The 288,358-nt window shown below is 42.4% G+C and overlaps 1 protein-coding gene across 9 annotated transcripts; it reads left to right on the top strand.

The window, feature by feature from the left end:
- The first annotated feature begins 134,078 nt into the window (after window positions 1-134,078).
- On the top strand, window positions 134,079-266,578 carry USP9X (ubiquitin specific peptidase 9 X-linked). Of its 9 annotated transcripts, XM_058658740.1 has the most exons (47): window positions 150,888-151,337; window positions 151,495-151,659; window positions 153,614-153,696; window positions 180,960-181,213; window positions 183,364-183,509; window positions 185,367-185,446; window positions 188,065-188,177; window positions 189,456-189,674; window positions 192,274-192,389; window positions 192,821-193,072; window positions 193,172-193,310; window positions 194,896-195,048; window positions 196,280-196,384; window positions 196,545-196,751; window positions 197,499-197,635; window positions 198,816-198,964; window positions 206,452-206,539; window positions 209,184-209,526; window positions 211,366-211,461; window positions 211,901-212,112; window positions 213,355-213,595; window positions 214,361-214,510; window positions 216,057-216,177; window positions 227,036-227,166; window positions 227,322-227,600; window positions 230,157-230,282; window positions 231,602-231,727; window positions 233,685-233,851; window positions 235,913-236,021; window positions 236,237-236,383; window positions 239,163-239,309; window positions 239,623-239,845; window positions 242,562-242,782; window positions 246,075-246,265; window positions 251,760-251,933; window positions 254,092-254,233; window positions 255,828-256,581; window positions 256,973-257,096; window positions 258,837-259,062; window positions 259,444-259,573; window positions 260,676-260,861; window positions 261,133-261,353; window positions 261,435-261,523; window positions 262,437-262,593; window positions 262,697-262,957; window positions 263,226-263,321; window positions 264,554-266,578. In XM_058658740.1, exons 4-47 carry the CDS (start codon window positions 181,118-181,120, stop codon window positions 264,689-264,691), a joined length of 7,728 nt encoding a protein of 2,575 aa, XP_058514723.1. In that variant the 5' UTR covers window positions 150,888-151,337; window positions 151,495-151,659; window positions 153,614-153,696; window positions 180,960-181,117; the 3' UTR covers window positions 264,692-266,578. The 9 variants fall into 9 exon arrangements, with proteins under 9 accessions (XP_058514726.1, XP_058514725.1, XP_058514727.1 ...); XM_058658743.1 differs by lacking the exons at window positions 150,888-151,337; window positions 151,495-151,659; window positions 153,614-153,696 and adding exons at window positions 134,079-134,184; window positions 141,038-141,076; XM_058658742.1 differs by lacking the exons at window positions 150,888-151,337; window positions 153,614-153,696 and adding an exon at window positions 150,207-150,454.
- The last annotated feature ends 21,780 nt before the right edge of the window (window positions 266,579-288,358 follow it).

Raw genomic sequence — 288,358 nt, 5'->3', positions numbered from 1 at the left:
AGTCATTCCAATATCCTTCCCTGGACCCGGCGCCATTCCTTCTTCCTCACAGCTCATGCAGTTCGCGCCGGTCCAGCCGTCCACCAATCAGATGTAACCTGGCATTCCACCTGAATCCCACCCCAATCTTCCAGCCCCCTCCCCAACTCCGCCCACTCGCCAATCATCCCTAGGTATTCACCTGCAGGCGCCAATCCCCTGGGGGCCTGGCCTCAATCCCTCCCAATCCCCACCCCCTACACCTGGCAGACAAAAAGGGCCCCCCCAGGTGCGGTGCTCTCTCTTATCCCTCCTTCTCTGGTCTCTGTCTCTCTGCTCTCTCTCTGGTCTCTCTCTTCTCTCTTTCCCTTCTCTTCTCTCCCCTTCTTTCCTGATTTTCACCACCTCTACCCTGTTCCTGCCCCGTTGGAATAAACCTCCTAAGATACCTCGTTGTGTCTGGTAATTTCAGCTCACAGTAAAGAACCAGGTTGTGGGAATTAGCTGCACGTAATAATATCGTAATATCATATGAACTAGAACTCTCCCAATCTTTTTAAATAACTAACACAGTGGACAGCAGGGCCACCACTGACTCCAGGGTGGTGGAAGAAAGCAGGTGTTTATTGCCAAACACAGAGCAAGGATCCTGGCAGCTACCACTTAATTTCTCTGGCCTCTCAGGTAGCCTAGAGATTAAGATTGTGTCACAAGCTTTCTTTGGAAATTTTGACTCAGTTTAATACTTAAACTGTTTTAAAAAAATCTAAACTTGGGGATCCTTTGTGGAGGTCATTTTCAGGCATGTAAAGTGCTAAACAAGAGGGGTGTACTTGCTGTGAGACAGAAAAGGCAGCAGGTATGGGGAGAAAGTGGAAAAGAGAACAGAGAGCTTCCCTTGCTCCTGCTGTAGCCTGTCCTTGATGTGTGTGAAACAGCCAGGATTGTAATGTCCATTTTGGTTTAAAGCAGATGGAGACAGGAAAGAGAGAGTAATCCTGCTGATGATTTCTGTCCTTTCAAAACTGAACCCATGGAGGAAGGGGACTTTGGAAAATTAGTGGTATTGTTATTTGGAATTTAGTGCTATCAAAAATACTATGCATGGATTTAAAATTTGTTTTGCAACAAAATAGTTACATTTTCATATACATTTGTTGATTTATTTGAAAGGCAGAGTACCAGATTGAGAAGGAGAGAGGGAAATATTTCCCCAAATATCAGAAATAATGGGGACTGGGCCAAATCTAGAAGCCAGGAAAACTATTTTGGCCTTCCTCATGGGTGGCAGAGGGCAATGATCATGAGCCATTGCCCCCTGCCTTCTCAGGCGCATTAGCAGGCAGCTGGATTGAAAGCAGAGGGTCTTAACCTAATGTATCACAAACCCAGCCCTAAACTTCTGTTATTTCCATTGTCCATGAACTTTTGAATTCCCCTTATTTATTTTTCAACTTCCCAACACATTTTTCAAAAGTAGCAAACAGATAAAGTGTATTTTAACAATATTTCTTTTTAACCCAATGTTATTTTAAAATGTAAGCATTTCATCATGCAACAATATCTTGAATTTTAAAAATCACCAATGTGATTCTCATTGAAAAGTTAGTTAAAAACATGTGTTGCTTAGGGCCTGGTGTGATAACGTAGTGGTTAAAGTCCTCGCCTTGCACGCTCCGGGATCCCATATGATCGCTGGTTCTAATCCTGGCGGCCCTGCTTCCCATCCAGCTCCCTGCTTGTTGCCTGGGAAAGCAGTCAAGGACAGCCCAAAGCCTTGGGACCCTGCACCTGAGTGTGAGACCCGGAAGAGCTCCTGGCCCCTGGCATCGGGTCGGTGCAGCACCAGCCGTTGCAGTCACTTGCGGAGTGAACCATCGGACGGAAGACCTTCCTCTCTGTCTCTACTCCTCTCTGTATATCTGACTTAACAAATAAAAATAAATAAATCTTCAAAAAAAAAAAAAAAGAAAGAAAAGAAAAATAGAAAACATGTGTTGCTTAAAAAGGCTTAGAAATCGCTCTTGCAAGTTGTGGCTGAACGAGGAAAAGTCCCTGTGCAGGCTAAGCCCTGGGTTTCTATAGAACTCTTCCTTAGAAGCTCCATCCCAGGAAGCAGATCAATAAGGTACAGGTTTGCACTTGCAATGAACTTAACCCTGAGATCCCTGCTAAATAAGTGTGACTCTAATTAACTTTTTTTTCTTTTCCAATGCAAGGTACCTAAGGCTTAAACTCAAAACTTCCAGTTTACATTTGAATTCTGTTGAAGAATAAAATGAGTCAAGCAATCTTGCTTCTCTTAGTATATACTTTTGCTCTTAAGTTTTGGATATATATGAGCCAAAAGAACTTCTAGTGTTATAGGCCTTTCTCCCTGTTCTAGTCATTTGGGAAAAATCAGAGATCTTTTAATGTCCTCATCGAATTCACTCACTTCCCATCCCCCTCCATGTCAGGAGTGATTTCCTCTGCAGCATACATATATAATTTTATACAGTGGCCCTGGAAATTGCTTTTACTGTTGGAAAAAGAACTCCTAAGGTGATCTGTAAGTGGGTTTAGCTGGAGTCCACCCAAAACCCTGCAGAGTTAAATGCTCCTGTTATGATGGAAGAGAAAAAAAGAAAAGAAAGAAAGAAAGGAAGGAAGGAAGGAAGGAAGGAAGGAAGAAAGAAAGAAAGAAAGAAAGAAATCAAGCTGGAAGGAACTGTAGAAAACATCCACCAAAATCTTTCTTTAATATTGCACCCCAAGCACCTGGTCAGTCCAGAGCTGCACAGGAGTTTGGCCATATTGCTTTGTGCTTGCTTGCATGCCTGTCTCATCTACTGCCCTCTGAGATCCTAAAAACAGGGATTAAATCTCCCCCATCCAAATCCCCAGCATGGTATTTGCTACAGAGCAGGTGGTGAGTAGATGTCTGATAAATGAGTTGAAATGCTTTTGGGTTTGTAATAGTCCATCATGGCGTGGTATCTGGCATTCATTAAAGATCAAAGCAAGGTCTTTAGTTTCCATCGTTTGTGTTCTTAGGACTCTGTTTTCTCTGTTTTGGCTCTTCATGGGGCTGAGTTTCTATAAAATGTGGCTGACATTTTCAATGACATTTAAAATATGGTTGATTGAGGTCCCAGGCATAATGTGAAATATAATTTTCTGGTGGGTATTTGAAAGTACTATGAAAATTAAAAATTCTCCACATACCACACCTAGCATGGCCATTTTCACTTCCAGGTGGAGAGAGCCTGCTTGGGAATGAAGCCTCCAGGGAGGAAATCAGCAACAAGTAAAGTAGATAAGTGTTTTTTCTGATGCCATCTGCTGAATACCTGGATCCACTAGTATGGCACATTGGCTTGAACAAAGTCAGTGTACCTGCTCTTCTCTCAGGTAGCATCTCATGCATTGGTTTTTCATTTAAACCAGGCTGAGTGAGGCTTCTGTCATTGTCGCCACAGGAGCACAAGTAAGTAGAATAAAGAGGAAATAATTAGAGAACAGTGAATGTCAACCTGCATGAAGTGCTTTGATAGTATAGTTGGCTGTAGTATAGTATAGCTTAGTCTTGTATAGCATCCCATCACATGATATAATGTAGTTATGCTATGGTATAGTATGGCACAACAAGATATAATATACCATAGCATGGTATAGTACATATAGCATAGTATGGCATTGCATAATATGGCATAGCACAGCATCATAGAGCATATCATGCTATGGCACAGTATAGCATAGCATAGTTTAACACAGTATTGAATAACACAGTATAGTATGGCATAGCAATATATAGTACATCATAGCATAGTACAGTATGGTGTGGCAAACTACAGTGTAGCGTCATGGTATAGTGTGTTGTAAAGCAGTTTGGTAAAACAGTGTATCATAGCATAGCATATGATAGTGTAGTATGGAAGAGCATATAATGGTATATTTAGCACAACATGGTATGGAAGAGTATAATATAGCATAGTATAGAATGATGTAGTAGAGTACAGCATAATATAGTATATATTGTTTCCAAAGTATAATAGTATCATATGGTAGAGTATCATATAGTATATACTGGGTATTGTACAGATTAGCATAATGTAGTTTGGTAGAGTATACGACAACACAGTATGTCATTGTATAGTATAGTATTGTGTTGTATAATATTGTAGCTTCATATAGTATGGTACAGGATAGTATATTGTAGTATAGCATTGTATGATATAGTATAGTATGGTATAATAAGGTATAATATAGTATGGTGCAGTATACTATAATGTAGAATAATATATCATAGCATGGTGCGGTAGAGTATAGCACAGTAAACATGGTATAGTGTAATATAGTATTATAGTACAGGACAGCATGGCACAGCATAGCATTGTAGCGTATACTACAGCATAGCACAGTATTTGAAGTATATGATAACAGTATAGTGTGGTAGGGGCCAGTACAGCCTAGCATGGTATATCATAGCATAATACAGTACAGTAGAGAACAGTATAGCATAGTATAGTATACCATAGAATAGTATACTACGGTATATTGCTTTTAAGACAAGGACCTGAATATTCAACATAGTCTCTTTCTTAAACACTTTTTTTTATGATTGGAAAGTCAGGTTTACAGAGAGAAAGACAGAGAGAAAGATCTTCCATCCACTGGTTCACTCTGCAAGTGGCCACAATAGCTGGAGCTGAGCCAGGAGCCCAGATCCTCCTCCAGGTCTCCCATGTGGGTGCAGGGTCCCAAGGCTTTGGGCTGTCCTCAACTGCTTTCCCAGGCCACAGGCAGGGAGCTGGATGGGAAGTGGAGCAACTGGACAATAAATCAGCACCCATATGGGATCCCAGCACATGTAAGGCAAGGACTTTAGCCACTAGGCTACCATGCCAGGTCCTCAACATAGTCTCTCTTTTTTTTTTTTTTTTTTTTTTACAACACCATGAAGTTTAATAAAATGATTCTGGACATGATTATCTCCATTACACAGTTATTCAACATAGTCTTTAAGACTCCTGTGCTCTGGCTGCTATTCCTCCTTCTCCATTAGCCACGTGGCCTTCCTTCCAGCCTTTCATGCTTGTTGTCCCCCCACCAAAACTCTTTCTCTTCTCACTGTTATTTAGTACCACCTGCTTGTGACCCAAGCCTTACCCCTTCCAGGAAGCCCTGTGTGACCTTGGTAAGTCTGGTTCATTAAGCATTATGTATTTGACATTGCTTTGTGTGATGATTTGATTGACATTGGTCACTGTCCCTGCAGCTCACTATCATGTAATCTTCAACAGGGCCGAGGCTGTATCTGCTTTTGTCATCACTGTGTTCCCACTGCCCAACCCACAGTCTGCCACACTCCTGGCACTTGCTGTCTATTTGTTAAATGAATAACTTGATAAATCAGATACTGTGCTAGAGCATCTTTAGAGTCATGTCAACTTGAACTTTCTGGACTCTTTCAGGTTCTGCCTGTAGGGTAGAGCGATGACATGGAAAGCAGCCAATGGTGGTAAATGAGCAGCCTCTGCAGGGTCAAAGCTATGTATTAGGGCAGCAAGGAGCCCTTTTCCAAGGATCCTGCTAAAAACAATGGAGCAGGCGCCAGCACTTGACTGAGCAGACAATTCTCCAGGAATGCATGATACCAGCCAGAAAGCTGAGTGCCAGAAATCCTATGACAGAAGCAGTCTGCCAGGAGATTCCCTGCCTTGGTGAACTGTGGTGAGCGAGAGGTGGCTTCCACTGTCAGATTAACCCAAAGATGTTCTTAGTCATTGCAAATTTCCCTTCCATTCCTTTTCAAGTCTCTGCCCCTTCTAGAAGGACCCCATGTGATGGCTCTCGTGAAACTGCAGATGGTTGGCTTGGCTAATGCCCAGATAATCCCTTGGCTAGTATGAGGGGGAGGGGAAGGACAAGACTGTCTTCCAGTTCTTGTATCATATGATTCTGGTACTCTACATTCTAAGGATTCCTTTATCCTTTTAAAGTGGGAACATTTTGAAAACTTCAGTTGGACTGTGGCCAGGGGGAGAGAGGCAGGGAATTCCAGGGATATGATTCATTTAGCTCACGAGGGTTGCCGGCAGTTTTTGCAGTCCTCCTACAGCAGGGAAAGGTTCTCTCTCAAGGTCAAATCATTTTCAGATCCTATACTCAACCTGGCAACTGGCAATTTCAAATGGCAGCTCTGCCTGAGGGTTAGGAAGAGGGCCTTAGATGAAGAAGAGGGAGAATGTTCTGGTTAGGGATTAAGAATCCCACTTCTGGGCCGAGTCCAACATCTCAGGTAGCTACATTCTCCAGCTCCAAGTGCTGGCATCCCGTATCGTCGCTAGTTCATGTCCCACTGCTTTACTTCCCATGCAGCTCCCTATTTGTGGCCTGGGAAAGCAGTGGAGGATGGCTCAAAGCCTTGGGACCCTGCACTTGTATATGATACTGGGAGGAAACTCCTGGCTCCTGGCTTTGGATCAGCTCAGCTCTGATCATTGTGGCCACTTGGGGAGTGAACCAATAGTGGACAGATAGTATAAATCATTTGATAGAAATATGCATCCTGGGCCCGGTGGCGTGGCCTAGTGGCTAAAGTCCTCGCCTTGAACGCGCCAGGATCCCATATGGTCGCCGGTTCTAATCCCGGCAGCACCACTTCCCATCCAGCTCCCTGCTTGTGGCCTGGGAAAGCAGTCGAGGATGGTCCAATGCTTTGGGACCCTGCACCCGTGTGGGAGACCTGGAAGAGATTCCTGGATCCTGGCTTCGGATTGGCACAGAACTGGCCGCTGCACTCACTTGGGGAGTGAATCTTCGGATGGAAGATCTTCCTCTCTGTCTCTCCTCCTCTCTGTATATCTGACTTTGTAATAAAAATAAATAAATCTTAAAAAAAAAAAAAGAAATATGTATCCTGGGCCCAGCATGGTAGCCTAGCAGCTAAAGTCCTTGCCTTGAATGCGCCGGGATCCCATATAAGCGCCAGTTCTAATCCCAACGGCTCTGCTTCCCATCCAGCTCCCTGCTTGTGGCCTGGGAATGCAGTGGAGGACGGCCCAAAGCCTTGAGACCCTGCACCCATGTGGGAGACCTGGAAGAGACTCTGGATTTCTGGCTTCGGACTGGCTCAGCTCCGGCTGTTGCGGCCACTTGGGGAGTGAATCAATGGCTGGAAGATCTTCCTTTCTGTATCTTCTCCTCTCTCTCTCTCTATATATATATCTGACTCTGCAAGAAAAAACAGATAAATCTTTAAAAAAAATACATCCTTATGAATCTCTAATAAGCTAGAACTTCTGTAAGATTTATAATGTATACATATGTGTAGCCCATGTGTAATACAGGAAGAAAAACGCACATGAAAATAATTCCAAATTTTCGATTGTCTCGGGGGCATCTGAAGTGTTTTGCATCTTAAGATGCATGTTGGTTCTAGGGTTCATTATGCCCACTGTGTGTCTAAAATAGGCCAAGATCCTTTTTTTTTTCAGTAGGGAGAAAGGTTCAGATTCAATGATGTTATTTGTGTATTGATTGGAATAGTCCCTTAATTATGACCGCCCAAGTCACCAATGTCGTGTAAGCAGAATCAACCCTCTGTTCTGGGAATTTCCAACCCTCTGCAGCTGAGGCTTATAAACACTCTCATTTCCCTGCCTCATGGCTGGCCTGATCCTGCTGTTTGCTTTCCCCTTTCTGTGCCTGCTGGGAAACCCCTGCCTCCACTTCGAGCCTTTGGATGCCTTCCAACTAATTTTCCTGTCCTACACAAATCCCACAAGTTGCAGCCACTTTCAACTGCAGAGTAGAGGAGGAGAAAGAGTGAACTTTGAGCGAGTATCACCAGGGAATAACACTCTGCCTCCACAATGAGTTTCTTGGCCATCATTAGTACTCAAGTCCTGTTTCCTGTGGGTGATGTGGGCTCTGGTGATCAGCTGGGGGCCCCAAGTCATTCATAGGAGACTGAAGAAAGATCTGTTCTGAATGTTACAGCAAATGTTCCAACAATCTTTTGGAAAAGCACCCGGTTGGAGTTGTCAGTTCCCCTGGAGGGCCTTGGAGGTACGTAGAAGGCAAGCCTGCTGATGGGTGAAGTAAGGCAGGGGATTTTTGGCGGGGAATTCCAGAAAGAATTTCCTGGGAAACCAATTCATTGCAGAGCTCACCTCACCTGCTTGTTGAAAAGTGTCCCTGCTTCTATTGAAAAGCCCTTTTTTTCTCCCCACAGCCCTACATTTTAAGCATGAACAGTATTAACAAACTGCAGAGCAAAGAGCTGATCGTTCACCACACAATGTGATTTCTAATTGCTTGAATAATATTGCACAATGGAATAATTTCTTACCCAGTAAAAATGATTTCTCTTTGCCTGAGTGATAATATCCTGTTGAAATATAATGCCGTTCCAGACTGTGACTGCAGAATGCCCGAGTCTTTTCTTTTTCTATATATATCGTTTAAATGCTCAGGCTGAGCAACAAGGTTGTGGCGAATGAAAAGACCAGTTCTGCAATGAAGAGAAGTGTTCTGGGGGTTTATCTTGGAATTTTCTAATCATGCAATGACCTTGGATCAAATGATGGTTTGATAAATTTATAATGCACATATGGTCTTTGCTGTGTTCCTTTAGAGCAGATCAGCTGTGTGTGACTGGAATGGAAATGAATTTTTCCATGAAGTGATGTGCAGTATAGCAGGCATATTTAGAACAGCACATGCACACCATGTTGTTAACTTTAATGTACCAATTTAATAGTTGTTATGGGAATCCCTGGACCCGTATAAACAGATTTTTCTTTGGAAAATCAAATTATGAGACATCTGTTGTCCAGTGGCCTACTGTGCTCCTAAGTCTTGACTTTAGGATGTTCCCGGGGAATACAGGAGAAGGAAGCTATGTGGCTCTTGTTTTCAGGGACTTTGGAACACAGGAAAATCCAAATTCAGGCCAGAAAAATGAGGCCTAGGGCAGAGGAATGAATCCACACTGTGTCCAAGAAATCCTCCTGGGAAAGATTCAGTACTCTCCCAGTTTTCATAAATAACCTCCTCTATGACCGTGACATCTTACTTCTGAATATGTTCCTATGAAGACCACGGTTTCATATTTACCAAAAGACGTGAAACTGTGGTCAGGAATATTTTTCAGCCTCTAGGTGGAAGATATCTGATTTGTTTTTTTTTTTTTTTTTCGTGCTGCTGTATCACACAGCCAGACTGGCTTATTTATAAAGGAAAGAAAATTTTCACAGATCTGGAGTCCTGGATATCCAATATAAAGGTGCCAGCAAGGATCCTCATGCCTTCCCATGATGGAAGGCACAGGGCAAGAGTGTGCAAGATGACAATTGAGGGCCTGAACTCACTTTTTACAATAAACCCCTCATGTTCGCTAACTTATTCCCTCAACGACATTAATCCATTTAGGAAGGCAAAATCAACATGATGTTGTCACTTCTTTATATTAGAGTTTCCAATAGAAGAACTTTGGCACAACCCAAGTTGGTTTAATGGATGAATAACTTGTGGAATATTTATGTAATTGGATGTTTTACAGTAGTGAGAATAACCTGTTAACAGCTACGTACAACAAAAAGGATGGAGCTCTTGAATGTAATGTTAACCAAATGAGGCCAGGCCCTCAGCGTGACTGTATGTGGCCATTCATGTGAAGAATGAAGAGACACAGCTAGTCCATGTTATTAGAGTTCAGGATGGTAGTTATCCTGGAGCGTAGCAGGGACTTAAGGGGGCCACAGGGGCCTCTGGGATTCTGGTAATTAATGCTGGGATTTCATGAGGGCATTCTGTTTTGGAACATACATTGTGTTATGAATAAATTATGCACATTTTAATATGGGTCTGTATTTCCAGAAAGGTCGACAAAAGGAAGCTCCAGCAGGATTTTTTCTTTCCCTCTTTGATTCCCACCTGTTGATGTTTAGGCTATCCTGCCTCCACCTGAGCTCCCTAAGCGCATGGAACACACAGCAACCTTTTTAAGGGGTCCTCTCTCATTACCCCACCCCCAAATCTTCTTCCCAAACCCTCCTTTCCTCTCCCCATGCTTTTATAATCAATTGCTGAGGCCTTTTGAAAGTGCCTTTTGTCTTTGTTTTCTGTTGCTGTAACTGGATACCATGGACTGGGTAGTTTACAAGGAAAATGATTTATTCAACTAATAATTCAGGGAAGTTCAAGTTCGGGTGAGTGCATCTGGAGAGGCCCCTATCTCTGGTGGGGACTCCTGGCAGTGTCCCAAGGCTGAAAGACCCAGCCCAGGTCTCTCCACTTATAAAACCACAGTCCCATTGGATTAGGGCCCCACCCTTAAGGCCTCAGGGAAGCTTAATTGCCACTCAAACATCTCCAAAGACCAATCTCAGATTAAGTTTCCACTCTTATTAAGAGGGGATTACACTGCAACCGGATTCTTAGCAACCAATCTATCCCCACGTGTAGTTTGGAATATAAAATCTCTTGTGTTAGTGCAAAATAGCATTGGGAAACTTCCATTTCAGTGTCTTATTGTATAGATAAATAATAGACCCATCCACTGTATTCACTTGTTACAGTCATACTGAGTTTGCAGCCTAGTAAGAAAATTCAGATCTAGTACCCTGCTGAATATTCACAGCAGTAGAGGTTACTATTCTCATGTTAGGAAGGAGAGCATTGAAGGGGGGTAGCTATAAAACCTAGTCACATTACAGTCTCTGGTATGGATTACTGGCTCCTGCACTTTTTTTTTTTCATTTTTAATGGAAAGGCTGATCTACAGACAGAAGAAAAGACAGAAATAAAAATCTTCCTTTCACTAGTTCACTCCCCAAGTGGCCGTAATGGCCAGAGCTGAGCCAATCCAAAGCCAGGAACTTCTTCCTTGTCTCCCACGTGGGTGCATGGTTACAAAGCTTTGGGCCATCTTCTGCTGTATTCCCAGGCCACAAGCATCGAGTTGGCTGGGAAGTGGAGCAGCTGGGACAGGAACCAGTGCCCATAAAGAATGTGTCCATTGAAGAGGGAGGATCAACCAGTTGAGCCATAGCAGCAGGCCCTGGTTCCAGCTCTTAATCGCTGTGTCCTGCCAATGCAGGAGGAGGCAAGAGTGATAGTGTAGATGATTGGACTGCAGCCAGCCACGTGGGAAACCTGAGTTGTGACCCCAGAGCTTGGCTTTGTCCCTAGGTCAGCTCAGCTCAGCCTGTTGTAGGCCAACTGGGGGAGTGTGCTAGCAAATGGGAACTCTGTGTGTATCTGACTCTAAAATAATTTTTTAATGAGTCCTGCGAGGAGTCAGTCCCTCCCCTGCTGAGGATCAACAGGTACTTACATTGAGGAACCAAGGCAGATGTTCTGACAAAGCCCAGGTGGGAATATACCAAAGCAAAGGTCAGGGGCCAGGAAACTTCTGTTTCCCCCTCAGAAACCTGAGTTGTGTAAGTGTTTAGCAGATCTTCTACATACCAAGTGCATGATTTGGCCTCAGGTTATTTCTTCTCCCTGGACGTTGGATGATAATATCTGTACCTTACGGTTCTTTGTGCCAATCAAATAGCATAGCCATGTGAGTGCCCAGCTCAGACTCTGATGAAAGGATTTTGCCTGCACAAAGCCATGTGCTCTAGAACAGTAATAATGGGATAACAAACATAAGAGGCAGTTCTGAATAGCTGATATAGATCCTTGGGGCACACGGGGGAGTGAAATTATAAAACATGACTCCACATCAAGTCCAGGCAAAGTTTATCCCTCTATGACACATAATGTTCAGCATGTGCAATGAATAATTTAAACCAAACTGCAAAACTGGGCTCAAGTACAAATCCTTGTAGCCAGCTGTCTAGAAGGTGCAGTGTGTGTATGTGTTGGGGAGTCGGGGGGGGGGGGGAGTTGCAGGTAAATTGAAAGAGAAACATTAAGTTGCAGGTAAAACTTTGTCAAAAGTTAGAAACTATTCTTTGAAAGAATGGGGAAAATTGCCTAAGGGGTACTTTTACCTTATTTCAAGACTTTCCAATGTGTTTTTTATGTTTGCCATAGTTCAGTAGTAGTACATAGTTGTTTCTTTTATCTACCAGCACAGTTGTGATTGGAAACTATTACATGAAAGATTCCAGCAATAAATAACTCATAGTTTTAGATTGCACGTTATTTCAAGTTATACAAAGTGTGCCATCCCTGGCACGGCAGAAAAGCAACGTTTGTCCAGCGATTCCGCACTGTCTGCTACATGTCCCTTAGTTACTCAGTGGGCATGTCAATTACAAGAGTGCTATCCTAACTCAGGGTCATTTCAGTGGTGTTATTAATCTCATTTCATTTCATCATGTAGGTGGGCCATCATCTGGCAACACCACAAGAAGGGTGGGTGAATCCTGTAAAATAAGACATTTTGAGAGATTTTTTTTTTTTTGCTGAACTTTTATCACAGCACATTGTTATAGTCGTTAACCTTTTATTGTGCTGACGTCATAAATCAAACATTAGGTATGAATGTATAAGGGAAAATTTCGCAGAGTTAGTTCGGCACTAATCCTGGTTTCAGCCATCCTTTGTGGGGGGGGGGATTCTTGAAATCTGTCCCCCTAGATGAGTTTGGGGGTAAGGCAAGACGTCCAGTACAGGAGACACATTAGTCATCTCTGGATCCACTTACCCCTTCCCTTACGATAGTCTGGACATTTTAGCAAAGTATTGTCTGGTTCCTGCCAAGATAAAAAAAAAATTTACACATTTTTAGATGACACATGGACATTGTACGTATTCATGGGGTAAGATGTGATTTTTCAATTCGTATGTACAATGAGCTATTATCAAAGTCAATGTATAAATCTCTATTTCCTCCAATATTTATCACTTATTTCTAGTAAATACATTTGAAATCCTTTTTCTGAGCTTTTTTTCTGGTTGAAACATATTATGTCATATTTTTATGCAACAAAAAGTTCAGAACTTTTTGCTCCCATTGAATTAAAATTTAGTGTCCATTCATCAACCTTTCCGCGACCTTCTTTCTCAACTATTCTTCCCAGCCACTGCCCTCATTTCTCTGAGATCGACTTTTTGCATTCCATCTTTGCAGGAGATCATGCAGTATGTGTCTTTTTGTGCCTGGCTTGTTTCACTGAGAATAATGACCTCCAGTTTTATCCATGGCATTTTAGATGGAAAAGCAAACATTATGACTAACTCATGCAGCAAATACTTTTAGTGCCATATTGTTCTTTATCACTTTATTACTACTTATTAGATGATGTGCTGGAACAGATACTAATCAGAGAAGAGGGAACATAGAGTGCCACTGTAAGAAAAGACAGAGCAGGTCCTAGAAACAAGGTGCCCAAAAAAAGGATGGAAAGATGGAAGGAATTCTCTTCCCCAGACTGCAAATGACACTAATAGAAAGCCAGAAGCATTCTATAGAAAAACTGCTGGCAGTACTTCCCCTCAGCTATTGGGGTAAATGTACATTTTGTGGATCAGAACACCTTTTAAAGAAGTTACAGTATCTCAAAATAGACAGAATCAAAATCCTAAGCATTAACTGAGAGTCAGGGCCGGCACAGTGAAACAGCAAGCTAATGCATCCTTTGCAGTGCCGGCATCTCATAAGGGTGCTTGTTCAAATCCTGGCTGCTGCACTCAGATGAAGCTGTAAGCTCCTGGGTGGGCCTGACCCAGCCCTGGCTGTTGTACACATGTGGGGGAGTGGACCAATGGATGGAAGATCTCTCTTTCTCTATCCTACACTAACTTTCTTTTCTTTTTTTTTTTAATATTTATTTATTTTTATTGGAAAGGCAGATATACAGAGAGGAGGAGAGACAGAGAGGAAGGTCTTCCGTCCGATGGTTCACTCCCCAAGTGAGTGCAACAGCTGTAGCTGAGCCGATCCGAAGCCAGGAGCCAGGAACCTCTTCCGGGTCTCCCATGCGGGTGCAGGGTCCCAAGGCTTTGGGCAGTTCTCAACTGCTTTCCCAGGCCACAAGCAGGGAGCTGGATGGGAAGTGGGGCTGCTGGGATTAGAACTGGCGACCATATGGGATCCTGGACCGTGCAAGGCGAGGACTTTAACTACTGTGCTATCACACCAGGCCTGATCCTATACTAACTTTTGAGTAGATGAAAATAAATATTCCTTATTTTAAAACCACTGTTTCTTTTTAATGTGTTCTGCGATTCTTAGTATCATTGAATCCAATTGGTTCTCCATTTTTTCTCGCCATAATGGGTGAATGATTTATTTTGTAATGTTTGTGTATTTTTATATATTGAAAAGTCAGAGAATGAGAATAAGAGAGATGTGATTTTTCATTATCTGTCTCACTCCCCAAAGGCCCACTATCACTAGAGGTTGGCCTGACATTCCATCAGGGTTGGCCACATGGGTAGTATGGGCCTGCGTGCTTCTGCCATCATCTGATGCCTCCCAGGATGTATTAGCAGGAAGCTTGGCCAGAAGTAGAACAACCAGGACTCCAAGTGTTATTGCGATACAGGATATGATTCCATGGCTTGAAGAGCTATTCTACAGCACTTGCCTTTAAAACTTTTTTTTCTTGGGCATCCCAAGGAGCTGTTCATCCACTGCATCACAATGCCTGCCCCTATTGTCATTCTTTTTAAAAAGTAAAATTTCTTGTTCTTTTTTATTGTTATTAAAGTAATGGACTCCTTTTAGCAGATTTCAGTATAACTGACATTAACTAGGTTTGAGTGTATGTGTGAAGCAATACCTTGTAGAGACAAAGAGATTGGAAAATTTTAGAAGCTGAGAACCAGAAGGACAAATAGTTGCTGACCCAGTAGACAGGAACACGCCGAGTTCTGTTTTTCAAGGGGGTCAGAGAGACCCAGGAACAAGCTGTTTTAAATCTCCACAGAGAGCCTGGAGATTTACAGGCAAGCACGTCTGTGAAAAGTGGGATGTAAGTGGGCCTGGAAAACACGACGCAGGTGCATTTTTCAGGATGTGGCCAGGAGACAGAAAGCAGAGCAATTATCCAAACAGAAGGTATTTAATATGAAGAAGGATTCATGTGGACACCAGAAGGTATGGAGTCAGTAAGTGCAGGAAGCAGCTGTCATTCCCTGGCCTGGTGTTAGCCAAAAAAAATCAGAGGAAGGCAAGGCTGCAACTTGAGAAGCCTTGGAAAGCTCTCCCTACTTCTACCCCAAGAAGCTGGGACCGGTGCTGCCTTATTGGGACGGGTGCCTCTGGTATGAATAACTTGGGTGGGTGAACCTTGGAGGAACTACATTACTAGTTTGCAGTTCACAGTAATAGGAAGCCAGCGTGAAGAAGTTTGTCCCTCCTGATTTCCCTAAGCTTCCAGTTTTCCTGTGTTGCCCTCTATGGATAGAGCCTAACAGGGAACCGCTTATGAAAACCACCTGGTTTGGAAGTAACCAGTCCCCATGTCTCAAAGCATGAGTGTAGAAGCCGGGGCTTTAGAGCTTGGAGACCATGACATAGTACTACAGTGGTTTCCAGATGTGGTGCTTCCACTCATGCAGGAGTATAAACCCAAAGCCATTGGTTAATAGTCCCAAGAGGGCTTCATATCAGGATGCTGTTTGCAAGGCGCATCCTTTGGAGATAGTTAGGTGGTACAGGGCATACTCCAGGAAGGCCGTTTTTCCAAAAGGCTTGTTAGAACAGACCACCAGGCTCTTTCTCTGCTGAAGCCCCAGGCTCCTCCGCTGCATCTCCTCAGCAGAGGTCAACCAAGTGGCTTGCCTGATCTCAGACTTGAACTTCCTAAACTGTGAGCTCCATAAAGCTTTTCTTCTCATAGAAAGTTCTTTTTCATGGGTATTTTGTTGCAAGGAAATAAAGCTGATGAATACCCATGGCTTCTGGCAGGATGGATTTCCAAAGCTTCATGCTCCTCCAGTCCTGCTGAACGGGGGACAGACTGACAAAAGCCACCACATTATCCGGGCACCTGAGGTGGAAAAAACATCAGAGACAAAGAAAAGATCTGTGAGCTGCAGGACAAAAAACTATTTATATCTGGTTGGGGCCACACTGAGAAACACTTATTGGAGACCTGTGCCTGCTGCCCAGATTCAAGTCAGATAGCCCTTGCCCCATTTTATAGATAGGACCTGTAGAGTAGCAACTTGAATACGTTCACGTAGCTAGTCAGAATTAAGACCAATATAGCTGAGAAATATTTAATATGTACCATATGCCACTTGTCATGCAGAAACTGGTGGGTGCCCTTACCTACAAGCAGAATTTTAATTATGTCCCTAGAGCCATACCTCAAGAAAAGTGACCTTAACCTTCTAATGTGACTGTCCGAACTGCTCAGGGTGATTGTATTTTCTTTTGCCAAAGAGTGGATTGAACTGGGTTATGAGAGCTTTGCTCAGAGATGTGGGAAGCAAGATCAGTGAAGAGTTTATGGAAAAAGTTTTCTCATTCTTAAAAAAATACAGAAGAAACAATGACCTTTTTATTCTGTACTTTGTGGAATCTGGATGTGATTGCTGGGTCATTGGCAGTCAGCTTCCCACCCGTAAGGAAGATCACGTAGGAGACTTACAAGCGAAACTTGGAAGCATATATTTATCTTTTTATTTTTATTTTTTGAAAAGATTCACAAAGAGAGAAGGAGAGACAGGGAGATGTTCCATCCACTGGTTCACTCTCCAAATGGCCACAACTGTTGGAGCTAAGCTGAATCAAAGCCACGAGCCAGGAGTTTCCTCCAGGTCCTCCAAGTGGCTGCAAGGACTCAAGGACTTGGACCCTCCTCTGCTGCTTTCCCAGGCCGTCAGCACGGAGTTGACTTGGAAGTGGAGCAGCCAAGACCTAAACCAGCACCCATATGGAATGCCGGTGCCATAGGTAAATGATTAGCCAGCTCTGCCACCACACCAGCCACAACAAATCTGTTTTTTAAGTTGGGAACAGGGGATTAAATGATGAAAGTACATGGTAGACACTGGAAGTTGGTCCAGCTGTTTTTTTGTTTTGTTTTGTTTTGTTTTGTTTTGTTTAAAGATTTATTTATTTTATTACAAAGTCAGATATACAGAGAGGAGGAGAGACAGAGAGGAAGATCTTCCGTCCAATGACCCACTCCCCAAGTGAGCCGCAAGAGGCCGGTGCTGTGCCGATCCAAAGCCGGGAACCAGGAACCTCTTCCGGGTCTCCCATGTGGGTGCAGGGTCCCAAGGCCTTGGGCCGTCCTCGACTGCTTTCCCAGGCCACAAGCAGGGAGCTGGATGGGAAGTGGAGCTGCCGGGATTAGAACCGGCACCCATATGGGATCCCGGGGCGCTCAAGGCGAGGACCCCAGCAGCTAGGCCACGCCTCCGGGCCGTTTTTGTTTTTTGAAAGAAAGATACAGGGACCAAGAACTAACAGGCTGAGAGAAGTAACCACAGCTGTCGAGATGCAGTGATGTAACAAAGAACAACCAACAGGGAACGTTCCAGGTAAACATTGCTCTTGTCAGTGAAGTTGATGGAATGCTTCAGCTATTTGAACATACTGAAAGGAGAATCAAGTGAGTGTAGAAGATACGGAAGATTCATTCTAGGATAGCTGAAGAAACTACATCCATGAGAAAAGCTGATAATTATTATTTAGCATGGTAATATTTAGTAAGAGGTCATGGATTTGGGTTGGCCACCTGCACTAAAACCGTGAGACCAAAGCAATATCAAGTCTAATCACAGAAGCTGAAGTTTGGTTGCTGAAGGCCTTGGAGCCTGATCAGGTTGCATAGCTAGTTAAGCTACAACCAATTGACTGGTTGGTTGACTAAGCTGTAACAAAACTAAGTTGCTTTCTGTGTCTCACTGGTTTTTGTTATGTTGCTGTGATATTCCATTATTGGTTGGAGATCTCACATCTCATCTTCTGGAAGCTATCCCATTTGTGAGTTGCTCTGGATTTTTTTTTGTTTGTTTGTCTGCTTTGTTTTTTGTCTTTATTTTTTTTCTCTTTAAGTAAGCTCTACTAAATTCAGATAGTCTCAGGAATTTTCCTGTTAAAACCAGGAAAAAGGAAAAAAGCAAGCCAGAAAAGTTAACTATGAGGTATTACATAGCCTAGCCATGAATCATGTTTACATAATCATAATATTATTAAGGGTGAATGTTGGCTTAGTCAAGATTGTGATGCAATTACCTTGAGAGGGCTGGGGAATGGAGGTGGGGCTATTTGTGGTGAACAAGAAGAGGGAATTCATGAGTGGCCAAATCCGCTCATTCTTCAAGTTGAGACATTAGTAGTCAAGGACCTATCCTTCATGAACTGTTAGTGTCTTTCATGCTGCAGATGGAAATAATAAAAAAACCAGTGGCACCAGGTGACAGGTTCCCTTGGGGAGCGGAACGCATTGGGAATGGGCCCAGAGCATTGTTTCATTCCTAGCTTTGGAGAGCTGTTGGGCTATTTCAGACATTGAATAAAATCTTGAAAAACCCCAGAAACCCAAAAAGAAAGCAGAGCCAATTATTCCCAGGAAAAAGTTCTTCCAGAAAGGCAAGAGTGCTAGGTGCACTGAGCTGTGAATAATAATTGCCTAGCCCACTGGCTCCCTTCTCCTTGCCTTCCAGAGCCATCAACACTTCTTCCTCTGTTCTGCGGACTGCCTTGTGGTTTGCAGGTGGGTGTGTCCCCTGGGGAGCCTCCAGCAGGAGATGGGAGAGGGAGAGAGGAGAATGGCTTGGGGTATATAGTTTCCTGGCTCCGTTTACTTCATGGTATTCTTAGGCTGCCTAGGTGCTTAAACCGTCCATGCAACAATCTGTCTCCTGGTTTGTCAGGGATCGGTAGTGGTAATGGAGGCCTCAAAATGCTCCCTTTGTGTCCCTCGTGGTTATCCTGTGGCCTGCTTACCCTTTGACTAACCTCTTCTCCCATTACCCAATTTGAGGGTGCCATCTGTTTTACCGGGACTTTAACTGATGGATAACAACCATACAAACAATGGACAACCAAAACTTTCATTAGGAGATGTGTAAATATAGGTGTACTTGAAGAAGGTATACAGGAAGAACAGGAAGAACAAAATCCTTATTTTCCATAGAAAGTGTTAGAGAAGTACACATAGAATGGAAATAAAGAGGTAACAGTGAAAAAGAGTTGAGGAAAGGAAGATAGTGTCTTTGAATATCTATGTAGCAGTTTCTAAAACTTTCTTTTGACTGATTCAAGCCCCACTTAGAAGCTAGCACATTGTTATTGTGGGTACCAGTTGATTTTTTTTCCAAATTGGAAAAAAGAAAAAATAAAGTAGAAATTATCAGCATACATCACAAACTGTGAAGGTAGATATTCTGTTGAGCTTTATAATTCTGTGTGTGTGTGTATAATGTAAAATGGACATGTTACTGTGCGCTGGGCTGAGGAGCTTGCATGTCGGCATACACGCTTCTTCAGCTGAGGGCTGAAGGCAGCGCAGCAAGGCAGCTACTCTCCTCTCTGAGGATGTGGCTCCGTGGAAATGGCTGATGGTAGTAACAACTGCCTATGCTGCTGTGAGGCCCTGCCAGGTCAACAGTTCCACATGCAGCTCTTATTATATTCACCCTGTGCCTTATCATGTTCCTGACTCACCAGCTAATAATGAAATAAATCCAGAGCCTCCCTGTGGGAATGATGGATTGCTTTATTCTGGAAGCCATTACCTACAAAGGAATGTAATTGTTCAGGATAGGCCTGGGGAAACATCACAATAAGAGGAGCAAGCAAGAATAGAAATTGCCACCAGTACAGTAGGAAATGGGATGAAAACCTGGTCCTATTTGCAATTAAAGGAGACTTCAACTACATGCCAGGTACTTCAGGAGCTTATGCTGTCAGAAGCCTTTGAATGTAAAAGGAGGATCATCTCGTAGGAATAAGCATAGTGCCCTCTTTGTTGGGGACGGTGGAAAACAAGAGTTATAAGAGTAGAATAATCGAGAAAGGTGTCATTTGTTCCCAACCTAGGAACAAAGTGTGCTGAAATGTAATAATTGGAACATTATTGGAACACTGCATTTCTGGAATGCCTACTGCAGTATTTAATTTACATGAGTATATGAATATGTACATTGACAGAAAAATGAAATAGTGAACCACCATTTTCTCACCAACTAAAGTCAATAGCAGATGGCAATGAAAGCCCAATTGTTCCTATACACCGGAATTCCCATCCATTGAAATGCTTCAGATTAATTTAAGGTTTATTTATTTTTTATTGGAAAGGTAGATCCAGAGAGAGAGAGAGAGAGAGAGAGAGAGAGAGAGAGAGAAATGATCTTCCAACTGCTGACTCACTCCCCCTATGGTTGCAATGTCCATAGCCTAGCCAATCTGAAGACAGGAGTACCTTGCAGATATCCCACATGGGTGCAGGGGCCCAAGGACTTGAGCCATCCTCCTCTTGTTTTCCTAGGGCACAAGCAAGGATCTGAATGGGAAGTGGTGCAACTGGGACGTGAACCGGAGCCCATACAGGATCCCAGCGATTACAAGGTATGAATTAGCCAATTGAGCCATTGTGCTGGGCTCAGATTTTTTTTTTTAATGTATTTGAATGACAGAGACAGAACCAACTCTAGAACCAGAGGCAGAACTTGCTTTTGCTGATTTGTTTCCCAAAAGGCTGCACACGCCAGTGTACAGCCAGAAGGCAGGAGCTTCTTTCAGGTATCCCCTGTTGGTGTAGGGTCTCAAACCCTTGGACAATGTCAGAGTTTTTAAATGATTCATGTTAAGGTTTTCAGTAAGTTGATTGCAACTAGTTTGAATGAATTATCAATACAGAAGTTGATGCTTATGCAAGATCTTTGTTTTCCTTTATTTTTCAAAGTGTTTGACTAACATTGGATACTTGTAGTATACACTTGTTGGATACCACATAATAGTTTAATAGATGTGCAAGAGGTATAAGCTGATCATCCCAGACAATCCGCATCCCCACCCTCCTTCCAGGTTTGGAGCCTGCCAGCCCGACTCCTCCAGTTCTCTGTACAGTGTAGCAGGTATCATTGCAGACTGACATCCCACACCCTCCTCTATGTTATGGAACTCTAGAACCAATCGTGTTTCTCCAATGCTGTCTGGTACATATTATCCAGCCTCGCTCCGTCAAACCCACCATCACAGGCACACCCTTCTCCTTGCACTCATCTTTTACTTGCATTATCAGCTGCTTCATTTGTCTTTCTATGTCTGGCCTATTTCATGTAGCATAATGGTCTCTGGTTCTATCCATTTCTGTGCACAACAACTCTCCAATTCAATAGTATTTTCTGGCCTACGTGACAAAATGAGGGCAAAAAGGAATCTGAGGGGTATCCACCTGGGATGTGCACATACAGCATCGGGTGCCTCCCTATTGCATATGCTCTTACATAACGAAGCACATGGTAGGCTCCCTGTGAGCCTGGCAGCACAGGGAGCCAAAAGAGGAGGAGATTCAATTATACTGTCTTTGTTGGTTTCACTGAGTACTCCAGAAATACCCAGAGAGAGGGGCATCAGATGGCACTTGGCAGAGAGATAGCTGGCAAAAAGGGAATATCAGGCTATCTCCATCCCAGAGGCCTCTCGCCAGGTGTGGCAGGCAAGCTCGTTGTTGCAAACTATGACCATTTCAGTTGCTTTCACAAAAAGGAAACAAACCAAGGCCTGGTCAGGAAGCTCGCAGAATCTCCGGGGTAGTGATGCTATCACGTGCTATTTCTAATGTCCCACGAACAAGGTTAGAGCGTTGATTAGGCCTTATGTATGTTACACTGTTTGTATGTCACATCAATGTCTCAATCCCAAGGCAAGAATTGTTCCTGTAAAGGGCTTTTATATTCTTGCCGTTTTCAGACTTAAAATGGATTCTGTGTTTGTAAGCCTACACTTTTCAATATAGGACAGCAGGGGGCAGTTTGATGAGATATGTTTAAAAACAGCAAGTCAGCCTAAACATCTTGAGCTACACATTGTACTGTTATCAGGTCGTGTCTGCTAGCAGATGTAAAAGTTAGATTTCTGTTTGTGTATTCTCAAGAGTATTTATTTATTTGTTCAGGAGCAAATAAGCCTGTTCCAGGCTCCCGTGGACAAAATGCAACATGGTAATTATTTTAAAAATTGCAATATAAATTGCAATATGAGTTTCATTAAAATTTGATTAGGCTGATCAACAAAACTCATATTGGTAGGATTTCTATTCTCCAGTATTTAGCAGCTTAGTAAACTGAAAGAGACATTTTCTTTCTTATTATTTTTTTAAGATTTATTTACCCTCATTGGAAAGTCAGAGGAGGAAAGAGAGGAAGATCCTCCATGTGCCGGTTCACTCCTCAAACGGCCACAACAGGCAAAGCTGAGCTGATCCAAAGCCAGGAGCTGCTGCATCAGGCCCAGAGAGACATTTTCAAATGTATTTATTTGAATGGCAGAATCAGACATCTTCTATCTGCTGTGTCATTCCATAGATGGTCATATTGGCAGGGGCTGGGTGATGCTGTATGGGGGGCAGGTGTCCCTGTACCTGGGCCATCCTTCACTATTTTCCCAGGTGCGGTAGTATGGAGCTGGATGAGAAACAGAGCAATCAAGAATCAAACTGACACTTACAGAATGCTGCTGTGGCCAACAGCAGGTGAACTTATCACACCACAAGGCTGTTCCTGAGATACATTTTAGCGTTTATTATGTTCCTTTAAAATATGATTTGTAGGACCCAGCATGGTAGCCTAGTGGTTAAAGTCCTTGCCTAACATGTGCTCCAGGATCCTATGGGCGCTGATTCTAATCCCAGCATCCCAGCTTTCCCATACAGCTTCCTGATTTTGGCCCGGGAAAGCAGTTGAGGATGGCCCTAAACCTTGGGACCCTGCACCCGCGTGGGAGACCTGGAGGAAGTTCCTAGCTCCTGGCTTCAGATCGGCACAGCACCGACCATTGCGGCCACTTGGGGAATAAATCATCGGACGGAAGATCTTCCTCTCTGTCTCTCCTTCTCTCTGTATATCTGACTTTGCAATCAAAATAAATAATTTTTTAAAAAATACGATTTGTAAAACTATCATTTTCTGGTTAGCTCACATTTGCAAATGGAAGGAGTTAATGTCCCTTTTAAATCAGATAACAGTGGGCCCAGTGCAATGGCTCCAATAGCTAAATCCTCCCCTTACAGACACCAGTATCCTACATGTGCACAGGTTCATGTGTTAATGGCTCCACTTCCCATCCAGCTCCCTGCTTGTGGCCTGGGAAAGCAGTGGAGGACAGCCCAGTGCGTTGGGACCCTGCACCTGCATGGGAGACCTGAAAGAAGCCCCTGGTTCCTGACTTCTGCCTCCTGGCTCCTGTCTTCTGGTCAGCTCAGCTCCAGCCATTGTGTCCACTTGGGGAGTGAATATCAAATGGAAAATCTTTCTCTGTGTCTCTTCTTCGAGTTCTGGGGAAACAATGCAGGTTTCCTACATATATCAGATATATGAGTTATCAGAGTGGTGTTTATGATCCCTAAAGTGTTTTTTATTCTGTTAAGGAATTTAGCATGAATGCTAATGCAAATTTTGCTCAAACCTGCAGAGTTAATAATCATGGTATAGCAGTGATCATTTCTTTTTTTTTTTTAATTTTATTTTAACTTCTTTTTAAATCATTATCCTCATTCCATGATACAGTTCCGTAGGCCCTGGGATTTCCTCTGCCCTCTCCCCAAATCCTCTCCCACCCACCAAACTCCCCCACACTACCACTATAGCATAGCTCTTCACAGTCACATGTTCATCATTGTGGGCATGGACAATGGCAGAGTCCAGCCTCCCGTTGTCAAGATACAGCTAATAATTTCATTAAGTTTGCTTAGGTCCTTGCCTTGCGCTCACCAGGATCCCATATGGGTACCGGTTCGAATCCTGGCTGTTCCACTTCCCATCCTACTCCTTGCTTGTGGCCTGGGAAAGTGGTCAAGGACAACCCAAAGCCTTGGGTCCCTACACCCGTGTGGGAGACCTGGTAGAAGTTCTCACTGCAACTAGAGCAGAGGGAAAGAGAGAGGAAGGTAGAGATAGGATGGAGAGTAAGGTATGTGACTGGGGCAATGTCATCATTCTGACTCCTGCTAGCCAAATTGAGGCATGTCTCACCTGTCTCACAGGATTGATGTCCCAACTTGTGAGTCTTGACTTGGGCCTATTCACCACTAAATGTAGAAACATTGCATTGGGGACTCTGCCACAGTATGGCTGTCTAGAAGGTGTCCCTGGAGAGTAGTGGGGACTGGGGATACGAAACAGGCTGATTTAGCTTCCATTTCTCCTGCCAGTGTTTTAGTAGATGAGCTTCAGAGGTAGAAACTAAAGTGTCTATCTGCCAAGCAAAAAGCCAGTTGTGTGTGACTGTAGGTCAGATGGAGTCTCCTTGAGTGCCCGTGGCAGAGAATTCTACTGGGAGTCAGCTGGGCAGACAGGTGATGAACCAAGACTCAAATCCAATAAGACTGCGGAACACAGGAATACTGTCCCTTACAATACAGTAGTCCCTTTTATCTTGTATCTGTTTAGTTTCTACAGTTTCAGCTACCTGCAGTCAATCATGACCTGAACATATTCAATAGAGAGCACAAGAAATATTCACTGAATAAGGTGATGAAATCTCATGCCATCCTGCCTAGGATGTGAATCCTGCCTTTGTGCAGCGGATCTACACAGTATATACTAATCACCCATTACTCACATGGTAGTCATCTTAGTTCTCTCATTGATTGGATGTGATGGTATCACAGTGTTTGTGTTCTACTAACCCTTCTTTTGCTTAATAGCTCTCAAGGCACTAGAATAGGGATTCTAACCATTTGGATATGTCAAAGAAAAGCCAGAAAGTGTTTTATTATAATGAAAGTGTAGAGTAAGATAAACCTTGTTATAGTTGTTCTTCTTTATTACTGCTGTTAACCCCTTACTGTGTCTAATTTATAAATTAAATCTTATTTTATAAAGTATTAATAATATAATTACTAATAAACTAGTATGTTACTAATTACTAATAATATTAATAATAATTACTAATATAATTGCTAATAAATTATGAATTATAAACCTTACTGTATAAATTATCCTGGCAGGATACCCTAATGGCTAAACTCCTTGCTTTGCATGCCACTAATATAATTACTAATAAATTATTAATATAATTTATTAAGTTATACACTATTAACCTTAATTTATAAATTACCCTGGCAGGGTAGGCTAGTAGCTAAAGTCCTTGCCTTGCATGCGCCAGGATCCCATATAGGCTCCAGTTTTTATCCTAGCTGCTCTACTTCCGATCCAGCTTCCTGCTTGTGGCCTGGGAAGGCAGCCGAGAACAGCCTAAGGCCTTGGGACTACCTGCTTGGGAGACTTAGAAGAAGCTCCTGGTTTTCTCTCTCTCTCTCTCTCTCTCTCTCTCTCTCTCTCTTTCTCTCTGTAAACATGACTTTCCAATTAAAATAAGTAGAATTTATTTATTTATTTATTTATTTATTTATTTATTTATTTATTTATTTTTATTACAAAGTCAGATACATTGAGAGGAGGAGAGACAGAGAGGAAGTGGAGCTGCCGGGATCAGAACCAGCGGCCACATGGGACCAAGGCGAGGACCCTAGCCACCAGGCCACGACGCCGAGCCCCTAAAATAAGTAGAATTTCTAAAAAAATGTTCATTAAAAAAAACTAAACCTTTGTCCTATGCATTTATAGGAGGGACATTGGATATTCAGGTTTGGTTCTATCTGTGATGTTAGCATCTGCAGGGGCCTTGAACTTACTCCCCGTTGCCTACTACTACTCTGGTAGTCCTCTTAGACCTCTCTCCAGGACTTTTCCAAATGACAATCACTTGGTCACTGTTTACTTCCTGTTACACGTAGGACTGTCTATTGTTCCACACACACAGGGCAAACAAGAGACACAACCCAGACCTAGGCTGATGCCCAAAGCTCCCTTCTGGTTTGTAACCAAGGATGTGTGCCTGAGTCACCTTGTAACACTTCGCAAGTAGAAATTTCCAGTCTCAGCCCTCACCCCCACTGCACCAGAATCTCCAGGGGGAGGGGCCAGCGATTTGATTTTTAAAAGGCCCCAGCTGATTTTACAGCATAACCACGGAGCAGGAAATAACAGAGCCTCTTGGGAGGCTGGCTGAGCAACCCAGAGCTGGAGTGCACCAGCAAGCCATCCCACTCAAGTCTGAACTCTAGTTCTACCCTTGGGATTTACTTCTGTGTCATTTTCTATTCCCCCTTTTCAGTGTGTGCAGTTAGGAATTGAATTCAAAAGACATCCTCAAACAGATAACTCATGTTAGCTCCCAACTGGGCTCCTTCTGGGTGACAACGAATAGTGTTTGATTAAGGTGGAGGAAGAAACTAACATCCTTCAAAATATGATTAGTACCGTTAGGGTTCTAAGTGCTTCTGCGTTTACATCGGCACAGTTCCCAGCTGGCTTCTCAGGACCACCCAGGGTGCTGGATGACAATTTGAGTTCAGTCAGAACTGAATAGATTTTAATTCATTTTGTACACAGCAAACCATATTTTCACTTGTGCCAGTTTCCACAGATTCCTGAGCCCTCTAGGAACACAGATCAGGTTCGTGGACCTTTGGATTTCCAATCTTTTTTTTTTTTTTTTAAGATTTATTCTTACTACAAAGTGAGATATATAGAGAGGAGGAGACAGAGAGGAAGATCTTCCACCCATTGATTCACTCCCCAAGTGGCTGCAACAACTGGAGCTGTGCCAATCCGAAGCCAGGAGTCTGGAGCTTCATCTGGGGCTCCCACATGGGTGCAGGGTCCCCAGGCTTTGGGTTGTCGTCAACTACTTTCCCAGGCTGCAAGCAGGGAGTTGGATGGGAAGTAGGACCACCAGGACACGAACTGGCACCCTTATGGGATCCAGGTGCATGCAAGGCGAAGACTTCAGCTGCTAGGCTTGTGCGCTGGGCCCTAGGTTTCCAGTCTTATTGGTCCTTGATAAACAAAAGGTACTTAATACATATTTGTTAGTAGATGAGAAGGTTGGCTCTGAAACAGTGCTGCCTTCCACGATCTAACGGCATAACTAACATGATGTCTGATGGGTTTCTTTCTTTTGCATTGAGAACAAACCTGGGGACTTTATCCACTGTAGAACCAGTTAACAGACTGTTCTGAAAAACCTTTACCTCCTCACTTTAGTTTCTCCCTTTTGTTCATTAGTATTTGCTTTCTTATTCTTCTATGCCATTCTTTATGTTCATGTGAAAACTAATGGATGCTTATGTATTCGTTTTCTCTAGAGAAATAGGAGTGTGCGTTTGTGTAGACAAATTCCAATGGGCTTTTTTTAAAAAAAAATAAATTTTATTTAAGAGCAGTTTTAGGTTCACAGCATAAACAAGCGGAAGCAGCAGATTTTCCCATACAGCACTAGCCTCCATCCATATGCACAACCTTTTCCATGACCAGGACCCACCCTATTGTGGTACTTTTGTTAGTCGATTGACAGACACTGACACAGCCAGATGAGCCAGAGTCTATTGTCTGTATTAGAGTTTCCTCTTGGTCTTGGATAAGAGTGCAATGGCCTACATCCAGAATCCCAGGATCCTATAGAGTCATCCCACTGTCCTGCATGTCCCTTATGCTCTACTCATTAAACCCTCCGTTCCCAACCCCCTAACAACCACTGATCTCATTCTCTCCGTAGTTTTGCTTTTCTTAGCGTGTCATACTCAGAACTATAGTACAAAACCTTTTTGAATGGAGGTTTTTTTTTTTTTTTTTTTTTTTTTTTTGCCTTACTAAGATGTGCTTAGTTTTCATTGCTTTTTAGTGCTGAGTAATATTCCAGTACCTGCATCTACCAAGGCCATCTTATCTTACTTGCTTCCAAGCAAAATTTCCAATAGATTTGGCATGGTTGCTTTCATTTCCACTCTGATGAGCTATAGAACATCTTTTCTTCTGCTCATTTGCTATTTGTGTATCTGTCAAGATCTTTGGCTCTCTCTTCTTCCTCTCGTTAAGAAGTAGATAGACAAGCTTTTTTCCTGTCTTAGTATCAGGAGTTGTGCATTAGGAAACACAATAGCAGGAAATTGCAGTTCGGAGCCTGGTTGTTTTCTTGCTGTTAAGTTTAAGACTTCTTTGTGTATTTTACATAATTTTTTTACAAGACACGTTTTTTACACAAGTTTTCTCCCAGCCCCTGGTTTATTGTTCATTCTGTGGACACTATCTTTGGTGGAGTTAAGCTTTCCAATTCTGTGGAGTCTAGTTTATTCTTTCCTTCATAGATCATACTTCTGATGTTGCATCTACAGTCTTTACCAAATCCACGGTCATCTGGATCTCTTCTATTATCTAGGAATTTTATAGTTTCACATTTTGCCTTTGGGTTTGTGATCCATTTTGATTCAATTTTTGTGAAAACTGCCTAGATGCACGTTTTTGTAGGTGGATACACAATAGTTTTTCTACCACTTGTTGAAATTCTAACATTTCTCCTTATAGTGCTGTGGCTCCTGTGTCAAAGGATCAGTTCACTCTTTTTATGTGGGTCTATTATGGTCTCATTGTTCTTTGATACATTTGTTCTTTCACCAATACACTTTACTCACTGGGCTTTATAGTAAATCTTCAAGTTGGACACTGTTACTTCAACATTGTTTTACTCCTTCAGTATTCTATTGGCTGTTCTGGGTTATTTGTCAATATCTACAAAATAACTTGATGAGATTGTACTAATGCAGCTATCAGTGATTGGATCAGTTGGGGCATACAATAAAAAAGAAGCACTTTTGGTAAAATTTTTAAAAATTTTAAATTTATTTTTATTGGAAAGTCAGATTTACAGAGAGAAGGAAAGATCTTTTGTCCACTTGTTCGCTCCCCAAGTGGCAGTGATGGCTACTGCTGAGCTTATCCAAATCCAGGAGCCAGGATCTTCTTCCAGGTCTCCCATAGGGGATCCTCAAGCATGCAAGGCAAGAATTTAGCCACTGAGATATCAAAAGGCAGCTTTACCTAGAGAGGAAGGGATTGAACAAAAGAGAGGTACTATCCACTGGTTCATTCCCAAAGTGGTTGAAAGGGCAAGACGTGACCCAATCTGAAGCTAGGAACTTTAACCGAGTCTCATGTGTGCAGATGTCCATAGATTTGGGCCATCGTTTGCTCTTTTCTCAGATATATATTAGGCAGCTGGATTGGATGTGAAGCAGCCAGGAGTTTCTCTGGTGGCTATAGGGGATGCCGGTGCTCTAGGCAATGGCTTAACTAGCCATGCCCCAGAACTGACATGTTGACAATATTGAATTTTCCTATCCATGAACATGGAACTTCTCTCCATTTATTTAGTTCTTCCAATTCCTTTCATCAAATATATACAGATACATTTCATTTACAATATCTGTATCTTACATAAGATTTATACCAAGGTATTTTATTTGGGATCATACCTTGATGTGATCACTGTTTTGTTTTTGTATTGATACTTTTGAATTTTCTGCTTAGATGATCATGTCCTTTACAAGCACAGTTTTATTTCTTCCTTCCTAGTATGTAAACCTTGTATTTCCTTTCTCATTGTATTTGCTGGGACTTTACAATGATGTTGACAAGCAGAGGGTGTGGACAGGACAGAGACAACCTTGCCTTGCCTTCTTCATGATCACAATGTTCCTAGTTTCTGGCCAAACATGGCTTTTTTCTTTTTCCTTTTTTTTTTTTTTTTTCTTTTTTAGGTGTTTGCTTAAGAGTTTATGTGAGCTGAGAACTAGATGTCTCAGTTTAGGTAAGACTTGACCTCAATGTCAAAATTCCATAAAGTGTGCCAAATGCGTTGGAAACTCAGACATAGTTTCTAGGTTGTGGACCTTCTTCTAGGTTGCAGTCTTCGTCATTACGGAAGGTCATGGGCTTTATTCTGATCCGGCTGGTTGAAATGTTAGACATGTCTTAAAAATTCTTCCCACCCCTGTCCTAGTTTAATAAGGACTTGCTTCTTTTGAGAAAAAAATATTCCCAGCATCAGATTTTTTTTCACAAAAATTATCCACAGCATCAATTTTAGGAAGTGAATATTCAGAATATTACACTATTTCGTTTCTAGAAGAGGCATCTGACACACCATCTCTCATTCACAGAAATGCCTGGCTAGGATTGTGTTTAACAGTCCCACACAGCACTCTCACTTCTAACACAAGGTGCTCATAGGTGCTACGCAGCTCAATGAGATGGCCTGTGCAGTGAGGACATAATAAATGGAGACAGTTCTTGTTGATCTGCTTTCAATTTTTTAAAGATTTATTTATTTTTATTGAAAAGTCAGATATACAGAGAGGAGGAGACAGAGAGGAATATCTTCCGTCCACTAGTTCACTCCCCAAGTGGCTGCAATGGTCAGAGCTGAGCTGATCCAAAGCTAGGAACCTGAAACCTCAGGCAAGGGAGTAGCCTTTTCTTTCAATACAGGTAGTACCACTTTGACTACAAGTTTTTCCAATGGATCAAATTCATATTGTGCCAACAACTGTGGTACTTGAGCCCATGCCTTCTTTGCCTTCTCAGACAACTCTGCTATGCTGAGCTCTTGGTGATAATGGACCTAGAGAAAGGAAAGATTCAGAATCAGTTGGAGAACCCCAGAATGATCCTCTTCATTTCTTGGTGTGGCTGCAGCTGCTGCTGGGTGCTGTAGCTTCACCCTATGTGACAGGCAAAGGACCAAAGCCTGAAGCTTGTCCGGGAGAGCTGAGCAGGAGCTGCTGTGGGCCTGGCTGGGCTGGGTGGACACAATGTCCGGTCATGGCATCGTGACAAGGTGCAGGCACAGATGTTTGGGATCCCAAAGGAAGGACAGTGATGTACATAGGATAGCAAAAGGGTGGCTAGTGATATCTTTTTTACCACCCTCTATTACAAATTCTTTACAGCAATTCCAGGTGTGCAGATGAAACTGGCTTCCATAGTGTTCTCTAAGTGTTTATTTTGCTTTTACGGAGAGTAACATACCATATGTTCTGTGCAACTTGTGTTTTAAATTAATTATATGGTTAATAAAATCTCATACTACTATCTCTAGTTCAATCTTTAATATACATTCCTCACTCTTTTAAGTAGCTGTATAATATTAAACCATTTTTCCTTAGGTGGTTATCTCTGGTTATGGCTATTGCAAAAAAAAAATAGTAATAATTCATTGTGCTTACCTACTCATGCATTTGCTTTTCTCAGAAAAAAAATTATTCTTATTTGAAAGCCAGAGTAACAGAGAGAAAGGGAAAGATCTTCTCTTCTCTTTTCAGGTTCATTCCCCAAATGGCCACAATAGTAGCGACTGGTCCAGGCTGAAACCAGGAAGCAGGAACTACTTCTGGGTCTCCCATGAGGCTGGCAGGGCCCTGAGTCCTTAGGCCATCTTCTGCTTTCTCAGGTGTGTTAGCAGGGAGCTGGGTTGGAAACAGAGGGTAGCCTGAATCCCTGACACTTATACAGGATGTAGGGAGCCCCAACAGTTGACTGAACCCGCTATATATCAACACCCACTCCTGGAATATTTACTTTCACAAATCAGAGGCCCAAAAGTGGCATTATTATATCACAGTATGTGCTATTGATTTTCAATATTTCCCACTAAATTACTTCTTTTTTTTTCTCTCCACCCTTCCACTAGATACAGGAAGAAAAAAAATATCAGACACAATTGTCTCATCCACTTTCCTCTATTTCTCGACCCTTTCTACCCTAATCAGTGGTTTCCATGGGCATGCATCCTTCTCAACTATGTAAGCACCATCAAAAATAAAATAAATTTACAAAAATAAGGAGAGATTCAGTTACTTACTTGAAAAGCATGTGACACAGGGCCCGGCGGTGTGGCGTAGCAGCTAGAGTCCTCGCCTTCAACGCCCCGGGATCCCATATGGGTGCCGGTTCTAATCCCAGCAGCCCTGCTTCCCATCCAGCTCCCTGCTTGTGGCCTGGGAAAGCAGTTAGAGGATGGCCCAAAGCCTTGGGACCCTGCACCCATGTAGGAGACCCAGAAGAGGTTCCTGGTTCCCGGCATTGGATCGGCGTGCACCGGCCCGTTGCGGCTCACTTGGGGAGTGAATTATCGGATGGAAGATCTTCCTCTCTGTCTCTCCTCCTCTCTGTATATCCGGCTTTCCAATAATAATAAATCTTTAAAAAAAAAAAAAAGCATGTGACACAGAAGTGAAAGAAAGGAAGGGAAGGGGAAAAAGAAGGAATTTCCATTCTCTGGTTCCCATCTCAAATGGCCACCTCAGCCAGGACTGGGCCAGGCCCAAACCAGGAACCCCAAACTCTATCCCGTCTACAGGGTTGGTAGTGGCCCAAACTGGGGGCCATCTCCTGTTGTTTTCCCAAGAACATTAGTAGGGAGATAGATCAGAAGCAGAGCAGCTGGACTTGAACTGGCACTCATATGGAGTGCCAGTTTTGCAATTATAGCTTAACCCATTGTGCTACAATGCCAGCTTATATAATTGCTTATTTACATATGATGTGGCATAGTAGGCTAATCCTCTACCTACTGTGCCGGCATCCTATATGGGCACCAGTTGGTCCTCTGTCCACTCTACTTCTGAAACAGCTCCCTGCTAATGGCCTGCTAAAGCAATGGAAGATAGTTTAAATTCTTGGGCCTCTGTACCCATGTGGGAGCCTCGCATGATGCTTCTGACTTCTGGTTCCACATTCACCCAGTCCTGGCCAATGCAGCTACTTGGGGTTTGAATCCGCATATATTAGATCTCTTGTTTTCTCAATAAATAAATAAATAAATAAATAGATATATTTTAAAATCAGGCAGATATGTAGCAGGAGCATGCTCTGCCTTTCTAGTACATGAATAGCCCCCTTAAGTATATGTGTTATCTATGTTCAGGGCATGTTGGGGAACAAGTCTGGGGCCTGCAGAACTGGGCCTGAGCCATGGACCTAGAGTCAGCATTCTCTGGCTCAGGTATCAGTATCAGTAACTTTTTTGACCCTGGAATGTGAACAGAGAGAATATGTGGTACCTCAGAATCCCAGCACAAAGAGGACCAAGGTAGGCTAGAAATACACCCTATCCCCACCAGCGTAGCAAACCTGGGCACAGCCATCTTCCCTCGGATGCAGCTCCAGATCCACTCCATCCTTCTTCCCCCCCCCCCACCCACGTCCCAAGAGCAGCTCTCTGCTCCCCCCATCAAAGGGCTGCTATGTGCGTGACTCTCCGGCAGGGGCGCTGTGAGGAGCCAGCCTTCTCACGGTGTGCCTGAACAAAAAGCCACAGCTCTTGTCTGGAGGCCCTGTTGGCCAAATCCTCAGGTTTCCCAGTAACTGCTTTGTCTTCCTGCTCCTTCTGGCCAGTGGTTTCCCTGTACCCTGATAGGCCTTTGCAAATCCTCTTGTAACCTTCTCAAGTTACCCGACCTGAGGGTGCCATCTGTTTCCTGCCAGGACCTAGAGATGCACATGGCCTCTCTGACAGGACTTAGTGGCAGAGTCTGTTGTTCCAGTCCGAGGTGAGGGAGCCCGCAGATAGTCCAAGGTTACCACAGGTGCCTGCCTGGCTTTTCAGGGCCCATAGAAACCCAGATTTCTTGTCTTTCTTCAGATGAATTTTCCATCTCATTAAGATCCTCTTTTCTGATGTTGCTATCACTGTATCATCGTGTTGTGCATGATTTTGAGCCAGGATCAAAGGAAGCGGTGAGTCGTTAGGGCAGGATTTGGAGGCCAACACAGAGGATGGCAGGGATTCAGGAGATAAGGACAGGGAACAGAGCTGAAGAAGGGAACGGACAGCCTCCAACGACACCCCACCCATCCGACAAACCTGTGTAAGGGTGAAGGTCTGGGCAAGGTGTAGGCCAGCTACCTGCGAAGTTTGAAGACTTGGAGAGATTAGATCTATATTGGCTTTTTTTTTTTTTGAAAGCCAGGGTATGTCATGAATACAACTATGCCCAAATAATTTGACAAAAGTTTGGAAGACAAAACAAAACAAAGCACTATGTTGCACTATTAAGGTTAGAGAAGAATCTTCTTCCTTACATGGCTAATCTAATGAAGTTTTTTAAAATAAAATCATCAGGACATGTGTATAGAACATTGAGCAAAGTCCCTTGTCAGCCTCCATTCCCTTTTCTAGATAAGAAGGAGGTTAACAGTCTCCTTTCGAGGCTGTTCCAAGTTTCAGAAATGTGCTTGTGAGGGTAGTTGGTGAAGTCGCCACTTCGAATGCTTGCATCCCACCTCAAAGTGCCAGTTTGAGTTCTGGCACTGGGTTGTGAGATAGCACCTCCTTTGGCAGTCCAGTTTCCTGGCCATGCAGCTGAGGAAGCAACTGGAGATGGCCCAAGGCCAAGAGTTTTCCAATTCACAGCAAGGATTAATATTTGTATTAATGTATGCATATATGTGTATGAATTATTTGAGAGCTAACATTGGAATCTTTGAAGGCCTAAATACAGAGAATAAGCATCTTGGACAAGAAAATATTTGAAGGAGTAATGGTTTTTTTCAGCCATGTAAAGCCATCCCCCCTCAAAAATCAACCACCCTATGGATTTTAGGACCTAAGTGAACCCCAGTCGGCACAAAAAAAAAAAAAAACCCACAACAGTCTAATCACACCTCAAAAACTAGATGTCAATTGCCTACCACAGATTCTCTGAAATTTTTAAATGTACAGCACAATATGATTAACACATAAGCACTCCTGGCAGCTGGGAATTATTTTGCCATTGTGTTTTTCACTTTTATTTTCCTTACAACTAGTGGGACTAAGAGTATTTTCATATACCTGTTAGCCATTTGTACATCTTTTTTTGTTTTTTCTCATTTTTCTTTATTTTTTATTTTTGATGATGTTTACATAGTTGATCAGGATGGGGTGGATTGAGGGTTAGGAGATAGTGGGTGAGACCATTGTTTCCAAACTCTGCTTTTCTTCCTCTTGTATCTGGGGAAAGGAGGGAGACAAGTGGAAAAGCACCTAGCCTCCCAACCACCCCAACACCCGGTGGTGGGGAATGGCCACCCTATATCAATCCAGGGTCCCCGATGTGGAACATGCTCCAAGGGTTCTGCTTAAGTGGTTTTGATGGTTCTGAAATGCTGTTGATCTCACCAATCCAAGGATGAGGAACTCCTTCTAAGGTTCTTTGGCTGACGTAGTCCACTCAGTCTCCATTTGCTCAGATATTTGCTGTCAATGCTTGGCTGGGGTGGCTGTCTAATTTGTTCTGACCTCCTTCCGATGCTGTGGTACCAGATGTCCTCCGCAGGCCCCAATGGGCTGCCATATTCTCCATGCGCTGAGGAGACCCAGTTCTGACACATGCATTCTATGGTCAGTCCCCCAATCCTGCAATTCTCCCCATGATTGGGGTTCTGAGTCTCAGCAGCTGAGTTGAGAGCATGCCCAAAAAACCTCATCTCAAGTGACCCCAGACCTGAATCTTGTGTGTGCTTGCCAGTATGGGGTCTGGCTCAGTCCATCACCCACATCAGCCTACATACACACACTGGTAACTGGCAATTACTAGGTTAGTTCTGCCTCCAGCTCCATCTCTTACACAAACCAGGATGATGCGGCCCAGACCCACCCAGTCCACTATACACTTAGCGACACCCAATAACCCCGCCAGACCCACCCTTGGCCCTGCTTCCTGTGCTTGCCACTATGTACAGCAGACTGATCCAGTCTGTCCCACATCAATGGATTTTGGAGCCTGTTCATCCCAACCAACCCCACTATGCAGCCCACACACATGCTGACGGGTGCTACCACCTCTCCAGCCAGGTTCTACCCTAGCCCTGGTTTTCATGCTCAGCAGTGGGAGTTAAAGCCCATCAGAGAGTTGCCCATAGTTTCCCTTCTGGGCCCACTCCCATTCCTATATCTTGCACATTCCAGATGGTTCCACAGCCTAACTTGACAGGATTTGTCCAAGTCCCAGCACTTGCTAGCTGGTGTTGTGGCAAAGCCCTCCAGCCTGCACTTACTCTGGCTCCTGCATGCACCAGTGGATACAGCCGGTTAGCCCAAGCTAGCTCTCCCCTAACCCAGCTCATATGCAGGCCGACAGTGTTGTTGCCATTCCTGGAAAAATGCCTCTCGAAGCCCTTTAATGTTTCAGATGGTAACCTCTTATCAGATATATAGTTTGGACATAGTTTTTCCCCTTCCATAGGATGCATGCTCTCTGCTTTTCCCTCTGCTATGTAGGTGATTTTTAGCTTCACGTGGGCTTACTTTTCTGTTTGTTGTTGTTGTTGTTGTTGTTGTTGTTGTCTGTGTTTTTGGAGTCATATCCAGGAAAGCATTGGCAAGATCAATGTTATCAAAGTTTACTCCAATGTACTTTTAAATCTTTAGTATCTTTTGTGTGGATGTTTGTATATGATATAAACAGCAACTTTCCTCATTAGCGTGTAGGGGTCCAATTTTCCTTTCACCAATTTGTTGAGATTATTTTCTTTTTATATGTATCCTCTTTTTGTTAATAATTTTATTTGAATTTAAGAAAATAGTCCTTCTCATTTATTTGTAAGACAGAGTGACAACAGAGAGATTGAGGTCTTCCATCTTCTGTTTCACTCCGGAAATGCCAGGGTTGAGCCAAGACAAAGCCATGAGCCTAGAATTCAGTCGGAATCTCCCACGTGGGTTCGCAGAGACCCCTCCCGGCACTTGAGCCACCATGTGTTGTTACCAAGAGTCCGCAAGTCTTCTACCTCTTTTGTTTATTGCTAAGTATCTCATTTTTGTCTTTTTTTAAAAGAGAAAGCAGCGCCACCCTTGCATCGTGCCAAATCTGTAAATCTAAATGTATTCTTAAGTCTTTGTTACATGGGTGAGGGGATTGCAAGGTAGGATGGGAAGGGATGGGGTGGGGGAAGTTGAGTGAGGGAAAAGACCCTACCCTCGCTCTTGTGACCCTGGGCGGGCGGGGGGGGGGGATGTTGTGCTATTCCTTGGTGTCAACACATCAGTGACAGGGGACAGAGATGATCCCCTGACTTTATCCCAGGAACCCTGATGGGGAGAACAACATCCTGCGGGAGTTACTTTAGCAGTCTCGATTGTTCAGAGATAGTGTTGCACCCGGTATGAGATACCACTTCCCACACTTGCCAGCTGGCTATGTTTTGGTGCGTCCACAGCTTTAGATGCCTGGTGGAGGATTTGGCCCTGTAGCTGCTCTTCTTTCCATTTATTCGTGAGACACTCAAGATCCTGCGCTGAATCGGAGAGGCCGGCTGTCCTGTGTATCCCAGTACGTTGTCTCAACAAGAGTGGACTTAATTTCTTTTCATGATTGTTCACTATTGTTTAGAAACGCAACTGGTTCTTGTATGCTGAAGTGTAATTTTTTGACTAGTTTTTCTCAAGATTTATTTTTATGAAAAAGGCAGATGTACAGAGAGAAAGAGACTGAGAAAAATATCTTCCTTCCACTGGTTAACTCCCCAAGTGGCTACAAAGGCCGCAGTTGAGCTGATCTGGAGCCTGGAGCCTCTTCCAGATCTCCTATGTGGATGCAGGGTCCCAAGGCTTTGGACCATCCTCTGCTGATTTCCCAGGCCACAAACAGGGAGCTGGATGGGAAGAGGAGCAACCGGGACATGAGCCAGTGCCCATATGGGCTGCCAGTGTGTGTTACATGAGGACTTACCCTTTAGGCTACTGCATCAGGCCCAAAGCTTTTACTAGTTCTAACAGCTTTTTTCTTTTTATGTGTATTGTGTATATTGTGTATTCTTTATGGTTATCTGTGTAGACAATCAGATCTTCTGCAAAGCTATTTTTAATTTTTGATTTTAGAATCTTTCCATTCCTAGTTTGAGTGTTTAATATGAAAGAGTGCTAAATTTTGTCATGAGCGCTCACCACCTATGGTTCAGCGGAAGATGGAGAGCAGAACAGTCTGGACCACTCTCTTGTCCAAGGGTAGCTACGTGTACCTAGGATTGTGGATGCAATGGATCTGCCAGTGGATCTTGAAGGAATTTTCTCAACCCGGATGCGAGGAAGCCAACAATATCTCAGAACTAATACAACCACTAAAGTTAAACCTTCAGAACACTCGTCCCCACCTCAGGGCCTTTGAGGCATCATCAAATGAATGTCCCCCATTCCCGGTGCTGATGTAGTTTGACGGTGAGGAGTGGCCCCCTCCCCTCCCCTCCTTGTAGACACAGGAGAAGGGGAAGTTGAGGCATTTGCCAAACTGACCCTCTGTTCCTAGTTGCTGCCCACCCTACGGGGGCCCACGTGGAGGTGCATCCTTCTCAGCTATGGGAACAGTGTCAAAAATAAAATTAAAAAATTTTTAAATGCTTATGTAATTTTAACCTTTGTATCGTAAATGTGGGGATCAATCCCATTAACTGATTTGTGTATGTGAAGCCATCTGTGCATGCAATGGGTACATCTTACTTTGGTAGCAGCATCATTCTTGGAAGTGTTCCATTTTTGGACAAGTTTTAGAGTTAATACTTCTTTAAATGTTTGGTAGACTTCCTCAGAGCAGCCATCTGTTCTCAGGTTTTTCTTTGGTTTGGAGGTTTTGACTACTGAATCAGCTTCATTCATAGGTGCAGGAATGTTCAGGTTTTCTATTTGATCATGACCGAGCTGTTAAATATTTTTAGAAATTTATATGTCTTATGTAGATATCTAATTTGTTGGCATTTCATTGCTCATCATATTCTCTTACATTTTATTTGAGTCTTTCATTCCCTCCAATTATCAACTTTTGTTTTGGTCTTCCTCCTTATTGAAACCTTTCCCTGGTTACTGGCCACCTCTCAGCGTCCTTGGGCACCTGAGCTAGAACTGTAGCCTGGGCCCTTATTGGCGTGAGCAACTTCCTGAGCTTGGGATCACCGATGCTGGCGAGTCCTGCCGCTGACACACTTTCACATTCCTGGCTCTGCTTCCTTGGGCCTGAAGGAACCCCTCATACCCTTGGCATGGTGGGCTGTGTCTTCTCTAGTCATTTCATGTGCTTCTTGACAAAAGGCATATTCCTCAGGAGCTCATCGTCCACCTCCTTAAGTCATTTTTTTTCCTCCTTTTTTTTTTTAAAGATTTATTTTATTTTTATTACAAAGTCAGACATACTGAGAGGAGGAGAGACAGAGAAGAAGTGGAGCTGCCGGGACTAGAACCAGCGGCCACATGGGATCAAGGCGAGGACCTCAGCCACCAGGCCACGCTGCCGAGCCCATTCCTCCTTTTAAGATTTATTTATTTTCATTGGAAAGGCAAATCATTTTTATGCAGAACTAGACAGACAATGTGAAGGATCTTCCATCCTCTGGTTCACTACCCAAATGGCTGCAGCAGCCAGAGCTGAGCAGACCCAAAGCCAGGAACCAGGAGCTTCTTTCAAGTCTCCCACATGGGTGCAGGGTTCCAAGCACTTAGGCCATCCCACTGTTTTCCCAGTACAAAAGGAGAGAGCTGAATGGGAAGTTGAGCAGCTGGGACTTGAACTCATGACCCTATGGGATCCTGGCACTTGCATGGTGGAGAGTTAGCCATAGAGCCATTTTGCCAGGCCCATTAATGATTCACATCTTTGTGGTCAGGGTTTCTTGATGCAGGGGGACTTGTGTTTGTGTTGTGGTCCTTGGCCTTGAACATGTCTGCACCATAATGCACAGTTCCTGAATCACCTGACAATAATAGAGGAAGAGCTGCATTGCCTTTTTATTGTTTTCTAGTCTTTATTATTTCTTTCCTTTTACTAACTTTGGGCTTAAACTGTTCTTTTTCTAGACTGTTGAGGTAAAGAGTTATGTTATTCATGTGTCACTACAAATTTCCATCTTAGAAGTGTTTTTGTTGTATCCCATACATTTTGGTAGTTTTATGTTTTCATTTTTGTCTCAAGGTGTTTTCTCATTTCTCTTTGAAGTTCTCGTGTGCCGCACTGGTTGCTTAAGGATATGTTTCATTTTATATACCTTTGTGAATTTTGCGGTTTTCTTTTCCATAGTGATTATTCCTTTTAGTCTCACAGTCAGAAAAGAATCTTGGTATGTATTTCATCTTCTTGAAATTTGCCTTGTTTTGCTTTTCCAAGCAGTGACCAATCTTGGAGAACATTCCAAGTGTGCCTAAGAAGGCTGTGTGTGATGGTGCTGTTTTGTGAAATGCTCGTTATATATCCGTGAGATCTGTTTTGTCTATCATGTTTCAAATTCCCTTTGTCTTTACTGATCTTCTGTCTGGATGTTCTATCGGTTATTGAGAATGGAGACATCGACGGCTCCGTCTGTTATTGCCTGCCGTTCGTCATCTCCCTTGAGTTAGGTCAATATTTGTATCCTTAGCTGCCTTGCCATTGGCTGCCCAAGTATTCACAGTTATTATATCTTGCTGTTGAGCTGACCTCCTTATCATTATGTACTGTCTTCCTTCGCCTTAACCATAATTAGGCCTTCCTTAGGCTCCCGGGTTATCATTCGCTTGCACTATTTTTTTTTTTTTTTGGTTCCTAGTTGCTCTCAGGCATGTAGAACTTACTGTGTTCTGTCAGTGTTCCAAGATAGGGAACATGAACATCAGGATTTCCTGGCACAATCCCTGAAAACCCATCATGTTTCACACTGTCTCCTCCTGAAGGAATGGCTGAGACACTTGCTCTGTTTCTGTGGTGCTGAGCCCCTTGTATGTTTTTGCTCTCAGGGGTCACCCAGGGCATCCATGACAGTCCACGTCCTGACAATTCTCCGAGAGGCAGGACCCAAGCGAAGCCCTTCAGGGCAGCAACTGTCCAACCCTGTGTTTCCCAGTCCAGGGAGAAGTTGGTGGCTGGGAGATGTTTTCTCATGCTTACCTGGCCATGTGCAGGGACTGTGGCCTGAGGTGCTGCCTGCCATGTGCTTGGTGTGGCACTCAGCTGGGATGCAGGAGCGTCTTACATGCTCTTTAGGATTCTAACAAGGAAAACTGGCCCCTGGATTCTTGAAGCAACTGGAACCAAGCCATGCTGTTGCTCTGGAGCCCCAACTCAGTGACTAAGAGGTATGTCCAGGGCCAGTCCTGCCCATTTCTTTCCTCAGCGGTCTTCACTCGGGAGTTGCCCACTGCACTGAGACTCGGCCAAATCTGTGTGGCAATCTGACACTGGCCCTCCCGCCCCCAGCCTGCGTTTTGTTCCTTTTTTTTTTTTTTTTTTAATCTTCGCTGTTAACTACCTGACTGATGTTGGTCACTTAACAAACACGCTCTGGGACAAATTGTTTCTGTCTAATTCAGCCTCCATCACCACCAGTTTGCTTATGACAAACTGCCTGTCCATCAAACCTCTTCCTGTGAACACAAGAAGACTCCATTTCCCAGCCTTCCTTATCTTCCCAAACAACTGTGTTCATTTTTCTTCTCATGATACCGGCAATGTTTCAGACTTTTTTTTTTTTAAAAAAGATTTATTTATTTTTTATTGGAAAGTCAGACCTACAGAGAGAGGACAGACAGAGAGAAAGGTCTTCTGTTGGCTGGTTCACTCACCATCCATATGGAATCCTGGCACGTGTAAGGCGAGGGCTTTAGCTGCTAGGCTACCATGCCAGGCTTGCTCACTAAGGTACTTAAAAAACTTGGTGGCAAATAAAATTTTAAAAAAGTTTTTTTTCTCTCTCTCTCTTTTAAAAAATTTATTTATTTTAATTGGAAAGGCAAATCTACAGAGAAGAAGAGACAGAAAGATTTCCATCTGCTGGTTTATTCCATAAGTGGCTGCAAAGTTCAGACCTGAGTCAATCTGAAGTCAGGAGCTTCTTCGAGGTCTCCCACATGGGTGTAGGGTCCCAAGGCTTTGGGTTGTCCACCACTGCTTTCCCAGGTCACATGCAGGGAGCTGGATGGGAAGTGGGGCTTCCGGGATTAGAACTGGTGTCCATATGGGATCCCGGGTGTGTTCAAGGTGAGGACTTTAGCCTCTAGGCCACCACACCGGACCCTTAAGTATTTTTTTTTAAAGATTTATTCATTTTATTACAGCCAGATATACAGAGAGGAGGAGAGACAGAGAGGAAGATCTTTCGTCTGATGATTCACTCCCCAAGTGAGCCGCAACGGGCCGATGCTCACCGATCCGATGCTGGGAACCTGGAACCTCTTCCGGGTCTCCCACGTGGGTGCAGGGTCCCAATGCATTGGGCCGTCCTCAACTGCTTTCCCAGGCCACAAGCAGGGAGCTGGATGGGAAGTGGAGCTGCCGGGATTAGAACCGGCGCCCATATGGGATCCCGGCGTGTTCAAGGCGAGGACTTTAGCCGCTAGGCCACGCTGCCGGACCCCCTTAAGTATTTTTTTAAGGTTTATTTATTTTGTGCTCGCTTCGGCAGCACAAATACTAAAAATAATATTTATTTATTTTTATTGGAAAGTCAGATTTACAGAGAGGAGAGAATGGGAGAAAGATATTCTGTCCACTGATTCAATCCCCAAGTGTCCGCAACGGCCGGAGCTGAGCTCATCCGAAGCTGGGAGCCTGGTGCCTCTTTCAGGTCCCCCACGTGGGTTCAGGATTCCAAGTCTTTGTGTCAGCCTCTATTGCTTTCTCAGACCACAAGCAGGGAGCTGGATACAAACTGTTGCCCATGTGGGATTCCTGTGCACACAAGGCTAGGACTTTATCCACTAGGCTACTGCGCCGGTTCTAACCTAGGTACTTTTTAAAAGATGTATTGATTTTTTTTAAATGTAAATTTACAGAGAGGAGAGACTAAAGATCTTGCATCCACTGGTTTACTCAGAAAATGGCCGCAATGACAGAAGCTGAGTAGATCTGGAGTCCAAAGCAGGAGCTTCTTCCAAAGTCTCCCATGTGGGTGCAGGGTCCGAAGGTTTTGGATCATCCTCCACTGCTTTCCCAGGCCATAATCAGGCAAGCTGGATGGGAAGTGGGGCAGTTGGCACTAGAACTGGAGCCCGTATGAGATGCTGGCACTGCATGCAGGGAGGAGGATGTGTCAGCTGAGCTATTGCTCTGCCTCCTTAATTCCCATTTTGCAGGACGTTTTTGAAGTTCCAGGTATTGGATCTGCGCTTCCTTTTCCTTGTTTCCCTCCTTGAAAAGTGACCATGTGTCAATGAACTTTTTCAAAGATGCTCTGAGAGGCCAGGTGGCGAGGCAGGTGTTGGGCTGTCACGGAAGACGTTGTCCTGTTCCTTTGGGAAACCTGACAAGAAGGAGAATTAGAGTAGTGTGACAATTTGGAGGTAACATTCGAGCATTCATTGCCGCTGGGCCCACTTGCCAAATTGCCTGAGCTGCTGAGGCCTGGGATATGATGACCAGAGAGAAACCCCTTGTGGCAATAGCCCCCCAGGGCCAGACCTCCTACGGTTTGGAAGAAAAGCTTTAGGCTTTGCTTAGGAAAACTGAAAATAGTGTGTGTGCCCTCTGGGAGTGACTTCTAGTCCTCTGATCTCACATATGCCAGATTATCCATGAAGATCCGAATGGCTTAATTAGTAATGGCATCCCTGGGGCATTGATATCATAGAACCATGCTGCTAACGGCATGTCACATGACCTTGTCCCTGCCCCCAAAATCCTGACATTCCTCACTGAGCCACCACAGCAGGTCCTTGTGCAGGTGCAAGCAACATGCTATCATATAAGCTTGACAGCAATGGGTTACAATCTGACAGAGGTTAATCACCAGCCTAAAGCTTACCTGAAATGGCACAGGCATTTCTGGCTTTGTTTTACTGTTCATATCAGTGCTGGTTCAATGTTAAAATCTCATCTTTGGTTTCTAAAAATGTGCTGCTTAATTGTTTGGCTCTGGGGCAACTTTCAAAATTCTTATATGGAAAAATGAATTTTCTTTGGTATATGACTATGAAGTCCTAATTTGTATGCATAGCTTTCATTTTTAAAAAAGATTTATTTATTTTTGGGCCCAGCGCCATAGCCTAGTGGCTAAATCCTCACCTTGCAGTCACCAAAATCCCATGTGGCTACTGGTTCCTGCTGCTCCACTTCCCGGCGGCCCCACTTCCCATCCAGCTCCCTGCCTGTGGTCTGGGAAAGTAGTCGAGGACTGCCCAAAGCCTTGGGACCCTGCACCCAAGTGGGAGACCCAGAGGAAGTTCCTGGTTCCCGGCTTCGGATCAGCGAGCACCAGCCGTTGCGGCTCACTTGGGGAGTGAACCATTAGACAGAATATTTGTCCTTCTTTCTCCCTGTAAATCTGACTTGCTAATAAAAAATAAATTATTCAATTAAAAAAACTTTAAAAAAGAATACTGAAAGGGCCCAGCACGGTAGCCTAGTGGCTAAACTGCTGGCCTTGAATGTGCCAGGATCCCATATGGGTACCAGTTCTTGTCCTGGCTGCCCAACTTACCACTCAGCTCCCTGCCTCTGGCCTGGGAAAGCAGTTGTGGACAGCCCAAGGCCTTGGGACCCTGTACCTGCATGGGAGACCCAGAAGAGGCTTCTGGCTCCTGGCTTTGGATCGGCTCAACTCTGGGCATTGATGCCTGCTTGGGGAGTGAATCAGAGGGAGGAGCTTTCTCTCTGTCTCTCCTTTTCTGTATATCTAACTTTCCAGTAAAAATAAAATAAATCAGAACCAGAAAACCTTTTTCCTGCTGCCTCCCCCTTTGCAGCCATCCCCAACACCATTGATCTGCTTCTGCCTCTGTGGCCTGCGTGTTCTTGAGAATGTCATTTAAACCTATGATATTGTGTGTATGGTTTTGGGAATGACTGCTTTCGTTAACGTAGGGCTTTTGAGATTCATGTAAATCGTTATGCAAAGCAAGCAGTAATTCCCTTTTCCTGGGAAGCGGAAGGCCTTATGGGGCATATATCACACACAATCTGGCCATTCTTCAACTAAAGACCTTTGTGTTGTTTTCAGTTTGGGGCAAAACAGGGAGCAAAAATTCTTGTGGTTTGGGGATGGGCATCTATTTTTATTTCTCCAACCCAGAGGTGGGCTTACTTTTCAGCCGTTAGTATCTCAGGCCACCTGGGCCACTTAGTCACAGGCTCTTAAAAATATATATATATAACAAAACAAAAACCAGTTCTTTACAAATGTCAAAGCATTTTTGGCAGGGGGCCAGCTAGAGAGGATCCTTGGCAGGATCTGGCCTGCTTGTCCTAGGGAATGATCCTTCCTGCTATAGGCTAAATACCCAGAAGCGGTGTTTTTAGGACAAATGCTTAACTTGATAAGAAACTTTACTCTTTGCTATGTCCTTGGCTTTATTTTTACCAGTCCTAAGCCAGAGTTCCCTTAATGTCATTTGCTCTTGTTATTGCTTGCTTTTTGGGATTGTTTTTTCTTTTTGTTCCATCCCCTACTGCTTTCCCAGACTACAAGCTGGGAGCTGGATGGGTAGTGGAGCAGCCAGGACATGAACTGGTACAACCATATGGGATCCTGACAATGAGAGGATTGGCCAAATGAGCCATTGGTCCTGGTCCAGAACAAGGAAGATTACCGAGGAAGCTTGAGGCCAGCAGTCTTGTGTGAGGTTGTCTGTTAAGCTGCTGCCTGCATATGGCGTCCCAATGGTTCCAGCAATTCCCTGCTGCCCCCGTTCCAATGCAGCACCTTACTAATGTGCACTGTAAAGCAGCTGGCTGTGATCCAAGTGCTTTGGTCCTTGCTCCCAACTTGCGAGACCTGACTGTTACACTATACAGCCATCAGCATCGAAGGAAATTTTGAGAAAAGTGCGCCAAATGTAATGTTTTCAAAAGCTTGGAAGGCCTTAAGAGAAAGTGATGTATCTGGAGAACAAAGGTGATGTACCACATGATGAGTAAGAGAATGGAATCATGAAAGGGCTATGTAACAATGGCCTCAATGTCATGGCGTCCTTCGTGACACCACTGCTCCACTTCTGATTTAAGTCTCTGCTGATGTTCCTGGGAGAGCGATGGATGTGCTTGGGCTCCTGCACCCATGTACAGACCCAGAGGAAGCTGGAAAAGCAAAATAAGGCCCTAAGTGCTGTGGGAGATCCAGATGGAGTTCCCAGGCTGTGACCTGGGCCAGTCTGGTTGTTGCAGGTGTTTAGAATCAACCAGTGGATAGCGCTCTTGCATTCTTGCTCTTGACGGACAGGCTGCCTTTCCAAAATTACAGGTTCTGTCAAGAAAAAGACAAAAGTCCAGTTAGAAATCTATTAACATTTACTTTTTCAATCTTAAATTGTTTAATGGTTGAAATGTTTATTGGAAAGCAAGGGAGGAAGAGAGAGAGATCTTCCATCTGCTGGCTCACTCCCCAAATAGCTGTAACAGATCCCCTTGTAGCCAGCAGTGAAGAACTTCATTCATGTCTCCCTTGTGCACGGCAGGAACTCAAGTACAGGGGCCATTATCTTCCGCCTCCCGGGTCCATTACCAGGAAAGTGGTACAGAGAGTAGGCTGGAGTCAAACAGTGTTCTCATAAAGAATATGAGCACCCCTCGGGGCAGCTGAATCCATGTGCCACAACTCTTGTCACGTAATTTTAGATTTATAGACAGAATAGGAAGATAGCACAGAGTAGGCTTACATACCCTTCTCTCAGTTTTCTCCAACGCGAAAACTTATATAACCATGGTGCATTTATCAAACCAAGAATTTAATGTGCTAGTATTACTGAGAGCTAAAGGTTGTACTTGGATTGCCTTTTCTATTTCAGGATTTGATCCAGAATAACAGTTGCATTTAGTGAGCTTGTTTGCTTAGCATTCTCTCATCTATGACAGTTCCTTGGTCTGTCCTGTCCTTTGAAACACACATAAAGGTAGAATTAATAGTATAATGAATCCGGATGTACTCATCACTCTGCTTCCAAAACGATTAACATTTTGCCAAGCTCATTTCATTCATCTACCCCAATTTTTTTGTGTTGGAGTATTTTAAACCAAAAGCATGAACATATCATTTTCTTCATAAGCGTTTCATTCAATGCTTCTACCTACGCAAGCCGTTGGAAATAATATAAATACCATGCTACTGTCACACATTCATTCAGTACTGAACAATAGCTCCTAAGATCACCTCATCCTAGGCTATATTCTCTCAAACATACTGCATTCAGAGAGTGGGTTCGTATCATGGCCCCAGTAGGATTCATATGTGGTGTTTGGTTTTTATAATACATAAATGCCTTTCAGTGTTTCACCTCTCCCCCCAACCCCACTGCCTTGATTTGTTGGTAGAACTGGCTCATTTTGCAGAATGTCTTACACAGTGAGTTTGGTTGATTGCTTCTGCAGGTTGCCATTTGAAATCTTTTCTCTATTCCCCATGTTCCTGAAAATTACTTGTTAGAATTAGATGCTTTATTAGATTATAGGGATTTTATTTATAGGCAAAAAGCTCAATAGGCAATGCTGTACGCTTGCCATCCTCTTGTCATCTCACTTATTGTGATGCTGAAATTGATTGGTAGGGTCAGGTGGTGCCAGGCTGAGTCATCTCTAGAAAGTTTCCACTCAACCTTTACCTAAGTATTTTAGAAACCACTGATGATCTCTGAGATCTATTCATTTATTAGGATCTAGAACAATGGCAATATTCTATCACTTCTTTGGCGTATCTGCTGGGATTGTCAAAGAAGAAGGATATTCTTCAGCAACTATGTGGATACCTGAGAATTCCATTTCATATACAGGAAAGGCATGACAGTAATGAAAATTGAATTCTTGGAGCTGACACAATCGCACATCATAATCCTCCACCTCTGAGGTTGGCATCCCATATGCATATTAGTTCATGTCCTGGCTGCTCCACTTCCCATCCAAGCCCTTGGCACCCTGAGGGTTTAGCCAACTGAGCCATCACTCTGGGGTCGGGCCACTGCAATTCAGTTTGATGACATTCTCTGGCACTGGGAAAGTGCTTTGCTCAGTTTGTACATTTCTAGCTTTTGACTGGTATCAGCCATTTTTCCAAGAGGCCCTGTTTCTTTGGGTACAAAAATTAGAGGAGGGACCAATGCCATAGCCTAGTGGCTAAAATCCTCGCATTGCACATGCTAAGTTACTGTATGGGCGCCAGTTCTACTCCCAGCGGCCCTGTTTCCCATCTAGCTCCCTGCTTGTGGCCTGGGAAAGCAGTCAAGGATGGCCCAAAGCCTTGGGACCCTGCACTCATGTGGGAGACCTGGAGGAGGCTCTGGCTCCTGGCTTCGGAATGGCTCAACTCAGCTTTCGCTGTTGCGGCCACTTGGGGAGTGAATCAGTGGACGGAAAATCTTCCTCTCTGTGTTTCCTCCCCTCTGCATATCTGACTTTCCAATGAAAAATAAATATATCTTGGGCCCAGCGCGATAGCATAGCAGTTAAAGTCCTCGCCTTGAACGCACCGGGATCCCATTTGGGTACCGGTTCTAATCCCAGCGGTCCTGCTTCCCATCCAGCTCCCTGGGAAAGCAGTGGAAGATAGCCCAAAGCCTTGGGACCCTGCACCCGCATGGGAAGCCCGGATGAAGCTCCAGGGTCCTGGCTTCGGATAGGCTCAGCACCAGCTGTTGCGGCCGCTTGGAGAGTGAACCATCAGATGGAAGATCTTCTTCTCTATCTCTCCTCCTCTCTGTATATCTGCCTTTTCAATAAAAATAAAAGCAAATAAATAAATCAATCTTTTTTTAAAAAAAGAAAATTAGAGAAATGTTCCTTGAGAAATCCATTCAAAGGGTATACTATATACAACAAGAGCCTTGTAGCAACTTTTTTCTAACAGGTCTTTACTTCCATTTTTCCGCAGACTTTCTGACATCCTCTTACACTGCTTCTATTTTTTTTTTCCATAAGAAAATTGGAATGTTAACAGGTTAATCTGTCCCAGGGACACAGGTCAAACCCAAGGAGACTAACTGTTCAAACATCACCAGTGAGACATCATTTTATACTGAGAATACCTGTGGCTGTTGGGAATACAGATTAATGACTGTGAGTATGCCTATGAATGGCCTGTGGAAATTGAAGTAGGGTAGCCATTTGTGAAAGTAATCTGGTGATATCTGTTACTATTCCCAGGGAACACTCCAGCAAGTAGCAGCAAACATAACACGATGGTTTTGTGCAGTGTTGCTCGTAGTTGCACAAAACTGTGAATCAGAGCACAGTTGCCTGGATCATGGTCCATTTACATTATTTACAGCTCCAGAAAAAAGGTCAATTGTTACTGCTATCCCACATGGTATGAGGGAGTTCTGTGAGATATTTGTGAGTTGACAAAAGCCGATCTGCAGTCTGGTAAAATGGAAGCAATTCATGAAGAAGAAACGACGCCCAGGCCCCACACTGGAGGATGCCAGCATCCTAGCACTGCACACCTTGAGTAGTAACAGCAATGGCTCCTGAAGGTGGGTTTCTGCCACCCACATGGGTGACCGGTCCCAGCCATTGTGGCCATGTAAGGCATGAATTGGGGAACAGGAGCTTGCTCCCTGCTGCGTTGCAAAAAAAACAAAGCTGCAAAGATCTATCCATCAGTTTCTGCCATTAGCCCTTATTTGGGCGTTTGAGTCAAATAAACAAGTTAGTTTTATTAAATGTGCACTATTTATTGGAAAGTTGGAAATTTGCTATTGGTGGCACTTGGATAATATGAAAGAATTACTTCTATTTTGTCCCTATGGCTTTTGTGGGGCGGGGAGGAGGGGCGGGACTAGTATGCTAATAGTGTTGTGGTTTAACAAGAATCCTTATCTCTCAGTAATGCACGTGAGTAATGGACAGGTGAAATGAGACGATGTTTGACATTTGCTTAAAAATAAGAAAAATGGGGGTGGTTAGAGCAAGTGGGGATATAGATAAAATGCAACTGGCTCTAGGGTGATAACAGTTGATCCTGGAAGCCGGGCATTTGAGTTTATTATACTGCTCCTTTCTGTTAACATACATTTGAACTTGTTCTCTGGTCGTTTTTTGAAAACTGTCGCAGGATGGCTGCTAGCTGAATGCCATTTCCCCCCATGGGTACACTCTCGATCCATCCTCGGTGCTTCAGGGCTGGACCTGGGGAGAGATTCAATAATCTCCCAGAGCCCTGGTTGTTTTTGGAAGTTAGAGTAGCCCCAGGAGATGGCAGGATCAGGAGCAGAAGCTGAAGGGAGGATGCTGAGAGGGGAGGGAATGATGTGAAAGAAATGGCAACTGCAGACAGAGCCAAAATATGTGAAGACTGCACCCAGCAGTTCGCGTGTAAACAAGCTGCACTGGGACTAGCACAGACTCTCAGGGGTTCAGACTTGCAAGACAGGACTGGTCGGCTTTCTGGAACTCAATTTTCTCAGATGGCTGGAGTTGATCTGTTGATTAGCTTGGCTCACAGACTGTCACTTCCCCAATGGGAGAGTCGCAGTGGCCTCTGGGCCAGCCACCTGTCCTTTCTGCCCAGGGACCTGGAGTGAGAGATGGAAGTGCTGATTCCCATTGGAGGACAGAACTCAGAAGGCCAACTCCCAGCAGGGCTTGGGAGAGGAAGGGCTGACATCTGGGTCCCAGGTAGCAGGTGACACTCCCGGGATCCTACATTCTCTCTCCCTGCAGCCTAGCTCGCTGACTCAAAGGCTAGCCTAGCTCGTGTGACCAAAGGCTCTGTTAAAATTGCTTTCATTTTCGATTATGTGCATTGAGCCTGTTTCCTAGCTGATCAGAATGTTTGAGAACTGTGGAACCCTGTGATGCCTGGCGCCATCTGTCCTTCCTTGTCCTCATCAAATAGGCAGACACTTGACCCTTTTCAAGCTTTTAAATACAGATATGAGCAAAGAACAAAGGAAGTGAAACCTAATCTGCACCTAATTATTTCTGTCTTTATTTTTGCTTTAGAAATATTTATTTATTTTCATTGGAAGCTGGATTGTAAGTGGAGCAGCCGTGACACAAACCAGCACCCATGTGGGATGCCTGTGCCTGGCAGTGGAAGATTAGCCAGGTGAGCCAACGTGCTTGCCCTAGGTGATTGCGTTCTAATAGAAGCATCATCATAGAACAAGAGCACTATGGGGAAAGGTCACATGGTCTAAGCTCTCTATTATGGCATCATTTTCCTGAGATTCATTTATATATAACTGTAAAATGAATAATGATACAGTTGTACTAATGTTCTCATTTCATTAAACCTTTCCCTTGAGATATTGATACATCCCCTAGAAGTTGCAAAGCTGCTTCGTAGAGGTGCCCTGAACCTTGCAAGCACTTGTCCCCAGTGGTTACAACCTACATATTTATAGCACAGGGTGCAAGCCTGCCCTTGGCACAATGGGTGTCCACCATCCTGAACCATTTGTGCCGCATGTGTCTATTTGGAAACCACCACCACCCCTGCATTTAATTGATCTTTTCAAAAAATCCAGCTATTTGTCTCATTGATTTATCCGTTTTTTTCGCTTTTTTGTTTGTTTTTCCAACTTGATTGATTTTTCTGCTCTTGGTTTTATTATTTCCTTCCTTTGCCTGCTTTGGTTTTCTTTCGCAAAGCTCTTGAGGTTAGAGTTCAAGTCATCGATTTGAGACTTTCCCTCTTTTCTAATGTCAGCATTTCATGTGGAAAAATAGTTTTCTTGGCACTGCTGTGTATTTCAAGGTTGCTAGGGTGATCATGGCTTCTCCGTGTGCCCCTGCCTTCCTCATGGCCACATGTTTTGTTTTTATTTCCAAGTCTTTGGAGATATTCCTGTTGGCTTTGTGTTACTGATTTGCAGGTAGATTACGGTATGGTTAGAGAACACGCTGTTTTTAGTTCTTCTCAATTGGCTAAGGTTTGTTTCCTCTTCAAGCGATGGGCTGTCTGGCTATCTGCTTCACATGTATTCTAGAAGACTGAATTGGGCTTGTGGATTGTGGTGTCCTATAAATATTGATTGCAGCCTATTGGCGGACAGTGTTTTGCTTCTCTGTGTCCTTGCTGATTTTCTGTCTCTCTTTTCTTTAGTTGATGAGGGAGGAGTATTCCACTAGCACTGCGCATTCATCTTTTGCTCCTGCCAGTTCTGTTGGGTTTTGATTCACCATGATTCATCTGCTTTGTAACTGGGTTACATTTGCACATAGAAATCCATATTGTTTTGGGGTATTGGCACTTTTATCGATACAGAATGTCATTCTGTGGTGCATGTTCATTTTGTCTGCAATCTATTTTAAATCAATATAGTCACTTTTGATTTCTTTGGATTAATGTTTGGTTTGTATAGTTTCCCCATATTTTCACTTTTACCCTACCTATATCATTATATTTGAAAAGTGTATTTCTCCTGAATAGTTGGGTCATTTTTGAGATCCATCCTACCAGTCTATCTTGTAATTGGTGTGTTTTCTCCCAGTCACATGTAATGTAGTTATAGACATTTGTTTATTCCTCGCTTTTCATGTCTATTTTCCTCTTCCTTCATGTTGATTCCCTGCATACTTCTTAGAATTCCACTTCATTGCTTTGCTTGGATGTAGCTCATGATTATTAGTTCTAGGCAATAGTAAGTCAGGTGCCATATGTTTCAAGTTACACTGGATCATATATACATTTTACATATATATTATAATGGGTAGGACACTTTAAAATAATGTTAAGGGGGGTACTATACATGAACCCAGTCACATGGTCATTGAGTATCATGAGCCCATATTATGTACTGGATATGAGGGTATGTGCTGTTTTTTTATGCAGTTGGCAGTACAAGATGAGTATTTACAACAGAAATGCCACCAACCTGTAAGGAATGCACTGTGCTGTGACATTATGACAGGTATGATGTCACTAGGTGGGAGCAGTTTCTCAGTTTCTTTTCACCATTATATACATACGATATAACATATCAGCTTGAGTCCCAGCTGTTCAACTTCTGATCCAGTCCCTTGAAAATGCACCTGGGTAGGCAGTGGAAGATGGCCCTCTTGCTTGAGCTCCTTTAATCAAAGTGGGAGGCCCAGATGAAGTGCATCTTGGGCCCAGTCCAGAGGCTCAGTTAGCAAATCCTCCCCTGACAGGTACCAGGACCCCACATGGGCTCTGATTCATTTCCTGGCTGTTCCGCTTCCCATCCAGCTCCCTGCTTGTAGCCTGGGAAAACAGTAGAGATCAGGAAGAAGCACTTGGATCCTGCCTTCAGATTAGCTCAGCCTCTGCTTTGGTGATCATTTGGGAGTGACCTGGAAGATGGAAGATATTTCTGTCTCTGCAAATCTGCCTTTCCAATAAAAAAAATTAATTTCTAAAAAGCAAATAAGTACATCTTAAAGAAGAACCAGAATTTGCCTTTAGTGCTTAGAAGTGTGACTCTATGTATTGATTGATATGTATTTCTTTTTTTAAGATTCATTTATTGCAAAGACAGATTTATAGAAAAGAGATACAGAAAGATCTTTTGTTTGAGCTTCTTTCCATATAGATTTTGAGTGTGTTAATTAATGTCTTTTGTCATATTTGAAATGATTTTAGGTTAATACTTTTTTCTTCCCAGATGACAACATTTTGGTTCAGTCCTATATAACCTAAGGATATACTTGTTCAGATTGTGTAATTTCATTTTATGTCTCCTTTTCTAAAGATTTTTTAAAATTCTTTTTTTAAAAAGATTATTTTTGTTGGAAAGTCAGATTTACAAATACAGAAAGATCTTCCATCCGATGGTTCACTCCCGGAGTGACCACAGTGGCTGGAGTGGAGCTAAACTGAAGCCTGGAGCCAAGAGCTTCTTCTGGGTCTTTCCCACGCCACAAGCGGGGAGTTGGTTGGGAAGTACAGCAACAGAGACACAAACTGGCATCAGTATGGGATCCCAGCAAGGCAAGGAGCTTAGCTGCTCGGCTACCATGCTGGCCCCCATTTTCTCTCCTAAAGGTGACTGATTCTTGTTTTCTCGACTGTACTCAGGCCATTCACTGTGCTTTTTCAGCTTATATTTTCCTTTTTACAATGTCCATTTAGTTATTCTTTTCTTTAACTTGGAAAGGCAGAGTTAGGAAGCAAGACAGAGAGGAAGAACTTCCGTCTGCTGATTCACTTCCCAAATGGCTGCCGTGGCCAGAGGTCGGCTGTGTCTCCAGAGTGGCAGAGGCCAAAGTCCTTAGACCGTCTTTTGCTTTCCCAAGTGCATTAGCAGGGAGGGAGCTGAATGGGAACAAGCCAGCACTTAAACCAGCATTCCCCTATGCAAAGCCGGTATTGCAGGTAACCCGCTACTGTAATTTCTTATCTAAGCAGTGCTATGCTGGTGGCTTTTTAAATGCTTATCAGATAACGCTGCTGTCTTGGTTATCTCCACAGAGGCAGTTAGCAATCATCTCTCCTCTTGTGGTCTCCCTGCTTCTTCCTAGGAATTCTTTTCCACTGAAACCTCACACTAGGCGACTGAAAGCTGTGGCTCAATGTGGGAACAATCCTCTGTACCAGCTACAGCTACCAGCTACACAGAAGCAGCCTCACTCCCTATTTAGCCAGTATTGGCACTAGATGCCTGCTGGGGTCCGTGCAGTAGGTGTGGATGACATGAAGGTGTGAGGAGGACGGCTCCCCTGTTCCCAGGGCCCAGGGGAGCTTCCAGCTGTTTGGCAGGGCCCAGAGGATTTCTCTCTGACCACCTTGATGCTGTTTTACCCCGTTTGCATGGACACTCAAGCACTCCACTAAGAATTCTGTAATCTATTGAGGCATTGTTATTTGCTCCTGTGAGGTGGCTTCTGTAACTGATGTGAGAGCTTGGGAGTTAATGTCGCTGATAATAATGTCTTGGTGAGTGGGCCTTTGACAATTTACACACAGGAGTACAATTAAGCCCATGCCATTTCTGGACACCTTATTGGGTACTTAACTATTGCCTCAGAATCTGGCCCAGACATGTAGCATACCTTCTGGGAAAGGGCTTGATAAATATCCTAAATATTAATGCAAGTGATGGGAGTGAAGGCTAAAACTGCTATGGCAATAAATATAGTTACTGTTATCTCAAAGGCTAGTCTGTCCTTGCAATTTCTTTGGAGCATAGAAAATGTACCTGTTCTAGCCACTTTTATAATTTTTAGCTAGAGGAATTAAGGATGCTTTTATTAAAGAAGTATGCTTTTAATTATTATTTCATTGTTTATGGGGTTGTAGAGCCTGTAGTTGTAGGGGGGATTTAACATTTGAAACTTTTTTCTTGGAATTTTATGTTTTTTCCTTGTGACATATTTTTTCCATTAAATGATGGGTAAATTATAGAAATAGAAATGTGGCAGGAATGTATTACTGATTAGCAGGTAATCGCATGTGCCTTGGCCTTGAAGTCCTGGCTGTCGCTCCATGGCTACTGTTGAAGAATGAGTAATGGCTTGCTTTGAAGAATATGAATAAAGTATTTTGCAGAATTATCTTTAAGGGCACCTGCTTAGCCCTGAAGTGCAGACAGAATGACCAAATGTCTGTACATGCCCCCTTAGTCTTGAAGTAAAAATAGAACAACCAGTTGTTTGTGCAGAAGCTTGTGAGGTGTCTGAGTAAATAAAAAAGGACAGCTTCTTGAGCTGTTGCAAGAGTGCATGAAGTGACAGTGTCCGTGTCTTTCCTTATCACCAACTCCACGCACCCTTCCCAAGCTCTGAACTCGGCTGGAGCTGAACTCCGGCAGATGCCCCCTTGTGTCTGCTGGGGAGGGATGTGACTTGGGACACCTCGTGAGGCTCCGCTAATATCATCCTGGCCATGACTGGGAGAGGAGAACATATTTCTGCTGCGTATAGGGGTGTGTGGGGGGGAGTGCTGAACAGTGCTTAACATCCTGATTCCTTTGTTGCCTTTCTAAGACGCCACTGCAGCCATGAGAGAGACAGGCTGCTTGTGACTTGATGCATGAGGGTGAATGTCCAGGAACCTGTTATGGCCTCCACTGACACCAGAGAGGGAGTGTCCCTTGGCACTCACTGAGGGTGACATTTCTGGCCTTCTCTGGCACCCCCTGACGGAGGTACAGAGCCTCTCATTACAGCCTGGCAAAGGTCAGCGTTCATACCTTGCCAGCTTCTCCAGTGCCCAGAGTTGAAACATAAAGTTTCAAAAAGACCACACCATGTGGTACATCATGTCTCCAGGCTGGTACCAATCAGCCTTTTGTTTTTTTCTGTTTGTCTTCCATATAAGGTCTAGGGGGAATTCACTGCACTTAGTGGAAGATGTGGAGAAACACATTTTTATTCCATCTTTCCAGAAGCAGACAGCATAGTAATCAAGTTTATATTCTGTTTCCCTTCTTGGACAATGGGCTCCACGTTGGCACAGACCATCCATGTTGCCACATTGCCATTACCGCCGTCTCAACACAGCAGGTGGCACAGAATGGATGGTCTACAAATATTTTCAAAATGAACAAGTATTTGACCAAGAAAAGACAAAGCTTAGAGGAGAGCAGGTAGTTTCCTTTGAATTGCTAGGGAGTTTGTATTTGTCAATTTGTAATTATTACAGTGAAATAGCTAAATGAAACCACCTATGCAGGCAGCAGACTTGTTCAGACTCACTGTTTTGGCAGTTCACAGCCCACTATTGGACAGTCCCATTGTTGTCAGTGTTGTTGTTTGTTCCCCCCCAACTGCCCCCGGTCCTGGGGAGTACTTGCAGCAACTGCCCATAAGTAAGTCCCGGCTGGTCCCAGCAACTGGCCCACCACCTCTGGGCAAAAAAACTAGGCTTTGGATCAGGTGTCCCAAAGATTCGTCCAGTTTCTCTACTTCTTATTTCTTTGTTGGCTCCTCTCATCCCAAGGCTGTGATTCTCCTCTCTCTGAGCTCACAGAAGTGGGACACGTTTGGAGGAGATGAGGCATGTCAGTGTGTTGTTGGAGGTTGCGTGCAAAGGCGATGCTTATGAGCCAAGTGTGATATTAAAAATAGCGTCGTCAGTTCTGGAGAGATTCATTACGTCATGAAACAGTCTTCCATGGAATCACCCCAACCTATTAATGTCCTCTCAGAGGCTACTTGGCAGATCTTGGATGAACTGAGCCACACATGGGGTTTGCGAGCCACGAAGTTTTTTTATTTTTTTTGTTTTTTTTTTTTCCCTGCACGTTGAGCAAGTATTTAAGCACCCTTTTCTCAAGGGTGTGTGCAAATGAAAAATGGATTCCACAGCTACCACGAGCTTCCTTTCTCTTTATTTTCTAGCTCTTTACTTGCCTTTTCCTCTCACCACACTTATTTGCTTGGATTTTGATATTGTTTATTTCTATTGCAACTTGACTGTGTCTTACTGACATTTCTATGACTTACAGCATAGAAGTTTTTGATACCTCTCCTATTCCAATCGGCATCAGCTATAATAAGATATGAGAAGAGCTTCTAGGGTTCTGGCGACAAAACAATCTATAAGTGGGTTGTCAAAGGTAAATCGCATTTCTCTGAGAAGTTTGGAAATTTCCATGTGGGCTTCACTGTCCCTGAGTCTTTTTGATCTCTGGTCTCTGGAATGATGAGTAGGTAACCATGTTCATCAGGGATCACGAACGTTGTCGTCAGTGACGTTGCCAACAAAATGCAGAGTGTGTGGACTAAAAACCTAGTTCTTTTTTTTTTTTTTTTTAAGATTTATTTTATTTTTATTACAAAGTCAGATATACTGAGAGGAGGAGAGATAGAGAGGAAGTGGAGCTGCCGGGATTAGAACCAGCAGCCATATGGGATCAAGGCAAGGAACTTAGCCACTAGGCCACACCGCCGAGCCCTAAAAACCTAGTTCTGAGCCCATATGCTGTAACAGTGGTTATTCGGCCTCGGATCCTGCCATGCACGGACCTTGACACTCTGCTAGGTAAAGACTTTATTATCCAAACGCTTAACCTAGGCACTCTGAAATTTCTCTTTTGGCTTAAAATGGAGGAGATAAGGAGAGGTTTTCCATCTGCTAGTTCATTCCCCAAATGGCCACAATGTCCAGTGCTGGGCCAGGTGGAAGCCAGATGCCTGGAACTCTCTCCAGGTCTCCCACGTGATGCAGAGGTACAAGTACTTGGGCAATCTTGTGTTGCTTTCCCAGTCACATTATCAGAAGTGGAACAAACACGCACTGACAACCATTGGGGTGTTTACACCACCAGTGGAGGTTGACCTGTGGCACCATGATGCTGGCCTCTCAAGACATATTCTTGAAAGCAGCAAAAGGCAAAAACTGCATTATCTGTTGGGGGTTAAACAATTTGAAAGATTGTAGATATTTTTATCAGGAACTCTAGCGGACAAACAAGTGGGTGGCACAACACTTATAAGGGCAAAAGGAAAACAACTGTCAGCTCTGACTTAGACAACAGCTTCTCATCCCTAAAGCAATGTACTTGCAGCTTACCATGCTATGCCATGGCAGCAGCCCTGAGTCCAACGTCTTACCACCTACGACATGCTGACGGTGGAACGTGCAGGCTTCAGTGGGGCCGATGGACTGGTTTGCCAGTATTATCGCCCTGCTCATGTGCTCCACTTCTCAGAACCAGTTGGTCAACATTTTTGTGTAGCATTGCAGGTGACACCTGGCTGGAGGAAAGAGATTATCTACACTTGCTAGTGTTGCGTACGCTAGCATTTCTCCTATGAGTTCCTCTTCTTTCCAGGAACCACAGTAAAGGACTTTGAAGGCTGTCATCTGCTTTATCGAAGTGAGCCCATCCGCCTGTTAGCCGTGGTAGTTGGCAAAGAATGGAAAGGCCTGGCCACGGTTTTTAATAGGACTCTTCAAATGTTCTCTGATACTTTTCATAGATCTCTTGAAAGAATACTGCTTCACTGAGAAACAATGCTTGATAGTAGAGAATTCCCAAAGCAACTTCTCAAGTAAGGGGCCTCTCACTGTCCTGGTGAATTATCTTTCTGATGCAAAAACAAGGGCCTTAGCGTCTATTGTGAGGCTTTGTTGAGCAAAGAAGAAAGTAATTAATGAGTGTATATTTACTGTGAGTGAACTTGCCACAAACAAGAACAAGTTAGAAGTACTTGCATGTAAGATACCGAAGAAAACAAGCCACTGTGAAACATTAAGAATACTTATCAGTTAGGAACAACTGATCGGTAATTACTCTCCTCTGAGGACTGATTGCCACTAACAGGGAAGCAGAGGAAGCGGTGATCTTCTGTCTCACCCTTAAGTTCCATGAGCAGAGGATTTGTAGAGGTGATCCGGAAGGCAGATCTCCCATGTGGGTGGCCTGGACCCAAGGACTTGAGCCATCATCTGCCCCTTCCCAGGTTCCGTAAGAGAAGCCGGATCAGCAGCAGAGTTGGAATTCTAGGGCACACACTCTGCAATGGCACGTGGGTCTCACAGGGGTGCCTTGACCCACGGTGCTACAGTGCCTTCCCCAGGCACAGCTGTCTTGCTGGCAGTCTGGAAGTGACACAAAGTGTCACAGAAGAGACAAAGATCATATACATTTCTTTCTATCTATCTATCTATCTACCTATCTATCTATCTATCTATCTATCTATCTTTGATCTTTTAGAAAACCACCAGGTTGCCTTCTCAGGAAAATGATTCTATCCTTGACCTTGAACACGAGATTTGTTTTCCCCTAATAGCAGACGCCAAGACAAGGATGTGAGCCCAAATATAAGGGACTAGGATTGAACTGAGCTCAAAAGACACAGGTAAGTGAGTGGGTACACAAGAAAGGAAGAGCGGAGCTGAAATGGGTCAATTATCAAGCATGCGCACTTAGGGGGCAAGTGAAGCTTCCCAGCACTGGGACCTCTGGGAAACAGTGTCAGCCAGGCCTTGGGGTTGTCCAGTCCCACACCCACCTCCTCACACACTGATGACAGGAAGCTCCGGTATTGACCTCTCCCTCTTTTCCTAGAGGTGTCCCCGCTGGGGCCCTGGGGCCTGCCCTGCCCCCAGCTGAGAGGCAGGGGCCCAGGTGCTGGCAGCAGAAAGCCTGGATCTCCTACTGCGAGAGCCCCTGCCACCGGCATAGAGTAGATTGTTGCTAAGGGCTGCGGCGTCTCTGAATTCCTCTTGTGTTTTTCCTAGTCTCTTGTTGGCTTCAGTGTTGATAAATACACAGCCCTCTCAGTAAAATATTTTCTTTGAAGATATCGAACCAAAATGTTTCCTTCATACATTTTTTTTAAGCCCATGCCATTGCATGTGACAGCTATACCAAAGAACAACTGACTGACACAGGCAACATGTGAAAAGATCGAGATTGGGTTAACACACTGTTCCCAAGGGTACTCAGAAAATGTGATCACATGCTAGGCACAGGCGGCTCTCACAGGTAGAAGAGAGCAACGGACAAGGGCTTACAAGAGCCGTTGGCGGGGAACACAGCACCTCTGGTTTTAGAGTTCTCTCGGGAGCAGAGTGATGCCCAAGGTAGAGCCTTAAATAAAATAAAAAGGACAAATCCAAGACCAAGAGAGGGTCAGTATTAGAACTGTGGCTTCCAGATACTGAGTCAAAAAAAAAAAAAAAATCCAGTGTCTGCAGAGGTGTTTGCTCTAGCCAGTTGACACACCTGCGTCCTGACAGCGTGCCCGACGCTGGGAGGCCATGGTGATGGTTAGAGTAATCGTGCTCCTGCCAGCCATGTCGGAGACCAGCATTGAACTCTTGGCTCCCACCTTCAGCCTGACCCAGCCCAACTCCAGCCCTTCTGGGCATCTGGGATGAGGGGGTGGGAGTACTGAAGCAGGGGATCTCTCTCTGTCTCTGCCTTTCAAACAAATATGTAAGGTCAAGGTCACAGAAGCAGCAGAGCCAGAATCCCATCCACCGGCCTTGAAACTGGCTGACATCTCGGTCTGAAAAGCATAGGAACCAAGCCTTCCTGTAACAGCACCCCAATACTCTGCCCTCTATCATTCAAGCCGGCACAGGCATTTTGAAGGCCTCCTTTTTGAATGTTTAAATTCATCTCTCCGAATTTCTCTATTCCTGCTGGTATACATGGCCCTTTCTCTTCCTTTCCCTTCAGCTGATACTGTGCATTACTATTTTGGTCGATTTCCTGTTGAAAGTGCTTGCTTTCTTCCATTCTAGTTCCTCAGCCATCTTTTTCCCTGCACTCATTTATTTGCTTGATGGGGTGCTGCTGCTGCTGTTCTTTGTCCTGAGTTTGACCATGGCCCCCTGCCCCGGTGCCCTATCCGTCAGGAGATCAGGATCTTTCCTTGTCGACCACATCACCAGCTCTCTGTTCCTTGTGGCTCTTTGCTTCCGCTGTTTCCTTTTGTTTTGGTTTTAATCCTTCCCAACCCAGCTTTTCCTGGCAAATGTCCAGGACCAAACTGCATATTTTTCTCTTCAGCTTGTTTCATTTTTCCAATCTGGCCTTGACATTCTTGAAAGCATGCCTCAGGGATCCATATATTCTATCTTTTTTTTTTTTAATGCCTATAGCAAATACTTCATTTACTGTTCTGAATATGTGCTGCTTTTCACCTAACGGAGGCCTTGTTTCTTTTTCAAAAATTGTGGTAGATAGAAGAGCTAAACTCCTGATTTGTTGTTGTTGTTACACATTCTGGTCACTGAATCCCAAATATGTGGTGGTATCACACATATTTGGAGGCCGACTTCTGCCAACACACCCTCCATCAGCCGCAGTCTTTTTCTGGGTTTTTCTATCAAAAGAAACTTCATGGAATAAGACATCCTGAGTGTTTACTCTGGACAACAGCTTCCCAATAGCCAGCGTCGGGGAAACCCAAGCATGCTGGCAGAGCCTGCTCCTGGGAGATATCTCAGCAGTGCTTAAACGCAGAAGGTCTCATGTCTGCAGAACTTTCCCTCGCTTCTCCAAAGACTCCTGACCGTGCATGTCACAGCCAACATGCTTGAAATGTCGTTGTCTCCCTTCAGGGATTATAGGGAGGCAACCACACCCTGTGGCCGGGAGATCCACAAGAATAAAACTAACAAAACGCTTTGGACTTCTTGTATATATTGTTCCAGGATCAATTTGGCAAACCACTGCACCAGATTTTAGCCATTCTCCAACAGAACACTGTTAGGGATGGGGGACGGTGTTGTGGCTCAGTGGGTTAAACCACTAATTGCAATACTTCCATCCCATATCTCAGTGCTGGTTCAAGTCCCAGCTACTTCTGACTCCACACTCTACCTCTGTGTTATGCCAATATGGGGAGTGACCCAAATGAATGAAAGTTGATCTTGCTCCTCCCCCTCCCCTTTTGCTCTTATCCCTCCTCCTTTTCTTACCATCTGTTGGGCTCTGCCTTTCTTGATTTGGAAACCAGATGCCATGAGTTTAGCACCTGGCTTTTCCATGGGATAGCACTGTGACCTTAGACAAGCCATCGCTCCGGACCACAATTTTCTCTCTCAATGGAGAATAATTTTATAAAAAATAAAGCAAGTTACTATTTGCAAAGCACCTACTTGGAGAAGTGCCTGTCATTTGGTGGGCAATATGAAGTACTTGTTCAATAAATCATTGTTCCCAAATGTTTTTTTTTTAATGTTATGAAATAGTTAAGTGAGCTATAACAAAGGCTTCTTTAAGAGGGCCTTCCTGTCTCTGTAGCATGAAGGATAGAGTGATGTGGAAAGCAAAGCAGAAGTAGAGCAAAAACGAAGTTCTGCAGTGAGCCATATGACCATCAAAATGATCCTGCTGGTATCACGCAATTCTTGTGAAATAAGAGCTCGCTGATGGCTGTGTTATTCGTAACTCTGGAGAAGAAAGGGGGCCTGGCACAGACAGGGGCAAAGGTGGAGGAAGACAATAGACACAAGAGAATCCTGGGAGAGTTTGGTTTCTTTTTCAAAATGTAGATCCAAGATGATTCACCCTGGGATGTGGGCCAATATGGCTGCACCCCCGGCCCTCTCTTCCTGCCCGCCCTATGTGCTCTTCTCTCAATGTGAAATTGACACGCTTCTCTCCCTGGGAGTGGACTCTTAAGTTCTCTCCTCTGCTCCAACCGCTGCAGTATGGAGGAGGTAGGCCAGGTCAGAGAAAGGCTACAGCTTCCCTTGTGCTGTCTCCCAGGATACTTGCACTTGGAGCCAGCCACCATGCTGTCTGGGCTCCGAGAGAAGGCCACAATGACATGCAGATGTTCTGGCTGCCAGCCAGCGTCAGGCCGCAGAACACTGAGTGTCTTGTGTATTTCACCAACTCCATCGAACGGGAACTAGGGAGCCTTCCAATGATCCCAGTTCCTAGGCACTGAGGTTTCCTGGCGGCGGCCCAGACATTGTGGAGCAGAGACGTGCTGTCTGAAATCCTTGACCCACAGAAACCATAAGAGACAAAAAAAAAGATTACTGTTGTTTTAAGCCACTATGTTTTAGAAGAATCCCTTCTGCAGTAAAAGATACCTAGTATAGAAAATGTATCAGAGCGTAAAGAATGCAGTTTTCCACGGGCAAGGGAATGTTTCCAGCCAAGTTCCCATTTGAGTCTTTGGGATCCATTGTACTGCATATTTGAGTCCTTCCTCCTTCATCGAGCAAAGTCATCAGGCCTAATACTTGTCAAAGGAACTACCCTGGCTCCACACGGAGTTAGGAATCTCAGAGGAGGTGCTATAGGTGGGGTTGCTGAAAGCCCTTCAGTGAGATCCAGAGTGACCTGTAACCCCAGCTGCCACCAAGGACTCGGCGCTCAGGAAACTTCTCCACGTGAGCATCGGTGCGAGGTGGCCTGGTGGTCTAGAATTCGTCACTGGCACATCCAATAATGTTTCACACGCATCTCCTGTGGTGCTGTAGATATATACTGGAAATGTAAGGACAGAAAAGAAAAAGTTGGAAAAAAAAAAACCCACACAGCCAATCTTCCATTTTTTTCCCCTAATTAAATATATAAGAAATCTGTATTTCATTTTTGACAAATGTAAAACTCAAAACTAAGAAAAAATATCTATAATGTTGTCTCACAGAAAGAACTGCTAGTAACTCTTTGGTAATATTCTTTTTGTTTCTTAATTCACGCCCCCCCTTTTTTTCCTTAGAGCTTCTAATTCTCTGGTTCACTTCAGTGGGGCAGGCTGAAGCCCGGATCCAGGAGCTTAATTTGGGACTCTCAGTTGGCTGCAGGGTGCTCACCTACTTAAGTACTATGACCCTGGATCAACATTAGTAGGAAAAGGGGATGAGAAGCAGAGCTAACGGGTCAGTGCTGTGACATAGTAGCTTAAGCCAGTGCCTGCGATGCTGGCATCCCATCTGGGCATCACTTCGTGTCCCAGTTTCACCACTTCTCTTCTCCCTGATAATACACCTGGGAAAGCAGCAGAGGATGACCCAAGTAGTGGAATCCCTGCCAACCATGTGGTCAGCCCCCAACTTCATCCTGACCCAGCCCTGGCCGTTGTGACCATTTTGGGGAGTAAACCAGCAAAGGAAAGGTCTCTCGCTTTCTATAGCTCTTTTAATTAAATGCATGAAAATATTTAAAATAATATTGTAAAGAGAAAAATATTTAAAATAATATTGTATTTTTAAAAATTTTACTTCTTTTTATTATTATCATTTTATGATACAGTTTCATAGATCCTGGGATTTGCCTTATCCCCTACCCAGTTCCCTCCCCCCTCTCTGAGTTCCTCTATATCATTACTATAGTACAGTTCTTCATACAGTCATATGTCCATCATTGTGGGCATAGACAATAGCAGAGACTCCAGCATCCTATTGTCAAGATTTAGTTAACAGTTTTATTGGGAGTCTGTCTCTGATCTGGAAGTAGAATGCATACTGCATTGTATCTTCACATCTGGATATGATAGTCAACATTACACAGTTACTATGCATCCCCTTAAATGAAAAGCCACAGTACAAAATCAACAACAGGATGAAAAATAGAAATTTACAATGCCATGAAGTTGAATAACATGCTACTGAATGACTAATATGTCGCTGAAGAAATGAAAAAATGAAAAAGAAAGTCAAGAACCTTCTTGAAGAAAATAATGCTACTGTATGAGCTATGAGTCATTGAAGAATTTAATGAGAAGAAAGTGTTTTGAATGGGCCCGGCGGCGTGGCCTAGCAGCTAAAGTCCTCACCGTGAACGCGCAGGATCCCATATGGGCGCCGGTTCTAATCCCGGCAGCCCCGCTTCCCATCCAGCTCCCTGCTTGTGGCCTGGGAAGGCAGTTGAGGATGGCCCAATGCTGTTTACATTCAGGGTTAATACAAATACATGGTTAATCTGGTTCTGTCATTTTAGCAATGGGTTGTTCATTGATTTAGTCTTCTATGGTAAGGAGAAAAATATTTAAAATAATATTGTAAGGAGAAATGGAGAAATGGAGTTAAAAGTTGAATCCTGATACTGCAGTATAGGATACAAGTATCTCAAAGGATGCTATTACTATGCAGGTATCTCAACCATTAGGCCAGATACTAATGCCAATTTTATCTTATTTGTAGTTATCAAATAATACTTGTGAATGTTTGTGGCATACAATGTGGATGTTTTGATACATTCGCTGAATGGGCAAACCAGGCTAGTTAAACTTTCCATCATCACACAGACTTTGTGATGAAAAACATTTATCATCTAAGGTTATTTATTTTGTTCATTGGAAAGTCAGATTTACAGAGAAAAGGAGAGACACAGAGAAAGACCTTCCATCCACTGGCTCACTCCCCAAGTAGTTGCAACTGTCAGAGCTAAGCTGATCCGAAGAAAGGAGCCAGGAACTTCCTCTGGGTCTCTAATGCAGGTGGAGGATCCAAAGGCTTTGGGCTGTCCTTGACTGTTTTCCCAGGCCACAAACAGGGACCTGGGAGGGAAGTGGAGTGACCAGGATACAGATCAGTGCCCATATGGAATCCCAGGGCTTACAAGGAGAGGACTTCAGCCATTAAGCAACCCGCACCAGGCCCAAAGTTGTACTTGAGAAACACAAAATACGTTGTTAGCAACGTTGGTTACCAGGCTCAGTAGTCCATTACTATTCCCTGCTTTATTCCAACTCAACTAAGTACATTGTAATTAACACGCACTCTTGCCTCTTTACACCAGCCCCTGATAACCACCATCCTACGCTCTACTTAGGTGAGTTTCACCTTTTTATGTTTTTCATGTAAGTGAGACTGTAGGTATTTCTGGGTATATTCTTTAAAGAAATTTTAGGATCTATGTAGGATGTATAGATCTTTCTATTAGCTCTATATTTCTTTAAGATAAGTTTCTTGAAGTCGTGTTATGGGATCAAAAGCTCAGAACTGTCTAGATTTTCTGACAAATAGTGCCCCATCTTCTTACAGACAGGTTGTGATGATTTACACATATGCTGGTTTCTGAGAGCACCCTTGGTAACCCTTAGGTTTACAATTGTTTCAACCCATTAATCTTATGAGAAATTCATTGTAGATTATTGTTATAAATTGTACTTTTAAAGGTGAACATGTTTGGGGCTGGCATTGTGGCTCAGTGGTTTCAGCCACTACCTGTAACACCAGCATCCCATATCAGAGCTGATTTACATCACATCCAGCACTCATCTAACACACCTGGGACAGCAGCTGAAGATGGTCCAAACGCTTGGGTTCCTGTACCCACAAGGAGAACTAGATGAGATCTGTTATAGAGTTGCCTACTCTCTCTCTCTCTCCGCAGTTTTCATTAATGAACACATACTTGAAATTACAATAAAAACAAGGACAAGACCATCAGTCTGTAATAACCAAAGGCTTTCAGCCAGTAAAGTGAATTGATAAGATCTGGTTAAAATGGAAGAAATGAATCAGATTTGGAAATGAAGATGCTTTTGGCGATGCTATCAATTGTTTATGACCACAATAATACTGTGCATCTACCACATAACCTCCGTGATAAACAACTGTGTTTCTTGCTTACTTGTTTGAGGTCAAAGGGAGGCCAGCTAGGCAACCCCTCTCGTCTTGGTTCTGTTTACTCACACCCAGGGGTGGCTTCCTTTTGGCTGATTCAGGTGGGCACTGACATGTTCTGGACTGTCTTTTCAAGGAAGTTTTTCTATAGCGAATGGATTTGGAGATGGAGATGGTGTCTTCTTCCAGAGGCAAGCTCAAGGTTAACCACCATTTATACAAATGATTTGGGTTCTCCTCTAACGGAAGCCACTGTGTGCAGGCGTCCATTGGAGCCCATCCATGCCAGGCTCATCGGACCATGATGGCAGGATCCATCACTCAACCTAGCATCTTCACCAAAAATAACCCGGAACAGCCCTGTGATTTATCTACCTGAAAGGCAGAGAGGTTGTCCATCGGCTTGTTTACTCTACAACTTACTTGTTCACAATCCCAGAGGCAGAACTGGGTCAGAAGTGGAGCAACCAAAACATGACCTGGCGCACACAGGGCATAATGGTGTCACACATTGTTCCCACCATGGCCTGTGTTTACAACAAAGTCGATGTGTTGGCATAGTATAGTAATCCTCCGCTTGCAATGCCAGCACCCCACATGGGTACTGGTTTATGTCCAAGCTGTTCCACTTTACTACCAGCCATCTGCATAAGGCCTGGGAAAGCAATGGAAAATGGTTAATGTCCCTGTGTGGGAGACTCCTGGCTCTTGGCTTCGGATCAGCTCAGCTCTAGCCATTGCAGCCATTTGTGCAGTGAAACACTGAATTACAAGGAAAGACATATCTTCTTTTTTTCCCACCCAGATGGAGCTTAGGCAGTGACACTCCTTCCACATCTACCACGGTGTAGCAGGACCCCAAGGTGCTGGGGCCATGTTAGCCATCTTACCAGGGAGCTGGATTGGCAGCATAGCAGCTGGGATTCAAACCTACATGCTGATACTTGGGCCCTGGCTCTGGCCCCTCCCCAGTACTTGTTCAAATAATGGCATGTGAAAGACAATGTCTCTCACATTTTAAGGCATTCTGACATGGTGCCGGATGCAGGGTTTCCTTATACCTGAAAGAGTCACGCATTCATTGATACTTATGGATATTATACCAATGTTTCTCATATTTCTCTTCATGTGGTCTCGGAATTCTTATGAAAAATTTCCCTGTAGGTTTTAGAAATGAAACTTGCATCGCTTCCATTCTACTTGTCATTTGGATCACAGACAATTTGTCTTTGGGGAAAGAGTGGGGAAGCCCAGAAAGCAGAGTGGGGGATGTAAAAATAGGGAATCAAGAGATGGTTAACAAAAGCAGATGAAGGTTAACACAACTTGTCCATTCAACTGTATTGTGCAAGCTAGCTGTTGCAGCTGTCTGCTCAGCTGCTAAAGTCTGGGTTAAAGTTCAAAGGAAAAGATCTCCATGCACATATTTTCCCATTAAAACAAAAAGATATAGTATTTGCATCTCTGATCTTTTCATATTTTTACAAAATCCTGTGATGAATTTTAATAAGGTACAGAAGCAGGCTGGAAGTCATTTCACTCAGCTTTCAGCATCATCCACGTTTCAGCTGTGTTAATTTAAAGCCTTCAGCCCTGGCACCCCGCGAGAGCCCGTTTCCTCCTGCTGACTTCGGCAGCAGGCTCCGGGTGCGCTGTGAGTCATGACTTTGACACTGCAGACAGCTCCACTGGGGCGGGGCTTTCACTTCTCCCTTTGGCTCCTGTCTGCTTGTGGAAACGAGACATGCAGGAAAGCAACTGCCAGAGCAGGGCTCTCCTTGCTTTGCAAAGGCTGTGGATGAAGAAATATTAAAACATCTTTGCCAACAGAAAGACACTGTATTCCCCTTTAATACATACAGTGATTGCGAGTCAATTAACCTGTAATTTTTTCTTTTAGTTTAATGCAACAGAATTTTTAGCAATTCTTTTTTTTTAAAGATCTATTTTTTTTTTTTTTATTGGAAAGTCAGATATACAGAGAGGAGGAGACACGAAGATCTTCCATCCGATGATTCATTCCCCAAGCGTCCGGAACACTCAGAGCTGCCCAGAACCTCTTCAGGGTCTCCCACACAGGTGCAGGGTCCCAAGACTTTAGGCAGTCCTTGACTGCTTTACCAGGCCACAAGCTGGATGGGAAGTGGAGCCGCCGGGATTAGAACCAGGGCTCATATGGGATCCTAGCAGTTTCATGGTGAGGACTGTAGCCACTAGGCTACTGCACCAGGCCCCAACAATTCTTAAAATACATAAATATCCAACTGTTTTATTTGACTGAGAGAGATCTAACATCCACGGGACCACTCTCTAGATGACACAACAGAGTAGTCAGGAAATGAGCGTCTCCCAAATGGGTGGGCAAGGACCCAGTGACCTGAGCTGCCTTCCAAGGTACACATCAACAGAACTTGCAAATCAGAAAAGAGCTGGGGCTCCAACAGAGATAGTCAAATATGAGATCCGGGCATCCCAGATTGTTCATAACTATTGTGATGCCAAAAGCTTGGCCCTGTAATGGATACTCAGTGGCACAAGGACTCGTAAAATGCACTCATGGCCAATGCTCCACTTCCCATCCAGCTCCCTGCTGTGGCCTGGCAAAGCAATCGAAGACAGTCCAAGGTCTTGGAACCATGCACCTGTGTGGTAGACCCGGAGGAAGTTCCTGGTTGCTGATCAGCTCAGCTCTGGCCGTTTCGGCCACTTGGGGAATGATCCAGTGGATAGAAATTCTCCGATAATCTCCGTTTCTAAAATAAAAACATATTCCAAGGCCTCTCTTTTCTTTCTTCAGGTGCCTTCCTGGTCTTATTGGTGTATTTTCTTGATTAAGGTTTGCTGAGCATTTAGCAAAAATTAAGGGAACAGTATCTCAACCAATAACTGAAAAGAAATTTGCAGAATTTGTTCGTAATTTTTGCAACACTCAGCTGCTAATAACACAAAAAGATACAACGAAACATTGTGCAGCCACTAATGAATGAATTCTGCACCACCCACAGTTTTGCAAAACAGTTGTTTTTTCAGTGCAGGTGAAAAAACCAGACAAGATCAGAAATCTTGATTCCACAAATGAGGGAAGTGACCCAGACAAAATCCACCTCTGTGCTAGGAAGAGATCCTAATCCAGGCCACGTGCCTCCACGGCCATGTCTGGAAAGACACTGCTAATTTCTTTAAGCTGTGACATCCTTGCCTAGAAATATCAGGAGGCTTCAAAAAGTTCATGCAAAATGAACTTTAAGAAGTTTTATTGGGACCCACAGCAAGGCTAAATAGGTTAATCCTCTACCTCCAAGCACTGACATCCTATGTAGGTGCCAGTTTCTCCATTTCCCAGCCAGCTCCCTGCCCATGTCCTTGGGACCCTGCATCCATGCTGGAGATCTACAAGAAGTTCTGGCTCCAGGCTTCTGTTCTGCTCAGCTCTGGTTGTTGCAGCCATTTGGAGAGTGGATGGAGTATCTTTATCTCTCCCTCTCTGTAAATCTGCCAAGAAAGAAAGAAAGAAAGAAAGAAAGAAAGAAAGAAAGAAAGAAAGAAAGAAAGAAAGAAAGAAAGAAGAAACAAACAAAGAAACAAACAAAGAAAGAAAAGATCCCTAATATGCCTAGGAATGAGTGTGGCCAAGGCCTTGAGCTCCTATACCTACATGGAAGACCTGGATGGAGTTCTGTGCTTGGCCTAGCCTGATCTCTTATTGGTTTTCTTGTAAGATTTATTTTGTTTTTATTGCAGTCAGATATAAAGAGAGGAGAAGAGACAGAGAGAAATATCTTCCATCTGATGATACACTACCCAAGTGGCCACAACGGCTGGTGCTGCACTGATCCGAAGCCAGGAGCTAGGGACTTCCTCCAGGTCTCCCAAGCGGGTGCAGGGTCCCAAGGCTTTGGACCATCCTTGGCTGCTTTCCCAGGCCACAAGCAGGGAGCTGGATGGGAAACAGGGCTGCAGGGATTAGAACTGGTGCCCATATGGGATTCCAGTGCGTTCAAGGCAAGGACTTTTACTCGCTAGGCCACCACACTGGACCCTTATTGGTATTTTTTCCAGCAGATGGAATAGCTCTGTCCCTCCCTCCATGTAACTCTGCCTTTTAAATAAATAAATCTTTTCAAAACAGAGATTCAAATTATGAACCAAGTTTTTCTTGAGTAATAGAGTGTGTAAGGACATACATTTGTATGATACAATCTGATGAAATTATTGTTATCAAAATCATGGAGTAAATGAGTAATGCAATGGTTTATATACCACTTGGGACATCCTCATCCATATCAGACTGCTTGGGTTTCAGTCTTGACTCGAGTCCAGATTCCAACGTCCTGCCAATGTGCACCCCGGGGACAGGAGTCTCAAGGACTTGGTCCCTGACACTAAGCGGATTGCAATCCAGGCTTCTTGGCTTCAGCCTGGAGCAGTCCTGGCTGCTTCATGCTTTAAGGGGACTAAATCAGCAGCTGGAGAATCTCTCGTCTCATTCATCTACCTTTCATATAAATTAAACCATTTTTTAAAAATCAGGGGTTACTACATGGAGGAGGTCCTTGTAGTGTAAATGTGTTATTGTCTGACCTGAATGGTAGTTATGAAGGTGTTACCTTGTAATAATTCCTTCTGTATGTTTGGTTGGGATGCTCTGCTGTGTTTTATAATGCAATTGTAGTTCAGTGGGACATCGAGGATGAATTGTAGTGGAATGAGTCACCCACACCTGCCAACTGGACAGGGCCAGCTGGTCTGAGAGGATAATAAGAGAACGGCTTTAGTCCCCAGAGTCCACAGCAGGGCCAAGAATTTGTTCAGCTACATATGGGCTGGTGACAATTAAATTGTATCATGGGTATGGGCCAAGACATAGTTTTGAATTCCTGGCAGATGTTGCATGGGAAGTAATGCAGAAGATGTTTTGAGCAAACCATACTTTAGTTCCTGGAGCATCATAGTTCTCTGAACAGCATAGCTTAGGCCAGCCTATTGCCAGCAAAAACTTGGAATTGCACCTTCAGTATTGTACCTGTGAAGTACTGAGATTGAGAAAGTCCCAGCTCACAAGACAATGTTTCATTACATAGAATGTTCTAGCATCTTATACAGCAAGGCACAGGCTATCTGAGGCCATATCCAAGATTGCAGCCTACTCTTTCCCTCTAAGAAATCTTGAAAAGGTACAGACATTATTTCATGAATGTTACTGATATTTGCAAATAGAAACTCCCAAGAGGAGAGAGACATTAGGGGCAGGCGTGATAGTCTGGTGTCTGAGGTCCTCACCTTGCATGCACTAGGATCCCATGTGGGCACCAGTTCGTATCCACTTGCCATCCAACTCCCTGCCTGTGTCCTGGGAAAGCAGTGGAGGATGGCCCAAAGCCTTGGGACCCTGCACCTGCGTGGGAGACCCAGAAGAAGCTCCAATCTCCTGGCTTTGGATCAGCTCAGGTCTGGTCATTGTGGCCACTTGGGGCTTGGACCAGTTTCTTGTAGAGTCAAACACAACCTTATTATACAATCCAGCTATTATACTCCTAGGTCTTTAACCAACTGATTTGAAAGTCACATCCACACAAAAGCCTCTATGCAAATGTTTATAACACTTTTTAAGAGATTGGTTTATTCATTTGAAAATCGGAGTTACAGTGTTATCTTCCATCCACTGGTTCATTTCCAGATGGCAGCAACATCCAGGTTGGGGGCTCTGGCAGGAGCCCAGAGCCAAGAGCTTGTTTCAGGCATCCCACTTGGTTGGGAGGGACTTAACACTTGGACCATCTTCTGCTGCTTTTCCTAACAGCTGAATAGGAAGTTGCGCAGCTAAGACCTGAACCAGTCCCCATATGGAAGGTAAATATTTCATGCAGCAGTTTTACCTACTATACTATAACACCAACCCCTGTAATTTTCAGAAATTGGGAGCTACCACGAGGTCTTTTAACAGAAGAATGTATTAAAAAGCAACAGCAACAACAACACTATGATCTATACATATGATGACATATGATTCAGTGATAAACAGACGTGTTCTGTCAAGCCAGGCAAAAATATGGGTAAAACTTAATTGCCAATTGCTCACTGGAGTCCTTAGTCTGAAGAGGCTGTTTGTGGTTTGGTTCCATTTCATACAGTATCTATAAAAGACAAACTAGATATAAAAAAATTGAATGGTGGTTACCAGGGATTTGGGGAAGAGGAAAGGGTCGAGTAAACGAAGCACTGGGCAATCAAACCATTCTGTTGGACCTTCTAATGGTGCACGCATGCTTTTATGCATCTTTGAAAAACCTGTAGAAGTTTATGATACAAGGGCCCGGTGGCGTGGCCTAGCAGCTAAAGTCCTCGCCTTGAACGGGCCGGAATTCCATATGGGCACCGGTTCTAATCTCGGCGGCTCCACTTCCCATCCAGCCTGTGGCCTGGGAAAGCAGTCGAGGACGGCCCAAAGCCTTGGGACCCTGCACCCACATGGGAGACCCGGAAGAGGCTCCTGGCTCCTGGCTTCAGATCGGCACAGCACCGGCCATTGCGGTCACTTGGGGAGTGAATCATCAGATGGAAGGTATTTCTGTCTCTCCTCCTCTCTGTATATCTGACTTTGTAGTAATAATAATAATAAATCTTTAAAGAAAAGTTTATGACACAAGAAGCGTAGCTTCATGCAGGTATCTTTGACAAACACCATTTAGGAGAGGAGGCGATGTCAAGAAGGGATGCAGTCAAGCTACAAACAGGGAACAATGCAACCCCGCCCCCCATGGACATTCACAAGAAGTCAACAATTAAGAAAACGAAAGGTTGGAGTTGGAAGGCGGGTTTGTTATGGGTGGGAGAAGGCTAGGCTGAGCTAGGGAGAAATCAAGAGCTGGAAATGATAAGAGATATAGGTAACCCAGGGGACATCTTAGTCACTGCACCTTCCATGCCTTGTGATGTTGCTACCCATGCATACATTCATTCACGGTTAACACATCTATCTCCTGAAATGTTTATCATTTGTGGGTAGAGGATAACAGAGGGACGAGGATAGATGGAGACGCAGAGGGAGAGATCTTCCATCTGCTGGTTAACTCCCCAAATGTCCACAATGTCACAAACTGGGCAGTTCTGAAGCTGGGCGCCAAGGGAGTCTCCTCTGGGTCTCCCACATGAATACAGTCACCCAAACAGTTGGGCCACTCTCCACTGTTTTCCCAGGCCATAAGAAGGGTGCCGGATTTGAAACACAGCATAGGGGATGCCAGCACCTCAAACAGAGAATTAATTTGCTATGCCACTGCACAAACCCTTCACAATCCTCCCTTGCAGCTATTTTTTGGGGGTGTGTGTGGGGGTTCTATGCATTTTCCATGAGCCAATCAAACAGTGACTTGCTTCTCTCATCACTGCAAGTGTTTTCCATCCCTTCATAATAGTTAAGCAGAGCCTGCAGATGGTCTCCCACTTTCCATCCGATTTCTTGTAATTGTCTGGAAGCATAAACTCCTCCTTTGCAGAGCCTTGAAAATAAAGTTTTGCGACTTCAGCCTTGGAGGCAACAAGCCATTGAAGACTAATCCTTAGCTGAGAGTCTGCTGTGCGTGGCTCCATGTCAATATTTGTGATCTGCAAAGTCTTTCCTTCTTGCTCCAAGCCTTCTGTATCTGACCCATTAGTCACACTATCCCTATCCTGCCATTACCTTAAATCATGATTATTAAGGTTTATAAATTATAGCATATATTGGTAGGCTTTTCATCTTGTTCACGTTTTCCTTTCTCACTGACAGAAAGGCAAGCATTTGTCCTAATGGTATTGGTGTGCCGGGGTTCAAATCCTGGCGCTGCTCCTAATTCCAACATTCTGCTAAGGTAGGTTCAGGGCGGTAATTGGGGAGACGTGCATGGAGCCTCAAGTTGCTGCCTTTGGCCTGTTCTTAGTCCTCCCTGGTGCACGTATTGAGGATTGATCCAATGACGGAAGATCTCTCCTCTGTCTCGCTTGTTTGGCCTTTCACAGACAATAATGAATTTCTTATTGGTACCGCCTAATTCCAATCATTGCCTCCTCACTGCCTCACCTCTATATCTCATACATTTATTTGTTTGTCAGGCCTGCTACATCGGCCCAGTGGCTAAGTCCTTGTCTCACATATGCCAGGATACTATCAGGGCACCAGATCCTGTCCCAGCGGCTCCATTCCCATCCAGCTCCCTGCTTGTGACTTGGGAAGGCAGTAAAACCTTGGGACCCTGTACCTGCATGAGAGAGCCGATAGAAAGAAGCTCCTGGCTTCAGATTAGCTCAGCTCTGGCCATTGAGGCCACTTGGGGAGTGAACCAGTGGATGGATCTTTCTGTCTCTCCTGTATAATTTGTCTCTGGATTTTTATTTTATTTTTTATTTTAGATTTTATTTATTTTTATTGAAAAGTCAGATATACAGAGAGGAGGAAAGAGAGGAAGACTTTAGCTGCTTGGCCACTGTGCCAGATCTGGGCACATCCAGATGTTACAGGATGATTTCCTCTTCACATCTTAACTGCAAAGCACTCTTCCACAAAAAGTATAGGTTCCAGGGCTTGAGTTGGAGCATATTTCTGGGAGTCCACCGCTTAGCTGACTATAATTTGGTTCACCATCCCAAGGAATGAAATAGCGCTGTATGCTTCAGCATGGATGAATCTTTAACTATTACACTAAGGAAACAAAATCCAACAAAGGCTACATGTTGTGTAATTCCATTTATGTGAAATGTCTAACATAGGCAAATCAATAAAAACAGGAAGTAAATCAATGTTTGCCTAGGGCACTGGGTATGTTAGGGGAGGTGCAGCAATATAGGGTTTCTTTCTGGCATGATGAAAATATTCTAAAATTAGATTATGGCAACAACTCTGTGAACATACTAAAAACTAACTGTGCCATTTATTTGGTTGACTTGTGTGTGAATTCTTTCTCGACAGAATTTTTAAAAGTGAAAGAAAAGTGGATGATGAATGTAATGGATTGAAATAATCAGAGATGTTAAAATTTAAAGGCTCAAGTGGTGTTTTTACAAAAGAACCTTTTGGTCACACTTGGACAGTGCAAGGAACAAAAACAAGTTTCTGAAAATTGGTGGCTGAACAAATCATTGCTAATTGTGATTTTCTTATATGAAGTACATCTTGGTGTATCTAAATAGTTAATTAGAAAGAGATTTTCATTATAGAAAACTTTGATGTGGCAAAATCAGAGGAAATGACAGAATCTAACAAGTTTGCAAGCCCTAATGAAATAATGAATCTAAGCGATGCTTTTCATTGTATGACAGGATGGTGGGACCTTTGAAAGACCTGATTCCAAAAGTTAATTTTGTTGTCACTAAATATGTGAATCCAGACATAATGTGTCCCTTGATGTGATGTGATAGGAAAGGCCCAGTACTATCTATGAAGTATTCTTGGAGAGCCTGGCGTGATGGTGTAGTGGCGAAAGTTCTCGCCTTACATATGCCAGAATCTCTTATGGGCACTGGTTCGTGTCTGCCTGCTCTGCTTCACTTTCAGCTCCCTGCTTGTGGCCCGAGGCAGAGAGATCTTTCTCTCTGTATTTCTTTCTGTAAATCTGCCCCCCCCCAAAACATAAATAAATCTTTTTAAAAATATATGTATATATATGCTTGTTAATCACGTCAAATCAGATGTGAAGCAGCAGCAATTCATAGAAAATATGAGGCTTAAAAGAGTGTATTAAATGACATTAGCTTAGTAAAGAACTGTATAAAATGTTTTCTAGGGCAAGTGCCCCAATTTTTTCCACAAATAAATGTCAGGAATACAATGGAGAAGGTTCACCCATCAGAGGCACACTAAACATATAAAAGAATTGTTATCTTTTAGGAAGACATACTTAAATACGAGACCATTGCTTCTAAGGGAAAGGGGGGAGAGCAGAATAGAAGCCATACCTAGCCCCCCAACCGTCTCAGTACCCAGGGATAGTGAATGAAAACCTGATGCCATCCAGGGTCCCTGATGTGGAGCATGGTCCAAGGAAACTGCTTAAGTGGTTGTGATCATCCTGAAATGCTGCTGTTCGCATTGCTCCAAGGGTGAGGAAATCCTTCCAACGTCCATTGGTTGACAAAATCCACCTTAGATTCGCCCTTCACCCAGATACTTACTGTCAACACTTGGCTGAGAGCGTTGTCCAATTTGTTCTGTTCCTGATCTATGATACTAGCTGTCCTCTGCAGGACCTCTGAGGATCTCCAGTTCTAACAATGCACTCTGCGATCAGACCACAGATCCTGCGATTTTCTCCATGGCTGGAGTTGTTAGTCCAGTGGTTCAATGCGGGGACAGGGGGTTTTCCAAAGAAACCTCATTGGAGGTGACCCCACACCTGAGAATTGTGTGTGCTAGCCACTCTAGTGTCCCGTTCAGTCTAGACTAAGTAAACGTTTTTGAGAGCCATACATGTAAAAGGTCTTCCAAAAGTTTGTGAAAAGGCATGTGAAAAAATTACGCATGATTTTTAAGTGTTTGCACCAAAATTTAAATTATTTAGTTCTTTTTTTTTTCAACTAAGTCTTTGAAATACTATCATACCCACAGATGCAAGGATATTAATGTCTTTTATCTGTCTTAAGACAATTTCATGGTGGTGAGAATGAATTCTCTTGGAAGATAGGTGGCTAAAGTCCTTGTCTTGTATGTACTGCAATCCTATGTGGGAGCCAGTTCTAATTCTGGTGGCCTTGCTCCCAATTGTTGTTTATCGTATGTTGACTGGGCTCAACTGGGAATTTCCTCTACTATGTTTTGTGGTTGACTGGGCTACCATTGTCTGGTGCTTGAACCAAAATAGCAACGCACATAGAGCATGCAGTTGACAGCAACTGTTGGTTTGGAGTTCAGCTCGAGCTGTTGTGCACACCACTAACACTGGGCTGTTTGGTGTGTGGCAAGAGAAAATACCGCAAAAGGAAAGGTCTAGAAGCAAGGAATTGGAAGCTGCTTTAGTCCTCTTTGCCTGAAACCAACTCAGTATCATTTTTGCACATTCTGTTGGTTAAAAGTCACATGGCACAGGACCCAGCGTGGTAGCCTAGCAGCTAAAGTCCTCACCTTGCACATGGCGGGATCCCACATGGGCACCGGTTCTGATCCCGGCAGCTCCACTTCCCATCCAGCTCCCTGCTTGTAGCCTGGGAAGGCAGTCGAGGACGGCCCAAAGCCTTGGGACCCTGCACCCGCATGGGAGACCCGGGAGAGGCTCCTGGCTCCTGGCTTCGGATTGTCACAACTTCAGCCATTGCAGCTACATGGGGAGTGAATCAGTGGACAGAAGATCTTCCTCAGTCTCTCCTCCTCTCTGTATATCTGATTTTCCATTTAAATAATAATAATAAAATAAATCTTTAAAAAATGTAAAAATCACAAGGCACTATGGTTTCAATGGGATCTGGCCCCTAATTTCAAGAAGACGGTGAAATGCCAAAGTTGTAACTTGATGGTAATAAAACAAGTGAAAGTAATTCAATTATGATGAGTAGAGGAGCAGAGATGAGTGTGGTGGGAGGTTTTCAGGTAATTGGAGGTACATCCTCAGAAGGCAGTTCTTGAGGTAGCCCAACTTCTCTCTGCCTCTGGCCTCACCTTTGCCCTCTACAGCCAACCTCATCAGAGGCCAGTCCAAGTTTGGATTTGAACCTCCCAAACTGAGGAAAAAAAACTTTTGTCCTTAAAGGAAGTTTTCTTCCATATTTCCTGCTGTGTTCAAAAGTCTGTCCAATGCACAAGATCACCTGGCCAGATACAATGAAAGGAGAAATAAGTCCCCCCTTCTTTGTAGGGAGAAGAGCAAGGATTCCTTTTCCCCCAATAATAATATAATCAGGAATAACAATTGAACCATAGATGAAGGTGGTGATTTCAGAGAAACACCTCCAGAGTGCTCGGGCTGCATCCTGAACAGGTGCCTTTGCAAGCCTCCCTGGCTGCCATGCTTCCTGCTACTCAGGTGACTCAGCCTGGGCCTGGACAGGGAGATGGGAAGCAAGAAACAGAGCACGAGGGAGCTTCCCCTGCACAAACACCTTGGCATCCATCAGTTGCTCTCAAAAATAATTTATGAGCCCAAATTAGGTCATCTATTTTTAATTATTGTGGTTATTAACTTGACAAATTGTAAGTCAATACTGCTCTTCCATGCAATACTTCTTGAGATTTGAGAAACTGTTAGCATAACTTTCCAAAACATCCTTTACTTTGAAGGCACAATCTTATGACTATTTCCTCCTGTTACCCCTTTCACCAGTTACTGACGTTCATACTTTCTCTGACATACCTAAAACACATTTTTCTTTTAAGGATTTTCTTTTAATGTGCATTACAAACACACATACAATGGCCTCTATTTTGGGTAAGAAACATTTCCTAGAGCGAAAACACGAAAGTTAATGGCAAAGTCAGACAATGTCTAATTATAGCATTTATAGCAAACAAATGATTGAACAAAGACACCCAGACACCTCTCTAAATAAGGAAGTGGAGCCACAACCACGCTGATGGCTCTGTTTATTTTCCATTGAAAAAGGATGTAAATTGCTAATCATTGGCATGCCACAGTTCAATTTTTTCGCAACAGAGGTCTCTCTTCCTGTTTTTTTCTGTTGAGGAAAAATAGCCATTCATTTTGCTCCCTGAATTTCTTTCTAAAAAATTCTGAAATAGGATCAATTTTAACAGATTGTTCTTATTTGAAAAAAAAAATTATTAGGTCTGAGGTGCTTCAAAGCTTGGATTCATTTTGCTGTTAAGATGATCCCAGCTGACAGCTGTGAAATAAATGCACAGAGAAGGAAAGAAACACTGGGCCTGTCACTGTGACCTGGAAGTTATGGCGGAAGAGTTTGGCATTCTATTAACTTGGCCACAAAGCAAATTCCGGGGCAGGATGGAGGGATATGAAGGATGGATGATGGAATAGCCACATCTATTTAGCTCTTCTTGAAATTTTTGGCACATCAGAGTAGACATCTAGAGAACCAGGATCTTTTAAGGTGTTAGGTGAGTTGAAACCATTTGTTTAAAAATGTACTAGCTTTTTCTAAGTCCTCACTGATATTGTGTCATATGGGTGACTGTTAATGTCCCAGATGCTCCACTTCTCATGCAGCTTCCTGTTTATGGCCTAAAAAAGCAGCTGAAGAAGTCCCAAAGCCTTGGGATTCTACACCCAGGTGGGACACTTGGAAGAACCACCTGGCTCCTGGGTTGAGATTAGCTCATTATGGCCATTTGACGAGTATCTTTGATGGAGTATATTTGATGGAGTATATTTTTCTTTCTATCTCCTTCTCTGCAAATCTGACTTTCCAATAAAAAATTAATCCTTAAAAAAATATGAGCCAATCTGAAGCAAGTGGCCAGGAGTTTCTTCCGGGTCTCCCACAAGGCTTTAGGCTGTCCTCAACTGGTCTCTCAGGCCAGAAGCAGGGAGTTGGATGGGAAGTTGGGCCGCTGTGATTAGAACCAGTGCGCATATGGGATCCCAGCATGTGCAAGATGAGGACTTTAGCCACCAGGCTACTGTACTGGGCCTGATTCTTCCTGATTTTTAAAAATATATTTATTTTGTTTACTTGAAAAGGGAACTACAAGAGAAATAGGCAGGGCCCGGCGGCGTGGTCTAGCGGCTAAAGTCCTCGCCTTGAAACGCACCGGGATCCCATATGGGCGCCGGTTCTAATCCCGGCAGCACCACTTCCCATCCAGCTCCCTGCTTGTGGCCTGGGAAAGCAGTTGAGGACGGCCCAATGCTTTGGGACACTGCACCCACGTGGGAGACCCGGAAGAGGTTCCAGGTTCCCGGCTTTGGATCGGCGCGCATCGGCCCGTTGCGGCTCACTTGGGGAGTGAATCATCGGACGGAAGATCTTCCTCTCTGTCTCTCCTCCTCTGTGTATATCTGGCTGTAATAAAATGAATAAATCTTTAAAAAAAAAAAAAAGAGAAATAGGCAGACAGAGCAAATGAGATGAACCAATAGCCAAGGCTTGGTCAAGACAAAGCCAGAAGCAGAAATTTGATCCAGTTTTCCCTTCTGGATGGCAGAGGCCGGGGGCTTGAGTCAACTTCGTCTGCTTTCCCAGACATATCTCTGTTTTCCCCTCTTTCCTACCCTCTGTAAATTTGCCTTTCAAATAAAAATGAATGTCTTTTTGTTTAAATATTTGTGTTCATGCATCTAGTCCAAACGAGTCTGTGACCACGTATCAAGAAAAATCATGGCCACTCCACTTCCGATTCAGCTACCTGCTAATGCACCTGTGAAAGAAGTGGAAGGTGACTCGATTCCTTGGGCCCCTATCACCTATGTGTGAGATGGTTAGGTTTCCAGGCTCCTGGCTTCGTCCTGTTTTAGCACTGGCCATTTTGGCCATCTAGGGAGTGAACCAGCAGATGTGAGCCCTTTCTCTTGCTCTCCCTTCTGTGTCTCCTTTTATCTCTGTAACTCTGCCTTTTGAGTATATAATTGTACCTGTTAAAAAAAAAAAAAGACCGCCTTGGTCCATTAACTCAGAACCTTAAGATCAATCTGGATTTTGTAACTGTGCACCCATCCATATAGCAAAAACCTGGAACATTCTGAGATGTAGAATAATATCAGATCACCATCTGGACAGTCAATAATTTACATATTTTATCAAGTTAGGATTCACATGGGTCAGGAATAAATCACAGTGAGGAAAAAAATAATTCCAGACTTTGTGAATTCCAACCTAAAGTCTAACAGCAAATGTGAGAATAAAATTTAAATGCTGAAAAGCTCCCTGTTGCTTATGCAAAACTAAATTCACATTGAACTTGAAAAACATGCAAATGAAAGATGATGAAGTTAAGCTTACCTGTCTGTGATTCACTCATTTGCAGGTTGGGAGGGTGGCTAGAATTGAAATTCACATCTAGCATTATAGATGCTCTCATGACATGCTGACCCAGTACAGTGGGTCCTGAGTTTGTGACTTACAGACTCTGTTCAACATCTTTGAAAGGATTCGCTGAAGTATCTGACTCGGCGACTTTTGAAGAAAGACAGAGCAGAGCCTAAGGAGATGCTGGTTGGATGAGGCAGAACACCAGGCCAGCCAGATCCTATAAGTGGGGCAGAGCCTTAGGCCTGGTCAAGTTGAGCATTGCCAGACAGTTTCAACAACAACCTCTTTGAGAATGGAGCAAGGAGCTTGACAGCCTAGAAATGAACTAGGCCTTCTTGAGATAGCAGCTGAAGGCCTGCACAGATGTAGCTTTAGCATTGTACTCCCTGGGATGAATTCTAATCCATTAACTGGGCATTTTTCTATCTGATTGAGAAATGAGCGATTCTAAGCCCCTGGATTAGAATGTTTGTGGACACAAAGACTAGGTGCTATGTGATGAAATGAAATGGACCATGTGTGGGTTTTAAACACTTAGAATCTTTATGTTTATTATAAAAATTCTTAAACTTATTCAATATTTATTTTTCTCAAATATCAATTGGAGATAAAACACATTTCTGACATTTCTTCATATTCAAAACCCTAGTGTTGGAAGTCAGCTTTTTTTTTTTTTTTTTGGATTTATTTTTCATTGGAAAGAGAGAGAGATCTTAAGGTAGGTTCTGAGTTCTGCTGGGTCAGGCTGTAGATTTACCAGTAGGAAAGATTCTTTGAGAAATGGTCTTTAAAAATCATTTATGGGCCTGGAACAATAGCCCAGTGACTAAAATCCTCGGATTGCATGTGCTAGAATCCCATATGGGCACTGGTTCATATCCCAGCTGCTCTACTTCCATCCAACTCCCTGTTTGTGACCTGGGAAAGCAATGGAGGACAGCCTAAAGCCTTGGGACCCTGAAACCATATGGGAGACCCAGAAGAAGCTCCTGGTTTCAGCTCAGCTCAGCTCTAGCCATTGTGGCCACTTGGGGTGTGAACCAACAGATGGAAGATCTTTCTCTGTCTCCCCTTCTCTCTGTACTGACTTTCCAATAAAAATAAATAAATCTTTTTTAAAAATCATTGATTGCATTTATTAGTAGGACATTGTTGAGGACCTAGTCTAATGGGTGTTTTAAAAGATTTAAATTTTCAGTTGAAAAGCAGAGTTATCGCAAAAAAGGAGAGACAGAGAGAGATCTTCCTTTCACTGGTTTACTTCTCAAACAACTGCAACAACTGGAGCTGCACTGGTCCAAAAAGCCAGCAGCTAGGAGCTTCTTCCAAGTTTTCCTTGTGGGTTCATGGTCCCAATGCTTTGGGCCATCCTCTACTGCTTTATAATACCAGAAACAGTGGACTGGAGGTGGAGTAGCTGGGAAATGAACCAGGGCCCATATAGAATGCTCTCACTGCAGGTAGTGTGGCTTTATGCACTAGACTACAGCTCTGGTGACATAACTTTATTTCATAGCTATCTGCAATCTATGTAGATTCTCACTTCTCCACATTCATGCCAACTTTTGTTACTTTTTTTTTTTAATTCTATCCATTTTAGGGGCATGAAGTTACCACATTGTGGGTTTTGATTTGCATTTCTCTAATCCTAATGATGTTTAACATCTTTTTATGTGCTTCTTAGTCAACTGTACTTGTCAGTTTTCTTTGGTGAAATTTCTATTCAAATCCTGTGCTGCCCTGCCCTGGCATTGTGGTACGGCAGGTTAAACCACTGCCTTCAGTGCCTGCCAGCATCCCATAGGGAACCTGATTCAACTCTTTGCGGATCCACCTCTGATCCACCTCCCTACTAATAAGACAGGGAAAGCAGCATAAGCCAGCCCAGGAATTTGGAGCCCTGTACATGGAGACCCAGTTGAAGCTACTAGTTCCTGCCATTACCCTGGCCCAGCTCCTGCTGTTACGTTCATTTGGGAAGTGAACCAATCTCTGCCTCACTCTGTCTCATTTATTTTTGTTTTTAATTTGAGGTGTGGAGAGACAGAGCTCTTCCATCTACTGGTTTACCACCCAAATGCCTGTAAAAGCCAGAGCTGGACCATGAGACCATAAGCAGAAGCCCAGATCTCAGTTCAACTCTCCCACCTAAGTACTGGGACCATTCACAGGCTGTTTCCCAGGATACATATAAGCTGGAATCTGAATTTGGAAATAGAAGAATCAGGACCCAAATCAGTCACTCCACATGTGACACAGACATTCCACTGTACCGAATGGCTGCTTGTTTTTGGTGCATTTTTAATTAGGTTTATCGTCTTTTTAATACTGAGTTGTGAAAGTTCTAGGTTGAAATTTAGTATAAAACTGTACAGCCTTTCTGGAGTAAATTGTGGCATTCTGTTTTACATACCCTACAATTTTTTTTCTTTTTTCTGGCCTTTGCATCCAAGGGGATATTGTAGAAATAGTCATTTGCTGGACTCTATGCTTGGTATGTGCCTGCAATGAAATTATCTTAACTGAATTTGAACTGTAATACTGCAACAAGGTGGAGGAATCCACCATGCGGGGAGGGTATGGGGAAGGGTTGGGGGAATCCCAGAGCCTATGAAACTGTGTCACATAATGCAATGTAATTAAGGAAGGAAGGAAGGAAGGAAGGAAGGAAGGAAGGAAGGAAGGAAGGAAGGAAGAAAGAAAGAAAGAAAGAAAGAAAGAAAGAAAGAAAGAAAGAAAGAGTCATTTGCTTCTTGCATTCCCATTCAATGAAAAACATGTCTAAATGCAAGAGTTTGGTCAACAGAGAGCCCTCAGCTGCCAGGACAGCCACACCCAGCCTCTGAGAAACCCGATAGTATGAAGGTCTGGTCATCATCATCTGGCTTTGGACACTCTGAAGGCCGGTATGAACTCCAGAACTTCCTGTGAGGTCAGCCAAATGTGTTCTCAAGCCTTCTGCGAAGCTGGACTTGTCCTTCCCAATCCTTTCTCTTTCCCTACCTTTTTTCTGTGTTGATCCCTAGGAGATTTTGTAATAAATGCCCTTCCCAATAGATTCCATCTCAGTTGACTTCCTGCAGAACCCAGTCTTCAACAAGCAACTTCATCTTCATTCCCCATGCGTCTCTGGCACACATATAGCATTTCTTGTTGACTGGCCCAGACCTGAGTGAGCACCGGGCCCATGACCGACCAATCACAGGTTTTCTCCAGGTGTGTGTGGGGTGGGGTGGGGTGGGGTGGGAGGCAGTGTTGAACTCAGAATCAGAGAGATTAAGTTACTATCCGTGTCTGGTGTAAAGCTGGATAGGAAAGAGTGATATACTATGTCTGGGTGCTCACTCTTTGTACCTCTCTAAGGAACCCTAAAAGCATGATCTAAACTTACGCAATACCTGGGAATGTGGCTCTCAGAAGTTTTTTTATGTTAATGATTGATGATTTCATTGCACACACATAGAGCAATGAACCATGCTGTACCAGCTTGTCTGGATTGCTTTGTCCAAACATGAAAATTGATAGTGTGCACCTGATGGGAACCAGCTGTACAGCCAAGCACTACAGGAAGATTAAAGGAGGTAGCATGTCCATCTTCAAAACTCACCTTGACGCATGTATGCTACCACTGAGATGGTGTCCGTCTGTCTTCTCCACACTGCTGTGAGCTCACACAGGCTCCTGAGATCCTTTGCACTTAGAAAACCAGAATGCAAAACAACAGGCAGCAATGTGGGGACAACAGAATCTGTGCCTAAATAATCGATTAGGCTTTTCTCCTAGAGCTCACCTACCACATGAGTTCAAGACACATCCAAATACTCCAGAATCATCTTGTTTACTTGCGAATTTTTAACCTTGGACCCTTTAATCCTCTCCTTGGGTACTCACAGTGTCTTCAAGAAAAGCTAATTGGTTTTAGGGTCAGTCAGAGCAAAGTATTTGGAAAGCAATGGTTTTGAAAAGCACGTAGACTTTCTTTAGGAAATTATGGTCATAAAAATGGACAGGGATTTAAAAAGGGAACAAAAATCCACTCCATTAAATGAGCTGTTTACCATTCTATTAAAGTCTGACCTGCTCACCCTTTGTAACTTAGAAACCAAATGGATCTAATCATAAAATCCAAAATAATGAGGAATTTATGCCAACACAATGAAAAAAATGGTTCTGTTCACATTGTAATTTCTAGATCACAGAATACTGTGTAGATATTAGAAATATTTATGGTCATCCATTCATAATAGCATATTTTTGCACATTTCCAGGGGTGAACATATTTTGATTTTGTAACTGTAGAAACCAATGAACTGTATTGAAACAGAGAATTCTGTGATTTTTGATCTCTGCGCTAGTCACCTTTTTGTTCCTACAACTAAAATACCTGAGAGAATTTCATAGAAAACAGGAAGGGGTGTTCATGCTGATGGTTTTGGGGGTTGCTAGGCTAATCTCAGGCAGTCCCGTTAGTCTGGTGTGACCTTCTACAGAGAGCCGATCACATGGAGAGCTTAGGAAGCAGAGAGAGCGAACATGCGGGCCAAACATGACTTATATAACTAACCCTGTCATGAGAACTCCCTTCTGAGGGCAAGCTTCCCGTAATCCAAAGACCTCCCGCTAGGTCTACTTTTCAGAGAAGATACTTAGATCAACCCTCCACCTTGAATTCATCAACCATTAACATGCAGCCATTAACTGTTAACATAATACTTTGGGGATTTAAATGTCAGCATTGAGAAGCCAAGTCATATTCAAGCTATAGCATTTTCCAAGATATGGTGAAGGGACTGGCACTGTGGTTTTGAGAGTGAATCCACTGTCTGTAGTGCTGGCATCCACTCGGTGCCAGTTCCGAGTTAGGACTCCTCCAATTCCAATCCAGTTTCCTGATAGTGTGCCTTGGAAAGTAGTGAATTGTTGCCCCCTACCATGGTGGGAGACCTGTAGGAAGTTCATGGCTCCTGGCTTTAGCCTGATCCACCTTAGCCACTGTTGCCAATTGGGGAATGAACCATCCAATGGATTCTCTCTCTCTCTCTCTCTCTCTCTCTCTCTCTCTCTCTTTCTCTTTTTTCCCTCTCTCTGTAACTCTGCTTTTCAAATAAATTTTTAAAATACAAAAAGATGTATCTGAGTTGATGTATTAATAAGTCACCATTTCCAACAAACTAAATTCAAACCCTTCCAAGTTCTGCCCTTCCATAACCCCCCCTCAAGTCTTTCAAACTCCCCATAGAAACATTAAGTATATATTAAATATTCAAGATAAAATGAATCCAAAAACATTCCTAGAATTGTTAGAAGCAACCTACATTCTCAGCATAATGTGTCTAGTTAAATAAATTGTGTTATGCCCAATGAGCCCAAGGCTTTGGGTTTGGTCATCGTCATTGGGCTAATGTCATTAATGGCAGGAGTGGATTCACTGCTTTGTACGAAGGTCCTCTCCTCTCTTACTCTCAACTTCAGCAAGCATCAGAGTAGGAACAGAATTAATCTTCACCTCTGCCTCACATCATACACACAAATGAATTCAAGGCGAAATAGCAGAACATTATCAGAAGTATAAATACTGTGCGGTTAATGAAGTGGGTATACATTTAGCCCTCCCACAAAGAGCCTCCTCTTGGGTAGGTCATTTGACCTCCAAGTTGATTCAAGGAGTAAGAAGGCTGGTTATCCTCAAATGCCAGTGTTGGTAAGCTACGTGCTAACATGAAAACAATTTTGTTGCCTGTCCTCAGTCGTTTTATCAGTAAAACATACAAAGGATGAGAAGTGGAATACAAATCATGAACATTTGATTCTTTTTTTTTTTTAGCATTTGTTGCATTCTCTAATCTTAAAAGTAATAATTAACTATTTTTGTAAAAATCTCACATAACACAGAAAGTACACAAGTGAAACAAGATGTTATATTTTCCCATAATTCCAATACTCGGGGACCATAATTTCAAAGCTACTGTTTAATATGGTTTAATTATCTTTCTTCAATCCACAAACCCTGTTAGCTTATGCAAGGGACAACTTCTCTCCAAATAGAATTACCATCAAAGTCCCTACAGTTGCTTATTTGTTTTTCCTATAAGATTGATATTATTTACTGGAAAAAGCAGGGAGAGAGAGATCTTCCATCCAGTGGTTCACCCCCCGCCCAATTGGTTGCAGAGTTTGGGGCTGGTCTGGAGGAAGCCAGAAGTCAGGAACTCCATCAGGGTATCCTATAGGGGTGGCAGGAGTCTTAGGCCATCCTCCCTTGCCAGGCATATTAGCAAGGTGCTGGTTCAGAAGCAGAGCAGCCAGAAGTAACCAGTGCTCTGAGCTGCTGATGTCACAGGTGGTAGCTTATCTCACTGCACCACAATGCCAATCTCCCCCCAACCTTATGGGGGCTTCCAACATTTGAAGACCCAGCCCTCTATGAGCTGAACTTAACCTCTCCTAGAAGGTTAACCCTCAGCAGGTGCACATTGATAGATATTGGAGATTAACTCTCAGAAATGGAATTACTACTTGGTGATAAACTAATCTTGCCTGTCACCCTCCAGAGGGCTGGACCATGCTGAAGCGCTTTGCCACCAGCAGGGCTGCACTGTATTTCATTCTGAGCCTTCAAGCAAATGGCTGGAAAGGTGATGAACAGGATGGGATATCCTCTCTATTTACTAACTAGAAGCTTCTGAATTATTGTGCCACAGATGAGGAAGATGTTCTTCTAGCAGCATCCATATTTGAAAGTATACCCCTACCCGGGGCCCGGCGGCGCCGTGGCCTAGTGGCTAAAGTCCTCGCCTTGAAAGCCACGGGATCCCATATGGGCACCGGTTCTAATCCCAGCAGCTCCACTTCCCATCCAGCTCCCTGCTTGTGGCCTGGGAAAGCAGTTGAGGACGGCTCAAACCTTTGGGACCCTGCACCCCCGTGTGGGAGACCCGGAGGAGGTTCCAGGTTCCCGGCATCAGATTGGCGCATACCGGCCGTTGAGGCTCACTTGGGGAGTGAATCATCGGATGGAAGATCTTCCTCTCTGTCTCTCCTCCTCTGTGTATATCTGGCTGTAATAAAAACAAATAAATCTTTAAAAAAAAAAAAAAAGAAAGTATACCCCTACTGAGACCTTGTTTTTTTTTTTTTTTTCCCTTGTGATGCCAAGTCATGTTCCTTCATGAATTAGCTCACTTCAGAATTGGAGTGTGTTTCATGCATAAGCTCTAAACATGTGCTAAGCTCAAGAATAGTCCTTGAAAGAAGGGGAATTTACAGCCTTCATGGCATTTGTTAGTTTCCAAGGTACTTTCACTTCCGTTTTGGCATTTAGGATCATACAAAAGCCTTCTGAGTGTGACTGCCCTTTTCACAAGTGAGGAAGGCACGGAGGGCTGGTGTTGACCTGCGGTGCCGTGTTACCTGTGATTCACAGCCAGGGCTCACAATGCTATGAGCGTCTCAACGTGCTCTACTCTCTCCACAAGGATATCCAGCCCACCACCACCCAACGTGGCTTTCCTCTGTCCTAGCGAAAAGGCTGACGCAGACACGCATTCTTAACACTGACCTAGGGGACAGTCCAGCAGAGGAGTTATTTAAAAATGGCCTTGGCTTAAGCTGGTGATGTCATTTTGGTTATCTTGGCAGTTGCCGTGTTGCTGACTTATGCTGAGGGCAGCTGGAGGAAGGCGGAGCACTTTACTTCTAGGAGCCCCTCCCTTGAATGGTTCTGGATTAGGGTTGGTCAAAAGAGAAACTTGTGTGCGAGCTGCAGGGCGGAAGGAGAGCAGTAGTGGCTGCCCTTGGCAGCTTTCCCGTCAGATAGCATGAGTGACAGAGACAGAGGTACCCCGCGGTTCCCAGTGTGTCCATCTCTCCGTCCAATTCACATTTCTTACTGCAAGCACTGCTCACCCACAGCTGCCTCGTGTCCGCCACAAGGAGCTTGGCTGTCACCCCCAGAGGGGTGACGGGAAATGTGCCCAGGTCACAGCTTCCCATAACTCACTCCCCGGACTCCCCCTTCATGGGCCCCTGGTTCAGCAGCCCAGTGTGCTTGGTTTCTGGAATTTTCTTGCAAGCTCAGATTTGTTTAGCTGCACTCGTGCTTCTGGCAGCAACTAGTGACTCTGTGATCTTGTGCCACCCCTTCCAGACGCTCCCTTCCTCAGCTCTGCCCACAGCAGGGAAGGAATTATTATTCCTAGAATACTCACAGTGGTTCTGCCTCCTTGTCAAAATTCTGACACACACAATTGATTCCAGATTGCTGCTTAATTTTAAATGAAGACAAACAGCAGAAGCAGAGATTTAGGGCTAAGGGTTGCAGGGCGGTTCTGTGGCATAGCATATTAACCTTCTACCTGTGGTACCAGCATCCCGTATAGACACCAATTCGAGACCAGGCTGCTTTGCTTCCAGTTCAGCTCCCTGATAATCTGTCTGGGAAAGCGGTGAAGCATGGCTCAGGTGTTTGGGCCCCTGTACCCACATGGGAGCCCAAGAAGAAGCTCCTGGCTCCTGGTTTCAGATTGGCCCAGCTGTGGCCACTGTAACTATTTGGAGCGTGAACCGGTGGCTGGAAGATCTGTGTCTTTCTGTCTACTGTAACTCTGCCTTGCAGATAAGTATATCTTTAAAAGAACTAGGGATGGGGCCCGGCAGCGCCGTGGCCTAGCGGCTAAAGTCCTCGCCTTGAAAGCCACGGGATCCCATATGGGCGCCGGTTCTAATCCCAGCAGCTCCACTTCCCATCCAGCTCCCTGCTTGTGGCCTGGGAAAGCAGTTGAGGACGGCCCAAACCTTTGGGACCCTGCAGCCGCGTGGGAGACCCGGAAGAGGTTCCTGGTTCCCGGCATCGGATTGGCGCGTACCGGCCCGTTGCGGCTCACTTGGGGAGTGAATCATCAGATGGAAGATCTTCCTCTTTGTCTCTTCTCCTCTCTGTATATCCGGCTTTCCAATAATAATAAAAATCTTAAAAAAAAAAAAAAAAGAACTAGGGATGGAAGTTTGACCTAATGGTTAAGTCGCTGCTTCTACCTAATGCTTCTAGCTTTCTGCCCCTCCAGACCCTAAATAAGAAGTGAGTTGAAAAAAAAAAAAAAAGAAGAAGTGGGTTGGCTCTGCCACCCATGTGTGAGATCTGGATTGAGTTTCTGTCCTGGGGGTGGAACCAGCAGTTGGCACTATATCTCTCACTCCCTCTCTCAAACACATAGATACAAACTTCATTAAAAGAAATTTAAAAAATGATTTGTCTGCATTGTAAGTCAGAATCCCATCTGATATTTATAATCTACATATCTCATAGGCTTGATTTCTAGGCTGGTTGTTTGGATAGGAAGGGAGATTGTTTCATGAAGAAAAGAACTCGATGGGAAGTGAAGCAGCCAGGACCGGAACCAGCACCCATATGGGATGCCTGTGCTTGTAGGTGGAAGATTAGCCAATTGAATCATCTTGCCAGCCCTTGTCCTGTTTTATAAGATAGAATGATGACAGAGATCACTTCTTTTACTCTTTCTCAACTGAAACCATCTGTATACTGTAGAAATTCTCAACCACTTTTTAGCATCATTACTTAGGCCACAGCCTAAAAAATAATAATTCTGAGCCATCTAAATCTGTTACTGGTGCAAGTGAGATCACACCAGACATGTCTAAGGTTTATTAAGGAGTCTTTATTAACCAGGCTTGGTGATAATTGAGCACACTAGCAAATCACAAGTCCATACAGCAATCCAACCAGACATAATCCCAAGATTAACAAATGGTCATTTCCCTCTACTCCATCCATGAAGTTGAAGACCTACGTCCCAGCTTCCCCAACAATATAAGTTATCCCAAGAGACATGCAACGAATAACCTGGACACACTTACAAAGCCGCAGACATTCACCTTTCCCTGGCTGCTCCGCCCGCATTCCATCACTGCTAGGCCTCACCTCTCCTGGAACTCCTGATAGTACGCAAACCAGAAATAACACTGCTATATCCATTGACCCATCTAAGCAGTACACAGGGACCATGCTCAGGGGATTACCTGTCCTGGGTCAGCCAAGAGTCGAGGTGCCAGAGCAATAGAAGCACCTGACCAGAAAGAGAGCAAACCCCTGCTTCATGAGCCTTTGAAGGGGCTTGTGAGGGGAGTGGTTACACAACAACGAAATGCCAACCCATTTCAAATGATAGGCAAGTCACAGATGGGCAGGAGCAAACACCTAGGTGGTGGTGGGGAGTGGCTGAGGGCTTCCTAAGGATGAAATTAACATTCCATTGCTGTTAGGACCCACCTTCAGGACAGAGGGTGGGGAACACAGTCATATTCCATTTGCCCACTGTCAATGGGTGCTGGCTATCACTGGCTGCACCCCATAACATTCCCCATTTTTCTTCTAACACCTGAGTCAAATCATTGACTCAGTTACTTAAATCTTTGTGAATTGGAAGAGAAAGGAATGATCTTTACCTAGGAAATCCAATTCTTTAAGCAAAGTAAAAATACATGTGAACAGGCAGGGCAATAGCCACACGGATATTGCTGAGAGGCATTATTAATGTCAGTAAATAAATACAACAAAGGTCCTTTCTCCTCCTTTTTATAGCTGCCTCTTTTTTGTAACAAAGACATTTGAAAACAGCTTCCAATGGAGAATGTTAACATTCAGTGCTAGTCTTTGGAGCCTGAGTATATGAAGACATTCTGTCGAGTTGTTCTTGAGAAATCAATCTTGCTTTCCAAACCCTTCCGCTCTCTCGCCGGGAGCACTGTTCTCCCCTCCACCTCCCCCCACCCCCACCCTCACCACTGTCTTGGAAACGTGACCAGCCTCAGGTGGCTGGTCCCTTTAGGAAATAAGAGGTGGCTGGCTGGCTTTGCCAATTTCCTCTACGTCCTCGAAATTCATAAGCCTGCCTCACAGAACAGGAACATTTCATTTCCACTGAGCAAACATAGCCGGCTTCGGCCAAGTCCTATCCCTCTCCTTTGCGTTCAGGCTATCTGCTGAGCTCCGCAGTGCTGAGGGTGCCAGAGTGGCCGCCGCCCAGCGCCCCTGAAAGGTCAGCAGTCTATGAATGCCTCTGCTGCCACGGTTCATGGGAGAACACGTGGGGGCCCCGTGCAGGCTGGACAGCCACCAGCTAGTCCTCATTGGAACTCTAGGCAGTGCTGCGCTTTGCCATCCAACTTGTCGGGATTTCCAGAGGAATCCTCAGTTCCTTAGGGCTCCTGTAACAAGCCATCGGAAATGAGTTGGGTGGTTCCAAGTGACAGAAATGCATACTCCAGTTCCTGTATCTCTGCTTGTCTTCTTCTTCTTTTCTTAAATATATTTGATATGCAAATAGCATCTCGTATCTGTCCTCTAGTCAGGGCTTGGCCCAGGTGAATGACAGGGACCCAGGTACCCAAGCCATTTTGGCTGCCTCCCAAAGATGTAGTTGAATACTGGTTAAAATGCCCATGTCCCATGTCTGAGGACCTAGTTGGATTTCTGGCCCCTGACTCCAACTTCCTCTTCCTGCTAGTCTGCACCCTGGGAGTGATGACTCTAGTGACTGGGGCCCCTGCCACCCCTTTGAGAGACCTGGCCTCATCACAGCCATCATGGGCCTTTGGGGTGTTAAGCAGCACATGGGAGCTTGCTCTCTCTCCCTTTAATTCTCCCTCTCAACTGAGAAGTTCAAAAAACAAATGAACCTCCTTATCTCAAGGACTGGAGTTTGCTCAAGATTCCCATTCAAATGGCTCAGCCCAGGTGTCCTCTCTCAGCCCCGTGATATCCACATTTTAATTTTTTTTCTTACATCCTCTCTTCTAAAAAAAATGAAAAGATTTAGTAATTTTAAAGGCAGAGTAACAGAGAAAGAGAGTCATTTAGCTGCTAGTACACTTCCCTAACGGTTGCAGTGGCTGAGGGTGGTGCTGCATTTGGGTCTCTGCTGTGTGGATGGCAGGAGCCCAAGCGCTTGGTCTGTCCTCTGCTGTTTCTCCAGGAGCATGAGCAGGGAGCTGGATGGGGATGGATCCACTGAGCCATGAACCCATTAAGAGTGCTGCTAGGAGCCACTGTGCTGGCCGCCCTTCTGTCTTTCCACTCAACTTGGCTGGCTCCATTTTTTCCACCTTCTGTAGCTAGAAATCCTTTTTTCCCCTCTCGCATCAGCAATTTAGTTACTTCAGAATATATGCCTGCATTATCCATCATCCTCCTCAGATCAAGCATGCCCTGTTAGCAGAATCCACTGGGAAAGGACCTTGACAAGCTTTGCACCTTTGAGGTGTCTTTTCAACATTTGATTTTATTAAGATGAAATTCACATGAAATAAAATGAACATCTCTTTGTCACCTCATTTTTTTCATGTTAATGTGAGATTATTACAAAGAGAACCTATACAATGTAGTTCATAGGTACCACTCTAAGAATATTATGATATTGCCTTTTTCTCTGGCTCTCCCTTCTTCTGTTCCTTCCATCCTCCCTTCTTCCCCGCCCCCCCCCCCCGTTCTCCCTTCCATCCTCCCGAAAATGAAACAAAACAAATAACTCAGTGGTATTTCAGGACATTCACAGTGCTGACCAGCCAGGGCTCCAGCCTGTATCTAGGTCCAAAACATGTCCAGCACTGCACTCCTCGGGATTCTCCCCATCCTGCCCTCCTGTCTGTTTTCTGTTGTCACGGATTTGACTATTGTGTGTGTTTCATGAAAATGGAATTATACAGTGCGTATTTTGTGTCTGGTTTCTTTCTTTCCTTCTTTTCTTTTCTTTTTTTTTTTTTAAAGATTTTATTGTTATTGGAAAGCCAGATATACAGAGAGGAGGAGAGACAGAGAGGAAGATCTTCCATCCGATGTTTCACTCCCCAAGTGAGCCGCAACGGGCCGATGCGCGCCAATCCGATGCCGGGACCAGGAACCTCTACCGGGTCTCCCACGCAGGTGCAGGGTCCCAATGCATTGGGCCGTCCTCAACTGCTTTCCCAGGCCACAAGCAGGGAGCTGGATGTGAAGTGGAGCATCTGGGATTAGAACTGGCACCCATATGGGATCCCGGCGTGTTCAAGGTGAGGACTTTAGCTGCTAGGCCACGCCGCTGGGCCCTCTTTCCTTATTTTCGAGAGTTGCACATGTTGTCTGCTTGAGTCCTTCTTCCAGCTCCATAATATTCCGTGCATGGGTAGTACACACTTCCTTATTCATTCACCTGTGTTTGATCACATTTCTTTTTCCAGCATTCCTTATCACAGAGTTTTCTTCATTCTTTTCACAAATATTTACTGATTGATGATTCTGTGCTAGGCACGGATCGAGGAGTTGGGGAGTGCGGAGCTTGACAAAACAGAAACCTTGACCTTCCCAAAACATGTATGCTGGTGGGGGACACAGAGTATAAATAAGATAAGTAACAAATACATATAGGACACCAGGGAGAGTGGCTCACAAGAAAACATGAAGCAGGAGTGAAGGTTTGGCTAGTCAATGGATAGAGGGGCAGTTTCCATTTCTTGCTTTGATTGCTGCTTCCATGGCCATGCTCCACTTCGTGGACATTCGGTGAATGGTGCACTAAACCTCTGTGTACTTTTTATACATGTGTCACACTTCAATGAAAGGCTTTTTTTTTTTAAAGATTTACTTATTTGTATTACAAAGTCAGATATACAGAGAGGAGGAGAGACAGAGAGGAAGATCTTCCATCTGATGATTCACTCCCCAAGTGAGCCACAACGGGCTGGTGGGCGCCAATCCGATGCCGGGAACCAGGAGCCTCTTCCAGGTCTTCCCACATGGGTGCAGGGTCCCAAGGCTTTGAGCCGTCCTCGACTACTTTCCCAGGCCACAAGCAGGGAGCTGGATGGGAAGTGGAGCTGCCAGGATTAGAACCGGTGCTCATACAGGAACCCGGCGTGTTCAAGGCGAGGACTTTAGCCTCTAGGCCACGGCACCGGGCCCAAACTTAAAATTTTAATCTGGTGAAATTTAAGTGCAAATAAATGGATTGTAGCAATCTAGAATAAAATTTAGAAGTGAGGGATTATTTACAGATACAGTAATAGAAAAACATATCATTTAGTTACTTTTGCCAATACTTATAATAAATCAGCAGATTCATAAACTTGCTACTCAAAGGCACATTTTTTCAATTCTGCCATGATCATTCTATCAGATTCATACAAATGTACAGATATTAAGCACAAATAAAATATTAGATTTTGTTTATGTTATCAAGGATTGTACTTTTTTTTATTCCAATGTCCATTACAATAAATGTTGTATACAGGTCACTAATTATCATCATCCTCTATACATAGGTTCAGTGATCATCATGGATGCTTAACTGTTGCTTTGTTTTGATACCATCAATGTTTTCTCAATGAAAGGCTTTTGAGAATCAGGGTCTTTCTCTCATTTGAAAGGCAGCTTATTGTGGTATTGGTGCTGACACCAGCAAAACTAATTGCAATGACCCAGTTGGCTTGCCGTCCTTAGGGGTCCAGCTGACCCTGTCCCTGTTTCTGAGTGGTTTGGGGACATCACCAGAGCACGGTGCTGGTTTCAGCACTCTGCCTTTCACTTATGTCCTTCAGGTTTCTGGATCATTCCAGCTCTGTGTGCCTAACTGTGTCAGCAGATAGTCAGGATTTGTAATGACTGCGTAGGCGATTTCCGCTTGCTACCTTCTTTCTTTTAAAGTCCATTTCCACCATTATCTTGAGCTCAGTTTTGGTTCTTTGTTTTTAAATGCTAGCCTTAAACAGAACAAACATCTTATTTTTAGGGAGAGAGTGACTATGGGATCACAAGAGTGGAGAAGGACAGCAACAGGCTGTAATGAAAGGTAATTATTTTTTTTTCCAGAGAAAGGGATCATTCTCGGGCATCAATTAAAGAGAAACAGTGGAGCTTCTGTCTCCTGATGTTGCACCGGCATAACTCAACTAAATCAAGATGCAGTCTCTAGTAGGCAGCCAGTAACTGGTAAATTGAATTGATCTGGGGGACAGACAAATGAGTCACAGCAGCAAGTGTCCTTAAGTGGGACCCACACCTCCCACACACGATTAGCACTTTTGAGTTCGTTCAGCCAATTTTCTGTGGCCACAGACACAAGGTAGCTTGATTGAGTCACACTGGGACAAAGAACTTTTTATTACGCTGATAGTCATTGTGCCTCCATCCTTAGGATCCAGAGGTGGATATGACATTCACTGGCTAAGAGACTGCTGGATAATGGAGTGGAGGCTTATTTTCGAGGCTGACATTTCAGAGAAGAAAAGACGAGGAAATTAAGTCTTTGAAAAGTCAGAAGCAGAGGGGACATTTGTTAATACAAAGTGGAAGGAAGTTGGCCCTAGCAACCAAGCTGAGATGGGTGAAATTTAGTTAATAAAAGGAGAAGCCTGAAGTACTGATGTTCCTCTCCCCAAGTGCAAGTCAGGAAGCTGGAGGGAAAAGGAAGTTGGAAATGAACTTGTCGGACTTGCCTGTTCAGTTGTCTCAAACTCTATTCAGGGACTAGACAAAGTTCCTGTCAGTCACAGGTAAGACAGAGCTTCCAGATCAAACTTCCTTATCTTTTGTAAAGAGCAGGTGTTGTGCTGAATGAAACTGTGGGACTGCCACCTAAAGGGGACGTAGCCCTTTAATTCTTCAGGTTGGGTGACAGAAGGACAGGAGGCTACCACAGGAGGCCTTTGCTGAAAACACACATACTTAATCGTATTTCTGTCTCAGGTTCTAGGTTAGAGCTGGATACCATTTAGTTATATAGTATTGTGTTTAGAATAAATAATCCGAGTACCTATGTAAGGAGAAGTCCCAAGGAAAACAATGCAGTTCACCAGATAATTTACTTAAGCCTCTTGCAGTCATTTCTCCACCCGCTTCCCGTGAAAGTTCAGTCAATGCATTGTAATAATTCAACCCTTGTACTTCATGCTATTTTTTTGTGAACAAAGTATGCTGGGCAATTCCTCACTCCATCACTTCCTAAGATTCTGGTGAGACAAGATGCCCTGAAGGCCCAAGCCTTGGAATAGGAAGGAGATCACTAAGAAGGTGTTCACACTGGAAGCTCCCAGCTATGCCAGTCAGTGTCAAGTCAGTGCAATACCCTGAGGCTCTTATCACTGCTGAGTCCAAAGTCAAGCAGATACTGAGTGGCAGTTTGTCCCAGGACAAAGTCCCACACAGAGGGCTTGCCTTCAGAACTGCAACCTTCAGTCAAAGAATGTAGTCACACTAAAGTGACCCTGTAGAGAGAGAGCCAGGGAGCTAGAGCCCTGCCTGCCCCTCTTATTTCTTGGGAGCGTTCCTCTTGGGAGTCAGAGGGACAGACAGTGGCCTGGAGAAGCACGCGACAGAAGCCCTGTAGCAGTTCCCAAGGCAACCGGAATTTTTCTTTGTGAATGCAAACTTCCATCCCACAGCGGCCTTTCAGTTAGCTGTCACAAGCCTTGGAGGTAAGTGGTTATTTTTCCTCTTTTAGTTGTGAGAAAATGGTGACCAAGAGGAGGTTAAAGGACTTAGCCAAGGTCATTTGATTCATAGGTAGGGGATCCCTGGTGTGACCCTAGATGCCTCATGCCTACACTCTCTTAACTGGCACTTTATTCAGCTTTCCCACCATCTCAGAAGTTATAAAGATAACTTCAAGAGTCAAACCAGAAGAAAGGAGATGCTTCTGGGTCACAGGAAGCGGTCATGTTTTGAAACCCTTCAAAGACACATATCGTCTTCAGAAACCTCAGCTAAGGTGGCATTGAGGAAGCTGGCCATATGTTTCGGTAGTGGGAAACCAGAGAGAGAAACAGAGAGAGAGAAAATGAATCAGGAAGCCAAGCTGACCTTTCCTGGGGAAGTAGATGAGAGGCAGGACATTCTCCCTAGGAGCAGTACCTCCACTCACCAGCTAGAAGAGGACTGAGGTGGGGAGGGCCTCGATGGGTGGGCATGCTACTCACAGGTCACCGAACAACTCTGGTTTCATCCCTCTTGCAAGCTGGTGACATGATAACTTAGAAACATAAGAACTACACCTCAAAGACGCTGGACAGGTGTGTCCCCTAATCAGGGTCCATCTGTGAGTCAGCCCAACTAGAAAGAGCTGCTCACCCTTGGGGATGCTTCTAGCCCATTAAGGACAAGAGTATTCAGTTTCACAAATGGCTTGCCACAGGGATCAGTCCTCCATTTGACTCCCCCATTACAATTTGACCCCCACCTGCTGATTGACGGAGAAGAGAGACAAGCCCTATTGGCCAATTTTTCTTGTTTTTCTCTACCACTCGAGCAAGGAAGGTGTGCCAGGGCACCACTTACTTATCTAGCCCTGTGAAACTGTTGCATACATCATATCTTCTTATTTAAATACCAGTCACCCTATGAGTAAAAGGTTTTAGTTTCCTTCTGCATAGAGGACTTGGAGGCAATGGAGAATTTATGTGTCAAGGTCACAGTAGTTATTGAAGAAGTTGAGTTTCTAACTCAGTCTCCAGCATCCATTAATAGTGACTTAAAGGCCACAGAGGACAGGTGTTTGGCTTGCTGGTTAAGCCACCAGCCAGTTAGGGCACCCACATCTTACATCAGTCTTTTTTTTTTTTTTTTTTTTATCTTACATCAGTCTTGCATTCATGTCCCAGCTCTGGGTCCTAATTCCAGCTTCCTACAAATGCACACTCCAATAGCCACATGGATGGCTCAAGTACTTGAGCTTCTGTTAGTCACATAGGAGACCTTTCTGGAATTCCTCTAGCTTTAATCAGATCCAGCACACACTTTGGGAAGTGAATCATAAGATGAGAGCACTGTCTCTCATATATGTGACTTTAAAGAAACTTTAAAGCAAAATTATGGAATATGTGTACTCTGAAAATGTATGCATGAATTTCAAACATTTTTGTTTTGCACCAAGACAACCATAGCTTTTCATTCCATTTTTCTACACACATTTTGATGTCCCCTCCCACACTCTGTATTTATGAAATTCACAACATGAAATTCAGCCAGGAGGAGGGATGCAGTCATGCAAATTAGGCGGGAACATCTAGAAGTCTCAATGACAAATGTCACTGGCCCTTAATCCTAGCTGTAGAGTGCATACTTCTGCTTTTCAACTGCAGCCGGGAGCAAGCATCGTAGTGCAAGGCTTCCAGCCAGAGCCCCTTGCATTTGAGAGAGCAGTCCCAGCTGCTCTGCTTCTGATCTAGCTTCCTATTCATGTGAGCAGACCATACAGCTTGGACCCCTGCCACCCTTGTGATGGAAGTCCTGCTTGAAGTTCCTGGCTCTTAGCTCCAAGATGGCCGAGTTCTGACTGTTGCGGGTATTTGGGGAGTGAACCAGCAGGTAGAAGATTTTCTGTGTGTGTGTCTCCCTGTCTCTTCATCTATCCCTCTGCCTTTCAAATAAATAAATAAATAAACAATTTAAATTTGGGGTCCAGCATGGTAACCTAGTGGCTCAAGTGCTTGCCTTGCATGTACACATGTGGGCATCTGTTTGCATCTTGGCTGTTCCACTTCCCATCCAGCTCCCTGCTTGTGGCCTGGAAAAGCATCAGAGAATGGCCCAAAGTCTTGGGACCCTGCACCCATGTGGGAGACCCAGAAAAAACTTCTGGCTTCAGATCAGCTCAGCTCTGTCCTTGCAGCCACTTCGGGAGTAACACAGCAGATGAAAAATCTTTCTTTTTCTCTCTCTCTGTAAATCTGACTTTCCAATAAAAATAAATATTTTCAAAATTTTTTTAATTTAAAAAAAAATGAAGAAGGGCAAATATCCATAAATCCCCAAAATAAGAGTACACCCAACCCCCGTGTGCCCCGTCTCAGTTCCAACAGCCTTCAACATTTGTCAGGGTTGGGCCCGGCGGCGTGGCCTAGCGGCTAAAGTCCTCACCTTGAACACGCCGGGATCCCATATGGGCGCCGGTTCTAATCCCAGCAGCTCCACTTCCCATCCAGCTCCCTGCTTGTGGCCTGGGAAAGCAGTCGAGGACGGCCCAAAGCCTGGGGACCCTGCACCTGCGTGGGAGACCCCGAGGAAGTTCCTGGTTCCCGGCATCGGATCGGCACGCACCGGCCCGTTGCGGCTCACTTGGGGAGTGAATCATCAGACGGAAGATCTTCCTCTCTGTCTCTCCTCCTCTCTGTATATCTGGCTGTAACAAAATGAATAAAACTTTAAAAAACAAACAAAAAAACAAACATTTGTCAGGGTTTCTCTCACCTTTGAATGCCTGATAGAAACTGACCAGTCCTAACTCCACTCCATGCCCCAGGACAATACTGCACCTTGCAATTGTGACCCCTTTCAGGTTGTTTGTGGACTCCCTTGAGGTGCATAGGGATTGCAGATAAGGAATCCTGTGCTGCAAGGCTCTAACATTGCACTGACTCCCAGTCAAGCCATGTGCAAGTTTCTGTTGTCCTGAGACTGGGTCCCGAGAAGGCCCACTTCTCGCGTGCCCTGCTGCCCTAATCATTGCTTGCCAGAATATCTGTAAGCGCTCCATAACTGGTCTAAGAACTCAGCTCTTGCAGCTCCTGCCTATCGGACAGTACTCTCCACACAGTGGCTAAGAAACATCAGTCAGATCTTGGTGCTTACCTAATTGAAACCCTTCAAAACATTCTTACTGATGGGTGATTGACATCTAAAGTCCTGCCCTGGATCTCAGGGCCTCCATAGCTCTTTGCTGTCATCTCACTTTCCTCTCATCTTTACTCACTACTCTCCAGTCACCTGAGCCTTCCAACAAATTGAGCAATCCAGGCTCTCCTCTGCCTAGGATCCTTTGCACTTCCTGTTTCCCAAACTTATATGTCAAGTTTTTTCCCTGACTTTTGTGCATAATAGGCTCCCTTGAATGGTAGCTTACTTGTAACTTCTTTTTTTTTTTTTAAGATTTATTTGTTTTTATTGCAAAGTCAGATACACAGAGAGGAGGAGAGACAGAGAGGACGATCCTCCTTCCGATGATTCACTCCCCAAGTGACCACAACGACCACTGCTGAGCCAATCCGAAGGCAGGAGCCAAGAACTTCCTCCAGGTCTCCCACGCGGGTGCAGGGTCCCAAGGCTTTGGGCCGTCCTCGACTGCTTTCCCAGGCCATAAGCAGGGAGCTGGATGGAAGTGGAGCTGCCGGGATTAGAACTGGCACCCATATGGGATCCCAGGTGTGTTCAAGGTGAGGACTTTAGCCGCTAGGCCACTGCGCTGGGCCCTTTCTTGTCACTTCTTCCATTAACACCCCAGTTAGAATATCTTTTCCTCTTTCCGTTCCCATACATATACAGATTATCCATCACAATAGCCAATAGTTCCAAAACTGATATTATTTTTTATTGATTCATGTAATATTAGCTGTCTTCCAAATAGGATTCATGCTTAGGACAGCAGCCCCTTGACAGCTTAGTCCTCAGTCTGTGCTGCACCTAAAGCAGTGCCTATGACAAGTTGAATTAATAACCATTTCCGTTGATAGCTAATCCTGCTTCCTGCCTGGATTTATCCTGATCAGATCCTTAGGGCATTGTGTCAAGTCTGGTATCACAGATAAAAACAGAAGATTCTGAAGACACAGGAGGAACAAAGTACTGACATTCATCAGAAAATCTGCTTTTATTGCAGTTCAAACATTTGAAAACCAGAGTAGCTATTTCCCCAAATTACGCACCAAAATATTCCACTGTTTTCATATTTCTTTCCCAGAAGTTACTGTGCAAAACAGTTCCCTGTGCACAGTAACTTCATCTCCTTGACCTTAGTCTTCTAAAGCATACTTGAGAAACTTGTTGATGCTTTTTCTCTGGGTCAAATCATACAGACAAAAAGAACTAAAGTATAGAAGAAATCATTCCAACTACTGATTCTATAAAAGACTGGTGTCAACCTAGGAAGAGAAAAACAGCACAGCTAGTTTCAGACATTATCAAAATGATTGGTATACAGGTCTACCTTAGCGTAGAATAGTTTGCCAGTAATTTTATGTAGTGCACAAACTATTCTTATACTTTAAATTGATCATTTACCTATCTCCTATTTTTAAACATCATCTATTAGTCATTCTGAAAATATCTCATTGAGCTACAAGTTCCAAATGCTGACACATTTCATTATGCAATATAAAAAAATCACATGTATTACCCTTACTGCCAATCTCATCAGAAATGTCTGTAAATGTTCAGAAGATATTAAATTCACAGCAGTAGATACAAGTTTTTTAAAAATACTTTTTACTGGAAAGCTTGAATTTGATCATTGGCAACAAAACCTGTCGGCTTGCTTCCCTTGGTGAGTCTAGTCACTTAATTGTCAAGAACATATCTACCCAACATCACTGAGTAATCAGAGTTTAACTGTCAGTGGTTCATTCAAGTAAAAATGGTTTCTGCAGGAGGAAAGTGGCTAGTTCAGCCCCCAACTTAAATAATTGCACAACTGCATTTCCTTGAAATAGCTGTTGTGTCTAAGAGCCCAGTGGGAGCACTTCATGAGTGCTCCCATCTCAACATACAGATATTAAAACGACATGCATTTGAGGGTTGTGAAGGAATCAAAATGATAATTTGTGCTGCTTCAACAAGGACAGTAGCTGCCCACACCTGGATTCCTACTGAGACAGCCACAAGGTTTTCACCATCACTGCAGTGTCAATCTGCTGAAAATGGGAAATAGCTACTTGGGAATATTATGAAAAGTGTCTGAGCTCATAGGTGTCCCCACCTCACTCCGTGACCAGGAAAAATCCTGGAACTTAGATGTTAAGAACCATTGTCCTGGGCTCTTTACAATGGCTCAGTGGACAAATTCCCATTTTGCACGCACTGGGATCCCATAGGGGCACCGGTTGGTGTCCCAGCTTCTACACTTCCCATCCAGCTCCCTGCTTGTAGCCTGGGAAAGCACCAGATGATAGCCTAAAACCTTGGGAACTGCAACTGCATGGGAGACTCGGAAGAAGCTTCAGGCGCCTGGCTTGACTTTGGCTAAGTTCAGCCATTGTGATCAAGTCTGGGCAAGGCTGAAGCCATAAGCCAGAATCAGCATTTGTTACACAGGCCATAGCTTTTAATACGCTTTCCTCTGCCTTCCCAGACAAACTGAGTGGGAGCTGAACAGAACACTCAATAGCCAGGACTCAAAACAACACTCTCATATGGAATTGATGAGTCCCAAGAAGCAATGAACCTGCTTGCCACATCGTCTATCCTTGGCTCTAAAGCTTTGTCAGTAGAGATGGCCCAAGTGGTATCACAGAAAACAAGGATTTTACCCCCCTTTATTCAATTCATCCTGGCTCCTTAGCACTGGTAGATTCTCTAGGACCCATTTCCTGCAGTGTGCAGGAGCGTGGAGAATGTACACACATGGCTTTGCCAGATATCCCAGAGGGTGAATTTCTGCCATGTTCCACGAGGCAGATTCCCAGCAAGTTTCAGAAGCTACTAGGTAGGGTCCCACAGCAATTACTGTATCATTTCCTCAGCCTCCATGGGTGCGACCTCCCCGGGAGCACACACCGGACTCCATGGGGGTGATCCCACTCAGCTTACACATAATGATATTTCCGTATTTAGAGTTCTCTCTATTTTTTACTGGACAATCCCTGGTCACTTGAATTAATAGCTATTGATATTAAACTTTCCCTGTTCAAATTATGGTGAGGTTTTAACTCCACTAGAGCTAGACTGTTATTAATTCTCAATACTACTGGACTGTTCCTTTTTCTATAAACATATCCATTGCACATGGATAGGAAATATGTATTAATATTTTATCCATTTTATTTGAAAGGCAAGACAGAGATCGCGCATCTTCTGGCTGACTTTCCAAATGCTAGCAACAACCAAGGCAAGACCAACACAAAGCCAGGAGCCCGGATGTCTCACATAGGTGACAGGGACCCAAATAATTGGACCAGGCACTGTGCCATGGCTCAATGTCTAATTCCTCCCTTACAAACACCAAAATCGCATATGGGCATTGGTTCCTGCTCCACTTCCCATCTGGCTCCCCGTTTGTGAGCTGGGAAAGCAGTAGAGGATTTCCCAAATCACCTCATGGGACAAATTAGCAGGAAACTGGAATGGGGGACTGAGCTGAGACTTGAGTGCAGCCACTGATTTGAGCTTCAGGCATCTCAAGAGGCGACTGAACCACCAAACTGCAAAGCAGTCCCAGAAATATGTAGTAATTTACAGAGAAAATACATCATCAATTAATTCTGTTAGTACTTATTCACATGCGTTAGGAGTTTAATTTTAATTTTAATTTTTAATTTTTTTGTTTTCCTCCTCTATGCTGAAAAAATTTAGTTCCTAAATGTATTAACAAATTGTAAGCTTTATTTTAATATGTCCTGTATAGAACATTGTCAGATAAAAACATAATAATATTGCTATCAATTTGAGATTTTGTGTGTGTGTATGTGTTTCTTTTTTGCCACGAGGTATATCTCATTAATTTCTTGGAGTCAAATTATTGTCTCTTTAACATTCACTTGAAGTAATTTGTCTCCGTGTGGTTAAGCCAGTAACTCAACCAATAGCTCCAATATTAGTTTCATTTTGCTTTTGGCTTTTAGATATCTTTTTGAAATTTCTATTTAATTTTGTGTTATAGTTATGAAAAATACTGACATGAGCCTAAAATTAAATCTGTAATCCACAGTGGTTTCAGAAAAAGTCTAGGCTGTTTTCCTCCCTTGTATTTCCCTATAGGTAATCATTGTCTTTATTTTACGCAAGCTGTTTGTGTTTATTTAAAATATAGACACATCCAAATATGCATGTTTGTATCCTTTCTTAGATAAGTTTGTAGACTATTTCCTTTTATTTACCACCTTACTGTTTTTTTTTTCTTTCACTTTATCTTCTATCCTGGAGAATACTTTCTACTAGTGCATGGAAATATTTTATTTTCTTAAATAGAATTTAATCATGTTATTCTTTCATAATTTATTCAACAAAGACCCCATAAGGTATTGCTGTTGTTGCAATCTTTTGCTGCTTTCATTAATTTGCAATAAATAGACTTGTGCCTTCATCTTTTTATAATGTACTCTTGGGACAGATTCCTAAAAGTGGGAATTCCAACAGAGAAAGCTATCAAGCGATTGGATTTTTACTAATTTAATAGGAGGGCAATTTTTTTTTCATTTGCATTTCTCTCCTGGCGAGGAAAATTGAACAGTTTTCATCTGGTAGAAGGTCATTTGCATTTATTTCTCTTACGTTTATTTCTCACATCTTTTACCTGTTTTCAAGAATTGGTAGTCTTTTGCATTTCTATTTTTAAATGTTTTTCTTGTACTGGGAAAGGAACTCTTTCGTGATGCCAGTATTTTTGCCATTTTGTCATTTATCTTCATTCTCTCTATGGTGTTTTTACTTGATAGTGTATGCAATGGGTTATTTTTGTGTAACCAAAGTTGTCCTTTTTTTTTCCTTATTGCTTTTGCACTTTGAGTCGCAGTTGTAAAAGTTTGATCCTCTCCCAGGTTATAGGGCAGTCTTGTTAGCTCTGTGTAACAGCCTAAGAAATACCTGTGTTGTATCAGCCTTGTAGACTCTCGCGGCTCTCCCAGAACCATCAAAGTTGACGCTTGGAAAAAAATACCCCCAGACAATTCCTGTGTACTTTAAAATGTCTGAAGCACTGCCCTAGAAAATTTCACCCACATTTTCTTCTAAAATTGGTGAGGTGGATGAATTTTTTTTTTTTTTATTGGAAAAGCAGATTTACACAGAAAAGGAGAGACAGAGAGAGATCTTCCTTCTGCTGGTTCACTCCCCAAATGGCCAATCTGAATCCAGGAGCCAGGAACTTCTTTTGGGTCTCCCACGTGGATACAAGAGTCCCAAGAGTTCCATCTGCCGGTTTAATACCAAGGTGGCCACAATGGCCAGAGCTGATCAGATCCTAAGCCAAGATCCAGGAGCTTCTTCCAGGTCTCCCATATGGGTGCAGGGCCCCAAGGCTTTGGGCCATCCTCGACTGCTTCCCCAGGCCACAAGCAGGGAGCTGGATGGGTAGAGGAGCAGCTGGGACACGAAGCAGCGCCCATATGGGATGCAGGCATAATATTAGCCTGTTGAGCCATTGCACCAGCCCCAGGATGAGTGGTCTTTAATTGGAAGCCATTGGTGAACTCTGATCCACAACTGTGAAAGACAAGGAGAAAGGAGGCCAACTTCAACAAAGGGTGTAAATTAAGGCTAGATGACTAATATTGTTATATGCAGGCATTGGATCTTCTGTTAAAAGGATCTTTAAAAATGCATCTTTTGCAATGCTAGCAGTCTATGATTGACATATTGATCCATCAAGTTTATGAAGTATGTGTGAACACATTTTCCAATGAATAGCACTTGGAGCTTTTGGAGATTCTTACTACCATGGATTTGGCAGAGCAAAAAAAAAAAAAAAAGTAATAATAATAAATAAATAAGTTTAAAAAACTAAAAAAAAAAATCAGACTTGCTGCTCTATGCAAGCAAATTCTATTCTCCTCTCCTGCAAGCTGCAAAGAGGGTAACGTGACTCGCACTAAATAAATGGCCAGGCAAAAGATTCTTGTCATGCCTTTGCCTCTAGCTCCACGTAGATGTTTGTCACTAATTTTAATTTCTACCAGAGTGTTATTCAATCTCCTTTGCCAGTAGGTTACGTAGTGCTTATTCAAGAAGACCTTGACTCAGCTGTTTATAACAGCTTTTTGCATTTTTCATTGTCTTGGAATGCAAGTAGGTTTTGCAAGAATGATTAAAGCAGGAATCAGCCATGATAATGTGGTGCTGTCATTCATTTTTAATAGATTGGCTTGGATTCAAGAGCCACTGGGAGTTCCAAACTCTATCAGAGAGAAAAATAACTACTTTGAAGTGCAGAACTGAGCCTGTGGACATGCGGAATATGCTGGCATAAATTTGACAAATTATTTCTTGCTCTACTTCACTTTTGACTATTTTTTTTAAAAAATATTAATTTGGAACGCATAATGACAGAGAGTAGAAAAAGAGTGTGGGGGGTAGGGACAGAAGGAGAGAGTCACAACAGGCTTAAGCTAGGAGCCTGGGACTCCATGAACACCTCCCATGTGAGTGGCAGGGACTCAAATAGGTCGTCCTCTACTGTCTCCCAAGTCTATTAGCAGGAAGCTGAACTAGAAGCAGAGGGGCTGTGACCCCAAGCTTAGTGGTTCAAGATGTGACACATTCCGAACTTTGGTTTAACTTGCTGTGCCACAACTTCTATCTCTATTCTAGTATTCCTGAAGCTTGAAATACACTGTCTCAGTTTAAACCTATATTTTATTTTTGGTGGTCTGTTGAAATACATATATATAAAAGGATGGGTGTCATTTTGCAACAAGTTAAGGCACCAACCTAAGACATCAGCATCCCAACCATCAGTTGAGTCCCAGCTGTTGTATTTCTCGTCCAGCTGTCTGCTAAGGCAGCAGCAGATGTCCTGAATGATTCAGATTCTGCCACCTGTATGTGCCATGGATTTATTTATCTTCCTATTTGAAAGTCAGAGTTATGGGCCCAGTGCAGTAGCCTAGGAGCTAAAATCCTCGCCATAAATGTGATGGGATCCCATATGGGTGCTGGTTCTAATCCCTGCAGTCCTGCTTCCCTCCCAGCTCCCTGCCTGTGACCTGGGAAAGCAGTCGAGGACAGCCCAAAGCCTTGGGACCCTGCACCCACATGGGAGACCTGGAGGAAGTTCCAGGCTCCTGGCTTCAGATTGGCTCAGCACCGGCCGTTGCGGCCGCTTGGGGAGTGAAGCATTGGACGGAAGATCTTCCTCTCTGTCTCTCCTTCTTTCTTTATATCTGACTTCCCAATAAAAATAAAATAAAATATTTAAAAATAAAAAAAGAAAGTCAGAGTGATTACAGGGATAGACAGAGAGCACTTCCCTCCACTGCTTCCCCGCTGCCAGATGATAGCATTGACTTTGGTTTCAACCTAGAGGCTGTGGCTCACATCTCATCTCGTGTAAAGGCAGGTAAAGATTCTTTGGGAGGGCCCAGTGTGATGGCTCAGTGGCTGAAATCCTCACCTTGCACATGAGGGGTCCCATGTGGGCACCAGTTCGTGTCCCAGCTGCTCTACTTCCCTTCCAGCTCCTTGCTTGTGGCCTGAGAAACTAGTTGAGATTGGCCCAAAGCCTTGGGACCCTTCACCCACATGGGAGACCCAGAAGAAGCTACTGGCTCTTGGCTACAGATTGTCTCAGCTCCAACTGTTGTGGTTATTTGGAGAATGAGCCATTGGATAGATCTTTCTCTCTGTCTCTCCTCTCTGCAAATATGCCTTGCCAATAAAACTAAATAAACAAGAATTTTAAAAGAAATAAAAAAGAAGGTTCCCAGAAACAGAATTAAAAGATAAGTTTAAAAAATGATTGTTTCATGAACTTGTTTAAATAGTCTGTTACTGACAACTTCATGAAAGATATAATCCACGTGGCTTCAACCTTCCCTGGAGACCTATGTTTGCACAAACCATTTTCATGAACTATTTCTCTGTTCCCATAACATCAGCCTTTTTAGATAGATACAATGCACAGTGAAAATATTTAGTTGCTAGGTGTTCTCATGAATTGTTCATGGAAGTGTAAATTGTTAAAACCACAGAGGTTAATTTTGCAGAATCTAGCAAAACTGCAAAGGCATAAATCATTTGGCCCATCAAGCCCATTGCTATTGTGTCATCCTAGTAAAATATTTACACATGTGTGAAATAATATATATATATATATATATATAGGCTATTTTGAACACCGCAGATTGAAAACAATCTGAATTGTGATACTGTAAGAGCAGTTACATAAAATAGTTCTGGGAAGCCCTCTACATAGTGATATGGAAATGTATTCAAAATATATACATATATGATTTTTAAGATTTATTTTTTATTTGAAAGGCAGATTTACATAGAGGAGAGACAAAGAGATTTTCTATCTTCTGCTTCACTCCCCAAATGGCCACTATCACAGGTGGTGAGCAAATCTGAAGCCAGGAACAAGGAGCTTCTTCCATGAATTTAGGGATCCATGGCTTTGGACCATCTTCCATTGCTTTCCCAAGCCATAATTAGGGGGCTGGAGAAGCCAGGACATGAACTGATGCCCATATGTGATCCTTGAGCTTAAAGAGGGAGGATTGTAAGAAGAGGAAGGTCCAAGTCCTTGAGATTCTGCACCCACACTGAGGACCTGGAAGAAGCTCCTACTTTTGGATCAGTTTAGCTCTGCCTGCTGGAACTGTTTGCAGAGTGAGGCAGCAGATGGAAAACCTTCTCTTTTCTGTTTCCTTCTCTGTAAATCTGCATTTCAAATAAAAATAAACAAATCTTATCTTGTTTTTAATACAAGTGTCAGACAGAGAAGGAGAGATAGAGACCATTTGTAACATTTTACATTTTCAAGTGTTATAAATAAAAATAAGGTGTTATTTGTCATACATCGTCTACAATAATCATAATTTTTCTTTTTTGTTTAAGATGTATTTATTTTTATTGGAAAGGCAGATTTACAAAGAGAAGGAGAGACAGAGAGAGAAAGCTCTCTCGTCTGCTTGTTTATCCCCTAAGTGGCCACAATGGCTGGAGCTAGACTGCTCTGAAGCCAGGATGGTCCCATTTGGATGTGGAGCATCTTGGACACAAATTAGCACTGATTTGTAATGTACTGGCTCCACAATCGGAGGCTCAGCCTACTACGCCACAGAAGCATCACCTCCCTGCAAAACTTATTGGCACTGGCTCTTGCCCCAGTTATTCTGCTTGCCATCCAGCTTCCTGTTTGTTGCCTGGGGAAGCAGTAGAGGATAACAGAAATCTTTAGGACACTGCACCTATGTGGGACACCCGGAAGAACCTCAAACCTCCTGGCTCTTAGCATTGGATCAGCTCTGTTCGGCCATTGTGACCATTTGGAGAGTGAACCAGCAGATGGAAAGTCTTTCTTTCTCTTCTTTTCTCTGTAAATCTGCCTTTCAATAATAATAAATAAATCTTTTTTTTAAGAGTACATCCCCATGTTGGTGCTAGACATGATGACTGAGATATGAACATGCCATATCAGAGTGAATGCGTTTGAGTCCCAGCACCACTATGAATTCCAACCTACTGCTAATGTGCACCCTGGGAGGCAACAGCTGACAGCCCAAGTAGTTGGGTCCCTGCCACTCATAGGGAATACCTAGATTGAGTTTCCAGCTCCTTGGCATTTAGAACATGATCCAGGAAATGAGAGTTCTATTTTTCTTTTTTTTTCTGTCTCTCAACTAAAATGTAATAATAACATGGAAAATATTATATTTGTATAGTGAAAATATCATCGTTTGTATAGTGTGTAATATGTATTTCCTAATTCTTGCTTTTAGCCAACTAATACCAATCAGCCAGGAGTTAGGAATTTCATCCAGGCCTCCCACATGTGTGCAGATGCCCAAGCACTTAGATCACTTTCTTTCGTTTTTTTCCAGGCCATTAGATTCGAGCTTGATCAGCAGTGAAACAGCTGGGACGTGAACAGGCACCCATATGGGATGCGCACGTCACAGGCGGTAGCTTTATCTGCTATACCACAGTGTTAGCCCCAGAAATGGGCAATGATTAATCTGCCTCTGCCACAAGGCTTTATCTTTACCTTCCCAACAAAGACTTCAGAATCCTTTATGCTGTGAAGTTAGCAATTTTCCAAAGTGTTGGGAAGTGCTCTTGACACACCAGTTAGGTTGTGGTCAGCTCTCTGTGTCCATATGAGGGGGTTTCAAAATGTTCACAGAGAATGTGTAGTGTAACAAAACTCTATAGGTAAGTGTCAAATATTTTGCACCAAAATATCCTTGTTTTCAATTCAATTTTCCCATTAACTTGAGAGGCAGAGAAACAGCGAGAGAAAGAGAAAGAGCTCCGTTCCCTTGTTTTATAGAGCCCCAGCTGCAAGTGGGAGTGGGACTGGATCCAGGTGTCCCGCAGAGGGGGCAGGAACTCGTTATTTGAGCCTTATTGCTGCCTCCCATGGGCTAGATTTGTAGCAAGCTGGAGCTGAACCAAGAAAACTACAGATCCCAGGCAGTGTAGACCCGAGCATTGTCAACAGCTGGACGGGACACTGAGCCCTTGGTGAATGTGGTTCAGTTGTGCTTGGATAAGCTCTGTTCCTGTCCCATCACCCAGGCAGTGGGAATAAGTGTGATGAATGTACGCTTGGAGGAAGTGGAGATTCTGAATTATTGAGGTTCTTTTTTTAAAGACGTATTTGTTTTACAAATCAGCTACACAGAGGGACACGCACACAGAGCAAGAGCAAGATAGAGAGAGAGAATTTTCCATCTGTTGATTCACTGCCCAGATGGCCATAATACCGGTGGCTGGCCCAGGCTGAAGCCAAGAGCCAGGAGCATCTTTTTGGTCTGTCATGTGGGCTCAGGGTCCCAAGGAGTTGAACCATCCTGTGCTGTTTTCCTAAGCCATTAGTAGGGAGCTGGATTGGAACTGGAGTAGCTGCAACTGGATCTAGCACCCCTATGGGATGCTGCTGAGGCAGACACTAAGTCACAATGCTTGCTCCTCAACGTGTTTTTACCAGTAAAAGTGATCTAATGTGATACTGGTTATATATTTGTGCTTATATATTTGTAGAAATATTCGTTTATGTCTACTTTTTTAAGATTTATTTTATTCCTTTCTTTTAAGATTTATTTATTTTTATTGGAAAGGCAGATATACAGAGAAGAGGAGAGACAGAGAGGAAAATCTCCGGTCTAATCACTCCCCAAGCGGCCGCAATGTCTGGAGCTGAGCCAATCCGAAGCAAGGAGCCAGGAGTTTCTTCAGGGTCTCCCACGTGGATGCAGGGTCCTAAGGCTTTGGGCTGTCCTCGACTGCTTTCCCAGCCCACAAGCAGGGAGCTGGATGGGAAGCGGGGCTGTCAGGATTAGAACCAGCGCCCATGTGGGATCCCAGTGTGTTCAGGGAGAGGACTTTAACCACTATGCTATCGTATTGGCCCCTATTTTATTTTTATTGCAAAGTCAGATATACAGAGAGGAAAAAAGACAGAGAGGAAGATCTTCCATCCGATGATACACTCCCCAAATGACCACAACAACCGGTGCTGTGCCGATCCGAAGCTAGGAGCCAGGAACCTCCTCCGGGTCTCCCACACGGGTGCAGGGTTCCAAGGCTTTGGGCTGTCCTCGACTGCTTTCCCAGGCCACAAGCAGGGAGCTGGATGGGAAGCAGGTTGCTGGGATTAGAACTGGTGCCCATATGGGATCCCGGTGCGTTCTAGGTGAGGACTTTAACCACCATGCTATCGCGCCGGGCCCAGATTTCTTAATTTCTCTTTCTGTTTCTCCATCTTTCTCTCTACCTATCAAATAGATAAGTAAATATGTTTTTGAAAATCTAGTAAAAATATATTAATTTGAAAATAATCAGAAGAAAGGCAAAAATTAATATAAAAACAGAAATAGATAACATAAAAAATGGATGATTTACAAATTAATGGTACTTCTTGCTGCTGGTTTGAAAGTACAAATACACTAAAAAAACTCGTAGCAAGAGTCATCCAGAAGTCGAACCAAGATTCAAATTATTATTATTAGGATAAGAGGCTGCACAATGGAAATCATTATAAATATGTGTGTGTGTGTAGTATACCCGTAGTTACATGTAACCAAAATAGATAACTGCATTAATAGGAGAAAGATGTTTTCTTGTAAATCTAGTTTTAAAGAAAGCCCACTCTCACGCATGCACAATGCAAATGATTGCCTCTTGGAGAAGGCATTTTCCACAACATTCCAGCACAGAGCATCAAAAGTGTTCAGAGCTCTGGAGGAGTGCCGCTCTGAGTCATGATGCAGCCCAGCCAGATCTGGCAATGACTGCCTTCTCTTTTTATCAAAACGATATGCTGATTTCAGAAGCCCAGGATTAGTAAATAATTCCAAAATGAAGGTTATTCACCAGATTAGCCAAATAAATGAACAAAATTACACGTCTCTCCCCAAAATGCCTTAAAAGCATTTGTTACACATCTATTCCTGATACAAGTTCTTAGAAAGCTGCCGACAGGCCTGCACTTCCCTAGAAATGACACGTTCGAAAAATCATGCACACAGATAAGCGTTTTTGAAAGCTTTCAAATCCAAACAAGGCAAGATTTTCTACACTCACTATTTAATCATCATTGTAATGTAGCCCCCAGCCTGTACAGTATGGCAAGAAAGAATGAGAATACATCATGCCTGCTTAGCAACAAGCAAAACTGTCACTGTTAACAGGTTATGGAGGTGGGCAATTTTGTGTTTGAAAGGTTGGCAAGGTGGAGGATAAAATGCCAGTGTGAAATATCAGGTGCGTTTTGTGTAGCATCGAGAAAAGAATTAGGAAATGCAATTTTAAGACCAAACATTTATAATAGCATCAACACCAAATGTGTAAAATAAATCTCCCATGATAGTGCAGAAGTTCAATAGAGTAAACCTGTAGGTATTATCATTATTATTAAGAGAAATGCATGGAAATCTAGACTAGAAGACTTTGTATTGCAAAAATATGAATTGCCTATTAATGTACCCTGCTTACCTGTGTACTGCTCTGTGCAGGGGACTGGTTGGTTCACTCTTTTTGTTGTTGGTGGTGTTCTGAATAAGCATTAGGTTATGAGGTTCTGTAAGCAATTACTGAAAATACTAAAACAGTATCCTGCATGTTGAATTGATTAAAGCAGCATTTGGAGAAAAAAAAATATATGTAACATTTTATATTTTCAAGTGTTATAAACAAGAAAAGAACAAAGTTTACTATCTGTACTGGTACAGAAAAAAAACATGTCGCATTTTATATTTTCAGTTGTTATAAATAAAAAAAGAATAAAGTGATAATTATATCATCTACAATAACCACAGTTTTTCTTTCTTAAAAGTATTTTGAAAATGGGGTGGGACCGTTATTATGGCACAATGGATTAAACTGCCACCAAGCAACACTGTTAATCCCATGGAAGGGGGCTGCTTCTAGTGCCAGCTGCTCCACTTCCCATCCAGCTCCCTTCTAACGCACCCAGTAATGCAGCGCAAGATAGCCCAAGCGCTCGGTCTTCTGCACCCATGCGGTAGATCCACATAAATGGAGTTTTAGGCTCCTTGATTCGGAGTGGTCCCTTAGATATTACCACCATGTGGATATATCTCTTTCTGTCTGATACCCTGCCTTTCAAATCAGAACCTTCTTTAAAATCTTTTTTTTTTCAAGCACAAACAATTACAATGGGAAGCGTTCAGATATATTCTTGTGGGGGAATAAAGATTTGAGGTGCCTGAATCACCAGGCCAGAAGGTCCTAGGAGGATTTCCAGGGTCAGATTTGGGTGTTCACCTCCTATCTGGAGGAATAAAGAACTCCTACATTCAATATGATGAAGAGGATGTTGCCATCCTCAGGAATTCACAATTCATTTTCTTCTGCGTTGTTCAAAAGCTACAGATGCCTGTTCAAATAGATCTTTGTATCTGGTAGAGAGAGTGTGCCAAGGTTTTGTGATTTGGAACCCAAATATTACTCAAGCATTTAAGGCACTTCTCCAAATGTATTAAATTTTGCTTCTCCCTTTTGCCAAACATACGTCATTCTCTTTTCAAAAGCCATCGTAATTGCATTTTTCCAGCAGTGTAGGTCACACACAGAGTGGCGCTTTGGGCTTTGGTAATCATAGTAGAAAGGTACTCCCCGTTCCCAGGAAGGATCCCTTCCAGGGCTGAAATTAGCTGCGCCCAGACCTTGGCAAGGAGCACCCTTCTGGTGCCATGGCAGAATCATCCTGCTGGTATAAACAGAATCAGCATAAAGCAGTCCTCCGAGGCAAAGCTCTGCAGAAAAGCCTGGCTCATTCCTAGCTCTCTTCCCCATTCTGAGGCACCCCAATGCAGCGGGACTCACCAGGATCACTTGGACCAGAGGGCCAGGGAGCCTGGAGCAGCCCTGGCAGACGTGGGACATCTCTTCACTCTCTCCCCACCCCTCACCCTCCTCAGCCTCTCATTTGCCTCTGGAATAGTCTCTTTCCCAACTTCCTTGTGGGTTGCTTGGATTCTTTCTTTAAATCCTATTTTAATTTAGCTGTTTGCATGTATCTCTGTATAGAATTTCCAATTGTGGCTCTGGCACAGTGGCCTAGTGGCTAAAGTAACAGCCTTGCATGCGCCGGGATCCCATATGAGTACTGGTTCATATCCCAGATGCTCCACTTCCCTTCCAGCTCCCTGCTTGTGGCCTGGGACAGCAGTGGAGGATGGCCCACGTGGGAGACCTGGAAGAAGCTCCAGGCTCCTGGCTTTGGTTTGCCGCAGCTCCAGTCATTGTGGCCACTTGGGGAGTGAATCAGCAGACAGAAGATCTTCCTCTCTGTATCTCCTTCTCTCTGTAAATCTGACTTTCCAATAAAAATAATGAACAAATCCTTTTAAAAAAGCATTTCCAATTGTTACCTGTAAGATTACATTGTATGTACCTAACAATATACTAGTGTCAAAATTTCACCATTTTGAGTGAGGTATAGAAGCCTTGCTTCTTTTTTATAACTCTTAACTCTCTCGCATTTATATTATGTGTGTTTTAAATATTTTCTGTACAACCACATAGGCCATTTTTACACACTGTCAAACATCATTTAAGCAACACCAGAAGAGAACAAAAACCTATTGTATTTATCCATTCTTTTTCTCTGTCATTCTTTTTTCTTCCTAGATGGACCAAGATTTCTTTTCTCATTTTCTTTCTGTTGAGAGATTTTCCTCGAGCCATTCATTAAGGGAGATCTGCTGGCAGCAAATGCCTTTTGTTTTTGTCATCAGAGAATACCTTCATCTTCTCTTCGTTCCCCGAGGATATTTTTGCTAGTTCTACATTTCTGCCCAGAAAGTTATATTCAGTACTTAAAAAAAAGTTTCACTATTTCCTTGTCGCCTCAGTGGGATCAGATGAGAAAAACTCACCAGCATTCAGATAGGAAGTCACGTGTCACTTCTCTCTGGCTCCTTTCATGATTTTTTTGCTTTATGGTAATTTTCAGAAGTTTGACCATGATGCATTTTGGCATGGATTTTTTTTTTTCATTTTGTCCATTTGGGAATTTTCTCAGCTTATCCCATCTATATGTTTGTGCCTTTTACCCAACTTCAGAATTTTTAAAAAAGATTTATTAATTTTTTTTTTTTGGAAAGGCAGATTTACAAAGATTTCTATATGCTGGTTTACTTCGCAAGTGGCCGCAACATCTAGAACTGAGCCAGTCTGAAGCCAGGAGCCAGGAGCTTCTTCTAAGTCTCCCAGTGGGTGCAGAGTCCCAAGGCTTTGGGTTGTCCTCCACTGTTTCCCTAGGTCACAGGCAGGGAGCTGGATGGGAAGTGGGGCAATGGGGACCCAAATCAGTGCTGACACTTGAGGGTGGAGGATTAGGCTGTTGAGCCACAGCACCAGCCTCAATTTCCGAATTTTTAGCAATTCTTTCTGCAGATGCTATTTCAATACTACCTTATTTCTCCCGTCATTACGAAATTTTTATGACCTAAATATAATTTCTTTGTTATAGCTTCACATATCCCTAATACTCTACTGATTTGTTTTCTGTCCTATTTCTGTCCTATTGTTCAAATGGAGATTCAATCCTATTCGATCCTCAGATTGTGACTCTTTCCTCAAGCCTCTATGTTGTGCTCTCTAGTGTGTAAGTTGAGATTTTTTCTTTCTCAGTTTGTGCAAGTTTTAGTTTAAAATTTTCCATTTGATTCTTCCTTATCACTTTTTTTTTTGGTTGAGATTTTGCATTTTCTTCATTTGTTTCAAGCATTTTTGCAGTTGTTTCCCAGTGTGCATTTTTTTTTTCTCGAAGTCTGCTTCCAAATTCCTGTCCACTAACTCTTAACAATTCTGTCACCAGGGTGAATTGTCTCTTCTCGTTCTACTTGATAGCTCCCTGATTCTTACTAGATGAATTTCTTTTCTTTTCCTTTTTTTTTCTTTCTTTCTTTCTTTCTTTCTTTCTTTCTTTCTTTCTTTCTTCCTTCCTTCCTTCCTTCCTTCCTTCCTTCCTTCCTTCCTTCCTTCCTTCCTTCCTTCCTTCCTTTCTGTCTTTCTGTGTGTCTTTCTGTCTTTCTGTCTTTCTTTTCTTTTTTGGATTATAAACAGGACGTTTTGAGGAATGCATTTACAAGATTCCAAATGCTATTTGAATCTTCTGTTTTAGCTCGCCTCTGCTGATCCTACAGGGGACCTGTAGACATTGCCTTGCTACTGCCAAAGGAAGGTCAAAGTCCAAGTTCTCCACTCAGCTTTTGTTGACTCTTGTGTGCACGCGCTGGGCTGACTCGGTGGATTGAAAAAGTGCTTCATTATTGCCTCCACTGACGCCATAGCGGGAGGTGATCTTATTACTGGGGAGCAAATGTCAAAGTTTGAGCTCTTCAGGTCTCATCTGACACCACCTGTGGGAGGAGCGGGAGGAGCACCTGTTTCTGCCTGGCTGAAGAGGAAGCCTGATTTCAACTGACACAGGAGTGCGCCTCTGCCTGCTCACTCCACTTTTCCCCATTGCACTTGGGTTCAGAGAAGTGGTGTGTGTGTGTGTGTGGCTGGAGTAGAGCAATTATTGTCTAAAAGTTTTCTGGCTTCTTAGACTGTCCTCTTCCTGGTTCTTTGGCTAAAACAAGTTGGCTTTTCTGGGAGGTTTGGTATTTTTTTTTTATTTGATTTTTTTTTTTTTTGAAAAGCACATTTTACAAATACAGAAGGAGAGCCAGAGATGTTTTCCATCTGTTGATTCACTCCCTAAATGGCTTAAACAGCCAATGTGGAGACAATGTGGAACCAGAGCTAGGAGATTCTTGTAGTCTCCCACGTGAATGCAGGGTCCCAAGGCTTTGGACCATCCTCCTCTGCTTTCCCAGGCCACAAGCAGGGAGCTGGATGGGAAGTAGAGCAGCTGGCTTCAGATCAGCGCAACCAAGGACACAAACTAACAGCCATATGGAACACCAGTGCTACACTGAGGAGTAGCCTACTTCCCCATGACCCAGCTCTAGTATCTGTTTCTGTTTCGCTTTGGGTTGTGCCTGTTGACGTGTCCTGTTTAGCTGGCTTCACAACTACCCAGTCTGAAAGGTAAGTCACAAATTGAAAACCATGCATTCACAGCCATGCTGTTCCTCACATCCCCTTACTACCAAAGAACCTGCTTCTTCCTTTTCCCCCTTTCAAAATTTCCTTTGGCTTACTTTAGCTATGAAATTTAGGATTTTCAGCTGTACTCGGCAGAATGAGTATGGGAGAGTATACTTATTCAATCCATCTTGCCAAATACCAAATAAAGTTACCATTTGATATTTCACCAAAGTCAAGAAAATGTTATTCCACAGCTCCACGGCTCTGTCTTAGGTTGGGCGGGCTTTTTCCAATGCAAAAGAAACTTTGTTTGAAAGAGGAACAGCCTGAGAATATTAACTGTTAGGTTAAAAAAAAAACATGAAAATTCCTACATAAATTTTTCAGTTTCCCTGCTGGTAATATTGTGCAAGACATGGTATAGGCACCTGGCATAGCAGTTAAAATATTGTGGGGCATTCGGGGAGGTGATCCCATGGCATAGTGGGCTACATTTCTGCCTGTGGTACCAGAAACCCATATGGGCATTGGTTTATGTTCTGGCTGCTCTACTTCCAGTCTACCTTCCTGTTTGCCCCTGGCCCAGTCCTGGCAGATATAGACATTTGGGTTAAAAGCTCTCTCTTTGTCCATGTATGTTTCTCTATACCTTTCAAATAAAATGAAAATCATTCAAAAAAATTTTGTAAATATTTTTTGGCCCAACCCAGTGTCTTATTTTCCTTTCTTTTTGTATGAGAAGTTATGTTTGACTCAATGGCAGACATTTTAAGTTTTACCTTGCTGTTTGCTGGATGCTTTTGTATTCCTATATTTTTTTAAAAAAAATGTTTTTCTTTGAGGGGAAAACAAAAAGAGTGAGAGAGAGCACTTATATCTGTTGATTCATTCCACAAGTGCTTGCAATAGCCAGAGCCATCGCATCGGCAGCTGGAGCCCAGTTAGACGGGGCATCATTACTGCTTCCCAGAACCTGCATTAGTAAGTAGCTGAAGTCTGGAGCCGAAGCCATATATTGAATTCAGGTGTTCTGCTATAGGACCTGAGCTCTTAACTATTAATTTACATGCCTTCTCCTTATGGAATCTTTCATGTGGTGAGATGTCAATCTATCATTTATTTTTATGTTATTTTTATTATAAAGACAGATTTACAGGGCCCAGCACAGTGGCCAAGCAGCTAAAATCCTCACCTCGAATTTACCGGGATCCTATATGGGCTTCAGTTCTAATGCCATCAGCCCCACTTCCCATCCAGCTCCTTGCTTGTCGCCTGGAAAAGTAGTGAAGGACGGCCCAGAGCCTTGGGACCCTGCACCCGTGTGGGAGACCCAGAAGAGGCTCCTTACTCCTGGATTCAAATCAGCTCAGCTCTGGCTATTTTGGTTACTTGGGGAGTGAATCATTGGATGGAAGATCTTCCTCTCTGTCTCTCCTCCTCTCTGTATATCTGACTTTGCAATAAAAATGAACAAACCTTAAGAAAAAGAGAATAATAGAGACTACCATATTCAGATGTGGGGATACAATGCAATATGCATCCCTGCTTCCAAATCAAAAATGGACTACCAATGAAACTGTTGGAAATGTGTAGACAATCAGATGCTGGATTGTTTGACATCATACCAGCAACATAGGTACACACTTAAGTAACAGACTGATGGAATTATGACTCCTTATGAAGGACTATACTATTGTAGCAACATGGAGAAAATCTGTTGCGGGGTGGAAATTTGGGGGGAATCCCAGTCTATATGAAATTGTACCATAAAAATAAAAAATTCAGAATAGAAATGTAACAACTACAAAAAAAAAAAAAAAAGATTTACAGGTAGAGAAGGAGAAACAGAGAGAAAGCCTTCTAGCTGCTGGTTCACTCTCCAAGGCCACAATGGCCTGAGCTGAGTTGATGTGAACCCAAGACCCAAGAGCTTCTTCCAGGTTTCCTGCAAGGGTGCAGAGGCCCAGCGCTTTGGGCTGTCCTTCGCTGCTTTCCCAGGCCAGCATGCAGCTAGATGGGAAGTGGGACAGTTGGAACACGCACCTGTGCCCATATGGGATCCCAGTGCTTTCAAGGTGAGGATTTAAACATTGAGCCATTGTGCTGGGCCCTTGCTGTTTGTATTTTGTCTTCTCTGCTCCATTCACTTTTTCCCCTTTTTCTGCTTTTGTTTTTAGAGGGTAGGAATGGGATCTGTATCAAGCAGTTTGTATGATTCCATTTTATGAGCTAGTTGGTTAATAGTTAAAAAGGAAGTAACAGACTCAGGGACAGGAAGGATGCAATGTATTGTTGATGACTTAGATGCTAGGTACCACGTGTCAAGGGATGTGAGTAGCCTTTAGATACTGAGTGGTCCCAAATGGACAAATCATAAAGGAAGTGCATTTAAAGCTGGGTTTGACAAACACAGGAAATGACGTCTGTCAACAAGAAGCGGATTTTTCCTCAGAGCTGCCAGACAAGAACCCTGTGTCGCGAACGGCTTGACTTTAGCCTTGTCACACCCTAAGCTGAAAACCTAATGTACCGTGAATTTATGAACTAACAACCGAATATTGTTTGAAGCTGTTAAGGCGATAGCAATTTGTCATGCAGCAGTAAATAAAAATACAGTTTTTAAGTGAAATTTTAGTGGTTGTCGTAGGGTTTATAATAAGCTGTATAAAATTAAACCACCCTCAAGTAATAGTCCATTACTTCACTTAGAGTAAATAGTGTGCTGTCCTCCCTTGGCCCTTATTCCAATGTTGTCATCCACTTCACTTTTATATATGTAAGAATAAGAATACATTTTATATATTTTGTATATGTAAGATTAATAAAATATAGCTATCATGTGCATTGTGATTGTTTTTCTTTTAAATAGTCAACTAGCTTTGCTGGGATTTACATAATGAGTCTTTATCCCTTTGTGTGGCTGCAGGTGTCATCTTCCTTTACATTTCTTGTGGTGCGTATGTGTTGATGATGACGATGGATACTTCCAACTTTCATATTTTGGAAAATGTCTTTATGTTGTCTTATTTTAAAAAAAAGATGTATTTATTTTTATTGCAAAGTCAGATATACAGAGAGGAGGAGAGACAGAGAGGAAGATCCGTTGATTTACTCCCCAAGTGGCTGCAACGGGTGGAGCTGAGCCAATCTGAAGCCAGGAGCCAGGAGCTTCTTCCAGGTCTTCCATGCAGGTGCAAGGTCCCAAGGCTTTGGGCTGTCCTCGACTGCCTTCCCAGGTCACACTCAGGGAGCTGGATTGGATGGGAAGCAGGGAGCTGGGATTAGAACTGGCGCCCATATGGGATCCCAGCACTTGCAAGGTTTGGACTTTAACCTCTAGGCTACCATGCCGGGCCCTGTGTTACCTCCTTATATGGGAGCTATGTTTCCCAGCTTCAGAATTCTCATTTTATTCTTACTTCTTGTGATTAGAGTTTGGTGAATTTCTAGGATCGATGGGTTTCTTATTTTTATCAAGTGTGTGATGTTGGCTGCTGACATCTTCAAATGTTGTTTCTGTCTTCTGTGCCCCTTTCGGGGCTCCTACTATCATAGAATAACCACGCGAGGTTGTCAAACATCTCTCAGATGCTCTAATGTTTTTGAAATGACTTTTTATCTTTCTTTGAAATATGTATTTATTTATGTCAGAAATGTATCTATAGAAAGGCAGAGAGAAAGAAGTGGCAGGGAGCCCTATCTTGCTGGACCGAGCCAGGTGGAAGCCAAGCTTTGGGAATTCAGTCCTGGGCTCCCATGTGGGTGGCAATAGTCCAATGACTTGAGTCTGCACCACTCTCTCCCGGAGTCTGCTCTGGCAGGTAGCTAGAGCCAGTAGCCAAAGCCTACTGTGCACCTGGCTATGCATGCACTGGAATTGCGAGCTAAGTGTTGATCCCTACGTGCTGCATCTCTGTGCTTTTAATTTTGGATACTTCCTGCTACTGGTTCTTCCAGTTCACTAATTGTTTTTCTTTTTTTTTTTTTTAAAGATTTATTTATTTTATTGGAAAGTAAGATATACAGAGAGGAGGAGAGACAGAGAGGAAGATCTGCCGTCCAATGATTCACTCCCCAAGTGAGCTGCAACGGGCCGGTGGTGCGCAGATCCGAAGCCAGGAACCAGGAACTTCCTCGGGGTCTCCCACACGGGGGTGCAGGGTCCCCAGGCTTTGGGCTGTCCTCGATTGCTTTCCCAGGCCACAAGCAGGGAGCTGGGTGGGAAGTGGAGCTTCCGGGATTAGAACCGGCGCCCATATGGGATCCCGGGGTGTTCAAGGTGAGGACTTTAGCCGCTAGGCCATGCTGCCGGGCCCCACTAATTGTTTTTCTTCTCCAAAATGATCAAAGATACCTGCAAAAAGCTGATAGATTACAGTATAGGTGATGGTGAAAGATTGAACATTTTATCCTTGAAATCAGGAAAAGGCAAAAATATTCATTCTTCCCAGTGTAAAGAATTTTATTAATTTTAATTTTATTTTCACTCTCTGTACATATTTGAGAGGAAAGCACACCCATGTGGGTCTCTGATTAGGGTAGAGTGGGCAAGATATGCAGGAAGATGGATGGCACAAGCATTTAAATATTTTTTTTCTCCTGTGTCGACGGTAGGGCAAGGGGAGGGGCTCAATCCTTGTCATCTAACTACCTCAGCAGTGACAAGTGAGAGACCCCGATGTGGAGAAGCATTCTCTTCACTTTTGGTTGATCTTATACTAGAAGTCTTAACTGGTAAAACAAGGCAAGACACACAGAGTATCAAGGAAATAATAAAAAGTACAATGGTTATTTGCTAAGAAAACAAATGTTACAGATTATACTCAACAACTGCTATGTTCTTTCAAAGCCACAGAACTCAAAATTCATGGCTGAAAAACTCATATAGATGTACATATATTTTTAAAATACTTATTTATTTGTATTGGAAAGTAAGATTTACAAAGAGGAGAGACAGAGAGAAAGATCTTCCATCCACTGATTCACTCCCCAAATGGTCTCAATGGCTGGAGCTGAGCTGAGTCAAAGCCAGGAGCCAGGAGCCAGGAGCTTCTTGTGGGTCTCCCACACAGGTGCAGGGTCCCAAGGCTTTGGGCCATCCGTTACTGCTTTCCCAGGCCACAGGCAGGAAGCTGGATGAGAAGTGGAGCGGCCATGCAAGGCATAGACGTCAACCACTAGGCTACTGCGCAGGGCCCTCAGACTTTTTTTTTCAGGTTGATTTATTTCTTTGTTTATTTCCATTAGAAAAGCAGAGCAAGCACACAGAGTCATCTCCCATCCCCTGGCTCATGCCTCTTATGCCTGCAAAAGCGAGAAAGTGCAGACTAGACTGTAACCCAGGCGCTCCAATATAGGATGTGGGCATCCCAAGCAGCGGGTGGATTAAGTAATACACCAAAGGTGCGTTATTCAGTTGTACTTTAATTTGCTACCAGGAAGCAACTGGACACTAAAATTTAAAATGCGTTTCTGGAATAATAGCCTCAAAAGCATAAAACACTTGAGAATAGATATATGAGATCTCTATTAAAAAATGCTCGAGGCATTAAGAAGGAATAAAATAGATGAAGAAATAGATCGTGTCCATGGGTTTGAAGACTCGTAAACGTTAATGTGTCAGCTCTCCCTCCACTGATGCCTAGATCCATTGCTATCCACAGCCAACTTATGGCAGTTATTTTATGCATGTTGAAGATCTGCTTTGAGGGAAGCATAAGGGAAATGAACCAGCCAATGAAAGGCCTTTCTCTGTCTCTTTTTTGTCTCTCCTCTCTCTATATTTCAAATAAAATGAAAAATAATCCATTTACATAATGAAATCTGGCCCACTGCCATAGTGTATATGGCATTGATATTCCATATGGGCGCAGGTTCAGGTCCTGGGTGTTGAACTTTCCATCCAGTTCCCTGCTTATTGGCTGGGAAAGCAGTGTAGGACTCCACGTACTAGACCGGAAGTACGGTCTAGTACTTACCCATGTACTAGAGCCGGAAGGCTCTTCTAGCTTCTGCCTTTGGATAGACTCAGCTGAAGCCATTGAAGCTCCTTGGGGACTGAGCTAGGGGATAAAAGATCTGTCTCTCTTCTCTCTGTGTGTCTCCCTCCACCAGACTGTGACTTTCAAAATAAAAATAAAATAAATCTTAAAAAAGAAAATTTACTGTATATGATGTATATGAAAATGTAAAGTAGAATCTGCAATGAGTTCAAAAAAGAACAAAAGTTGAGACCTTACACGAACTAACTTCAAGAATTTTTAAAAACTGTGATCATCAAGATTATTTGTTTATAAATTGATAAAACAGAATGCTCAAAATAGACCCATGTACACATAGTCATTTGATTTTGACAAAAGCACCAAAGCAATCCATTGGGGAAAAGGCAATTTTTTTTAAAGATTTATTTTATTTTTTATTGGGAAGTCAGATATAGAGAAAGGAAGAGAGACAGAGAGGAAGATCTTCCATCGATGGTTCACTCCCCAAGTGACCGCAATGGCTGGAGCTGTGACAATATGAATGCAGGAGCCTAGAGCCTCTTCTGGGTCTCCCACGCAGGTGCAGGGACCAAGGCTTTGGGGCCATCCTCCACTGTTTTCCCAGGCCACAAGCAAAGAGCTGGATGGGAAGTGGGACTGCTGGAATTAAAACCAGCTCCCATATGGGATCCCAGCAAGTGTGAGAAAGGATTTTAATCACTAGGCTACAGTGCCAGACCCGGGGAAAAGACTATTTCATGCAACAAATAATGTCTTTGCAATTGGATATTGTAATGGAAAAGTATGAATTTCAGTCTTTACCTCATGCCATTCACAAAAATTAATTTGAGATCAATCATAAACCTATATGTTATTGGTAAAACCATGTATATATTTAGAGGAATCCTCAGAAGAATCTCTTGTTCATTATTTGAAAGAGGCAAGTTTCCTTAGCAGGTCCCAGAAAGCAGTACCAATAAAGGAAACCATTGGTTGGAATTCATCAAAGTTAAATTTTCTCCTCATGAAAAGGCACCATTAAGAATAGTGAGGGATAAGTCACAGTCTGGGCAAAATAGTCACAGAACATATATTTGACAAAGTGCTGCTATTCAGGAAATATAAAAAAGTATATCGCTCAGAAATAAAGACAAATAACCTGACTTCAAATTGGCAAAAGATTTCAACAAACACCTCCTGAAAGAAAACCGACAAATGGATACTAAGCGCTTGAGAAAGTGACCAAGGTCATTAGTCATTACAGGATTAACACCATAATGAGACACTGCTATTAGAATAGCTAAATTTAAATGACTGAGAAACCTAAAGTAGGTGAGGAGGCAAAGCAAATGGAACTGTCAAGCCCTGGTGATGAGAAGGCGTCATTTTACCACTACTTCGGAAACCCATCTAGCAGTTTCCTATAAAATTTAGCATTTACTTCCCAGTGACTTAGCAATTCCATTTCTAGGTAATTACTCAAAAGAAATGAAAGCATTTGTGTTCATGAAGACTTGTGTACTAATTCTCTTTGTAGCTTTTTTTCATACTAGCCAACACCAGGAAACAGCCCACGTATTCATTAAAAAGATAATAAATAGACAAACTTTCATAAATTCATGTTGTAGAGGAGATAAAGCTTTGCCTGTCTCTTTTTTGGATCTCTAGCTATACCAGAAAATTAATTGTGCATAAGATAGATTAACACGGGTCCAGCACTGTAGCCTAGCGGCTAAAGTCCTTGCCTTGCATGCACCTTAATCCCATATGGGCACTGGTTTGTATCCACGCTGCTCCAGTTTCAAATCCAGCTCCCTGCTTGTGGCCTGGGAAAGCAGTCAAGGACCGCCCAAAGCCTTGGGACCCTGCACCCACGTGGGAGACCTGGAGGAATCTCCAGTCTCCTGGCTTTGGTTTAGCACAGCTCTGGTTGTTGCAGCCGCTTGGGGAGTGAATCATTGGACGGAAGATCTTCCTCTCTGTCTCTCCTCCTCTCTGTATATCTGAATTTCCAATAAAAATAAAATAAATCTTAAAAAAAGATTTCTAGTTGTAGTAAAACACAGGTAACATTCAAAGTGCCATGTGAGCGAATGTATCTAATGTACCTTTTTGGTGACAACGGAAACTACATAGTAGTTTAATCACGATTCCAAGAACTTACAAAGCCTAAGTATTTTTAACTGGGTGGAACCAAAAAAGTAACTAAGAACTGGTAAGAAGAAGAAAAGCCACTAAAATGTATGGGAAATTTTGAGGAGAATAAGAATTATTTGAGCAAGACTGTTTGTATAGAATTTTCTCAGTCTCAGTTTCCCATCCTAGATGATAAGAGTTTTTCTGTATTTTTTAGACAAGGAGACCTTGATGTCAAAGGCTGAACAAACCAGAGGGTGTGAGAGAGAGTCTTCTTTTTGCTGCCTCACTCACCAAATACACGTAATAGCCACGTCTAGTTCAGGTGGAAGCCAGAAGCCTGGAACTGGGACGTGGGAATCCCAAGCAGGGACTTAACCTGCTGTGCCGCAATGTCCAGCAAGTGTGTTTTTCTGTCAGTATAGCAAAGGCATTTGTCACGCAGACATTTCATCAAACATTTTTTTATTAAGGATTGATTGATTGGAATGGATCGATTTACAGAGAGAAAGATATTTCATTCACTGGTTCAGTTCTGAAGTGGCTACAAGGCTGGAGCTGAGCCGATCCGAAGCTAGTTACATAGGTGTAGGGTTCCGTGGCTTGAGGCCGTCCTCTACTGCCTCCCCGGGACACCACCAGGGAGCTCAGAGGGAAGTGTATTAGCAAGGACAGGAACCAGCGCCCACATGGATGCTGGTGCATTCGAAGGAAGGACATGGGCACTGAGCTATCACACCAGGACCTGTATATGTTTTTACAGTTTGCACTTTTTATGACTTATTTAAGAAAATGTCCCCCATAATAAGATCATAAACCTATTCTTTTATATTATCATCTAAAATGATTCCCAGGTAAGCTTGGCTGTGCAGATCTATAATCTGTATCCTAAGGAAACAAAATGACATCATGTAGACGGTTTTAAACCTGTTGTTTTGTCATGTAGCAATATATTTTCAACATCTTTTCATTTGAATAAAAGGATCACAAGTGTTGTGGGTGGAGTTTCCCAGGAAACAGACTGTGAGACAGAGATTTGTGTGCTGGGCAGCTTATCAAGGAGTGCTTTCAGGATCAACATTTGTTGGGGGAAGGGGACCAAGTAGAAGGAGACGAGAGGAAAAGTCGCGCAAGTTTGCAATAGCATCAAGGGTTCCTGCTTTGTGTCATGGAGGGGCCCTGCCAGTAGACTGCTGCGCTGTTTGATAAGGGCTGCCCCAAGGGGAAGAGGTGGGTGTGACAATGGGCAAGGCAGCTGACTTGAACTTTCTTGCCATTTCCATTTCCTGAGACAGCTGGCAGAGGAAGGCTGTCCGCCTGCTACACTGGTCCTAAGCCCGGAGTTCTCAAAGGGGGAGTCACAGAATTCATCCTAGTTAGGGACTCTGTTGACTGCCAACAGCAGAAAACCTACCAATCCTTGTTTAACAAGGGAGTTAGGCTCAGCAGGTCTCTAGTAGGTTATGGTTGCATTAGTGCTTCTATCCCCTTAGTCAGGAAAGAACAACCTTTCTAACAAATCACCTGTAGATTTTTCCTGACCCCCTATGGAGCAGCACAAAGGCATCGAGCCCTAGGTGCAAGGGAAGCCCAGAGACTGAGATCAGCATTGTCATTCCTGTGTGCCTACAATAGTGAAAGGTTTTCCCTGAACAAACTTCTGGGTTCTAATAACCTGGAAGGACTTAAGGATGTACCATCTCAACAGAAACCGAATTTCATATTGGTGATTTCAAGCTGAAACCACTAAAGAGTTGTGACTTCAGAAAGGGCCACTTGGTCTTCTGCATGCCACAAGCTGTAAGGATTCTTCAGGGTTGGGGCTGGCTTGATGGCTCATTTGGCTAATCTTTTGCCTGTAAGAACCGGCATCCCCTATGTACTTCTGTTCATGTCCTGGCTGCTCCACTTCCCATCCAGCTCCCTGCTTGTGTCCTGAGAAACCAGTAGAGGACGGCCCAAGGCCTTGGGATCCTGTACCCACAACAGCAGATGAAACATCTTTTTCTCTGTTTCTCTTTTCTCTCTATAACCCTGCCTTTCCAATAAAAATGAATAAATCTCTTTTTAAAGATTTTTTTTTTATTATTGGAAAGGCAGATCAGATTTATGGAAAGTAAGAGAGAGACAGATCTTCTGTTGTTTCGCTCCCCAAAGGCCACAATGGCTAGAGCTGAGATGATCCGAAGCCAGGAGCCAGGAGTTTCTTCTGGGTCTTCTATGTGGGTGCAGGCATCCGAAAGCTTTGGGCCATCCTCTACTGCTCTCGCAGGCCACAAGCAGGGAGCTGGATGGGAAGTGACGCAAACTGGACATGGCACCGGAGTCTGTGTATGGGATCCCAGTGCTTGTAAAGTGAGAATTTGGCCATTGAGCCATTGTGCCAGGCTCTAAATAGATCTTTATTTAAGGGGGAAAAAAAATCTGTCGGCTGGCTGTCTTTTGCCTGCCAGGGCCAGAAAATAGCCTTGACCACCAGACTGCTAATCGCTGCTGAGGTGACCTTGAGTAAACAAACCTGTTGTAACAACCTTTGTCTTCCCTGGGCTTCCACATCCCAGCCCTCCCCCTATCTCTTAGAGTAATCCCTAGAATTTTCTGCCCTAGTGCAGTGATGCATTTCACTAACCATCCTTTCATAAACCTTACTGTTCTTGGAGTAAAAAGTTACAGAAGTGGGCTTGGCGCCATAGTCCAGTGGCTAAAGTCCTTGTCTTGTGTGCTCCAGGATCCCATATGGGTGCCAGTTCATGTCCTGGCAGCTCCACTTCTCATCCAGCTCCCTGTTTGTGGTCTGGGTCAAGGAGCAGAGGATGGCCCAAAACCTTGGGATCCTGCACCCTTGTGGGAGACCCGGGAAGAAGCTCCTGGCTCCTGGCTTCAGATCAGCTCAGCTCCGACCCTTGCGGTCACTTGGGGAGTAAATCATGGGACAGAAGATCTTCCTCTTTGTCTCTCCTCCTCTCTGCATATCTGATTTTCCAAGAAAAAAAAATAAATCTTGGGGAAAAAAAAGTGATTTGTTGGGACCGATGCAATGGCATAGGGGTTAATCTTCCACCTGTGGTGCTGACGTCCCATATGGTGCTAGTGTGAGCTCCCGCTTCTCCAGTTCCAATCCAAGTCCCTGCTTATAGCCTGGTAAGGCAGAGAGGAACATGGCCTAAGTGCTTGGGTACCTACATCCACATGGGAGGCTCAGAAGCAGCTCTTAGCTGTTGGCTTTAGATTAGCCAGCAGGCTGTGTTCCATGCTATTTAGCCCAGCCCAGGTCTCTTACATTGGTGGGTGTCTTGGTCTGACCCAGACATGCCCTCCAGCTTCCCTTCATTAAGCCACCTGTTCTCATCTCCCTTGCCTAACTGTGAGTGCAGTGGCCCGGTCTTTGGAAGCCACTAGAAATCATTCCTCCGCTGTCAAATATGCCCCCAGCTGCTCCCATTCCAGTATGTCCCCAGATTCCTTTTACTGGCAATCTGCAGTTCCCCCTGCCTGGTGGCCGGTGGGACATATCCCTCACCTGGCACTCCTCACCTTGCCCACATATCTCAAAAGGTTACTAAGCTGGCACATCTGTGTAGTTAACACAAATTTGGCATTAACCAGGCCTAGGATGCCCACCAGCTACTGGCTGCTTTTCTCAGAGCAGGGGAACACTTGCGTAGGTACAAGGTAATGTAGGAAGTTGCCTTCAACTGGGGTGGATATTTGTCTTCTTTTCTCTTTTGCATCATTTATATATATATATTTATTTTAAAATATACTTATTTTTATTGGAAAAGCAGATACACAGAGAGAAGGAGAGACTGAGAGAAAGCTCTTCCATCTGCTGGTTCACTCCCCAAGTGGGCACGACAGCCAGGAGCCAGAAACTTCTTCTGGGTCTCCCACACAGGTGCAGGGTCCCAAGGCTTTGGGCCATCTTTTACTGATTTCCCAGGCCACAAGCAGGGAGCTGGATGGGAAGTGGAGCTGCCGGGACACGAACCGGCGCCCATGTGGTATCTTGGGCACAGGAGGAGAGGATTCAGCCACTGGACCCATGGGTGGTTATGTTCTATGTAACATGCCCCGCCCCCACTGTCAGAGCGATCTGCTCTTGAGCCTTGCAGGGTTTCAGCAAAACAGCTCGGTGTTAAGAATACCTAAATATATATTCACAATTAGTTTTCACAGTAACTGCAGCAGATAGATGAAAAAATACTTTGTTATATGAATAAGTATTTTATGGCCTAAAATTTGTATCTGTATACCTAGCAAATGCCTGAAATATTTTTTAAATGTCACACTATAAGGTAAAAGGGGAAAGACTTGCTAACTAAAGGCAGAATGATGACACTTGAGCTTGAAAAATACATACCACACCTATCGGAATGGGAAACATTGTTTCCAAAGCTGTGCCATTTCAAAAATATTACTGCATATGCACTTCACAAAAAACTCCATTTTATATTTTCTCAGATAAAAAAAAAGATTAACAGGTATTATCCTAGCCAAAACAAACCCATAATGCTTCAATACCTTGAATAGGGACTGGCCTTATATGCATTGGAATCCCATATCGGTGCCAGTTCGGATCCCGGTTACTCCACTTCCTTACCAGCTCCCTGCCTGTGGCCTGGGAAAGCAGTAGAGGATGACCCCAAAGCCTTGGGACCCTGCATCCTCATGGCAGACCCAGAGGAGCCTCCTGGCTCCTGGCTTCTGATCGGCTCAGTTCTGGCCATTATGGCCACTTGCAGAGTGAACCAAAGGATCAAAGATCTTTCTGTCTCTTCTGTCTGTATATCTGACTTTCTAATAAGAATGAATGAATCTTTTCCAAACTATCTTGAATATATTATTCTTTCTGAATATATGACAGTATTATATGAAAATTGCTGGAATAATTTTTTGCAAAAAATTATTAGTCATATAATCACTGTTGAACTTTACAATTTGTATAGATTTTATTTTTTTTTTAAAGATTTTATTGTTATTGGAAAGCCGGATATACACAGAGGAGGAGAGACAGAGAGGAAGATCTTCCGTCCGTCCGATGTTTCACTCCCCAAGTGAGCCGCAACGGGCCAGTGCGCCGATCCGAAGCCGGGAACCTGGAACCTCTTCCGGGTCTCCCATGTGGGTGCAGGGTCCCAAAGCTTTGGGCCTTCTTCAACTGCTTCCCAGGCCACAAGCAGGGAGCTGGATGGGAAGTGGAGCTGCCGGGATTAGAACCGGAGCCCATATGGGATCCCGGCACATACAAACCCGGAATTCAGCTACTAGGTCATTGCACTGTGCCCTGCATCTGTGGCTGCATTCAGGTGGATTTAGACCTTCAAAAGATTTTGCTGAGTTCTACTGCAAGGAAGCTGACAATGTCTGAGAACTATCAAAACCGCTCAAGAAACTCAGGATATTCTTCCCCTCATCAGGATCTCTAAGGTGTCATCAAATGACTGTCCCCCTTTCTTGGAGTTGATGTAGTTTGACACGATGGAGCAACCAGCTCGTTCCTCCTCCAGCAGACAGGGAGAAAAAGAAAAAAAAAAAAAACCTGAATACTTCATCCCACCCACCTTGCTCCTTATCTGACCCTGCCACACCCTAATCAGAAGCCCAGGTGGGTGTATATCCCTTTTAGCTATGTAAACAATATTATAAGTAAAAAAAAATGTTAAACATGCAAAATGAAACGAAATGATTCTAATTATATATCATGTGGGCGGCCAAGCTACACAGATAATAATTATTTCAAGTGTCTTAAAAGCACAGTCTTTTTACTGTATGTCTCTAGTGGGCTAGATTTTAAGGACAAAAATAGCTGTGAATAAATCCTAAATGGCATTCAGTGATCTAATTGTTATTAATAACCTTGGCATTATCATCTTGAAACTATTCTAATTATATGATGGAATAAAGCAGGTATTAATAATAATATCATTAAGAAACAAGATTTTTTACACATGAGAGAATACACATGTAGAATCATGAAAATAAAGAAAAACTTTTCAGTCTTCAATTTAGATTGCAAATAGTAGTACTTAGTCACAATTTACTTTTCTTCTTCTAAAAAAAAGTCTGTCCTAGCTCTGTGTTCTCAAAAGAGCTGACAGAAATGATAACATTAAAACAACATATTCCAAGCATCCAAACTGTGATAATTTAATATAATTTAAAACAAACAGAGATCCTTAGGGAAATGGTTCATCCCAATTAGGAGGCTGGAAATGCAAAAGTTGAACCTGACATATCCTTTGGTATTTGAAATTTGCGGAGAAATTCAGATCTATAAAGGTTATATTAAAGGGCTAGGGAAACAATTTTTTAAAAATTTATCCTATTTTTATTGGAAGGTCAGATTTTACAGAGAAAAGGAGAGATAGAGAAAAGATCTTTCATCCCTGATTCACTCCCCCAAATGGCCCCAATGGCTGGTGCTGAGCACATCTGAAGCCAGGAGCCAGGAGCTTCTTCTTGGTCTCCTGCACAGGCTGTCGTCTATTTCCTTCCCTGGCCACAAGCAGGGAGTTAGAAGGAAAGTGGAGCAACCGGGACACCAACAACATCCATATGGGATCCTGGTGCTTGCACCGGGTTCTGCTTTTTTGTTTTGTTTTTTAATCGGTAAGGCTGATTTACAAGAGACAAGGAGAGAAAGAGAGAAATATCTTCTGTTCAGTAGTTCACTCCCAAAACGTCCACAATGGCCAGACCTGAGCTGATCCAAAGCCAGGAGCCAGGAGCTTCTTCAGGGTCTCCTACCTAGGTGTAGGTTCCCAAGGCTTTGGGCCACCCTCTACTGCTTTCCCAGGCCATAAGCAGGGAGCTGGATGGGAAGTGGAGTAGCCAGGACACGAACCAGCGTCCATATGGGTTGCTGGCATTTTGCAGGAAGAGGGTTCGTCAGTTAAACCATCCTTCCAGTTTCAACTGTTGCATAGTGGTACTCGCTTTTGATTGGGGGTGGTTAGTTCTCTACATCCACATTTCTACTTAGGCAGTGGCTTCCTCTTAGGGTCAGCCTGACAGACAGGGGGCGACAGAGACGAGAGACCACCAGACTGTTCGAACTGGGCGTGATCCTTCTTGATTCCTTCCTGTTGACGTAGCCCTGGAATCTTTTTCACACCCCACGCCACCAGAGGCGTGGGCAGCGGAATCCAGCAGGCAGAAACTGCCTACAAGGGTTCCCTGGCAAACAGCGGCCTTGAGGTGAGCGCTCCTCTTCGGTTCTCAGAAGCAGCTCTGTGAAGGCCCTCCTGAGAGTGGTGAAAGGGCTCCCCATCCCACCCTTTTGTCTTTACCTCAGTACTGGGCTCGGATGTCATTTTTTGACGCTACTATCGCCATGTTGCTTTACGGTTCTTTTGTTATCCTTTGAGGTGATTTAACTTTATCCCTGGTTAACATTTTTGATATGAAATGTTGTTTTCATAACTCCTGTGTCTTCCTTCTGACTAGGCCACCATTGATAGCCTTAGTGACGCCATTTTGTCGTGGTGTGGGCCACTTCCGGTGGGCTGTGGCGGCGATGTGGGGGAGGGGCAGCGTTTATTTTTAAACAGTTCCAGTCTGTTCGGCCAACTGTGGATGAGACCACGGCGCCGTGGCGCAGTAGGCTAAGTCTTCAGCTCTCTTCCACTTCCACTTCCAAACCTGCGACCAAGAAGATGTAAGGTCTTTGTTTTTATCTTTGTTTCTCTTTTTCTGCCTTTCAAATAAAATAAATATAAATGGGATAAACAATAAAGTAACACTTTATCATTAGGCCTGAGGTAAAGTTCATCTCCATCACAGTTCCAATCCTGATTCCTTTCTCTTCATTCTTCGCCAGAAATAATCATCACTAGCTGTTATCACTAACTTATGTTTTTTTTTTAACATAGGAATACTCATTGAAACATGCCATAATTTTGTAGGTTTGAGGCTGTATTTCGTGATATATGTTTAGTTTTGCTTTGTTCAGTAAATATGTCTTGGGAATTCATTTCATAATGTGTCCTAGATGCCCCTCATTCTGTTTAACTGCTTCATAATTTTCTGAGTATAGACATACCATGGTTTATTTCAGTGTTGCCACGTGTTCACTACTGTGTGTTTCTACCTGTTTAGGAATAGAAACTGTAGTAGAGATTACATTAAATGTTTTAAATGTCCTTTAAGATCCTGTTCCAATTTTCAGTGTGCTAATTTGAGTGCCCATGCGCTCCTCACTATACGATTTGGTAGCACTATCTTAGCCTACGACCATCGCTTTGGCAGTGGTGGCTTTGTTGATGCCATTTAAAAATAACAAGCTTATCCCAAGCCTGGCATGATGGCTCAGTGGCTAATCCTAGCATTGCAAGCTCCGGAACCCCATTTGGGTACCAATTTATGTCCTGGCTGCTCCACTTCCCATCCACCTCCTTGCTAATTGCCTGGGAAAGCAGAGGAGGGCCCTGCGTGGCTCCTGCTTCGGATCAGCTCTCCTCTGGCCTGCCGTTGTGACCACTTGAAGAGTAAACCAGCAGATGGATGATCTTTGTCTCTGTCTCTCTTTTTCTGTAAATCTGCCTTTCCAATATAAACAAATCCTTTAAAAAGGTAAACAACTGCCTTAAAAATAGAAGATTTTACTGTTAGCAGGTAATGCCACTAGGTAACATGGGGTTACCTGGTATATTACTTTATAAGACCAAGCTAAGACATAACCCTATGATGTCAGCTCCTCCTATCTCTAGTCTAATGGGATGACTTTGAACCTGAGGAGTTGAAAGACCAACCACCCTAAAGCTAATCTCTTCACTGTGTTGTAAAGAAGCCAGTGCTAAAGTACACTACCCCCCAGAAGCCTCTAGTGTGCACCTGCTGCGAAGGAGTTGGAACCAGGAAGGGAGATGTCTCAGAAGTGGCCTTGTGACTGTCTGCCACAAGATTGGGACAAGAAAATACCACAAGCCAGTGCTTGTCCTTATCATTGCTTGCTGTAGGGAGAATGACAGGGCATAGGCCAGCTTTGGGTCAGACTACATTCAAGCTTTGGTCATGTGGCCTTCATGAAGATGTGCAAGGTCACCAGCCTGTCACAAAGGAGCTATTCACCTGACTTGGTGAAAGAAAGCCTTTCTTCAGTCTACTCCCTTCCTGATTTGGGATACAGAAGCACTCTGCTTTTCTAATCTTGTTTTTCATAATTTCCCAACTCTTATTCATTTTCATTTTTGCTCTTGCAGCGGCCAAATCTTGCCTGGACCTTTTCTCTTGCTTTTAATGCCTTGCTAAACCCAGCGTGGAACTGCCAATGCAGATCTTACATTGCTTTCCATTCTGTTTGCCTAAAATTACAGGCTCAGGAGTCACTTGGTCTGACTTCTCATTGATGATAGGTGACATTTTAATCAAGAACTTTGTTACTTTTTTGTTTAAAGATTTATTATTGGAAAGGCATATATGAAATGGCACACATATGGCATGCCAGCGTTGCAGGCAGAAACTTTACATCCTATGCCACAGCAACAGCCCACATCCAATTATTATTATTTTTAAAGATTTAGTTTTATTGGAAAGGCAGATTCATGGAGAGAAGGAGAGACAGAGATTCTCCATTTGCTGAATCATTCCCTAAGTGGCCGCAACAGTCAGAGCAGAGCTGATCTGAAGCTAGGAGCTTCTTTTGAGACTACCATGGGGGTGCAGGATCCTGAGACTTTGGCCCATCCTCTACTGCCTTCCCAGGCCACAAGCAGGAAGCTGGATTGGAAAGTGAAGTTACCAGGACATGAACCTGTGATGTATGATCCCAGCACCCAAAAGGGGAGGATTAGCCAGTTGAGCCATTGCACGGGACCCTGCTTCATTTCAACGTGAATTTTCATGTTTCTATCCTCCAATATTGATTTCCTCAGTGCTCACTGAGTTAAGCACAGGAAGTACATTATTGCTGATTTTATAGTGCTGAGTGAGGGAAGCAGGTCAGTGGGGCAATCCTCCTTCATGCAGTCATTTAGAGACACAGGCCAATAGAGGCTGTGCTAATATTAACACAGGGCCACCAATGGCATCCTCAGGGGCAAGGTGCAAGTTCATCTCTGTTGCAACAATGAATGTCCAAGGTAGAGGAAAGCATATAGGATTGTGTTTGGGAGTTCTATAGGCACAAGCTGAAAGGTAGTGTGTGAAATTTATTCTCACATTGCTTTTTGATGATTTGGGATGTAACTATATGGGCAGTTGGGAAATGTATGCCCAGGAAGAATTGAAAATCAGGGGAGCAGCCTGCAGTCGCAGCCCCAGGGGCTGAGGAATAGCACACTGCACTAGGGGTAGGGAGAAGCGGCCACATTTTGAGTTTATCTTGAAGGTACAGATATCAGCATTTATTGACCCCTAGATTTTTCACCCTTAATAATTAGGAGAGTAGAGTTGCCATATGTCAAGACAGCAAAGACTATGCAGAAAAGTCTAAAGGAACAAAGACAGTGGGAACTGGTAGCTTAGGTCTGTGTTCTGGCTCTGGCCTTACTAATCATGTATCTCTAGCTAAATGCTTACCTTTTCTGGGCCATAGTTTCCTTATGTAACCTGGGTTGATAGTAATACCTAATTTATAGGTTTATGAGAACGATGAAAAGAATGACTGCATGTAAATTAAAAGTGCTCAAATTATTTAATGTCATGGCTGTTAAAATATGGGAAAAACATATGCATGAAACAATTCATTGTGTTATACTCTTTAGTGCTTTTTATTACCATTCTTGTGTTTTAGAGATCATATTTCGAGAAAAAGAGATTATCTTTTAAATAATGACAAAAGAAAAAGAATCTGCACACTGATATTCCTTGGAACAGTTTTCTGAAATTACTATCGTTTATTCCAGCTTTATTTTTCAAACATTTTTCACTGGCACATAAAAATTGTACATATTTATAAAAACAGTCAAAATCCTTTATTTGAGCTTTTTTTTTTTAAGAAAAATATATAGTGTCTAAACATTATCCATAGCTACCCTACTGTGCAATAGTTTGGGTTTTCTTCATTAGTGTTAGCCATGGAATATTTTTCTCCATGCCTTTAATCTGTGTCTCTGCACTTGAAATGGATTTCTTACAGACAATAAGTGTTTTTTTTTAATTCCTTTTAACAATTTCCATCTTTTGCTTAATGCATTTAGACCATTGATTTGTAACGTGAATAGTTAGCTGTTCCTGTTGTCTGTTTAGTCCTTGCTGGTTGATCTGTCCTTTCCTTCCCTCCCCTCACTCCTGCCTATCTCCCCTTCTCATTTTTCTGCCTTGCTGAGTTTTAATTGAGCATTTTGTAGGGTTCCATTTTCTCTTCTTCGTGTATTAATTGTACTTCTAGAGTTCTCAATATACATTTAATAGTAGTTTAAGTTCACTTTCAAACAGCAGTGTACCGCTTCATGGGTAGTGCAGGTGCTTCATAACAGACAATTCTGAACTCCTCTCTTCTGTTTCTTATAACATTCTTGCTACTCATATTAACTATCTGTAAGTTATAACCACTGACTGCATTGTTGCTATTATTATTATGTTGAACAAACTCTTTTGTTAGGTCCATTAAAATATTTTAGTTTCATTCATTTCTTTTCCTGAATCTTAATGGAGACCTGAGTTCTGATCTATATAATTTCCTTTTTCTCTGAAGCAGTTTATTAAAGCAAAAAAAAAAAAATTCTTCCAATATTTCAAAGCAGCTTTACTGGGACAAATTCTGGTCAATATTTGTTTCTGCAAGTTTTTATTTGCCTTTTACATTTGAAGAATAATTTGGTAGGATGTAGAATTTTTTGCTGGTATTTTTTTTTCTTTCGATACTTGAAATATCCCACTCTGCTGTTCTAGTTTGCCTGGGCACTGAAGAAAAGTATGATGTAATGCTTGTCCTTGCTTCTTCACAGTTAATATTTTTCCCTTTTTGGCTTCTTTCAAGACTTTTTTCTGTCATTATTTCTCCATTGTGAATGTGGTGCTGTGCTTGGGTATCATTTTTTACGGTGGTGGGTGTTGGGTTGGGGTTGTTTTACCCTTCCTGATGTGTTCTGAGCTGCCTGTATCTATAGTTTGGTGTCATGTTGGAAAATTCTTCACCATTTTACTTCAACTGTTGTTTTTTTTTTCTGTTCCTTTATCCATTTCTTCTTTTTTAGTATTCTCATTATGTGTAAGTTATAACTTCTGTAATTATCCCACAGGTCTTGATTGATCTGTTCAGTTTATTTCATTCTCTTTATTTTTCTATTTTTGAAAGATTTTGTTTTATTTGTTTGATAGGCAGAGAGGAAGGGACAGAAAGCAATCTTCCATCTGCAGGTTCACACCCCAAATAGCTAAGGCTGGGCCAGGCTGAAGCCAGGAGCCTCCACTGCTTCCACATCTCCCACATGAATGGCAGGGATCTACCTGCTGCTGCTCGGACCACTTGCTGTTGTTTTGCCTGGTTCATTACAGGGATATGGATCAGAAACATGGCAGTTGGGATTCAAACCAGCCATATGGCCGGCCAAGTTGCAAGTTGCAGCTTAACCTATTGTAATGCCTGTGCATTAAAAAAATATATGTATTTTTTCTGTTTGTATTAAAGCTTTCAACGTATCTGTTGACTTCAATTTTTTTCCCCTTGGTCATGTACAGGCTACTAATAAGACATTCTTCATTTCTATTACAGTTTTCTTTTCTAGCTTTCTTTTTGTGTTTTTTCTCTTGCATGCTGATATTGTTTAGTTTTTCACTAGAACCTTAGCAAATTAATCAGAATTCTTTTGGACTTAGATAATCGCTTGATTATCATCCCACTTCAAGCACCAGGATCCCATATGGGCACTGGTTCGTGTCCCAGCTGCCCCACTTCCCATCCAGCTCCCTGCTTGTGGCCTGGGAAAGCAATCGAGGACGGCCCAAAGCCTTGGGACCCTGCACTTGTGTGGGAGACCCAGAAGAAGCTCCTGGCTCCTGGCTTTGTATCAGTTCAACTCTCATTGAGGCCGTTTGGGGAGTGAACAAGGGGATGTAGGATCTTTTTTTGTCTCTCCCCTTTGTAGATCTGCCTTTCCAATGAAGATTTAAAAAAAAATTTGAACTGCTGGTCTGTTATTTCCGACATCTACCATCTCTGAGCCTCTTCCCGGTGCTTATTCAGTCTCTTCAACCTTTTTTTCCCCCTCTCAGTATGCCTTTTAATTTTTGTTGAAAAGTGGGCACAGTGTCAGTAATAGGAACTGCAGCAGCTAGGCATTTAGGGGAGTTGGGAGGGGATGAGGGGAGAGGTGCTAATGTGTTGGGAAGGAGAGGCAGTTTCTAGTCCTAGTAATTAAATCTTTTTTTAAAAGATTTATTTATTATTACAAAGTCAGATACACAGAAAGGAGGAGAGCTAGAAAGACCTTCCATCTTATGATTCGCTCCCCAAGTGACTGCAATGGCCGGTGTTGCACTGATCCGAAGCCAGGAGCCAGGAACTTCCTCCAGGTCTCCCATGCGGGTGCAGGGTCCCAAGGCTTTGGGCCATCCTCGACCGCTGTCCCAGGCTACAAGCAGGGAGCTGGATGGGAAGTGGAGTAGCCAGGATTAGAACCGGTGCCCATGTGGGATCCCAGCGCGTTCAAGGCGAGGACTTTAGCTGCCAGGGTACCACGCCAGACCCCTAGTAGTTAAATCTTAATCTTGCAGTAGCCTATGCAGCTAGCTGAGCCAGTGGACTTCACTGGGGCTTCTCATCCTTTAGGTGGCTAGAGGGGGCTCAGGATGGGGATTTTCCTTTCTGGAAGGCTAGAGAACTCCCCCGCAACCCCTCCGCTGCTACCTACACATGGCTTTCACCCCAGTAAAAATCCTTCCTTAGAGGCATGTTTTAAGAATACTCTGGATACATTTCAAAATGATTACTTCTCTCCTCCTAAGGAGAAATTATTTCTCTTATCTATTCCTGAGAACCAAGCAGGTGCCTGTACATAAAACTCACAAGACTGTATCACCTTGTAGATGTGGGGCTTTCTGGAGTTATTACCCTGTCCATATTAGCTTCATTCATGAATTACAATCTGCTTTTTCTACTCTGGTACAGGTTCCAGCTGGAGGCGTCTGTTCCACGTCATGTGAGCTGGTAAGCTAGGCTTTGTCAGTGTTCACCTGTGTCTCTGATTGCGGGGTACATCAGTTAGCCCTGTGACCTCGTATTTCTGTTGAATCTAAGAGGAGTTGTTGACTTTGAATTTGGTTAGCTTTTTGTTGTTCTTGTTGTTGTTCTGAGGTCTGGAGTGATGACTTCCACATTCCTTAGTTGTCAGCCCAGAAACCGCAAGCCAGTACTTACGATAGCAAAAGATTAAGACATTCCAAATGTACATCAGTACGGGACTGGCTCTCCATGTTACACTGCATCCACCCAATGGTATACTATGCAGTCAAAAATGTTGGTTCTAAATGTCATGATATAGAATGATCTGAAATATAATTTAAGTGGAAAAAAATGAAAGATGTAGGAAATAAGAGCATGTTGATATTTCCTGAATGTTCCCTGAAGTGGATGAATGTTTCTTTTGGATAAGGATATGTCTATCCACCTGTTATTCTTCCGAATCAAAGAAATAAAAGTGAAAAAAAAGTAATAGAAAATACATCCAAATTGTAGGAATTACATTTTAGCTTGGTACAGTATATTTTCCTTTGTTTCTTAATTTTCCAAAGTTCCTCCTCAAGTCTGTTACATTATTTTTGTAGTAGTTTTTTTGTCAGGATGGTTTTTAGAGATAAACTTGAAAGAATATATACAAAAATGATACTGGCCATTGGCTTTGTTGGTACAATTAAGGACAGTTTCTCCTGAGTGCCAGAAATTATACAATGTCATCATGTTTACAATGCTGTGTTTTGTGTATGCCACATATGGAGGCTTTATTTGGCTAAACCCCTGATGTCCAGATTAAGTAAAGTAAGTGAAAAGTTCTGTTTCTGTTTAGTCAAACCACCTGTTCCATTACCATTTCTTGCACACGTTTGCAAGCCATCTTACATAGCTATTTCAATATGCAATCCCATGTTTGCTGAAGGACTTGAGTAAGCAGAAAAGGCTGACTGGTTTGGAAACTGTCGTTTTTTCTCCCGTCCTTAAACAAAGTGTGAGAGCCATAAGCAGCACCTTCTGGAATCAGCCTCTTGAGTCAGCAAACCCAAGACAGGAGCTGCCACGTCCTGCACTAGCCATAGCCAGGTCCTTCCCTCAGAGAGGTAAGATGTCTTGCAGTGAACTCAACAAAATATGACAAAGGAGAGTGGAGCCTAGATGGTTGACAAATCCTCGTTTACTTTTCTCTAAAAAGAAAACATTTTACCTTTTTAAAGGTGGTGGAGGGGAATACGCCTAAGATCCAAGAGGGAATTGCTATTTCTAGCGATGAAAAAGGCAATGTTTAGAATACAAAATTCAACAAAACCCTTCAAATCTCCTCAGCTTTAGTTGAAAGATAGCCTTTTGGAAAAGTTTGCAGCTCAGAGTATCTTTTGAGAAATTACACTTTGTTGCTCTGTGCATGCATGCATCTCTCCATCTATGCTGTTAGGCAATGAATTCTGTTTTAGCAGTCCAAAAGGAAATACATTTCAATTTTTGGTAACCTGCAACAGACTCACCCAGGGGACTCCTCTTTAACTTGGATCTTGTCCCAGTTCTCTGGAAAGATCTGTGTGAAAACAGAGCCTTCAGGTCATTGCTATGCTGAATCCAGACGCTTTAGAGAAGTGACTTTAATTACTACAAATGATGTGTGAGTTCAGTATTGTAACAGATTTCTCTAAACTATTCTAAGCAGCTGTGTTAAGGAGACTAAACTATCAATAATTCTTTTGTGGTTTTGCTTATGCTGTCGATTTGAATAATACCTTATTTTATTGTTCTTTTTGCCAATGATGGGGCAAGCATAAAATTCAAGATGGTTTCTGTCTAGACAACCATGTTTTAATTTAGTGAGATTGAAATTAGTGATGGTGTACTACAGGCATTGATATTAAATAAGCATATTTATTTATGAGTTTGAAAATGCACACTTTTTTCTGGGATATGGAATAATATTTCCAAATGAGAGTAGGTTTGGAAGAATCTGTAATGAAAGGAAAAGATGGTTGAACATGTCTTTTACAAAACTGACAGGCTGGCCAAGAAAGAAAAACAGTGTACTTACAGCTGAAAGCAAGATGGGGGTGAAGCTTTCCAGGCTGTAGTGGTATCCGGAGAAAATGTAGCAGAAATTTGACTTGATTTCTGACTTGAGTTACTGAGTGTGTGGTCTGAGGGGCTGCAGGGCAGTTTTCATTGTGAGAATGGTTGGAAAATCAGGGTGTTTGCTGTATAATTTTAGATCATGCAGCTTATGGTTTAACGACGGCTACCTGAACCATTTGGGGCCCTCCAGACATGTCCATGAACAGAAACTGAGCTATCCCACTGTTCAGGAGCATTGAGTTTACCAAAGCTAGCATAGGGTCAGGAGTAAGGCATGGTTTGTGTCACAAACAGGAGCTATCTCTTACTGGGAAGATATATATTTCTTAGGTCTAGACAAAATAAGCAAGACTGTGCTAGTAAAAACAACAGAATCAAATTATTTTTTTGCTGTGATGGTTTGCACAGAATACAACTGTTCACATTTAAAAAAAAAAACCCAAGAGAGCTCCAAATTCCAAAGTTAAAAAGGAGTTGAGGGCCTGGTGCAATAGCATAGTGGTTAAAGTCCTCGCCTTGCACGTGCTGGGATCCCATATGGGCACCAGTTCTAATCCCGGCAGCTCCACTTCCCATCCAGTTCCCTGCTTGTGGCCTGGGAAGACAGCCGAGGATGGCCCAAAGCCTTGGGACCCTGCACCTGTGTGAGAGACCCAGAAGAAGCTCCTGGCTCCTGGCTTTGGATTGGCTCAGCTCCAGGCATTGCGGTTACTTGGGGAGTGAATCATGGGACGGAATGTATTTCTGTCTCTCCTCCTCTCTGTATATCTGCCTTTCCAATAAAAATAAATAAAATCTTTTAAAAAAAGAGAAGAAGTTCAATAATACCTAAAATTATGGCTGATATGCTCATTGGTGACATAAAATGCTCATTGGTGACATATTAACAGTGTCACTTCTTGGGATAAGGTGGAGGGGGGAGGATGGATGCTGGGAAACCACTTGGCTGAAGTCAGCTCTGTGGTTCATCCAGCATTTTTCACATCTCCTTCCTCAAATCTTTAATACCCAGAGATGACCAGTGTGTGGTGATAACCTTGTAGTAGCAAGCTGCAGGTGAGCTTCACAGACTGCTCACAATTGGAATGTGTTGATTCTCATTTGAGTCCTGCTATTCCACAGCATCCACATTTTGGAACGCCAGCTTTAGTGAACTCACCATCCATCCGCGGAGGGTGGCAGCCTGTAAGCATCTCACTGTCTGGTCCTGTCTTTGTACATGTGACCTGTCTTGTCCCCTTCTCTGTGTCTTTGGAATTCCTGTAGGGCCATTCAGTTGGATGCCCAAGCCCTTTGGGGCTGATCTTCTACTTCACAGGGTAAAAGGCTCCCAGGGTTCTTTTGAAAATCAGGCTAAAAAATGATTTTATCTTTTTTTTTTTAGAGATTTCTTCATTTTATTACAGTCAGATATACACAGAAAGGAGGAGAGACAGAGAGGAAGATCTTCCATCCGATGATTCACTCCCGAAGTGAGCCGCAACGGGCCGGCGCACACCAATCCAAAGCCGGGAACCAGGAACCTCTTCTGGGTCTCCCATGCGGGTGCAGGGTCCCAAAGCCTTGGGCCGTCCTCAACTGCTTTCCCAGGCCACAAGCAGGGAGCTGGATGGGAAGTGGAGCTGCCGGGATTAGAACCGGCGCCCATATGGGATCCCGTGGCTTTCAAGGTGAGGACTTTAGCTGCTAGGCCACGCTGCCGGGCCCCAAAAATTATTTTATCTTACGGCATATATTTCTTTCTTCTGTTTCTCTTGGCTTTTAAGAGGTGCTGGGGATTTTTTTTTTCCTTTTGTTATTTAACTAGAAAAACAAAGTAGACAAGCTTTTATTGAATCACACTGTTAATGCCTTCATGATTTGGCCTTTTTCTTTTTTTATTGTTATGGCTAGCACATCTCTCTTAATAGGAGCAGACCTGGGTTTGATAAAGCCTGACACTTAGAAGAATCTGGGGAATCTACCTGAACAAAAACATTTCAGAATTACAAATGTAAAATTAGGTACAATTAGATCAAATATTTATGATGAAAGGAAATCATCACAAATTACAAGTTTTTAAAAGGTGAAAATTAAAGAGTCCAATATCCAAATACCATCATGATTGAACACAGTTGTTTTTTAAGAAAAAATAATTAATAATCTGGAACTTCTTTGCAGCTTCACAACTTGCTAGTACTAAGAAGTACATGTTTAAGATTATCATCAAATATATGACCTGCAAGTTCCCAAGTGTGGTTATTAGGAGCAAATTTGAGGGTCCTGTAAAAAGCATATGGAAAATATAATTAAAATATATGTTTATTTTACTGTAAGAGTATTTTTAAGTCCATGCGTAGCTTTTTTATTATTTGCATTTTCATGAAGGTTTTGAACCTCTTGCATATGCATGGATAAAAAAATGTTAAAACCAAAATAAATTAATCTTTTAATTCCATGCTTCTGAATTACTTTTGTATTATTTGACTTGATACCATTGAGTGACTTGTCCTTGATGTTCTGCTTGTTGTGCTGGCATTGTAGTTGGTCAGTAACCACGCATAGTATGCTGACTACCAAGCACATGATTCCCCTTGAGGGGGGCTGTTAGAACACTTTTGCTACAGGACCCTTTGTGTTTGTGGGACATAGGGATTGGGGCTACTTCTCAAGTCCTTGAAGGACTTCGCATTCAATTCCTTGGCTGGGAATAAGTCATTTTCAGGAGGGTTCCACAGGGCTTGAGGGACACACCATTTCTTTTTTTTTTTTAAAGATTTATTTATTTTCATTACAAAGTCAGATATACAGAGAGGAGGAGAGACAGAGAGGAAGATTTTCCATCTGATGATTCACTCCCCAAGCAGCCGCAACGGCTGGTGCTGTGCCGATCCGAAGCCAGGAACCAGGAACTTCTTCCAGGTCTCCCATGCGGGTGCAGGGTCCCAAGGCTTTGGGCCGTCCTCGACTGCTTTCCCAGGCCACAAGCAGGGAGCTGGATGGGAAGTGGGGCTGATGGGATTAGAACTGGCGCACAAATGGGATCCCGGGCACATTCAAGGCGAGGACTTTAGCTGCCAGGCCACGCCGCCAGGCCCAGGACACACTATTTGTAAGCATGCTGCTAGGCTCTAGTGTCTGAAGTTCAGTGGGACCTCCAAGCACAGTAGCTGTGATCTTTCATATTGTCTCTCATTCGCCCTAGCTATGTTTTCTTTCCTTTGTCATGAAGGATGATGAGAATGGGCCCTCCTACTTAAATAGTTACTGCATTTTTATATTAAAAATAGTGAGTGTTGCAAACTTTCCTTATTTCATTTACTCACAAAACCTTTTGTTGGGGACAGAGTGTCAAGATTCCTCCCCTCTTATGTTTTAGTTTTTCCATTCTCCCAGAAGGCATTCCCGCAGGTATGAAGCTGCTTGTTCTTTGCTTACAGAATTGCTTTGCAGTTTGCAGCCCTGAAAGTATTAAATACTGTCAGTTTGTCTAGGGAATTCTGTGTATTCTTTACATGTCGTATCACACAGTTTGTGTGATACATACAAAATATTTCAGGGGCAGGAGAAGGAAGAGAGAGTGTAACAGGAAATTTTATGAGGCAATGTGACATATTAAGGTTTTGACCCTACAAGGCAGAGGCCGGAAATAAAAGGTTGTACTTTTAAAGGTAAGGGACAGTTGTTATGAGAAAGAAACCAAAACAAAGGAAGGACAATTTGTGAACTATAGGAATTTTAATTTAAGTACTTGCACTATAACATTGAACCTGTTGTTTTAAGTCAATTCATTTCCTAGCCCATTAACCAAGCAGAAGGTATAGAAAGGGGACTAGAAAGCGGACGGTTCTGTGGACTGTGCCTACTGTGCTGCAAGCAACATAGGACTAAGTTCATGGTGAGCTTCACTTGAAACTGTGACCAGAACTGCTATGGACTAAGCTACGTAACATTGCCAATAATTTGGCTGGATTTTTTTCTCTCTAGTTTTTGAGTGTGCTAAAATGTGCATAACAAAAAATTTACCATTTGCACCATTTGTAAGCATGCCATTCAATGGTAGTGTTGTTGAGCCACTGTTTTTTTTCCCTATTGCACAATTACTCATCATCCCAGACAGCAACTCTGCATCCGTTAAACAAGATTGCCCCAACTCCTTTCCCCCCAAACCCTCATGGCCTCTGTTCTGTGTCTCCAGGAGTTTAACTATCTTAGGTACCTACTCTAAGTGTGTGTGTGATCTCTCGTGGCTGGCTTCTTTCACTTAGAAGAATGTTTTCAAGGTTCATCTGCTTGACAGAATTCATTCCTTTTTAGGGCTGAATAACATTCCACTGTGAGTCTATACCTCGCTTTTGTTTATCCACTTACTTCTTGGTGGATATTTGAGTTGGTTTATACGTTTTGACTGCTATGAATAATGCTGTTTTGAAACTTGGTGTTCAAGTATTTGTTAGTGCTCCTGCTTCCAATTCTTTTGGGTATATAGGTGCTCCTGAAAGATTTATAAAGGGGTTATGTCCCAGTATGCCCATCATCAGTTAAGACTATCCTGCAAGTGGAGAGTGTGTGGAATCCCCTAATCCTGGGCATATTTCAGCTCAGCTCAGCAGCACAGCACCCTGTGGTGCAGTGGCTGCCCCTCCTTGTGACTGCACACACTGCTGCTGCCCAGTAGTAGCAGACAGGAGCAGACCACCCAGCGGTAACCCAGAAAAGAACAAAATTCACTGGAAGTGAATTTCTGCTAATGATTATCACTTTCCCACCATTGTAAAGTCAAGAAATCCTAAGGAGGACCATCTCCATGGATTGTACTCCTACAAGTGGAATTGCTGGGGCATATGATAATGTTATGTTTATTTTAGTAGTTTTATATTTTTGAAGAACTTGCCACTGTTGACCACAGAGAGGCTGTGAGTGTTCCAATGTCTCCACATCCTGGCTGACATTATTATTTTCCTTTTTGATAATAGCCTTCTAAAGAGTGTGAAGTGGTATCTCATCGTGGTTTTGATGTATATTTCCCTAATGACTAGTGATTTGAAACATCTTTCCATGTGCTTATTGCTTTTTGCTCATTTGTGTGTCATCTTTGGAGAAGTTCTAATCCTTTACCATTTTTTAAAACAAATTTATTTTTATTGGAAAGGCAGATATACAGAGTGGAGGAGAAACAGAGGGGAAGATCTTCCATTTGCTGGGTTTACTCCCCAGGTGGCCACAGTGGCCTGAGCTGAGCTGATCTGAAGCCAGGAGCCAGGAGCTTCTGCCTTGTCTCCCATGCGGGTGCAGGGTCCCAAGGCTTTGGGTTGTCCCTTTTCAAAATCATGATGTAGGAGCCATTCAACTTTATTCTCCTTTTCCAATATTGTTTTGGCTATTCAGTGCTCTCTTGATTATTTATATGAGCATGAATTTGGTCATCATCTTGTCCTTTTATGCTAAAATTGTCTCTGGTATTTTGATAACGCATAGGATTATTGTTATCTTAACACTATTACTCTTTTAATCCTTCCATATGGGCTGTTTTTTTACGTATTTTGATGTTTAAGTTTTTGATGATACTGCTTTTAGTGTATAAATGTTGTACTTGTTAAATTTATTCTTGCGTTATTTTGATTCTATTGTAAATGGAATTTCGTTTTCAGATTGCTTATTGCTAGTGAATAAAAGTATAATTGAATTTTTGCATTAACGTTAGATCTTGCAACATTGGTAAACCCATTTATTAGTTTTCAGAACTTCGTATGTTTGATTCCTATTTTCTGTTTATAAGATCATGGCATGTGCAAGTAAAGATAGGTTTGTTTTCTTTTCCTAACGCTTTTCATGTCTTTTTCTTGCATTGACTATACCCTCAAGTTCAATGTTGAGAAGAATTGGACATTCTTGTTAAAGGTGCACTTTTGATAGTGTTAAAAGACCTGTGTTTAAATGTGTTTGGTAGTCAGGGGCAAATCATTTCCCCTTTTTGTTGCCTTATGTACAGCGAAGCTACCTCAGAAGGTTCTGAGGAGGAAATAAAGTGGTATGCACTTAGCAAATGTGTAGTCTCCGTGGGTGGCAGTGTCTATTCTTTCTGAATCTGTAAGATAGTGGGGAAAGCAAACCATTCACAGAAATAATTATAAAAACAAAATTACACAGGCTAAGAGTTACTAAGCAACGAATGATGTGTCTTGGACACCTCATTAGATAATTTTCTGAGGTGAAAAATTTAGACGATTTAGTGCTGTACAGAATAATGGTTTCACAATTTATGATACCAGTAATATACTGGCACTGTGTCACCCAGTTTGGATTCTATTTTAACATTCTTACTGTTAAATTAGTGTAAATGCAACACACTGAAATTAAAGCTTGCTTACACAAAACTTAACATCACATTTTGTGTGGTTTTAGTGTGGTTTTGTGTGCAATTAGTGTCCACATGCATTTTTAGGTCAAAGGAGACTAGTCTTTTAACTAGTTCATGTTACTTCTGATTCATTTGAGCATCTCAGGTGGACTGTATAGAATTATCACATGTTCCCAGTTAGTTGAGATGAATCTGATGAGTTTTTTTCCCACGCAGTTCTCATTTTGGAATAGAAACATAAAAAATAGTCCATGATATAGCGGATGGGTTTATAAGGCCCTTCTGGGTTTTCACACCAAAATCGTGCTGACGCTATAGCCACAGGCTTATTTTGTACGTTTATTATTGCAAGAATGTCGTTATGCTGTCCTGGACAGCTTGCAATGCTTGGCTTTGTTGGTGTGTTTTAAGGGCGCCGTGGCCACAGACGAGAAGCTCTGGGAGTCTGATGCTACCGCACCGTGTGAATGAGATTCTCACAGCGCCTCCCTCATAGGCTGGGGAGAGTGGCCCACTTCCCACTGCCCCTCCTCCCGCGGCTGGAGCTAGCCACACCTTCCCCCTATCGGCGAGAGCAGGTGGCCGGGCCCGGGAGACCTCGCACCGCCGCCGCCCCGAGTCGCGCATCACGTGACGCGGGTCAGCTGCGCCGCCGCGAACCCCCGCACCTTGGCGGCGAGCGCCCGACGACGCCGGGTCTCGGGACCTCAGCTTTTCCCCCGCCCTTCCCCCACCATCCCGGAAAAGGGGAGGTTGGTGACGTCATCATCCGGGTACTCGCCGGCCGGGCCACGGTTCACAATGGAACAAAAACAAGCGGCCCGAGTCACACTCTGAAGGAGGCGGCGTGAAGCTCCTGCGGTTAACCCTCTGCTCGCCGGATTCTCTGCCGCCCTCCACAGCCCAGCCCCTTCTCTGGCTTGGTAGGTTCCTTCTCACGGCTCCTGCCTCACTCGGGCTCGTCCTCTGGCCCCTTTAGCCCTCGCCCCCGCTCCCAAGCCCAAGGGTCGGCTGCCGTTTGTGCCGGCACGTGACCCGGCCGAAAGCCACTCGGACTGCCTGAGGAGAACTCTTTACCGCATTGTCTGCCCCTCCCCCCCGCTCTTGGGGCTCCAGGCGTCGCACGCCTAGCCCTGCCTCCCGACGGCGCGCGCGCGCTTCACCCCTCCGAGGCCAGGCTGAGAGGGGGGCTGGGGGGCGGGCCCGCAGGGGGCGGGGCCAGGCGGGGGCGGAGCCGCTCGCGCCTTTGGGCGGGACTCGGGATAGTGGGAGTCTGCGCTGCCGCCGCCGCCGCCGCCGCCGCCGCCGCCGCGGGCACCGCCGCGTCCGCCGCCGCCACTGGCCGAGCGGTTTTTTTTTTCTCTGTGTGTGTGTGTGTGTGTGTGTGTGTGTGTGTGAGCGTGTCTGTCGGATCCGCCATATTGATGAGGACGGGCATCCGCGGCTGCGGAAGCTAGTCGCCGCCGCGGCCGGAGCCGCAACCTCTGCACCCGGCCCCTTCGGGCCGCTGCCGAGCCCCTCCCCGCCTTGTACAGCTCACAATCCTCGCGGGAGCCCGCTCTTGCCGCCCCCCGTCTCTCTGCCCCTCTGCCTCACTGTCTGTCTGTCTGTCCCTCTCGTGAAGCGGTCGCCTCAGCGCCCGGTGCTCGTGTCAGCGCCGGCAGCGCGGAGGCAGCCGCAGCTAAAGCGGTGAAGTCCCGAACCGGGGGAACTGAGGCGGCGACTTAGGGGAAGGTGAAGTCGCCGCTGCAGGAGGAGGAGGAGCAGGAGGAGGTGACGCAGGAGAAAGCGCACCACCCGGAGCCCGTGAGAGCCCCAGCTTGCGGGGAGAAGGGGGGAAGCGGGCCGTCGGCGGCCGGGGAGGAGGAGGCGGCGGCGGCCGCGGGCAGCGGCGCTGCAGGGCGGGTGCGGGGAGGAGCGAGTCCGGCGCCCGGGTGCAGCCCGTCCGTTTTCACGCTTGCAGCTCGGAGCCCGGCCGCCGCAGCTCGGAGACAGACTTTGTCTCCCGTTCCCCGTCCCTCCCCCGCCCCGGCCTGGGATGCACCCCGGCTAGGCGCCGTGGCCCCCACCCTCGTGCCGCTGCCCGCCTCCGCGTGTCCCGGTTCTGAGGAGAAGCCCGTGTCGCGCGGTGAGTAGCCGCCCGCGGCCGCGTTGGGGCGACGCGCCTTTCCGGGACTGGCTGGCGGGCGGACGGACGGGCGGCAGGGGTTAAGGGAGGGGGCAACAGCTGCTTCGGAGGGCAGTAGATGTGCGGGCGCGTGCGGGGCCTGAGGCGGGGGGAGGGGGCTCTCCCGCTGCCAAGCGCTCGGTGGCGCGGGGTTGCGCCGGGCGCCGCGTCGGGGTCCCGAGAGCGTGTCTGTGTTTTGGACTGTAAGGGAAAATGGCTGACGGCTCCGTCCCTCCCCCTCCTCCCCCTTCTCGTCCTGTCTGGGGCCCCGAAAGGAGGAGGAGGAGGAGGAGGAGGATGGAGGCTCCGGGCGGGGTGTCGGCGCCCTGCCCCCCTCCCCTCTGCCCCCTCCCCCGCCGCCCCGGGGGGCCGGGTCAGCGCGGGGCTCGGGGCTCCCCCCGCCGGGGCCGCCCGCCTCCCCAGGCTCGTTCCACTTGACACCGAACGCCATTACTGAGGTGGAATGATTGGAAACGGCCGAGCTAGGCCCCGGCGCGGCGGGGCGCTCGGGCCCGCCGCCGGGGCCCCCTCCCCCGCCCCCCGCGCGCCCCCGCTCCCCCGCTGTTCCTCGGCGGCCCCGCGGTCCGCGAGGCGAGGCCGGGTTCTCGGCCGGCTCCACCCCCCGCCCCCGCCCTCCCGGCTCCCGCCCCCGGCCCCGCCGCTCGGCCGAGCCCGAAGCCGCCCCAGACGTTAGGATGCCGAGCTCCCTTCCGAGCCAGCTTGGACGTGCCACCGGCCTATTTTTAACTATTTCTGTAAAAATCTAACGCTGTGTGAGTCTCTTGATGTGAGGCCCTTCAGATACTCGGGATCTGGGGCTTGAGGCTTGAAAAACGGCTGCTTTTTCATTCATTCTGAAATATTAGGAGTTAATAGAGAAGGCGGATCTTTGGAATTTTGTAGGGGCTGCAACCTTCATGGGCGTTTGTGACATCTTTCATCGAAGCTGTTTAAATGAAGCATAGTCTTTTCGAGAAGTTGCGTAGTTCTAGTATAAATTGAATTTTCCACAGTTCACAGGTGTGTACAGTTGCTTCCAACCGAGATTTGCTAGGTGACTTGAGCTTTAAGCTGACTAGCCATACTTGATGGGGTGGGGAGAAATATTGATGGTGTTCTTTAATCTACAAAGCTACGGATTTTCTGTGTTTTGTCTATGTACTTTTCACTTTTGGCGAAGAATAATTTTCGGTGCTTTGTTTAGGAAGCTTTTCAGCAGGTATTTAATCATCACTTCTAGCTCATTATCTACTGTTAAGATAAGGACTCAACTAAAACCAGCTTGGCTTTCTTAACCTGTTCGTGTGAACTTAGAGAACGCAAACTCTTCTCGCACTGGTATACTGATTTCAGCGGGTTGCCATTTTGGTTTCAGCATACGCCTTCCAGATTCTTGGAAGATTGATATGTTAAATGTACAAAGATGTCTGAAATTGTAAACTCAAATGCTTTGTCATACTTTATTTTAGCCCTTTAAATTTTACTGTTCCTGTGTTTAGAGGGGAAGGCTTAAGTATTAAAATTGGTCTTCCAAGGAGGATCTCAAGAGGATTTTTATATTTTAGTTCATTTCTTTTTCTCTAATTGGTGAAGAAGTCAGTTGGACTATTTAGATTATCTTCTCCTACCGTCTTTCTTGTGTTTTTGTTCAACTGCATACCTTAATGTTCTGCTGTTTTCGTTTTTTTTTGGGGGGGGGTGGTTTCTGACCTTGATTATTCCCTCCAGAAATCTTCTCAGGAATTAGTACCTTTGGAAACATCCTGTGCAAGTACTGTGTTCTTCAGAAAGTAGCTTTGAAGAGCAGAATACTCTTTTTCAGCAGATTGTTTCAATTTCTGATGTTAGATTCTCTTGTTTTGTTAGTGCAGTGCCCGGATAGGGTTTATTCTGCATCTTTTTTTTTTTTTCCCAGGATCTTGAGATTCAATTTGTGATACCTCAAGAGGATACAGGATTTTGTGGATAGCTCCTTATATAATTTCTCTTTATAACATGGTAATTAATACTGCTTATACTTTGGAAATCATGTGTTTTTCTGGAATTTGCCAGGCATCTAATTCTTCACTAATTGGATACATGCAAGCATTCATTCAGTCTATCTTTTTACTTTTATCAATTTTTAGTGTTTTCATACTTTCAGAATTTTGACCAATCTTTAAAGCAGGTTAAAGTTGCTTGAAATTTACAGGGATGTACATTAAAGAATTAGTCCTCTTGTAAGACTTGTGGGCAGTAATAGGAGGAGGGGAAATCATACCCTTGCGGTTATGGAATTAGTTGGTTTTTATTCTAAAGGAATATTTTCATAATTGCATTGTGTTATCTCCCCTGCCTGGTTATGTCTTCTGAATCTAGAAATGTGTTTTTTTTCTTTGCTTTTTAATTTTTTTTTTAAAAAAAGAAAAACCTGAGAGATGTGATTTTAGTTTCCATTTGGGTCTTTTAGGAGCCATGTCTTTGAAAGTCGTTTTTATTGCTGTGTTTCTGTATTTTAACCTAGAGGCTAATGAGAAGTTAGTGCCTTGGACAGCAACTCTGATTGGGTATTGGAATCACTTGGGAGAATTTAAAAAAATACACTGATCTCTGTGTTTCAGCCCCAGGGACTGATTGTACTGTTCTGATAAGTGAAGCCTGGGTAAAGGTATATTTTTAAAGCAATGTGGATGATTCTTACATGGAGTCAAAAGTCGAAAACCAATGAGCTATTGTTTTAGGCTTGTTATAGAACTTTCAAATAGATAAATAAGGTGATTTTTTTCCCTCAACCTTTTTCAGTTAGCGTATTTTCAGTTATCAGCGATTAAATATGTCATAATTGGTAACCATTTTCCAATATTACCTTATATAGGTAGTATTACCATTACAAATTACTGAGAGCTGTTAATCACCTAGTGATGCCTCAACTACTGTGCCTTATTAGTGAAATGACAATGATTGTTCTTTTTATAAACCAGGAAGGATTTTTTGTCTGCTGCACTGTTCTTTATAAGAATATTGAAATTGTTTGCAATTTGAGAAATACCTGGATTGGCCAAGGGCTGTGTTAAAGCTTTACAGTAAATAGGTTGATCGCCTTTCACGTTTTTTCCAATCTTTTCAGGCTGATAGTTTAGTTGCTTAGTTTGTTTAGGGTTAAAGGTAATGTTAGGCAACTTAATATTCCTTAAGGATGTTTATAAAAAATAAGTATCTCCAACTTAAGTCATCAATAAAGGAATAGTTGATGTCACATGAAATTTTTATTGAGATAATTAGGGATTTCTGAATTTTGGTTAAAAAGTCAGCTTAATTTTCCCAAGAACTTTCCAAAACTGAGTTTGATTTTGCATTTTGTAGTGTTATGTGGTAACTTTATTGGTTGATAATTGTTTTTACAATGGACAAGATAAACAATTTGTTGGTCCATTGTGCTAAGTTCTATGTAAAGAGTGGAAATCTGAGTATTTTTAATGCGATACCAAATTCCTAAAGATGTTTCTGTACAATTTTATTCTAGAAAATAGGACTTCAGTGATCATTAAAGTTTATGCTCTTGAAATTATGGCACATAGTATCTTGGGGCTTGATTTTATCATCACTGTTTATAACATAATTATGTGATGTACTTTTAAGGAATAAGGTGCTAAAAGACACATTCTTAGGATGAGATACTGTGAGATTTTTCAAACCTGCTCCTGCTATGTTCTGTGAGCTTCAAAGGATTTGCATCCCCACCCCGCCCCCCCATCCATCAGCAAATGGGTTTCCAGTCTTGCTCAGTAATTACCTGAAGGTGATGTTATCACAATCTTTGGTTCTGCTTTTTCAAAATATTTGCCTAGGTGTTATGCTTTTGACATTGTAGTTGAGTACATTTGTGACTGGAACTGGGCCCTAAAAACTCCACACAACGGGCTGTCTGTCGCAAGGTTTTTTTGTTGTTGTTGTTGTTTTGTTTTGTTTTCAAATTCATTTTGGGGTAAGGGAAGATTTGAGCCCTGTTTGTCTTCAATGTATGCATAACTTTTTTTTAAATACACGTTTTCATAAACATTTTTGAAAATATTTATTTATTTGAAAGGACAGACGGAGAGCTTCCATTTGCTGGTTTATACCCCATGTATGGCCAGTGCTGGGCCAGGCTAAAGCCTAAAATTTCACCTGGGTCTCTCACATGGGTGGCAGGAGCTCAAACATTTGGGCCATATGCTGCTGCTTTTCCCAGTCAATTAGCAGGGAGCTGAGTGGCAAGTGGAGCAACAGGGGCACAAACTGACACCCACTTGATGCTGGCATTGCCATGGGTTGTTTTTGCTTGCTATTCCGTAACATCAGTCCTTCAAACTTTTTGAAGACCTCTTATGCTTGAACTTCAACTTCATTTTACACCAAAATAAAATTAGCTTTAAATCCCATTTTCCTTGAACCGTTTGAGATACTCTGATACATGTACTTTATGGGTAACTGAACATTTTAAGAGATATTTCTTGTGTTACCACATAAGCCAGTGGAACTTCTCTGCTACCTCTTTTTAGTAGTAGAATTTCGTTCTTAATTCTAGTGAGCCCAAAGTCAAGTTTAGGAGGAATAGTATCTTAATTTGGGGGGCAGAAATGGCATATTCTGCTACCTTTACTTTCGTTTTCTGTATTGACACTGCTACAAGTTGCTCAAATGAAGTAATTTGACCAACATAGCATGTATAGACTGTCTTCGTGAAATGATTTCTGTGCCTAACGTATTAATGGTTAAATTATTCTAGCCATTACCTTTATAGGACTCAAAATTTGCAGTAAATTTGCTAGTTGGTGATAATAATAATGCCAGGAAGGGATGCTGTCCTTTACCTTTGTGTACTGCGAACTAGTATTCTAGACTAATACTGGTCAGAAAAAACGGCAAAATCTCTGGTTACATATATAGTACTTCGAACTGTTGGTGTAGAATTGGTCCATCTTATGGTATCTTGCAATTTATCCTTTCTGAAATTGAGCTGGAACCTGTTAGACCCATGTTAGGAACTGTTTCCAAAGGAATTATTTTCCTTAGGATGATTTTGAACTGGTAGACTTGGATATTTGGTCCCATCTACCATCTGAATTGGGGAGGCAAAAAGGGAGTAGGAAAAGCCTGTCTGTCATATGCTTTATGGCCATCTACTTGGCGAGTTTTGTAGCCATTGAAAGTTTTAAATTCAGGATGTCAGTTACATCTCTCTTTCTGGTCTTGTCTCTGAACTACTTACAGTTTTTTCCTTTTCTTTCAACTACTTAACTTATTCTTTTTTGTAAGATTTATTTACTTGAAAGGCAGAGATCTTTTATCGCCTGGTTACAGCTCAGAAGGCCTCATCTGGTGGGGCTGGGCCAGGCAACCAACTAACTCTGTGAGTGCATTGGGCCATCCTTTGCTGCGTTCTCAGATGCATTAACAGGGAACTGGATCAAAACTGGAGCAGCTGAAATGTTAAGCAGGATTCTGCGATTGCAGGTGTTGCAGTACCAGCCACTGTTTAAAACTTCTGAGTGAGCACAGAAGATGCCATGTTGTCAGACCTGTGTTCTACCTAATAGTATTTTGTCTGGTACAAGATAGTGCAGAAAGATTTAATTACTCTGCTTGGTAACATCTCCAAAGATCAGAATAGCAAACTTTTGTAAAGGGCCAGATAGTATTTTGAACTTTGCTGGGAAAAGAGACAAAATTGAGGACATAGGGCAAGGTTTTTTTTTTTTTTTTAATCGAATTAATGATGTAATGACAGTTGAGTTCAATTATATAACTCAAGTCTAATGAGACAGTTTGGTGTGTGTGTGTGTATGATACAGTTGTTTTGCTTAGTTAGGATTTAAAGTTAGTATTGATTGCAAATGCTTCTGTGTGAAATCCTTCATTAGCTATGGCTATCCATAAACAGTAGGCTGCATTTAGTCCAAGACCCATTTGCCAGGCATTGTTTATACTATTTGTTCTCAAACCTAGAGGACCTGTTAAAACGTTGCTGGGGCCTTCTCTCGGAGTTTGAGTGGAACCCTTGTATTTCTAGTAAGTTTCTTAGCTGGGGACCACTGGAATTGCTGATTAATTTTTAGTTGGGTTTTATGATACAACCAGTTAAGCTACCTGTTTGGATGTCTGCATAGCATATTAGGAGTTTGAATCCTTTACCACCTCCAATTCAGCTTCCTGCTAATGTGTCCTGAGAGGTAGTAAGTTAATGGCTCAAGAGCTTGTCCCTGCAACCCATGTGGGATACCCAGATGGAGTTCTGGACCCCAGCCCTCGCCATTGGGAGTATTTGGGGAATGAACCAGAAGCTAAAATACCTGTTTGTGTGTTGCCCTCCATTTACAGTAGATGGAAAATCTGTTTTTAAAAGTTTCTGGCACCTCCTACTTTTCTTCAGGTTTGTTGCTTTGATAGTGTTTTGAATCTATATTTCATTTTAAGTGCGATAACTACGTTTTAAAAGGCCTACTATGTGCTACATATTGTACCATATAACTATGAATACAAGGTAAGTGAGATAGAATGGCTCATACGATACACTGCTTAAAGTAGTTTTAAAAAATAGGCATTGGAGCTGATGTTGTGGCACCTGTGTTAAGCTACCACCTGCGACACTAGCCCCTCGTGGAAAGCTTTCTAAAGATACAACTTACAGTTTTTAAAATCTGATTATTAAGTTACTCTGTTGTTTAAGATGTTTGATGGAGCTGACATCATAGCACAACAGGTTAAGCTGTCGTGATGCTGACAACCAGTGCTGTCCTGCTCTACTTCCTATCCAGCTCCCTGCTAATGAGCCTGGGGAAAGCTGTGGAGGATGGCCCACGTATTTGGGCCCTTCTTACCCACATAGGAAAACTCAGATGCAGTATCAGGCTCCTGGTTTCAGCCTGGAGCAGTCCCCTTCCTTCCTCTCCTTTGCTGATGGGGTAGCAGGTATCCTTTTTTTTTTTTTTTAAAGTTTTGAATTATGTGGTACAATTTCGTGTAGACTGGGATTCCCCCCCAAACTCCCACCCCCCCCAACAAATTTCCCCCATTTTGCTACAAGGTAGCAGGTACCCTAAGTGGCTGCCTCACCCACTGTGCTGTAACACCTGCTCCAGCTTTTTGGAATTAGGTTTTTTCCCCTAAGATTTTCACTGTAATTTGTTTTCGTTGTTGTAATTCGTGGTTCTAGTTTTCGTTTTCTCTCTTCCTGCTAATGTGTTGTGGCTTGGAAAATGAGATGGCAGTACATATGTTACAGTTTGTATGTAGTTACTCACAAGAGAGTCTATTTTAAGAATTTTGTAATTGGCTCTGCTTTCTGATTCTTTACCGTTTTCCTATTGTAAATATTAACTAGTCTTCTCTGTGGTGTATTTGAATTTTGTGGTCTCTTTCATGTGTTATAGTATTAATCTTTGCTTCCCTTAAGTCAGTCTCGGGCTTCTGTGCATTAACTGACTGAAGGGGGTTTGTTTTTATTGCAAGATGATAAATGCCTGTTGGAGAACAATTTGGTTTCTGCAGCTGCACTAAATTTTTGCATCACTATCTTACATATTTATTTTCCATTTTTTATGTAGTTGTATATAAAAGTAAAAGAAAAAAGTGAAAATGCATCCTCTGAAAGTCTTAAATTTAAATACTTGATTTAGAACTGATAAGGGATTCACAGGAATCTTTAATCTTACTAGGTTAGGTTTTGCTTGTTGACCTTGTTCAGTGGTGGACAAAATATTTAGAGTAAAATAGGAAATTACAGCAAGTAATATAAAGCCTGTGTTTGAAAAGTGATGGTAGTCAGGAATTTTATAATACTGTTTTGTGCTCTGAGAATGGGACAATCTTTTAAAACCTTGCCTCTGGCTTTGAAATATTTGTCACATCTTCACAAAGGCATTGTGTTTTGAAGGAGGATGCTATACTATATATACTATCTAGATTTTTATGGGAATAACTAGAGAAAATACTGATGTATTTGCTGTTTCCTTTGTAGATATTTATTACAAATTCTTGCAGCTTACTCAGTTTTGAGGCAAGAGGAATTTTGTGTTCGGATGAAGGGTTACAGGAAGAACCTAACATAGTACCTAAAGTTGTATTCCTTGTTTCATATCAGTACATGTCATTATCTGAGCTATGTAAATGTCAGCCGAGGATTTCTGTAGTTATTCTCAGTGCATCATCAGAAAGGGAAGCATGTCAGTTAAAAAATCATGGGAAGAATCTTTGGCTGCGTTTCAACTATAAAACCACAGAATCATGTTCCTGGGCCTGGCACGATGGCTCCGTGATTAAAATTTTCACCTTGGGGCCCGGCGGCGTGGCCTAGCGGCTAAATTCCTCACCTTGAACACCCCGGGATCCCATATGGTTCTAATCCTGGCAGCTCCACTTCCCATCCAGCTCCCTGCTTGTGGCCTGGGAGGGCAGTCGAGGATGGCCCAATGCATTGGGACCCTGCACCCGTGTGGGAGACCTGGAAGAGGTTCCTGGTTCCTGGCTTCGGATCAGCGCAGCACCGGCGGCTCACTTGGGGAGTGAATCATCGGATGGAAGATCTTCCTCTCTGTCTCTCCTCCTCTCTGTATATCCAGCTTTCCAATAAAAATGAATAAATCTAAAAAAAATTCACCTTGCCACTGCTGCAGTTTCATGGGTGGTCGTTCATACCCTGGCTGCTCCACTTCCTATCCAACTCCCTGCCTGTGCCCTGGGAAAGCAATAGAGGATGGTCCAAAGCCTTGAGACTCTGTACCCACATGGGAGACCTGCAAGAAGCTCCTAGGATTTGGATCGACCAGGCTGAAGCCAGAAATTGGGAACGTAGTGCAGGCTTCCTGTATGGGGTCCCAGGGATCTGACTGCTTGAGCCATCACCTTGCTTCCCAGGGTCCACATTAAGAAGGAAGCTACAATCAGCAGCTGGAGGCAGGGATTGAATCCTAACTCTGATATAGGATATGGGTGTATTCTGTGGTGTGCATCATCAGCCCAGACTCATAGGCCTGAAATGAGGTCATTTTGATGTGGTTTTCTTTTTTATAATTAGTTTATTTTAACAGTCTTTACATAGTTGATTAGGGCACGAAGGTCCAGGGCTACAGGAAAGTGGGTAAGACTGTTGTTTCCACATTATTATTGTTTTTTTTCTGTATTTGGGGTAAAGGGGGAGATAAAGGGAGAAACCCCACCCAGCCTCCCACCCATCCCAGGTCCTCAATGTGGGGCTTGCTCTGAGGATCCTGCTCAAGTGGTTTCAGTAATTCAACAGTTACAAATTGCTCCCAGTCTTGCCAATCCAAGCAGGATGAAATTGCTGCAGAATCCAGTGGTTGACATAGTCCACATTACAGTCTCCGTTTGCCCAGATTTTCACTGCCAGCACATGGTTGGGGTAGTTGATTGATTTGTTTTGTCCTCCGTCCTCTGTTGTGGTACCAGGTGTCCTCTGCAGGTTCCGATGGACTGCCATATCCTTCATGTGCACCTGGATATGCTGTCCACTGCTCCGTCTGAGCGTCTGTGGAGGCTCGACTATGGCACTTGCACTACATGGTCAGACCATGGAACCTGCACTTCTCTTCATGGTTCGGGTTCTGAGTCTGGCGGTTTGATTGGGGAGATCCTCAAAGAAACTTTGAGATGATCCCAGACCAGATTCTCGTGTGTGCTTGCCAGTATAGTGCTCGACACAGTCCATCGTCCCAATCAGCTGGTGGTTTCAATTGCTGGGTCAATTCTGATGTAGTTTTCTTACGTTATTTTTTATTCTCACACCCAAACTGTCCTTAGTTAATATCAGTGCTGAAGCTTTTTACATCTCAATGGCTTGCTTTTTTTTCTTGAAGCTCCTTTTCTGCCTTGTCTGTGGTCTAATGTTTAGCTCACATACTGTTTTCATGAAATATTTTCCAATTCTTTCCAGTTGGAAATGCTAATTCTTTTTCTGATTTTTATTAGCAAGGGGTTTTTAAAGATATTTTTATTGGGAAGGCAGATTTTACAGAGAGGAAGAGAGACAAAGATGTTCCATCTGCTAGTTCACTCCCTAAGTGGCTACAACAGCCAAAGAAGCCAGGAGCTTCTTCTGGATTTCCCACACAGGTTCAGGGTTCCAAGGCTTTGGTCCTTTCTTTACTGCTTTCCTGGGCCACAAGTAGGGAGCTGAGAGGTAAGTTAGGCAGCCAGGATACAAACTAGTGCCCATACACAATCCCGGTACATACAAGGTGAGGATTTAGTCACTGAGCCGTTGTGCTGGGGCTGAGAGTAAGAGATCTTGCAGCGGCTGGGCCATATCAGAGCTAGGAGCTGTTAACTCCATCCAGGTCTTGTAAATGGGTGGCAAGATCCTAATTACCTTAGCTGACAACTGCTGAGGGTGCACTGAAAGAGGAAACTGGAATTAGAAGCAGAGTCAGGACTGGAACTCGGGTATTCTGATGTGGGTATCCACTTAACTGCAACTATGGTGTGAAATTCCTGCCCCACATTCTGTTTGTGTTTCTTCAGAAACAATCCCTGAGACGATAACTCTGGGAAATTTCCTGAGATTTACCTAGTCTACATCTGAACTATCCTTTGTTGATGACCACAACTTTTCTCAACCTGGTTGAGTGTAGTGGGTAATAGTAAAAAGCCCTGATCTCAGTTAGAAGGCTTGGTTCTAGTTGCAACTATCCCACCAGCATGAAACTAAAAGCATATGGGCTGGATTAATTGTTGTCTTATTCTAACAGTTAAATAATTGGATTGATTACTTTAATGGTATTTTAGGCACAGTGGTATATAAAGATGATTACCTCTATTTTGAAGACTATATGGTTTAGTGGGCCAGACAGTTATTCAGTGTAATGAGAGCTGTATTAAATAGGGAAATGTAAAGTTCAGTGGTTAAAAGAGATGAAGAAAGCAGTTGAGTGAGATTTGTTGGTTTTGGAGAGTTGTGCCATTTTGATGGCCTTGTGAATTAGAGCAAGAGTTTTCAGGCAAATGGAACAATTTGAGGTCACGCTGGTTTTCCTGTCCTTGAAACTACTGACAATTTGGGCCAGATTATTTTTTTCTTGTGGGATGCTATCCTAGTCATCTTTGAAATCTCTACCCTGTAGGTGTCAGTAGTGTACCCTCTCTCCCCAGTCAAGACAACTAAAAATGTCTTCAGACATTGCCATATGTGCCCTGGAGGAAAGATTGAGGGTCATTACTTATAAATGGATGCCTGAAAGTATCGTGTTTTAGAGGAAAAACTAGTAGAATATGGAACTAACATTAGAGATTGGGATAGGACGTGTTGTGGAAAAAACTGGAGAATTTAAGTTTGGCTAAGATCACAAGGAGGAACGAAGTGCCATTTTAGGGAACTTGGGTTTAAGTTTCATGTTTGTTTATTTGCATCATATTTGAAAAGCAGAGAGGGGCCTGTACCGTGGTGTAGTAGGCTAAGCTTCCACCTGCAGCATCAACATCCATATGGGCACCCATTCGAATCCTGGTTGCTTAATTTCCGATCTAGCTGCCTGCTAATGGCCTGGGAAGGAAGGAAGCAGAGGATGGCCAAAGTGCTTGGGCTCTTGCAGTCAAATGGAGACCTGGAAATAAGCTTCTGGCCTGGCTTTGACCTGGTTTAGCCCTGGAGGTTGCAGTAATGGGGAGTCAAGCAGCACATTGGAAGATCTGTCTCTTTGTAATTCTTCCTTTTAAATACAAACATAAATCTTTAATAAAGAAAACCAGTTCTTTCATCCATTTATTCATTCCCAAATACTCACAACTGCCAGACCTGGGTGAGGACAAAGCTAGGAGTCATTCCAGGTCTCCCATGATCATTGCTACCTCTACCTCCCAAATGTGCAGGGACCTGGAGTCAAGTAGATGCCAAACTTGGGCTCAGAATTTTGATGTAAAATGCAGGCCCCTCAGGTGGTGATACTACTGCCATGCCAAATGTTAGCCTACTTCTCCACCCCCTTTAAAAAAATCTTGTTATTATCAAGCAAGCTCCCTTCTACTGGTTCATTCTGAAAAATGCCTGCAATGACCAGGGCCAGGCCAAAGCCAGAAACACAATCCAGGTCTCCCACATGGATGACAGGAAACTAAACCCAAATTACTTGAGCCATTGTCACTGTGTCCCAAGTTCTGCGTTAACAGGGATCTAGAGTTAGAAACTGTCTGAGTTGATATGCTAACTTCAAGGCTAAACACTTTGCTTGGGCTTTATTTTAGGATGGTGAGATGAGCTTTCCAAGTAAGTCATTGGATCTTTTTTTTTTTTTTTTGAAGATTTTTTTTTCTAATTGGAAAGGCATATATACAGAGAAAAGGAGACAAAGATCTTCATCTGCTGGTTTACTCCCCAAGTGGCCAGCAATGACCAGAGCTAAGCCTATCCGCAGCCAAGAGCCAGGAACTTGCGGGTTTCCCACGTGGGTGTGGGATCCCAAGGCTTTGGGCCGTCTTTGACTGCTTTCCCAGGCCACAAGCAGGGAGCTGAATGGCAAGTGGGGTAGCCTGGACACAAACCGGTGCCCACATGGGATCCTGGTGGATACAAGGCAAGGATTTAACCACTAGCCTGTCAGGCTGAGACTCCAGGTGTTTCATATGAAATCCTAACCTGTAGCTTAACCACTTGGATGGTCAACTGCTCCTGAGTTAGTTTTTGAAGATAATTCTGATAGCATTGTGCTAGATTTGTTGCAAGAGATTTGGATAGCATGGGAATTGAGACTGTAACAGCATTTTACCAGTTGTGTTGAGAAACGACAAGAGATAGTGGTTTAGGGAATAAAAGAATGATATTAATGGGGCTCTCATTGTGTGAGGGGGGTGCTGCTGTTTTGACTTGGGCTTCTTGTCACTGAATGGAGTACTGAGTTAAAAGTAAAATAGCTCTGTTGTCTTTTAGCGCTCTCCCAACCCCAATTCCTTCATCTCACAGACAGCTGCTGTCTGTCGATATCTGTTGAAAGGTCATGGAGAAATGGAAACTGGGTTATAGAAGGACTGTACTCTCCCAGTGTGCCAGTGTGGTTTCTTTTGCTTAAGCAGTGAGAAATCAAAGGATGTCTGTTTTCGCATAACCCCTGCCTCCACTCCCAAATGTATGTGCTAGAATCTGGCATCCTGAGATTATTACTATAGTTTGGTTGTTTTTCTCTAATTTTTTTGAAAGGCAGAAACACTGAAATCTCTTGTTGGTTCACTTTCCCAGTGCCTGCAATAGCCAGGTCTGAGCCAGGCTGAAACTAGGGGACTGAAAATCAGTTCAGGTTTTTCACATGGATGATGTGAACCTGACTACCTGAAACATCACTACTGCCTCCCAGATTGTCTACTACCAGGAAGCTAGACTCCAGACTTGAGCTGGTCTCAAACCTCTAATATGGGATACAGCCATCCAAGGGACATCTTAGCTGCTGAGCCACGTATCTGCCCTTGTTTTTAAAATAGCTTGATAAAAAGGTAGATAATTTTATTGTTTAAATGGTTCCTTCATTTTTTTTCCTTTTTAAAAGATTTACCTGTTTTTATGTGAAAGGCAGACTTACAAACGGAAGAGTCAGTTTCACTCTTCAGTTGGCCGTAATGGCCCAAGCCAAGCTGATCTGAAGCCAGGAGCTTCTTCTGGGTCTCCCACAGTGTACAGCATCCAAGTGCTTTCCCTGGCAGGGAGGTGGATGCAAAGTAGAGCAGTTGGGACTAGAACCAAAGCCCAAATGGGATACCAGCATTAGGTGGAGGAGATGAGCCTGTTTAGCCATGACAAGTAGAAGAAAGCTTGATTCTCCCACAGGGCATATGATTGTGGTAGTATATTGATATAAAACTCAAAGGAACTCATGCTTCAGGAGCTGACGGTATGTTTCCATCTGTCACATTATATTAACATTAATATGTTTGTGTTTATAGTTTTTGTTTTGTAGTTATGTAATAACTATGTATAAAGAATTTGATCCTGGTTTAATTTCTTCATAATTTAAGCAACATTAAATTAGAAAGGGTTTTAAAAATTTTGTTAGGGTAGGACTGGGATTAGCAAACTTGTCAGCTTAATAGTAGAAACCTGGCACTTGGAATCAAGTGACTTTCTCTAATTATTAAATGATAGAGGTATTTCTACCTAAAAGTGTTCATCCTTTCACCCAACAGATAATTAGTAAGTTTTATAGGACTGCATAATTTTGGTGTTACTTATTAATGGTTTCCTGAATCTCCCTATTGTCATGTTTTCTTTAGAGCAAGCACAAAATGTCTGATATAGGGTGAGTTATCTTGGGCTTGAAACTTGCCTGTTTTAAAAATTCTGTGAAATTCAGGAGAGTGGGACAGAGTGCATCTGCTGGTTTACTTCTCAGATGGCCACAAGAGCCAGGGCTGGGCCAAGGCAAAGCCAGGAGCTTCCTAAGCCTTGAGCAGGGATTTGCACTGGAAGCAGAGCAAGCCCTCATTCAAACTGTCCCCCTATGCAATTCTGGCTTCGAAGGCAGCAGATTTTTACCTGTTACATCATGATACCGTCCCTGAAATTTGCTTTTTTTTTTTTAATCAAATATGCTTTTTGCAGATGTGAGGGCAAACTGGCTGCGACATCTGTCACCCCATTGATCGCCAGGGTTGATTTGGCTGATCTGGCTGGCTAGGCGGCTGTCCCCTTCCTCCCTGGCTCCATGTGCGTCCCTCCTGAAGCTGCGCGCTCGGTCGAAGAGGATGACCATCCCCGCTAGAGGAGGACCGGTCTTCGGTCAAGGGTATACAAGTAGCTGTGCTCCCCTGCTAGAACCTCCAAACGAGTTCTCATATAAATATATTTTTTAAAGTGAAACCACTTATTGTAAAAAAAAAAAAGTAATGTTTCACCAGTTTTCATTCTATTCTTAATACAGAGGTCATACCAATCTATTAATCCAATTCACCTATTTGCTGCTGGAGCAGGCACATAAAATTTTGGTTTTTGGTAATAGGGTAATAAATTGATTCAAACTATTGAAGAAGTTGTTCCTGTCTTTAAAAAAATCAAGGCAATTATGTGTATCAGGAGCAGAAAATCCTCATAATCATTGTTGGCAGAATAATTTTTCTCCGGCTGATCTAGATATCATATTCCATAGGGAACCTCTGAAAGTTCAGAAATGAGAGTTTTCGTTCTTTTTTTTTTTAAGATTTATTTATTTTTATTACAAAGTCAGATATACAGAGAGAGGAGGAGAGACAGAGAGGAAGATCCTCTGTCCGATGATTCACTCCCCAAGTGAGCCGCAACAGGCCGGTGCTCGCCGATCCGAAGCCGGGAACCAGGAACCTCTTCCGGGTCTCCCACACGGGTGCAGGGTCCCAATGCATTGGGCCGTCCTCGACTGCCCTCCCAGGCCACAAGCAGGGAGCTGGATGGGAAGTGGAGCTGCCAGGATTAGAACTGGTGCCCACATGGGACTTTAGCTGCTAGGCCACGCCGCCGGGCCCCCAAAATGAGAGTTTTATAGAGTGAATGCACTTTGAGGAGCTTGATTGCCAACACGTGCTAAAATGCCTTCTGTTTATTGTGTGCCTTCTGTGTTTTGGGACTTTACATACATTTTCTTACTGAAGATTTCCAGTAGCCTGGAGGTACAGTCTCAACCTGTATCACCGTAAGATAGAGAAGGTGATATTTGGAGATTATGTATTAGTAAATTGGCCTGTTATATTGCAACATATGTACTGCTTCAAAACTTGGTAGTTTCAAATTGTGCACCAGAAAGTAGTATGATTAAGCACAAAATTGATTGGGGCCAGTTCTGTTGCACTGTGGGTTATGCTGTTGCTTGTGACGATGGCATTCTGTATTTGACTACTGGTTTGAGTCATAGTTTTTGCACTTACCACTGTGAATGTGTCTAGGAAGGCTACCGAAGATAGTTGTAGCCCTGCAGCCCAAAAGGGAGAGCTGAATGGCATTCCTGTTTGATTTGACCTTCTCTACCATTTGGCGAGTGACTCAGCTTATGGAAGATTCTTTTCTGTCTCTCCTTGTCTGCAACTCTTCAAAATAGTCTTTTTCTTTATATGTGTAACGATTTATTTTTATTGAAAGGCAGATTTAGAGAGGGAAGAAGACAAAAAGATCTTTTGTCAGCTGGTTCATTCTCGGCCGGAGCTGAGGTGATCTAAAGCCAGGAGCCAAGCACTTCTTCTGGGTATGCTAATGCAGGTGCAGGGTCCCAAGGCTTTGTGCCGTCTGCTTTCCCAGGCCACAAGCAGGGAGCTGGATGGGAAATGGAGTAGCTGGTATATGAACTGGCACTAGTATGTGATCCTGGTGCTAGCAAGGCAAGGACTTAGCCGCTCGGCTGTTGTGCAGAGCCTCTGATGTCTTTTTGAAGAAAAACAAAACTCGTTATTTTGCAAATAAGAGCACCAGCAAAACACTACAGACTATAACATATAGCACAGTTGAAAAGCTCACAAATTCCTGACTGGTTACAATTAATAATAGCACTTTTAAAAAAGTAAATTGATGGAAGGAGGACATGTATCAGAAAAATAATGTGAGGTGATGGCCCCCACTCACATGCTGCATTCAGATTCTGTACTCAATCTTACTGTTTTGGAAAAAAAAAAAATTAGCAATCACCATTCTGTTGTGTCCAGGATTTTTTTTCTTTTGTTGATTTATTTTAGTCATTTATACAGGAAAACAGGTAGAAACCAAGATTTTTTAAAGATTTATTTGTTTTTATTGGTAAGTCAGATATACCGTGAGGAGGAGAGACAGAGAGGAAGATCTTCAATTTGTTGGTTCACTTCCCATGTAGCCACAATGGCTGGAGCCCAGCCGATCTGATGCTCCTGTGTGTGCCAGGCAGTGCAGGGTCCAGGTTATTGTTTATTATTATAGTAATTCTCATAGGTGTAAAGTGGTATCTCAGTAATTTTGTTCTTCTGAGAAAGAAAGCCCTTGTCTGCTGGTTCGCTCCTGGGCTGGAACCAAAAGCCAGGAGCCAGGAACCCATTCCCTGTCTGGCAGGTTGTTGGCAGCAGCACAGTCACATGAGCCACCACAGCTTTTGCCCAGGCTCTGCATTGGCAGAAAGTCATGGTTAGTCTGAATTGGGAATTGGACTGTAGTGCTCAGTTATGGGCTGCAGGCATATTTAACTGCTAGGCTTAATTCCTGCATGTATCATTGTGGCTTTGATTTGGAGTTCCCTGATAGATAATGACTGTGTGCTTATTAGCTGTTTGTACATCTTTTGAGAAATGCCTGCTTGGATCTTTTGTCCATTTTTCTATTTTGTTTTCTACCTGTGTTGTGTGATGTTTTTATATTCTTTGGATACATGATTTTTTAAAAAGATTTATTCATTTTTATTGGAAAGTCAGCTTTACAGAGAAAAGGAGAGACGGAAAGATCTTCCATCTGCTGATTCACTCCGCAAGTGGCCGCAGTGGCCAGAGCTGAGAGAATCTGAAGCCAGGAGCCAGTTTTTCTTCCAGGTCTCCCACGTGGGTGCAGGGTCCTAAGGCTTTGGGCTGACCTCGGTTGCTTTCCCAGGATGCTGGAAGGGAAGTCGCGCAGTTGGGGTACAAACAGGCACCTATATGGGAACCTGACACATGCATGGTGAAGGCTTTAGCCACTAGGCTATGGCAATGGGCCCTGGATATGTGATTTGTAAATTTTCCACCTTGCGAGTTTTTTTTTTTTTTCACTGCCTTTATGTTGTCCTTTGAAGCACAAGTCTTTAATTTTGTTGAAGTCTGATGTAAGTTGTACTCCTGTTTTTAATGTTATATCTGTAAGAATGTATCATCAGGGATTGGCCTTGCAGCATAACTCGTTAAGCTGCCACTTGCAACACTGGCATCCCATGCGGGTGCCTGTGTGTGTCCCACTTCCCATACAGCTCCCTGCTGATGACTTGAGAGAAATGGAAAGTGGCCTGAATGTTTGGGCCTCTGTCACATGTGTGAGGCATCTGAATGTAGTTCCTGGCTTCAGCCAGTCCAGTCCAGCCCTGCTCAGCTCTGCCCAGCCCTGCCCAGCCCTGGCCATTGCGGCATTCTTGGGAGTGAACTAGCAAATGGAAGATGTCTTTCTTTCTGTAACTTTCTAGTAAATAAACAATCTAAAAATAATTGTAACAATACACTGCCAAATCCTATGTCATTAACATCTGTGTTTGCTTCGCAGGGTTGTGTAGTTTTTGATCTTATATTTAGGTCTTTGATTTATTTTGAATTTGTTAATAACTGGGTGGAAATCTTTGTATATGCAATAGACACTGTTTTTATAATTTTGTAATTGGATCAATAGTGCCCTTTGCTTGGGACTCTAGTAAAGCTCTCCGTGCTGTCATGCTGGAAGCTCATTTTTACTTCCTTTTTGAAAGAAGTTTGATAAGTTTACTTTCAAAACTTTAAATGTGCCATCTTATTGCCTTCTGACCTGTGTTCTCTTATGAGAAATTGTTGAATTTGCGATAGATTCTTTGTTCTAAGGATACACCCATTTGCTTCTTGCTTTCATGCATTGAAAATGTGAGTAAGGCAGACTTTAACTCTGGTGGTAATGAGAAGTACAGGCTCCGTTCCTCTCGTGGATGAGAGAACGTCAAGCAGAGGCTGGGGCAACACAGTTGTATTACTGGCTCTACTTGCCCAGAATGCCACAGGCTGTTCTTACATATGTTTGGTTTTATTGAATAAATGTATCTTCATTTTTCTATATCCCCTTAGAGCAGTTTCTAGATACTTTACGTTAAAAAAAAAATTCTACCAGTTAAGGGTTTATTTATTTATTTATTTATTTATTTTTTAACTGGTGTGAGAGTTCATAGAGCTTCTTCTGTTGTTATTCCAGAATCGTTTTCCTGTTGTTACTCAGAATGACTACAGCCAGTTCAGATTTCCTTGGAAAGGATGCCAAGGTTTACTGAAACTTGTATGCACATATTAAAGCTTCCACTACCCTAATCATGTACATATGACTTGATGGAAACTGTATGAAGTTTTTTTTTTTTTAAGATTTATTTTATTTTTATTACAAAGTAGCCCAGCAGCTAAAGTCCTTGCCTTGCTGGCTCTGGATCCCATCTAGGTGATGGTTCTAATCTCAGTGGCCCACCTCCCACCCTGCTCCCTGCTTGTGAGCTGGGAGAGCAGTGGAGCACAGCCAAAAGCCTTGGGACCCTGCACCTGCCTGGAAGCCCAGGAAGAAGCTCAGACACCTGGCATTGGATCAGCTCTGCTTCCACCGTTGCAGCCACTTGGGGAGTGAATCAACACACCGAAGATACTCCTCTCTGTCTCGCCTCCTGTTTAGCAGACATTCCAATAAAAATAAATAAAAATTATTAAAAAAGGAAAAAAAAAAAAAAAAAAAATACAAAGTCAGATATACTGAGAGGAGGAGAGATAGAGAGGAAGTGGAGCTGCCGGGATTAGAACCAGCGGCCATATGGGATCAAGGTGAGGACCTTAGCCACTAGGCCATGCCGCCGAGCCCAACTGTATGAAGTTTTAAATAAGAATAACCAACTATTTTTAAGTGAATGACGTTCTGTTGCTGTGAAAAATTTCAAATACAAGATATAGATTTGTTGTGATAGCTTCTAGGAAGTATCCATTGGTATACATGGTGATTTAGTAACAAAAATCAGTGATTTGTGTTTTTTGGTGGTTTTGAAACTAAGCCACAATTGGCCCAGCGCGGTAGCATAGTGGTTAAAGTGCTCCCCTTGAACACGCCGGGATCCCATATGGGCGCTGGTTCTAATCCTGGCAGCCCCACTTCCCATCCAGCTCCCTGCTTGTGGCCTGGGAAAGCAGTTGAGGACGGCCCAGCGCCTTGGGACCCGGCACCCGTGTGGGAGACCTGGAAGAGTTCCTGGCTTCGGATTAGCTCAGCTCCAGCTGTTGTGGCTGCTTGGGGAGTGAACCATCGGACGGAAGATCTTCCTCTCTGTATATCTGACTTTCCAATAAAAATAAATAAATCTTTAAAAAAAAAAATAAGCTACAGGTATTTAAGGGGTGGATTTCTTTTGTTTGCCTTTTCTCCCCTCTTAGTTTCCCCCACTCAGATTTAAAGAAACAGCATTGTTTTGAGAGCTATACAGAGCCCTCACAGTATAATGGATACACAAAGGACCTTGGAGTATTAAGAAATGTTACTGTGGGGCCCGGCGGCGTGGCCTAGCGGCTAAAGTCCTCGCCTTGAAAGCCCCAGGATCCCATATGGGCGCCGGTTCTGATCCTGGCAGCTCCACTTCCCATCCAGCTCTCTGCTTGTTGCCTGGGAAAGCAATTGAGGACGACCCAAGGCTTTGGGAACCTGCACCCGCGTGGGAGACCCGGAGGAGGTTCCTGGTTCCCGGCTTCGAATTGGCGCACCACCGGCCGTTGCGGCTCACTTGGGGAGTGAAGCATCGGATGGAGGGTCTTCCTCTCTGTCTCTCCTCCTCTCTGTCTCTCCTCCTCTCTGTATATCCGGCTTTCCAATAATAATAAAAAATCTTTAAAAAAAATGTTACTGTGATTTTGCATAAGTCTGTATAAATCCCTTAGCTTCTGCTTAACTGTGGAGTTGAACTGATGACTGTGGAATAGGTACGATGATTAAATGTGTTTACAGATAAAGCACCTACTGTAGTGACTGATACACAGCTTTTCTAGAGTAATGTGCAAATTAAGCAAAACTGGAAAGGAGCCACAGAGAGCGTTTGAATGGTATGGAATCAACAAATCCACGAAAGAAAAATTCCTTAGGTAGTATAAATACTAAAATCTGTTTTTCCTTGCTCTCAGTGTCTGAATAATAATCAATTATGTTTGTCACAAGCAATAAAATCAGAAATTTTTCCCCCAAGAATTATTTTGAATTATATTTCAGATTTTGCTAGCACAAGAAAAACATTCTGTAGGTCCAAATTGTTGTGCAAATAATCAATTGCCTAAAACTGTTAATATTTACAATTTTTGTTTTGTGATTACTTAATACAGTTTTGGTTATTGACAATTTCTCTGTGCTCCAAAAGTGTGTGAAGTTTGCAGTGCCCTGTGAGTGTCCTGACATTGCAGAAAAGCTGTTGTTTTATATGATACTTTTCTTCTAGATAAGTTTATAACCAGGTTACCTTTAAAGGCATATTGACTGTGTCATAGCAACCTTAGTTTGAAATTTAATAAAGTCTGTATTCTTGAAAAAGAAGTATTTTAAGTCCTAAAATTGTAGTCATTTTGAAGAGGCTTAGTTGCTTGCAAAACTTAAATTGGATTTTGATGATGGTTTATTCATTGTGTGTTTAAACTTGTTTCCTCCATATGATATATTCATTATAAAATAATTCACAAACATCTTGCTAAGGAAGTTGTAATTATAGTTTTAAAAGTTAGTTGGAAATCTAGTACCTCATGAGGACATAGTACTGTTCATGTTGTATGGCTGTCTAGTGAATCAAGTATTTTATGAATGGAAATACAAGAGTTATGCCTGTCAGGTAAACAAAATCCATTTGAAAGAAAGACAATTAATTGTTTTCTCCCTTTGATTTTTTTTTAACAGAATAGGTATAATTCATGAGTTAAAGTAAGTCCCACATATGAGCTTAAGGGCAATATTCCAAATTGTTAAAAAAAATTCATGTTACTTTGACCAGTAAAGGAATGATTTTATGAAATATTAGAGCTGCTCTTGTTTTTCTCAATCTGTATGTAATGTTAGTCCCACAAGAGCAGAAATATTTGAGGTACTGAGCACTGCTATATCTATACTTTTTTTTTTCAACTTATTTTTATTGGAAAATCAGATTTTTACAGAGTGAAGGTAGGGACAGAGAGAAAGATCTTCCATATGCTGGTTCACTCCCCAAGTGGCTGCAATGGCTTGAGCTCAGCTGATCCAAAGCTAGAAGCCAGGAACTTCAGCCAGGATATGAACTGGCACCCATGTGGGATTCCGGGCTTGCAAGGCGAGGACTTTAGATATTAGGCTACTGTGCCGGGCCCCCTGGTTTTATTTTTTAAGATTATTATTATTTATTTATTTTTTTTTTACTTATTTGAAGGGCAGAGTGAATGAGGTCTTCCACTGCTGCCCAGATAATTGTAACAGGACTTTACGAGGCCGAGGCCAAGAACCCAGAGCTTCTTTCAGGTCTCTCACTTGGGTGCAGGGACACAAGCGCTTGGGCCTCCTTCTGCTGCTTTCCCAGGTGATATAGCAGGGAAATGGCCTGCTGTATGCGATGCCAGTGCCTGTATGGGATGTTATTGCAGCAGGTGGAAGCTCCCTGCCACAGTGTTGGCCCCCTCCTCTATATGTGAACGATGTGTGGCCCATTGTAGATGTTCAGTGAGTATTTGCTGGATGACTGAGAACATTGTCCAGCGGTGAGGTAAAGATGATGCTTCTACCATTATGGAAAATGCTGGGATGCTATGTTGGAATATGAAAAAAAATGTATCTTAAAGGCTATCTAAGATTACCATTTTATTGTATGTTGCAGAAAATTCAAGATTCATTGTATTTGTACATTCCTTTGTGAAAAACTTGAACCTTCATGTGGTAAAATTTCACTGCATTATTTATTGAGCATTCCTATTGGAAATGATTGTTACTGTGTCACTTTAAGTGATTTGACTAATTGTTAATTTGGTCATTTGTTTGAAGGGTTACTGCTGCTTAGACTTTGTATTAAGACTGCTTTTAGCCCTGCTATATACCTAAATTTGTGATGCTGAAAATAAGCCCTGTCAGAGCCATGAGATGGCTCCTGGAGATTAAGTGAAGCAGTATGATGTTCACCTATTTACCCAGCTTGGACTGAATGAGATTTATTAAGAAAAGTGTAGTGGTAATTTACCTTCCCCAGACCTTTCCAAATTGTGTCTGCAAACAGTTATTTTCAAATTTACTCATCAATTACACAAGAATATCAACCAGTAAATTATAGAAAGAGAAGGAAAAATCACATTTTAGAAAGAATTACTTTGTGGTTTTTATTTGTGAGACAACCTTTTATTAAATAATTCTCATTCCATTTTTGCCAGTAAGGGCATCTGAGTTTTAAAGACTTTTGGGGAAAAAAAATAAGAGGCATTGTTACTTGCCTTTGATTCTGGCAGATAGTGAATGACCGAGGTAGGGGTTTGAATGAGTTGTGTTTGAATGCTGAAATTAGTTTTAATTGCTCCAAATCTCTTTATTAGTGTTTAACTCACCACCTCACATGGTTAGGGAAAGATGTTAAATTCTCATGTAGTAGTAGAACAAGATGGCTATTCAAAAGCAGAAAACAGCAGCAGAGTGTGTGATGTGGAGATCTGGCATGCTTGCCTACCTATACTGGAAATGTAGAAATGAGGACAATTTGACAAAAGTAGAACAAAGAGATACAAAGGTGAAATTTTGCAAGGGATAGCAAGCAGAGACTGCTGATTGACTCTTTTGCAGGAAGTAAAGTGGTTTAGAATTTTTCCATTTACTTTTAAAGTTCCTTTTTTTCAAATGGATAGTCTTGTATTTATCCACATAATGCTCTTCTCTGGAATAAATCTTCCCCAGGCTTTTGCCATATGGGTTTTTTTTTGGGGGGGGGGGAGATAAAATTTTATTTTTGGTGGTATTTACATTGTTGAGAAGGATGCATGCCCATGTGAACCACTGATTAGTGTGGGAAGGGTCGAGGAAAAGGGAAAAGTACATGTGACCATTGTTTCCAATTTTTTTTTTCTTCCTGTATCTGGGGGTAGAGGCAAGAAAAGAGAAGCTACACCCAGCACCCTAACCCCATCAGTACCTGGGAATGTGGGATAGCCACCTTATGTCATACCAGGGTTCCTGATGTAGCATGCTCCGAGGGTACTGCTCAAGTGGTTTTGATAGTTGTGAAATGCAATTTATATAGTTTTGGGTGTTCTGTAGATGGAAGGTTACTGCAATACATACAGGTGGAAGAAGATTGTTCTTAAGCCGAATAATATGAGAGGGATTACAAGGCAAGGGAGCAGTTTCTGATATGTGTGTAATTTTATAATGGCAAAAAATATACGTAAAATTTTCTGTTTAACCATGTTTAAGTGTGCTGTTCAATGACATTAAGTCTGTTCACATACAAATGTCAGCATCAGCCATTTCAGAACCTTTTCATGTTGTCACACTGAAACTGTCCATCAAACAGAAACTCCCAATTCTGCCTCACCCACTGCCTGGCAGATACCATTCATTCTGCTTTAGCTCTGTGATTCTGACTATTTATTAGGTATTCAAGTAAGTGGAATTATGCAAAATTTGTCTTTTGCATTTGCTTATGTTATTTAACAAGTCCTCCAGGTTCATCCATGTTGTAATGTATCAACATGTTTTTAATATGGAATAATCCTTTATATGTATCACAGCATTTTGTTTATTCATTCATCCATGGATAGATAATTGGGTTGCTTCCTGGAAGAGATGAGGTGATGATTTAGTTGACATGGTGATAGAATGAACTCTGTGTGTATACTTTCCTAATTCTATTTATGTCAAGTGACTTCAAAGAGCAGCCTCCATTTTTTAATTTATGGAAAAAATGCCATTGAAGGGATAAAGGGAAAAAGGGTAAAGATTATCACTTTAATTTTGGTGTGGCTTAGCTCGTACCCTACTGTGACTTTGATACATACCTGGAAATACATACATTGCTACTTCTACCATCTTCCAAACTGACTCTCCTCGTCTCACAGATGATAAAGGGTAGAGATTATGTTTGAAAAAGCAGACTCCCAGCTGATGCTAAAAAAGCTATCATTTGCCAGCATTTTATGAGTAATTAGCTCAAAATTTCCCAAGTTTTGCTGAACTCCAAACTTGTGGAGTTAACCTAGTGTATTATTTCATTTTAATTGTTGAAAACTACCTCACTACCTCATCATGTACATCACTGTCTGCCACCCACAACTTTTGCTTTTGAAAAGCCACCATTCCCGTATGGGTGTCAATGTTAAGTCCTAGCTGTTCACTTTGAATGCAGCTCTCTGCTAATGGCCTGGACAAAGGCAGTGGAAAATGGCTCAAGTGTTTGGGCCTCTGCCACTCATGTGAGAGAGATGGAAGAAGCTTCTGGCTTCAGCCTGGCCTATCCATGGCCATTGTGGCCATCTGGGGAGTGAACCAAGAGATGGAAAATTCTCCCTCTCCAACTCAAGTTTTCAAATTTTTAATGTTAAAAAAAATTATTTTTATTGGAAGGGTTGATACTGAGAGAGAAAGAGAAAGAGAAATCTTCCATCTGCTGGTTCAGTGCCCGAGTAGCTTCAATGGCCAGAGCTGAGCTGATCAGGAACCATTGTTTCTTCCAGATCTCCCATATGGGTGCAGGGTCCCAAGGCTTTTAGGCCACCTTCTGCTTTCCCAGGCCACAAGCAGGGAGCTGGATGGGAAGTGAAGCAGCCAGGACAGAAACTGGCACCCATACAGGCTCTGGTGCTTGCGAGGCGAGGATTTAGCTACTATCCTGTTTTGCTGCAGCCATACTTTTTTTTTTCCTAAGTAGAAAGGAAAGAAGGTCTGACATGATAGCCTTGTGGCTAAATCCTCTCCTTGCATGCCTGGGATCCCCTGTCGGTGTTGATTCAGGTCCTGGCTGCCTGAGAAAGCAGTAAAAGAATGGCCTAAGGCCTTGAAATGCTACACTTATATGGGAGACCTGGAAGAAGTTCTCTCCTGACTCCTGACTTCGGATCGGCTCAGCTCTTGCTGTTGCATCCACTTAGGGAATGAACCAGTGGACCTGGAATCTAAGATTAGAAAAGCATGATAGCTTAGTAGCAGCCAGTTGTGTAAAGCAAGCAAACAGGATGGTGCATACTGAAATGCAGTCCTTTGATGTGCTCATTAACAGACCAAACCTTCACATCCTTCCTCCACTACACATACACAGCTCTACCTAATTTTACTAATTATGTATGTCACACCCATCTGTTTAATACAGTTTTGCTGTATTGGTCACAATAAAGAGAATTGGAGGAGTGGAGGCAGAGATATAATTTTATTATTAAAGACTGATGGTATAAGAGATTGATAATTTGCAGAGGCATCCAAAAGACTGAAGGGATGGTGCTGATTAAAGTACCATTCATTGGAGAGGGTATATATTCATGGAATTCTATGAGCTTAGGTTGGATCCAGAGGAAGAAATTGAAGCAAGTTTATAGGGAAAAATGAAATTGAATTTGTTAGATGATGTTTTCAGTGGCAGGAAAAAAAAAGATTGGTCAAATAATTGGTCAAAATGGCCAAGATTTGGTTAAGGAAAATGATACACAAGTTTTTCCAGGCCTTTCAGATTGTCTGCTTAGGATATTCTTTTTGCAATGTGAGATGTATAAAATGGAAAACAAAGTGAGACTGCTTTATATCTTTCTATAGCTCTCCTGTGTATGTTAGACTCACCAGGCTAATATCGATTATCACTCTAACACATTTTTTGTTTTGCAAATTTGGTAAGTGAAATAAAATATTATTTGCATTTTTTACAGTTAGAAGATTGAGAGGTGAAGTAGTGCAGCAGCTAAGAACTGTTGACTCCTAGGCTTAGAATCTCATTTTGCAGCCACATATCGGTACAGGTTATTTACTTTCACTGTCGATACAGGTTATTTCACTGTGGCAGCCTTCTTTTTTCTTACCCAGGGAAAGAGAGATAATAGTGTCCACTGAATAAATTTGTGAGCCTTAAAATGTTTCAACTGGTGCGTAATATGAAGAAAGCTTTTAAAAGTAGATATTTTCTTTTCAGTTCCATTTAAGTAGAAAGTACCCTTACAGAAGTACTCTTTGTTTTGAATATGATTGGGAACTTGAAGAGGAGGAAGAAGTGATCTGAATTAGAGTTGGCTCTGTATAACTTGGACAAGCCCCTGCAGCTCTTACTTTTTGACTCCGTGAAATACAAATTATAATGCCCTGCCTTCTGTACTGAATAGACTGAGCGTGAGAATCAAATTATAGTCTTGGTGAAGCACTCAGTAGCCTCTTGTATTTTGTAAATGGGATGTTTTGCTCTTTGTAGTATCTGGTAATTCATATTACTAAAACAAATGATCCCTGGGTATGTATTATATGCAGAGTCAAAAATTTCATCAGTAAGTCTTAAACCAGGTTATCAGTGGAAACCTTGGGATGAAACTTTTTTTTGGTCCCTGAGTTGGTAAATTACAACTTGTCTGTAAGCGGTTATATTTAAGTTTTAGCTAAACTTGGACTGTTCTGAGAAAAAATGGGAGATTGGTGGGTTAAGTATTTGGTTCTAAGTAGGGCAATCAACTAATGTCTTGATTTGCTGGCATTTTAGAATCAATAGAGATACTTTTTTGAAAAGTACTTAAGTTTGGGCTTCACTTCCAAATATTGCATCTTACTCTACCTGGAGAAGAATCTGCATGGTGGTGCTCTTAAAAGCAGGTCTGGTGATTTTACTATGGTGTAGCTAAAGGTGATGCTCACTGGTCTAATACAGAACTGAGGGTTTTGTGACATTTTTACTTTGACTAGTCAGACTGCAGAGTTGTAACAGTGGTGTTGTGTAACTCTGGTATGGCTCCACAGAGTGCCTGTGGCCAAAACCTTGCCTAACCTGGAAAGTTGTTATCACTTGAGAACTTCAGATATATTTGTATTCCTAGTATATGGTTTTACTTCTCCAGTGAAAATTTCTCCCCATAAAAATTTGTTTTGTAATTCTGGGATTTTGGCTTGGAGGTGTGGCTTAAACAACAGCAAACTGGTCACAGTTCTTGAAGCTGGAACTTCAATGTCAAGCTGTTAAATTTGACTTTTCTGAGGCCTGTCTTTGGCTTGCAGGTGGCTGCCTTTTTTTTTTTTTTCCCCTAAAATCACATAGTCTTAATTTTGTATGGTTGCATTCCTGGAGTTTGACCCTGGAGTGTATGTTAAAACCTTGTCTAAGCTTGTTTCATTTATTGATTTGAAAGAGTTAGGGAAAGAGACAGTAACATCTTTCAGCCACTGGCATGCTCACTAAATGACCGCAACGGCCAGATCTGAGTCTGGTCCAAAGCACTTGGGCCATTCTCTGCTGTTTTCCCAGGCGCACCAGTGGGGGAGCTGGATCCCAAGCAGAGGAGCCAGGACTTGAACTGGCTCCCACTTGGGATACTGGTCCTGCAGGCTGTGACTCCCCCCCTCCCCCCCCCCCCCGGACCACAGTGCCTTCCCTGTAAGCTTGGGTTTTTTTTTTTTCTTTCTTTTTATGACATAGTTTTGTGGGCTCTGGGATTCCCCCATACCCTCCCCCCATGGTGGATTCCTCCACATTGTTGCAGTAGTACATTTCAAATCCAGTCATGTTTCTTTCATTGCAAGCATGTACCATATAGAGTCCAGCATCTTATTGTCGAAATAAATTCAACAGTTTCCTTGGGAGACCATCCCTGGTCTGAAAGTAGAGCTGGCAGAATATCATCCCGTCCAATGAAAAGCCATAACATAACAACAACAACAGTTTTCTTGTAAGCTTGTTTTATAAGCACTTACTATGCCCTAGTATCCCTATGTGTTAGCTGTGTAGTCTTTTTTTTTTTAAAGATTTATTTTTATTGGAAAGTCAGAAAGATCTTCTGTCCGTCGATTTACTCCCCAAGCTGAGCTGATCCAAAGCCAGGAGCCTGGAGCTGCTTCTGGGTCTCCCACGTGGGTGCAGGGGTCCTAAGGCTTTGGGCTGTCCTCGACTGCCTTCCCAGACTATAAGCAGGGAGCTGGATGGGAACCAGGGCCATGCTGACATGTACCTGTGCCCATATGCGATCCTGGCACGTACAAGGCAAGGACTTTAGCCACTAGGCTACTATGCTCAGCCCTTGATGTATAGTCTTACCTGAAATGTTCTGTTATGAGAGATTTAAGCAGCTGCAACCTACTGTCCTCAAAAGCCTATCCCTACCCAAAATGTTAAGTTCTCGTATGTATTGAACATAAACATTTTTACTGCATATTTAAGTTGCCAGCAAATCATAAATGGCTTAATTAGATTCCACGCAAGCATTCAGTGGTGTCTTTGAAGTCAGTTTCGGAAGAAAACAAATTTTATGTAATAAAACTATGGTTCTGTCTTTTCTTGGTATAATGTCTGACATACTGTTACCAGTGTATTTAATTGAATATTATATTAATGAAATGTCAGCTTTTCACTTTACCCTTTGATTTATGTAGCTACCTTCTAATTATATTCAATTGTTTTAATAAATTTGAAGTTGTTAAACAAATGTACTTTTCCCCTCCCTTTTACTTGTAGGTTATGCAATGGTCTCTGCAAGATGGTTTATTCTTGAATTGGAGCTTTTTAAGACTGACAAATGCTGGTACTTCATCTTCTATAAGTGGAATATAATTTCTTTTCTCAAGACAACTACATAAGCAGACAAAATTGCAAAAATCTGCCCTGTGTCGAGTATGACAGCCACGACTCGTGGCTCTCCAGTCGGAGGGAATGACAGCCAGGGCCAGGCTCCTGACGGACAGTCTCAGCCCCCCCTCCAGCAGAATCAGGTAGGACATTGAAAATGCCAGTTAAAGCTACCATTGATGCCTACTTTGAGAAGTTATTTGATGGAGCATGTTCTGAATAATTTGACACAAATATAAAAGAGGTGCATTCCTGGCATCTGGCTTTGGCCTGGCTCAGTCCTGACATTTGTGGACACTGGGGAGTGACTTGCAGATGTGAGCTTTGTCTCTTAAATAAAAACTGTATTTGTTTGAAACAAGGAGACAGAGGAAGAGACTGAAGCTTTCCTAATGTTGGTTCACTCCCCAAAGGACTGCAGCAGCAAGGGCTGGACCAGACCAAGCCTAGGAGCTTCTTTTGGATCTCCACATGGGTATGTGGTGGGACCCAAAAGTTTGGGCCATCCTCTGCTCCTTTGTTAGGTATGTTAGCAGGATGTTGCATTGGAAGTGGAGCAGCCATACCCTGAACAGCTGCCCAATATGGGATCCTGGGACTTTATGTACATTTATCATACATAAGGGAGTAGCTTAATCCACTATGCCTCAATACTGCCACTGTCCTTGAATTTTTAGTTATTTATTTACAATAAAGATAATTTAAACTTTTGAGATTTCTGGGAAATAAGGCCCTTAGCAGTTTATCTGTTGGTATGTTATTAAATGCTTTGCCTTTATATTTTCTGTGAGCGTAAGTACAATAAATAAAGGAGAAATGCTTTTTTTCTTCTTCCTGTAAAATTATCTGAGAGACAAGACAAAATGCCAACTGCTAGATCATTCCCGAAATGCCCACAATTAGACTGGACTGAAAAACAGGAGCTATGAATTCAGTCCAGTTTTTCAATGTGGCAGGAACCCAGACGCTTGGGCTGCTCTGCTTCAGGATCTGAATTAGAAAGCTGGAATCGGAGTTTGGAGCCAGGAATTTAACCCAGGCACTTTGCTATAGGTCTTGGACCTTCCTAGATGTTGTTTTAATGCTAGACCTAGTATACCTGCCACAAGTTTAAAAAAAGAGTAAGAGCCTAGGACATTGATATGGGTCTTAAGACATTGAAAGGCCTAAGAGCCCAGCCTGATGGCTCAATGGCTAAATTCTCAACTTGGAAGCACCCAGGTCCAGTATGGGTGCCAGTTCCTGTTCTGGCTGCTCTACTCCCTGCTTATGGCCTATGAAAGTAGTGCAGAATGTTCCAAAGCTCTGGGACTCTGCACCCACTTGGGAGACCTGGAAGAAGCTCCTGCCTCCTGGCTTCATATCCGCTTAAGCCCTGGCCCTTGTGGCTATTTACTGAGAGAACCAATGGGTGGAAGATCTTAATCTGTCTTAAATCTGATCTGCCTTTCTAATAAAACTAAATAAATTAAAAAATTTTTTTTTGAGAAAACAACTTTAAAAATTCAGTGCCCAGCATGATGGCCTCATGGCTAAATCTTCCCCTTGCATGCATCAGGATCCCATATGGGCGCTGGTTCTAATCCCGGCAGCTCCACTTCCCATCCAGCTCCCTGCTTGTGGCCTGGGAAAGCAGTTTGAGGACGGCTCAAAGCCTTGGGGCCCTGCACCCATATGGGAGACCCGGAAGAAGCTCCTGGATCTTTGCTTAGGATCTGATCAGCTCTGGCCATTGTGGCCACCTTGGTATTAAACCGGTAGATGGAAGATCTTGCATCAGCTGGTGTGATCATTGCTTCCAAATTTTCTGTGTCTTCTTCCTGTCGCTGTGGAAAAGAGGGAGATAAGGGGAGAAGCCATATCCAGCATCCCTACTGCCCTAGTGCCCAAGGATTGGGATTGGCCGCCTGATACCAACTCAGGGTCCTGATGTGGCGCATGCTCTGAGGGTTCTCCTGTTCAATAATTCTGAAATGCTGTTGATCTCACTGATCCAATGATGAGGGACCCGTTTCAGTCTCCTTTGGCTGACATTGTCAACCTCAGAGTCTCCATTCACCCAGGTATTTGCTGTCTTAGTTTATTTTCTCATCTCATAAATGACAGTAAAATATTTAAGACTGTTGAGGACTAAATAAAATTATTTTAAAGCACAGTGTCACAGAGGACCTGATCAATAATGATACCTTTTGTGAAAATTTACAGTTAAATTTTTAGACACTAATTTGTATTACCTAGATGTTGTATATATGTTATAGAAACTTAAGTCTGGAATATTTAATTTTGTATTCAGACTTCATCACCTGATTCTTCTAATGAAAATTCCCCGGCAACTCCTCCGGATGAACAAGGTCAGGGTGATGCCCCACCACAGATTGAAGATGAGGAACCTGCATTCCCACATACTGATCTGGCAAAGCTGGATGATATGATCAACAGGTGGGTTTTGTTTGTGTGTGTATGTGTGTGTTTTATGATTTTTGTTATTTTTTTGAAATGCAGATTTTATAGAAATAGAGAATGAGAGATGTTCAGTATACTGGCTCACTCCGCAGCTAACTGCGATGGCTGGAGCTGAGCTACTCTGAAGATAGTAGACACCTTTGGCTCTTCCACGTAGTTGCAGGGTTCCAAGGACTTGAACCTACAAAGCTTGCTCTGTGAGAACCATTGAGAAGTTTGAGACATTTAACCATTGTTGCTATTAGTTTTATTAATGTTCATTTCAGTAGCTCAGAGTATAAATTTTTACATTTAGAATACAAACAATCCCCTCATTCACGCATACTTTGATTATGCTGGGGAAGTCTCCAAGAGAGTAAAGATTTAAGGTTTAAACTTCTGTGCAAGGGAAAAAAAAGATTTTAAGAGGATAAGGGAAGAGCATGCCAAAGAACCCCATGTAATTGTGGTATTCATTGACTGGGGAGATATGACACATTCTTTCTCTTTGTCCCCAAAAGAAAAGTAACAAAAACATGCATTTTATAGGCACTTGTGTTACCTTACTTTGTCTTTTGTTATATTTTCCTTTCTAAAAAGTAGAATAGTGTTGGGGGGGAAGTAGAAAGTAGAAAGTAGAAAGTAGAATAGTGTTGGGGGGGAAGTAGAAAGTAGAATAGTGTTGGGGGGGGAGTAGAAATCCTTTGCATTAACATATTTAAACTGAATTTATTACATGAAGTTTTTGTTTCCCCTTTATGTTCACATGTCCCAGTCAGAATTACTATTAATAATCAAAACATTCTTCCAGATTATCTTTGTGTTTAGTATCACTTGTATGTAGTGATTGTTTTAATTTTTTTTACAACTATAGAAATCTTTTATTTATATAACTTCCTGAGTTCATTTATCCTTATCTTCATTAATAACTGACTGTTTAGCTGTGTTTTTACTGATATATTTGAAAGAACACGTGGTGATTCTGTCAGATGCCTACAGTGATGGTATACAATAAATTACAGTTGAAGAAAAAATTGTGGTCCTGACCCTTCTATATCACAGAGGCAGAACAAAAAGTTGGATTGTCTTTAATTTAGTCTGGTTAGTGATTATTATTACTCTCCATGCATGTTAGAGGACTGAGTTGTGTATTAGCTGGTCTTACTGGGAAAACAATACAAAGCTTTATTAATATAAAGAAAAAAATAGGAAAGGTAGTGCATATTTGTAATTTTCTGTTAATGGAAATGGCTTTGATCCCAACAAACAAGTATTTCCAAATTTGCCAGCTGTTTGCACAGACATTAAGGAGTCGATGATAGGAAACTGATGGCTAGGTTGCCTGTGGGACCATAGAAAAAACGCTATTGGTTGCACCCTTCACGAAGGAAGCACCTGAAAAGATACGCAGACTCATGAGTAATTCTCAAAAACATGAATTTGAATGAATCAAGACAAAATCAGTCTTTTGCGTCCTTTATTATTATTGATAGGGAAATGCTTCTCTAACTTGAATCTGAAGAACCCTTTCCTTTGAACTTTTAACAATAGGTATCAATGATTCCTAATTGATACTTGATTACTACTGCAATATTAAACTCTATTAAAGTTAGTTTTCTCTTAGTGCTGTATCATTAGACAGTATTATCTAAAAAGTGTCCAATCAACAGATGATACTGATTCATAGAAAGCATATTTTCTTCCAAGCTTTTTTTAAAATTTAAAGTATAGTAATATTAAATATTAAATATTTAATAGTGTAATGGAATTTAACTAGAATTAGTAACTTGTTTGTAGTACCATGCCTCTCAGTATGCAACTAGTAAGCATCTTTTTATTTTGTGAAACATTTAGGCCTCGATGGGTGGTTCCAGTATTGCCAAAAGGGGAATTGGAAGTGCTTTTAGAAGCTGCTATTGATCTTAGTAAAAAAGGTAAGTCTAAATATGTGTTTTGTAATTTTACTTCAGTTACAAAGACTTTGTTTTCCTCTATTGTGAGCGCTTTGCTACAGCCTAAGAGCAAAGAATCAAAACTTCTCAGTGGTCTTCAAAGGTGTTTATAAACTTTCTAAAGTTAAAAAGACATAGATTTTACATCTATTGAATCCTGAAGACTGAATTTGTCTAGATCTGCAAAGGATCAGAGGTTAAAAAACATTCTTAACCCTGTGACTTATTTTTTTAATGGGAAACAATACATATACATAGAAACATTTTAAAAGAACCATTCCATAAGTAACCAGTTAGGATATATTTGACTGGACTTCAAATTACATCTGCTTTGCTTGCTTGTTTTGGTATTTCTCTTGCCATTTCTGCTCTCATGTATTGTATAAATCTAGAGATGGTTTATGCTTAACCGTTTCTCTGATATGTCAAAGTTTGTAAGGATCTTTCTACTGAGAATCTTTACTGACGATTTTTTTCATGAAAATTGCCATTTCATTAATACTGTGTTTCTGTAACTACCTTGCTAGTTTGTAATACACAGCAAAATATTTTCCTGAAGAAATAAGACTTGAATCATAAGTTCTATATTTGCAAAAACCAATGAAAAGAAATGTGTAGTTCAGCTGTCCAAAAGTGTGAATTATTTTTTTCAACAATTTCTATTTCAGGTACATTTGATCTCATCAGCCTACTATATTCATTTTTAAGTTGTAAAAGATTTTAAGATTAAATTTTATTCTTTATATAAGTTGGCTTTTACTAGCTTGTGTTGTGAAATAACCAACCTCCCAAATCATAATGGTCTGACATCAGCAAAGGTTTCATTATTCATTCATGGTATGAAAGTACTTCAAAAAGTGTGTAGAAAGATAAAAGTATGAGTTAATTTTATGCAAAAACAGTTTTTTGCATTTAAAATTTTATATTTGATGTTTACATAGTTGACAAAGATGTATGCCATGTAAACCGTTGATAAGGGGTTGGGAGGGTCAAGGAATAGGGAAAAGTAGATGAAGACATTGTTTCCAATTTCCTTTTTCTTCTTCCTGTATCTGGGGGAAGAGGGGTAGGAAGGGGAAAAGCTCACCCAGCATCCTAACCGCATCAGTGTAAGGTACACACTGTCATGTGCAGGAAATAGGGCTTAGGGGCGTGCCTGGGAGTTGCTGTGATTGGGCTCAGTTCCCGCTGGTGCGAATGAGGGCCAAGTGTGTGGTGGGCAGGGTTGGGCCAGGCCACCTCATCCTTTTATTTAAGATTTATTGATTTTCCCCTGAGTCTCAAAGAGAGCTTCCATCTGTTTGTTCACTCCCCAAATGACCGCAACAGCCATATCAGAGCTGATCTTGAAACTGGAAGCCAGAAGCTTCTTTCTGGGCTCCCACACGGTTATAGGTTATCCTCTGCTACTTTGCCAAGTCATAGGATTTGGAAATGGAGCAGCCCCGACTCAAACTAATGTCCATATGGATTGTAGGTCCTAGCTGGCTATTGCATTTTCTTAAATAGGAAGTGTTGCAACTACCAATAGGCACTGTCACAATTGGAATGTCTCATTTATCTTTGAAGAATTTTTCTTTTTTGGGAATGTGCCTTTATGCCTTATTGATAATTATTTGTAAAAATTTAATATGCTATGAAAATTATTTTCCTTTGCTCACATTTCTTTTGTTCGCTTAAACATTTACTTGTCAATTTAGCACATTTTTTTCACATACTCTAACCAACAATTCTTTTTTTTTTTTATTTTTTTATTAGTTACATTACATTATGTGATAGAGTTTCATAGGCTCTGGGATTCCCCCCAACACCTCCCCGTGAATTTAGCACATTTTTTAAGATTTATGTGTCAGTCATATTTCTAAGTACTGGTTATAAAATAGATAAAAATGGGTGGTGATATTTCATCTAACAGTATTGATATTCAGAGAATATGTATCCCTCACTCTTCTGTATTTCTTGTATCATAGTTTGTTTTACACAATGTATAAAATTTTCAATGTTTAGTTATTATTCATTGTATTAGTGAAAATAAAATATTCCATAAATATTGAATAATTTATTATCAGTTAAGAGTTTGTTCTTGGCATATGACTCTAGCTTTTCTGAAATCAGATGAAATTAAAGATATAAAGATGGATAAGTTGAGCAATCAAGCAATCTAAGGATGAAAAGATAGACCTTATTTTTTGTTAAACACTAAGAATATTGATATTAACTTGATTTTTCAACAGAAGCAGATGTTAGACATCGTAAAATGTTAGTTTTTTTTCAATCTTAGAAAACAAAATGCTGCAGAGTACATCTGATCCCCTATTACATCATGCTGATAACCATTATGTGTGTTTAAAGTTGTCATAATTTTCATAATTTGTAGCATTTTCAGTTACTATTATAAATAGCTATGATTACTATTTTTTTTTTTTTACAATTAATCATTTTCCAAGTTTTACCTCTTAGGGTAATACATTAAGGTTTTCTCCAGAGCTGCTTGGCAGTGAACAGTTCCTAGTTATTCTTTATCTTGCATAATTAGACATTGTAAAACAAAGATAATTACTTATAATTAATAACAATGGGCTTTTTTCTCCTTTTCTTAGGCCTTGATATTAAAAGTGAAGCATGTCAACGATTTTTTCGAGATGGCCTAACAATATCATTCACTAAAATCCTTACAGATGAAGCAGTGAGTGGCTGGAAGTTTGAGATTCATGTAAGTCTTTGACTTTCAACACATAGATTTACATTGTGATGCCTTTGGTTAGGAAAGAATGTTGGTGTTAGTGTATGTGAATTCAATTTGGTTTTATGTTTGTTATATTAATGGAACTAAAGGTTCTAAAACCAAAGTTATGAAATAACCTTCAGAAGTTGTGTTTTCTACCTAAAGGCAAGCATGGTCATTTAGAATTAGCATGAAATATAAACTTTGATTTAATCTCCAGGGTTCTCAAGTGTTTATTAATTTGGGCAAGTTATCAAATTTAATTGAAAAAAATTATTCTTTCCAATTTTAAGAGCACACTTTTATATACCTTTAAGGAATCAAAACATCCAGGATTGTGACTTTTAACTAAGTCTGGGACTCCAAAGGGTTATTGTAGATGTAAATGAGGTGAGCTTGCCTTGCAGGAAAAGGACTACAAAGAAATATGCATATTTCAGCCTGGTGGAGTGTAGCATAAAAAATCATCTGCTGTAAATTTAAACCACAAGGCACTATGCAGTTTTGTGATCTGAATTCAAATTGTAGTCATGGGAAGTGCAAAATTTCGCATGTAGTCAAGGGAAGTCAAGATTTGTATTGTCTTTGAATTGGAAGAGACAAATATAAATCCCCTTTACAAACATCTTTAGTGTAGGAACGTGGTAACATTGAGTATAGGATTTAATTAGATTGAAGCCTAAAATGAAAATATATACCTTAGCCTGAAATAAAAATGCTGTATATTACTACAAATTTTTGTTCTTTGCTTATGCTGTGACCTTGGTTGTAACATAATAGTATTTTTGTGGTATATGAACTATTTCCCAAATACAGCCATCGCATAAAACTCCATATTCATTTGTATATAATATATAAATTTAGATATGGAAACTTTGGAAATGGTGTCAGACTTCATGCTGAGGTTTAGATAGTAAATCTCCATTTTAGATAATTGATTATTGTTTAAATTTTAGGATTGCTGCCTCCGGTTTACAAATTCTAAGGAGAAAACAAAATATTTTTAGTCTTTTGTTTGTGAATATAATAGCAGGAAATTTAGACACCTCGTTCATTTTATATGTCATAATGAATGACTTTAGAATGTAGATACCATATAAGTTATGAAGCAGGTGCTGATTTGTTTTGATTATTTCTGATATTAATGAAATTAAATGAAGCTCAAATTAGTATAAAAATGGAACAGTTATTAAAATTAGTAGATAACTTTTGTTTGCAATTGCAATTTTTTGATCTTCTAAATCACCTTTCCTCTGTATATAACAGAGATGTATTATTAACAATACTCATCGACTAGTGGAGTTGTGTGTGGCCAAGTTGTCCCAAGACTGGTTTCCACTTCTAGAACTTCTTGCCATGGCCTTAAATCCTCATTGCAAATTCCATATCTACAATGGCACCCGTTCATGTGAACCCGTTTCCTCAAGTGTTCAGTTGCCTGAAGATGAACTCTTTGCTCGTTCTCCGGACCCTCGATCACCAAAGGTGTGTTGGTTTATTAATTTCAGAATGAAATATTAGTTATTTTACAGAACTCATTTTAATATGAAAAGTAACTTGATATTATTAAAGGAATTCTGAGTTAATTGTGTATTAGATGCTTTGTTTTATACCAAAGCTATTTTTGTTTCTGTGGCTGTTAACTTTTTCAGTGATTAAACAAATTGTGACTCTAAAAATATAGAGACCCGTGAGCCCTTTCCATAGCTGTTGGCATCCTAGTTGACTGCTAACGGGTCTCCTTTTCTTGCTTTCTCCAGGCATAAGTCAGTCCCTATTTTCTTTTGCCTTTTGTTTTTGGAAATAGTCATACTTTGGTTTGGTTTCAGACCATATTTTCCTTTGAAATAAACTATGTATTTTAGGATTTTTGACTCAGAAATTAAGTGTTCTGTATCAGTGTAAACATGCTCTACATTTTAAAACATGTATCCTTAAACTATGCTGCCTTAAATAAATACCTTTTTTTTTTTTAGCAAAATCGCAGGTAGTACCAGTATATAAGAATATAAGAATATTTCAAGTTTGCACGTTGACTGCATTTTTCTAAATTGACACTGTGCAGTTTTTAGATTTTCATGTTAGACATACCTTCATCTACTGGTTTACTAGATGAAAATGAATGCCTCTTAACAGCCAGGGTTGAGCCAGCGTGAAGCCAGGAGCTGGGAATTGAATCCAGGCCTTTCATGTGGGTGATAGCTATACAAATATGTGCCTTTCTGGTGCCCCCCTAGTGGGAAGCGGTGGTGGAGGGCTGAGCTAGAGCATGAATGCAGACACACTGATACTGGGTGCAGGCTTCCCAAGTGGCAAAGGCTTGCCACAGGAGAGACATTTTTAGTGTTGTGAGCCTTACAGCAATTTTCTTGTTCCAAACGAGACAAAAATCTGAAGTAGAGTGCTTGTCTTACTCTGTTAAAAGCACAAATCATCAAAATGTGTTGATGTCAGGCTTGAGATTTTCTGATCTTAGCTAAGCTAGTCCGTATTGTTGCCACTAGGTGGCATATTTTTGCTTGAGTAGCCCATATTATATCTAAATCATGAGAACCCTCAAGATCAGGATTTTCGTCTACACCGGCATTTTCTTTTATTTTTTATTTTGCAGGTCAATAATCTATAGTCTGGCAGGAAATAACTACTCAGTTTAGCATAGATAAATACAAAGGTTTTGGATGACTTCTGGTCAAAGATGTTTTCATATCTTTGAAGCCTTATTTTCACTGTTAAGCTTATAGCTACTATTAGGATAATTAACCTTTCATACCCTTTAAGAGTATAATTTATGGGTCTGGCATGTTGGCACATGGGTAAATCCTTGTCTTGCACATGCCAGGATCCTGTATGGACACTTGTTCATGTCCTGGCTACCCCACTTCCCATCCAGCTCCCTGCTTCTGGCCTGGGAAAGCATTGGAGGATGGCCCAAAGCCTTGGGACCCTGCACCCATGTGGGGAAACCCGATAGAAAGAAGCTCCTGGCTCCTGGCTTCGGATCAGCTCAGCTCTGGCCATTGTGGCCACTTGGGGAGTGAATAGCAGACGAAACATCTTTCTGTCTCTCTCTTCCTCTCTCTATATTTGCCTTTCTAATAAAGATAAAAATAAATTGAAAAGCATATTTATGTGATCCAAGTCTTCTGTTTGCTGTTGTTAACACTAAACAATTCTCAATTTGAAGAGCTCTCAGTATTACTAAATATTCCTTATTGATAAACATGTGTTTCAGGTAAAGAAACATGGAAAGATTAGCTTTAGACTGCTTCCTTTCTTGATTATTTAACCTTTTGTATCCAATGACAAGGAAGATAACCATGAAGAGCTTAAATTGCAGAGTTATATTGAATTTACTTAATTGCAATTCTTTTAAAACTGTTAGAAGACTACCACTTGCGTTCCTGTTTTCTTTGTAAAATGAACATTAAAAAGTTTTATTTGGCATTTTCTGTTTTTCTGAAACTTTTTTAAAGTAGAGAATAGAATTGTGTTTGCTTTAGGTAGAGAGATTGCCTCTTTACCCTTTGCTCTTCTTCTTAGTAGCTTTGAAAATGTGACCTTTTAGAATAAGTAGAAAATACTGTTTTAAGTATGTTACCTTTTAGATAATGTTTTGCTTCATAACTACATAACCTTTTAATTCACTTCAAGATTTTAAATAATAGCCAAATTTTTTTAAAGATTCATCAGCCAGTATGGTGCTTGAAGAGGCTAATCCTGTGCCTTGTAGCACCAGCATCCCATGAATTATAAATCAGTGTGCTAGATTACCAGGGGATTTGGGTTTTTTGCAGATGCTTTTTAATCTGTATTAAATTACTTTATTCTATAGTATTTTTAAATGGTTAGAAGGTATTCATTCTCTGTGATGCGGTTTCTGAAAAAGAATACTTACTTTAAATTCTGATGTATGTGCTCTGTACTTTCTCCTGTTGCTGAGAGATGAGATTATTATGAACAAGATGTAATATCTTAGTTTACAAAAATGATGTGACATTTGTTTTACTGAGTTTAATGTTTAGGTCAAGTTACCACTCTGTTTACCTAAAAGCAAGTAGTTAACTGTGTTTCATTAATATTACAGGGTTGGCTAGTGGATCTCCTCAACAAATTTGGCACTTTAAATGGGTTCCAGATTTTGCATGATCGTTTTATTAATGGATCAGCATTAAATGTTCAAATAATTGCAGCTCTTATTAAGTAAGTTACATTTTTAAATATTTAGTATCTTGTAGAACAGATTGTAGTTATTTAGTTGTGATTTCCATTTATTACCTAGATTTTTCTTTTTTCAGTTTGAGGGATCAGTGGAGGCAGAGGGCTTCCGTACCATCCATAGACTGTCTCATTGCTGTCAATCCAGCTCTTCCACACAGGTGGTAGGAGCCCAGTTACTTAAGCCATAATCTAGTCTTCTTAGGGCTTGTTAACAGGAAAGTAGGGTTGGAAACCTAAGTTGGAAATGAAACCCAGACACTCCCAGGTCGGATGGCAGACATCTTAGCTACTGTACCAAATGCCCACTCCTGGATTTTATTTTATTTTATTTTTTTAGACTGAGTGTTTAGTCCTAATTGATGTTAAGTAATTGAGTACTAAAGTAGTTTGTGTATTTTGTTTATTTGTTTCAGACCATTTGGACAATGCTATGAGTTTCTTACTCTTCATACAGTGAAAAAGTACTTTCTTCCAATAATAGAAATGGTTCCACAGTTTTTAGAAAACTTGACTGACGAAGAACTGAAAAAAGAAGCAAAGAATGAAGCCAAAAATGATGCCCTTTCCATGATTATTAAATCTTTGAAGAATTTAGCATCAAGGGTTCCAGGACAAGAAGAAACTGTAAAAAATTTAGAAATATTTAGACTAAAAATGATACTTAGGTAAGCTACTTATAGCTAAAAATGAAACTTAGATAACCTACCCATTTAAAAGGATTATACATTTTTAGCATCATACTGACTACTGAATTTCTTTCATAGATTATTGCAAATTTCTTCTTTCAATGGAAAGATGAATGCACTGAATGAAGTTAATAAGGTGATATCTAGTGTATCATACTATACTCATCGCCATGGTAATCCAGAGGAGGAAGAGTGGCTTACAGCTGAAAGAATGGCAGTATGTTCTTTTTATTCTGCTATTTGGAACAAGAATGTACTTTAAAATAATCATTAGAAAAACTATACCTAGAAATAATAATAGTTAGCATTTTCAAATAAATCCTTATTGGGGAGCATTTTGATTATAACTCCATTAATGTTGGTGAATTTTTTCTGGTGGTAACATAGTTTATTATTTGGTAGTTCTATTGGTAACTTAGTAAGTCTTTGATAAACTTATTGGTGAATGTTGTTTTCTTAAGTATTTACTAGTATGGAGTTGGTTGAAATAGATTCACTAGAGGTGATCTCATGAATTAAATTGGTAGCTTCTGACATCTTATGAATGAAGTGGCCTATTCATCTGATCAATTCTTGTAACAATTTTTAAACAGGAAATAGAATTATAAAATAAGATTTACATGGAATTTTATTATAATTTTGAAAATTTCATTTTTAAGTCACTTAACATTTTGACATTGAATATTTAAGAAACATTCACTGTATTTTATACATACTGTTTTAAAATGAAGCCATATATGTTATAGATCAATGTGGTTTTTTTGTTTGTTTGTCTTTTTGGTGACAATACTAGGAATACAATTCTTTGCCTTCAGAGAGTCCTTAAGTTTAGTAGGGGGGAAGTGATTAGAATGTGGTTAAAGATACGCGGAAAACGCTTAGACACAGGCCCTGTGCAAGGCAGCGGTCTGGTGGTAGATGTCTGGTTTCATAGGCAGGATGTGCCTTTCTGTCTTGTGGAAAATTGAGCAGAGCTACTGAAATGGTGCTAGTCCTAGGTAGGACAGAAAATGGCATTGAGTGCCTAGAGAATTTTTAAGCCATTTATCGTTGTCACTTTTTTCTGTATTTTACAAAATTATTAGTAGAAGTTAAAAAGCTCACCTTTTATCAGGTGAGAAAGTGCATTTGTGTAGCACATGTTAGATCTTTTTTTTTTCCAAACTAAATACTGTAAAAATCAGATTGGATTCTACCTTTTTGTATGAGCAGTTAATGAATTCTGCTCTGGATATTAAATAAATGCAAGTCTAGCACTGTTAGTAAGGTTAATTCTGTGGAAACATGCTGACTTGAGATTTTAAATGTAGCTCCTGTTTATTTTCTATAGTAGTATAATTTGTTATTGGGATTATTCAGAAGATTCAAGAGCTAATGAATAAGCAGGAATAGTATCTGCTGCTTGGTAATCAGTTAATAAAAATAAAAGAAAAAATGCTTTTTAACCTAAGATCTTAAACATAATTCAGAGATAAAAACTATATGAAGGGTCTGAACATCTGAAAATTGGCCCTGTGTCACCCTACCTAAACTGTGGTAAGTGCTGAACTGTAGAGTTGGTTTTTTTTTTTTTTATGATTTCAGTGAGCATTTCAGTGTGAGCATTTCTGTATGTGCAATATTATGTCCTTTGAAATTATTGTTTTTTTCATAATTTTCTGTTGGTGCATTTTTGTATACTTGCCAATGTTTTTGGCATCTAACTTAGATTGCTTGTTAAATGTAGACAGTTCTTACATATTTTTTAAAAAGTTTCTGTGTTTTAGTTTCTGCTTTGAACCAAGTCTTTGAATTATGTTTAGGAATGGATACAGCAGAACAATATCTTATCCATAGTCTTGCGAGATAGTCTTCATCAACCTCAGTATGTAGAAAAGCTAGAGAAGATACTTCGTTTTGTCATCAAAGAAAAAGCTCTGACTTTACAGGATCTTGATAACATCTGGGCAGCACAGGTAAGGAATTTAAGATGATGTTTATTTTTTTTGAAAGAATGATGATGCTTGAGTAAAGCAATACTTGAAAATACTCTGTCAACTGTATTTGGTAAAAGTTGGCTATTTATACATTAAGAGGTGCACAATACAACAAGAGTGTAAAGTTGTCTAATTGGTTCCCTTCATAGACTTAAGGGAAGAACTTGGAATGTTAGGAAATTTATTTTATTTTTTTTAAAGATTTATTTGTTTTTATTACAAAGTCAGATACACAGAGAGGAGGAGAGAGAGAGAGGAAGATCTTCGTCCGATGATTCACTCCCCAAGTGACCACAACGGCCGGTGCTGTGCCGATCCAGAGCCAGAGCCAGGAGCCAGGAACTTCCTCCAGGTCTCCCACACGGGTGCAAGATCCCAAAGCACTGGGCCGACCTCAACTGCTTTCCCAGACCACAAGCAGGGAGCTGGATGGGAAGTGGAGCTGCCGGGATTAGAACCGGCGCCCATATGGGATCCCAGCACGTTCCAGACGAGGACTTTAGCTGCTAGGCCACACTGCTGGACCTAGAATGTCAGGAAATTTAAATCACTTGTTTAGAGACTTACAATGACTAATCTTAAAAGATTTATAGGTTTTCAGAGGTACTGCTAACTTTGACATGTAACGGCTGAAAACTTGAGTTACTCTAATGGTATACTTCACTCATGAATCACTTAGGGATCATCATATCTGTATACATTACAAAGCTTGCCCTTTTTTTCGTCTGTAGAAACCAGAAAAATGGTTTTGTCTTACAGTGCTTAGTTTCCAGTTTGTGAAGAAAGCATTGGTGTGCCTCAGTTTTTTCCTAGTTGCAGTGTTAAAATTCAAATGTGTTACATGAATTACCTATGTACATATTTAGATCAAGAAATTGAGTGCTGTTTTGCCTAATGTTTAGTTTGCCCGTATCATGTATTAGAATGCTTGGGTTTGGATTCCTGCCCATCAACTTCCTGCTAAAGTAGATCCTGAGAGGTAGCAGTATGTGGGGGGATGTCATTGCAGGCAATTGGGAAGTAAACCAGTGGATGGGCACTCTGTCTCTCTGCCTCTAATTTTTTAAAAAATGAAATTGATTGTTTTTAGAGCACAATTGTAAAGCATTTATATAGTTAGGAACTTTCTTACGTTGCTTGGTTAAATTAAGGAAACTGATGATCAGATTCTAATGTACTATGATAATTGTTTTTGTTTCTTTTTCAATAGGCAGGGAAACATGAGGCCATTGTGAAAAATGTACATGATCTCCTGGCAAAATTGGCCTGGGATTTTTCTCCTGAACAACTTGATCATCTTTTTGATTGCTTTAAGGTAACTGTAATATAGTAAAGTTACCTTTTATTTTAAATGTAACTAAATCATTAAATCTGTGATTTTTGTTACCTAATGAAAACTTAATAGCTAACTCAGTGAAAATTTAACAAGGAATGGGTGTTCATAGGTTTTTTTTATGTGATCACCTTCTTTTTAGGCTAGTTGGACAAATGCAAGTAAAAAGCAACGTGAAAAGCTACTTGAACTGATCCGTCGCCTTGCAGAAGATGATAAAGATGGTGTAATGGCACATAAAGTGTTGAACCTTTTATGGAATCTGGCCCACAGTGATGATGTGCCTGTTGATATCATGGACCTGGCTCTCAGTGCCCACATAAAAATACTGGATTATAGTTGCTCCCAAGTAAGCAACTGCTGCTTTCTCCACTTGCGATGTATCTCCTTCACAGTTAGAATGGCTCCATTACAGGGCAGTTCTAGGCTATTCATTATTATTTTAAAAATGATGTGCTAGAATTTACAGGCTTTATTCATACAAGTCTGCTTTTCTTTATCTAGATCTCTGCATCAGGGCTTTACAAATAATCTAAAAAGCATCTTTACTCTTCTTGAGTGAATAGTGTCAGCTTAGGTTATTTAATGGTGGTATGTCAACTGTATGGTACTAAAATACCAGTCTGAGATACATTATAAAATAGTAAAGCTGATAGGGGACATTCAGAAATGAGAGAAGTTAGGTTTTCTTTGCTGATAGGGAAATGGTGGGAGAGAGAAGGCCAGTTGGCTTTCCCAAACAATGAAACCTTTAGTTGATATGTTAAATGTTCATACTAGATTCTGTGATACAAGAGAATCTCTTAAAAGTCAGTGTTTAATTCTGGCAAACATTTAAAACCAGACTATGAATTTGCCACATATTTTTGGATAGGTATATTTGGGTCCTTGTCATGCAGAACTTTTACATAGTACTGTCCGGTTTGAAGTTTTGATAGTAAACATAAGACAAACATGTACGTAAAGCTCTTTTTCATTATTGAATTGTAATATAGGAATGTGACACTAAAATAAAAGCTTTTATTGTATTTTCAAAATAATGATAGTAAAATTCTCACTGCTGGCCTATATTAAGCATTAAAATTGTATGTTTCAGGATCGTGACACACAAAAGATCCAGTGGATTGACCGTTTTATAGAAGAACTTCGCACAAATGACAAATGGGTTATTCCTGCACTGAAGCAAATCAGAGAAATTTGTAGTTTGTTTGGTGAAGCACCTCAAAATTTAAGGTAGTGTATTTAATCCCGGGACATGAAAAATCTTTCTGCCAGTGTTTTTGAAAGAAACACCAAAATTTGCAGAAGCAAATTTAAAAGAAAATTAGTGAGGTGACAGGAGACAAAAACATTAGATTTTTTGTTTGTTTTTAGAAAGATTTCTTAGGGCCCAGTGCTTTGGCTTTTGGTACAAAGAAATTTCGAAATTTTTGCCTAATTTTTTCATAATAAGCATTTTCATGACTTTATATGTAGATTTAAAACTATGTTGACATCAGCATATACTCTTCCCCTTTTTTCCCACAAAATTTTCAACGTTTCATGGGATACAGTTATCCCAAGGCTGAGTAGAAACAATGTGAAATTGCAGACACTTATCTTAGTTACATTTGGGCAAATATTTTGATATATTTGGCCTGGTATTAACGTTAATCTTTTAGGCAATGTGAAAATTTTTTAATTTAAGGTTTATTTATTTTCACATGATAGAGTTACAGAGGAGAGTCAGAGGAATCTGCGGCTCAGACTCCAAATTACCACAATGGCCAGAGCTGAGCCAATCTGAAATTGGGAGCCAGGAGTTTCCTCTGGGCGTCTCATGTGGATACAGAGAGCCATAGGCGGTCCTCTGCTGCTCTCTCAGCTCACCAGCAGAAAGCCAGATCAAAAGTTTTAACAGGTAGCCCTAGGATCAGCACCCATATGAGATGCCAGTTGCCGCAGGCACATAATCAGCCAGTATGCCTTTGAGCCTACTGCAGCCATTTCTGAAATCTTTTTTGCAGGTAAACCTTCCACACTGCTAAAGAGTGGCCTAATATTCACTATTAATAGTTACATCTGTGAAAATTGATTAATTTCAATAAGAATGACAGATCCAAAGGGCTGTAGATCTCTTTTTGTTGAAAGGAGCATACTTATCTAGAAACTAAGTACCTCAGAATGCACCTTGAATACCAGTCTTTGAAGTAAGCTTCCCTGAGGCAGAGTTGGAGACAACATGTAAAATAAGGATAATGTCTTGTTTTTTTAATTACTCAGTATTTTGTTGATGCATTGTTTTGATGTCATTAAAGGAAGTCATTGGACAGATGTGTAAATTTTTTAGGTTTTAAAATTAGTAGCTGAGATCTTAAGTAGTATAAGCTCTTTCGATTATAACAGAATTTAATTGCCTAATTATATTGTTAAGTTCTTCTCGTTTCAGTCAAACTCAGCGAAGCCCCCATGTATTTTATCGCCATGATTTAATCAATCAACTTCAGCACAATCATGCCCTAGTTACTTTGGTAGCAGAGAACCTTGCAACTTACATGGAAAGCATGAGATTGTATGCCAGAGGTATGAATTATGGGAAACAATAAGTGATGATTTTTTTGGTTTTTTTTGCTAAGTGCTTGTCTTTGTCATGCCTCTTGTTAAACTGTTTCTCATTCAGTGTCTGAGAAGCTCTGCCTGCTTATTTTAAACCTTTTTTTACATAAGGAATAGTGGTGTGGCAGCTTGCAGCTATACCTGTTCTTCCACAATGCTGGCTGAATAGGGCTGTTTTCTTTTTTTAAGAATTTATTTATTTCTAGTGAAAAGGCAGATTTACTGAGAAAGATCAGAGAGAAAGGTCCTTTTTGGTTCACAATGACCTAAGCTGAACCAATCCGAATCTAAGAACTTTGAGCTTCTTCTGGTCTCCCAAGTGAATTCGTAGTCCCAAGGATTTATACTATCCTCCCCTGCTTTCCCAGGCCACAAGCAGGAGGCTGGATGGGAAGTGGAGCAGTGAGGATACGAACTGGCGTCTACATGGGATCCTAGTACTTGCAAAACATGTGGAACAGCTGGGACACGAACTGGTGCCTTTATGGGATCCCAGCACTTGGAAGTGGAGGATTAGCTAGTTGAGGCATCATGCCGGGCCCTGTTTTTTATTTGGTTATGTATTTTATTGACTTGTCTAAGTCTTCTCCTGAGTATTTATTATAGGTTTTTCATAATCCTAAATCCAGACTTGTAAGAGCTTCAAGGATTGTGGATTAAAAATTTCGAAGATTACACAAGGAGCTGTAAGAATTTTGAAGCTTGGGCCCGGCACAATAGCGTAATGTTTAAGGTCCTCACCTTGAACGTGCCAGGAACCCATATGGGCGCCGGTTCTAATCCCGGCAGCTCCACTTCCCATCCAGCTCCCCGCTTGTGGCCTGGGAAAGCAGTCGAGGACGGTCTGAAGCCTTAGGACTCTGCACCCGTGTGGGAGACCTGGAGGAAGTTCCTGGCTTCAGATTGGCACAGCACCAGCCGTTGCGGCCACTTTGGGGAGTGAATCATCGGACGGAAGATCTTCTCTCTCCTCCTCTCTGTACATCTGCCTTTCCGATAAAAATAAATCTTTAAAAAAAAGAATTTTGAAGTTTGTCTTGGATTAAAAATGTGAAAATGTTTAAGCACATGTGGGTATATCAAGAAATGATTCTTAAGTGCCTGTTATCTGGAGTTCTGTACTGGATATTGGATTTTCTTTTCAATAAACCTTTTTCCTTTAAAAGATTTATTTGTTTGAAAGAATTATAGATTGATTTTCCATCTGCTAGCTCCTTCCCGAAATGGCTGGAGTGGCAGATCTGGGACAGTCTCAAACAGGAGCTCCTTCCACGTCTCCCACATGAATGGCAGGGGCCCAAGACTTTGGTTCCTTCTTGACTGATTTCCCAGGCCAGAAGCAGGGGGTTTGGTGGGAAGTGGAGCAGCCAGGATCCAAACTGACACCTGTATGGAATGCTGGCACATGCAAGACGAGGATTTAGCCACTAGACTGTCATACACCAGGCGCAAGACATCAGAACTCTTTATGGGGGTTCTTTGTGATTTAAAGAATTAGTTAATTTTACTCATTTTATGAAGTTTTTATCTGAAGAAATAATAGATGGAAGTTGTAAAAAAGTTTTTAAAGATTTATTTATTTATTTTGGAAAATCAGAGTTATAGTGAGTTGGAGAAACAGAGAAAGATCTTCCACTTGTTGGTTCACTCTCCAAGTGGCCTTAACGGCCAGAATTGAGCTGATCCAGAGCCAGGAGCCAGGCACTTCCTCCAGGTCTCCCCCACGTGTGCAAGGTCCCAATGGTTTGGGCCGCCCTCAACTGCTTTCCCAGGCCACAAGCAGGGAGCTGGATGGGAAGTGGAGCTGCCGGGATTAGAACCGGCACCTATATGGGTTCCTGGGACGTGCAGGACGATGACTTCAGCCACTACGCTACTGTGCCAGGTCCAAAATGGAAGTCTTTAAAATAATTTTGTCTTGGTGACAGTGCTTCAAGAATTATTTAATACCCTGTAAAAATTTAATGAAATGCATATTATTTTTTAGAATATTTGTTTTAATGTTCTGATTACATTTTCCCATGGGCTTTTTGCAGTGCTCTTGGAGATCTTTATAGTCGAGACAGGAAACACACGGGATCATTAAACCTCTTACTCCGCAGAGTACTTACGTTGCAATGTGGAAAGCACACAGGTGTTAGCTTTCTTAGCTTAATTGTGTCAAAATAAATGATGAAAGTAATTGCACCTGTTGAATACAACGTCAGTTTTCGAGTTAGAGTAAACTACTTAGGAACCTTATATATTTTGTTTTTTTGCAAGATTTGTTTTGTTTCAAAGGCAGAGTTGAGAGAGCGAGCTTCATGGGCTGGTTCCTACCCCATAGTGACCTGTGTGCATTAGGCAGGAACCAGGAGCTTAGAAAACTCCATCTGGATTGCCCATGTGAATAGCCAGGTCCCAAGTGCTTAAAAGCTGTTTTCTACTTCCCCACATTCATTAAATTGTCTAGTATTTTCCTAAGAGGATAGGGCAAAAAATATATTTTTTAAAAAAGCATGGGATGCATCCAGCCCCCTGCTTGTGGCCTGGGAAGGCAGTTGAGGACGGCCCAATGCATTGGGACCCTGCACCCGCGTGGGAGACCTGGAAGAGGTTCCTGGTTCCCGGCATCGGATCGGCGCGCACCGGCCTGTTGCAGCTCGCTTGGGGAGTGAATCATCGGACGGAAGATCTTTCTCTCTGTCTCTCCTCCTCTCTGTATATCTGACTTTGTAATAAAAATAAATCTTTAAAAAATAAAAAGCATGGGATGGGGAAAGCATTTATGCAATGTAATGTTAATTGTCAGACAAAAAGTAGGAATTTAAATCTTTGAGCTACAGGTATTTATTTCTTAGCTGCAATCTTTAGAAATGCTGCTTCCTGCAGCTGTGACTAGAAGGATTTTCCTAGCTGCTAGTTTCAAAGACTACTACTACTATGTTGTCTTTCTCTGTACTGTGTTTCAAAAGGTCTGTTCCAGTAGGCATGGCTAAGAGAACTAAGACAGGCTGAGAATACCGGGCTATTTACAATACGCCAACCAAACTTGCTGCTAAAGTGGATGCTGTGTTTATCAGGAAGGCAATCTAGAAAATGAGATAACTTCTGTACCCCATTTCTAGCACATAATCATAACGTACAGGAGTATCTTTCTGGTAGAAGGTGGCAGTATCTGGCCTCTTGCTGCTGCTCAGTGGGTACAGATGTTCTTCCAGAGAGAGAGAGAGAGAGTGTGTGAAGGCCAAAACCTTACTGTTTGTACTTGGAGTGACTTCATTCCCAGTGCATGCTGTGCCTGAAGATGGTATCCATATTAGAGATTTTGGTGTAGAACACTTTAAAAGGGTGCCCACAGCTGTACTGATAATGGAACACCGAAATACCCAGAAGATGTAGTTAAAGACAAAGAGAGGCTCCCTTGGAGGTCAGGAATGCTGTGTTATATTCATTAAGCTGCATCCACTCAAAAACAAGAGCGGAACATACGGTCAAATTGAAAACTGCCCATTGATCCAAAAGAAAGGGATAAACCTTGACCAGTGTAGATAGGGTCCCAAGATTCAGCTTCTAACCAAGTAAAACTAGGTGAACAACAAACTACCTTGATTCAGGGACAACTCCTTGGAAGCCAGGGTGAAAAATTGGATGTATTCCTGGCAGTATGTGTATATACACAGTTTCCTCATGTCTGGAATGATTGAAAAGGGATCATGCATTCTGCTAATCTCTGAATCCAGTGCATATATGTATGTAAAGGTTTAAAATATAGCTAGTAAGAGAATTGAAGTATCCTTTGACCAGTAAGAAACTTGTACTTAATCAGGAGGCAACTCCTAATTCGCCAAGATAAAAGATAAAAGTGAGGACAGAGTTGCCATAGGTTGTATAGTGGTAGGATGAATAAGCTTCATAAAGTTCATTCTGCCTAGTCATTAAACAACGAAGCAAATACCTTTAACTGGAAGGAGTGGGATCAAAATCCAAATAGCTGCAATGTGTCTAAAATGTGCAGGTATGAAGAACATGTAGGCTCCAACAGAAAGATTTGATCCATACCGTAATTGCCTTTGAAAGGAATCCAGATGGGCTCCAAGAACTGAGTAAAATGATGCTGTAATTAAAGTAGGATGACAGTGTTTACGTATCAGTGAACATGCACAAATTAATTTTGAAGAAGAACCTGTTTAAAGTATACTAATCCAAATGAAAATTGACTAGGTGATCTCACGGTTAGATTTGAATTGGTAAAAGAATCTGTTAACAGGGCCTGGTGCGGTGGCCTAGTGACTAAAGTCCTCACCTTGCATGCTCCGGGATCCCATATGGGCACCAGTTCTAATCCCGGTGACCCCGCTTCCCGTCCAGCTCCCTGCTTGTGGTCTGGGAAAGCAGTCGAGGACGGACCAAGACCTTGGGACCCTGCACCCATGTGGGAGACCCAGCAGAAGCTCCTGGCTTAGCTCCAGCCGTTACAGCCATTTGGGGAGTGAATTAACAGATGGAAGATCTTCCTCTGTCTCTCCTCTCTGTATATCTTTCTAATAAAAATAAATAAATCTTTTTTTTTTAATCCGTAAACAACAGAGAAACAAGGATGAAGGAACAGCACAAGAATTTCAGGGAAATATGGGGAACTATTAAGCATTCTGATGTATATAATGATACACACACACATTGCATCACTGTAAACTTAACACATGTATGGCACAAGCACACACCTAAGGAGCCCAGAAAATTTCCTGTAGGATGAATTCAGAGAAATCCAGACACTTTGTTGTCAAAAAAAGTAAGATAAAAATGATTCTCCATGTGCAAGGGAACTTGATAAATACTAATAGCTGGCTTCTACAGAATATTGGAGGTCAGTGGATAATAGAACAACACATTTATAGAGTTGGAGTCAGTGGGAGGACTGATCTAACAACCAAGACTTCTGCTTGTAGAGATCTGCCAAAACAAGACAGATAGACACCTCCAAGGTAATTAAAAGTTTATTACTATCAGATTGACCTCGCAAGAAATCTAAAAGGAGATAAATAGGCTACAGATGAAGTGACAGCAGTGACTGGATTCTGAATGAAGACAAAAGACCAGAACAGAACCAACCTCTAAGGTATAACAGACATCTGTAGAATTTTTCGTTCACCAGTTGTGGAAACTGCTAAAACTACATCATCATCTCAGTAGATCGGGAAATAGCATTCAAGAATGCTGTGCATTTTCATTATAAAAATGCTCAGCAGGCTAGAAATTGAAAGCTTTTTCATCTTGATCAAAGGTATTGGCAAAACAACAAAGAAAAAAAAAACCCTGGAATGTAATGATGAAAAAAAGGAATGAGAGAAACCACTTCTAATTTTTGTTGTTTTTTAAACATTCATTTATTTGTTTGAATAGCCAAGTGACGGGGAGATGGAGGTCTTTAATACACTGTTAAATCCACTCCTCAAATAGCTTTATTGGCCATTGTTGGACCTGTCTAAATCTACAAGCCTCGAGCTCCCATTTGGTTTCCCATGTGGGTGGCAGATGCCCAAGCACTCATCAGTCCATCTTCCACTGCTTTCCCCAGTGATTAACGGAGAAATGAATCTGAATTACAACAGTGACGATTTTAAGCAATGCTGGTATGGGGTGCCACCTTCAAACAGCAGGCTAGTCTCAACCACTTCTGTTTGAATGTTATACTCCAGATTCTAGTATGGGTTAATAGACAAGAAAAAGAACTAAAAGGCATCCACATTGGAAAGAATCAAACTAAATTTACTGTTAATAGCATCTTTATGTCCAGAAAATATGAGTTTACTGAAATGTTAAGTTGAGGTGTTTACAAGTAGCATCAAAAAGTATAAAATAGGGATAAACGGTCAGCACAGTGGTTATGATACTGCATGAGATGCCCAGATCCTCTATTGGTGTACCCTGGCTTGAGTCCTGGCTCCCCTTCTGATTTCAGCTTCCTGCTAATGTGCGCCTTAGGAGGCAGCAGTGATGACATAAGAAGTTAGGTCGCAGCTACCCACATGAAATACTGTGATTGAATTCCAGGCCCCTGGATTTGGTCTGAGCCAGCCTGGCTGTTGAAGGCATCTAGGGAGTAAATCAACCAATGGGATCCCAGCTCTTGTGCTGTATCCCTTCTCCCCCATTTATATCTTCCTCCTTTTCCTCTCCCTTACAATTATTTGGAAAAAAAAAAAAGTAAATAACATACTTGATTATAACTGTTAAACAGACAACATTGGAATTTGAATGTATCCCCCAAAGTTTGTGTGTTAGAAACTTAATCACCAGTGTGATTGTATTAGCAGTTGGGGTCTGAAGGAAGGTGCTTCGTTCATTATGGCTATGTTCTCATGGATGGATTAGTTATGTTAGGGATTATAATAAGTTCAGCCACCTCTTTTACTCCGTGTCTCCTTTCTGCCTTTCATGGAATGATGATACTGCAAGAATGTTCTCATCAGATGCAGGCCCCTCAAATTTGAATTTGCCTGCATCTAGAACTATAAGGAATAAGTCTGTGTTATTTATAAAATACCCAGTCTGGTTTTGTGTTATGGTAGCACAAATGGGCTTAAGGAGATAGTGCGCCCTCAGTGGCTTTGGAGATTCAGTACAGTTCTGTAAAAATCCTTGCTTGTGTTTTTCTTCTTCCTCCCCTGCAGGAATTCACAAATTTGATCCTAAAATTCATAGGCAAGGAACTCAAACTACTTATATCTAAAAATATTCTTTCAAATCAATAATTAAAATACTAAGCAGTGGGTGAAGGATCTGAGTAAAGGTTTTTCCAAAGATGGGTAATATGGCCAATAAGCACTTTGAGGAAAAAATGCTCTATATGAGTGGTTATTCAGGGAAGTGCAAATCAGAACCATAGTAAGATATACTAGTACATACTAGGATGGCATGACAGTGGTCTCATTGAGAATATGAGGGATCATAAAATTGTACAACCATCTTTATAAATAAGTGGTTTCTTAAGATGAGTTTACCATATGTCCCTTTCCTAGTTACATTTCCAAATGGAATGGAAATATGTGTGTATGAATATTCATCACAGTGTTAATGGGAAATAAGTAGGAATAATTAAAATGCCCATCACTTAATAAATAAACAAAATTTGATATAGCCATACAAAGAAAATACCAGTCAACAATCTATAAATACGTATGTTATGACATGTGAGCCTTGAGAATTTTATGCTAGGTAGATAAAAGCTTGGTTAGAAAAAAACATGTTGACTTTATTATCCTATTTGAAAAATCTCTAAGGGTTGAGTACGAAGGCAAACGAGGAAAGAGTTTGTCCAATATCTTAAGATTGTTTTTTAAATGTGCGTGAAAGATGGTTTTTAGTCTGCCATGATGCTACAGAACTAATGACTTTTCAACAATTCATTTGGTTGAAATCAGCATTGATACAGATATCCGTGTATATAATGCATGTTTTTTCTTGGTTTACAGACCATGAAGATTATGACCCACAAACTGTGAGGCTGGGAAGTAGATACAGTCATGTTCAAGAAGTCCAAGAACGGCTTAACTTCCTCAGGTTTGTTTTATGCAATTGCTGCTGTTTGGGACACCACAAGATACAGATTAAGGAGTGCACAGTTAATGGGCTGGATAGCTAAATCTTTTCCCCTTGCCACCATAAAGTTGCCTGATGTTTCCAATCACTGAAAACTTATAAAATTACTGCCTGAATTTTAATGTTCTTTTTTGTACTCTTTGATGAGAATACATTTTAAACATCTAGGTAGCCTTCAAGTTTTTGTGTTTGTTCATGCTAGAAATCATTACTCTGTTTGTTTGAAAGGCAGCACAGCAGAGAGGGAGAGACAGATATCCCATCTGATAGTTTACTCCCCAAATTTATGCAACAGCCAGGAGTGAGCCAGAAATCAGGAATTCCATCTAGGTGCCCTACATGGGTGGCAAAGGGTCCAAGTATTTGTGCCATCATCCACTACCTTGCTAGGGACGTTAGCAGGAAACTGGATCAAAAGTAGAGCAGCTGCAACTTGGACTGGCACTTTCATATGACAAAATTGTGTTTCATAGAAGTTTTATCAGATTGAGAATCCCTGAAAAAGTGAACTGATTTTTGACATGTGGTAGACTTAGGCTTATGGAATGAAAAAATTGGTCCTAAACTCATTTGTCCATGAATTTCTTTGTAGTAGTCTTGTATTTTTATATTTCATTTTCAAAATATTTAGTCTTATTTGAATGGCAGACTTACTGAAAGGAGAGACAGAGAAAGATCTTTTCATCTGCTGGTTCACTCCCCCAGATGGCTGCATGGCTGGAGCTGAGCGAATCCAAATCCAGTAACCTGAGCTTCTTCTGGGTCTCCTAAATGGGTGCAGGGGCCCAAGGACCTGACCCATTCTCCACTTCCTTCCCAGGCGGTAAGCAGGCAGCTGGATCAGAAGTGGAGCAGCTGGGACATAAAGTATTGCTTGCATGTGGAAGATTAGCCTTTTGAGCCACCATACCAGCCCCTGGTACCCTTGTATTTTAAACACAAGATTGTGAATGGAATTTTATTTTGCCTTGAAAAGACAATGGCTGTAGCAATAGTTAAGACTCTGGATCTCAGTTCTTTATCCTTAAAGATGGACAGGGTTAGGAAGAACTGTTTGCTAAAAGCCCTCTTCAATAATGCTTTGAAAGTACAAATAAAACCCTAGAATTGAGATGAGATGGAAAGAAAACCTGTCAACATTAAATGCTTGCGTTCTGCAACTGTTCGTGCAAGCCACTATTGTAATGCTAGCCAAGTATTCTGTATTACTCATAATGAAAAGAGGTGCTCTGTCACGTTTGGCAAGAGAGCATGGATGTAAATGCAGACTTTGAAGGAAGAGGCTAGCAATAGCAGAATTTAGTTACTGTCTGATGTTAGTTGACCAAGACATTAACCAAACTAAAAAGACTCTAGAGGACATCACTGGATAATGGTAGGCTCCTCTTAATTATTGACATAAAATTTTAAACAGTGGTCCCAACATGATGGCTAAATTGGCTAATCCTCCCCCCTGCCACTGAGGGCATCCTGTATGGGTGCAGGATCGTGTGCCAGCTGCTCCACCTCCCTTCAGACTCCCTGCTTGTGGCCTGGGAAAGCAGTCGAGGACAGCCCAAAGCCTTGGGACCTTGCACCCTTGTGGGATACCTGAAGGAAGCGCCTGGCTTCTGGCTTCAGATTGGCTCAGCTCTAGCTGCAACAGCTGTTTAGGGAGTAAACCAGCAGGTGGAGGATCTCTCTATCTCCATAAATCTGCCTTCCCAACAAAAAGAATGACATTAAAAAAAAAAAGTTTAAATCACATGTAGTTTTTTTGACTTTAGGGTAGGAAGATTTCTGACTGATAAATATTAACTTATCAGGCAGTATTAAGATTTAAACAATTTTGGGCCTGGTGCAGCAGCCCAGTCCTTGCCTTAATCACGAGCCGGGATCCCATAAGGGCACCAGTTCTAATCCCGGCAGCTCCACTTGCCATCCAGCTCCCTGCTTGTGGCCTGGGAAAGCAGTTGAGGATGGCCCAAAGCCTTGGGGCCCTACACCCGCGTGGGAGACCCAGAAGAGGCTCCAGACTCTGGCTTTGGATTGGCTCAGCTCCCACCGTTGTGGCCGCTTGGAGAGTGAATCATCGGATGGAAGATGTTGTTTCCTGTTTCTCCAAGTCACTGATTTTCCAATAAAATCTGATTTTCCAATAAAAATAAATAAATATTTTAAAAATACTGGCTGTTTCTAAGGAATGACTTTAGTTTTTAAAAAAATTAAGCAATTTTTAAATTTATAAATATCAGTTAATTTATCTGCGAAAATCACTTAATTGAATACTTCATTTTTCTTATGATGTAGTATGAGCAAGATGTAAAGTCTCTTAAATTCAAAACCCCTATTAGAAATACCTTGAATAAGGCAGGTTCCAGCTTCAAACTGTTCAGGGAATAAGTATTTTATTCATAATCACATAGCAGAGTTCTGGGTGCATAGTACCTAGTGTATGCTAATTGAATTAAATTTTTTGGTGGTGCCACAAGAAAGTTGAGAAATGGGTCTTTTTCAAAGAACTTATTTTTATCTGTGGTTAATATACAATTGTGAGTGTATTATGTACATTCAGATGACCTTTCTGCTTAAAAATTATATCAATCTAATTGTTTTGTTTTCCAAGATTTCTCTTGAAGGATGGGCAACTGTGGCTGTGTGCACCCCAGGCAAAACAGATCTGGAAATGTTTAGCTGAAAATGCAGTTTATCTTTGTGATCGTGAAGCCTGTTTTAAGTGGTATTCCAAATTGATGGGAGACGAACCAGACTTAGATCCTGATATTAATAAGGACTTCTTTGAAAGCAATGTGCTTCAGCTTGATCCTTCTCTGTTAACTGAAAATGGAATGAAATGTTTTGAGAGATTTTTCAAAGCTGTGAATTGTCGGGAAGGAAAACTTGTAGCAAAAAGGAGAGCCTATATGATGGATGACTTGGAGTTGATAGGATTAGATTACCTTTGGAGGGTAAGTAAAGTGCAAGAACTGTGTTAACTTTATGTCTGATTTGATGTTTTGCAAATATATAATCTGCTCTGCTAATTGTATTAGGAATTTGGAGGTAGCAATTGTTTGTTTCTATCTTGTTGTGTCATTGCCAGTGAGCTTTCCTTCTTTCCCTTATTCCTTACCTGCTGCTGCTGTTATTGTTAACTTAGCATCTGAGTGTTCAGATATGTTTAGAATTTAACCATAATAATCTCGTATATAACCGATAGAAGTTAATGGTCCCCTCTTATTCATTCAGTGTAGAACTGTTTCATCCCCTTCAGTGTTAACTTTGTTTACATTTAACACTAATGTAACAGAGGACAAAGACTATTTGTGATGGATTATGAATGTGAATTTGTTGGCGCCTTCTAAGGATATTTTTGAGTACTTGCATGAGTAAATATCATCTGTATGGCTAATATTTCCATCTTCTAAACAAAATGCTTTTTTGTAAATAGTAACCTTAAGGTATTTATAGTCAAATTTGAGTATTAAAACCAACTCAGATGATTTTCAGCTTTTCTTTTTAAACAGAAAACTCCTTTGTTACTTTGTGATGATCAAAATTTAAACAAACTGCAGAATAGAAACCCTTGTTGAAGACAGAATAGCTGTGTTTTTGTGCCCAGCCTTCCCGTACTTCTCACCCTTCTCCCCAAGCCTGTTATCAGTCTTGATAAGTGTTTAGACATAGTTCTAAAACTATTACTACAATTACATGAATGGTAAAGATTCATAAAAACTGAAGGTAAAAAAAAAACAGCCCTTTTATGCTAAGCCATTTGATGTAATATTATTTCCTCTCAGCTAATTTTACATTGTTTTTTAGAAGCTTCACAACTTGGTTATGAGTGCGTTAAATTATATTTGTCAAAGCTTATTTTATCCTTAGTAAAAGATATCTCATTCCTAAGTTGCTTTATCGTACAGATTTGGCATTTAGCATTTATTATTTTTGTTTCATTTAATTTTACTTAGAGCTTACCTTTACAAGCAGGGAGCTGGATGGGAAGTGGAGCTGCCGGGATTAGAACTGGCGCCCATATGGGATCCCGGCATGTTCAAGGCGAGGACTTAACCTGCTAGGCCACGCTGCCAGGCCCAGAGCTTACCTTTAAATAATTGAATAATGTGCTTAAAAATAACTGATGGTATGTTTTGAATTTAAATGCCAATCTTAAATATTCCTTGGGACTGAAATTGCTGCACAGCAAGTTGGGCTCCCACTTCCAACTTCCTACACAGCTCCCTACTAATTCCCTTGGGAAAGCAACAGGGTGCTTAGCACCAACTTGCCTAGACCCCTGCCGTGCATGTAGGAGACCTTGAAAAAGCTGCTGGGTCCCTGCTTTGGCCTATCCCATTCCTTGCCATTGAAGTTATTTGGGGAATGAACCAGTGGATAAAAGAGCTCTTTCTATAACTCTTTAAAATAAATCTTTAAAAAATGAATAGGGCCCAGCACGATAGCCTAGTGGATAAATCCTTGCCTTGCGTGTGCTGGGATCCCAAATGGGAACTGGTTTGTGTTCCTTTTGCTCTACTTCCCATCCAGCTCCCTGCCTGGATCCTAGGAAGGCAGTAAAGGGCAGCCCCCAAAGTCTTGGGACCCTGCGCCTATGAGGGAAACCTGGAAGAAGCTCCTTCCTCCTGGTGATGGATTGGCTTAGCTTGGGCTGTTGGGGCCACTTGGGGTAGTGAACAATCAGATGGAAGATCTTTCTCTCTGTAAAATCTGACTTTCCAATAAAAATAAATCTTTAAAAAAATAAAATTTCTTGACAAGAATTAACACATCAATCTTTTTGAACTTAGGTGGTTATTCAAAGTAATGATGATATTGCCAGCAGAGCTATCGATCTTCTTAAAGAGATATACACAAACCTTGGTCCAAGGCTACAGGTCAATCAGGTGAGACTTTGCATTGAAGCTTCTACTATTAGACTTCCGATAGAACTCTATTGCTTTTAAGAATTTTTGGTTTTAGCCCTGGATGAACTGTAAATTGTTTCAATTTCTACTAAAGTATATGTAGAATAGTCTATTTTTCTTGTACAAAATACAACATAGATTGATGGGGTTTATTTGAATTTAATTATTTATGTTAATGGTAAAACGACTCTACTGAACTTACATTCAGCTTACAACCAATTTTCAAGAGGATTTTTTAAATTACCTTAATATTGGTTTCTCTTTTAAAAACTGACTTGTCTTAATATCAACATTACCCTAAGTTGAGGACAGTCTTTAAATTAGCTTATTCCCATCTTTAATTGAATTAATGCTTTATGTTTACTTGTTCTGTTTTGTAACAACTTAAACAATCTTTTATTTGGCCCATTACTTGTAGGTGGTGATCCATGAGGACTTCATTCAGTCCTGTTTTGATCGCTTGAAAGCTTCCTATGACACTTTGTGTGTTTTGGATGGTGACAAAGATAGCATTAATTGTGCAAGACAGGAAGCTGTCCGAATGGTTCGAGTATTAACTGTTTTAAGAGAGTATATAAATGAATGTGACAGTGATTACCATGAAGAGAGAACAATTCTACCTATGTCAAGGTTTGTGAATAACTGATATATTAGTGTTTATTCTGAATTTAGTCTTTTCCTAGCCATTTTATAAAAATAAGAAATGTTGCATACAGATAAGGAGAGTAAGGAAAATGTTAGTGTCTTGCCCATTAAAACTTATCATTTGCTTTTTTTTTTTTTTAACATTTTATTTCTTTCACTTGAAAGAATTTCAGGGAGGGAGGGAGAAGAAATAGAAAGATCTTCTGTGTACTGGTTCACTCCCCACATAGGCCAGAGTGGCCAAAGCTAGCCAGCCCAAAGCTGGGAGCCAGGAGTGTCTTTCAGGGCTACCATTGTTGCTGAGGGATTCCAAGGCATTGGACCATCCTCCACTGCTTTTTTAGACTATTAGTAAGAAGCTGGATGGGAAATGAGGTAGACAGGACTTGTACCAGTGCCTAAGTACGCCCATATAGGATGCTGGCACCACATGGGGAGGCTTAAGCTAGTGTGACACCACACTTGACCCTACATCATTTGCATCCTACAGAATCTTTTTAGCAATTGAGCTTAGCCCACAGTCTACTTTTTGTTTGGTTTGGTTTTTTGGAAGGTATTTTCATTGAGTCCCGTTTCTTCTTTGCATTTCTTGTGGATTTTTGTTTTTCCCATTGATATTGTGTCCCATTAAATGCAGCAGCAATAGTTTGGAGTTGAAGTGTGTTTGTTTTGATGTCATTTATTTAAATTTTTAAGATAAAAGCATAGTAAGGCTAGAAAGTAATTTAAGAAGAAATCCTAAAAAGTTGCCTTGATTTTATATGATTCAGTAACATTTAGTGATATTTTTGTTTAGATACCACTTGTAATTTTAGTGATATTTGTAGTGTAGCTATCTTCATGAGTTTTTCTCTTAAGGACTCTTTGTTAACCAAAAAAATTATCTATAAAGTTGTTCCTGGAATCCAGTAATCCATTATTTACTAGCATTCATATCTAGAATGAATTTTCATATTAAGGATTTCTCAGTAAATGTGTGTTTTACTGTTGATGTTTTCAAACTGGATTTTATCTTTAACAGTAGTTTTAGTTGGAATGTGATAGTGCAAAAATAAAGTGTTATTCATGTCACTGTTTTAATTTTGTGTAGTTGGATACCTCATATGTTTAACTCGTTTAATAAACATGCTATGTGGAATTTTTCTCAGATTAATTTTCTTGGCAGCAAGATTTTTTAAGTCTGCTGAATATGATGATATCTTGCCTTTTTCCCTTCTTTTCCCCCAGGGCTTTCCGTGGTAAACACCTCTCTTTCATAGTTCGATTTCCAAACCAAGGCAGACAGGTTGATGACTTGGAGGTATGGTCTCATACAAATGATACAATTGGTTCAGTTCGACGATGTATTCTCAATCGTATTAAAGCCAATGTAGCACATACGAAAATCGAACTCTTTGTGGGCGGTGAGCTGATAGATCCTGGAGATGATAGAAAATTGATTGGACAATTAAACCTAAAAGATAAATCGGTAAGTATATATAGTTGCCTAGTTTTAGCAAAATCAAATCTGAGACTTTATTTAAGAAATGCTAGGTTGGGGCTCGGCAGCGTGGCCTAGTGGCTAAGGTCCTCGCCTTGATCCCATATGGCCGCTGGTTCTAATCCCGGCAGCTCCACTTCCTCTCTGTCTCTCCTCCTCTCAGTGTCTTACTTTGTAATAAAAATAAAATAAATCTTTAAAAAAAAAAAAAGAAATGCTAGGTCTAGTTTTATAGCACCCAGTTCAGCTGCTGCTTTAGATGTCTGTCTACAGTCCTGTTACTCACCTTCTGATTCATCTTACTGCTGGTGCACCTGAGATTGCAGTTGATGATAGCTCAAATACATATGGGAGCATGGATGGGATTATGGGCTCCTGGCTTCTGTCTGGTGCATCTCCATTGACTGCAGGCAACTGTTGAATAACCCAGAGGAAGGAATATCTGTCTGTCTCTCCCTCTTTCCCTTTCCTTTTCTCTTTACATTTCTTTTTTTAATGCGAATTTAGGATTCGTTATAATGCACTGTTTGGGGCATTTAGGTTATAACCCTAAATAGACATAATGACACCCAATAATAAAGGAAAAGATTTCTAAAACCATAACAAGTTGTTTTAAGAGATAGTTTTTTTTTTCAAGTGTATTTCTAAATGTGAAGCATGTTTTTTTAGATTTTTAGGTTGGTGTATCACTAAGTTCTTTGTTTCATGTTTTTTTCCCTAGTGTTTAATATTAACATAATATGTTATTTTCAGCTCATTACAGCCAAACTTACACAAATAAGTTCCAATATGCCTTCAAGCCCTGATAGCTCTTCTGATTCCTCAACTGGGTCTCCTGGAAACCATGGTAATCATTACAGTGATGGTCCCAATCCAGAAGTGGAAAGCTGTTTACCCGGAGTGGTGAGTAGAGAAAGTTTGGAACTACTGCATTTAGCGCATTTTATTAGTGTCTGAGAATAAAGAACTTATGTAGAATAGTTGTGTTTTTTTCTTCAGGAGCTTGCAATTTATGAGGCAAAGTATCAGTTAACCATCAGCTTCAGAATGGTTTCCTCGAATGTGACAAGAGTTGTGGTATAGCGATTTAAGCAGCCATTTGGAACACCATTATCTGGTGTAAAAATGCATAGGTTTGAGTACTTCCTGTGCTTCCAGTCCAGCTGGTTACTGTTGTGTATCTTGGGAGGCAACAGATTATGGCTCAAGTACTAGGGTTTTATGCAACCTACATGAAATTCAGATGCAGCTGGCTTGAGCTTTGTCCAGCCTCTGCTGTTGCAGCCTTTTGGAGAGGGAACCAACAGATGGAAGATCCCTCTAAAAGGTGAAACAAAATTTCTTTATAGATACAGTGTTGTTGTAAATGTAGAATTAAATCTGTTGTAGAGAATTATAAAAAATTATTTTAAAAATTATTTTAAAAATTATTTAAAAAATTACACTCTTGTATTTGTACTATAGAATATGTCCTTCCTGTAAAACTTTATGTGTAGAAATACCTGGAGTCTTTCTGAGATCATTTACACATTTTATAAGCAAGGAAACCCAAAGAGATCAATGATTAAAAAGGAATTGTTTTAATTGATGTGCTGTAAAGAGAGATCTTCACTACTGATTTGTTCCTTAAATGGCTGTAACAGCCAGGACTGTAGGTTGGAGCTTCATCCTGGTCTCCCACAATGGGTACAGGGTCCCAAATACTTCCACTGCTTTCTGGGCACATTCCCAGAGAACTGGGTTTGATGTGGAGTAGCTGGGACTAGAACCGGATGTAAGCATCTCACCAGTGGCTTAACTCAATGGACTGCAACACTGGCCCCTCTCCACAAGAATTTTAATAGCTAAAAGAACTAGCTACTCCAGTATCAAGAATGTGGCTCCTCAGATTGGATTAGGTAGTTAGTATTTTGCCTGGCAACATTTGTATGTCAAGCTGCATGTGTGACAGCTATAGTTTAATAGAACAATGAAAGAGCTGTCACAAATAGGTAGAGGTGATTCGGATGGCATATTATTCATCATGAAGGAAAGACAAGTCTCATAACTGTCCAATTTTTATCTTTTCTAAATAAAAGATACCATTTTTAAAAGAATGTGGGAAAGCAGATCATTTCAGAGAGTACAAATGGTATAAGCAGGGGCCAGCATCCAATGTGAGTACATATTTGGGTCCAGACTGTTCTAACTTCTGACCAAACTGCTTGCTGATGTGAATAAGAAAGAAGCGGATAGCTTTCTGAGTGCTTGAGCCCTAGCCCCAGACATGGGTCACCTAGATGGAGTTCCAGGCTCTTGGCTTTGACCTAACCCAACCTCATATATTGCAGCCATTGGAGGAGTGAATAGAGAATAAGCAAAATTATGAAGATTAACGAATAGAAACTTTTTGGAGCATTTTGTGTGTGAGTATAATTTTTAGGTAATTATTTTTTATTTTATATTCCAGATAATGTCACTACATCCCAGATACATCTCTTTCCTTTGGCAAGTTGCAGACTTAGGTAGCAGCCTAAATATGCCACCTCTGAGAGATGGAGCAAGAGTACTTATGAAGCTTATGCCACCGGGTAAGCATTTAAAATGTGATAAAGTACAAGCTGGACAAAAAAGGGATATATTTTCAAACTCTGTTTCCTAATGTATCATGCTTTGTGGCATAGACTGCAATAAGACTTAGCAAACTAAACCCCATACTTTGACACGTGGTATTTGTTGAAAAAATATATAAATTTTACAGTCCATAATTAAAGTTTATTAGTACATATCAATACTCAACTTGTTAATGTATTGTCACAACTTCTGTTGTCTTAAAATAACAGAACCTAGTAGTTGTGGTAGAGCCCATATGGTTTTTATGCCAATAATACTTAGATACTTACCCTGGAGTATAGTATGAGTCATTTTACACTTGTCTGTTTTATCGTAGTTAGTTCCACTTGTGCAGTTTTGGCAGGACTACCACACAAATGATACTGTTTTCATTGTGTCCTCTCTGGTGGTATGCAGTATCTGTTTTTCCTGTTATTGACGATTGTCATTGAATTTTTTGTCTCGTTACTTCATTGTAAGTTTTTTTTTTTCCTTTTGTAATTTAGGATTTTGTGTAAAGGTACTGGGAAATTGCCCAACTGTACTGTTCTTTACTAGATTTTTCATTTACTTGTCTGTGTCTGTGGTGGACTTTTGATTTCTTGTCACATTCAAAATGTTGTGATGTTGCTTTCATTTGTTTTGGTGTTGAAATTATCTAATCAACCAGCATGAGCTCCTTCAGGCAGTTATTTTCTTTATGTTCGTATGTTCCCTTTATTCTTTGAGAACTTCTTCAAGGTTCCAGGATAGTATCTTATATTTTCTAAAATGCCCTAGTCTTTGAATTGACCATTAGGAACTCTAATTCCTTGAACTGGAGAATGGTGTTTAAAAGATCTGGACACTGCCTGCTATTTGCTATTGATATATTGTTCCAAGGCGAAGTAGAAAGAACTATGGAATGTATGTGTGTTCTATGCTTACATTTATTATTATTTGCTCCCATGTATATACATGGGTGCATTTAAAAATCACAGAAACATCAGTTCCTCCTACTTCTGTCTGTAATACATTCCTTCTTCTTGTCTCCATTTTTGTGTTTATAATTCCCTTCATTGAAAAACCTGGCTCCCACCCTCCTTTAAAATATTTTCCTGTTTAATGGATCATCTTTGCTGATCAGTTACCTGTGCCATCCACCCCCTTTCTGTGTGTAAGACTCCAGTGCCGGAGTCCAGCTCCAGCCAAGTTCGGAGCTCGGGAAGGGTGCATGGAGTCGGCGATAAAGAAAGACACAGACACTGACACTTGGTGCGTTCTCACACAGACCTAAGAAAAGGCTATCCTTTTTATTTACTCAGAACCTCACAAGCCTCTGCAGAAGCAACTAATTATTCTATTTTTTTACCTCAAGATTAAGGGGGCATGTGCAGACATTCGGTCATTCTGTCTGCACTTCAGGGCTAAGCAGGTGCCCCTAGAGATAATTCTTTAAAACATTGTATTCATATTCTTCAAAACAAGCCATTATTCATTCTTCAACAGTAGCCATGGAGCGGCAGCCAGGACTCGAAGGCCAAGGCACATGCGATTACCTGCTAATCAGTAGTACATTCCTACCACATTTCTATTTCTACAATTTGCTTATTATTCAATGGGAAAATAGTTTACAAGGGGAAAAATATAAATCTAAAAACAAAAATTACAAATATTAAATCCTTCTACAACTGTAGACCCTACAACCCCATGAACAATGAAACAATAATCAAAAGCATTTTTCTTTAATAAAAGCATCGTTAATTCCTCTAGCTAAAAATTATAAAAGTGGCTAAAACAGCTACATTTTATATGCTGCAAAAAATTGCAAAAACAGGCTAGCCTATGAGATAACAATAACTATATTTATTGTCATAGCAGTTTCAGCTCTCCCATCACTTGCATTCCCTTGGGTCCATTGGGTGCTACCTGACTGGCCAGGCCCTGGAAAGGAGGCAGGTCTGCCTCACCTGTGACCTCCTGTCTTCCTGCTGCCTCCTGGCCTTGAACCAGCCACCATCTTAGGGCAGGGCATTCGTGCAGTGCTCCCAACATTTCAGCACTGAGTTCTGGGCCTTACTCCAACCCAGGAACATTGCCCTTATCTGCTGGAGTTGAATCTTTTTTTCTTTTTTAAGATTTATTTATTTTTTATTGGAAAGGCAGATATATAGAGAGGAGAGACAGAGAGGAAGATCTTCTGTCCAATGGGTCACTCCCCAAGCGGCCGCAACGGCTGGTGCTGTGCAAATCCAAAGCCAGGAACCTCCTTGGGGTCTCCCACACGGTGCAGGATCCCAAAGCATTGGGCCGTCCTCAACTGTGTTCCCAGGCCACAGGCAGGGAGCTGGATGGGAAGTGGAGCTGCCAGGATTTGAACCGGCGCCCATATGGGATTGTGGTGCATTCAAGGCGAGAACCTTAACCACTACACTATTGCACCGGGCCCCTGGAATTGAATCTTAATGCTGAGCGGTTTTTTTGGGTGGAATTCTCCTTTTGCCTGCATGGTCACCCCACATAGAATTATTCTCTACTTTTTCGTGTAGATTAGAGCTGTGATTAAAATAATGGTGTATTCAGAGATAATTTTGACTACCATGGCAGGTAGTTCAGTGTGGCTAAAGATAATGATTCTTCTGCTATTCCGTCTCCTGTTGCCTAGGAGAAGTTACTAGGAGCAAACCCACCTTCTCTGAAAATCATCTGCCAGTTCAGTGTGAGCTGAGATTATAGAAATGTGTTATTAATAACAGACTTACTATGTTTTTGTCTATGCTATTATAGATGTTTTATTTGTTTTCTACTGGTTCTATCATCTCTAATTCTGTTTGAGTTCTTTTTTAAAAAAAGACATTTTATATTGAAAGTATTCAAACTTAGATAAAACACAAAGGATTGCCAGATTCACTAACATTTTGCCAAAGATGTTCATTCTCTGTCATTTTTTTCTACCCTTTGAAGAACAAAATTGTAAACACTGTACATTTTTATCTCCAAATCTTACTATGTGTTTTCTCAAAATAACATTTTCTTAACATTGTTACAGTATTAATCAGAAAATTAGCAGATTCTTTATTATTATCAGATGTACAGGCTTTATGTTTTTCCATTTCCAAATGTAAGTTATAATGTTTCCTGGGAAAGATTTCAGTCCAGGCTCATACATTGCGTGATTAATGGTATGTCTCATTAGTACTTGATTCAGAACATTTCTTTAGTCTTTGTATTGGCCTTGATGTTTTTAAAAACTACAATTTTTTATGTCAGATGTCTCAGTGAGTTTTATCTGTTTCTTGTTGGTAATAAACAGTTTTTACTTTTTTGTGTGAAATGCTACTTATGTGATGTCTGTTTATTCAGAACATTACACCTTGAGACACATGTCACTATGTCCTTTATTAATGACATTACTCTAGATCACTTGATATGTTTGCTGTCTCCTCTAACAATTTTTCCTTTGTGGGAAAAGTTGCCTTGAGGCTCTTTTTCCTCATCAAATTTCTACTTAGCTAATCAGTTAACTTCAGTTTTTTTAATGCCTAAATGTTTTATTGTGAGACTTACAAAATGGTTACTTTGTTTTAATTTAGTATCTCTTCTTCATTTGTTCTTTGGCACTGTACATTCTTTTTAATAAATAAATCTTAAGAGACTTATTTTATTTTAAAGGCAGATTGCAAAGAGGGAAAAAAAAGATCTTTCATCCTCTGGTTCACTTCTCAAATGACCACAATGACCAAAACTGAGCTGATCCAAAGCCAGGAACCAGGAGCTTTTTTCGGGTCTCTCACATGAGAGCAGGGTCCAAGGCCTTGGGCTTTCCTGTCCCTCCTACCCTGTTTCCCAGGCACATTAGCAAGGAGCTATGTAAGTAGAGCACCCAGGATTCAAACAAGCCCATATGGGATGCCAGCACCATGGAGTTAGCCTGTTATACTGCAGCGCTGGATCCTACATAAATTTTTTTAAGAAAAAAACAAACATGGCTGGAGTGGGGCACTGAGTTCGTGGTTGGTAGATCCAGTTATTTGAGCAAACACCACTGCCTCCAAAGTTCTGCATTAGGAAAGTAGAATCAGTAGCTGGAGTGTTGGACATGGGCATTTTAATCACTCAGCTAAACACTCAGTTGTCCACTGAGCTTTGATGCTCCAAGATCTGGTCACTGGAAGCACTGAATACAGACTACCCAATACCTTTTTAAAAATACAGTTTCATTTTTCCCCAAGCACTTTGTCTTTCTTAAGCAAATGTTTAAACTTGTCTAGGTACTAAGAGAACCAGCCATTTCTCATTTTGGTGAAGGAGGGAAAATGAAAATAAAAATCTGATGGCTAACTTAAACTGATTAATCCTAGGATGCTGTTTTGTCCACTAAAGTGAGAAGCCTCGGCTTCATCAGTCTATCGGTGGGGTAGAAACTTGCTTGTTAATCAGACTTCAATCTCTGTTTTTAGTCCTTGGAGTTGTCTGTTCCTTCTCAAGTGCTTGTCATTTTCAGATTTTCATCTTTTCTATGGTACAGTGGGGTGCTACCTTACAGGATGCCCTCTCCCCTTCTTTGCCTCCAAAAGCATTTCTTCGTTCAAGTAAACTTATGTTCTAATCTGTCTGTACCATTGTGAATTTGGTCACACCTCTTTGTTGTTGCTCCCCCTTTTTTGTGTCCTTTTGATTTTCTGTTTTTTATATTTTACTTTAAATTTTAGTATGGCTTTAAGTGTGCATTCCTGATAAAATACAGCACGTTGTAGCATTTTTGGGGAAGATTTATTTTTATTTGAAAGGCAGACATCACAGAGAACAGAAACAGTTCTTTCATCTTCTGGTTCACTCCCCAAATGGCCTCAACAGCCAGAGCTAAGCTGGTCTGAAAAAGCCAGGAGCCAGAAGCTTGTTCCAAATCTCCCATGTGGGTGCAAAGTTCCTAGGACTTAGCCCATCCTCTGCTGCTTTCCCAGGCTGTAAATAGCAGGTTGGATCAGAAGTGGAACAGCCAGAACAGGAACCATCACCCATATTGGATGCTGTCACTGCAATTGGAGGTTTAATATGAGACAATGCTGTACTCGCCCGTGATAGTACATTTTATAGGTTTAGATAATTCTTTTTTTAAAGATTTATTTATTTTTATTGGAAATTCAGACATAAAGAGAAAAGATACAGACAGAAAGATCTTCCATCCACTGGTTCACTCCTTAAGTGGGCACAACAGCTGGAGCTGAGTGATCCAAAGCCAGGAGCCTGGAGGTTCTTCCAAGTCTTCTACGTGGGTACAGGGTCCCAAGGCTTTCAATTTTCCTCAACTGCTTTCCCAGGCTACAGGCAGGGAGCTTGATAGGAAGTGGAGCAGCCAGGACACGAACTAGCATCCAAATGGGATTCTGACACGTGCACGGTGTGGACTTTAGTCACTAGGCTACCATGCCTGGTCCTTAGATGATTCTTAAAACCTTGCGTTTCTGTTATTTCCTTCTTCCAAAGTAGGCATCTTGTTAGCTATTTTCATCTTGTTTTCTCATTCCTGTGGACAGAATCAGTTTACATATTAGATTCTGGATCCTCTCATTTCACTAATGCTTTTCTGTTGTACTATTTATAATTTACATATTTCTATTGTTTCAATTTACTTAGTGACAATAGTCACTTCATGCATATTCACTTTTCACTCTTACAGCATACTTTAAAACAAAACCCACTGTTTGGAATTTAGTACCACTAGATGGCAGAGGTTAGCTCATTCCCGGCAGCTGAGTTAGAAAACCTGCCATAGTCTTTTTTTTCTACATTTTGTATAATCAAATACCTGCATTTGAAACATTCGGCCTTTGGAAAAGAGATGAATTCGGCTTTGAATTCAGATAAACTTGAATACAAATTCTGATCATTGTGGTTGTTACTCTGTAACCATAGATGTAAATTTTTCTAGCTCTTCAGAATTTCCTTGCCTATAGAAGTGGACTGTAAAAGTAGATGAATATGGGATCTCTAGCCCCTAGTGACTGACATTATTAAAATGTTAACCCACTCTTGCTGATGCATAGGATAGCTATGCAAAAGGAGACAGGAGCTCTTCGAAAAAATAGTTATGGATTTTGTAGTAGTTATATATATGAATTGTTTTTATGGAGTAATCTGGCAACATGTCACATCTTCATATTTACATTGAATTTTTTTAAAAGATTTATTTTATTACAAAGTCAGATATACAGAGAGGAGGAGAGACAGAGAGGAAGATCTTCCGTCCAGTGATTCACTCCCCAAGTGGGCACAACGGCCGGTGCTGTGCCGATCTGAACCCGGGAACCAGGAACCTCTTCCAGGTCTCTCACGTGGGTGCAGGGTCCCAAAGCCTTGGGCCGTCCTCAACTGCTTTCCCAGGCCACAAGCAGGGATCTGGATGGGAAGCGGGGCTGCTGGGATTAGAACCGGCGCCCATATGGGTCCGGTGCGTTTCAAGGCGAGGACTTTTAGCCACTAGGCCACGCCGCCGGTACATTGAATGTTTTAAGCTTGTATTTTTTAAAAGCTTTATTTATTTTTATTGGAAATGCAGATTTTATAGAGAGAAGGAGACAGAGAAAGATCTCCCATCCATTGGTTCACTCCCCATGCGGCCACAATAGCCAGCACTGAGCAGATCCAAAGCCGGAAGCCAAGAGGTTCTTCTGGGTCAGCCATGCGAGTACGGGGTCCCAAGGACTTGGACCATCCTGTCTTGCTTTTCCAGGCCACATGCAGGGAGCTGGAAGGGAACTAGAACAGCCAGGACACAAACCGGCATTTTCAAGGCGAGGATTTAGCCACTTGAGCCATTGTGTTGGGCCCTGCTTACAGTATTTTTTATGGTAAAACAATTGTAAGAATATAGTTTCTAGAATCTTCAGTTAAAAAAAAGAACAGGGCTGATGTTGTGGTACCATGAGTAAAAGCCACTGCATATGTTTGGATGCCGGTTCTAGTCCCAGCTGCTGCACTAATGTGACTGGGAAATCAGTGGAAGATAACCTAACTGCTTGGGCTCATGCACCCACTGGGGAGACCTGGAATAATCTCCCAGGTTCAGCTTTTGTTGCCATGTGGGGATTGAACTAGCAGCTGGAGGACTTCCCCTGTGCCCCTCCTCCCCCTGACTGTGCCTTTCAAATATGAAATAAATCTTTAAAACACACGCACACACCTCATTTCCACCTTATCCCAATAAAGGGAGGGTACTCAAATGCCCAATAATAGGAATACTTGTGTTATATGTCACTTTAATTATGATCAAAGCTATGTAAAAGTTGAATAATAACAAGAAGATACTCAGATATTTTATCCGTTAAGTTATATCTCACTGTCCATAATGGGGAGAAACCATCATTTCAATGCAAGTTGATGAATTTTTGGTGAGAGATGATGGCCATTTGGAAACTTGTAAAAATGTAGTTTAAGAAAATTATACTAATTTTAGTTATCTTTATTCAGAACAGAAGTAAATTTTTTTTAAATTTTAGGGTTTTTTTTTAACATGAAAATCTTTTTTTTTAACTCTTCTTTTTTTTATTATTAATTATATTGCATTATGTGACTCATTTTTATATGCACTGGGATTCCCCCCACCATTCCCCAAACCCTCCCCCCATGGTGGATTGCTCCACCTTGTTGCATTACCATAGTTCAAATTCAGTTGAGATTCTTTCATTGGAGGTATTTACCAAGCATAAAGTCCAGCATCTTATTGTCCTGGTAAGTTCCATGGTTTCTTGGGGAGACCATCTCTGGTCTGAAGGCAGAGCCAGCAGAGTATCATCCCAATCAATTAAAAGCCCCAACATAATATTTCCAACCATTTACAACATTATGGCATTAATTGACATGGTATTGATTAACCAATATGTTAATAGGAAAATGCAGGTTCTCAACCACAACCTGTGGCTTCTTCATAGACATTTCAATTTTGGTTTATATTCAACTGTGTTCTATACACCTTAAAATGGCTATAGATTGCTATTCAGCTGTCTCATGTCTATTTTAATTTTAGTATTTAGCAGTTCATGGCATTGAAGCATGATTTCACTGAACCTGGCTGTTTTTCGGGTAGTCTAACTATAATTTTAACAGGACATATGTCAACAGTTTAGGTGAACATTTTTAGGAGGGGTGTGCAGAGAAATCTTCAATACCCCAGTGAGGAGTAACTAATCTTTGTGTCCCACCCAGCGAGTTATAAGTGCATCCCCGCTGACCGTTTCCGGTCTGTTTCTAAGCTTTCCTTGTTGTTCTCTATCCTACTTTTTGTTTGTTTTTTTGTTTTGAGGGGTTTCTGGAGCGATCCTGATGGTCATTACGAGAGAGGGTGGGGTCCCAAAGTTGGGAGCAGGCAAGGGCCAGAGAAAGCTCCTCTCCCTAGTCCCGAAGGAGGTTTACTGTTCTTCTGTTTCTCTGGACCACTCAGGGATCCTGGTTGTCGTTCTGATGACCTTGGATCCTGCAAGGCAGGATTTGGGCTTCTTCCATCCCATGTAGTAGATCCAAATGGGGGTGGTCTCCTTGGCAGTAGGGATACAGTCCTCGGTGCTTGTACTGATAGTCCTTGGTGAGGATCTGGGAGTCTTCAGTGTGGGGATACAAGCCTCCTCCTGTCCCCCTGCTCCACTCTGGGGTTCCCCCTGCTCCACTCTGGGGTTCCCCCTGCTCTATGCGTATGACCTCCTGTTAAGAGGTTGTTAGGATTGCTCCTGATTCCCCCTATATGCCTTTATAGTTTTGCTGTTGTCTAATGCTGATTCGAGTCTGTTGCCTATGAGTTACCAGTTATGATCCTGTTTGCATAGTTGGTCGGGGTAGGAAGGGTCGAGGATCAGGGAAAGTGGGTGAGACCATTGTTTCCACATTTTCTTTTTTTTTTTTTTTCTACCTGTATCTGGGGGAGGAGGTTATAAGGGGAGAAACCATGCCCTGCCTCCCAACTGCTGCAAAACCCAGGGATGGGGAATGATCACCAAATGTCATTCCAGAGTCCCCTTGGGTGGAACATTTTAAAGTGGTTTCGATAGTTCTGAGATCTGTTAATATCACCACTCGAAGAATGAGAAAATACTTCCAAGGTCAGTTGATTGACATAGTCCACCTTAGAGTCTACATTCACCCAGAAATTTGCTGTCAGGCTTCCTGGGTAATTGATCAATTTGTTCTGCCCTCTTTCCTCTGCAAACCAATAGGTGCTGTGACACAGCCCAGCCCACCACACGCTCTGCCCTCACATACACCCCGGGGAGCTCCTGCCCAGTCAGAGCAACCCCAATAACCTCCACTGGACCAGCCGCCAGCTCTGGTTTCTGTGCCCGCCAGCATGTGCAGTGGACTGGTCTGGTCTGGTCTGGTCTGTCTGAACATCCTGTTCAGATCTCGCATATATATGCATTGAAGCCTAACTCCACCCAACCGACTCCATGCTGCAGCCCTCACTCATGCCACTGCCTGTCCCACCATACCTGCTCCCCAATCCTGGCTCTCAGCTCACCAGTGGGAGAGGTGCTCATAGCCTCCCCACTGGGCCACTCCCTGCCTCATTTGCTCTTTCCAAGTGGTTTGTTGGTCTAGTCTGTCAGAATTTGCTCCCAATCCCAGTACTAGCCAGCTGTTTGCAGCACACTCCAACATGCCTGTCCTTACTCTGGCCTATGCCTGCACCAGTGGATACAGTTGGTTAGCCTAACCTGGCTCTCCCCCTAACCCAGTTCACATGTAGGCCAACAGGTGGTGTTATGCCTGGTATGCCCCCAAACCCAGCTGTCATGCTCACCAGCAGGAGCAGTGGCGAAGCAGTAATCTTTTTTTAAACTGTAGACCTTAGACATAAGTTAGTTTTCAAAGTACTAATTTTTGTGTGTGTGTTGGGTTGGTTTTTTTTAAGACTTATTTTGTAGCAGAGGATGGCCCAAGTCTTGGGCCCCTGCCCCAATGAGGGAGACCCAGATGAAGCTCCCAGCTCCTGATTTCTACCTGGTATATCCTTGGGGAATGTACTTTTCCTTTCAAGTGACTATGTAAATCTTTTGAAAAAAAAAACAAAAACTTAACTTTTTATTTGAAAGGCAGATTTACAGAGAGAGGGAGAGACAGAGATCTTCCATCCATTAGTTCACATCCCAGATGGCTGTAACGGCCAGAACTGATCCAATCAGCAGCCAGGAACTTCTTTCAGGTTTCCCATGTGGGTCCAGGGGCCTAAGGATTTGGAGTAGCTGTGACACAAACTGGCACTAGCAGATGCAGGATTAGCCTATTGAGCCACTGCTGACCTCTGAAGTTGATAATTTTTTAATTTTAGTGATTGATACCTAATGCTTAATTATGTGTTTAGAAGCTTTATTTCACTGTAATTTGAAATAAACTTGTGTTGATATTATGACAAAAGCAAATTGAGCTCTTACTTTGAAGTGAGCATCAGCTGTTAATGCTTTTTTGTGTTTGCTTTTAGGATTCATTTTGTCTTGGGTGCCACTAAAGTCTCTTCCAGTGAAGCAGTCTGATTAATTAATACATATTGTCAGAATGACAGAGAAATTGGAGTGAAGAGTGTGCCATTTTGTTGTTTTGAACTAGAATTATAGTATATTAACTCTTTGTAGTCTTCAGTGGCTGGGGAGAGGTGTTTTGTTTTGAGAGTTCTGAGAAAACTCCTATTTTGTTTCAGTTGACAAAGAACGCTTTGTTTTTTGAAGATCTATACAGGTTTGATTATGTCTTAAGAACTTGGAGCCTATAGATCAAACTCACACTCTATTTGAGAAGTCTAAATTATATCAAAATTGAAATGTTCTGAACAAACAAAATTTTTATTTCTTGCCATGTCTCTCTTTCTTACAGATAGCACAACAATTGAAAAATTAAGAGCTATTTGTTTGGACCATGCCAAACTTGGAGAAAGTAGCCTTAGCCCATCTCTTGATTCACTTTTCTTTGGTCCTTCAGCATCACAAGTGCTATACCTAACTGAGGTTGGTTTTTTTTCCTTTTGAATCTATTCTACCTGTGCATGAGATCAAAATATTTTTGTTAGTGATGATGGGAAGGAAAACAAAGGAAATTGTTAAATTAGTTTTTAGAAACCTTGTAATACCACACCCCTCAACCTTTTTTCTGCTTTTTCCAGGTAGTCTATGCTCTGTTAATGCCTGCTGGTGCACCTCTGGCTGATGACTCCTCTGATTTTCAGTTTCACTTCTTGAAAAGTGGTGGTCTGCCCCTTGTCCTGAGTATGCTAACCAGAAATAACTTCCTACCAAATGCAGATATGGAAACTCGAAGGGGTGCCTACCTCAATGCTCTTAAAATAGCCAAACTCTTGCTAACTGCCATTGGTTATGGCCACGTTCGAGCTGTGGCAGAAGCATGTCAGCCAGGTGTTGAAGGCGTGAATCCCATGACATCGGTAATACAGACTTTTTAAAAATCTTTTTATTATAATAGATAATTTTTTAAGTCAGGTTTCTCAGCAGCTGCACAGTCCAAGATTGACTTAGAGTGTTACAAGTTCGTTTCTAGAGTTTAAAGATTTTCCTTTGCTGTATTTGTGATATAGCAACATTCTTCATTTGCCTGTACTGTTGATTTGAGAAGATGTTTTCTTTCTTCCCACTTAAATCCTCCTTCACCTTTCAGCAACCCAAAAACCTAATTATATAGCTCAGCAGCTTGAGTATGGCAGATGTATAAAGACACAGATAGTAATTAAGACATATCATTGATTGAACCCATTGCCAAGCTTCCCTTCTATCTTAGTGGGCTGAACTTCCAATTCTGAGCTTATTTTGACCTCACCTTTGCTTTGGTGGAACCCTTGATTCATGTCACCATTCTCACATACATATAACAGAATTTGATGCTTCTCTATTAGAGGTCAAACTATGCGAGTAACTATAACTGAAATCTTAGCTCTTTTATAAATGTCATAAATGATGGTTTTACCCAGTTCTTGGTAGAAGATACAAGTTTCAGTAATAAAGATTTTCTTTAGAATAGCTTTGGTCTTGATTGAGGAAATTGCAATGTTGATAATTATAATTGTCACATATAATTGTTTAAACAATTGCTGAAGTATTTACAGGTGGAATTATAATCAGGATTTACTTGAACAGTTCTGAAGTTAGGGGAGGGAATAGGTGAAACAGTTTTGATCGACTGGTAATAGTTGAATCTGAACGATGGTTATGTAGAAGTTTATTATACTATTATTGTTCTGTTTTCATATTTAGAAAGTAGAAGTTGAAATGTTATATTGTTTTGCATTGTTGGTGTCTTTGTTAGCTTTTTTTTTTTAAGATTTATTTTATTGGAAAGTCACATTTACACAGAGAAGGAGAGGCAGAGAAAGATCTTTGTCCACTGGTTCATTCCCCAAGTAGCCACAGTGGCCAGGTCTGAGCCCCATCTGAAGTCAAGATCCAGGAGCTTCTTCTGAGTCTTCCGTGTGGGTGCAGGGTCCCAAGGCTCCGCTGCTTTCCCAGGCCACAAGCAGGGAGCTGGATGGGAAGTGGAGCAGCCAGTGTGGGATCCCAGGCAGCCACTAGGCTGCCATTCTAGTATGGGATTAGCCGCTAGGCTGCTACTCCAGGCCCAGCATTTTTTCTAAAACTGGTTTTATTAGGTTATAATAAGATTCTTGTTATAAATAAAAAGATTTGATCCCTGAGAATGGTGCTTTAATGAAGTATACAGAAAATATTTAACTTTCTCCAGTGTTGATTCTAAGATTGTGCCATGCTGGGTAAAAGATACATAATAACCTTTAATCTCATGGAGCTCACAGTAGGGAGTTAAATGTAAAATTACTAGTATAGCAATGTCTTAAATAATGTTTTACATAAATTTACAATATATAGGAAAGGAGTTACAACTTGAAAGTAATCAGAATTCCTTGGCTACTAGCTACTTGATAGAATTCCTCTTTTTTTTAAGATTTATTTATTTTTATTGGAAAGGCAGATATAGAGACAGGAGGAAAGACAGAGAGGAAGATCTTCTATCCAATGATTCACTCCCCAAGTGACCTCAACAGCCAGTGCTGCGCTGATCCGATGCCAGGAGCCAGGAACTTCCTCCGGGTCTCCCATGCGGGTGCAGGGTCCCAAGGCTTGGGCCGTCCCTGACAGGGACGGAGCTGGATGAAAAGTGGAGCCACTGGAATTAGAGCATTAGCCACTAGGCCACCATGCCAGGCCTAGAATTCATCTTTTTCTTTCATGGCCTCGAGCTTAGTTGGCAGCCCATTTTGTGACGATGCTCACATCGCATATCGAGCACTATTTCGGGTTCCAGCTGCTTTTGTATCCCATCCAGCTCCCTGCTAATGTGCCTGGGAGAATGAGAACAGCAGAGGATAGCGCAATTGCTTGGGTTCCTGCCACCCACATGGGAGACTCAGATGGAATTCCAGGCTTCTTCAGCGTTTTCAGGCCCTGGCCATTGCAGCCATTTGGGAAGTGAAGCAGCAGATGGCAGATGCCTCTCTCTGCTTTTCAAATAAATTATTTTAAGGCTTAGTTACAACGTTAAGTTAAAGCACTGGTACTTTTATATATTGCTCCTGTTAAGAACTTAATGATAATGAGGAATTCAAGCGTATTCTGTCTAGCTGCATGTATGTAAAAGATATATGATGGCTTTTCTGACTTTTAGCTGAGGTTGGAACCATTAAATTCAGTCTCTCCTTTATCCCTTACAATTTAAACGGAGGTCGGATGCAGAAATGTAAGTTGGATCGCTCTATGTTGGAGGTTTGCAGAGACATGTGGCATTCCAGTGTAATAGAGAAAGAAAGCCCACTCTTGCGGCTGCTTCAAATGCTTTCTGTAAAAGTCACCACAGATTCTAGCATGTACATATGGAAGGTGATCATCCTGAAGGAGTGTTGATGGATGAGAAACAAATTACTCAGTCTGTTTATATGGAAATTATTTACTCTAAATAAAATGGTTAATTTTTTTAGGTCAACCAAGTTACTCATGATCAGGCCGTGGTGCTTCAAAATGCCCTTCAGAGCATTCCTAATCCATCATCTGAATGCATGCTTAGAAATGTGTCAGTTCGTCTTGCTCAGCAGATATCTGATGAGGTTAGTATTATAAAGTATTTTATGTGTGTGTCAGCTGTATTATATTACATATTATAAGTTACATTACAAAGTATTATGTGTGTCAGGTTTATTATGTTGTAATAAAAGCTATAAGGACACTTTAATTCTTCTAGATCCATTTACCTGTTTCACTCCAATCTGAATGTCAGTTTTATCCATTAATATCAGTACTTTGTTCTTAATCAACTTGATGTGCAATAAGCAGAGTCCCTTTAAAGCACAGAGGTCAGTGAATTTTGGACAAATATAACGTATAAAACTGCTGTCACAGCCAAGAGTCTTGCCATCACTCTTGATGCCCTTTTGCAGTCTCTTTTTTTCCCCTTTCATTTCTGACCCCAGATAACCATTGGTCTTTTTTTGTCCCTATGGAGTAATTTTCATTTTCTACAATTTTAAACAAATGAATTCTGCGGTATGAATTTTTGTGTATGACTTCTTGAAGAAAAATAACAATTAACTATTTTCTGTGAGATAGGTCTTTTTTTTTATTGATAGTATCATAATGAATATTCCACACTTTGTCCATATATTTAAGGAAGAATACTTGAATGTTTTCTCCTTTGTTTTATCTGAATAAAGTTGCTGTGAGCATTCTGAACAAATATTTGTGTGGACACAGTGAGTGAAATGTCACCTTTGTAGTGTTTTCTTTTTTAAAACTTAAGAAAATAGTGCAGGACCAGATACTAAATGGAAAACCACGCATCATAGTATTGCTGCTTTTTTTGCCTTTTTTTTTTTAATTGGAAAGTCAGACTTACAAAGAGAGGGAGAGACAGAAAGATCTTGGGTCCACTAGTTCACTCCCCACCTGAGTTGATCCGAAGCCAGGAGCTGCTTCTGGGTCTCCTCCACAGGTGCAAGGTCCCAAGGCTTTGTGCCGTTCTCTATTGCTTTTCTGGGCCATAAGCAGGGAGCTGGAAGAGAAGTGTGTAGCAGACGGGATAGGAGACATGCAGGGCGAGGATGTTAGCCACTAGACTACCCCTGTTTTTGTTTTCTTTTGGGGGAGTTTAATTGTGTTATTTTTGTTTTTGTTAGTGTTTACATAGTTCATGAGGGTGGAAAGGGTTGAGGATCAGGGGAAAGTGGGCGAGACCGTTGTTTTCACATTTTTTCTTCCTGTAAATGGGGATGTTTTTGTTTTCAATGGGAAAATTCAATTAGGGAAACCAGAGACCATGGTACTCATTCATAGCAATTCCAATTTCCTTTATAAGAAAAAATGATTTTTTATTTTTGTGGTGATTATTGTACTCCTATGTTTTAACAGCAGTTTGAATTCTATTTTGCAGGCTTCAAGGTACATGCCTGATATCTGTGTGATTAGAGCTATACAGAAAATTATTTGGGCATCAGGGTGTGGGACATTGCAGCTAGTATTTAGCCCAAATGAAGAAATCACTAAAATTTATGAGAAGGTAAGAAATATCACAGAAATATATTCCTTTTAGATAATGTTAACTGTATCTTAGAAATGGTTCAAAATTAACTGGTAGGTGTATTCAAAAATTTAGTAAAATCTTATTTTGAAAATAACTTAAGTTTCTTGCCACGTAACTGCTTTTTAAATGAAAATGCCATTTTGTGCTTCTTACTAGCATTGTAGATAATTGTCTAATACTGAATTTTTAAAAATAAATCTAAAAAAAATTTTAAATAGTAAAATTGTTTCTCTCATTCTCTTTATTCTTTCATTATCTTTCTGTCCGGTGTAAATATTGGTCCAGTCACCTGTAAGTTGGTATCATGGGATTTTTTAAACTTGTTTTCTTAAAGCAGTCTGAAAGTGGGAAGGGTGCCAGCCATTTAGGTATCATCCATGGCATTCTCTTAGATCACCTAATTTGCAGAAATGAAGCTGTGCTTGGTTCATTGATTTCCTGTCATATGTACCTAGCCCTAATGGCCGCTACTCCAATATTTAGAAGGAATCGAGTCATATTTCTTCTGAAAATCTTGATTTGCCCACAATACATATTGATACCCCTTATGACCTTTGTGGTTCAGCCTTGGGTATTCAGTCCACAAATGAATGAATGTCTCTTTCATGTACTAGAGTTAGTACATATTTTTAGCTTTAAAAATCTGTCAGAATCTTGTCCATGTCATTTGATTTTGAATAAATTGACACAAAAATCAAGCTAGATCATGAAGTAGTCAAAAAGTACCTAATCAGTAGGCCAGAGTAGTTCTTGAGAAAATAATGATCATTGATGGAGACGTACACAACTAGGACAAAATAGCTGGTGCGCTCATTGACTTCCTTCAGTCTTTCTTCAAATGTAGCAAAATACTAGAATTACACTTAATGTATTTTTTTTTATTATTAATTATTTTGCATTATGTTACAGTTTCGTAGGCTCTGGGAATCCCCCCCCACGCCCCTCCCCCCTGGTGGCTTCCTCCACCTTGATGCAGTATTACAGTTCAAATTCAGTCAAGATTCTTTCCTTGTAAACATATACCAAGTATAAAGTCCAGCTATTTATTGTCCAGATGGGTTGAACAGTCTCTTGGGGAGACCATTTCTGGTCCGTTGTTAGAGCTGGCAGAATCTTGGTTGAATGGGATGATACACTTAATGTATTTGCTGTCTTATTGCAGTAATCCTTACCTTTACCCGTGGGAACACATTCAAGACCCCTAGTGGGTGCTTAGGGATATTACTAAACCCCATATACACTGTGTTTCTCTTCATATATAGGTTTAGTCTATAGGCACAGTGAGAAACATAAAAGTAACATTATTATGAAATAGGCCAATTTCAACAAAAATTATGTGAATATGATTTCTCAAGTTATCTATTATACTAATTCTTCTTGAATATGACATGGTATGGTGCCTACACAAGATAAAGGAAGGTGAATAGTGGACTTACTATTATGATACTGTTAGGCTAGCTGCTTAAAATTTGCTTGAGCACAGCACTGCCATATGATAGTCAATCTGATAACCAAGACAGCTAGCTGTAATTATTAAATAATAATAACATTCACAGTGGGAATTTGCTGGACAAAGGGAAAGTTCACATCTAGTGGGACAGAGTAGGATGGCTAGTGATTTTTATTCTGAATATTACACAATTTTAAAATTATGGATTATTTATTTGGAGGTGTTTTCCCTTTGATACTTTGGAACCATGATTAATGACAGGTAGTATAACAACCGTAGAATACAAGCATGCAGATAGGGGAAGGGCACTGTGATTACTATATAATCATTTCTAAACCGGTCCAAAAAGGACCTCAGGAGTTGCAATAAACCAACTGAAGCCAAGTGGTCCATATGAATAACATTTAAGCAGTAGCCATAAATTGTCTGAAATTTTTCTTAAGTGCTTTTCAAGATGATTTATTCCCAATTACAATTTCACAGACAAATGTAGGCAATGAACTGGACTTGGAAGATGAACAGGTTTGCTGTGAAGCATTGGAAGTGATGACACTGTGTTTCGCCTTGATTCCGACAGCCTTAGATGCTCTTAGTAAAGAAAAGGCTTGGCAGACATTCATTATCGACTTACTGTTGCACTGTCATAGCAAGTAAGTACCTCTTGTTTATATTTAAAACAGACTGAAGAGTAAGCGGAAATAATTTATGTTGGCATAATGCATTCCAGAAATGGAATATTTTTCTCTGTAGCATGTTGATTCTGAAGAAAATATTATCTAACAATTTTTTGCTAATTGTATATTTGTTTGGCTTTAGTCTTTGCAGAATTCCAGCATATTCTCAAAGTACTTAGAATTCTAGTTTCCAAATTTGGTTTATAAGATTTTATTAATATGTCATTGGTTGCCTATCTTAAATTTCTAGACTGCAGGGTTTTTTAATCAAACTTAATTTGTAGTGGAATCCATGAGCCTAGAATATTGTGAGAACTTCTGCAGTTTACACTGAAAATAAATTATCAGTATCAAAATCTTCATTTCCATTTCAGAGACATTTAATCAGTGACACTAATTTTGCTTTCAGCTTGTTTTTTGTATAAATTAGATGTATAGATATATAGATAGATAAATTTCCATAGTCATAGTGGTTTTGACCCTCATGTGTATTTAAGAAAACTTGGACTCTAGTTACTATCTTCATTGTATGTAATTAATCTCTCTTGTATCCATTTTGTGAAAGAGAATATTTACTTTAGTGTTCTGTCACATGCCATTCACCCACAAATTCAATAAAGAAGGTTAGTGTTAAGTCAATATAAGCAGTTTGCAAATGTGAACACTAGTGATTAATAAGTAATGTCCCTGAAGACATTTAACTTGCTACTCCTGGCATGGTACTTTCAGAACAAAACATTCCAATTTCATGCATACATCAGTGAAAGATAAAAGGGTGAAAGGAGGTTCATGGAAGTCAGGTCAACAGCCAGAGGTGCACGTATCTTAGCAGTATTAGATTTCGAAAAAGTACAGTCTTACTCATTTTGTAAATATTAAGAACCCAATGTGAACAATGTGTGGATAATATACCTCTGTGTCTTTCTGTGTTTCAAATATATGTATTTTTTAAATCTATGAGTCGGGTTATTAGACTAAATGTGTAACATCAAGTTCTTTTTATTTGAACTATAAAATTAGATTCTGAACTCCATTAGAGCTAGCAGAAATGCCCCAGATGTAGTTTGTGATGGCAGTAAGACAGACACATGTTCACTTATGTTCTAGAAAGTTTATTCTTTCATGGAAACAGGCCACCATCTTACAAATACTGCAGTATCTGGTCCCCTTCCCCAGTGTTTGTTTCAGCTGGCCTGAGGTAGAAACTGAAAATAGGCATCTCTAACAGGTTTGCAAATAATGATCATCTAGAGACCGGGCTTTTGAAACCACTAGTATAGTACAAGAGACATTTACAGCAAAATGTTCTGTGAGATTGCAACACAATTCCCACAGATCAGTTCCAAAGTACCATGAGATGGAAATTCTGTGAACAGCTAAAAGGATGTGAGGATTACTCCAGAGCATTTTGTATATAAAGGAACATTTCTAGCCTATTGTGAAAGAAGCTTTATTAGGGCCCAGTGCGATGACTAAGTGGCTAAATCCTCACCTTGCAAGTACCAGGATCCCATCTGGTTGCCAGTTCGTGTCCCAGCTGCTTCACTTCCCATCCAGCTCCCTGCTTGTGGTCTGGGAAAGCAATAGAGGATGGCTGTGGCTCTGATCCAATCCCAGTGCCTACTCTTGCAGGCATTCACCCTGAAACAGCCAACAGGAACATTTATACATATTTTTCTCTTCCCAACTCCTCCCCTCCCTCCCCCGCCTTTAAAAAAAATAATGTATGGCAGCATCCCATATCAGAGTACACGTGTCCTAGCTACTCCACTTCCAATTCAACCTCTTGCTAATTTTCCTGGGAAGGCAGTGGATAATGATCTGAGTGCTTGAGTCCTTGCCACTCAAACGGAATACCCAGATGGGGTTTAGATAGGACAATCCCCAACTGTTGTGACCATTTGGAGAAGGACCCAGTAGATGGAAAATATATTTCTCTCTCTCTTTCTTTTTTTTCCTCCCCTCTCTCCTCTCTCTGAGCTTTTCAAATAATTAAGTGAACTAAGAAAAAAACTAAATGAAGTGTTTTTATTACAGGACTGTTCGTCAGGTGGCGCAGGAACAGTTCTTTTTAATGTGCACCAGATGTTGCATGGGACACAGGCCTCTACTTTTCTTCATTACTCTGCTCTTTACCGTTTTGGGGGTGAGACTTTTAAAATATGCTTATCAATATGATTTGTATCCTTAGAATAACACTCAGGAACTAATTATTCTATTTGCATTGAAATTAGATCAGTCTATGTTTAATAAGATAATTTCTCAACGTTATTTTAGCCTTCTGTTGTTGTTAACTGTGGGTTTTTAAAGGTTGATTGTATCCATGAACTTATAAATCGGTGTTGATTTGATTGCTTTCAGAGCACAGCCAGAGAACGAGCTAAACATTCAGGCGACTACTTCACTCTTTTAAGGCATCTTCTTAATTATGCTTACAACAGTAATATTAATGTACCCAATGCTGAGGTTCTCCTCAACAATGAAATTGATTGGCTTAAAAGAATTAGGGTAAGTTGTCGTTATACTGTTTATCGTATTGTTCTTAGTTGCTGTTTGATTAATAGGTGGTTCATAGTTTTGTTAAATAGAAAAATATAAAACAGACAAGAATATAGTCTTCATTGTTGAATACATGATCTCCAAAGTAAATACTTTAATTGTACATAAAATGTTTTGCTTGCTTAAGACTTGGAGTACTGATGTTCAGTTTCCTCCATTGTAGTATTTTAAGCCTTTTTGTAAATGCTCGTCTTTTTTTTAAAATCCTACTTTATAAATATGCTCTCTCTCTTTTTTTTTAAAGATTTATTTTTTTTTCTTGGAAAGGCGGATATACAGAGAGGAAGATCTTCCATCCGATAATTCACTCCCCAAACGGCCACAACAGCGCGATAATTCACTCGCCAAGCGGCCGCAACAGCTGGAGCTGAGCCAATCCGAAGCCAGGAGCCTCTTCCAGGTCTCCCACACGGGTGCAGGGTCCCAAGGCTTTAGGCCGTCCTCAACTGCCTTCCCAGGCCACAGGCAAGGAACTGGATGGGAAGTGAGGCTGCCAGGATTAAAACCGGCGCCCATATGGGATCCCAGCATGTGCAAGGCGAGGACCTTAACCACTACACCATCATGCCGGGCCCAAATTCTCGTCTTTTTTAAGAAGTACTTTGAATTTTTTTTTTTATCAAAAAATGAGTAAGATGACTTGGAATTTTTGATCCTTCAGCTGCACACTTACTCTTGGGCATAGTTGTTATAAGAATTAATTAACTAATTAATTAATTAATTTTTGCATCATTCAGCCTTTAATGTCCAAAAGAGGCATGGATGCGGAGTAGAGATGTGGCAAGGTCTTGGCCCTGCTCCAGAAATGAGGGAGATGAACATGAACCAGACACTTCCAAACACAGATTTGGACATTAATAAAAAAATAAAACCTAAAGTCAAGCACTCAAATCTTGTGCCCACTGAAGGGTTTGATAGCAAAACTTAGTCACCACCCCAGTGTCCACCCTCCCTTGCCAGCATCACAGAGAAAACTCAGCACAACCTAATTAGGGGAGGGCGCATTCTCAGGCTTCCCCTCCAGCCCCAAGAATGGACTTGGAAAATTAAGAGTGAGCTGGATCCCCACCTCACCCCCAATGTCAACCATACACATGAGTTTTAAATGTCTTGAGAATTGGCAACTCAATCAGCAATGACTATCCCCAACCCCACCCCATCAACAGACAAGAATTCCCTTGTGTGTTGCTTGGAATCTCCTCCCATGCACAGCCCTGTGCTAGTATCTGGCATCACCACTCCAAGACTGACCTTCCAAAGCTCCCCTTCTCCGTCCTCTATGTTTTTGAATTCCAGCTTCTATCCCCACCTCCCAGAGGCTGTAATGACTGAGACAAGTTCCAGGGCAGATGGAGTGTGGCCAATTCTCTGGGGGTCCCCCTAAAGCCTTCCCAGGAATCAGTTGGCCATAGGGGCAAAGTGTCTGGGCTACATGACTGAAGGAAGGGGTGACACTCATCTTTACCGCAAACCATCTCCAGAGATTCCTAACCATATGCCTTTGAGATTCCATACTGTCCTGCCCCCTCCTTCCCCTCTACCCCAAACCTACACACACACAAACACATGTACACACAGGATGATCAAGGGAACCACTGATGTGATTTGATTGCTAAGAGCTAACTAAGAACTAGTGACCAGAAATTCCCTTGCTAGCCAACTAACAATAGGGGCTGCTCAAAGAGAACTCCAGAGGAATGAGAAAACTGAAGGCTAAGTAGGGAGCAGACAGAAGGCAAGAAGAAAAGAATGTAAAGGGAAAATGTCGAACAAATCTGACCCCCCAACCTGTTCCTAGCATCATCTCTGGTAGGAAGAACTGAAGACACACAGCCCTTACTTATAAATTCTGACAGAAATTCTGAAAAAAAAAATTGTAGTTTTTTTGCTTTCAGATAAGCACTTCTTTATTCATTTGTAAAGCTTACTTTTAGCACATTCTGAAGAAAAATTTGCTTGAATAGAAGGGTTTGGAGGAATTTTCTCATACCCCTCCAGCTCTGTCTGATTCCTTCCTCCTTTTTAACATCCCTTAAAGAAACTATTTGATGAGCCCAGCGTGATGTTTTAGAAGCTAAATCTTCAGGCCCGGCGGCGTGGCCTAGCGGCTAAAGTCCTCGCCTGGAACGTGCTGGGATCCCATATGGGTGCCGGTTCTAATCCCGGCAGCTCCACTTCCCATCCAGCTCCCTGCTTGTGGCCTGGGAAAGCAGTCGAGGACGGCCCAAAGCATTGGGACCCTGCACCCGTGTGGGAGACCTGGAAGAGGTTCCTGGTTCCCGGCATCAGATCAGTGCGCAGCACCGGCCGTTGCAGCTCACTTGGGGAGTGAATCATCAGATGGAAGATCTTCCTCTCTGTTTCTGCTCCTCTCTGTATATCCAGCTTTCCAATAAAAATGAATAAATCTTTAAAAAAAAAAAAAGAAGCTAAATATTCGGCTTGCACGCACTAGGATCCTATCTGGGTACCAGTGTGTGTCCCAGCTGCACCATTTCCCATCCAGCTCCCTGCTCGTGACCTGGGAGAGCAGCACAGGATGACCCAAAGCCTTGGGACCCTGCACCTGCATGGGAGACCTGGAAGAGCTCCTGGCTTTGGATCATCTCAGCTCTGGCCATTGCAGCCACTTGGGGAGTGAACCAGTGGATCTTTGTCTCTTGTTTCCTCTGTAAATCTGCCCCTCTGATAAAAATAAATTTTTAAAAACTTATGTTTTCTTTGACAGGATGATGTTAAAAGAACAGGCGAAACAGGTGTTGAAGAGACCATCCTGGAAGGCCACCTTGGGGTAACAAAAGAGCTATTAGCCTTTCAAACTCCTGAGAAAAAGTTTCATATTGGTTGTGAAAAAGGAGGTGCTAATCTAATTAAAGTAAGTTCTTTGTTCCTAGCCCCAAAAAATCATAAAACCTTAAATACTTGTCATCTAATTTATATGATTAGTTTATAGTATCATCTATTTCTGTTGTTTTGACCTTCTTTGTTAAGTGCTATAGTCCTTTCTTAGTATGTATTTTTTTTTTTTTAATCCTGGGGAATTGAATGTATTTGTTGAGTAAGGTATGTTTTGAAATAAAATCTTAAATTCTGTTAAGTAATGTAAAAACCATTACCTTCTAAGACATTTCTTTCTTTTCCTGAAAGTATGTGTCTTTGCTAATGTGTAATTCTTTTTTCAACTCTAGGAATTAATTGATGATTTCATCTTTCCTGCATCTAATGTTTATCTGCAATATATGAGAAATGGAGAGCTCCCAGCTGAACAGGCTATTCCAGTCTGTAGTTCACCAGCTACAATTAATGCTGGTTTTGAATTACTTGTAGCATTAGCTGTTGGCTGTGTGAGGAATCTCAAACAGATAGTTGATTCCTTGACTGAAATGTATTACATTGGTACAGCAATAACTAGTAAGTATTTCACAGTGTAATAAATGATTAGTAATTCTGTTATTTTAAATTCTTTTCTTATAAACATGGTTTTGTTTCATCAGTTAGTTTAACTGTTTTTAACGTGTCAGTGTATAACCAACCATTATAAGCAAGAGAGCCTGTATTAAGTTAATTTTTCAAATTCATTAAATGTTTTCTTGTCAGTAATACAAATATTTGGCAAAGTAAACATCATCCTGTTAAGTCTTAATTAAAACCCAAACTCCAGAATAATAAGCAGCCAAATTCCAGAGTTCTAATTAGAAAGCTTATTTATGCTTGCTTTGGAAAGGTCCCCACTCAGAAAGTCTTCAAACATTGTTTTCTTGTGAGTTCTACGAATATCTGACTCTGAAAGATTAGAATGTACACTCTATGTTCTCAGGTAATAACAATAACAAGCTCCTGAAATAGAGCACAGCATGGAGGCTAGACCTTTCATATAAGGCACTTAATGCTCATAAGCGTTAAGGACAGGGAATCAGAGAAAAAGAAATGAACACAAAAGTGAAGCAGTTTTCTTTTTTTTTTTTCAAGATTTATTTATATTTATTGGAAAGTCAGATATACAGAGAGAAGATTGTGGCTGCCGGACCCAAGCTGAACTGAAGCCATGTGGGAGCCAGAAGCTTCTTCTGGGTCTCACACATGGATGCAGGGTCCCAAGGCTTTGGGGGCCATGCTCAACTGCTTTCCCAGGCCACAGGCAGGGAGCAGGATGGGAAGTGGGACCGCCAGGATTAGAACCGGCACCTATATGGGAATCCCAGCATGTTCAAGGCGAGGACTTTAGCAGCTAAGCTACTGCACCGGGCCCAAAGCAGTTCTTAAGAGAAAACCACAATCTATAACACAAGAATGTAATTGATTACAACAGGCTTTAGAACATCAGATTATTTTTCGTATGTTTTATTTCAGAATACAGGAAAGTTCACAGTAACATCTTAGGAGCTTCTGATTAAACTGCTTAAAAGTTTAAACATTTATTGTGTCAAGTCTGTAGTTGTAGGGTTCTTTTGTTTTAAGTAGTGTATTTCTGTGGTAAAGCATTTCAATTAGTGGGCCCGGCGGTGTAGCCTAGCAGCTAAAGTCCTCGCCTGGAACGTGCTGGGATCCCATATGGGCGCCAGTTCTAATCTCGGCAGCTCCACTTCCCATCCAGCTCCCTGCTTGTGGCCTGGGAAAGCAGTTGAGGACGGCCCAAAGCCTTGGGACCCTGCACCCGTGTGGGAGACCTGGAGGAGGTTCCTGGTTCCTGGCATCGGATCGGCACAGCGCCGGACGTTGCGCTCACTTGGGGAATGAGTCATCGAATGGAAGATCTTCCTCTCTGTCTCTCCTCCTCTCTGTATATCTGACTTTGTAATAAAATAAATAAATCTTTAAAAAAAAAAAAAAACGGGCCCCGCGGCGTGGCCTAGCAGCTAAAGTCCTCGCCTTGAACGCCCTGGGATCCCATATGGGCACCGGTTCTAATCCCGGCAGCTCCACTTCCCATCCAGCTCCCTGCTTGTGGCCTGGGAAAGCAGTCGAGGACGGCCCAGTGCATTGGGACCCTGCACCCGCGTGGGAGACCCGGAAGAGGTTCCTGGTTCCCAGCTTCGGATCCGCATGCACCGGCCGTTGGGGCTCACTTGGGGAGTGAATCATCGGACGGAGTATGTTCCTCTCTGTCTCTCCTCCTCTGTATATCTGACTTTGTAATAAAATTTTTAAAAAAAAATTTAAAAAAAACAAAAACATTTCAATTAGTCAAGTGTATACACTAAGAAGTGTGTTCCTGCCCATTTGTTCCTTCAATCTCCTTTGATATCTAAAACCACTATCAGCAGTCGCAGGTCTCAGTGGGCGCAGAGGCCCACTCTTGGGCCATTCTTCGTTGCTTTCCCAACCCATTACAGGGACTTGGATTGGAACTGGAAAGCAACGTGGGCAGATGAATTAGAGGACCACGCCAACATGCTGGCCACTTCGCTGAATCTTTGCTTTGTTTTTTTAACCACAGATTGGTATATTAGCACCACACAATGTTCTTTTTCTTTGTTTTGTTTTCTGCCAGTGATATATCTGTCATTATTCCCCATCAGCCTATGAATAATTGGCGATACATTTTTCAGTTTAATATAATTAGGTCCTACACAGTGGTGTTATTTATACTGTTTCTAGACTTATATTATACTAGAAGGAGATGGAGAAGTGAGATTTACACTTCTAACAGAACTTTCAAATCCACTGTCTCATTGCTTCTCAAAATAGCGCTATCAATATGGGCAAAGCAAGTATTACTGTCACATTTACTGAGAGAAACAGAAGCTCACCTGAAGGTAAAAGAAAAAAGTCTAGGTCAGAATGAAGATGTAAATCTAGGTGGTCTTAGAGTTTAAAACTGAGAACCTTATGTGTTTTGGTGTATTTATATTTCATGCTATGATATGTGTAAGGACATTTTTAAAGCATGCAGAACTGTAGAATATTAAGGCAGTTATTAAGCAAAGATAAATTAAAATTAGCACATTGAAGTAGTTACGCACATTGATGTCAGAGTGTCACAGAGTGAAATCATCAGGTAAAACAGTTTGTTGGTACTTGGATAAGACTGCAGTAGTGGTTGTTGCTGCATATCTCAGATTTGAAGGCGAAAACGAACTTAGTACACTGCTTCTGTTCGTTCTACAAAAATGTTTTCTTCTCTCAGCTTGTGAAGCACTCACCGAATGGGAATACCTGCCTCCTGTTGGGCCTCGCCCCCCAAAAGGATTTGTGGGGCTGAAAAATGCTGGTGCTACTTGTTACATGAATTCTGTGATTCAGCAACTCTACATGATTCCCTCCATCAGGAACGGTATTCTTGCAATTGAAGGCACAGGTAGTGATGTAGATGATGATATGTCTGGGGATGAGAAGCAGGACAATGAGGTAAATGTTCATTATTGTTTGTTTTCTTTGTTCAAAGTTTTGATATCAGATGCTGTTTCTTTAAGAGAACTATTGTACTTCCTTTTATTATTACTTTAAGATTATTTGTTTGTTTATTTGAGCAACAAAACTACAGAGAGGTTGCCTTCAGCTGCTTCATTCCCAAATGACTATAACAGCCAGGACTGGGCCAGGTTGAAGCCAGGAGTCTAGAACTCCATTCAGGTCTCCCACATGTGTCGCAGGGACTCTAGTGTTTGGGCTGTCTTCACTGCTTTCCCTGGCCTACTAGCTGTGTCTGAAGTGGAGCAACCTGAACTTGAAACCTCCACCCGTACGGGATGCTGGCATCCTGGGTAGCAGCTTTATCCGCCTATCTCATATAATGCTTTTACCAAACCTGTTAGGTGTATTTTAGAGGTAGGAGCTCACTATCTACCAAGCTTTAAATCGAAGTTGCGATCATTTGATCATTTGTCTACATGTCTTTAAAGCAGTAACTAATATGCTAATCTGTTTTCAGTAGAATTTAGGATTTGTGTAATGATAAGACTTGTTAATAGTTGAAATTATATTCACTTTTCCATTTCATGATGTTTATTATGTGCCCACTAATTTTTGTGAAGCTATTGGATTTTTTTTTTTGCTCAATTTTTTGTTGATATTTGGTGTTTTAGGTTACTTTTTTGTTTCCTTTTAGATCATAGTTCTAATTACTTTGGAAACTTCTTGCTCAGCATTACATGGTCTTATGGCAGAATCTAGGCTGCCTCTGGAGTATCTTTACTTCACAGTAGTGAACACATTAGGTTGTACTTGCAGAGCAGAGTTGACCTAAGAATCATGTGGTTCCTCAAAGAAGAGACTGGCAAAATTTATGTTGTGATCATGTTATACTCCTTTGTTTTTTATTTTTACCTTTTTCTGTTTCTAGTGTGCTAGATGCAGAAATGAGTTCTAGGTGTCATAAATATCTTTAGTAGTTTCTTTTCCCCCTCTTCCTGTCAATCAAAAGAACTGGTTTTCCTCTGTAGAAGTGGCTTATCACTAGCAGGGCTTTTGAACCTTTCCTAAAACTCTTCCCCAAAACTTCAGGATCAGAATTTGGAGTCTGAGCATCTTTATTTTGTTTTTTTTTTTTAAAGATTTATTCAGTTTATTACAAAGTCAGATATACAGAGAGAAGGAGAGACAGAGAGGAAGATCTTCCGTCCGATGATTCACTCCCCAAGTGAGCCGCAACGTCCGGTGCGCGCCAATCCGAAGCCGGGAACCTGGAACCTCCTCCGGGTCTCCCACGCGGGTGCAGGGTCCCAATGCTTTGGGCCGTCCTCGACTGCTTTCCCAGGCCACAAGCAGGGAGCTGGATGGGAAGTGGAGCTGCCGGGATTAGAACCGGCGCCCATATGGGATCCCGGGACATTCAAGGCGAGGACTTTAGCTGCTAGGCTACGCCACCGGGCCCCTTTATTTTGTTTTAAAAGCTTCTTGAGGCGGGGAAGCGCATATGCTTATACCCATACCTGGTTGAGAATCACTGCTCTGAGGGAAAAGTCTATTTGTATAGCAGAGGTTTGGGATATATAGTTCTAAAAATACAGAAAGACGTTCAGTTAACTGTAAAAACAGCTAAATTCTGTAACTGCCACTGTTACAGATTGTGACCTCTAGGCATTTTGTCTTTATGATAAATCTTCTGTCTATATTTTCAAGTTAAAATACCCAGAAAAATTACTGTCTTAATCATTCTGAAATTAGTTCAGTTTTACTGAGTACATTCATAATGTTGTGCACCATCACCACTGCCTATCTCCAGAATTATTTCCATATTGAAACTGTATACCGATTCTGCACCTCCCTGTTCCCCCAGAACCCCAACCCCTGGCAACCACCTTCCTGTCTTGATACTCTTCTAAATACCTCATATAAATGAAATGATGCCTTTTCATAAGTGGCTTATTTCATTTAGCATGATATTGTCAAGGTTCATCCATGATGTCTGTGAAAGAATTTCCTCTTTTTTTAAGGCTGAGTAGCCCTCATTATTTGTATATACAGGTTTAGTATCTCTTAGACAAATGGACCAGAAGTATTTGAAATTTTCAGTTCCTGATGGTCGTCTGAACATTCTGCACATTTTCGTGTTAGTGGTGCTTGATCTGTACCCCATTTGCTCATGCGTTCATTCGTCGTATACTTGGGTTGCATCTCTGTTTTAGCTATTGTGAATAAGGCTGCTGTGAACATGGGTGTATAGATACTTCTTCAGGACCATTTTTTTGGGTGCCTGTCCATATGGAGAAGCACGAAGTCATGCAGTGATTCTGGTTTTTTTTTTTTAATTGAGGAACTGTTTTAGCACTGATCATGATTTTATATTCCCACCAACAGTGCACAGATATTCACCAAAATTTGTTAAATTTTGATTGTAGCCATCCTAATTGGCTATAAGGCAGTATTTCATTGCTTACATTTCCTTAATCATTAGTGATGTTGAGCATATTTTTCTGTGCTTGTCATTTTGTATGTCTTTGGGAGAAAAATCTCTTAATCATCTTTATGTATTCTTTAATCCAGTTTTTAGTTCTCTATATATTCTGGATATTGACCCCTTTATCATATGTATGATTTTCTTTTGTCCTGTTGTGTTAGTTGCCTTTTTATTCTGTTGATAGTATCTTTGCACATGAAGTTTCATTTGTGTTTTCCTTGTTGCCTGTGTCTTTAATGTCTCATCCAAGAAATCATTTGCCAAATCTAATGTCTTGAGCCTTTTACCGTGTTTTTACTAAGAATGTTGTAATTTTGGCTCTTAAGATTAGGACTTTGATCAATTTTAAGTCAGTTTTTTAATATGCCATATAAGGGTGCCACTTCATTTTTTCCTTTGTATATCCAATTTTTCCAGCACCATTTATTTAAGAATACTACTAATATTAATATCAGTACTTTATTGAATTTTTCAAGCACTTGATATATGTTCTAAGTAGTGAGAGCCAGGAGCCTGCTTTTGTTTCCAGTTCAGTCTGGCTTAATCACTACACTAATTTCTCTCTATTAAACTATAATTATCCTGTATCACTAAAATGCATGGTCAGGGTTATTAGGTGTGATAACCTATGTGAAATGCTGAGGACAAACACTGATGTTACAGATTATAAAATTGAAAGCTACATTTGGTGGAAATGGGGAAGTTGATAAAAAGTATAAATCATTTTCTGTTTTGGCATTTGTCAGAACATGCTTATTCTAGATTTGTTCATTCGTTGTTTTTTGTTTTTGCTTTTTCTAGAGCAATGTTGATCCTAGGGATGATGTATTTGGATATCCTCAACAATTTGAAGACAAACCAGCATTAAGTAAAACAGAAGATAGGAAGGAATACAACATTGGTGTCCTGAGACACCTTCAGGTCATCTTTGGTCATTTAGCTGCTTCTCGACTACAGTACTATGTGCCCAGAGGATTTTGGAAACAGTTCAGGTAACTATGATTGGATAGTAATAACATTACTTCTTAAAACTTGAGAAACATCTCAATATACCAATGATTAACTTCTCAAATATATGTTGGGAGCCATTTTTAGGTTTAATGTTTAAGTGGTCATAATATTGGAGTTGTCCCTAAGTTTTCTTCCCTCACTGTCTCCATGGGAGTTAGGAAACTGTCTGCTTAAGGAGGAACAGCACTTTTTTTCCCCATCTTAACGTTTTTAATAATGAGCTTACCATATTTTAATTGCATAATCTTCATAATTTCTAATGGTATACATTCAGTGCTCTGTTGATAGACACTTCGGTTTTTTTGTTGTTAAAGGGACAGCATTCTTTAGTAAGCTTTTTATTATGCAAACATCGTAATAGATGCAGGAATAGCAAGAATAGTGTGATCCCTTTCAGCATTTAGGCACCAGATCCCATGTGGGCACTAGTTCGTTCCTTGGCTGCTCCACTTCCCCTTTCCTGCTTGTGGCCTGGGAAAGCAGTAGAGGATGAGCCAAAGCCTTGGGACCCTGCACCTGAATGGGAGACCTGGAAGAGGCTGCTGGTTCCTGGCTTTGAATCAACTCAGCTCTGGCCGTTGCGGCCACTTGGAGAGTGAACCAACAGAAGAAAGATCTTTCTCTCTGATTCTCCTTCTGTCAATCTGCCTTTCCAACAAAAAAGTAGACCTTTATGGGTATTGCATTTGCTGGTTCACTTCCTAAATGTGCAAAATAGCTGGGACTGGGCCAGACCCAAATCAGAAGCCAAGAACTCCTATCTAGGTTTCCCAAGTAGGTGAAGGGATCCAAAGATTTGGGCATCACCTGCTGCCTTCGCAAGCGCGTTAGTAGAAAGATGAATTAGAGCCAGAGGAGCTATTATTACTCCAGTAGGATGTGGGCATCCCAAGTGGCAGCTTAACTTGCTGGGCCAGAGTGCCACCCATCCAATCTGTTTTGAAGCAAATTTTGGATATTGTTGTTTCATCCATTAATATTCCAGTGTGTATGTTTAATGTTAGTTTTAAAACAGCATTCTATCATCATGTCTTTTAAAAGATCGTTCATGTCTGTCAAGTGTTTGATTTTACCCAGTTATGTCATAGTTGTTAATTTTTAAGGTTAAGATGCCACACACAGTTGATAATGACTCTTCAGTCTCTTATCCCAGGCCCCCTGCCCTATCCCTCTTTACAATTATTTATTGGGGCAAAGAATAAAAGCAGAAAGTTTGTCTTATAAATTTTTTCACAGTTTGCATTTTGTTGATGAGATAGATGCCCATCCTGTTTTAATACTTTTTGTTTTCATCAATCCCCTATTAATGACTGCTGAGATCTGCAAACCTGATCAGACTGAGGTGTAACTTTCCTTTATTTGGAATGGATAAGCAAGACTCTGTGTGCTAATGTTTACTTCGTTGGGAGGTGGCAAATCTGTTTACATCCTTTTTGGGTTAATGACCATGAATCACCAGTGTCTTAATAGTACTTCACCAGGATCACAAAATAGCATTCTAATTTTATTTGTTTGTTAGCTGGAATAACTTTTTCTCACCAACTGTTTGGCTACTCTAATAGTAAAATGAGTATAAGAAAGGAAGGACTGATTTTTGTTTTTGCATCAGTGCGGATTATGTATTGTTTGCTGTGCCAAAATGGACTATACATACTGCATAACTCTTTACTGTGTATGGAAAAGTTTACATACAATCTCTCATAGCAGTGATTTCAAAATATTTTAAGGTACCTCCCAAACAGGAGAGAGGAAGGGAAGACAGTGTCATCTAGCACCAACAGTGCTGTCCATTTCCCCTGCTTTTGGCAGAGCTCCTCCCTTTACCTGAAAGGATAGTACTTGAGATTTATTTTGAAATTCTTGCTTTTATAGTACAATGGCACATACATACCCAACTTGTCGTGTCGGTGCTTTATTCCTGTATCTGAACCCCCTATTTAATCTATGAGGTCTTGCAGGCATCTCCTTCCTCCTAGCTGTGCTTTTGGCTTTTCATTCTCGTCATTTAATTCCAGCTCTTTTTTTTTCTTTCACTTAACGCTATCTGTGATGTAAGACTTTTTTTTTTTTTAAGATTTATTTTATCTTTATTACAAAGTCAGATATACTGAGAGGAGGAGAGAGAGAGAGGAAGTGGAGCTGCCGAGATTAGAACCAGCGGCCATATGGGATCAAGGCAAGGACCTTAGCCACTAGGCCACGCTGCCGAGCCCTGTAAGACTTTTCTACACAGCCCAGCGCGGTAGCATAGTGGTTAAAATCCTTGCCTTGGGCCCGGCGGCGTGGTCTAGCGGCTAAAGTCCTCGCCTTGAAAGCCCCGGGATCCCATATGGGCGCCGGTTCTAATCCTGGCAGCTCCACTTCCCATCCAGCTCCCTGCTTGTGGCCTGGGAAAGCAGTTGAGGACGGCCCAATGCTTTGGGACACTGCACCCGTATGGGAGACCCGGAAGAGGTTCCAGGTTCCCGGCATCGGATCGGCGCGCATCGGCCCGTTGCGGCTCACTTGGGGAGTGAATCATCGGACGGAAGATCTTCCTCTCTGTCTCTCCTCCTCTGTGTATATCTGGCTGTAATAAAATGAATAAATCTTTAAAAAAAAAAAAATCCTTGCCTTGCACGTGCCAGGATGCTATGTGGGCACCGGTTCTAATCCCAGCAGCTCCACTTCCCATCCAGTTCCCTGCTTGTGGCCTGGGAAAGCAGTTGAGGACAGCCTAAAGTCTTGGGACCCTGCACCTGTGTGGGAGACCCAGAAGTGCTCCTAGCTCCTGGCTTCAGATTGGCTCAGCTACAGCTGTTGTGGCTGCTTGGGAATAAACCATTGGATGGAAGATCTTCCTCTCTGTCTCTCCTCCTCTCTGTATATCTGCCTTTCCAATAAAAACAAGACTTTTGTAAATTGCTGTCAAACTTTTTGAGCTTTTATCTTAAAATTGATCACCCAGTTTATAGTTTTTTTCTTTTAATGCCTTTGATTTTTTTTTTTTTCCTATTCTAGTATAGCTCAGTATTTTTTTTCTTAAGATAGCACTTTGGAAACACTGCACTGCAGACACATAATCTAATCTACTCTTGATCCATGTGGGTTACTTAAACATAGTGCCTCCACTCCTCTGATTTTGTTTTTAAAAATTCCAGACCTGTAAACAAGGTTTAGAAGTAGTGTGATGGTCACCATAACACACACACACACACACACATTTGTTTTTATTGAAAAGGTAGATGTACAAAGAGAAGGAGGGGCAGGGGAAAAAGATCTTCCGTCTACTGGTTCACTTCCCAAGCAGCCACAATGGCCAGAGCTGAGTTGATCTGAAGCCAGGATCCAGGAGCTTCCTCTGGATCTCCCACATGGGTGCAAAGTCCCAAAGCCTGTGCCATCCTCGACTGCTTTCCCAGGCCACAAGCAGGGAGCTGGATGGGAAATAGAGCAGTCAGGACATGAGCCAGTGCCCATATGGGATCCCGGTACATGTCAGGCGAGAATTTATCACTGACCTATCACACCAGACCCAGTCACCTGAAGTCTTTATCCAGATTTACCATCTGTTAACATTTTACCATATTTGGTTATGTACACATTTTACCATATTTAGTTACTTATGTTTCGTTTTTTTTTTTTCAAACCTAATTAAAAGATGCAGACATGATACTTAAACCTGAATTTTAACATATATCTTTTGATAACGCTGTTATCTTAGTTATATATAATAAAATTATTACAGCAAAAAAGTTAAGCTTGATTTAATGGTCTATAATATTCATTGGTATACTGATTTTTTTTCTAAAATGATAGTCCTAGGTTTTTCTCCTTATCCTAGTTTGACATTCAGGAAGGAATCACAATAATCTGGTTGTTACTTTGCTCATATTTTAATATGTAATTTCTCTTATGAATTTCATGGCATTGAATTTCTAAGAAGAAAAAATTCTGCCTTGGTTTGATTGCATTCATGCTTAAACTTTGGGGAGGACGGCAAGAAAATCACCTAAGTTTGTTATATGCTTCTTACTGCGCTGTTTCTGATGGATCATTGGGTATCAACCTCTCATTGTAAAGGGTATCATTTTCCTGTGTTAATTCATTGATTCTATGTTTGAAAGTATTGGAAATTGGATACAGATTAAAAATAAAGACCTGATGTCATTCCCAATTATAAAAAATTGATTTTAGCAAATGATGTATATGATTTTAAGCTTACTGTGTACAAATGTCATGTTTATAAGATGACATTATTTGCTACATAGAAATGTTATCCAAAAAATTCTGACAATTTTTTCATTTTATTTAAGACATACACGCACACACACCCCCTCCCATCTACTGGTTCACTTCCCAAATGTGTGCAACAGCTAAAACTAGGCTAGGCTGAATCCTGGAGCCCAGATCTCAGTCCTTGTATCTCACATGATAGGCAAGAACCTGTCAGTCTTCTGTCCTCCCATATGTGCATTAGCAGGAAACAAATGGTACGTAGAGTTGGAACTTGAATCTAGGCTGTCTGATATAGGCCTCAAATATCCAAACAGCATCTAACCATTCTCATTTTACTTGAAAAAATCGGTTTAAGAATTAATTTTGTTATTACTGTCTATTACAAAAATGTAAACAAAATGAAAGAAAATTCCAACTCCTACATAGGAGTAATATCTAGCAACTCAGTTTTACTTGAAAGGCAAAGATTACAAAAAAATAAAGATTTCCCATCCACTGACTTACTTCCAAAATGGCCACAATGTCTTGGACTAGGCAAATTCAAAGCCAGGAACTTAGAACTCCCATTCAGTTATCCTGTGTGGGTGGCAGGGGCCCAAATAGTTGGGCCATCTTCATTGCTTTTCCAGGTGTATTGGCAGAGAGCTGAATTGGAAATGGAGCAACCAGGACTTAAACTGGGGCTCACACTGGGTGCTGCCTGTGCTGACAACAACCCATTTTACTTGGTTTATCAATTGGAATTAAAACCTATTGGCCTGAGATTAAAATGCCAGTTTAGAGACCATCCCATGTCAAGATCCTTGTTTTGTTGTCAGATTCTGATTCATTCCAGCTTCTTAGTACTGCATACCCTTGGTGCCAGCAGTAATGTGTCAAGTAATTGGGTTCCTGCCACCCATGACTATGATCTTAATGACCTAGCTCCTGGCTTCAGCCTTAATAGAGACTTGTTGTGCACATTTGGGGGGGGGTGAACCAGAGGATGCAGGTTCTTTCTGTTGTCTTTTCAAATAAGCTTTTTTAAATGCCTACGTGGGGCAGGCATTTCCTGCTAATGCACATTGTGGAGGCAGCAATGATGGCTCAAGCAGTTGGATTCTTGCCACCTACCTGGCAAACCTGGATTGAGTAGTTTCATGACAGTTCTTTGCTGCTAAAGTACTAATAGTACCAATTTTGCTAGTTGCTTTTTTCCCCCTAAAATTAAAGAGTATGTATTGAGAATGTCATTTGCAATGTTTCATTCATTTTTAGGCTTTGGGGTGAGCCTGTTAATCTACGTGAGCAACATGATGCTTTAGAATTTTTTAATTCATTGGTGGATAGTTTAGATGAAGCTTTAAAAGCCTTGGGGCATCCAGCTATGCTAAGTAAAGTCTTAGGAGGTTCCTTTGCTGATCAGAAAATTTGCCAAGGCTGCCCACACAGGTAAGCAGTAATGACTTGTTGGAAGTTTGTGTTCTCTCTGTGTGTGTCTGTTTAAACAAAAATAAATTTTGATGAACAGAAGTAGAGAATAACACTAAATACTTAAAAGCTTATACTGAATGAATTACATTGCATATACCTTACTACCAGCAAGCTTTTCTTTTTCTAGGTAACTTAGATTCTTTATTTTACCTAATCATTTAATATTTCATACGGTTTATGTGAGATTGTTCTTAAAGGAATCATGTTATTTTGCATATGATTATGTGTTACTTATAAATTTGCCTTTTGTCATAGGATAGAAGAATTGTTATAGTATAAACATTAAATGTAGAAAATAAATTATCTGAAGAAGCATATCCTATACAAATGGAAAAATGGCTTGAAATGAGCACTAATCATTATTATTCTTTTGATATATTTGTATAGAAAATATTTATGGCAGAAGTTGGCAAAATTTTGTTAAGTTATTTAAGGACTCCAGTTGAAAATAAAAAATCAGTCCATCTGTAACAAACATTTTATGCTTATCAGAGAATTCATACTTTTAGAACTTGTGTTATTAGTAATATACTGTTTCGTATCCCTTTTTACCAAATATGCATAGCGTTTTTTTACAAATCAAAGTGTGTGTGTGTGTGTGTGTATTATTTTTTTCACAGTACAGAAATGTTTGGAGGAAAAGTAATTCGAGGAACTTTAGAAAATTCATAGATAGAACATATTACAAAAGAAGAGTGTAAGTCAGCAAACTAGATCATGAGCCAGACCATCTAAAGTTTTATTGAAACATGCCTACTCATACACATACTATGTGGCTTGCTGTAATGGTAGAATTGAGGAATTGCCACAGAGGCCAAACTGCCTACAAAACCTAAAATACTTACCATTTGGCCCTATGCAGGAAAGATGCTGACCTCTGGTTTTAGAATATTCTACTTTGGGGCCTTGTGGCAAAGCAGGTTATGATGCCACGTGTGCCGCCAACATCACGTGTCCAAATACCAATCTGCTCAGCTTCTTAATAATGTGCATGGGAAGACAACAGATGATGATCCAAGAACTTGGGCCCCTGCTACCTGTGTGAGAGATCTCCATGGAGTTCTGTCTCCTGGCTCAGTTTGTTCTAGGGCTGGCTCTTGCTGTCATTTGGGGAATGAACCAGCTGATACAAACTTTGGCGGGGGGCGGGTAAGATTTACTCATTTTTAATTGGAAAGTCAGATTTACGGAAGAAACGAGAGAAAGAGATCTTCCATCTGCTGGTTCACTCCCCAAGTGGCCGCAGCAGTTGGAGCTGAGCTAATCCAAAGCCTGGAGCCAGGAGCTTCTTCCAGCTCTCCCATGTGGGTGCAGGGTCTCAAAGCCTTGGACCGTCCTCGACTGCTTTCCCAGGCCATAAGCAGGGAGCTGGAAGGGAAATGGAGTAGTCAGGATACAAACTGACACCCATATGGGATCCCAGCGTGTGCAAGGCGAGGACTTTAGCCACTATGCTACTGCACTGGACCTTAACATTTCTGTCTCATGCTCTGTCTTGCACATGAAAAACTTTAAGAAATCCCACTTTTGGGAGCAGACATTTAGCTTAACATTTAAGACACCATGTTCTGGACTCAGCGCAGTAGCCTAGCAGCTGAGGTCCTCCCCTTGCACGTTCCAGGATCCCATATGGGTGCCAGTTCTAATGCCAGTGGCCCTGCCACCCATTCAGCTCCCTGCTTGTGGTCTGGGGAACTCTGTGTGTGTCTCAAGTAAATAAAAGATGTTTTTAAATCCCTGCCTAGAACTTTATAAATTTGTGCTTTGGCTGTGACATGAATTACAGCCAAATTATAGTAAAGTTATTCTGATACCAGGTAGACCTTGCTTTTAGACAGAAATTTCGCTTATATGTCTTGACTAATTCTAAATGCCAGTTTCCTCATCTCTGTTACAAGTATAATATTTTTCCAATAGATTTGTTGTAAAGATAACCTAGTACCCATAATGTTAGACAATATATTGCCCAGCACAGAGTAAGGGACCAATAAACATTAGCCATCATTTATTGGTCACATCTATGATTTATAGGTTTGATGTTATGTAATAAGTATTCCAAATGTAAATATCTGTAAATTTAGTAAACTAAGGGAATAATCCTTTTTGATGATTTTAGGTACGAATGTGAAGAATCTTTTACGACTTTGAATGTAGACATCAGGAACCACCAAAATCTTCTTGATTCTCTGGAACAATATGTCAAAGGAGATTTATTAGAAGGTGCAAATGCATATCATTGTGAAAAATGCAATAAAAAGGTAAGGGTTGTCAAGTTTTATTTAAAGTAATTATGAAAAAAAGTTGGCTATTCATCCTCAAAATCTGCCCTCTGTTTCTGTATACTGCTTTGTTGTAGAGCTAGCAAGGATCATCAAGATGATGTGTCAGGGAAATGCTGACAGTATTAGAGGAACTAGGGAAGATAAGCAGATAAAGGTGAATGATTTTAGAAATCATACCTTAAAAATTTCACTGTCATGTGAGTTGCACAGACACCTAATCTGTTAAACCCATCAAACCTACAGAACTGTATAGAGATAAACATTCCCTGGTGTTTATGGTCACTCATCAAGACAACTGAAACTTAATTAGCCATGTAAAGTCTCTTTTATTGTGTTTTTAAGCCATTTTAATCAGATTTCTAGACCAGTCTGATTTTTTTTAATCTGTTGGAACTTAGCCCTTTGAGAGAATTCACACATGGGTGTATGGGTACTTCAAAAAGTTTGTGAAAAACTGAATTTAAAATGTGGGCTTATTTTGATGTAAAAAGTTCTTTTCATATGTTAAAATGCATATTAGGAAAAATACTGTGTGGACTTGATTTGTTTTTGTTCCAGAAATAACTTATAACACTAAATTCTGTTTTTCCATGAATTTTTCAAGTATCCTTGTTTGATGAATCACTTGTGCCTTTTGAGGTTTCCAGACTCTAATTTCCAAGTCTTCTGTGTTGCTTTGATGTTACACACTACTTAGACAAGATCAGGTGTGTTCAGGGTGGTATGGCCATAGACTTTAGGTGCTAGTTAGAAAATTACTAAATTCTAAAGACTGAGGTTATGGGTTTTAAAGCCATACAGCCTGCCACCCACAGCTCAGACTTAAGTCAGGTTACTTAACCTCTCTATGACTGTTAACCCTCATCCTTTAAAATTCAGCAGTACTCTGTAGCCCCACAATACGTTACCTGGCATCTAATTGCTCAATAAATATTAGTTGCTTGTTATAGTGTTTGTTCAGTTATTTTCACAGCAAACCACCTACAGTAAACAGTAAACATCAAGTAAGAATATACAAATAGCAGTGACACTCTAGAAACTAGACCACAAATGTCCCTGTGGCCATTTTTTGCAGTTTGTAACAAATGTCATAGGCTGTTTACATATTATTAATTTTAGCTAATGTCAGGTGCTTATTTACACTTACAGATTCAGGTAAGTATTACAGGATAGTAATTCCATTTAAAAGGTTAATATTTAAGCATATGCTTTGAGAAGGTATATGCTAAGATGCACGCTTCTCACATAGGAGTATCTTCATTCATTTCCTGGCTCTAACTCCTGACTGTAGCTTTCTGCTGATGTCCCTCCAGACGCTGGAAGGCCACAGTGATGCTCAAGTAGTTGAGTGTCCGCTGTCCTTGTGGGTGATCTGAATTGGGTTTCTGACTTCAGGCCAATGCAGCCTAGACCTTTGTGAACTAGCTGATGAGTACAAGTGTGTATGTGTGTGTGTGTGTAACTCCTTAAAAGATTTTGTTTCTAAGTTTGGGAGTTTTTATTGTTAAGTTTGCATATTTGCAGTGGATTATAAGAATGCCCATCCAACCACCTTCTTTGTTTATTTCAGGTTGATACTGTAAAACGCTTACTAATTAAAAAATTACCTCCTGTTCTTGCTATTCAACTAAAACGATTTGACTATGACTGGGAAAGAGAATGTGCAATCAAGTTCAATGATTATTTTGAGTTTCCCCGTGAGCTGGACATGGAACCTTACACAGTTGCAGGTGTCGCTAAGCTAGAAGGAGATAATGTAAATCCAGAGAGTCAACTGATACAGCAGAATGAGCAGTCTGAAAGTGAGACAGCAGGAAGTACAAAATACAGACTTGTAGGTGTGCTTGTGCACAGTGGTCAAGCAAGTGGGGGACATTATTACTCTTACATCATTCAGAGAAATGGTGGAGATGGTGAGAGAAATCGCTGGTACAAATTTGATGATGGGGATGTAACAGAATGTAAAATGGATGATGATGAAGAAATGAAAAACCAGTGTTTCGGTGGAGAGTACATGGGAGAAGTGTTTGATCATATGATGAAGCGCATGTCATATCGGCGCCAGAAAAGATGGTGGAATGCTTATATACTTTTTTATGAACGGATGGACACAATAGACCAAGATGATGAGTTGATAAGATATATCTCAGAGCTTGCTGTCACTACCAGACCCCATCAGATTGTAATGCCATCCGCCATTGAGAGAAGTGTACGCAAGCAAAATGTGCAGTTCATGCATAACCGAATGCAGTACAGTTTGGAATATTTTCAGTTTATGAAAAAACTGCTTACTTGTAATGGTGTTTACTTAAACCCTCCTCCAGGTAAGTAATGGTAATAAAGAACAGTGTTGCATTTCCTAAGTTTGTAAAATTAATATTTTCACCGAATAAGTTCAAGTATTTGGTTTTTTGTTGTTATAGAAGTTGCATTTGAGATGACTCTTAACCTTTGAGAAGTATATATGTTGACTTCTTGTTTGGAAATAGAAACTTATTTTTAACAGTTCTGATTTTTGGCTTGTAATGGTTTGAAATAAGTACTTAGGTAAGCTACTAAAGAATAAAAAGAGTGATCTTAGAAGTGACCTAAGAAAGGTTTTTAGCAACTTTGGAATTCTCAAAATTAGTGGAAATGCACACTCGTTGAGAAATAGGGCTTGACAATAGCGGTTTGTTTAATTATTTTTAATGTATTTTTTTTTATTTTTAATAGGACAAGATCACCTGTTGCCTGAAGCAGAAGAAATAACTATGATTAGTATTCAACTAGCTGCTAGGTTCCTATTTACTACAGGATTTCACACAAAGAAAATAGTCCGTGGTTCCGCCAGTGACTGGTACATTGTTTTGATTTAACATGCTTAGACTAAACCTTTTTTTTTTTTTTTTAGACTTATTTATTTATTTTTGCTGGAAAGACAGATCAGGTTTTATGGAGAAGAGAGACAATCTTTGGTCTGCTGGTTCACTCCCCAAATGGCCACAGTGGTCAGAACTGAGCCCATCCAAAGCCAAGAGCTCAGAATTTCTTCAGGTCTCCCACACAGATGCAGTGTGGTACACTATCCAAGGCTTTAGGCCATCCTCTGCTGCTTTCCCAGGCCACAATAGGGAGGTGGATGGGAAGTGGGGTAGCCGGTAGCACTGACAAGGGAAGGATTAACCAGTTGAGCCATTGTACCAGACCCTAAAATTTTATGTCGTTCTTTCATAAACTGCTTTATGTTTTCCAAATCACAAGACTTGTTTCAGATTTGAAATGAATAAAAAGTTTACTTCATAGTGGATGGTGGGAGGAATCATTTCAACACTTAAATCTAAACATAGCTCTTTTTTTTATTAATCAGAAGCTAACTATGCTTCTGTTAACCTTGTATCCTATTTTTGCCATCCTTTATAAAATGTTAAGATGAGATTGAAAAAAAATCTAAGTTATTTGATCATGAAAATAATTTAGCTTCCCCAGATTAAACTGTGCTATTAAGTAAAAGGATGACACTTGGCAATGATTTTGGAATGGGTGTTTGGCCATAGCAGTTAAGATACCACCTGAGACACCTACATCCCATATCTGGATCTCTGGGTTCAATCCCCCACTCCTGGGCCCAGCGGCGTGGCCTAGCGGCTGAAGTCCTCGCCTTGAACGAGCCGGGATCCCCATATGGGCGCCGGTTCTAATCCCGGCAGCTCCACTTCCCATCCAGCTCCCTGCTTGTGGCCTGGGAAAGCAGTTGAGGACGGCCCAAGGATTTGGGACCCTGCACCCACGTGGGAGACCCGGAAGAGGTTCCAGGTTCCCAGCTTCGGATCGGCGCAGCACCGGCCGTTGTGGTCACTTGGGGAGTGAATCATTGGACGGAAGATCTTCCTCTTTGTCTCTCCTCTTCTCTGTATATCTGACTTTGTAATAAAATAAATAAATCTTTAAAAAAAAAATCCCCCACTCCTTCTAAACTGAGTTTCCTGCTAATAGGCACCCTGGGAGGTAGCCGATGATTGTTGAAGTCAGGGTTGAGGAATCTTTTTTTCTTCAAAGGGCGTTTAGATATTTGTAACATCATTTGAAGACATACAACATTATCAACTTAGAAATTAAGCTGCTATAGATTTTTTGAATTTTGAATAGTACCCACAGTTACCTTGGCAGAGCCAAACATTCCCTATCCCTGACTTAAGTAGCTGGGTCGCTGCCATCTGTGTGGAAGACTTACATGGAGTTTTTGACTTCTGCTTAGGGGCTAATAAGCCAGTGGAAATCTGTGTGTGTGTGTCCCACCCCTCAAGTATAAAGTCAAAATGGTTTTCTCAAGTCGAATTGTGCAAGTATAGAAGCTGTTAGGATACCTTGGTTTAACAATTTTTGTTTATTCATCCAGAAGTAAAATATTAACAGAAGGAGAGGGATATTTTCTGATTAATTCAAAAAATTTTGGTGCAGAATTTTAGAAAACAGTACACACGTTCACCAGTTTTTCACTATCAGTTGACCGAGTCCTAGTGTACTCATCTAGGAGCAACCATTGCAGATTCTCGCCACAGCAGTAGATGTCTTTCATGGGCTTGTTTATTTCTTTTAGGTATGATGCATTGTGTATTCTCCTTCGTCACAGCAAGAATGTGCGTTTTTGGTTTGCTCACAACGTCCTTTTCAATGTTTCAAATCGCTTCTCTGAATACCTTTTGGAGTGTCCTAGTGCAGAAGTAAGGGGTGCCTTTGCAAAACTTATAGTTTTTATTGCACACTTTTCATTGCAAGATGGACCATGTCCTTCACCTTTTGCATCTCCTGGACCTTCTAGTCAGGTAAATTGCACTTTTCTTATGAATTAAATGTTTGCCAAAAAAAATGTTCTGTGAAAGTCAAAATCACAGACATACATACTTATTAGGTGTGTTTACCAAGCTGATATATACATGCCAATCCTGTGTCTGAGTTTAGTTGAAACTACAGCATTACATGAAGTAAACTTCTCAAAAACTGACATTGAAAGATTTATGGTAAAGTCTACCTCAGGTGTTAATTCCCTCTCCTAAGAAGAAACTCTTTAATAGATTGTGTGATCAGTCCTCCTAGAAATTGTTTGTATTCAACACATGTATGTTAATGTCTTTAAACACGTATAGAATTATATCTCTACCTTATCCTTTCCTTGACATCCTTGGAAAATGTTTTATACCTCACAGGCTTACGACAATTTAAGTTTAAGTGATCATTTACTAAGAGCAGTCCTGAATCTGTTGAGAAGGGAAGTTTCAGAGCATGGACGTCATTTGCAGCAGTATTTCAATCTGTTTGTAATGTATGCCAATTTAGGTAAGATTGAAATTTTCATAATTTTGCTATTTTGATGTTTTATATTAACTCATTTAGATCAAGTGACAAAATATGACTAATATGGTCTAAACTAGAAATACTTTTCCAACCTGTTACTCTTTCTGAACATGACACTTTTTGCCTTGTGCTTTGTAATTGTGTATGTTTCTTAACTGCTAAGGCAGCGGTACCAAATCCAGCTTCATTTTAAAATAGTAATTCCCAGGCACCATTCCATTGAATCAAAATTTCTTTCTAAAACTTATGCAAGAAATCCATATTTCAGCAGGTTCCCATTTGGTAGTCATTCTCACCATGTTAAGTAGGAATGTGTACATGAACATAATGCAGTGTAATACCCATTTACTAGGTCATTTAAACTACTCTGTTGTTGATAATGTTTCATCTGACTACTCTCCTCATTTCCTTTCAATGATTGCTAATACTTAGCTAAAAGTTAGGCAGTAGTGTCTTACACTGCTGTGTTTTGACAGCATTCAGGTTATTCTACATCCTCCCCAATTGGATTTCCACAATGAAAGCTTTGTACAAATGATAGTAAATGTTTGTTGAGTGGCTAGATAGGTGGATAGCTAAGAAGATCAGAAATCCTTCCATTGTCATTTGAGTGGGAATTCTCTTATTGCCGGGGTGGGAGGCCAAGGTGTAAATTTATTTGAAAATCCAAGTTTGAGAGAAAGAGATCTTCATCTACTAATTCACTCTTCAAATGGCTATAGCCAGGCTATAGCCACCGAAGCTTGGCCAGTCCAGAGCCAATGCCTGCTGGGTTCCCCACATGGGTGTGGAGACAAGGGCTTGGGAAGATAGCCTGGCCTGGGACTTGCAGGAACCTTTAGTCTTATCTGGGTCATTTATCCCAGTATGATTGAAATGTCATGGTCAGCTGTTTAACAAATACTTTAATTTATGCTCAGTGAATGTTGTTATGGTATAGTAATTCTCTAAATATTCTTTATACTACAGACAAGTGTTTTAGAAAGCTACTTTTTTATTATTCATGGGGCATGAAGCTCTTGACATCCTAATTTTTTCCTCTCATATTTTTCTCCCTCTTGTCCTGCTTCTCTCTCCCTTTTAGGTGTGGCAGAGAAGACACAGCTTCTGAAATTGAGTGTACCTGCTACTTTTATGCTTGTATCTTTAGACGAAGGTCCCGGTCCTCCAATCAAATATCAATATGCTGAATTAGGCAAATTGTATTCAGTAGTATCACAGCTGATTCGCTGTTGCAACGTCTCATCAAGAATGCAGTCTTCAATCAATGGTAAAGTACAGTTCTTTTTAATCATTTTGAAATACTGCCCGGTATATATAGTACTTGATTAATTGTAATTCTAAAGAAAGAATCATTATTTGGAGTATTTGATGCTATTTTGGGGTCCTCTGTCTTTTTCATATGTTTTTATGAATATTGATTAGGAAAATTAATTTAAAATACTTTTCTAAGAAAAAAAATCCACAGGTGAAAGTATGTTGTAAGGTTATTATGGGGAGAAGCGTACTAGTTTTTCATTGATGACCAATCTGTATTCTAGGTAATCCTCCCCTACCCAATCCTTTTGGTGATTCTAATTTATCACAACCCATAATGCCAATTCAGCAGAATGTGGCCGACATTTTGTTTGTGAGAACAAGTTATGTCAAGAAAATCATTGAAGACTGCAGTAACTCGGAGGAAACAGTCAAATTACTTCGCTTCTGTTGCTGGGAGAATCCTCAGTTTTCATCAACTGTCCTCAGTGAACTTCTCTGGCAGGTTAAAGGAAAATAAATACTCATGTGATTCTATAATTTGATTTGTTACTCCTGTAGATTATTCACCATTTCTTGTTTTCAGGTTGCATATTCCTACACCTATGAACTCCGACCATATTTGGATCTGCTTTTACAAATATTACTGATTGAGGACTCTTGGCAGACTCACAGGTGGGTACTCTTTCTGTTACGGAATCATTAGATGGCCAGGTATTAGACATAACTGAAAGTGATAGTCAAGAAGACATCGGTCTTAACATTGACAATATTGAAGGTAAACCAACTATAGGGGTCAGTATTGTGGCTAAACTTCTGCCTGCGGTGCCAGGATCCCTTGTGGGCACTAGTTCATTTCCTGGTGGCTCCACTTCTGACCCAGCTCCCTGTTAATGGCCTGAGAAGGAGAGACAGAGAAGTCTTTCATCTGCTGTTTCTCTTCGCCAAATGGCCGGAGCTGAGTCAATCTGAAGTTGGGAGCCAGGAGCCCCCTCTGTATCCCCCATATAGGTGCAGGATCCCAAGGCTTTGGGCCATCCTCCATTGCTTTCCCATGCCACAAGCAGGGAGCTGGATGGGAAGTGGAGCAGCCAGAACAGGAACTGGTTCCCATATGGTATGTCAGCGCTTGCAGGTGAAGGAGTAGCCTCAATAGACCACTACAGCAGCCCCAAAATTAATAAATCTTTTTTTTTGAAAGATTTTTTTTTTAATAAGTAGTGTTTCAGTTTAGACAGCATGAAGCCTAGATGTGGTGGTTTTGTCTAAATTCTTAAGCTTTGTAAAATTTCCGACCTCAGAAATGCAGTTTTATAAAAGGAACAAATGAGTTATTCTCAACTGCAGCAGCATACAATTAGTTGTTAATTAGTGTTTCTAAAAATTACATTACTCATTAAAAATTAAAAGTTCCTTAAAAAAAACAAAAGAAAATGGAAAGATTACATCATTTTCTGATCTTTTCAGAGGTTTCATATTCCCTCTTGTTTAGGGTTAGATTAAATGACGAAAGTGGACATTCAGTGAGTAGCATGTAGTACACAGGATATATGTTAGATTTTAGTTTTTGTCTCTCATTGTCTTTCAGAATTCATAATGCACTTAAAGGAATTCCAGATGACCGAGACGGGCTGTTTGATACAATCCAGCGCTCTAAGAATCACTATCAGAAACGAGCCTACCAGTGTATAAAATGTATGGTAGCTCTCTTTAGCAATTGTCCTGTTGCTTACCAAATCCTGCAGGTAAGGATTCTGTTGAGGAGAATCATGATAATTTACAGTTGTCATTTAAAACGAACTTTAAAATATTCTAAATCTAAACTATGGCTTTATTTTTCTTTTGAAGGGCAATGGAGATCTTAAAAGAAAGTGGACCTGGGCAGTAGAATGGCTTGGGGATGAACTTGAAAGAAGACCGTACACTGGCAATCCTCAGTATACTTACAACAATTGGTCTCCCCCAGTACAAAGCAATGAGACATCCAATGGTTATTTCTTGGAGAGATCACATAGCGCTAGGATGACACTTGCAAAAGCTTGTGAACTCTGTCCAGAGGAGGTAAAAAAAGCCACCAGTGTGCAGCAGATAGAAATGGAAGAAATCAAAGTAATTGTTTACTTTATAGGCCAGTGTTTATGTATTATAGTGTGGGGATAAGATTTTATTTGCTCTATTGTTTGTCATTCTGTGTTAATGAGGGAGCCTTCTCTGTAAATTACCTAAAATATGTACTATTTCTAAAAGAATCCAAAGCAGAGTTTATTTCAATTGCTTTATCTGCAGTTTTTGTAGATTTTTAAAAATTTATGTCAAATAGAGAAGGTTACAAATGAGCTGGAATTTGCCTGCACTAATTCTTTGTCTTTACAATTAGGAGCCAGATGACCAAGATGCCCCCGATGAACATGAGTCACCTCCACCTGAAGATGCGCCGTTGTACCCCCATTCACCTGGTTCTCAATATCAACAGGTAAGGAAGGATCGGCTTAAGGATGGCTGTTTTTTGTGTGACTGTGAGAGGGTTTACTTGTACTAACTTTGGTATATGTGATCAGGAGGAGGAGTGGTAGTTCTGGTATTGTAGCACAGCACATGAAGCCACCTCCTACATTGCTGACACCCATACTGGGGTGCTGATTGGAGTCTGTTCCCCTGCTTTCCAGTCCAGCTCCTTGCTAATGTGTCTGGGGAAAGCAGCAGATGACCAAAGTGGGGTGATGCTGCACCAGGTTAGAATTTGTCTCCAATTAGTTATAGTTTGTCATCAGTGTGAAATGATAATCATTGTCTAGCACAAAGAATTATGATATTTCCTGTTAGGATAAGTCTGTAGATCGGTTGCAAAGGCATTATGGCAGTGAAGTGTGAGAAGTCCTTGGCCCCAGATTGTAGTGACAGTGAAGATTACAGAAAATAATTCTATGGGCAATAAACTAAAAGTCATAAACTAAAAGTAGGTTGAAAGGACTTGGAGTGCCTTGGCGAGACTGCAGTCCTGAGTGTCCAATTCTTTCGGTCTACATGGGTCCAGGGACTACACACAGCTTGAGAGACATTGTTTGTTCTAATTCAGGGAACAGTTAAAAGCATACTGAGTAGTTAACGCATATTCATCATGTTTATTACTGTGAGTCCCAGAGTGTAAAGTTTAAAACCGTGGTTTGACTGGTGGGGAGGTACAGAACAACACAACACTTACAGGATTCAGGTCTTTAATGAACATTGTGCTATATTTTTTTTCTTAAGATTTATTTTTATTGGAAAGGCTTACAAAGAAGAAACAGACAAATCTTCCATCCAATAATTCACTCCCCAAGTGGCCATAACGACCAGAGCCAGGAGCTCCTTCTGAGTCTCCCACGCAGGTGCAGGGCCCTAAGGCTTTGGGCCGTCCTCTATGGCTTTCCCAGGCCACAAGCAGGGAGCTGGATGGGAAGTGGGGCAGCTGGGACATGACCTGGGGCCTGTATGGGATCCTGGCACGTGCAAGTGAGGACTTGAGCCACTAGGCTACCATGCCGGACCCATGTGCTATATTCTTGACTATTGCTTCTGCAAGATATCCTTAGTCCATTAGCTTTTAGCCTAGGACAGAGTCAGAATAGATCTGTTACTGTTTACATGTCCACAAACTTTAGCCATTGATTTTAAAGTTTTCTTTACTATGTGAGCAGTTTTACATGGAGATATCTTCTCTCACAGAATAACCATGTGCATGGACAGCCATATACAGGCCCCGCGGCACATCACATGAACAACCCTCAGAGAACTGGCCAACGAGCACAAGAGAATTATGAAGGCAGTGAAGAAGTGTCCCCGCCTCAGAGCAAGGACCAGTGAAATGTGCGCAACGAACTGGCTCCACCAAGACTGTGCACCCAGGCCTTACAGTCCAACCTTTTTCTGTATCTGGCTAATATTTAAAACTAGAAAAACTATTCCTAATCAACATGGAGTGGAGAGTTTATTCACTGTCTTACCTGCAGAAATTTGCTGTCAATATATAACCCGCCTGCAGTGGAAAGTGTATAGTGTTTTGTAATAAATGGCCTGATGCTAATGTGTAAATGGCAAAGGTGTATATAGTATATTAATGTTTGACTGTTAATTCTTAAGCAAGAAACTTTTTTCTTGATGAGACACAAATCTACAAAAACTACAAAAGTTAATTTTCTTGTTACACCCACTGCATTCTGCAACCAGTGTTGCCTGCCTTGTGGCAGTTGGATCAACTTTATAAAAACAAAATAAACCAACAGCAACAAAACAGCCCATCCATGTCCGCTACACCAATAATTTCATGTTAATTCTTTGCCACTGAAGTCAGTTTTATTAAGAGCAATGTTAAGGCTGGTAACCTTTAAATTATTTGGTTGATGTGGAAAATTGGTGATGTACCATTATTTCTAGATCTTTTTTTGTTGCCTTTTTATTCTGATAATAGGTTAATCACTTTGAAGCTATAGTTATGCTGTAACATTTAGCATGGCTTCACACCAAGTTAGTGTAGCCAGTGAGGAAAAAAAAATACCATAATGACAGCAGTTGTCTCAAACTGACAGCTGTATTGCTCAGAGCTTTTCATTCTTACACCTAGACTATAAAAAATAAAAATGAGGGGAGAAACATGACAAACAGGCGTTTTCAGTTACACCTATGTTCCTTACAATGTTCCACAGTTCAGTCTCTGGGTGGGATAAGGAACACTTAAGTATCACTAATGAGAATTTTAAAAGTTTTAAAAACAAATATGCAAAAAAATTGCTATGCCAGGATGCTGGAGCATAATAGAAGACTGTATTTGGTGTGCTTGTTTTGTTTCTTTGGTAGCGCTTATTAGGTGAAACTTGTAAAACTTTCCTCCTGCTGGATGCCAGGGACGTGGGAGTCATCGGTCCCATCTCCACACCAAGACGTCTGGCTGATTTTCTGCTCAGTCACAATTTTACTTGAAAGCAAGAATTGTCCTAGCTCCTTTTCCATTATTCCAAAAATCTTAACCTTCAAAGCAGGGTCTAATTAAACTACTGGCTAGTTAATATAACTGAGATATCACAATTTCAGAATAACATTTGATTAAAGATAAGGAACTCATCGGTTAATACTGTACTTAAAAGAGAATTGATAACTTGAATGTGTAATTTTTTGGAACATGTCTAAAAACCAAATACCCCTGCAAACAAATACAGTCCACCCTATTCTATTTAAATATTTTGCTGTTTTATTTTATAGAAATTATTTTGCTGAATTCACAAATAGAATTTGATTTAAGAAGAACTTTTTGTCCTGTGGTGTGTTTCTGGGTTTTTTGGTTTTTTTGTTCTTTTGGTTTTTTTTTTTTTGTTACCCATTTTGTCCTTTTATTTATTTTTTTTCAGGCCCACATATTAAAATTCTGTGCATAGCGTGCCGCAGCCTGACACTGAATTCAGGATTTCAGTTACATTGAGTTTTTGCACAGAAAGGGTTGACCTTTGGCCTTTTACTAAAGATTTAGAGAAAACAGGATGTTGACACTGTAAAACTTTCCTAACATAATCTTGTAATTTTTGTATGTTTTTTATATACATGTGTATTTAATGAGCATAAGCTTGGTTGTATTTTTTACAATTCAGTTAACAGGAAAATGTGTTGTCAAAAAGGCTGTGGTTGGAACTGAACGAAACAGAAACAAAACTGAGCATTTGCGTTATTTTGTGATTAAAGGAGGCAGGTGTTTAAGATAAAGCATTGGGCATCTTATTTGCAATACTACATAGTCAATCTTTGCTTCTAAGTTTGCTGTAATATTAGGAAGTGTTGACACCAGATAGGTTCTGTTTTTATGTTGAGTGTATTACATTGCATTTTTTTTTTTTTAGTTTACATAGTAATCATACAAGCTCGGTGTCTGAGTCCAGTTGGTAGCTCCTTGATTATAAGCTAGCTCAATGAGTGAAATTACCTTGATTTGAACAAGTTGCCATTGTTGAATACACCATCTCACCATTGGAGAGGTGATTTTTATACTTCCTGCTCCTTAACAGAAGTAATTTCCTTAACTTAAAAGTGTCAGTGGCTCTTTAGATAAGAAAAACTTGACATTTTAAAAGGCTGTGAATTTTTCCCACTGGAGGGAAATCCCAACTTTGATCACTTTGAATGTACCATCTATTGCTAAGTGAGGACTTGTCATTTTTTTCCCTCCATTTGGGGAAGGAAGGTCTTTTTAACAAGGAGCAAGAGAAAATGAAAGGTTATTTTTATTTGTGCAAATTATTTTCTATGTTTAATTCTTAAGCATTTGCATTTAACTGGAAGTTGGGAGATGCATGTTACTTTACGAGCAACTTAGTGGTGATTTTGAAGTCTTTTCTGAATGTAAATGGCACATTTTAAATTTCAAGTCTTCAATTTTCCTCTGAAGATTATTCTCCCTTAACTGATTTTTTTGAGCTTCATAGTTCCTAGTTTAAATATTTGTTGCAGAATTACTAGTCTTCCTTTGAAAAAAAAATGCTCCCAGATTTCTAAATGACATCGTTAGTACTCGTAGAAAGACAGTAGAAATGGGGGGAAAAAATCCAGTAAAATGTGTGAATTACGGCTTTGCCCCATTGGAGCAACTTGGCAAACCCTGGTGCTGTTCCTGAAGGCCCCGCTGACCAAGCGCCCATGCGTAGTACCATCTGGCAGTGTCAAGGCGGAGAACATACGCATGTTTGGAGGGTTTTTCTGTTGTGACTTTTCTGTCAGTGGCAGTGTCTTTTAGCTACTGTGTATACAAATTTAGAATTATTAAAATGTTTTCTGATTTTTTCATGATTAACTGTTCTCAGTAGATAATGAAGTTACCAAAGTCCTGGTGTTGGTTTAAGACATGAGGGAACTGTTTGAATCACATTTGTAAATGAAAGCAACAAACTGCATGTTTAGATGAGCAGTTCTGTTTTTAGGACCTTTCCAACTTACACACCCAGGAGCTATTTTACTTGGCTGAATTTTCTAGTTCATTTGGTATAAATCATTCCCTGTTTAGAATTGTAAATGCCCAGCTCAGATATCTGATTTGAAGGTCCTGTCCCTAAAAGGACACACTGCTGGCCCTTCCCAGTTTTTCTGCTACCAAGAACAAAACCATTCAGCAACTACATAGGGCTTAACCAGAAGTGGCTGTCACCGATACAGCTTAGTATTTGCAGGTAATGTTTTGCTAAGTACATTAAGAACCTGCTGCCCACTGGCTGTATTGATGACAGTGACAGCTACTGTGTGCACAAAGGTAGCACTTCTCTGACAGATTTGTAGATATAGGAAAAACGGGAAATTGTGCCACATTTTCAAGACGCAAACGAGTGAAAATTTTTTGAAATCCAGATTCTCAAAAGAACACTTCTCAGCTTTTTGCAAGCCTATAGATTATCCACAGTTCTTAAGATTTAGCACATAGACAAAAATAAAACTAATTATGGTTTTCCTTTTTAAAGATTTCTCTGCCGAGAAGTAAGGTGATTGATACATCTGAAGGAAACGGAAAGGAATTGTCCTTACAAGGAAATGAATGTGGCTATCATGTTGTATATCCAAGCTATATTCACATAAAAGTGATTAAGAGATCTTCCATCCACACTTTGACTCTGCAAAATGGCTACACTGGGCAGAGCTCGGCTAGCCCGAGAATAGCGACTTCAGGGTCTCGCGCATGCGTTCAAGAACCTCCAACACCTAGGCTAGCTTATGCTGCTTCCTTAGGCACGTAAGCGGGGAACTGGATGGGAAGCGTAGCAGCCAGGACTCAAGCTAGACTGCAGACAGCTTAATTCTCTGCCACAGTGCAGATTAAGCTTAATCTGAAATCAAATGGGTCATATAAGGAGGGAAATCGTCAAAGTGAAGATTCAGTTTCATTCTCTGGCATGCTCCATTTGCTGTTTTTTAATATGAAAACTTGCCACTTATGTTCTAAGGAAACAGGACTTGGATTACTGCTTCAGAAATCTCAAATTTTCATTTTAAAGATTTATTTTTTTTTTTTTTATATAGAGAGAGGAAGATCTGCCGTCCGATGATTCACTCCCAAGCAACCACAATGGCTGGAGCTGAGTAGATCAGGAGCCAGGAACCTCTTCCGGGTCTCCCACGCGAGTGCAGGGTCCCAAGGCCTTGGGCCGTCCTCGACTGCTTTCCCAGGCCACAAGCAGGGAGCTGGATGGGAAGTGGGGCAGCTGGGACTAGAACCAGCTCCCATATGGGATCCCGGCACATTCAAGGCTAGGACTTTAGCCGCTAGGCTACTGTGCCAGGCCTTTTGTTTTTGTTTGTTTTAATGTGAAAGATCTTCCATCTTGAGCCAGGCCAAAGCAAGGAGCCTGGAGCTTCAGTCTGGACCCCCCGAGGGCGGCAGAGCCCAAGTACTTGTGCTGAGTAGGGGCAGCTGAGCCTCGAAATGGTGCCCTGAGAGATGGCAGTAATGACCTGCTGTGCCTCAACCCCAGCCCTGGAAGTTAGATTTTAAGTACAGCTTTGAGTGTTTTGTTTTTGTTTTTTTCTTTATTTAGCTTTGAGTGTTTAAAGCTGAAATATTTTGGACCAGGCCCGTGCAATGGCTCAGTTGACTGCGATGCCATCACATAGAATTTTCCGCCTGTGCAGGTTTGCTGGTTCAAGTTTCAGATATGGAGGCTTTTCAGATCAAGGATGTTGATATCATTTTACCTATGACAATATGTATAACAAAGTACATACAGCACCAGCCTAAGATTCTGTTTGACAGGGAAGGAAAGAAAGATCTTTCATCCTGATTCATTCCCCCAAATCAGCTGGAGCTGCACTCATCAGAAGCCAGGAGCTTCCTCCAGGTCTCTCACGTGGGTGCAGGGTCCCAAGGCGTTGGGCCATCCTCTGCTGCTTTATTTTTTAGCTCAGTCTCAACCTCTTGAGGTTCTTATATTTTCTCTTGGAACATGAAATCTAAAAAATATTCCGCGGCGGGTGGCCCTGAGTCAGGCCTAGTTGGGACCTCTCACCTGCCCTCTCAGCAGCGCACTCTAGGGACTTGGGGGTGAGGGCTTACAGGGGATCTGGGGGATGGCACAGGTGGGGCTGAGCAGGGACCTGAGGAATACTACTGAGGGACTTCCATAGACAAGGCCATTGTGTTTGCAGGTAAGCAAGGGGGCTGAGGCTGAGAGGTTTGGAGGGGTGAACGGGAGGACCTTTAAGGGTCAGACTGAAGTACCAGTACACGTGGGAGACCTGAGCTGGGGTAGTAAAGCATCGACCATCACTGAATATCACTGGTGCACACCAAAACTAGGGCCAGGGGCCTACCTGACAAGGTTGGATCACAGTACCCACCAGTGAGAATTGTGACAGGGGACATGTAATGTTAGGCTGGGCTATAACACTAACCAGCACATGAGGGAATCCAGTTTGGGGACAGAATCAGGAGGTGGGGGCATTTGGGCTCACCCCTGTGGAACTGCAATCTCCGTTGACACAAGATGGCTGGGAATAGGTCTGGTCTGGGGACCTAAGGGGACGCCCCAGCTGGGATGGGGTTCCCACTGGTGAGTGCAAGGCCCAAAATGTGGGCCATGATCTGGGCTGGACATGGCTGCAGTCTCCCTCAGCATTGGTGTGGACTGGGTCTGGGACTGGACTGGGCCAGACTGGGCTAGACTCCAGCACCCATTGGTGTTTATGAGAGCCAGGGTGGGTGTAAAACGAACTGGGCTAGGTCTCAGCTCCTGCTGAACAGCATGAGAGCTGTGGGTGGGTGTGGACCAGGCATGACTGGGCTATAACACCCAACAGTAAGAACAGGAATGGGTGTGGATCAGTTGGGTAGGGGTACTGTTCCTGCTGGAACAAGAGGTGAACGAAGTCAACTTGGGCCAAGGACCCACTGGTGTACGCGAGATCTGCCACTGGGGGGAGACCTGACAGAAGAGTTTAGGGGACTTCTCTGTCAGGATGCAGTCCCTGTGGATGAACACAAGAACCGAGTCTGGGAGCAGCCCAGAGCAGGCCAGGTTACTGTACCCACCAGCATACATGTGGGTCAGGTCTCGGAGCAGACCAGATCCAAGAACCAGGATGGGTAGGGTCAGGCCACAACACCAGCCAATTCACATTATGGCTGGAACTGGGGTTGGCTGGGTTGGGCTAGGCTGTGGCACCCACCAGCAAGAGTTGGAGCTGGGAGCAGGCTGGACCGAGCCAGGCTGCAGCACCTGCTGGTGGATGCCAAATGAGGCAAGCCATGCCAGTTGGGGCAGTGGATGCTAAGACCAAGAGCCCTGGAGAGGTTGCCTGGTCCGGATTCCGGGGCCCATCAATGAGAACTGGTCCTCCTCAGTGGAAAAGTCAGTGCTGTGGACGGCATGCCCAGATGCACATGGAGGACATGGCAGCCCATTGGGGCCTGCAGACGACATCTGGTACCATAACAGAGGAAAGAGGACAGAACAAATGGGACAACTACCCCAGGCAAACGATGACAGCAAAAATCTGGACAAATGGAAACTCTAGCATCTCTTGTGTCAGCCAATCGACATTGGAAGGGTTTCCTCATCTATGGATTGGCGAGATCAACAGCATTTCAGAACTATCACAACACCTCAGCAGAAGCCTCGGAGCGTGCGCCACATCGGGACCATGGTGGTAGCAGGTGGCCGTTCCCTATCTGGGGCGGTTGGGAGGCTGCCTGTGGCTTCTCCCCTTATCTCCCCTCTTTTCTCCCAGAAACAGGAAAAAGAAATAGAAAAATTGGAAACAATGATCACACCCACTTTTCCCCTAACCCTTGATCCTTCCCACCCTGATTAACTATAAGCATCATCTAAAATAATAATAATTTATAACAATAATAATTTATAATAATAATTTATAACAACAACAATAATAATAATTTATAACAATAAATAAATAATAAAAAAAATAAAAAGGAAATATTGGGCCCGGCGCGGTGGCCTAACAGCTAAGGTCTTTGCCTTAAACGTGCCAGGATCCCATATGGTTCATATTCCCGGCATCCCCGCTTCCCATCCAGCTCCCTGCTTGTGGCCTGGGAAAGCAGTCGAGGACGGCCCAAAGCCTTGGGACCCTGCACCCGCGTGGGAGACCTGGAAGAAGCTCCAGGCTCCAGATCGGCATAGCACCGGCCGTTGTGCTCACTTGGGGAGTGAATCATCGGACAGAAGATCTTCCCCTCTGCCTCTCCTCCTCTCTTTGTAATAAAAATAAATAAATCTTTTTAAAAAAAAATGAGTAGTACTAGTGATTCGTCTTTTGGGTATCTACTTTCAGAATGAACTTTTTAAAAAATGTGATAAGTTTTCATGATACAGCCATAGGCTCAGGGATTTCCCTTTCCACCCTCCCCAGCCGCCCTGCCCCCCACTGTTTCCACTCATATTATTACAGTAGTACAGGCCTTCGGCAGCAGTCCCAAATTCATCATTCTGTATCGAGGCATTATAGGTAGAAACAATGGCAGAAACTCCAGCATTTATTAAGAATCCATTCCACAGGGTGGCGCAATGGTTCAGTTGACTAATGCTCCCTCTGCAAGTGCTGGGATCCCATATGGGCACTGGTTCCTATCCTGGCTGCTCCGCTTCCCATCCAGGTCCTTGCTTGTGGCCTGGGGATGAAGTGGAATATGGCCCAAAGCCTTGGGACCCTGAGCCTGCGTTGGAGACCCAGAAGAGGCTCCTGGCTTCGGGTCAGCTCAGCTCGGGCCTATGTGGCCACTTAGAGAGTGAATCAGTGGATGCAAGCTCTTTTTCTCTGTATCTCCTTCTCTCTGTAAAATCTTTCTTTCCAATAAAAATAAATTTTGAAAAATTAAAATACTTAAGAACAAATTCTAGCAAAAAAGGGCCTTATACAGCTGCCCAAAAGGTAATGTTACCCATAATTAGGAAGTTTGAGGTTGGGAGTAACTTTGTTGCACAGCAGGCTAAGCCACATGCAGGAACAGGCATGCCATGCGGCAGTGGCGGCTTGAGTCGTGGCCGCCCTGCGCTTCAGCTGCTCTGTGCTTCCCAGGGCGGCTTCCTGCTAATGTGCCTGGGAAAGCAGCAAAAGATGGCCCAAGTGCGTGGCAGCTTACACCCACGTGGAAGACGTGGACGAAGCTCCCGGCTCCCGACTTTGGATGGGCCCAGCTCCGGCCACGGAGGTCATTCTAGAGACACAGCGAGAGATGGAAGAGCTCCCCACCCCACCCCACCTTCACTCTGCTTTTCAAATAAAGAAATCTCAACTCTTTTCCTTCCATAATGAAAGTTCTGAGGGCGCAGTCCCTCTGGGGTCTGCGGCACTGGTGTGAGCTCTGCAGTTCCCAGGGCCACGTGAGCTACGTAAGTTGTGCTTAGTTCTGTGGAATTTGAGTTTCTGCTTTGCAGCAAATTGAGACAGCAGAAGGCAAAGGATAATATATTTGAAACATGCATCAGTCAAATCCCATTCACTAATATCAAGTATCAATAATAACCATCTCAATCCTTAGAGCTCGGTTTGTTTTCTTTGTTGATTTTGAAAAGCTAAGACAGGCTCAAGGGGCCAGCACTCTGTCTATAACCACCTGCAAGGGCTGGCATCCCACTTGGGCACCAGTGTGTGTCCTGGCTGCTCCACTTCCTTTTTTTTTTTTTTTTATAAATCTTTTTAAAGATTTATTTAAAGTCAGATTTACATAAAGAAGGAGAGACAGAAAGATCTTCCATACACTGGCTCACTCCCCAAGTGAGCCAATCCAAAGCCAGGAGCTTCTTCTGGGTCTCCCACATGAGTGCAGGGTCCCAAGGCTTTGGGGCCATCCTCCACTGCTTTCCCAGGACATAAGGAGGGAGCTGGAAGGGAAGTGGAGCAGCTGGGATATGAACCAGCACCCATATGGGATCCCAGGGCATGCAAGGCAAGTACTTTTGCCACTAGGCTACCGCACCGGGCCAAAAAACAAATAAATTTTTAAAAATGTATTATATGAGCCTGGTGTGGTAGCATAGTGGCTAAAGTCGTCTGCCTTACACACGCCAGGATCCCACATGGGTGCTGGTTCTAACCCCAGCAGCCCTGCTTCCCTTCTAACTCCCTGCTTGTGACCTGGGAAAGCAGTCAAGGACAGCCCAAAGCTTGGGGCCCTGAACCCGCATGGGAGACCCAAAAGAGGCTCCTGGCTCCTGGCTTCAGATCGGCTCAGCTCTGGCTGTTGTGGCCACTTGGGGAGTGAATCAGCAGAGGGAAGATCTTCCTCTCAGTCTCTCCTCTCTGTATATCTGACTTTCCAATAAAAAAAATGAATCTGTTAAAAAATGTATTTTATTTTTGATGTTGTTCACACAGCTGAGAAGGCTGTATGGCTACGTGGACCACTGATTAGCGTGGGAAGGGTTGAGGAAAGAGGGAAAAGGGATAAGACAATTGTTTCCATTTTTTTTCTTCCTGTATCTTGGCGAGGGGTAGGGAGAGGGGGAGCCCCACACTCGCAGCAGCCTAACTGCATCAGTAGCCAGGAATGGGGCACAGCCATGCAATGTCACCCCAGTGTTCCTGGTGTGGAGCATGCTCCAAGGGTTCTGCTCAGGTGGCTTCAATAGTTCTGAGATGCTGTTGACTTCATTGCTCCGAGGATGAGGAACTCCTTCCAAGGTCCACTGGCTGACTTAGTCCACATGAGAGTCTTAATTTGCCCAGATTCTTGCTGTCAGATTTTGACCAGGAGAGTTGTCCAATTTGTTCTGCCCTCCATCCTCTGACGTGCTATTAGCCGTCCTCTGCAGGCTCCAGTGAACTGCCATAGCCCCCTGAGCATCTGGGCATGCCGTCCCCTGCACAGGCTTCAGCAACCGGGGAGGCCCAGCGCTGACACCTGCATTCCATTGTCAGACCACAGATCTGTGATTTTTCCCATGGTTGGAGTTCTGTATCCAGAGGTCCAGTTGGGGGTGGGGGTGTCCCCAAAGAAACCTCACCAGAAGTGACCCCAACCTCTTTTTTTAAAAAAAAAAAGATTTATTTTTATTACAAAGTCAGGTATGCACAGAGAGGAGGAGAGACAGAGAAGAAGATCTTCCATCCGATGTTGCACTCCCCAAGTGAGCCGCAACGGCTGGTGCGTGCTGATCCAAAGCCGGGAACCAGGAACCTCTTCCGGGTCTCCCATGCATTAGACTACATGCAATGGTGGCTTCAGTCACCTGGTCAGTTCTGTCTCCTGCCCCATCTTTTATGCAAACTAGTGAGTGCTGTGGGCCAGCCCAACCCTGCCCACCACACATTTGGCCCTCAAGTACACCAGCAGGAGCTGCAGCCTAGTCAGAGCAACCTCCAATAATCCCCACTAGTCCCGCCCCCAGCCCTGGCTCCTGCGCATGCCGCTATGTGCAGCAGACTGGTCCAATCCATCCTGTATCCCATCCAGCTCTTGTACACACCAAAATGGTGCTGCTACCTGGCTCAGCGCCACCACCTTGTCCAGCCAAGCCCGCTTCCAGTCCTGACTCTCAGGCTCACCTGTGGGAGCTGACTGCTCCACTTCTGATTTGCTTATGGCCTGGGAAGGCAGTGGAAGATGGCCCAAGTTCTTGGGCCCCTGCACTCATGTGGGAGACCTGGAAGAAACTCCTGGCTTCAGATCAACTGATCAGCTCAGCTCTGGTCACTACAGCCATTTGGGGGGTGAACCAACAGATGGAAGGCCAGGATGACCTAGTCATTTTTGCCTTTGATTTCTTTCACACACCAGCAGTGGGCGAAAGCTTTGACCAGTCCCTCAGAGTCCTGTCCCATCCCTAAGTTCCAAGGCTCAAAGACAAAATCAAGGGCATCAGCTGTGCCTGCTCTTAATCCCTCACTGAGCATTGAGTCGAGGCAGCCACCCTCCCTACCCTCCACCCCAGGGAATTATCTGACTCCCAAATGGGGGCTCTTTTTTAAAAGATTTATTTTTATTTTTATTTTTTTAAAAGATTTATTTTTATTACAAAGTCAGATATACAGACAGAGGAGGAGAGACAGAGAGGAAGATCTTCCGTCCGATGATTCACTCCCCAAGTGAGCCGCAACGGGCCGATGCGCGCCGATCCGATGCCGGGAGCCTGGAACCTCTTTTGGGTCTCCCACGCGGGTGCAGTGTCCCAATGCATTGGGCCGTCCTCTACTGCTTTCCCAGGCCACAAGCAGGGAGCTGGATGGGAAGTGGAGCTGCCGGGATTAGAACCGGCGCCCATATGGGATCCCAGGGCGTTCAAGGCGAGGACTTTAGCCGCTAGGCCACGCCGCCGGGCCCGATTTATTTTTATTGTTATTGGAAAGTCAGATATACATAGAGGAGGAGAGACAGAGAGGAAGATCTTTCATCTGGTGATCACTCCCCAAGTGGCCACAACAGTCAGCCAGAGCTGAGTCGATCTGAAGCCAGGAGCCAGGATCCTCTTTTGGGTCTCCCACGCGGGTGCAGGGTCCCAAGGCTTTGGGCCGTCCTCGATTGCTTTCCCAGGCCACGTGGGAGACCCAGTAGCTATTGACTCCTGGCTTTGGATTCGCTCAGCTCTGGCCGTTTCAGGCATTTGGGGAGTAAGCCAGCGGATGGAAGATCTTTGTCTCTTCTCTCTGTACATCTGAATTTCCAAGGAAAATAAATAAATCTTAGAAAAAGAAGAAAAGGAGGAGGAAAAAGGAAGAGAGGGAGGAGGAGGAGAAAACTCGCGCGAGCGCCAACCTGAACTTGAGCGAGGACGCTGGCATGCCCTCGGCAGCCCCGCCCTGGCACGCGCATGCCTTCCAAGGCCGGCAGATGGATTTCCTGCTTGCAGCGTCCCGACTAGAGCCCCACCCACTGCACCAGGCACCCAAAGTCCCCGCCAGAGAGGCCAAGAGCGACGCCCCCAAATTCTCCTTGCCAACTGAGCCCACGCGACCGCCCTTGCTCGCCAGCTGCCGCGGGGTCGTCTGTGAGGGGGACGTGGCACCCGCTATAGAGACAGCAGGCTCCCACGGCCCCGGAGAAGGTGGGCTAAGGGACCAAGGTGGCGACTTTGGTATTCCGCCCTGCTTTGCTGACTTGCAAAAGGAAAGCGGCAGACCACTTCACCCTCGCTGCTCATTCACACACAGACACAAAAAAAGCTGAATTAAGCATCAGAGCCCCCTGCTTTGCAAAACGGAACTGTTTCAAATGGGACTAGCTTGGGCTGCGGTCTCTTTCCACTGAGACTCTATTGTCACATTCCTTGGGGCGGGGATCAGGAAGCATTAAAGAGACAGAGACGCGAGCACTTGGCCAAGGACAAGTGCAGTGCGTTTTGCATGACTTCTGCGCGGTAGGTTGGCCACCCTGGGGTGGGAATGCCTTTCACTAACAATCCGAGCGCCCACGTGGCAGCATGACACTAAGTCCTCGAGCAGCTGGGGCGTGGGTGCTGCTGGAGGAACGCCAGGGGGGGTTGAAATGTGCGGAGCCAGAGGCTCTTCTGCGCAAGAGCTTCCGCTTACCAAATGCAGAAACGGGTCAAAAGACCAAAAGGGAAGCTTGCCTGCCAACGATGCAATCAGGGGCGGCGGCTTCCCAGTTGAGGGGCCACTTGGGATGCGTGCAGCACACAGCACAGTCACTGGGTTCAAGTCCAGCTCCTCCCTCAATTTCAGCTCCGTGCTTGTGGCCTGGGAAAGCTCTAGAGGATGGCCCAAGCCCCGCACCCATGTGGGAGGCCCAGAAGAAGCTCCTGGCTCCTGGGTTTGGATCCGCTCAGCTCCAGCCATAGCGGCCACTTGAGGAGTGAACCAGTGGATGAAAGATATTTGTCTCTCCCCCCCGCCACTCTGCCTTTTGATTGCAGAAATAATCTTTTAAAGTAAGACCTGCCCCCCATCATACCAAAAGAGGAAGAGAAATTCTGAATAGATATAAAACTTGGATTATTTAACAATCTAGCTAATAAAAACATAACTGGGGCTGCCACATCCCATACTAGGTTAATCCTGTGCCTGCAAGTGCCACATCCCATATGGGCGCAGGTTCCGGTCTGGGCTGCTTCACTTCCAACCCAGCTCCCTGGTTGTGGCCTGGAAAGCAGTGGAGAATAGCTCTCATTTACTGCTTCTTCCAGGTCTTCCACGTGAGTGCAAGGTCCTAATGTTTTGGATCATTCTCGACTGCTTTCCCAGGCCACAAGCAGGGAGCTGGATGGGAAGTGGAGCTGCCGGGATTAGAACCGGCGCCCATATGGGATCCTGGCACATGCAAGGTGAGGACTTCAGTCACTAGGCTACCGTGTTGGGCCCTGTAAGTGAATCGAAAGAAAGAAAGAGAGAGAGAGAGAGAGAGAGAGAAAGAAAGAAAGAAAGAAAGAAAGAAAGAAAGAAAGAAAGAAAGAAAGAGAGAAAGAAAGAGAGAGAGAGAGAGAAAGAAAGAAAGAGAGAGAGGGAGAGAGAGAGAAAGAAAGAAACCTATGAATGCAGCAGCAGGAGGGATGGGCTTCCCCAGTGCCTTGGGTTCCTTGAGTGTCATAGCCCAAGAAACGGCAGAGGGTGTCTTCCAGGTGCATTTCCATCCTCAGACAGAAGAGGCGCTCTTCCTTCTCCTTCATCTCTCAGGTATTTTAAGATGATCATCATCTGTATTGTGAAAAAAAAAATCGAGCTTCCACTGTTTATGTTGAAGCTTGCTGAGCTAAGCTGCCTTTATTTAGTTCTGCTGACATTTATGAAAATGAGTTTTCTGTTTCTCAAGTCTGTTGCTCCAAGTTAAGTGGATGTGATCTGAAGACAGGACCCTGGCGGCTAGGAGGGTACCCCGATATGGTTTTTATGTTGATTTCAACAAAAGGCTGAGAGACAGAGCACAGGGAAAGTTTGGTCTTCTGGGTGCTGCTTTACTCCCCAAATGCCTGCAGCAGCCAGGAGTGGCCAGGCTGAGGCCAGCAGCCCAGGACTCCAGCTGAGTTTCCCACACAGGTGGGCAGGGACCCAGGAGCCTGCTGCTCCCCTGGGGCCACGGTAGCAGGAAGTGGAGAGCGGAGGTAGAATTTGAACTCAGGCACTAGAATATAGGAGGCAGGTGCTTTGAGTCCTGCCTTAACCACCGAATGACCACTCTCCACCCCCACGAGGGTTGTTTTTTTTCCTATCAGATTGTCCTAGAAGAACAAACCTAAGAGGCAGAAGGCGCTGCCAGATGGCGAAAAATAGGTTTACAGCACCAAAAATAGTGTTGTTTTTATTATAAACCAGGCTAGCATTGAACACCAGAAGGCGCGAAATACAGCTCTGAGCAAAACGCTCCACATTTAGCAGGGATCTTGGCCCACCCGACCCTCGCACAGGGCACGGGATGGGGGCGCAGCAGTCCATGTGGGGGTAGTGCTGCGGCCCGCCACTGAGTCAGTGGTGCCAGCACAGGCCCAGGGGCTGTTGGGGGTCCCATCCCCTTCCTTCTCACTCATCCCCAACACCACCAGCCCAGAAGACCTCCGCCCTACACTCTCCCTCACCTGCGTCTCCACATCGGCGTGTAAGAGCCAGCCACTGGTAAGGCTGAAACCTCCACTTCCAAGAAGCCCTAGACTTTTTCAGCATCTCTGACCATGCCAGCTTTTAGCTAAATTCGGGAGTTAGGGTCTTTCTCTCTCTTTTAACTGAAGAGGCAGATTTACAGAGAGAAGGAGATACAGAGAGAAAGATCTTCCATCCACTGGTTTACTCCCCAAGTGGCCGCAACAGCCGGAGCTGAGCCGATCTGAAGCCAGGGGCTAGGAGCTTCTTCCAGGTCTCCCACATGGGTGCAGGGTCCCAAGGCTTTGGACCGTCCTCGACTGCTTTCCCAGGCCACAAGCAGGGAGCTGGAAGGGAAACGGAGGAGCGGGGCATGAATTGGTGTCTATATGGGATCCTGGTGCATGTAAGGCAAGGACTTTAGCCTCTGAGCCATCACACCGGGCCAAGAGTTACAATCTCTAACCACCAAAGATCATAGGGCACCATCATGCTCTGATTCATGTGGTTTTCATGACAAACTCAGCCACCACAAAGTTTGGGGACTTAGATACCCACTGTTGGTTTGACTTTTGATTCCATGGACTGACAGTGTGCCCTGAGCTTGGCCGGTGCACTTGTTCACTCCTGCACCTGCCACGAGCTGCCTGGGCACCTGCGGACTGGCTGGTGTGGGACGGCCTCAGCTGCAGAGCCAATCCTTCATCCACATGGTCACACACGCCCAGTAAGCTAGCCTGGGTTTGTTCATGAGAAGGTGGTGCGGTTCTAGGAGACGAAACACAGAAGTGTATTTTTTATTTATTTGAAAGGAAGAGAGAGAAAAAGAGATACAAAGAGAGAGATCATTCAGTCATTATTTCACTCCCCAAATGGAACTCCATCTGGGGGTGGCAGGAAATCAAGTTCAGGGTAGCCATCATGTGTTGCCACCTAATCTGTGCATTGGCAGGTAGCTGGGTCAGAAGCGGAGGGGGGCTGGATCCCGGACTTTCTGATGTGGGATACAGGATTCCCAAGTGGGAGCTAAACCCACCATGCCAGTGTGTGTCCCTGTTGTTTTTTTTATCTTTATAACAACACAATTGTGACAAAATATATCAAACATTACACGTGCCATTCTAATTGCTGGTAGGTATATGGTTCGGTGGCATTAAGCACACGTTTGTGCTGTAAACCATCACCACATCCCCAGACTGAAGTTCCTCACCCATGCCACAGTAACTCCTGCTTCCTGTCCTGCCCACTCCTTGTTACTGCTCTTCTGCTTTCTGTGTCTGTGAGTTCAACTCTTTTTTTTAATGATTTATTTTATTTTCATTACAAAGTCAGATACACAGAGAGGAGGAGACACAGAGAGGAAGATCTTCCGTCTGATGATTCACTCCCCAAGTGGCCACAACGGCCAGTGCTGAGCCGATCTGAAGCCAGGAGCCCAGATCTTTCTCCAGGTCTCCCACGTGGGTGCAGGGTCCCAAGGCTTTGGGCCGTCCTCGACTGCTTTCCCAGGCCACAAGCAGGGAGCTGGATGGGAAGTGGAGCTGCCAGGATCAGAACCGGCGCCCATATGGGATCCCGGGTGTTCAAGGCAAGGACTTTAGCCGCTAGGCCGCGCCGCCGGGCCCTGTGGGTTTAACTCTTACAGGTACTTCAGGTAAGTGGAATTGTGGCCATTTTTAAAATAATCTATCTACTCTTTTTTCTTAATTTATTTTGAAAGGCAGAGTTACAGAGAGAGAAGGAAGGGATCATCCATCTGGGTTGTCCATGTGGATGGAAAGCACCCCAAGCGCTTGGGCCATCCACTGTTCTCCCAAGAGCATTGGCAGGGAGCTGTATAGGAAGCGGAGCAGCCAGGACATGAACTGATGCCTGTATGGGATGCTGGAATCACAGGTGGCCATGATGCCAGTCCCCTACACTCCCAACATCTACTTTTTAAAAATATTTATTTATTTTTATTGAAAAATCAAACTTACACAGAGAAGGAGAGACGGAGAGAATGATCTTCCATCTGTTGGATCACTCCCCAAGTGGCCACAATGGCCAGAGCTGAGCCAATCTGAAGCCATGAGCTTCTTCCGGGTCTCCCATGTGGGTGCAGGGTCCCAAGGCTTTGGGCCGTCCTCGACTGCTTTCCCAGGCCAAAAGCAGGAGCTGGATGGGAAGTGAAGCAGATGGGACGTGAACCACTGTTCATACGGGATCCTGGCATATGCAAGGCGAGGACTTTAGCCACTAGGCTACTGTGCTGGGGTCCCCCAACATCTATTCTTAAGAATAGGTAGCTTTGGGGGTGAGTGTTTGACACAGAGGCTAAGAGACTTCCATATTGGAGTCCCTGGGTTCAAGGCCTGGCTCTGTCTCTGGTTGCAGCTTCCTGCTTTGTACACCCTGGGAGTTCAGAAGGACGTGGCTCGAGTAGTTGGGTCCCTGTCACCCACTGGGGAGACCTGGAAGGTGTTCCTGGCTTCTGGCATCAGCCTAGCTCAGCCCTGGCTGTTGTGGGCATCTGTGAAATGAACTAACAGGGTGAGAGTTCTCTGTCTCTCTCTGCTTTTCAAAGAAGCATTGCAAATATACAGAGAACGAAAGTGTCTGCAGGTTCGCTCATAAATGGCTGCAACAGCCAAGACTGGGCCAGGTTGAAGCCAGGAGCACCGTGCAGGTCTCCCATGTGGGAGGGTGATGGCTGCCACGGGGGCAGGAGAAGGGTAGAGTTGGCCTCCAACCAAACCCGGAACGGATGGCGGAATTCTGGCAGTGAGACCACAGTTGCACCAATGAGGGGCACGGACCCATCCATATCCCCCCACCAATAAGGGCCGAGGCCACCCCCATTTCGGCTTCTGTGTCAAGCAGAGTTTAAAGGGCCCCTTGCCCGCCTCTTCCACGCTCTTCTTCCTCTGCAGCTCACTCCTTCCCGTCTGTCCTTTCTGCTGCATGGGGAAGGGAAGCCCGTGACCGTGGTTCCCTGAAACAAAGGCCATTTGAATTCCTTTCATATATTTGGCTGAGTTGTTCTTTCCCTGGTGGTCGGCGAATCTAACATTTGGCGAATGGCGAATCTAACGTGGAAGGGCTCAACTACCTGGGTCATCATCTGTTGCCTTCCGTGCGTATTAACAGGAAGCTAAATTAGAAGTCAAATTAGGGGGCCTGGCGTGGTGGCCTAGCGGCTAAAGTCCTCCCCTTGCAAGTGCTGGTATCTCATATGGGTGCCGGTTCTAATCCCGGCAGCCCCGCTTCCCATCCAGTTCCCTGCTTGTGGCCTGGGAAAGCAGTCGAGGACGGCCCAAAGCCTTGGGACCCTGCACCCGTGTGGGAGACCTGGAGGAAGTTCCTGGCTCCTGGCTTCGGATCGGCTCAGCACTGGCCATTGTGGCCACTTGGGAAGTGAATCATCAGACGGAAGATCTTCCTCTCTGTCTCTCCTCCTCTCTGTATATCTAACTTTGCAATAAAAATAAAATAAAACTTAAAAGAAAAAAAGAAGTCAACTTAGGGGATCTGGCATTGTGGTGTAGCAGGTTAAGCTGGTACCTATGACACTGGCTTTCCCATATGGTGCTGGCTCAAGTTCTGGCTGCTCCATTTCTGATCCAGCTCCCTGCTACTGTGCCTAGGATGGCAACAGATGATGGCTTGCCCATGTGGGACACCTGAATGGAGTTCCAGGCTCCTGGAATTCTACTCTGCTTTTCACCCACATCAGCCTTCATACACTGGTGGTTGCAGTTGCTGGCTCAGTTCTAGCCTCATTTCATACACAAACCCATGGATGCTGCAGCTCAGCCTAACCCTGCCCACCACGTATTTGGCCCTCACGTACACCAGCAGGAACTGCAGCCTAGTCAGAGCAGCTTCCAGTAACCCCCACCAGGTGTCTCCCACTCTGGTTCCTGCACATTCCAGTTTGTGCAGCAGACTGGACCAGTCCATCCCACCCACATTCCATTCAGCTTTCCTATACATAAATGGGTAGTGCAGCCTAGTTCAGCCTGACCAACCTCACTATCCAGCCCACACTTGCTGGTGGGTACTACCATCTTGTCCAGCCATGTCCACCCCCAGCCCTAGTTCTCATGCTCACTGGTGGGAGCTGCAGCCCAACAGAGAGGCGCCCACAACTTCCCTGCTGGGCCCACTCCCTACCCCGGATCTTGTACTTGGCCAGGTGGTTCTGCAGTCTAGCTTCACAGGACTTGCCCACAGTCCTAGCACGTCCCAGTTGATGCTGTGGCAAGGCCCAACAAGCCTGCACTTACTTTGGCTCATGCATGCCCCAGTAGATACAGTCAGTTAGCCCAAGCTGGCTCTCCCCCTAATCCAGCTCACATGCAGGCCAACAGGCTTTGTAGTGCTGCCCAGCCTGGTCTGCCCCCAGTCCCAGCTCTAACGCTCACTGGCAGGAAAAGTGGCCTAGTAGGGGAACCCTCACAGCTCCCTACTGGGCTTGCCCGCAATCCTGAGTCTCATGTGTTTTGGTGGGTGCTGTGGCTTGGTCTGGCATGATTCACCTCACCTCATCTTGGCAGGCAGGTGCTGTAGCCTGGCCTGGCCCAGTCTGTCCCCAGTTCCAACACATACTGGTAGGTGCTACAGCTTAGCCCAGCCTGGATAGCCCCAGGCCCGGCCCTAATGTGAACTGGCTGGTGTTGTGGCCCAACCTGGCCTGTCCTAAACCCCGTCCTGGTTCTCAGATCTGCCAGTGGATGCTATGGACTGGCCCAGTTTGACATTCCCCCAGACATGATCCACATGTATGCCAGTGGGTACCGAAACCTGGCTCGATCTGAGCTGCTTCCAGCCTTGGTTTTTGTGCTCAGCTGCAAGGACTACATCCTGATAAAGGACTTTTGCAAGCTCCTCTATCAGGTCTCCTCCCAGTCGCAGAGCTCGCACACACCAGTGGGTTCTTGGCCAAGCCTGACTCGGCCCACCTCCTGTCCCAGCGGTACTGTGCCCTTGCCTGACCAGCCTACCCCAAATCTAGCTCTTAACTGTTGGATGCTACAGCCCAGCCATGCCTGGCCCACCCCAAGACCCAGCTCTCATGTGCTTCAGCGGGTACCACAATCTAGCTCAGGCCATCCTACACCCATTCTGGTTCTTTGAAGCACGAGCGTGGGATGGAGCCTAGCATAGTCTGGCATTTCCCCAGACCCAGCCCACACCAATGCCGAGGTATACTGCAGTCATGTCCAGCCCAGATCACTGCCCCCATTCCAGCTTTCACACCCACCAGTGGGAACCACAGCCCAGCTGGGGCATCCCTTAGCTCCCCAACCAGGTCTCTCTCAGCCACAGATCTTGTGTGTACCAGTGGTTGCTCTGACCTGGCCTGGCATAACTCATCCCCCATCTTGTCCTTCACCATCAGATGCTGCGGCCTGGCCTGGCCCATCGCTCACTGGTGGGTGCTGCAGCCTAGCCATGCCCAAGCTACCCTATCCCTGGCTCTCATGTACACCAGTGTGATAGCCTAGCCTGGCATGACCTGTACTCCATCCTGGCTCCTGCACATACTAGGGTGCTAAGGTTTGGCCTGGCCCTGCCTGGTCCAGCCCCTCCTACTCCAAACATGCCCACACACCTGCTGACAAGTGGAGCAGCCTTGCCCAGACCGACCAACACCCAGGCCTGACTCACGTGCTCACTAACAGGAGCTACAGTCTACCAGGGGGATTTCCCAAATTCTCCCACCAGGCTCACTCCCAGACCCAGATCTCACGTGTGCCAGTGGGTATTAGGTCTTTACCCGGCATAGTCTGCACCCTGTGTGCCTTGGTCTTTGTCTGTGCTGCTGGATGATGAAGCCCAGCCTGCCCCAAACCCTATTTCTAAGTGCACCTATGGGTGCTGTATCCTGGACCAGCCCAGCCTGTTTCCAAACTGCGTACCTACGATTGTCGGAAGGTTCCCTCGTCACGCCTAGCTCAGCCTGTCAGCCTCTCAGCTCTTGAGCAAACCAGCTGGTATGGCAGTCTCACAGGGGTGAGTCCACAAAGCCCCCACAGAATCTTCTCCCAGATCTGGTTCCCTCGCGTGCTGGTTAGTGTCATGGCCCAGCCTAACATGACCCATTCCCTGTTCCAACACTCACTGGCGGGTCCTGTGATCTAGCCCAGCCAGGTAGGCATCCAGCCCTAACTTTCGCGTATGGTGATGGGTGGTGGTCAGCGGTGGCTCATGCTAGCTAGCTCAGCTCAGGTCTCCCACGTGGGTGGGTGCACTATCTGACCCGGCAAGGTCCTCCAGCTTCCCTCCTCCACATCGCTTGGCCTTAGCCCCCTTGCTTACCTACAGGTACAGTGGCCTTGTTGGCAGAAGTCATCTATCACCTGTAATTTACTCCTTCAGTGGACCCCTTCCACACATCCTACACTCCCTTCCCTGATCAATCCACAGACCCCCTATGCCCATGACCACATGGGTTCCCCAGCCTGGTCTTCTGGTGGGGTTGTGTGCCCCACTTGTTTGTCTCCCAACCGGGAACCCCAAATCTAGTCTCCTGACACATGTACTAGCTGAGATGCCACCCCTCTGCCCAGCCAGGACTCAAGCATTGTAAAAAGTCCCCGAGCTCGGGCCCGGCGCCGTGGCCTAGCAGCTAAAGTCCTTGCCTTGAACGCCCTGGGATCCCATATGGGCGCCGGTTCTAATCCCGGCAGCTCCACTTCCCATCCAGCTCCCTGCTTGTGGCCTGGGAAAGCAGTTGAGGACGGCCCAATGCTTTGGGATCCTGCACCCACATGGGAGACCTGGAGGAAGTTCCTGGCTCCTGGCTTCGGATCGGCACAGCACCGGCCGTTGCAGCTCACTTGGGGAGTGAATCATCGGACGGAAGATCTTCCTCTCTGTCTCTCCTCCTCTCTGTATATCTGACTTTGTAATAAAAATCTTAAAAAAAAAAAGTCCCCGAGCTCAGTCTGGGCCCCAGCACCCCCTCCACCACAACTAACCTGGGACAACACAAACACAGGCAGGAGTTCCCAGGCCTACTCTGCTCCATCAGTCCACCGCATGAGCCCCCAGACCCCCGGAGGCCTTCTAGGCACCCAATGGAAGCAAGGCACCTAGGTGTCCACAAATAAAGAGATCTGAAAGCCTCCCCATGCTGCAGTGTGACAGCAATGTGGATGCAGAGCACAGGGAAGTGACAGTACAACCCCTCCCTGTCTGCTGCAAGATGCCACTGTGCTACGATACCTGCGGCAAAAGCAGCTATGACCACGCAGAGCCCTTCCTTCGGCTCGCTAGACAATGAAATGTGGACCTGAATCGGGAGTACGTTGTCACAACTCCTCTGGCCCCACTGCAGGATGCCATGAACTCAAGGGTGACAGTGCCACACAAGGATGCATTCAGCATTGCTCGAACAAGCGCTGTTCTTGGCTGAACATAACTGGGCTCGCTGACTCGTGCAGGATGTTAAGCCTCAAAGACCTCTGTCAATGGTGCTAAGAGCAATTTGATGCAACTGTTGTCCAAGAAGGAGGTGGGCCTGGCGGGAGGCCCTTAGGTCTCTGGGGGCATGGCCTAGGAAGGTGGTTCTTGCAAGAGGGATTAGTTATAGAAGCCTGGATTGGCCCAGCTGCTCTCTCTGCTCCCTGGCTTGGCACGGGACCTGGGTCGTTGCCAACCACTGCCCTCATCTGAGACTGAACTAGCAAGGTTGCCCAGTCTTAGACTTGAACCTCTAAAATTGTAAATCAGACAAAACTCCTTTTTTTTTTTTTAAAGATGTATTTGTGGGACCCGGCACGATAGCATAGCAGTTAAAGTCCTTGCCTTGAACAGGCCCCCAAGATTCCATATGGGTGCCGGTTCTAATCCCGGCAGTTCCACTTCCCATCCAGATCCCTGCTTGTGACCTGGGAAAGCAGTCAAGGATGGCCCAAAGCCTTGGGACCCTATACCCATGTGGGAGACCTGGAAGAGGTTCCTGGCTTTGGATCAGCGCAGCTCCAGCCATTGCGGCCTCTTGGGGAGTGAACCATCAGACAGAAGATCTTCCTGTCTCTTCTCTCTATATCTGACTTTGTAATGAAAATAAAATAAATCTTTTAAAAAATGTATTCATTTTTATTGGAAAGAAAGATTTAAAGAGAGAAGAAATAGAGAAAGAGCTTCGTCTACTGATTCACTCCCCAAATGGCCACAGTGGCCAGAGCTGGGCCAGGAGCCAGGAGCTCTTCCGGGTCTCCCATGCAGGTGCAGGGTCCCAAGGCTTTGGGCAGTCCTTGACTGCTTTCCCAGGCCACAAGCAGGGAGCTGGATGGGAAGTGAAGCAGTTGGGACACGAACCGGCGCCCATATGGGGTCCTGGCACTTGCAGGGGGAGGATTAGCCAATTGAGCCATCGCATTGGGCCTAATCCTTTCTTTTTCATAAAGTGAGTTGCCTCAGGTATTTCACTGTAGCAACATAAATGAAAGCTAGAATCTGGTACCTACAGGGAGGATGACAGAGAGACAAAGAGGTTTTCTACCTGCAGGTTCACCCCATGAATGATGGCATTGGCAGCTGGGGCTGGTGCAGGTCAAGCCAGGAGCCTGGTGCTCCATCCACCGCACAGGCAGGGTGCTTAAGCACTTGAGCCATCTGCTGCTTCCCAGCCGGCACAGCAAGGAGCAGGAATGGAAGCACCATAGCCGGGACTCGAACTGGTGCTGGGATGGAGGGGGGCATATGGGCATCCCAAGGGGCAGTTTAACATGCTGTGCCACAGTGGGATCCAAGAATTGAAATAAAGCCATTTGTGCTGTGCTGTGGGTGGCACAGCCTGCATGCCACTGCCCTGCAGAATGCTCGCTGCTTCTTGGGGATGTGGAAGGAGATGAAAGGCTTGGCCATGAATGTGACAGTTTAAAAAAAAAAAAACAGTTGCATTGTTAGACCTGCATATTTTATCAGTTTGGGAATATGCAGTTGTTTCCTTCTTGAATTTCAAATATCAAGGTACTTTAAAAGGTTATTATAAAAGGAGTTAAACGACAATTTTGGTGCCCCAAAAATGGAAAT

Source organism: Ochotona princeps, chromosome X (assembly GCF_030435755.1).
Source record: "Ochotona princeps isolate mOchPri1 chromosome X, mOchPri1.hap1, whole genome shotgun sequence".
In the NCBI taxonomy this organism is placed as follows: Eukaryota; Metazoa; Chordata; class Mammalia; order Lagomorpha; family Ochotonidae; genus Ochotona; species Ochotona princeps.
Note: the sequence above shows the minus strand (reverse complement) of the source record. Positions and strands in the feature narration are given on the sequence as shown.

Coding starts and splice junctions, on each gene's coding strand:
- USP9X (XM_058658743.1), top strand. CDS start 181,118: ATGACAGCCACGACTCGTGGCTCTCCAGTCGGAGGGAATGACAGCCAG. Junction 227,601..230,156: donor GCGTGAATCCCATGACATCG/GTAATACAGACT, acceptor TAATTTTTTTAG/GTCAACCAAGTTACTCATGA. Junction 251,934..254,091: donor TGCCAAGGCTGCCCACACAG/GTAAGCAGTAAT, acceptor TGATGATTTTAG/GTACGAATGTGAAGAATCTT.